Source organism: Thermobia domestica, chromosome 13 (assembly GCF_964235325.1).
Source record: "Thermobia domestica chromosome 13, izTheDome1.hap1.1, whole genome shotgun sequence".
NCBI classification, from domain to species: Eukaryota; Metazoa; Arthropoda; class Insecta; order Zygentoma; family Lepismatidae; genus Thermobia; species Thermobia domestica.
This window is the reverse complement of record NC_137466.1, coordinates 165,943,271-166,231,628: the sequence shown is the minus strand read 5'-3', so window position 1 is coordinate 166,231,628 and position 288,358 is coordinate 165,943,271. Positions and strand designations below refer to the sequence as shown.

Sequence of the window (288,358 nt, the reverse complement as noted above, 5' to 3'; positions counted from 1 at the left end):
ACGTGTCCGTCTTTTTGGCGATGCATTATCATTTCTTTTATTCTCTAATTTCGAACGTTTAATTTTGCGTTGGCTAGATCGTAGTAACGGAAAACCATCATTACTATCGATGTCAGCGTCCTTGAGAAGGTCAGAGTTATTATCGTTTGTATCAGTTTGAAGCACACAAGAAGCCTCTGTTTGCTTTCTATCGACACTCCCCGTTGTTGTTGTTGTTGAAGTGAATTGACCTTCAGTTACCTCGGTCTGAGCGAGTTCCACGGGAGAAACACCAGCTACTTCCTCTGGTGTTACGTCAGCTGTTTCTGCCTGTGTTTGGTTCTCAACACCTTCGCTTGGAGCTACAGGTCGAACATCATTAGAACTGAATTGAATGTCTTCCTTCGTTACATGTAATTCACTGTCCGTAGTACTAGATTGGATGGCAGAGGGGGGAGGTACAAGCACTTGACGGGGAAAAGTAGGGGGTATGGGCAACACAGTAGGGCGAGAATTTAAAGGACAATTAGAGCGTTCATGTAATTCTGAATGACACCGTTGGCAAGTTTTAGGCTGTCCTTCATAAATAATATGACCTTGATATTTTGAAAACATCACAAAGGATGGAATGTTTCGCTTAAGCTGGACACGAGCAAGATAAATGCCATTATTTACAGTATATCGATATTGTCTAGACCAAGCATCAGGTGTAACACTTAACACATTACCATAGGCACTTAAAGTCGTCTGAATACAAGGAATCGAAGTCTCCGGGGGCAAATTAAATATGCGTAACACTTTCACTTCTAAAGTAGCATCATTTACCAATACTTTAGCAACGGCTCCATTATTATATTTGAAAGTGAGTTCTCCATTAGCGTCGCGAAGAATCTGCTCCATTCGAGTTTTACGCACTAATTTTAAATAAACACAACGTTGGGTTGTCGGAATTTGAATAGCAGCGATTTCGTCTTCTTGCAAATGAAAAGTTTCAAAAATCCAATCATGCAACTCAAAAGCATTGGGTTTCTGTGCGCCATTTTCAAATAGAAATTGAATCGTATTTACACGATTCATTTTACTTCACTTTTACAGGCCAAAAGAATAAACCACGTACCTGCAATACACAGGAGCAATAAGCTCAGAAAATTATTAATAACAGTGCGTCTCACTAACTTTCCTATGCAACACAGTAAGAACAGTCTTCCGAGAACTCTTCCCCACGTCCGCTCTCGTCGACGTTTCGCACTCGTATGACTGAGCCACCGCGCCCCGCCAATTTCTACTATAGTTTACTTTCAATTTTAGTAGAGAGGTTCGATACAAACTGAATCCATTCTTAGGACACTGAATCAATTGCAGAAAACCGCTTTCCTCTATCCATTACGTTTCCTGCTCTACGGTCATCAGTATTAAAATAGAAAATGGTTTATTTCAACTCCTTCAGCGGATTAAGCGAAAAAGTGAAACACATTCTTGTGACGTTGTATCGATTGCAGAAAACCGCTTTTAGCTATCTATTACGCTTTTATTTTATGACAATCAACGGCAAAAAAAATCGTCTTACTTCCAATATAAATAGAGAGATAAGGGAAGAGGGTGCCAGGCACGTTAGCAGAAATTTATTTTTGGGAGGAGTCCAAAGTTTTTGTGGGGTCAAATTCAATATGAGGATAAATTGTTTCTAAAATTTGTAAAATTACTACTAAAATTATACTAAATTTACAGAAACTCCTGGATTTGTTAAGGTGGTCCGTACTACAAGGACCTATCGCTGCATATGTCCCTCAATGGGAACTTACTCCTGGTACACTGAATCGATTACAAAAAAAAAAAAAAAAAAAAAAGACTTTTTCGTATGTCTCATCGTTTATGCTGTGATACTTATTGTCACATGGATGGACATATCCTTTCTATAAGATTTCCTAGAATGCATAGCGTAGTTTGGAACTATAAAATAGTGTGATCATCGTGATACTTAATCAGAACTAAACAATATCAGATTGATCTTACAAAGAAAACTTATAACAGTATATCTCTCTCTCTATATATATATATAAACGTGGTAGTCTTGACTGATTGATTAATCAATGTCTAGGCGAAACCACTTAATTAGAAGCTTGAAATTTGGACAGAGCATAAGATTTATGACGTAAGACAGGTACATACCTAGACATTTTTATTGGAAGGAGTCCAAGTTTTGGGGGAGTCAAGTACTACAAGCCATTACATCTATGTAGTATTGAACGAGTATTAGTTTTGGGTTAAGTTTAGAGTTGCCCCTTTGTTTTTTTTATAAAAAATTAGGAAATTTCACGGAAGAAATGAAGTAAGAAATGATGATCTAGAATTCTTATGTGACATTTATGTTTGTAATCTTGCAGTAAAGCTATGTTTAATACGAGAAAAGAAATGTAAAAGTGGGTACTAGTTGCAAAATGCGGAAGGTTTTGATGATTTAGCAGCATGGTAGTCGTATAGGATAGCGAATTGACACGTTCAATGTGATATTTCCTCATTGAGTTTTTACAGAATTATATTAAAATAATGAAGAGAATCTATTATATTTTTATGAGAACCAGGATTACTGAATTTAAGTGATAATTGAAACTTTTGTGAGAATCGGTTACAGTCACTGTTCTAGTCTAACTAAAGTCTTACCGGGTATCCTAACCTAATCTAACCTAACAATTCGTAGTGTTTTAACTGATTTTTTGTAGGTTTGAAACTGGAGGGGCGCCTTTAAACTTAAATCTTAGTTTGCTTCCGAAAAGACGATAAGTAATTGTAAAATACTTCCACCTATATTTTCAGAAAAATGCTAGAAGTAGATTGGTTTTATAAGAAAACGAGTACAGATAAAGCGTAAGATCAAATGTTCATGCTACATAAATCATTTACCTGTTAGACAAGTATAATTTTATTGTAAAGTGTACAAATGTATGTTAAGTTACTAATTTTTGGGGTGGGTTCGGACCCGATGGACACCACCATGGGTGTGCCTCTGACGTAAGGTCCCACTAAAGAAGGATTTTTAGAAAATGGTGTGGCAATTATTATCTTAAAATGTTCATATCTTGGAATCTGTGATTGTTAGAGACATGAAATTTTGTATATGGACTTCTCATTTAAAATAATTAGACACATCCGTTCATAATTAGACAAGGCAATTAGTCGTTTTTTAAAAAAAATATTTGACCTAGAAGGAAAGTGTTGTAATATTTCTCTTTATCTTTGAAATTCATGATCCTTCTAATCACAATTACCGATTTTGTGTTTAAAATATATTGTTAAGTTCATCAAATTTAAGTATTATGAACTTTATCACCACTCCTAAATTCTGTTTTTTTTTTTTTTTAAACTCCAAATGCTTAAGCAACCGCCCGCGAGATATATACGTACCTCTCCTTTCCAGATCTCAAAACAGTTTATTCATTATATGAACAACTGCACCAAATTCCACATTTTCCTATACTATTATTACTTTGTGATATTTAATATTTGGATTTGAATGAGATAATATTTTCCTACCCTTCAGTACCGTTATTATTGTTAATAATCTTTGTTAATGCAGGTTCAAATAAAATACGTATCCGGTTACAGTTCGTTTTAATTCCGCTTAATGTTGACTAGTGAAACGTGAAGAAAATCTCTCGACCTTTTGAAAATAAAACAAATTAAAAGTTGACTCTAAATCTGGTTGTTTTCTTTTGCACGCTATATGTGTAATAGTGATCTCTCTCTCTCTTTCTTTCCTGCTTCAAAATGAATTAAACACACGCGCAAACATTTACGCACAAGTGAACAGAGAGGAAGTGAGTGACAGAGAGAGAAGTAAAAGTTCAAAGAGAGAGAGAACGAAAGAAATGGAAAATAATACAGAGCTGCATTATTACAATATAAAGCTTCCATTTAAACAAGTAATATTAATTTACATATCGTCCACATATAGCTTTACATAATTACTATATTTAAACAATGAAATGAAATGAAATTTCTCATCCCATTGTTACACCCTTTAGGCTAAAGGAAACGTGTAATTAATGAAAGTGTAATATTATGAAAGAATTTATGGAATGATAATGTGGAAGGTAACAGAAGAACTCCAACAAAATCCAATGGACACGATATAGTCCACCACAAACTCACTTGGCCTATAATCAAACCAGAGACCTCTAGCACGAGATGCAAGAGCTCCACCACTGACCCACTGGACTCCATTATGATTTTTATAATATGACTATACTAGTATTGTGATATATGATTAAAACGATAAAAGATTATAAATTTGCTTCCTAAAGACTCAATGTTAGGATGCATCTGGAGCTATTGACTAATAAAAATTGTATTAATTTTAAGAGAAAAGTTTAAGAAACTCTGATCTATAGCGTACACTTTAAAATTCGAAATTTTATATTAGATAAAATTTATTAGAGAATTGAGTGCAAGCACAGACATCTCAGATGAACAACAGCAATTTGGCTACTAGACAATATCAGAAGTTTAAAATATTTCATGGAATTGTCCAACAGATAGCATTTGTGTAAATGTAAAGTAAAAGACATTCTGACTCAGTTTCTCAGTCTTTTTATATTTCTTATTTTTCTTAAATAGCAAACAAAAATAACAATATTATTACCATTTTTATGGGGGTTATGCAAAATATTATATATTACAGCTTCAAGGGCAAATTTACATGAATCTAGAATTAAAATATTAGACGAGTGAATTTCGTTTCACATCGAGAAACCATGGCAGACTTTAAATCTACGATATTTAATATTAAAATTGTTCATAGTAGATCCAGGGACGCACACACGGGAAGGGGGGCTACCGGATCCGGTTCCCCCCAAAAGTCTTCGTAATTTGACTAACATTTGTGTTTTCTTAACATTACTGTACTTGTTTGATTACAGTACTGTACTGTACTTACAACGATTGATGTGGCCTAAAGATGTAATTTTACACCTCATCTGTATTCTTCCTTTAATTATAAAAGATATCTAGTTCTATCAGATTTTCTGAGAATATAGGTGACAGTAATGAACAAATACTTACCGTCTTTTCGGCTAAGAAATGACATGGGTTCAATACTTCATAGACGTATTGAACCTCCCCAGGAAAAACTTTTGACCCTTACCAACAACAATCTGGATGCTTGCCTGAGTAGATCTATAAATTATAGTTTCAATACATCGATAAAGTGAGAGATGGAACTGATTGTTGGGGTCCTGAAACCATATTAAAAAGCCATTTTTTGTTACCATTTCTGCTATATCAAGATCAATATACAAACCGAAAGTAATATTATATTTCTACTACTTAGCGTTATACAATAGGAATAACATCGGAGCTGGATCATTTTTTGGTACTGAATTAATACCAAGAAATGAATTCTAGTTTTCTATTACCATTTTTTTCTCTATGTCAATCAACATTAAACCGGAAGTTGTTGATTTCTACCTCTTTCGGTTTGAATAGAGGATTAAAGTTAGTGACAGCATCTATTCTTCGGACGATGAATCGATAAAAGAAACAGCTTCAGGGTATCTCTTACCATTTTTGTAAAATAAATATTAATGTTGAAACCAAAATCGATAGTGGAGAGATTAGATTTGAGATGGAATATATTCTTTGATAACGGCAGAAGAAAATCGCTTCTCGTTATCTATGACCGTTTTTTTTTAATGATGATAAACGTTGAAACCGAAAGTGATTATAGAATTGATTAGTTTTTAAACATTTCCGGCTAGAAGTGATGGTTAACTTATCAGATAGAACCGATTCTTGGAACGATGATTCGATTCCCAAAAACCGCTCCTCAATATCTGCTACAGTTTTTGCTATATCTCCCGACAGAAGGACGGATAGAGACATATGAACTTAGCCGTTCTATAAAGCTTGCGATACTTATGTATATGTTCATATAACGTAATGTAACAGCTCGCAAGAGTGACACTGGATACTTGCACACTGTTAAGTGTAATAGCCTAGAATACATCTAATTCATTTTCTAATATTGATGTATTATTTGTATGATGGGGGTCAAGGGAACAGCCTGCTGCAATGACAGCGTTGGTTTTGATTTGACATAGAGTACCTTTTCAGTGTGGTGCCCAAATGGCTAGTGTGATTGAAAAAATTCCACCATTTTTCATTGAAAACCAGGTACTGGTATTTCCAACAATTTCCCTTTTCTCCATTTCTTCATATCCATCATTGAATTCACCTATGTCTTTTCATACACTCGTATACTTGAAACATTATATGCAATCCATGAAATATGTTCCATTATGGAGTTGCATCACATACATTAATACAGAACTTAAGGATAGAAATATTTACATGAACCATAAATCCAACCACTTTAACATGTTTCTGTGTAGGTTGTGTAACTTGCAGAAGAGGAACCTTAGAGAGCGTATATAACCTGAAGCATATGCAACCCATTTAACACATTGATTTGTGGGTTGCATATCTAATGAAAAGATAGGTTTGAAGGAAGAAATGTATGCTTAAAATTATCATTCAACATCTTAGTGACTTCATTACTTTCAAACTAGTAAGCTTGATTAGAGAAATGTAATCCATTCAGCATATTTGTGTGATATAAAATCCCTTCTTTTTCTTGATATTTATCTGCAAGAAAACTAGAATGAGAAACTTACAGGGAACCAAAACATTTCCTTTTCTGTTTTCTTCGGGAAAAATGAAGACTTATGTCATTATGGGAACTAACCATTATACAGTGCTACAGTTATGAACTAGACTAACTAAGAAGTTAGTTTTGGTACAAAATGTTTTTCCACAATTTTTAAATCATGTATGTAATCTTCGGAGCACGCGCAGAATTTTCCAAATCGTCCAGTTGCCAATATTGGCGTCTGAAGCAGCTACTAAATGAGACTATTGTTTTGATCCCACGTCACCGTTTCAACAACAAAGTAAGGAATGAATATCAAATTCTGCGCACACTTATGAAAAAATTCAATCACTTTTTGACATGTTGAAAAGGGCTTATGAGAACAATTATGGACCTGGGTGGTATAGTGGTCTAACAAACAATGAAATTAGAAATGAGAAGCACACAATTAAAGTTTTCCATCCTCTTTTGAAAATTATTACACAGAGTTTATGCTTGACAGAGTGCAACGAAACTCTGAACTTGGTGCTATAGATTTGTATGAAAAGTTGAGCTTTATTTTGCATTTTTTAAAAAAATTATGCTGTATACCTAGAGACGTGGCTGTTGGTTAAGCTACTATTGCATCCAGATCCATAAATTATTTTCCCGTTCCCCTGGTTTTGAAGATATAAAAGGTTCAGCCCTATCACGGAGTCTTCGAATATGAAGAGTGCCCAAATACAAACTACTCTGTCAGAACAAATGTTCCGGATATAGTTTTGAATGACTGAAATGCAAGTGTCTGGGTATATCAGATCTAGTTGGAGGGAATAAAGAAACTGTTTACAAAATAACGGTGGAGTTAAAGAAGTGAAAACTTTATGAAAGTTTCACGTCCCACTTCTTGAGGAAGGAGAATCAACACAGTGATTGATAGTGAATTCTTGGTCCAAAAAAGCGTTTGTGTGTTATCACATCCTTATATCGTCCAGTCCTCTTTCCTTGTGATTACTTCTTTCTCCAAACTTAAGAAAAAAATGAAGGGTTGCGTTTTAGAAAATCTTTTCAACAAAGATCTTGAAAAACATTGTAGTCCATCACTGTCAGGAGTCATTCCGAAATTCACTGAATCATGGGCAAAAGAGATGCTACTTTGAATAAACCGGGAAAAGTTTATTCTAATTGTTATTCATTAATTTTTACAGACCCAATCTCGTTTCCTAATTCCTGCACGATGTATATTATCTCAAGCAAACGAAAAAAGAATCATGCATTTATTCAAATATTGTCATTCATTGAAAAAAAAGTTGACAAAACTTGTTTCAAATGAAAATACTGATTTAGTTGCTAATTCATTATTAAACGCTTTATTATCATGATATAATAACGGTATTCTTCTTCATTACAATGGGTGGTAATTTGACAACGTGATGATGACAAAATATTTGTCAACAAGCCGTTAAAAGTATTCGTATTACGAAAAGTTTTATATTAAAGTGTAATATTTCAATTTAAAAAAAGAAGTTTGCTTTCAGTATAGTGTATTTTCTCAGCACTCAGGTTAAGTGATACATACTTTATGTTATAACGTGAAATCCTTATTACATACCGTCTCACTTGGATCAAACTTAGGACGATGTTAACCTTCAATAAACTGTTCAAGCTGTAGCGTCATATCTGAGGCCTTGCCTCAGTCAACACGCTTCCATGCTAAAGTGAAAAGCTTTTGTAAGCAGCAAAAGTACGTGCAGTTACTAAATATTTTTGATGAAGAATTTAAATTGGTTGTAAAAAAAAGAATAACGTGTCTGGTTGAAAATATCATTGTAGATCCCGAGTTTATATAATAGCTTAGATTCCATGCAGTGAATTAGAACTTCTTACACGATGAAATTAATTGTAATACAACCTTTCAATTAGATTGAAAATATTGAACTAAATATATGCACTCAGTTCTTGCTTTGCATATCAAATATATGAAACTTGAAATTCGATATGTATTATTATTATTATTATTATTATTATTATTATTATTATTATTATTATTATTATTATTATTAACTGCTTAAGAATGTACATTTTGGGAATATGTGCTTTACATTAAAGCACTCTAAACTTATTGTTCCCAGTCACGCTTCGTTTTGCTAAGGAACAAAAATCATAAAATAAAAAAAAAGAAGTTATAGAAAATAGATTTTGAAACATACTTTACTAAAATTTAAAATAAAAAAGTAACATTTAAACAGCGATACTTTTGGTCAAGAGTTAACTCTCGAATTGACCATTTTTTTTTCAATTTTTATATAGATAATTTATTAGGTGGTTAGCTTAGACTTCAGCGTTCCTTTTAGCACTGAGGTTAGATAAGACGTGTATACACAGCTTAACGTGGGATCCAGATCCAAACCACATGAGCTTCTACCAGGAATTTAATTTATATCTCCCATGCCAAAGGCTAATCATAGTGGTCATGAGAGAGCTCAGTGAGGTGACTGTGAAAAACACTGACACATAAATGCTGATGAAGAGAGAAATATGTGAAGAAGAAAAAAAAAACGGACTGAAGAATGAAGCTTCTGGGCCTTGCATCAAGTTGATCTAAACGTAGTGATCGATGTTAGTAGGGGACCCAACTGTCTGATATTTTACCGGGCAGTTCAATTTTTGACTTCCTTGTCCAGTGTCAGGCACGACCTCAAAACCGGATAATACATATCCGGTAAATTTGCTAGTCCTATTCTCTGTTTTATTCAGATTATTTTAAAGTGACGGAAAGAATCGTTTGTCGATGAACATAGTTAAAGCAGAACTTACATTTTGCTTTGATATGGACCTGTCGTGCATGGAATTTATTGAAGATAAATGAAGGCAAGAAAATTTACTGAAATTATCAAAACTGTTAAAGGTCAACAAAAGTACATTTTCAAAAAGAGCGCAGCTACCTCTGCTTCGTCCTCAGTTACATGTTCCAATTAAATAATGCATCCAGATTCAGTAAAAGAATGTAGACATTATAAGACATTACCAGCCTCTGCGAAGCTGGTAAGACTTATTTTTCCAAATATAATTTGTGTATTCCATAATTATATTTGCTTTTCTGTTTCAAATATGATGTATTATTGATAGTAGACTACAAAAATTACATGTGCTGACTCAACCAAAATCGGAGTAAGTTGAATAAATGCTTCAAAAATAACCTAAGTTATTAAATTCGAACTCCGAATCGCTCAATTTTGTTTTAAATAACCACTTTTAGGTTGTTTATATTTTCGACGAGCGATCATATCACAATCTTAAGAGTAGACGTACTCCAGGAGGATGCCGATATTTCTATGTTCAAAAGTTGTCACTCCTTGATGTTAGTTATCGCTTATTCGATATTTGACTTTCTTCACACTGAATCCGAATTACTCAATTTCCACTATATTCCATTGATAGTACTGCTTCAAGTTTAGCCATTAACAATTTGGTCACTCCATCAACCTTCCTCTGCGCTTAGTTTAACTCAATGCCATGACGTGAACTTAGTTGCTACTTATACCTGCTACAGCGATCACATAGGGACCGCGGTGGCTCAGTGGCAGAGCGTTCACCTCTGGTGCTAGGGGTCTCGGGTTTAAACCCTGCTCCCACCAAGTGAACTTTGTGGTGGACAAACACCGTGTGCGTGGGATTTCTAGGGGTTCTCCCGTTTCCTCCCACTTTCTTCATTCCACCATTTCATTCATTACTCATTATCACCGTCTCCTTTAGCCTAACCGGCATAACCGTGGGACGTGAAACTCAAATTTCTTGCTATAGCGATCACCGAACTCATAGATGGATAAAGAATGGTCTTTTATCTTAATATTACGCCAAAAATCTATCTACCTGTAGAATTTGCTAAAGGAATATCATCTTTGAATTCGTTGAATTATGTATACTATCACGATATTCATAAGATAAGAACAATATTATTTAAAGTATAAGCATAGATAGTGATATTCAAGTTCATTAAAACATACTTGAAAAGAAAGATGGAACAAACTTTTGCAGTTATTTGCCATGCATAAAATGAGTTCCTGGCGAATATGTTCTGCATATAGAAGAACAATATAACCTAGCTCATCATAGGCAATATTTGCTGTTATTCATTCCCTGATTTACAAAAATGTAATATTATTCCAACTACGTGAAGAAGATTGAAATAATTATTTCATTCTTGTCATTTACGCTTCAAGAAATAAGAAGGTTATGAGACATTCAAAAAGATGCTACATTTAAAAAAAGAAAAGCAGAAAAGCTAATTAATAATGCAAAAGACTTGTATAATTAGGAAGATCAACATACAGCTTGTGTTCACTTTGGAGAGTCTGTTAGCTATTTTACGAAAGACAAGAAGAAGAAAACAAATTCAAAGAAAGAGAGAAGCATTCATATTCTCATTATTTTTTCGCATAATTCTTCAAGTGCGAACTAAAAAATAAATCTGAATTATAAAACATTTCACTTTTTCCTTTACTTCAAAATCTTCTTAGTTTGAGCTTCAAGAAATCCTTATGCTTGAATGAAATTTTATTTATTTATTTATTTATTGAGCACGTAGTACTCTACTCTGTGTATTGCTAACACGCTTACTCATTCATGTGAAGATTGTTTCATGAGTGTAAAGGAATTTATTTTAAAAAAATGACTTTCACTTTTTCCTACATATAACTCCGATTCATGTTTCATATTCTATGTAATTTCTCTCTTTGGCTACGTTATCAATGCTTAGCAGAAGAAGTCATTGGCTTTATTAGTTTCTGAATATAAATGTTCAAGGATTCTTAAGAGAGTAATTTAATAATAATATGGAGTTCTGGAAAGTGGTTATTAAATATACTTTTAGATATACAAATTAGAAGTGATGCTTTATTTAAGAAGTGATGTTTTGTTGCTGATTATACAACACCCCGTGTAACTAAATTAGGCTTTGTAAACCGGAAGTAGTTAAATGGGTATCGATTTAATTTGTTTTGACAAGCTGTATCGATTGATGTACTCTAGGGTATTACAAACATTTGTCAAAATATTTCGAAAATAAATTCCTTACATCAAAATGAGAAACAAATTTCGTAGGAACCTGTGGTCGGAAGTGCATAGTTTACTAGTTATAGGGTGCCAAAAACATGAAAAAGTGAACTTTATAAAGGTCAATAGTTCTACTACTTTAGGACCAATCGTAGTCGGATCAAGATATCACTGAGGAATTAGTATGCGAACTATCCAAATATTCATCTTTCAGAACCTCCGGTACTTGTACAATCATTTTTAGAGAGACTGTTTGGGAGTATTTGATCCCTCTCCACCTATCTCTCTAAAAATTGATGTGCAAGTACTGAAGCGTTCTTAAACATGGACATTTGGATAGTTCACATACCAGTTTCTCAGTGATGTCTTGATCCTGAAATGCCCTTTGTCACACACACAGGTACATGTTCCATTATATAAAATTTGAGGTTCGGTGCGCAAATGAAGGAACTCCCACAATGAAGAACGTAGGATCTCTCTCCCCATCAGCCATGCATAAACTGACCATTAATAATCAAGCTGTGCATTAAAGTCTATGAGATGTCATCTAGGTTAAGCAGTATTTAAGAACAAAGTATGAATATCTATATAATGTTTTTAATTGAAATCAACTCTAAAACTGTTAACAGCCTTTTTCAAATTACATCTTACAATTGGAACGTATTTATTAGTATTATCTCCTTCTTTATATTTGTATACAATTCTCATACTTCATCATATTATTTAAATCATACTTCATCATACTTCATCATTTATTTCACATATCATCGTATTTCTTTGAGGGCTGTTTCATGAAGCTAGAATTAAATTCTCAATAATATATGAGAATTATATACAAATACTAGGCCCTAATAGATAAACAAAATACTAACCTAGTTGCTCCAGCTCGAACTGATTTTACTTATTTAGTTTTCAGCTGATTATTAAATTTTAAATAGAGGCCTAAACATAAATACAATCATAGTTCGTTTTAGCTTTCGACATTGGATTCGAGGCTTTACTCGTTTACAGATACATATTTCTAGTATATCTATTGTCAATCAAGATCACAAATGTCTTCTTCATCATATTTGATAATATCAATTTTCTTTTAACTTCGATTCGAAAAATGTTTTAATATTCTTTTAGATTTTAATTTAATTATCATCTGATGCAGACCGGTATGCCTCTCACCATCTTCCAAGAATCATGTAATGCGACTGTTCAGCTATAAAATAGCGGCGCATTACAATCCGACTACGATATGTCCCATAGTAGTGGAGCTATGAACTTTGAAAGTTCACTTGTTTCACGTTTTCGATACCCTATAACTTAAAAACTATCCACTTTTGAGCACAGGTCCATATGAACTTTTTTTCTTATTTTGATGTGGGGAATCTGTTCCCAAAATATTATGAAACATTTTTGTAACACCCTGTATATATTGTCTATTTTTGTTGCTGATTATACCCCACCCCTGGAAACTAAATTATTCCCCCAGATTTTGTGGTCTCGAGTTAAAAAAAAACTTCCTCGTATTTCTGTTCAGACATAATTCACTCAATGTCTTTGAAACAATGGATTCTACGAAGAAAAAAAGACTAAGGTCTTTTTTGTGTAGAATTTTAGAAACTTCAATTTTGCTCATAATTAGCTTCTTCGAAAATTGGATAAGTTTCGAGATAACTGCAAGTAAAACTAGAATTTCCTCTTTGCCGCTAATAATATAAAAAAAACGTATTACTCATATCAAAGCTACTTTTCAGGATATACTGAAGACATCAAATTAAAAGTCTCCATAAAAGTTCTGTTTGTAAGGATTTTCTCAAGTTTTGCCCTTCTTTTGTTTAATTTTTTTGGGTTATTCATAGAGCAACCCACATTATGCTTTATTTTTTGTTTAATTGTGCTTTATTGTTTCCAAATTATGCTTTATTGTTAATTTCAATCATTGTTTTACATTAATCTCGATTTAAAAACTTCGTCGTATTCCTTGTATAACGTATAATATTTACTATACATTAAATATTCTAAATATCTTGATCTATTTATTAATATTTATGCAACCAGTTTCTTTCATATTTAATCAACTTTCTACTTAATGCACTGTAAAGAGATATGCTTTACTCGAGTCAGTTTTTTTTATCACTTGTGTGCGCCTTAGAGGTGCATATACACAGAAAGGGAAAGTAAAATATGTCACCAAAAAGTACAGAAAATGCTCAAGTTCAAGAGGTACACATAACAATATAGTATGGAGTTTGTAATGTATCATACACGCCCCACCGGAAGTCATGTACCACTAGTTAGATAATTTAATAATAAACAATACTTCCCCGCATCATAGCAGCAGCATATGCAACACATACATAAAGGCACGTTATTAGATTGGATACCCCCCTTAGGCAGATATAATTGACACCAGAGGCTTTTCAAAGTTAAAACATTACCCTCAATTAAAAGGTATACCAATGAACAAGTAAACAACAACATATATATATATATATATATATATATATATATATATATATATATATATATATATATATATATAGGAGTGAAGCTCATATAGAACAAATGTATCCTCAAATGTCAATTTCAATAAATCTATATCTATATATATAACACGGTAGTAACAGTAGGTTAATATCAAATTAACAAAAATAATTGCATTTAATTATACATTATTAAATTAACATTTCTTTTACCTGTAGATGAAAAGGGCAACTTCCAATGGTCAACTCGGGGGCGAACGCTGGCAGGAAGTTTACACAAGCACAAAATAGCATACAGTATATTGAAAAAAAAAGAACATTGGAGAAAAAAAATATAAAAAACAAAATTACTTTACAGAACTAAATAACTGAACACTTCCGTCTTTGATTCATTCCCTCGTTGTCCATTGAATGTCGAGGTGCAATATTACAGTTAAAAAAAAAACTCCAACCAATACGCACCCGATTTGAAGTCAATAAGACTAGACTAGAGGCAGGAGGACTTCAAATCACGTTGTCACCGTTGTCAGATATGACGTCATATCGTATACAATAGTACTAAAACAATAAACCAATAGAACACCAAAATGAGAAAACATATAGAATACACTACAAGTTCTTGTGTACTATTCATTGTTGGCGGAAATTTTTCTTCTTCTTTTCCCTTTTTCTTTTCTGCACATCAAAGGTTTACACCGAAAAGTTTACAGAAATAAAAATAAGCTTTTCATTGTTGTGTTCTCAATGATTTTGCAATGTAAATATTGTTTTTAAAAATATTAATACAGTATGTTAAACTTGCAGTTAAACAGAATTTTCCAAGAATTGTGCTATATATTTTAAAATATGCTTTATGCTTTATCTTCTAAAATTATGCTTTTAAAATTAATTTCTTCTGGACCCTTAGACAACAACAACCATGTTTAAGGTAGCAACCATATGTGTAAATTGCTGTTATGCTTTTTATGCTTTTGGGTTGCTCTAGTTATTAACATCAAAAGTAAAATGTTGAATGCATAGAACAACACATTCCTTTGGATTGATATAAGAGGTTTCAAGCTATGTAAATTAAAAAATTAATTTCATGTATAGAACAGCATAATTGTTTTGTATTGAAATGTTCATGATATTTAATTTTTAACATAGTACAGTTCTTCATATTTGTTCTTCCACAATTTTGTTCATATTTCGTGTATATGTACATCTCATTAGTTTGCTTGTTGAGATAAGTTTTCTTGAGTGGAGTATCCCTTGTCAACACCGGGGTTACATCAACCGGCACCTACTATTTAAAGTCTGTTCGAGAGACATATTCAAGTTGGTATTCAACTCAAGTACCACAAATTTGAATCAAATCTGGACACAATGCACACTGAAAAGAGCGTGTCATCCACTAGGTTTAAGTGCGCAAGGTGGTAAGTTTTGTTCGGACAGTGTTTGTAACGATTGGCTCTAACAAGTTTGTTCATAACTCATAAATGTTTAATACTGTCACATAAGATAGTATAATTCTCTTGTCTTTAGAATGAGAAAATAACAAAAGGTATTAATTTTATGAAGTCAATTTTACAATAGGAACAATTATAATAAAACACAAGAAGGAATTTTGGAAGAAGATAAGAAACATACAAAATTTAGAAGTGCTACCCCTGCATTCGTCTGTTGTGACCCAGGAAATAACTGAAACAAATACTTCGGACAATCTAGTCATTTGCTGAATGGACACTTCCACTGCTTTTTTTTTATTGCGCTTTAAAATACTTTAAGGCTAGCTGATTACCGGAAGCACTTTCTTTCACTCATGTGTTGATTCTAACTGGTGGAAATTTGCGATTGAACTTAGGTTTGTTTCTCGAGCGCTTAAAACAATGACCGCCATGTTTGTACTTCATCTGTCGATTCAGGGAAAATTCTCTGCCCCGCTCAGTAGGGAAACGACTTAAGAAAAGATACGATGCATGTTTTTCAAGTGTGTAGTATTTTTCTAATAAAACCAAGGATAAGAAAGCAACAAAACATAAGGTTTCTTTGAAAAGTAAACTATTTTTCTATTTTTTGTAATTAATTATTTGAATATAGTCGAATAGCTAAAGACAATGTCACAGTGTACTAATTCACAAGGCTATGCAACAAAATTGCAACTTAAACATTATACATTGGCCATTCAATTTTTCATATATTGAGTTCAGTCTACTCTCTTGAATACGATTATGTTATACAAAAAAAGTAATGGCGAAGTAGCACCCTACGGAGATTCAGCCTGCGAGTATGTTTGGTTATCTCATAACTAAAAATTAGAAATATCTTTCAAATCTTGTAAAAAAAATGACTTAAATTGACAAAAAATGACAAACCTAATTGTTTCTATTAAAAGCAATGCTAGTTCCTCCATATGCATTACAGATTTTGGTTTAATATTTGAATAATAATAATAATGCTCTTAAATTTCCATCACTGTATATTTATCTTTATTTATCAGTTTAATTTTAATTCTTCTGGTCCCGAAATATAGTTCTTATTTTTTCATTACGTTCATTGGCCTTCATTTCATTTTACACTGGCCATCACTGATATGGATTACCCATCGTCAAAATCAAATTTATGATGAGATGTGGATGAGAATTTGGAAAGAAATCAGAACTAAGGGAATATTTTGGACAAACACGATCAGGAAAAACAGTTGAACCATTCCAAAGTTAGATTAGTCAATGTTTTCCGGCACCTGAGGCCTTAACTTTACGCGTATTTACCTGACTATCGATCTGATATATTGGTATATTCTTATAGACCCTATACCAGTTGTAAAATATCAGTTTACATTGAAAGTAAAAGTTTCCTTTATGCTTACATTTCCAAAACTTTTTAGTCGAATAATTCCGCTGTTTGAGATGTTACATACACCCAACTGCGATGAAACAAGATTATGGTTTATTTCCGAAGGCTATGTGGCATTTGTAATTAAATAGAGAGCAAACAGTTATCTCTTCATATATATATATTCCACTTTCCAATCGGTGTTTACTAGGCTTTAGTGTTCTGTGTGAGTAAAATGCGTTATAATTGAATTGTTATCAAAAGATACAAATGCTCTATTGACAAGGAGTAAAATAAGATGTAATTGATTGATGATTTTGTTAATTAAGTTAGATAAAAATAAAATCGATAGTAATTTCTTACAAATAGCATATATGTAAGGCATATATAAAAACCGTTTTTATAAAAACTCTTTAAAATACAAAGAAGAGTTATATACAAATAGAATATTTTATATACAAACAGCTATTTTTGTGTACAAGTAGAATATAAAATATAAATTATTATTAATTCAGACTAATACACAGCAGAAATAGTTGTCTTTTTTTTCAATGTAAAACGTCTCATTTCGGATGCACTGACACGATCTTACTGGCGGCTTTCATATAATATGAAGAAAATCTTTTGTGTCTATAGATACTCATTCTCCGTGGTTTCTTAATTGCGAAGTAACTCTTCAAACTTTAACCTAGTATGAGTTTTTTAAGGGTACTAAAAACCGTGACAATTAGCGAAGGCAAGGTGTGCATCAAAGGGCAAACGAAGAAAGAGACTTGCTTTAGTTTTGCAACTGTAAACATCGTAAGAGAGGAGATGAGCATTATTCCGTAAGAAGTTCTTTATAATTTTTCTGCAATGGCTTCTTTTACTATCGGAGTAATACTCTGGTGAATACCCCTATGTTCTATGAGGAATCAATATGTAAAATAACTCTATCTAAAAAAAAAAGAGAGATAGTTTTGTGTTGAAATGACTCTATAAAAAGATCAAGGATATTGCCAGTGCATCAATACTTCTTTGCTTTATGGGATAAAATATTTCCCAAGTTTTATTAGTAGTGCCAATAGAATGCAAAGTAGAACTAATACATTCTTCTAAATCATACTAATGCAAAAGGGTAATCAATAAACGCCTCTCTTGGAATTCAATGCTATAGTTTTCGATACTAAAAGTGATTGCTAATATTTCTATCTCACTACAAATACGTATACTTAATGTAAAAGCAACATACCGTACCATACTTTGACGACCACTTTCAATAATGTGTTAATCCCATTAGTCATTCCTACAGTTAGCGATATTCTCAAGAAAAGACAAGTGACTTATTTTCTATACGTTATTGATCACCTTCACAAACACTTATATCAAATATTTTTATTTTCTTTTATTTACTTCAACTTGTTTTACATGTCGAGGTTAAGGCTTAAGAAGTCTTATCTACCACCTAAACATGATACAAAATTCTATGACAATATTTTACAATTAGAAAAATTAGAAAGTAAAAAAATACGAAATTATTATATATGATTTAAAGATACAGAAACTCTCTCTCTTTCTCCCCTGTTTCTCCTCCCTCTCTCTCTCACACACACACAACACTTAAATATTATAGTGCCACTCTATGATCTATATGATACAATACATACATACGTATTACAATACATAATCTTAGTGTTATATCCTTACACACGTACAACTAATTGACGAGCTGCTGTATTGGTTTTCTCCCTTTGTGTACATTCAATCCTGCTCTTTCGAAAGATGCTACAGAGCTTGAATCACGTATCGAGGTTGGCAAAGCATTCCGATCACGACAGATTGAAATTATGCATGATTTCGAGGAACAAGTAGATCTATGGAGAGAAATTACAAGCTGGCCGTTAAAATCTGATCGTGTGTCCTTGTCATAGAAATCGCTTAAAAATTTAATATGTTATATAGAAGGAACAAGGTTCTGTCAAAGTTAGTATTTAATAGAACAGTAACAACGAGTGCAATTTACGCCGTTGTTGCATTTTCAACCATTGTAGCGTTTCAAAGAGTGCCTTTACATGGTCACAGAATTTTAGAACATATGCAAGGATTTTCTATCCGTTGCAAACGGTTTTGTGAATGCATATCACAGTCAGTTAAAGTTGTGTCACAGTACTCCAGATGTGGTACCACTAGAGTTTGAACAAGAGTTATTTTAACCGTATTGGTAAAAAGTTTTTTTTTTAACTTGCTGAGGGAATGAAGAATTCCAAAATCCTTTTTGCACGATGTGCTACTTTGATCGGACCAAGTTAAATATTTGTTAAATGTGACGCAAAAATTTCTCACAGAGAAAGAGAAGGGAATATCTACGCCATCTGCATTTACGTTGGGAACATGTGAAGCCTCTAATAACGTATAAGTATGTTTGGAAACAATTAAAATTGACTTTGATTTGATTGGATTTAGATGTAAACAATTATCTGCTGACCATTTAGCAAAATTACTCAAATCTTCCTTATACGTGTATCTATTTGCGTTGTTGGAAAAGGTAGATACAATTGAACATCATCCACGTACATGTGATACAGAGTTTTAGAGATAGTAATAAGTCATTTGAGGACCTAAAACAGTACGTCCTCGCCAGATTATCTTTTAGGTCTTTCACAAATTGTTGAGTTTCACGTTATATTTCGTAAGAAGCTTAGTAATACTGTGTTGTTCTACACTTGAATGAACTAGTAGTACTTTCAGATTTTGCCAAGGGGTAGAGATCGTCCATCGACATAAGAGTTTTACGTTTTCATTAATATATTAGTGTACAATTTATCAAAAGTCATGTTTTCCTTAAACTCAGGGCGAATAATTACTCTTCCCAAATGACGCCCTTGAAATGAACTTTATTTACGTGTTATTGTCAAATAAACCAGATTGCATGATCCACATGATCGTAGTTGGCTCAACGTATCAAATAGTGAATGAAAAATTCGGAATTTATTTATTTTTTATTTAAGCTAAAATCAAGTCAAACTTCATATCTGAACGCTATTTGCAACTAACGTCGGTGTAAATAACAAGCGTTCCTAGGGAGGGCGAGTCCATGATTTTCTAAGTGAATTGGCTTTTACATACTAAAAGCAAACAAAGTCTCGTTTTGAGTATGAAAGCTTTAACAACTTATTCTTAATACACACACACACACATACATACATACATACATATATACATACATACATACATACATACATACATACATACATACATACATACATACATACATACCTATGTTATTATTTGCAGTATACTATCTTATTGAAACATGGTTTTTCACAGTGTGTGAAATTAGTCACAGCCTGTATGTAGTGTACCAATAAACTATTAGTCAGTGTAACATTTGTATTAATACGTATTTCGTATTCTATTGTTCACAATCATCATTTATGTACTACAACACATAAAAGACGAGCTCCATTTGAAGGGGAAGAAATCGTTTACGCACAGTGACGTAACCAGGGGAGACAAACGGGCCTTGTGGCTCGGGTGCCGGATTGGGAGAGCGCAAATTTGGGCAATCAATTCGGGGGGCGTTTTGGTTTGGTTTGTCAGGGGGCGCTAAAGTGAGGGCGACAACTAGCGTGTTTACGTAGCTGTTTATGGGGAAAGCTTTCATTCCCCCTTCGTGATTATATCCCAGGTTAGCTAATAAAAATGCAGCGCATTCATTCTCAGTAAACGGTTGTTAAGCATGCAATTTATAGACAAATGTTATATACATTAGATAATAAAAAACAATTAGCTAAGGTGATTTAATATTTCAAAATAGCAACTTCATACACACTTTATGACCAGTTATTTCACTACACAGATAGAAAACCGATAACGGCAATATTAAATATGTACACGTGTGTGCATTTTAATTTAATATCTCTGTATTCTCCTGCATTTTGTCTTCTAACTGGAATTCAGTTACTCATGACTGTTACTTTCCTTTTTCTTTTGCTTAAGTTTTTATAATGGTTCCTGAAGAAAATATTCCAGACCGTGCTTTTCTTTTTTTTTTTTAATTTTGTATATATTTTAAAATCTCTGTATTTATTTGGTTTTCATTTGTTACAAGCACATATATTCCACTTTTCACATATTAACAGTTGTTTTTCTCTATTAATAACTTTTATTTTGATGGATATTCCTTGATGGTTACATATTTCATGAAGTATCGGTTTATATGTTCATTTCTAACTTCTCAGTTATTTTCATATAGAGTGGGTTTGTTATGCACTTTTCCTTAATACAATATTTACTATTACATGTTATTACTTTATATATATTTTTATACTTTCATCTTCAAGTTTCATTTCCGGACTTCCTGGAATTTTACGATCACCTTTCTCCTCCAGGATTCTGGGAATAAGAATGCTGTTTTTTTCTCTTGCTGACTTTTAAAGCACTTTGTTATTCTTTAGAGAGAGAATTCAATATATCTACTTTACAACAGATTTCGAGTGTTTTACAAAAGCGTATAAAAGCAGTGTAAACAATCTGGGCTCTCATTCGGTACATGTTTGCGTCACCGCAACGTAAAATATGCGTTTTAAGTCGTAATAGTCGCTATAGCATTTATACTTGCTAGCTTGCTCGAGCTTTTGCATTGCGTAGCAGTCCGCAGATAATTTAGCGAAGACTAGTACGCAATGAGGGGACTGGCGTTGAAATGACTAGTTTTCACAGAGAATACACATTAATGCATTTGCAGATACGAAGAATAGGTGAGTGTAGTTGAAATATATACATTAGGTAAGTCTTGACTTATTTGAAATTGTATATTGTTCCTGGGACATTTGGTTCACTATCTTAAAAAAAAGAAAAAAATAATGATTCTCAAGCACAATAAAGGAGGCACATTGGCTCAGTGATAGAGCGCTTACCTCTGGTGCGCGGGGTCCCCTATTCGATCCCTGGTGAATTAAACGTGTTAGTAGGTTTTCTTTGGATACTCCCATTCCCTCCACATTTTCATTCCACAATTCTTCCATCATCATTCACTTGCTTTCATCTCCACCTCCCTTAGCCTAAAGGGCATAATCGTTACGTATTTATTGGTTCATGCCTTCATCATCCGACTCTCTTAGCCTAAAGGACATAAGCATTATACGTGTTGGTTCATATATAAGTTTCTTATGAGTCTTCAATCCTTCCATTCCAACCCAACCTTCTTTGGAACTCCCCAAAACAATTCCCAATTCACGCAGTCAAAAGCCTTTTCTAGATCAATAAATACAACATATAGTTCTTTCCCTTTTCCTATAAACCTTTTACCTATCACCCTTAATAATCCAATTGCATCCCTTGTGTCCTTACCTCCCCTGAATACGAACTATTCCTCCTCAACCTTTCCATTTGTTCTTCCACACGTCCGTCTGTTCAGTATTCGAAGCAATATTTCCAGAATGCGATATGAAACTGATAGTTTTATAATCCTTACCTCTCTCTCGGTTTGACTTTTTTTTAGCCATCGGTATCATTACTGTCTTTAGGAAGTCTTTCTTCCACTCTTCCGTGTAATATATTCCGTTGCAGAGTCGAAACAATAATTCTTTCTTGCCCTTGTCTCCATATTCTTAATGAATTCTAGACCCAATTGGTATATTTTCTATACCAATTGCCTTTCCATTCCTAATCGCGCTTACAGCTTTTTGAAACTCGTCCCAAAGAATATTAAACCCTTTATCATCGTCGTATACTTCATTTAATACTTCAACACCTAGACTAAACGGTATATCCCTAATCTCACATAGGCCTTAAACACATTCTTTCTATCTTCCTAGAAGTTCACTTCTCTCGCTGATTACCTTTCCATTCTTATTTTTTACTGCAATCATTATACCTTCTTGTTTCCTCCGAAGTTCATTAGATTTCACGTCCTTGTGTACATTTCCTCATATTTCCTAACTCATTCTAATTCTTCTATATCCTCGCATTTTCTTTGGTGTAACTCTTCCCTTTCTTAGTTTTATCTGAAATATTAAATAATCAAAACCATGTTCAGGATACCAGCCACATATTATAAATGTCGTTAAGCTTTGTATACTTTTGGCACCCTACTTAGAGTACGTTTGTTTATCTTGGCACGCTTCCCGCCTAAAGGGTGGATCTGTCGGTGTTCTTGCCACGCCGCAGTTAAGTTGCGAGTTAATATGCTAAGAAACACAGCAAAACGACACGTCACTGTAATACACTCGTTCGCATGTGGCAACTAAGCACTTCAAATACCCGCCAAATAGCAATGACCTCATTTGATGGGCTGGCTGACAACTAACGTCACCTTCACGGCAAAGCAAATAAGGCGTCTATTGGATTAAAACGTTCACGTGAGTGATAGCAGAAAATACCGTAAAAGCCAACAAAGTGCACTGGCGGTAATTGTACTAATATAAAACAAACGTACTCTAACACTAAACTATGATATACATGTTGTATACTACAAATGTTGTTATTTATTTGCAATTAAATAAATAACGTTTAGTTTGTAACATTGCTTCTTTTCCCTTTCGTATAACACTTAGAAGCAGGTGGCAGTTCTTTCCCATTCAGTGAGTACAAATCCCCCACCATTTTGTCTGCTTCACCAACATTTAGCTCCAAACTTGATATTTATTACGTGCATTTTCTTCCTTCTTTCATCTGAATATCTCCTGCAATATTTGTTAGCATTATAACCTAATCTAATTTGTATATCAAATCATATAACATGATGACAATGGGAAAACAGAAATGTTTTTTTTTTTCGTTCAAGTAGTTCTTTCGAAAAACTAAAAATAAGAATGTCGTTTCCTGGTTGCATGTAACGCTTTATAGAATCCATTCACTCGATAGGAAGGAACAAGGTTCTGTCTGTTTCACCTGTTTTTGACATTGATTTAAATTATTCCGACAAATATGTATTGACTCCTTCAAAGGAATAAAAATATTATATCGACACAAGAAACAAGACACATAGATGCAGCCAAAGAAGGACTATTTATTTTATAAGAGTATCTATAAAATAGAAAACTCTCCCTCGTCTGCATGATTTTTTTCTTCCTAAATGTCAGTAATATTACAAAACTAAAATAATCGTTTTTCACTTTAATCGTATATTTTCCTTCTCATTTCCCAATTGGAAATCGATTCACCAATATTTGCTTAAATTCTTTCAAATATAATTTAATTCCATATAAAAAAATAGTGTTTACTTGTTAATGGGCCATTGTTTATCTGGTTGAAAATGTTGACCATTATTCGCTTTGTACTAGCACTTACTGATTACAGTTATTTAAAAAATGATTTGCCCACAGTTAAATTTCAGGTTTCTGCTTTTTAAAATGTTTGTTATAAATTCAATCCAGACACCAGAGCGAAACGTGAATCTCATATATATATACCTGCTGTGGATTGACTCTGGAGATAGGGGTTATAAATAACTATATATAATACTCATGTAACAGAAGTGTTAATATACGCACATAGGCAAACACAACTAATAAAACTTTTTGGTTTTGATAAATATTGCACTATTGAGAATAATAGTGTCGTATTTACAGTCAATGTTACGGAAGAGAAAAAGAACTGTAATGAAAATATATTGATTTTTCTTTCGTACGTTGTAGCTTTACATGTGTGACACTGTTAGGGAAGACAAATGATATGATATATGTACAAGAAATGAAATTTGTAAAGCTAAAGGAGACGGTGATTATGAGAAATAAATGAAATGGTGGAATGAAGGAAGTGAGAGGAAACGGGAGAACCCCGAGAAAACCCACGTACACGGCGATTGTCCACCACAAAACTCACTTGGCGCGAGCTGAGATCGAACCAAGGACCCCATGCACCAGAGGTGAACGCTCTACCACTGAGCCACCGCTGCCCCTAGAGATGTACAAAATGCAATTTGCTTGAGAAGAATAAAAACTCTCAATAATTATTATTGGCATTGAACGTCATACATTTTTACTCATTTCAAGTTTGTGGTAACAAATTTGGCCAGCTTAAGAAATATCGCGATGTTATCAGCAGTTGTGCTCGATATGCAAGCTCTGTCTATTATATCGCCTGGCATCTCACTTTCCACTGAAGGGTACTGTGTGGAAGCACGTTCATTTAAGTCTTTTCAGTGAACTGTTCAATGACCGTCAAGTATACGAGGTCGCCGACAATCCAACGCTCGTTTGAACAACGTAAATCCATAGAACTCCATGGGAAATGCATTAGTAATTTCACAGGAATGCCTGTAAACGAAATCTATGAATTTTCTTTTACGTACCATCTGCTCCATACGTCACGGTTGACCTCGCGATATAATTGGACGCCTTGTCGTGGTAACGGTATCATGCCGGTATAGTGTCCCCAAAATTTTTTGACTAGTATTGAGTTACATTAAATTTGTCTCTTTTTTCTTTGTCTACTTTGAGAGCGTAAGCCGTTGCAGTAATCAGCATGAACCATAAAGATATGTGGAAAACTTTCGTACATACCGTTATTCAGAGTGACTTGTGGAATCACGGGGACGATAGATGACCTTCTTTTCTCATAACGTTGAGACAGATACACTCACTCATGGATTATTCAAATTTCCATGCCGCCTGCAAGTCGGTTTTCGTTGATCTTTCGACTGTTTATCTTCCTTCCCATGATGTGTAAGCACGAAAGTATGATCTCAAGCCTTCTGCTTCTTTATCAGAAATAAATTGTGCGAAATTATGTGATTTATAGCCACGGAGGAACGTTGTACTGTCTTGCTGTTGTTTTTTGAGACGGTACCTTCTCACTTTGTACTAAGGAACAATCTTCTTCACCATATGGAGTCTGTTTTTGTTTTGAGGCTTTGGTAGATGACGACGTATGGCAATGTTTGGATGTTATTATACTAATGCTCAGTGTTCGAAGTGAAAAAAATACAAACAGAAATCGTATGGTATGTTACGATTTTGACTGAACACGCCGGCTGTCTAAATGTTGAAAAACAGTTAGGGTGTGTTGTCTACAAGATTGCATTTTTATTTACATAATGACTGAAAATCATTGAAGAAATTCTCTGCAGTTACAGCGGGGGAAACCGGAGAAAATTTGATATCCAGCCAACAACTTTCTGAAACAATCCCCTTATGTTGTATGAGAGAATTATGCAAAAAAATGCGTAAAAACCTAGTTTTATCTTAACAACTTCCTGCGGGAAAACTCCCGGATCCCCAACTCGGCTCAGGAATATTTCAAGCCCCCGGAAGATCATCCGCAATATAAGACAACCCCTGAATCCGTCCATGCTCAAAACACGTCATTCATATGCATAAAGACAAGAAGACACACACATACATAAGAAGGAAACAATTCAATATGGCACATCGAAATATAAAATACATGAATTACTTTGAAGACACCTCATTTTAAAAACAAAAGGTAGGGGAAAGATAACAAAAATGTCGGTGTTGTCAACTTACAAATTATTTCTACATAAGAAATTAAATTTTTTTACGTGCAAAGATATTCGTCAATTACTGTGTATAAAATGGATTTGTTAAAGGTATTTAGCATCTACTCTTCAGTGACGGTATGCCTTGATCACTAAAAACCAGAGGCGGTATGCCTTCATCACTGAAAAGCCAGAGGCGGTATGGCATACCACCGCATACCGTCTCACTTCGACCACTACTAATGCTTCCAACATTTTGATATTGTTGCCTACGAAAATTGCCTGATTGTCGTTCTGCCACTTCAATGTTAATCGCCTCTTGAAAGCTTAATTTACTTAAAATCAGAAGTTTCGTCTAGTCGTTGCATTTCTGATATCAACTACCAACTGGCCCCGTACAACCTTATCCAGGAACTGTCGAAAATCGCATATTGATGCTTGTCCCCTCAAGGCCACAATGAATTCTGACACAGTCTGAGATTCAAATGTTTGTCTTAATGCCATATTGATTTAATATTAACTTCTCCAAACTTTTAATTTCTTTCTGGTATCAGGAAGCTCTGGCTAAGACAAAATTTGCAATGACAGTGGGAAACGTAAGTAATTAGTATTCACCTTCAATCTTCACAGTCTTAAAAATATGTCCGACCCTTTCTAAGTAAAGTTCTATTTGCCCAGATTCTACATTGAATGTTCCGAAAGAAGAAGCGTAAGCCATTCTATTAGAGATTGCTGAAAATGCTGTTCAAAATCAATCAGCGCTAAATTTTTATAGTTATCTTTGACCCAACTTGCTATAAGGTATTGACAAAGAGATCTTGTCCCCTTGAAGGCTTCTATACAGGTAACCAAGAAAGTTCTGTCGATTTTTCAGCCACCACCTTCGAAAATCGATATGTCACCTAAGAGGTATCTGGAAGATCAAAAATAGATCGCGTCCTCTAAGGAGATTGTCCAAGGAATGGAACAGGTGATAATCGATGGCGCAATTTCCGGGGAGTATAGGGATGTAATAGTGTTTCCCATCCAAGACGTAGAATGGTGTCCCGGGTCATCCTAGCTACAAGAGGTTTAGCGTTGTCCTATAACAGGAGGACCCCTTTGAGATTCAGAAGTGCTGGCTCCAGAGGTTTGAGTTTTTCTCGAATACGGATGAAGAGCTAAAGTGCATAGACGTATTGAAACTCTGACCATGTGGTACCAGTTCCAGATTCACGATGCTGCGACCAGTCCACCAAACACACAGAAGGGCCTTCTTCTGGTGTAGTGCTGGTTTCTGCTGTTTTGAAATCGGTTCATGGGATGTTGACCAAAGATGACGGCGCTGTGGAGCTTCGTAGAGGACCGACTTCTCGTCACATGTCAACACCCTGTTCAGATATAGCTCCTTCCTCAGATGAGACAGCAAAGAAACACAGGTGTCTGCTCGTGTTCCTTCTGCCCGGAGTCAAATAATGTGGGACCCATCGACCCAACTTATAGTGTTTCCCAAGTTGATGCAAGTGCTGCAGAATGGTGTCTGCACTCACACTGATTTGTAATCCCAGTTCTTTATATATGCAGCACTCAATTGCTGCCTGAAGATGTTCATTTTCTAAATGTGTTGTTCATGCGGCACGGTGGTGCGACTTCATCACCGCCTTTAAACTTGTTAAACAACCGCTACAATGTCCGAGTATTTACTACACCCCAACCAAAAGCCTGACATGTCTTCCGTCCGCTGCAGCGGCGTTTGACTCCACTTTGAACTCGTACAGCATACACGCCCTTATGACGCTCTGTGGAAGTCCAATGTTCACTCTGTCCTTATGCAAGTTTACGGTGTAACTGTACTTCCACAACCTGGTAGTATGTTGGATATACCCACACCAACAACAGACCTTCGCCTTATCTCCATATTCGCATTCAACTCACGGTGTGAAGGGGCCGCGGTGGCTCAGTTTTAGAGCGTTCACCTCTGGTGCTTGGGGTTCCGGGTTCGATTCCAGCCCCCGCCAAGTTAACTTTGTGCTGGACAAACATCGTGTGCGTTGGTTTCCTCGGGGTTCTCCCCTTTCCTCCCACTTTCTTCATTCCACCATTTCAGTCATTACTCATCGTCACCGTCTCCTTTAGCCTAACCGGCATAATCGTGGGACGTAAAACTCAAAGATTTCATTTCATTTCATTTCTCACGGTGAGGGCCAATTGAACAAAGACCTCCACAGAAAGCTACAGAACTTTCTTTGTTACCTTTATAATATCAGCTATATCATATCAGTCAGCATAGAAACAGCATTCGATTAGGCCTATGATAGCATTTCTTTCTATTGAAAGATTAAGTTTTAAAACCTTAGCAATTGTACTCATGAACAATACACTCGCTCCATGAACTGGCTACCAACACAATACTAAATGTTCGGATATATCCAGTTATTCAGAACAATAACAGTTAATCTACAAATCATATATTGACAAGAAACCAGTATATCACATAAACAATATATCAGAGAATACATAATCAACATTTTTAAAGAACACTTTGTTCAAATATTCGCTCGCAACAGGATCTCACACGAAACCACATTAATCTACATGCACACGAAAAAACATTTCAAATGTTTTAACATCTGTTGAATAAAATTAATAAAGCCAAGATTGCAAATTCCATGGATGATCAATTGATTTGTGTTTAGATCCTTTTTCAACAGCGAGACAATATAAGGCAATAGTTAGAATTTAAAGTTAAACTGGAATTACTGGATAGCATTTGATGCTCTCCCACCGGGAATCGAACCCAGAAACTTCTATACCAAAGGTGGCTATGTGGTAGTTCCTATACTAACGACAAGAAAAAAGTGCTGGTATTAAATTGTATTGTTTCACTTTGCAAGTGTGCTAGAAATAAGCAACTATGTTGGTTGGTTTAATTAAAGAATTTTGGCGTCCATCCCAGCTCAGAGCCTATATAAAACTTGGATCTATAATGTGGAATCCGAACCATCCTAATACACTCTAACTTCAAGGACTTTCCACTGGGAATCCTAAGTCCTGTGCAGTAAAGGCTCATGCCTTAGTTACTAGGCTAGCAGGAAGGGCTCGCGATAGATAAATATTATGTATTTTATGTATAAACTCTATAGATAATCCGAAACCATAAATAGTTTTTGGAAGTTGTTTTAGTTTAAATTTGAACTTTGGCTCAATTACGTATGTATAATTTCTATTTAATGGTCAAAATGCTTTTTAAAGAATGTATTGGTCCCTATCAAGATTTATACATTAGTTTGTCTTTGTCTTTTAATAAATTATTTATAAATTATTTCGCTTTAGTTCGTACTTTATTACAAAGTCCATATCTTTTTTGTCTTCCCCGATCTTCTTAATTAGCACAATCTTGTCAGCTATTTTACATTTCTCGCTTCGCTAAGAGCTTTCTCTTTATTTGTAGAACCATTATCGGTTTAAGTGAAATGCTGTGTAAAATTAACTATTCGCTCTATCTGTAATGGAAGTAATTATAAAATTAACTAAAGTTAGCTTTCAACAAAAGAAACTTTAAAAACCTCTTTGATCATAGGTTAGTAATACATATAATAAAGATTGTTAGTCTAATGGATCTTACTAAAATTATTTATTTCTCTTTTTCTTATTTTTAGAGATAGAGGCATTATTCGTACAATGGATTCAAGAATAAACAGTTTGGAAGATTGTTTAGAATTATATCAGAATACAACCGTCCTGGAAGGTGAGTTTAAATGTTATGTTCATAATTATATTATTAACTATATGAGTGGTCAAATCAATTTATCGTTATTATTCTTAATTACGGATGTCCACTCGTGTGTTATGTATAGGAAGATAAGTGGGAAACCAGTGGCTATGGAGAAGTGAGTTTGTGCAAAACAAATAACATATTGCAAAAATAAAGGACAAGCCGTACTTTATATTCTCATATAAGAACTAAGAATGTTGATACATCAGTATTAAAGCTCTACAAGGTTTTGAAAGCCCTGTTGGAAAAAATGCTTATCCTGCATACGGAAAAAATTCCTTTATGGCTCTCTTCACTTCATCATTGGTAATAAAGTGTCTTCCAGTGAGAACCTTCTTCATTGCTGGAAAGAAATGGAAGTAACTGTGCACGAGGTCGGGATTGTAAAGCACTTGATCAAGGCACTCTCAACTAAGGTCGGCAAAAGAGTTTTGCGCTGCCACTGCTGAGTAGTCTAGCATTGTCGTTCAAAAAGAAAAGTACGAGAAATCTGAAAACTAGACCCACGGGCCATTTATGATGCACAACCGTTCACTCTACCTCATTCAGTCACGAGTTCAAAACACCTCCTCTTGGAGGTTGAATGGGCTCTTATCCAAACCTTGTGCTAGCACTGAGATTCTTGATCACATGTTACCAAATGATGTCAGAATAGCTCTCGCATTAAAGTGGTATTTTGTTTATCCAATTGTTTCACGGTTTCTTGGTAAAAAGAGAGGAAACTTATATTCTGACTTTCCCTCATATATTATATATATATATATATATATATATATATATATATATATATATATATATATATATATATATATATATATATATATATATATATATATATATATAATACCTACTTGCTATGGATTTTCACTAACATCAGTATATACAGAGTGGATCTGAAGGTAGCATAGAATGCCTAGGAGGAGCAAATAAGAAAAGGATCCAGTAAACATTTCATTGGAACTGTTTTGTTTCAAAGTTACAGACTGCTGAAAGCGTGGGAAAATGAACTTTTGAGGTAAATGTCTGCAAAACTATTCAGCCACTCAGCTGAGACGTCACGTTATCGTTTCAGACTCATAATTTGCTCTTTCCAGAAATTATAATTAAGTAGTATTTAGTAGCGGGCCAATAAATCCCCCACAGGAAGTGAGGGATTCCAAGATATTCCATTGAAAAAAAAAATCTGTTCGATTCATGATGTATGGAATGACATCCAAGCAAGTAACAAAACGTTGTTCACAGAACATCAATATGTTGAACAGAATCAATATGGCGAAGGAAGGATTTTTAGTGTGTTGTGCATGGTTGCATAATTGCAGCAAGGAATGATTGCAGCTGAAAACATGAAATGACATATTTCAGTTTAACGTCCCACGATTATGCTCTTTAAGGCTAAGGGAGACAAATTATTAAGGCAAGTGAATGATGATGGAAGAATTAGTGGAAGGGGAATGTGAGAGGAAACTTTGGTACCCGAGAAAACCCACGACCACGACGTTGTCCACCAGAATCTTACTTGACCATGGATCGATACTAAGGACCTCACGAGCTAGAGGTGAACGCTCTACCACTGAGCTACTATACTCCCTTCGGATAACATGAAATTAAATAAAATCATTAGTTTAATGTCTCATAATCCTGCACTGTGGGCTAAAGCAGACATATTATTAATGAAAGTTATTGATTACAGAATGGTAAACGAAAAGAAAACCAGAACACGGACATGATGCTCCATTAGGAGGTCACTTATTGTGGGAACGAAATTGGGTTCCCTTGCAATAGAGATGAACGCCCTACTACTGAGAAACCATACTTCCTCATTCCTTCTTACATGTGCTAACAAAAGATTGTCAACAACGGATGGCAGGCAATGACATGCTAACTAAAACCCGACTATCCCACAAAATGTCGAAAACAGCTGTGTTACGAAGGTTGAAATCTATGAAAGCATGGTTACATGAACATTCAAGGCAGATAAAATCTCAAAGACGACAAAACTGCAGAAGTGCGGTGAGAGGCATCCATCAAAGGACCACTATATGGACTGTTCAAATATGGAATGATCAACGCGAAAATGAGTCCTACCAAACCACAAAAAATTAATGGTTGGGCTCGCTAGGTTTCCTTCTGTATATTCCCTAAATTCTATTGTAAAATCGCGTATGTGTATAAGATAGGGGAAACGACCGCCTCAGAAACTTTCCCTCATTTGTCTCACCTCAAGGTGGCATTGTCGAATTTGGTTTTGACCAGTGTACCAACAGGAAGAAATTCAACAGAGGTAAGTCGAATTTTTAGGGTAGCCAGGGCACCTCCCCCCGGCAATCTAATACTTCACAAATATTTGATGCCGAAAGTATCTTACGTTCATCTCAAAATGTGCAGTTGCGTCGTCGTTTCGGAGTCACAATCACTGCCTAACTGATAATGGTACATTCTTTAAATGTTCCGCCAAGATGACATGTAGAAATGTAGGATGCCACAGAGATGTGGAGGGAACAAATCAGATGGTTCTGTACTTTACCACAGTATACACATAGTGAGCAGTTGTGCTGATGGTGTTACAAAAGAGTAGTTTGCAGATCTTCAAGATCTCACACATAACTGCTGGGGTTGTTGACCATGTCTGTCCTAGCAAATATTGCCTACTTTTTTCACAAAGCCAGTTATAGAAAACCTAATATAACACATTTGCTGGAGAACTATAGGAAAAATGTCTAACGCCGGAGGAACACTTCGTACGATAAATTTTGACCCGTAGATAATTTTAATGGGTGTATCTCTTCCACATTCATGACGTGTCACATATTGACATAGCGAAAGTTTAGCGTTTGGCCTATGGGGCCTTTTGGTCAAGACGTGACCTTACCGAAGCAAGTACGTTCTCTTCAAGTTAATTTGTACGTGCAGTACGAGGTTGTATGTTCTCATCTTGATAGTAAAACAGATCCTATCTCTCGAAATTGAACATCAAATAACTGAAAAAGACGTCGCTTTGCTTCCTGGAACAAGCTGGTGCCTCTAGGTAAATGAGGTACATATCTGCCAGCCTATTTGAGACAATATATCAGCGGGCCACTCAAACTGGTGTAAGTATTAGATTTTACTACAAGAGTTCCAGAGATGTGCTATACCACCACCGTTAACAGGGGTCACTAACCAAAAGGTTTGCCTTTCTGATAAACTGGATGAAAAGATGCGTACTGTAACACTTTAACGTTCTTCGATGCTGTTGAACCACACCACTGCAAGAAACATTTCCTGAGAAATCAATATCTTCAAACGCAAAGCTCCAGAGGTATCTACTCCCATTATGTTCTTACTAGCAACCTATATTGTAAGTAACCCTAGCGTTTGTGTTGGGAGAGGGGTTGTTACTACATGTCCGATTTTTTCGTATTTTAACAGTCCATGGCGCTTTTCTTTATAGCCGCCAGCTGCTGTATTTCAGTAGTATTATCCTCTTATACCAGTATTCGTCTCGAATGTTCATATTCCAAGCTCTCCGAGGTGTCGGGCTCCGTAACTCTGACTCTTTGTTGCACAATCCTTTTCGTTTGAAACCGTATGTCATCGTCTATCATGCAATGTCAACACTCATTTTTCTGGTAGGGGAAGAAGTTGGTTGATCTGGGAGCGGGACGGTGACTATGTGGCAGAATGTTCACCTTTACCGCAAGGAGACAACAGACTAAGTTAGCTTGTGGTGGATAGCGTCATGTACGTAAATTTTTGAGGGGGAGGGAACTCACATTTAATTTCCTTTTCTTCATTCCAATTCTTCCATTATCAATAACTTCCATTAACAAATTGTCTCCTTTAGCCCACAGGATAGGACGTTTGAAATAAAGACTTTATTTGATTTCACGTTATCTTTTACGGTCATTAGTCATTACTCACTGTAGTTATGAAAATACAGGACAGCAAGTCTGAGTCATCAAAGCCCGGGTGAACCCAGACAGCAAAGTTGTATTTCTCCGCTCTGCACTAGACCAGTACGTAATTATACATTATCTTGCCATAAATTAATATAATAACGAGAGCTATTGAATTTCAAACACCGTGTCTCGAAATATAATTCATACCGAAATACGAATATTTTTTTAAAAAAGATTAGTATTTGTATATTACTTTTAAAACGGTAATAATAACTGTTCTTTAATAGCCAAGCAGTTGCAATTCCGTATGTAAATGTTTCTTTATTAACAAAAGTGCAAAGTAACTGTTCATTAGCTACGGGGAAAAGGTTAATTTTTCAGGTGTTGCAGTAAAATTTTTAATTACACAGCATGCCAGGAACTAAAAGAAATAAATATATTGAAAATCGGTTGCCTAAGCATTCCCTGTCAGTAACATATGAAAAAGTACAAATAGAAAGTAAATTGGAAAAGATTACCTGACATTTTGTTCACCTGACATTTATCAAAGAGCACCATTATATACTTGGATAAACTTTCCTATTTCAGAGGTTCGTCATTCATTAGACAGACTGTCATTAATTTTTGTTAGAGTTTGCAATCACCTTGTTCATGGAAGAGAGTTTTTCTTTCTTTTTTTTGGCTGATGAACTAAATACTTATATTAATGACAACACAAATAAAAAACGAATCATCTATATGGAATACTGATGCTTTCACCGAATTGAGAGTCTAGTAATGGTAACGATGCTTTTTTCTGTGTCAGGTTTCAACAAGATTTGTAGTTTAATTTTTTTATAAGAAAGGTGGAAAGTAAAGGATTTTTTTTGATTGACAAATCACAAATATTGGAAAAAAAGTGTAATAATTTCACTTTGTATGACAAAAATTGTAAATAACTTGGATGCCTTGATATATGAGTATCTGTGTTCATCTGAATAGGCAGGTATTTTTAAATATATTTTACGTAAATAAAATAATTTTCTTTGAAACGTACTAAAAGGCACTTAATGTGCGTTTAGCCGTAGAAACTTTATAGCAGGAGATATATTTATATCTATTACACTGCAAATATAAAATAAGAATGCGTCTCTGTTTGGGAAAAAGAAATTTTTACCTACAGGGTGTGTGAAGATGAGGCTCACACTTCCTTGACTTTGGCAGATAGAGGGAGTAGCGTGGCGTGTGATCAGCATTGCGTTGAAGTTGTGTTTATCGCCAGATTTACGCTAGTAACAAATATTAGGTGGTATTTTAGTTTACGAGATACACACAAGATGTTTCTCCATCGCAAAAGCTCACTTGGTGGAAGCTAGGACTGAACCAAGGCCTCCACGCGCTAACGGTAAGCGCTCTAGCACTGTTTTTGGAGAAATCCTATGCCACATTGGAAGAATAAGTTCCATACTAACCGTGGATCGAGTCTGGGTCAACCAGTTAGAAAGCATACTGACTAACAAGGGTAGTAGGTGAAATGGTATGCAGGAATCTGTATGTTATATATTTTGTCCGCTATTTTCAATTTTACACTTTTGGTATCCAATTTATACATACCGACGTCGAATAACTCCATATACCCAATTTCAGATCCATAGCTTGCTTTTTGTAATTTGTGGCCGTCATGTTGAATCCGCCATTTTGATTTGCAAACATTTGATGTCAGATTCGTATTCTCAGCTACCTTTTAAATCTATGTATACTACGTCTTAAAACAATTAAATCATAATTTCCTATTTTGTCCATGCTTTCTGATGTTTCGGAGCGTGCCTTGTTCAGATCTTCAAATGGTCATCACGCCCTCTACAGACCCCATTCAAGCGAGATATTTCACATGTGAAGTATATTCAGTATGACATTTCCAATGATATATAACAAATGCAGATCGCCGAGTACCACTTCACCTACTTCCCTTGTAAGCCATAGTACGAGACACAGGTCACTTTACTCATGTCCATTTCGTAAGTTATATTATGTCATAGTGTTGTTTTTAATGAGATATTTATTTATGAAACATGAACAATATCGCTTGAATCATTCATGAGAATATTGTTCGAAAAGGACTTATCTTCAAGTGTAAACTATGCCTTCTGGACTTATGGAAAATTTACTTATACCATACAATAAGTGTTATATGAATTATTGATGTAAGAAGTATAAACAAAAGAATTGGAGCATTTTTTTCAGAAATTCAAAATCTGCGATTTTCACTTTAAATGAAATTACCCTTATTTTGGTGAATACAAAGATTTTTTTTTTATCTTGGAAAATCTTATAAAAGCCCTTCAGTTTGAAGTTTGTTCCTTGTATGAAAGTACATTCAAGTATGGAGCCTCCGAGGTAGTGTACATACGTCATAATAAACGAACGGAGCAACAGATATCCAAAACTCACTTTTCACCATGTAGGAGCTGTGAAATATGCAAATGTACTCGTAGGTAACAAGTATATCTTCAGAAATTCTGTGCTGATAAACATCTTATATTTTAATATTAGTGCAGCCTAAGGAGCTCTCTTTTATGTACAGTACATTTTCCTAGAGTACAGTTTAGCTATTAAATAACATTCTGAAATTTGAATATATCTGGGAATGTGAGGAGGGATCAGAGGTTACAAGGCCGATTTTTTTTTTTTTTTTTTTTGAGTTTCGTCTGTTATAGAGGAATGAGGAGTTTGTTGTAATTTTAACATATGGAGTTGGCAACTGTGCAAAGTTTCAGGTCCCGCCACCTACGATGTTAGTTGTATGTAAACATAAATGGCGACTCGTTTGGAAAACTGGTCTCGCGAAGAAGTCCGTTCAGTTATTCATGTTCTGTGAGCGAAACATGTAACAGCGGCTGAAATTCACCGGCAGTTGGTAGAGGTATACGAAGAGACTGTAAAGTCTGGTCAGTATTACGGAGGAAACCGCCATAACTTATCACCGAGGGCGTCATCTTTCTTCAGGACAACGCGCGCCTGCATACAGCCCAGAAGACCACCACGCTAATGAAACAGTTTCGCTGGGACATCATCGACTACCTTCCTTACAGCCCGGACTTCGCTTCAAATGTCTTTCATTTGTTTCTGCACTTGAAGGAGCATCTAGGAGGCCGTCGCTTCCCTTCAGACGAGGATGTGAAACGCTTCGTGACACCGTATCTGAACACGCAAGAGTAAGATTTTTACCAAGAGGGAATCTTCAAACTCATCCCACGATGCAACAATTGTCTCAACTGATATGGGAAATATATCGACAAATAACCTAATATGTGTATTATATGTTGGCTGTATTGGTTATATGAAATAACATATACACGTTTCACTACAGGCTTTGTTAGCCTACTTTCAGATCACTCATCATGTCTTAATATCCTTAAATCTACTGAACTTTCAACAGATAAAGCTGCAAGTGAATATGATGAAATTCTTTTACAAAAAAGTATGTGGGTACTATTCTATTAAAATTACATACTGTGCATAACATCTATTTTAGATTAGATAAAGCTACAGATGATCTATCAGGTTTTTTTGCCGGATAATTTTACAACTATTTATATGTTATGGATGCCTTGCTTCGAACTCAAGCACAAAATGTCATCCGAGCAGGCGAAACGTCCCTTCCTTCTTCAAAGCAAGCATAGATGATGCTGTCTATTTTATTCGATAATTTTCTGCGTGTTTTTTATAAAACTTCTTTTCAAAAGTAAATAATAAAAATAATGTTTACTATCTTCAAAAACTCATAGGTATAATGAAAAACTAAAGGGATATGCTAACTATGGAACTGTTATTTCTAAGGTTTTCTACGAGAAAAGATTTGAAATTGTCTCGTCTCAGAGAACTGTCGTGAAAGAGATGTTTCGTCTCTAAAAGTCTGTATTTGTATTGGAAGAGCCAATCTCGTATCTCGTTTTGCCTAGAGCACAATTCCAGTTCGTTTAGTCTGATTGCGTTCTGTGAACGTTAGTGGTTATCATGGCCAAGCTGTAAGAGTATGACTTCAAACCTTTCCTCACATCCTTCGTATACACCTAATCTGGCACCCAGAAGTTGTTATCTGTTTTCAGTACTGAGTAAGTATGTTGCTGGAGAACGCTTCAACATGAATGGCGATATCATACGGGATGGAAATATTTCGACATATAAGAAGAAATCTTTCTCACCCTCTTTCTTCAGGAAAAGATCAGAAATTTCTATATAACTGGTCCAAACAGGTCTACATAACACTCAAGTTTGCCTATTTAGAAAACTAAACATGATCATGTACTGTCAGCTGCCACACTAGCCAAATCTCATAGTATAAATAAAGCTGAAAATTAAATCCTTTGATCTAATCTATGCAACTTATTAAGTACATGGGTTAATAAACACTACTGCATGTATGTGGTATTTCCTTAGTACTGGTACATAATCCAATACATGAGTATGTGTTTTGTTGCTACTTCATTTAAATTAGTTCAATATTTTCTTTCATGTTCACAGCTGCGTAACACAATTAATCCCAGTTTTTCTGTATCATATAAAAACAAATTAACTCTTAGGAATTCCGTTAAAATCCATACGATGGCACTTAGTATGTTGGAAAATGTTGGCAATTTTTAATCACAGAAGTAATAACTATACGTACGTTTCCTACTACTACAAAGATATGTATGTATCGAACCAATTTGCAAGAGAAAGATAATAAGACCTTTGGCAATAACTCTAATTACAAATGGGGGCCACGGTGGCTCAGTGGTAGAGCGTCCACCTCTGGTGCTTCGATCCCAGCCCCCACCAAGCGAACTTTGTGGTGGACAAACACTGTGTGCGTGGGTTTTCTCGGGGTTCTCCCGTTTCCTCCTACTTTCTACGTTCCACCATTTCATTCATTACTCATCATTACCGTCTCCTTTAGCCTAACCGGCATAACAGCGGAACGTAAAACTCAAAGATTTCATTTAATTTCTAATTACAAATGTATTTCTGAGGAAATTCTAATCAATCTAGGTCTTAGCATCAATGAGAACAAAATAGACAAAAGTATGAGAGAGTTGTCTATACACATTAACAGGATCATGTAGGGAGATTATAGGCTTGTGTTATTAGTATGTCCGTCCGTCCGTTACTCCGCACGATAATACTTGATGGATTTTAGTTCTGTTTTCTTGCAATACAGAGCTAGAGCGATTACCTCAATCAAATATGTTGGTGAGTTCAACCATTAACATGTTATCTGGGGTAACGACAATTTCAACGGTGGCTACCTATAGTCCATATCTCATGCAAGTAAGCGAATTTTTGAATTCTGCTTTTGCAGTAGATAGAGTAATTGCCTTGGTCGGGTTCCTTAATGAAGCCAATCCGTTAGCGTCTTAACAGGTAACGGTGACTTTAACAGTGTTTAACTATACCCCATGCATATATTTCGCTTAATTCTTTCTAGTGTCTTTATCAAAATTTACATTAAAGTTTCGTTTCTCTATGAATAAACTATGGTAGACTTTCAAACTCTATAGATTCAAAATTTACACCGGAAGTAATAAAAGTACCTGTTCCGGTTTTAATAGAGAAATAAAACAGAGATGAAACTTATTCTTCATGGGCTGAACTCACTAAAAAAAAAGGAAGAAAAGGAAGAAAAATCAATACTTTTTTTTTTACCATGCTACTATAGCAATTTTAACATTGAAACCGAAAAAAAAGTGAAGTTTCGGTTTAAGAACTTTTGGTTTCACTTTAAGAACAAAGGTACGGAAATAAGATACATTATTAAGACATCGAATTTATATGTAAAATAAAAAAAGATCTTGTTATTTTTTTTACCGTGCTTCATTTAATGAAATCCAACATTGAAGCCAGAGGACGTATTATCGTTTCAATAATAGGATAAAGATTGAATATTCTATAAACGTTTAGGGAAAACTGTGACGGTAATGCTTAAGATGTTGAAAACTGTTTATGGGAACAATTGTCTTTCTGATTGCTGTGCTTTTGAATTTGTAGAAGATGATGAGCGCCCAAATTCCAGCAGATCTCTTAGAATAACTGAAATGGTTCATAAAGTATGGCATATTATTTTGAATGACTGAAACGTAAGTCTTAGGGCCGTATCTGACCTTGTAAGATGGGTAAGGACATTGTTTGCCAAATAATATTGGAGGATTTAATTGAACATTAGTTGTATGCACGTTTCATGCCCCATTTCTTAACGGAAGACAGAAACTAGAAAGATTTTATCATCGCCCTAGTACACAACGCAGTGATTGTTCTAGAGATTTTTCCCAAAAAAAAAAGGCATGCGTCACCACTCCATACTATTGCCAGACTTATTCACTTGTGATTACTTTGCTTGTCCAACATTTAAAATCTCCAGCGAAGGGTTGCTTCGTTCATTATGTTTCCATCATACAGAAAGCAGGATCGAGGATCTTGAGCACAATTACAATCCAAGACTTCCAGAAGTCATTCCATGACTTACTGATTTGTGTAAGGTTGTGTGTGGAGAAAGAAGATTCCTAGTTTAAATAAGCAGAGATATGTTAATTCCCACTCGTAATTTAATTACTTTTACAAATCCAATCTTGTTTCTAATTACTGCATTATGTATATTATCTAAAATACATAATGCGCTGCATTAAATTATACAAAGTCTCTTTAAGAAGAAAATTAAAATTTATAAAATTACAGAATAAAACTATTTAACTATGGAAAAATACGCCTTGTTAGAATGTTTCACGGGGCCGAAGTGGCTCAGTGGTAGAGCGTTCACTTCTGGTGCATGAGGTGCTTCGTTCGATCCTAACTCACGCAAAGTGAGTTTTGTGGTGGATAAACACCATGTGCGTGGGTTTTCTCGGGGTTCTCTCGTTTCCGTTCACTTTCTTCATCCCACCATTTCATTCATTTCACCGTAGCCGTTATAACCGTGGAACTTAAAAATTTCAGTTCATTTCATGTTTGACATGTGCAAAATACTTACCTACGTCATTATGATACTTTATTCCGCATGTAGGAGTATACTTGCTAGCTAAAAATACAAATATGAACACGTGTAAGTTTAATTACTACCGTATGCACACTAATATTTAGCCGAGATAACCATTCCAACAGTTATGTAGTTATTCTAGATGTGTGACGTTAAGAAGAGCGTCTACTAATTTTTCATGGAGGGAACGGGCGGATCTTTGTCGGGATTTTGTAAATCTTCCTTGAATAAAAGAATAATAATATGATAGACTAAAATTTGCAAAGACCGCTATTTGAAAAAAAATAATAAAGAAGGAACGACACAAAATGCTCCAAATTACAGAAAATTACACAGGCAGAGTGGTGTTATTTTTCGCTATTGCTTTGAAGTATGGCTTTTTTTTTTTTTTTTTGTAGCAATGACATTTTTCCTTCCTTTCTTTTACTACATGAATTTTGTTTGAAGTCTGTTACTAATTGTGATAACCCAAGCGACATCATGTGGAGACAAAGAGCTTAGAAATAGTATATGAACATAGACTAAAGCAGATAAACTCCTAGCTTTGTCGTTTGCTATATTGATACATAGAACACAAAGGGACAAGGCAAATTACACTATCAAAAGCACTAGACAGAGAGTTTGTTCTTAATTAGTTTTAAAGAATATATTTTTTTCTATAAGAAGGTAAAGCTTAAGGACAAAATGATAAAATGAATGGTACACTTATTTTTTTATATCTTTTATATTCAAGGAGATCTTTATTATCCATTAACAATCTCTCTTCTTGAATTACACTATTATCCAGGAAAATTAAGCGATGTATTGGAGATCTGTGCTAGGAAACCTTTCTAGCATGAATATAGGCCTATCAATAAAAACTATTATATCCCTTTCAATACTCGTACTAAAAAGACATTCACAACGACAAACCGTTCACGTTTCATAATGGTGGAAATCGCTTTACTGTTAGAAAGGGAAGTCATTCTGGTGTCTCGTTACATGTTATTCATACATAGTATATAGTTAATACTGAAAGCTATTCATTGCTTAGAGAGAAACAAAAATATTTCAGTCAATAATATAGATCAAAACATCTGCTTTATGGAATATATATGTGACATTTTTATACAAAAAAAATTGAATATACCAAGGACATTGAAAACGGCATTAGGGTACATTGTTGGCACCATCATATAGATAATATTAGATATAGAAGTTTACCTGGTGACAGTTACTTTAAAGTTACTAATAGAGTAAGAGCTTTGAAAGTATTAGGAAGCGATGTTTCATCTAAAATAAATTTAGTACATTACAGTTAGTATAAGTTAGTCACAAGATTCTTAATATTCATGCAAATACAAATGATAATTGTATACTTATAAAATTGTTACTAAAATACATAATGACGCGATATTTAGCTATATGTTTATTTAATACAATGTCATTGAAAAAGACTGCCGAGATTTTGTTTAGTTACTATGAAAAAAACGTTAAAGGTACTGCAATGGTTCTTGCCTTAAAATGTATAGAAAATATCGAAGCTTTTGTACGTACGTAAATTTCAATGTGTGCTCCGTTTGTTGCTCTGCGTACGTATAATTTGTAGTCAATTTCGGTACACGTGTGTTGAAGCATATTAGGAGTAACAGTCAAGAGACGGCAGAAATGTGCTGCTGAAGATGTACCAAGTCGTGAATTTTTTTTTTTTTTTTTGTGCATACAAAATGCTTTTAATATACCCCTAGAAGAAGAAATCCAAAAGAGTAAGGTCTGAACTTCTGGGCGCCCATGCAATGGGGGGGGGGGGGGCGTCTCTGCCAATTTAACCGTTTGGAAAGCGGTCTTATCTGAATTTTATAGCCATAAAGGCGTGATCGTTTGTGCAGTACATTTTGAATTATCGTTTTTGGAATCTGTAACTCAAGACTTCTTCGAGCAATTGATTTCTTTAGGTTCCTAACACAAGACAGGCGCATACGTTCCACATTTTCTTCTGATGTTCTTGGTCGGCCTGCCGAATGTTGTTTCTCACGCTCCCTGTGTCTCTGAACTGATTAAACCAGGGGATTTCAAACTTTTTGCAGTTGAGGCTCCCCTCAACCAGCAAAATCTGAACGCGCCTCCCCTGTCAAAAATTAAATGTGTCACAACATAAATACATGTATCCCTAAAAGAAAGACTATCACTATGATAAATTATGTTTCATTTATTAATCACTAATGGAAATATTTCATTAACACAGGTGATCTACATTGTACACACTGACTACAACCTTTAATGTTATTAGCCGGTGTTAATAATTATTAATTGTGGTAAGTCAGATATTATAGTGACAATTGAAAAATTGTCAGAGAGGGAATTTAAATAATAAAAACTGGCACATTTAAATATTCAACAAAATCAGTGGGATAGTCCATTATGTACTATTAAAGAAGAAGGGTGCAGACTTTAGTATTATCAATATGTTCTTTTGTAGGATCATTTTTTAAAAGTCCTTGCACCTCCCCTGGTAACCTTCGGGGCCTCCACAGGCAGGTGCGCCGCACAGTTGGTAAAATTGGTAAAAACCCCTGGTAAAAACCACAGTTGGTAAAAACCCCTGGATTAAACCATCGTCGATCATGAGGTACGGTTTGACGTGGATAAGTTCTCCGAAAGAGCTGCTGTACACTGACAGTCGACTTTGACTCCGCGAACCAAATAACGCATTGTGCTCAAGGGTGGATAACTTAACGAAATGTGCAATATTTACATTTTGTTATCTGTTACGGTTACTATTTTGTAACCCATTTCTGCACCTAGTTAATAACGTTATTAGTCAGTGTAACTTTTAAAATGGTACGCTCTGAATTATGTTACGCTGAGTAACGTTACTCAATGGAACATTCTGCATTTTGGTATTGTAGTTACGGTCACCAAGGGATTAGCGTTACTCGAAATACCCACGTAGGTCGTACCTGCTTGAGATTGTTAAGATAAAACTGGTTCCACTGAATACCAGTTCTCTCTCGAACCCAATGGGTTTTGTTCCTTGATTTTAGCGATATGAAACGTATTGAAATTCTGCAGAACATTTTTGTGTAAGTAGACATATTTTTGTTATGATGAGTACCATTTCTATGTTTCTCTTTTCTTTATCGGTTACCTTTTGTACCTGTATTTCATCTTCTTCAATTCTGATGGTCTTGGAGTTACGCTTGAGTAACGTTTAAACATCCTTGGCGACAGGGAGTCTAAGGTTGGCTTTAAAAGAATCTCCATTATACTAGTAAATAAATTCCACGTTTTTCAGTCTGATTTCTTTTTCCTCATACTTAAGATTCAGTAAACACCTTAGGCCCTCAGGCACATGTCCTTTGAGAATAGCATTACTTTGATTGCTCTGTATTTAAAGAGGAAAAAGAGAAATGATCAAAGAGTGAAGTTTTTAATGTAAGCTTATTGATAAGATTTTTACTTCTTGTGATGACACTGCCGATAGTTGAGTTGATTTGGAGTTTAACGTCCTTTTCGGCAGCGAGGCTTTATGAGACGGGACCTACTGATTAACATGGAATCGAAACCACATGTGCTCACGCCGGGAATCGAACCCGTTTCTTCCAGGCGAAAGGCGCGTAAGCTAAGCGCTTAGGCATGAAGGAGCTCACTGCCGGTAGTCACCATATATGTTTATTTTGCAACAGTCTTGCACTGATCAATGTGGTTGAAGCTCGAGCTCACTTCCCAACAAGGATCGAACCCGGAGCTACATACACCAAAGTTACACATATACTGGCCCCCAGGGAAGGAGGAAGGACATTTCATTTGCCTGCAAGCAATTTAGTTTATAAATCAAATACATATCAGACATCAGTGGCGTAGCGAGAAACTCATCAAGGGGGACCAACACACAAGATTTGGTAGAAAGGATCTTCTGAGGGGGTGCACCAATAACTACCAGTAGGCCTACATTTGGGGTCTAGGAAAATTCGGTGTAGGAAAATTCGGTGTGTAGAAAATTCGGTGTACGGAAAACTCGGTGTGGGGAAATTTTGGTGTACGGTAGATTCGGTGTAATACATATTGAATATTACCACTTACGATAATTTACGACATTTCATACTGTGAAAACGAAAACCATATAATGTAACGAATAAAATGTTATTACCTATTTCAAGAAAAACAAATTTATTTTTCTGCCTTGAGTCCAATACCTCTTTCATGTCTTTTGCTGGATATTACTATAAACTACTTTTCATCACACAATGAAGCTGACATTTTTGTCAGAAATAAAACAATTACAAGTTCAGAGAATAGTTATAGGAACAACTAAAAACACCTTTCCTATATAGTACATCCTAGAATATATACAAGGTGATTCTTTTAAAACTCATGGATTTCATTTGGGTCTAGAATTTCTAACTGAAGTCCGATTTTCATGCGGTTTATGGCAAATGATCAAGGAACGTTGGAAGATTTATGGAACTATGCTTACTGGTTTAAATTCATTTGGGGTAATATCGGCCACGCCTCTAGAAAAGCAGCAAATATTCGCCACTGTACCGAATTGGAATTAGATGAGGTGCGGTGTGGAGATTTGAGTTTCTTCGTTAAATGGCAACCTCGCGACGGTCAATAAGAAACAAGAAACTGGGCCGTTGTATTGAGAATTATGCTGTGCTACTGTACCAATATGATCAGGACACAGTTACAATAATGTACTCTTTTGAACAACGTGATTTTATCTTTAAAAATATTTTGGAGACCGGGATCTGTTGTTGCTACGCAAAGGGCAGTTACACGCAACTTTGCCTCACGCTCTGCCCCAAACAGGAATATAATATGGTCGCTAGTGAATAAATTGCAGGAAACAGGATCGCTTCTGAGTAAGGCAGGGAAGCATCGGACCCCGCTGGCGGATGTTGTGGAAGATGTCAGTTACCGACCCTTTAAGTCGCCCAAGAAATCTCTCTGTCGTTTGTAGCGAGAAACCGGCTATTCAACATGTGATTTATATGTGTTACCACTAACACTTAATTTTGGGAGGCGTGGTGGCTCAATGGTAGAGCGTTCACCTCCGATGCTTGGGGTCCCTGGTTCGATCCCAGTTCTCGCCTTGTGGACTTTGTGGTGGACACACACCATGCTCTTGGGTTTTCTCGGGGTTCTCCCGTTTCCTCCCACTTTCTTCATTCCATCATTTCACTCAATTCTCATAATCACCGTCTCCTTTAGCCTAACCGGCATATCCGTGGGACGTAAAACTTAAAGATTTCATTTCATTTAACTAACACTTAATTTGTATTCTTCAATTTCGCTTCAAATATCCAATATCTCATTCGAACTGTAACGTACAATGGCGAATATTTGCTGTTTTTCTTACGGCCTGCTCGATATTACCCCAGATGAATTTAAACCAGTAAACATAGTCCCATAAATATCCCATCCTTCCTTGATGATTTGCAACAAACCGCATGAAAACCGGACTTCAGTTAGAAATTCTAGAGCCAAATGAATTCGTGAGTTTTGAACATCTGCATATACATATGTAAGATGCAAAAAATATATTGATCAAAAAAGTCTCAGTGGAAAGGACAATATAAAGCAGGATGGTTTTATCAGATAATAGTTGTACAGATAGTTGAATTCTCCTCCAATCAGACACTTTAGTTTGTTTGCCTTAAGTTAAGGTAAACAAGTACTGCAACCCTATTGACTCCTTATTGACTTCTCCTTCAATCAGGCATAGATACTTTAGTTGAGGCATTTATTTTTACACCTTTGAGTAATATAAATAAACTATGAAGAATTTAGATTTAAATATTTATTTATAAAATAGACATAAAATCATCAGAATATTTTTGAAAAATCTACAATTTTCAACTTTACCCGTTTAGTAACCTACATTTTTTTTTTTTTTGGAAGTAGAAAATTCTAGGAGACATCTTCCAAAACAGCATAAAAACTTAAGTTTTAAATAAAATGTCAATTGGTATCGAAGGTCGTTTCGCTAAGTCACAAGAACGGACATAAAAAAATATCTCGTCATGTAAGGGCCATGAAATGTTAAAATCCGTCGAAATCTAGAATTCAAATTATTTCACGATCACAATTTTTCAAAATTTGTTATAGTAGACAGTAAAAGTACGTTCTACACAAAGTTTGAACTTAAAACTAATACGCTCATTTATCCTCAAGTTGAGTTTTTAATAAATCCTACGGCCTACTACAACGAATCTTTCTTTACACCGAACATTCCCCACACCGAGTTTTCCGTACACCGAATTTTCTGTACACCGAATTTTCCTACACCGAGTTTTCTTACACCGAATTTTAGTACACCGAAATTTCCTACACCGAATTTTCCTGCTCCCCTACATTTGAATTGAATTGAATTTTTTTAAATGCCTTTAGCACCTGTGGTGTGAATGAGGAAATGCCCTGGAAATCCTAAGTTTCTGTTCTCGGTGAATCCTTTTGTTGAACGTTTAGAAAATTGACTTAAACTATCGATTTTGCAAAACTTCCCTTTGATTTAAGCCCAAATCGAAACATGACAGAGGAAAATTTCGGAAAGTGTTGCTATTTTCACTTCTAACTTCTCACTTTAGGTAGTGTATATTTACAGGGGAGGGGGTGCACGTGCACCTTTGCACCTTTAAACATATTTCTACTTTATCTTATTTTTGTAAAAAAAAAAAAAAAAAAAATCTGCCAGAGAAAGAAAATTGTCAAAAAGTGCTACCCATTCAGAAGACTATTTTCTTCTCATGTGAATGTTTTGACTTCTCGTGGCAATGTGGTAATCTACAGTTTATTTTGTCTCATTTTCTCCCTTTGATTTTTAATGTTCAATTTATTGTTTAAATGCTTATAAGTTAACTTGCAAGAAAGTGTCATAGTCGAAGGTTGTACTACTTGTAGAACTGATATTAAAAAGTAAATAAAAGAATTATCATGGAAACAAATTTTCCATGTTGTATTCAGAAAACAAACATAGGGTTCTTGCGGTTCTGAAATTAATATATCGCAGGCATTTGTTGATATAGTAGCCAACATGTTGGTTCTCACCAGGTACATTCGTGAAGTGTCCCCTCGAGTCGAGATTCGTGTAAAATTGATTTAAATACAAAGTTCTCTGCTGTCTAATGTGTATTGTACTAAATTTAGCTGCCCATGCCGGTAATTGGCATATTTATGGGCCTTCATATATCCGGAATTCTATCATACACTACCATAACGCTCGGACACAAAATTTATTTTAGTTTCTTTAGATGTTACTCACTGGACATGAATATGGGCATATGAAAAACAAATTGGATCAAGTACTGCTTCTGACACATGTTACCCATCCCGGCCGCCATCTTAGATCCGCCATATTAGATTTTACTTTTGGTTTTTCAAATGGAAATAGGTGCAAGTGTTACATCGGACATTTACGTTTACATTCACTGGTGTAATATATTTTACCGTAGCTTGTACCATTTGGAAGGTATTACATGTTCATTCCCTCCAGCCACTTTGCGAATAGACATTGCAGGTTAATATTAGTTACGCTTACGTTTTTGATGTTGACAAATCAAAACAATTTCTAACTGGTAAACTCCTTAAAACAATCTTATTACATTTCCATGAGTGATTGTTATTACTTCCATGTTATACTATAATAAGGAAGTATTGTATTACTGTCAGAATGCCTAATGTAGATCCAGATACGGCCAAATTTGGGTGAAGACCTACCATTTCCGTATTGACATCTGTGTGTCTGCATGTATATAAGTTCAGAGAATATTTCATCAACGATAACACATAAAAGATTGCATATACACACGGGGCCCTGCACAACTTTCTATTTGGTTCAATATGAAGTGCTTGACATTTACAAGCTACGATAAAACTCAGTACACCAATGAAATTCCGAGAAAAGTTTACATTAATTTGCTGTATCATTTGAACCTATTGCCATTTGAAAAACCGAAAGTTAAATCCAAGATGGCGGCCAAGGTGGGTAACATATGTCAGAGAAGGAGTACTTGATTCAATTTGTTCTGCATATGCCCATATTCATGTCCAGTGAAATCTAAAGAAACTAAAATCAACTTTGTGTCCGAGTGTTATAGTAGTGTATGATTGAATTCTGGATATATGAAGGCCCATAAATATGGAAATTACCGGTATGGGCCGCTTAAATTAGTACAATACACATTGGGCCACGGAGAACTTTGCATTTGAATCAATGTTACACGAATCCCGAGGGGACACTTCGCGAATGTACCTTGTCAGTCTCCGTACAACTTGGAATCGCTTAACATTAGTTTTACGGGAAGAAAAAACGACATCATTTGGAACAACTTTCCAGTTTCGATCATCTGTATTTCCTCCTTATTTATTCGGTGTAAGGACCTCAAACTTATTTTGTTGGATCTTGCTTATCGAAAGGTTTTTAAAACTGCCTTACTGCCCCCAAAGTCTGAAATTCAGGGTGGGGTGGGGGCGGATGCCCTCCTGCCCCATTGACGCCCCTATCTGGCGGCTGTCATATGAAACTATCCCACGGCCTTTAACGTGGTTTCAGTTATACTTATTGCGGACTCTTGACTGCGAAAATATTACGTTTGGAAATAAAATTCATTTGCTGAGCAAACCTGAACCTTATTGAAAATGGACTTGGATCCATAGTGCTCTGAACGCCTCAAATATTACTTTTCTTCAATGAATTATTGACTTAAAAAACAACCAATTACATAGGCTTGCAGAAAATATTCTAAAGTTAGCACAACATGAAGTGTGCTTCAAACTATCATTACTTTTCGAAAATTTATTATTTTAAGATAATTTTTTTAGCATGAGTGTTCTGAAATAGTAATCAAATTTTTGCAATTAAAATTCACACCCGTCTCCATGAAACGCGATCTTAGCCCCGAAGAGCATAATTAGGAAATTTTCAGAAGCAGTAACTCCGAAAGACTTGTTTTAAGCCTAAAGTAACCGCACAAGCGTATTTCTGGTAAAGTTCTAGCCTTAAAACACGTAACATGACTCCATTTGTATTTGAAATTTTGAATTCCCATCAAAGATGGCAGCCATGATGCTTGATAGCACTATCTGATGTGTCAGACCACTTAAAAGTTTCACCTTTCTCCCTCAATCCGTTCTCAACGCACAAAGGTGGTGAGGACTTTTGTTTCACCATGCATATTGATAGATTGTGTGAAATCTCCACAGTAGGTAGATTTTAAAATCTACCTAAAAAGCTAATTACAACCAAGAAAGTACTTATGAGAATCACTGGCAAGAGGGTGTAATAAAAAGGGGTTGGAATATGAAATAAGTTGAGAATTACTAATCTATACTGAAATATTCTGTACCCAGCACAGTGTTATAAATCAGGATAAAATAAATGAAAAGGTCGGTTGCTAGTAAAGAGCAAAAAGTCCTAAGAAATAAGTTATTACATGATTTTGAAACATGTTAAAAATCGTGTTTTAAACTTTTAAAAATGTTTAAAACATGTTTTTTTTTTGTCTGTGTTTTAAATCATGTTTAAAACGTTTTGAACATCTTTTTTTATGTTTAAACACATGTTTTGTTCTTTTTTTTAAAAAAGAAAACTATTTTTCCAACTCTCGTCTGGTGCTTAAGTAATATAAAACAAAACCATGTACCAAATTGGTCGCCAGGTTAGAATTTTCGATCGCCAGATCGCCAATGATGACTGAATATTTCAGTTTGGCGATAGACATTTTGCATAAATTATATCTTGCAAAAAAAAAAAAAAAAAAAAAACTATATGATCTTGTTGTTGGATTCAGACTTGAGGTTTCGTGGCGTGCCTGTAATATATAGCAAATCAATATATAGAAGTCATTACATATGCCGGCATGAAAAGGTAAGAAATATGACGTTTGAAGCGAATAACTGACAATGTACAGGGCCAAATGAACACATTCTCACACCCAAAATTATATTTCAGCCCCTTCACCTTCCGTCAAACAAAATATATTCGTAGTTCTTTTGTTGTTGTAAAGGCGAACCCGTCCTTTGCCCTGTCGCTTTGTAAAATATAGCGATCTTTATTCTTTGGACAATGGGCTATCTGCGCACTATATTTCGATTATATTCAGCCAGTAGTTACGGAGAAATAAAATAGAACATATAAGGCAAGCCGAGCCGAGCCTATCGCCGGCCGACCTCGGCCATCACATGTAGTGATCTTTATTTCTTAGATGATTGGGTATTTTCGCATCAAGTTTGGTTTAAATTTAGCTGATAGTTACCGAGGAATAAAGTAGTACATACACACACACATAATTACAGTACATCTGGAGTAAAAGTACAACATCCGGTCAGCTTACGCCGGGAACTAAAAAGAAAAGTTCTAACACCAGGATCACAATTAGAACATACTATATGTAAGCGGAATCCACTTTCAACATCGCAATACTAATGGGGGGGGGGGGGGCTTGAGCCGGGTGATCCTCCCTGACTACGCCACTGTCAGACATGACCTACAGCTTAAGGGGATGTCTTCCCATCATCAGAGGCTTGAGAATCTTCATAAGATAACATGTAAAATTTAATTCATAAATATCTTAGAAAATACTGCATTTAGGAACTGGTAATTTTGTTGCCAAAGAGTAATACAATTCAGATGACTGTCACAATTTTGCACCTAATTACTTAGATTAATTGTAATGCATTCTTCCGTATTGAGTTACTGCAGGTAAAGAGTCAAAAGACCACTTGCAAACCTCATGAATTACTATGGATGACATTCTTTGAAGAACAAATGCTGAGGAGGGATGTACTATGATAATTTGAAAAGTGAAACCCGTGTCTACCCCTCCAGTTTCATAATCATTTATGCCTTGAGCAGTCTCCCTTCCCACTCCCACTTCCTACTGATTTCCCACAACTTTACGACGCAACTATCTGAATGTGCTTCTTCGGCGTAAGTTGGTATTGTTCACGTGTCAACAAAATACTTCGTAGAACAAAGATAATGATCTTTGAAACCTCAGTATGGAATGTCTTTCCAATTGCTTTTCTACATCTTTTGTTGGTTGAAACGGATGGATTCTCCTTCGAAGCAGTAGCTTTAATCTCTTCCACTCACAAATGTACAACCAAAAAAAGTCTAAATGTTTCTTATATATTTGCCTATTTCTTTTGTTTTCTGGAAGGATAGATTTCTTTTCATTTTATAATATTTATCACAAAAACGCACACAGTACTATGTTTCTGTGGTTAGAACGGATTAATTGTGTGCAGGGATGGCAAAAATCAAGTTTTCGTTTTTTTTTTTTTTTTTTTTTTTGAATAACTAGAGTTTGGTTTATCAAAACTCCATTATATATTTACCACATTCGCGTGTGTGACAAAAAGTAAATAAATAAATAAATAAAGTATTTCATGGATCATCACCAAATTTGGTAGAAATACAAAGAGTCAAGAATTAGGAAGTGAGTTTGTTATTAAAATAGTCTTCTCAAACCGAAAATGGTTTAAATAAACCATTTCCGGTTTGATCATTGATCATCATAGATCGAAAAACGTAATACGTATTAAGATTCGGGTTTCTGTTTCGTAAGAACATATTTAATCTCTATTATTAACTCTCTACTAAAACCGGAAGTGGTTCATTCAACTATAATTTCTCGTTTCAATAAATATTGGTCTACATAGAGCAAGAGCGGTAAAAGATAGATGAAAGCAGTATTCTCCAATCGAATAGCTCCCAAGTGTCTCAAAAGTGCAGTGGCGTAGTCAGGGGGGCTCACCCGCCTCAAGCTCTCCCCATTAGTGTTGTAATGTTGAAAGTGGATTCTGCTTACATGAAGTATGTTCCATTTGTAATGTTAGAACTTTTCTTTTTAGTTTCCTTAGTAAGCATAAGGGGGCTTGTAGTTTTACTCCAGATGTAATTAAGTATGTGTGTATGTAGTACTTTGTTCCTCGGTAACTACCAGCTAAATTTAAACCAAATTAGATGCACAAGTACCCAATCATCTAAGGAATAAAGATCACTACATGTGATGACCGAGCTTGGTCGGCGATAGGCTCGGCTCGGCTTGCCTTGTATGTTCTATTTTATTTCTCCTTAACTACTGGCCAAATATAATCGAAATTTGGTGTGCAGATAGCCCATTATCCAAAGAATAAACATCTCTATACTTGGTGGCCGACTCGGCAAAGGACAGGCTCGGTTCGGCTCTGTTTGTATGTGGTACTTTATTTCTCGGTAACTATTGGTCAGATTTAAATCAAATTTGGTTTCCAAGTATCGCTTAAAGAATAAAGATCATTATATATTATGTCTGGGCTCGGTCGCCGACAGTCTCGACTCTACTTGTCTTGTACGTTGTATCTTCTTTTTCAGTAACTACTGGCCGAAATATTTTAAACAGGGACGCAAGTGGAATGCAGGACAAAAATATCCTTCTCTCCTCTTGCCTTATGTCTTCTTACTTACTTGACAAAAGTTATATTATTTTGCTTGGTGAATTCTTTTCATTCAACCTTCAGAAAATCATGCTTTTGCAAAGCTCTGCTTTCTTTTAAGCCCCAAACAGAAACATGATGGCAAAAAGTTTCGGAATATGTTGCTATTTTCACTGCTCGCTTCTCATTTTAGATAGTGTATATTTACAACAAACGGGGGAAGTGCACCTTTGCAGTCCCTAAATCCGGCGGGGGACTAGCTCCTATAGCCTTCCCTCGGATCCGCGCCTGTATACAAGGGCGCCGATTTCTCTGTAAAATGAGGGGGAGGGGCCTCATATAGATGCAGAAGGCATATATGAGGATTTTAAAACAAATTGCATTCAAATTATTCCAAATATTATATCTTCTTAATTACAATAAGGGGGCCCAGTGCTTTGGGGGGTCCCCCAGGATCGGCGCCCATGCCTGTATATATATATATATATATATATATATATATATATATATATATATATATGAAATGCTTGTGTGTGAACGCCCCCTTGATGAGTTTCTCGCTACGCAACTGCAAGAATACCTTTCATGTCCTCTATTGATCTTCAATTGAAACGGGAAGTCGTAGGAATGAACCACTTCCGGTTTCAATAGTCATATCCATAGAACAGGAATTGTAACAGTAAGAAGCGGTTTTCTGCATTCTATTCAGCGTTCTAAAAATAGCTGCCATCTTCTGTCTTGGGCCTCTATTCAAACCGGAAGTGGTCGAAATTCAGAAACTTCTTGTTTTAACGTTGAGAGTTATAGAATAAATCTATAATAGATAACAAGAAGCTGTTTTTTGCAATCAGTTAAGCGTCCAAAAAATATACATTTCGTCTGTATTCTAATCTCTCTACTAAAATCGGAAGTGGTAGAAATCTACTACCTTTTGGGGTTTCAATATTAATTGTGAAAATAAAAATATTGCACTACAGAAACCTACTGTGTTTTATGAACTTTTTTTTTACTTTGTTGAGTAGCCCTAACATGTATTTTCTTTTAAAAAATGAAATAAGTCAAACTCGAGGTCATACGTAAACTAGTTTTACAAATGATTTACCAGTAGAGCACAAATTATTTACCACTCTGCTCATTCAGTACTGTCTAAGCTTGACTAAGTCAAACGGAGTAGCGCGTCTGAACAAAGGATTATGAATTAGGGAAACTAATATATAACAGTGCCGTATACTGGTTTCATGGCTTGGGCTACCACTAACCTTTATGACACCTGTACATTATTATTATTATTATTATTATTATTATTATTATTATTATTATTATTATTATTATTATTATTAATGGTGATAATAATAATAATAATAATAATAATAATAATAATAATAATAATAATAATAATAATAATAATAATAATAATAATAATAATAATAATAATAATAGCTTTTCTTCTTTGGAGTAATGAGCAGTTGCTAGTCGGGAGTAGTTTCTCTTTAGTAACGCCTATGCTCTTCCTGCTGGTCTAAAAACCTAGAGCCCGCTCCTTTGATGGACGTGGTCTCGGGACGATTTTTGGTGGAAAAGGTTGAAGGCATTATGATGGTTTAGATCCTACGTTAGACTGTTGGTCTGTATCTCCTGTAGCCTCGGTGCTACACCGGAAGGATGTCAGTGTAGCTCTGGGAACACTGCTTTCGAACAAACAAGCAAATAATAATAATAATAATAATAATAATAATAATAATAATAATAATAATAATAATAATATTAATAATAATAATAATAATAATAATAATAATAATAATAATAATAAAGAGGAAGAAGAAAAAGAAATGAAATGAAATTTTTCAGTTTTACCTCACACGATTATACTGGTTAGGCTAAAGGAGACGATGATGATGGTGAGAAATGAATGAAATGGTGGAATGAAGAAGTGGGAGGAAACGGGAGAACCCCGAGAAGACCCACGTACACGGTGTTTCTCCACCACAAAGTTCACTTGGCGTGAGCGAAAATCGAACCACAGACCCCATGCACTAGAAGTGAACGCTCTGCAACTGAACCACCGCGGCCTCTTATAAGAGAAAGAGTACAGATGAAGTGTAAAATCAAATTTTTGTGCTATATCAATCATTTCCATGTCGAACAAATACAGTTTTATTGAGAAAGTGTACAAATATATATAGAGTTACGATGTTTTGAGGGGGCCAGACCTGTTGGAAACCGTTAGTGTGTCACTGTGTGCCAGTTATAAAAAACGCTGAAATAGGCGATTAGCAACAAAGGAGCCCAGTCTACAAGAGCTAAGATGTCCGACACAGTTCCCAAATACTCCCAAAATGCGTTGTCATTCTTGTATAACTTCATGTTACCTTCGCCCACGCCCAAAAGTGAATGCTGTATCACTTAGCCACGCGGTCCTTTGTCGTTGAACAGGATCCTGTGAAAATACATAATGGAGAACGCATAAATGCGATTGGTATTTTGTTCAAGAGTTCAAGTTAAAATATTCTTCACATCTAGCCGCGAAATACAAAGTGCATTTGCTCCAGAAGTGGTGAATGAACACACTATATGGTATTGGTTTCTAAACTTTCGTGCAAGTGAAAACATTGAAAACTAAACCCCGCGTCCACCGACTAACAACATGTACTGATGAGCTCCTTAGGATGACTGTGAAAGCAGATCTTCGGAAAAGTATTCCTAAAATTGTAAACGAATTTGATACAGATCATGACACTATTGTTTGAGGTTCCACACAATCAGCAAGTAGAAAAAGTTGGATTAATTGCTACATAAGTTACATCGGCTAATATCGCCGTTAAAACGTATGCCATTCTTTGAGTGTATGGAATAACCAAGAAGTTTTCCTGCATTAGATTGTGAAAAATAGATCTGCAATTGTAAACAATCAGGACTTTAGACAACAATCGAAAACGGTCAGGACAGTAGTTGGATCGTGATCACTTCAGGAACATATTTTCCAATACCACCACCCACCTATAGAAGGTGCTGATATGATAATGTTTTATGGTGGAGGTGATAGATCATGTCTTTCTGTGTCGATGAGAAATTATCACTGCGGATCGTTCAACGGCAAGAAAGTGGAAAGAAACAGGACAATTCACGCACGCAAGGTTTGTTCATCACAAAAGCCCACTTGGAGCGAGCTTGGATTGAACTGAAGATCACACGAACCAGGGGCAAATGCTCCATCACTGAGCCACCGCAACCCCCTGTCATTGAACAAAATCGTGAAAGTGCATCACGGAAGGCGCTTCGGCTAATAAATATTGAGGATCTTATACCTTTTACCATTGGTTTCTCAGTCCTCCTAAGATAACGTAAATTTTACTTCATGAATATCTAATGAAATATGGTACTCAACAACTAAAAATGCTCCAAATGTACACAGAAAAGCAATAGAAGTTGGATGATTGTTTCAATTTTACACTTAATTTTAGATCAAGAGTAACGAACATTTTTTGGTAACATTGAAGGTTGTCGGCTCCAATTTGATCTTTGCGAACAGATGTGCTGCTCACAGGCAGGGATTTCCCTCCCACCTCTCAAGACCTTTTCCAATTCATTCTCGTTCTGCCTCCAGCCCTTTGTAGAGAATATTTTCAATGATCTTATCTGGAACCACTATGCCATTTCTAAAAGAACTGAAAATAATTTAAAATACTGCTGCTAGACCAACATTATCTTTTAAAAAAAATGAAGTATAAAATAAATGTAATTCGTGCTCTACTTTCACTAAACACCAACTGGCGCTTCTAGAAGTAATACAAATCTTTATTGAGATTTTAATTCTACGGACCCAAATATTAGTTCTTGCCCTTCCAGGGAAACTTCCTAGTTACGGCGCTGTCATCTTCATAGCTATGCATGCTTCAATAAGTTCTTCCTTTCAGAGCTGCAAACATATTCAAAATTTTTAAAAGTCATAGTTTGATTTTGAAGATACCTTAGCTGTATCATGAGAACTCCATTAGTAGGTTGACTGTCAAGGTGATTTGAGGGTACTGTTCCCAGGAGGCCATAAATTTCTTCTTACTTTTGTCTCAATTATGGATAGTCATGTCACATTTTTGTCGCGATATTTTGCTTCTCCCGAACATGTACCAATGGGAGGCGAGCACCATATGTCATGCTCATGGTCTCACAGTAATTTGTGACAATGAGCATCATATATGATGCTCAAGAACCTGAATACGTTAGTAATTTGTGATATCGAGCTTGAGCATCATATATGGTGCACATGGCTCCGCAGAAAAATAAGCTGAGCACCACATATGATGCTCATGGCAATCAACCTGTTAGATATCGATTGCTTGCTTATCATTCGGCTGAATTCAAAATACATTAAAAAAATAACAAAATGAGGTGAAACAAGAAAAATGTAGATAGAAGTTAAAGGAAACAAACTTAGACTCCAAATTAGATACAAAAAAATAATAACTTTACATGAGTTATACCACCCCTCGCTCATAACTCATAACTGATAAATTTTATCCTCAAAAGACCTCTCAAAATATAGGTCAGGAATCTATTTGAAAAGCAACTTTTGCCTTGTATGTCTTCCGTCTCTCAGAATAATTTGTTTTGTAGTCAAAATAGAGTAGAGTTATCAAAAGTTTGACAAGAATTATCTTTTGCCATGGCCATACTTATGGACGGCAGGAGGGACAATTCCTCCTCCTATTTAAGCTTTCCGCTAATCAAGAAGGGCCCACTTTAAGATAAAACTTTTCTAATCCATATGATACAATACTAACATGAATGTATAAATGTTGCATGGAATAGGTTCACCACATCCCATAAACATAGGCACATAAATCCTGCTGAAATGTGATCTGGGCCCATTTCAGTAAAATTATTAGTGTCCCCAGTAATAATACATCTTTAAGTTGAATTAAATTTTATCCTCTCAATTTAACTCCTAAAGAATGGAACGGCCTCACGATGCCATTTCCAAAAGAACTCAAAATAATTTAATGCTGCTGATGCCCCATCATCATCTAAAAAAAAAAAAATACATAAGATGAAGTATTAAATAGATTTATAATTCGAGACGAGACCAAGACCCAACTCAGTCTGTGTGTCGTTTCGAATCGAATGTTGGACCAAGTGTCCCAAATCTTTCTTACCACACATTTAACTTTGTCACTAGTCCAGGCCAGGAATACTATCGCGAGGAGTAAATGTTCTGCAAAAATCGATGGGTTTAGCAACCTTAGAAAATAATATAAATAGTATTTCATTTTTCTAAAAACAATGGACAAAGTAAAATCTCGGAGATACGCTAGTATAATAATAATAGCTACAAATCGTTTCCTATCTGTTAAGATTCTACTATACTGTAAATAGAGTAACTTTTTATATTTTTACTACATTTGGTGTAAATACATAAAACTAAAACCTACATAATATAAAACTGTTGCATGATTTTCCCGGGGAAATTCTGAATTTCTGGGGCATTTTTCACCAGGCTAACCTCTGGATTCATTCCTTTTCAGCTGTTGTACGCAGTTATAAGTTAATAGTACATATTGATATGACATATTCGACAATCTCTGCTAAATAATTCGAAGGGGATTTTGCCATTTTAATTTTCTTGCTGACTTAAAAGAAAACTATTATTTTATTGTTAGGTATTATGTATGCACGTAGTTTTAAATGAACTAGACATATCTTGCCATTTTCGGAGTCAGCCGCAAAATGTTTAGACATGTGTTGTCCCTTCCGTGGGTTTCCGCAGAAAAGAAAAAAGTGCTCATATTTTATCGTTAGTATGTACATATATACAAATTCAAGGTAACTGGACGTGTTCTAGCGTTTCTCTCACTGGCATTAAAATATTTCCGAAGGGTCGAAAATATTTCCCTTGAACGGGCTTTTCATGTAAAAGATAAAGTTCATAATATATTATTTTACTATTGTAATGTATGTATGAACGGAGCTATAACTGAATTAGTCATATTCTTCTACTACTTTCAGATTTAGCTGCAAAATATTTCGAGAGGGGCCATTAACTCTTTATACTAGTTTTCACAGAACAGGAAAATAAACATTATCCCTTATTTATTGTTGCTATGTTTGCACTAAGTTTCAAGTAAATTGGATATGGTTTTCTATATTATTTATTATTTAAAAAATAAGTTCACTACCTAGTTTAAATCGAAGTAGTGGAAATGAATTTAAAGCTTCCAAAAGTATATTCCATGAAAATCTAATATTTTTACGAAAGATATCTTGGACATATTTCTTAATATAAAGAAAGGGACGAGGGAGTGATTCATCACTCATTTATGACCGATTTTAATTACAAGAACAGCAGATTACGGAAAAAGTGAAAGAAAATATATATAATACTGCATCAAACCGAATGAGATTTATATAAGTTATTGTGAAAGTATAAATAATCGGGGAGAGGGTAAAACCACTAAGCTATTTTTTTACTGATTTTGGCTCCATGTAGAGTGAATGATTAGGAAGCCTTAAGGAAAATATACGGCATATTACACTAAAATCGAACAGTTATAACCGGGGAAGGCGACTAAACGCCTTACCCCACACACAAAAAAATATTTATGGCATTTCCCACTTCCTAAAAAAAATAAAATGGGCAAAGATAGGCTCGGGGGACGCCATGACGTCATGCAACCCCCTTTCCTTTTCAGAAAAAAAATGAAATGAAATCTTTGAGTTTTACGTCCCACGGTTATGCCGGTTAGGCTAAAGGAGACGGTGATGATGAGTAATGAATGAAATGGTGGAATGAAGAAAGTGGGAGGAAACGAGAGCATCCCGAGAAACCACCCACTCGCGGTGTTTGTGCACTACAAGGTTCACTTGGCGGGGGCTGGGATCGAACCCGGGACCCCAAGCACCAGGGGTGAACGCTCTACCACTGAGCCACCGCGGCCCCCCTTCCTTTTCAGATCCACTAAACATACACTGAGAAAAATTCGTTCTCCGGACAGCGGTATATTGTACAAATATACGGAATCCACTTGCTTACTACAGAAATCAGTAGGGAACAAACGTTATCCGTATGCTACATAGGCCCTGCCCTTAGATGTTACATCATGTCGTTGCACGATGTGGGATATCTAATAGTCTTCCTTATAATATACATATATGTATGTTACCTTCGTCAACTATATGTTATATACGTCCATTTGCATGTGAGATCCTGATAGCCTATATTGTTTCATACGGAAAGTACGTACAGATGGAATTGGAATACTTATGCAGAAAGTATTATAAAACATGCGTTTTCAGTTATACGTTTGCTGTACGTTAAGTCCAAAAACTACAGGATAATACAAATGTAACATACAATTTTACGTATCACTCATTTTTTCTCGCTGTAGTTGTAACGGAAATTATCGAGAAAAATGTTTTTTAAGTTCAGGGGGAAGAGGGTTGAATTCACCGCTCATTCTTGAGTGATTTTAATTCCAAGCACTGGGGATTATGGAAAGAGTAAAAAAAAAAAAAAAATTGTATCAAAACCGAATGAATAATAGAAAATTTACCATTGAACTCTAAAAGAAATGCACGGGGGCTAGGAGCGTAAACCCACTAATTTATTTCTTATTGCTTTTAACTCAGAGCAGAGGGAATAAAAATCGGGAAGCCTCAAATAAAAGTACGCCAAATTACCCCAAAATCGAATACTTTCTAACGAAAATTATCGTTGACCATACATACATTTTTTAAAAAAATTATGGAAAAAGGTGAACTTAAACTTTTATTCTTGGCAGATTTTAACCTAAAATTGAGGGATATACAAGATATAAAGAAAATATAGTATATACCAACTTTTGTCATAAAAATATTTTACATAGTTTAAATCGAAATATTGTTTACCATGTACATGTGTAAACTTGCAACATGGGATTGAATTTACTCGCCCTTCCCCGCGCAGTATACTTTATGAATTTTAACCCTAAACAATAGCATTATTGCTGCAAGTGAAAGGAAGACACATAGCACGTAACCAGATTCTATGTCTACCGTAGTCTTAACTTAGGAAGTTTCCCCATTGTCTCAAGATGCTGGGTAACACTTTAGCTCCTACTGAGAATTGAAACCAGGAGCTACGTGGGGTCTACTGAATTCATATTTCCCGCCCTCACTAAACTTCGTAGGTTGACGAATGTTTGTGAACTTTCTTAACACAAGTATATTTGTTTCATATCGAAATGAATGATATGGCCTAAAAATTGTATTTTATATCTCTAGCACTATCATTTTTTCTGAGAAATAGGAGGCACTAATTGACAATTACTTAGTCTTTTCAGATGTTGAATAACACAGGTTAAATACTACAATATACGTATAAGACCCCCCAAAAATCTTTGGATCCATATAATAATAATAATAATAATAATAATAATAATAATAATAATAATAATAATAATAATAATAATAATAATAATAATAATAATAATAATAATAATTGGACGCGTGCCTGGTGTGCTCTAAACATTCATTTAATTATGTAACAATATTTCAAATACAGCCTCTAAGGCCAACTTACAACAGAATATTTTAACATCAATAGTGGAAAAAGGAAAGAAGAAAATCAGGCAGGATTTATGCTTAAAGATAACATCCCGACATTCACCTTGTGGAACCGCGAAAAAACTGGTGTAACTAGTCAGGGTAGCAAGCCACAAGCTTTGCACCTAGGATCTCCCTTTTGCGAAGGAAGAACGCTAACCAGTAGCCTACGCTCGTTAGAAATAATAATAATAATAATAATAATAATAATAATAATAATAATAATAATAATAATAATAATATAGTGAACCAATTGGGGATCTGCCGGGATTAAGAATCAGCAAACTCCGCTGAAATACCCGTGGCCATGCATCACACAATTTTCTAGCTATTTTGTGGGTTGTATAGAACTGTAAAGTTTTGTTTTAGTAATAATAATAATAATATGATTTTCACAGGCTTGCGCCCCCATTCATGGAGCAGGTTTCACATCAAATAATCCTACTCTTGTGGACAGCGAAGAGCGCTATGAAAACAAAGCAAGATGAAGAATGAAAGACATTGTCGATTTTTCCCTCCCCTTTGCCACTTTTGGCTCACTCTATGCTTCCCCCTGACCCTGCTACCCCTTCCACGGTTCCACCTGCCTTGTGACTGACTTTCCCCTGTGATATTCACAGAAATCGATCAAGTTCCTTTTTCTCCTTACTGCTTTAGATTTGCAATAACAACATATGAATGTGAAATTTCTTTCTGCTTCACCACCTGAAGAACGAAGTTCAATGTGACCCTCTGAAGAACAATACAATTGAAACCATGGCCAAGGAACTCTCCAAAGATCTGATAAGATCTGTAACTGATGAACACAATACCTTTACCAAACCTATCTGATCAACTGTGTTACTCATGTGGCAAATAGTCTTTGTAACGAAATAGCTTCTGTTCCGCACATTTTCGTTCCATTAGATACCCGCATAGGAAAGAATCTCATTCTGGTGGTACGAAAGCTGGATTTTTTGCCCAGAGGAGTTATAAAGCATACCAGAAACAGATTTGTTCCTTCAATTAGTTACGGTACAAAAACGTTACATGCTTGAATAACGTTACTGCCTCATAACGAAAATGTGTGTTATGTCTTGTACCCACCGAAATTAAATAACCAATAATTTTGTTACAGAGAGCTATTTTCGTTACGTTACAGTTACTGCAAAGTCAACATCGTACTGGACGGTGGGACATGGTTGGCGCACCGCTTGGCCTTGACGACAGCGCAGTTAGTCTGCGCATACACAGGTCATACTTAAGTATTCTGGCAGGTATCAAACGAAATTTACGCTATTTTTTGTTGTTCTTAACAGAATGTATAAAAATAAAAATATGTTTTTCAAAATAAAACTCAAAATAATATTTAAAATTTTCTGGTATTAGATTCTAATTGCATTTACCTCTTCCGATTAACTTCGCGACCCCAGGTTGAGAAACCCTACTATAGAGTAAATATCCAAAATTATTTTTTCTGCAATCAATTAAGCGTCCCAAAAATATTCCATTTCCATTCTAATCTTTATTAAAACCTGAAATGGCAAAAAAGACTACTTTTAGTTTCAATATTAAGGGAGATTATATCACTCCGTGCAAACCAAACTCATTCACGTGGTGTACACGTGACACTGTTACTTGTTCTTTGAAATGGTTACGTAAAATATAGGGGGCATAGTATCGAATTTCCTTGCTATTTTCTTTTAATTGTGTAAATCTACGTTGGAAACCAACCTCAGCAAGTATTCTATGCATAATGTTCTTTTCTTTTCTTTATGTACATTGTTTCAAATGTCTCTGGAAAAAACAAATCTAGAAAGAAAACCGGGATTCGTGTGTTTTTTCTTTTAAAAAACGAGTTCTTTTAAAAGAAAATACAATTTTTTCTATTTAAAACTCTAGTCAGTGAGTTGGAAGGCCGTTGGCAGAAGTGTATTAATCTTCGAGGAGATTTTGTTTAAAAAAAATGAAACCTCAATCTCTCCGATATTGTGTTTATTACTATCTGATCCTCAGGGCTTTCCGAACAACCTACGTAAACGTATGTAACCATGAATAATTAAAGAAAGAACTATATACAGTACAGTGGCACGAATATATAATTTGTATGTTTTGTTTAATCTTTCTTCCTTTTTCATACGATTCACGTCGGATGTCTGTTGCACTGGAGGCAACACAGAAATGTTACCAGTAATGAATCAAGACAATGGTGTGTGTTTTTTTTTCTTTTAAATATTATCCATTAATTTCTAAGTCCTCATTGATGTTTACTTTCAAAATACTTATTCATATGCGATTCTATATTTAGCGTATCAGAAGTATAAGCATCCTGTGCGTATGAAATTAACCATTGTGTTATTTTAAGATAATCGTTATTGTGATTATAAGGAACTATAGTTTTGCACTGGAATTACGTACTTCACTTGTTTCTATAATTGATTTGTTGGATGTCTTTTACAGTGTAATTATAAGAATATACCAGGTTGGAGCACTAACACTGTTATTATTGGACCTCCAAACATTACTGTGTATACACGACAGAAGTCTTTAGAACGAATGTGTTCGTTCGTCTTCCCTTATATCCCTTTATTCAAACCGAAAAGGGTAGAAATCGACCATATTCGGATTCAACGTTTGTAGCCTGTTAGAAATTATTATTTACTTAATAAGATCTTTAATAAATCTTTCGTGTTCCACAAAGTGTGTGACTTTTAAGGCCACGTCCCGAATACTCCTATGCACTAAAACTCACAATCTTATTTAACCTTTTTATTCTCAATTCTTTCCGTATATCACTTATACTTTTCTTATATCAATAATCTATGAGCTCACATTCTAACTTAAGTCATGTCTCTACTATCTTCACAATATATCCGTTCATCTTAAATCATAATCGTCTATAAACAAAGGATGCTGCCTCTCGCCAACAATATTTAATGTCTATCTAGAAGAGATAGTGAAAAAGAGTTTACATTATGATGATGGCATTTCGGTAGGAGGTAGAATGATTAGATGCATAAGATTTGCAGACAACATGGCGCTTATTGTTGCAGAATCTGAAAAGAAAATCAATAAAATGTTAGAAAAAATGAGAAAGGGCTTTGAAGAATATGGGATGAAAATAAATATTAGAAAGACAAAAGCCGTGGTGTTTGGAACGAAGGGGTCTGTGTCAAATATAAAAGTAGGAGGGGAGAAAATAGAACAAGTGAATAGTTTTCGATATCTGGGTAGTATTCTTAGTAATGATATGAAGTGCGAACGTGAATAAAAGCAAGGATAGGAATGGCGAAAGAAGCCTTTATGATTAAGAAAAGTCTGGTTTGTGGGACCTTGAATAAGGAGTTGAGAAAAAGACTCATAAAATGCTTCGTGTGGAGTGTTGTACTGTATGGGGCGAAAACGTGGACATTACGTAAAGGTGATGAAAAGCGGAGGACCGTGGAGCATGGAAGCTTCTCAGCTGCGGTAAGTGACCTGCTAATAAAGGCAGAATACCTAATGATGATGACAAACAAACTATCTCATCTCTGTGTCTTATTTTTCACATGCTACTACTTATTTTACTTCGTAACAATGGATGTCACATTTACAAGCACTTTGTGCCCATCTCACATTCCAACATAGCCATAGAAGCAAAACCTGACAGATAGCTATCAGCTGATTTTTACAATCCATTCAGCGTCTGTCAAGAAAACATAATCATCATCACCTACAAAATCTACCGAAACCTAAAGTGATTGAAATTTACTAGCTGGTTTTGATAGTGTTAATTTCATTTAAAAAAGGTGGTAAAAATATCGTCGGAGCATTTTCTTTTTGTAATCGATTGAGCGTCTCAAAAATAGGTTCCATCTCCTCCGTTAGCCATATGTTCAAACTAGAAGTGGCGGAAATCAACGTTTATTGCTGCAAAACAAAAACAGCCGCAGATAGTGGCAAGTAGTTATTATCACTTGATTCAGCATCTTATTTTATCACAATCTGTAACACTTTACCCCAAAAGGATGTAATTAAAATTTACTGGTACTTCCGGTTTTAAAATTGATTTTCTTGCAGTGGATTAGCGTCCCAATAATAACTACCATCTCATCCGTTAACTCTCTGTTCAGTCCGGAAGTGGTAGGAATCAAACATTTTCGGCTTAAACTTTGACAGAAATGATAGCAGATAACAATAAGCAGTTTTATGTAATAGATTCTGCGAAGTAAAAGAACATACTATTACCAACCAGCAACACTCTACCAAAACTGGAAGTGTTGAAATTTACTAGTACTTTTGGTTTCAATTCTTATTTCTATGGAGCGAAAACGCTAACAGGTAATGAAAAACTGTTTGTGACAACAGATTCAGCGTCCGAAGGATGAATTATTCTAGATTTTTATTTATTTGTTCTAAGCACAAGAAGTGAAAAATTGCAATTTCGTGTTACAGCACCGATCATGTAATGGAAGAAGTGGAAATAGATGGCGACAGACAGGTTTTTTTATATGGACTTCTTACCCTTAAAAAAAATCAAAATTCTATATCCTATCCTAATATCCAAAAATATTTCACTTCTGATTTTGTTTCTCTATTGAGACGGGAAGTGATATAGTGTTTCCGCTTTCAATATTAAACTCCGTATAGCAGGGGTGAACGCGGGGGAACGCGGGGGATGCCGTCTCCCTACCATATGTACGGCGTCTCCCCACATCCTAAAAATTACGATGTCCAAAGATAGGCAGTGGAAACGGCGTGGCATCATGCTGCTACCTACCGTCCCCCTACCTTTCCAGATCCACTTTCACCCCTGCCGTATAGTAAAAAACAATAAGAGGTAACGGGTAATGGTTTTCTAATATGAATTCAGCTTCCGAGGTACATGTTCAATTTATGACCCGATTTCTCTATTACAGCCAGAAGATATAGATTTACACTGGGAGAAATTATAAAAGTATCTAGGTTTTAAATACATCTACTGAGAAACTTAAAATCATCTGGGAAACGCTGATCAAAAAGTTCCCTTATGTCTATCAAGTAGTACCCATCTTGTTTCCACCATAAGCAGCCATCGTGCTGTTCATCTTGATCTAACTGTGGAACAAGGAAGTTCTGAAGCATATGAAGATGGGGATACGATGGGGATGGCGATAACACGAAAAGGGATACATCCTCGATCGCAACCGTTGCGGAGATATAAGCGTGAAAAGTTAGAAATTGAGCTCCATACTACACATTACAAAGTCAGATTCCGGGTCAGATTTTTCGGAAACGGTCGGGTAAGGAAACAGCGAATACATATGAAATTAGTGTGGGGAGTCCAGCACGTTTTGAATGAAAAATTTGTGTCCCCGGGGCACACGCAGGATCCCAGGCGGGACCTTCTAACCCTCCACGACGGTTGCGATTAACAATGTATCCTTTCTCTTCTGGGACACAAAATCCAATGGTCATGGTAATTTTATGGTCCATTGGTCATTCGAAGTCTTATACTTGGATTGGTCATTCACTTATACTTGCATAAGGTCCGTTGTGCAACTCTGTGAGAGACTCTGCAGCAATTTGCTTTACTTCAATACCTTGCACTTTTAAATGTGTTTTTCTGTTTTGTTATTGTCGCAACTTAACGGGTTTAGAAGCGTGGCCATAGATTTTCTGATGTAGGTTGTATTGACATTTTGACTAGTTGCCCGTTTGCACAGGGTTATCGTAGAGAATTGAGATTTGTTGTATCTTCTTTTATTTAACAATAGCTTTCATACAATATGGCACTTGACCCCTGGTTCAATTTGCAAATTTTGAGTTGGACCCCGCCTGTTACTCTGCGAGTGCCCCGGGGACACACATTTTTCATTTAAAAGGTGCTGGGCTCCCCACACTAATTTGATATGTATTCACTGAGTTTCCTTATCCGACCGTTTCCGAAAAATCTGACTTTGTAATGTATAGTATGGAGCTCAATTTCTAAATTTTCACGCGTATATCTTCGCAACGGTTGCAATCGAGGATGTATCCCTTTTTGTCTTATGTTCCTTTGGGATAAGGTATCCAATGGCCATAGTCTCGACTCGAAGTCAGAGTTACACTTGGATAGGTTCCCTCGTTAGATACTTTGATATAGGAAACTCCTAATTAGTGTGGAAACCATATGAACGTGTGAATGTATTACATTAATTTCTTCACAAAGATATTGAGTAAAACGAATGTTCTTAACTATATCTTAACTTTCCTAACTATATCAGATCTTCCTCTAGTATGTGTTACTCCAAATATGTATGTTTCTTAAATATTAAAGTTGAAACGCAAAACTTTCTCTTAATTGAAAATACTGAAATGTGAGACACGCCGTTTTCACACTAAGCCCTTCATATATAAGCTCCATTTTGTAATAAATGATCGACCGTATAATTAATTAGGAGTAGGTATTCGTACTAAATATATTGGCCGAGTGTATGTATTGTACTTTGTTGTAGTTAAGTGTTCTTTTTAAGCACCGAGCAGGGTGCACCAACGCGGGGGTCTATCGGGTCCGGACCCCTCAACAATTTCTAACTCAACATACATTTGTGCACTTTCTTAATTAAACTAAACTTTTTTAGTATCAAAATGATTGATGTATTATGAAGATTTGATCTTAGAATTCATCTGTGCTATTTCTATTCTTATGGAAAGATAGTTCTATCATTTTCTTCTGAAAATATCGGTAGAAGTACTTTTCAATTACTTAACATCTCTTCAGGTGCGTAATAATAACTCTTTCAATACTAAATAGACGTAGTGACTTCTAGTATTAGACCCCTCCCAACAAAATGGTCTGGGTCTACACCTTGCACCGAGGTTATATGAAACAGGAACCTACAATTTAAAGTTAAATCAGCGCAATGTGTTCAAGTTTCAAGACTTTCCACTGGGCAATCGAACCCGTTTCTCAATGCACAAAAGGCTTGTGTATTTATTAAGCAACAATATAGGTCTTCTAATATATTCTGATCGTTATTTCCTGGGCCTCTACATTTCCTTCAACAGACAACAGTGGCACTTTACGTGATGGAGATGGTTGTAACCACGTAATGTTAATTTTGGGATCAAAGATTTCATAGCTATCTTTTATTGCATATTCGTCTGTGCAATTAAGGATTTTTGAAATTTAAAGATGCCAGTATTGCATGTGAATTTGATTTCGACAACTTCAGCACAGGATAGATGCAAACGACGTTCAAAGTTTCAATAATAACAGATAAGTATAATATTGTAATTACTAGTAATATGATGATGAAATTTTAGGTGAACATATTTGGATCTTTTGACTACAAGACCACGTCATTCAATATAGCCTCCATCTGCTGTGACGCATATCGTTCAACGTCCTTTCCATGCCTTGAATGGACTTCGTTAAAATTCAGGTGGCTGATTTCTACACCATTCTTTCACACAAGAAATGAGGGCCTTGTCACTGTTGAATGTTTTTCCTCGCAGGTGAGGCTTTAGACACCCAAACGGGAAGAAATCCGAAAGTCCGTACTATAAGGAGGCTGAGGAATGACTTCCCATCCTATTTTTATGATTTGCTGACACCGCACTGATACCACGAAAAGGAGGGCATATGGGATTTTCTGGCCTGATATAGAAAGTTAGATTTTTAAAACCGCTGCAAGTAACATTGGATACTGGAATGGTGCAATGTGTGATCCCAATAAACCGGAAGCAACTTCCTACGAATTGATGTATCTGATTCATCACGGGTTTCGAACAGGAATTCCATTACCGATCATTCTTGAGTTCTGATGTTTACTTCAGTGTCCATTGTGGTTTACCTGTGAACAGTAGGAAACAGCAATTATTACCATTTTGAAGCCAAAGGATCGAAGCATATTCATATAATATTTCATAAGCATAGCCTATTACAAGTAATAAAATATTATACATATCTGTGCAAAACTTATTGATCGCTTGGGACCGCGGTGGCTCAGTGGTAGAGCGTTCATTTCCGGCGCTTGGGGTCCCGGGTTCGATTCCAGCTTCTGCCAAGTGAACTTTGTGGTGGACAAACACCGTGTGCGTGGGTTTCCTCGGGGTTCTCCCGTTTCATCCCACTTCCTTCATTCCACCATTTCATTCATTACTCATCATCACCGTCTCCTTTAGCAAAACCGTGGGACGTAAAACTCAAAGATTTCATTTTCCTTTTATTGAACGCCTTTCATAATTAAAATAAATTGAATCATAATTAGTTTGCTTTTACAATTTATAGTATCGTACTCGGTAAGTAGACAGATGTAGAGCGATAACAGTCATTCTGTTCATATAACAGAGGTCCTTGATTGGCCTGAATTTGTCGAAATTAGAAATTGTGCATTTGAATTGAAATACTCTGGTGATTCACGTTAGTAACTTCACGACATTGGAAATTTTTGAATGTTTTATTTAAAATACTTTCTACATTATGATTGGATCCCATGCAAACTGCGACCAACTGAAGAATTATTTGTTATAATTTATTGTAATAAAGACTTTTCCTGGAAAGTATCTGTGTTGTCATTTTTAAAATTGATATTATATTGTGTGATTGATATTACCCTCTGAATTTCCGATTAATAATTATTGACCGCATCTTCCATTAGCTCTTCCTCGAGTAAGCTCCTTCTGTGGCCGATTTGAACTGATGTATTCCCCACCTTGTCTCATAGGCTACTAACAGGGGCGTTACAACTTGCGGTTCAAGGACTTCCGATGGTGAAAATACCAATGAAAATTCTGTAAGGTTTAATCGATGGCATTACGAATCACTGAAGAGAAAAATACATACAAAATATATCTCGTTCAACACAATACATAGCATGTTTGGCGAACTCCTCTCTTCTGATGATATTCATGTGAAGTGAATTTACATTCTATTTCATTACTACAGTATGGCTTTCGTATTTCTCTAAATATATAATATTTTGGATGTATGCAGGAGTTTCTTTTTTATTTGACTGATGTATAGTTATTTATTTGAGTTGGTGGTCATTCTGTTTTTCAACTGAAGTGGTAATCAATAAATGTTATTTCGTTTTGTTATATAAACAAAATCATTTATACAGGTTGTTTCTAAGTACCGGAATATGCTTTATATGCTTTCGGATTGTTATCTCTATGTTCCACTAAATGTATTGACAAATAATTGATGATTTATTCAAAACATGTTGATTTGCGTTTCACGAAATTTATTATCTTATTGCCAGCTGTTTAAACTAATTGGCTTTGCTCTCTTTTCTTTATCAGACGAATACTTAAATATACAAATACTATCAAATGTCAACATCTGTCACTATGGAATATATTCCCTTATGCTTTCATGTTTTCTAACCTATGGATATTCGAATGTCAGTGTATTTTGTCAACTTGTAGTATTTTATTTCAATTAACCTATGATTAACATGCAAAGCCTAGCCGAATGAGCATATTTGTTCATAACATTAGGAACTCAATTGCCGACGTACATAGTGGGTTTATTAATCCAATAGGTTGGTGAAACTTAAGGATGATTCATTCCACGTTAAATTATTGTGCTCTACAATACATGCCCGAAACAACACCACCATCGAAATGTGTATGGAATAATAGAAATTCAAACTAGATATTTTCGAAACTTTTATCAACATTACTTTTTTCAATACTGTCTTTAGAAGACAAACCCCTTTCTTCTTAGGAACAGTAAAAGAAAACTGTTCCAAAATTACTATGTACTAGATTTACTGTACGTTTCTTTTATGGCAGTAGTTTCCAACCTGAAGAACATCAAGACCAATCAAGGGAGCACATGCTACTGACAGGAAGATACCACTTTACATTCGTAATTACAAATATTAGGAATTTTGTAACAAGGAGATATTAAATTAAGAACCGTAAAACACAAAATCACTATTCAGTAAGAACTATGGTTCCATTAACAACAAAGCCATTTACTAAAAAAATACTGCACACATTTTTTGGAATATAAATTAGTGAGAATTATTATTATTATTATTATTATTATTATTATTATTATTATTATTATTATTATTATTATTATTATTATTATTATTATTATTATTATTAAAGGTTTGATATTCCAATGCTTCATCTGAACTCTCAAAAATGAAGAAATTAACGAGCGACAAGGAAGAGCCGGCGAATTAAGGATGCAGGGGTCATGAATAGGGAGGCAGATAAACAAGATGAGGAGCCACTGTCAAGTTATCGGATTAGCAGTTTTCATCAAGCACCATCTGGTTTTGAGATTCGTTTCATTATGGCTAAAATATTTAAAATATCGCCAGTCTTTCTGACTACAGGAAGAAGTTTTGTATTCGTTCAAGAAAAAGAAAATAGGCTTGTTCTACAATATTTGCTAGTGTACAGTTAATATTTGAACCGTTTTCGTTTCCATTTATTCTCTTTCTGACTTTGTCAGTACATTTTTGAACATGCAAATTAATTTCTAATTTTCTGGCAGCTACTGTACATATGCTGCATTGGCAAACAGTTATTTCAAGTGAAATGATTCTTCTTGTATTCCTCAGGAAACTGGTTATGCACATCATAAAAGCCTTTCAAGTTTTTCACGCGATTTATGTGATACAAAATTTGATTTGAACATTTTGTCCCCAATTGACCCAAGGTATGCCTCAGAAGTACAAAGAATGATTCTGCTATTTTGTTATTTCGTTCCTTTATTGGATACATTAGTGCATTTGATTAGTTATGCGATAAATATTAATTACGTGTTGGGATAGTGCTCCATACAATAATTTACATTATTGCAAAGAGATGTATTTGTCTAGTGTGTGAGAAGTATAATTATACAAGCTTTATTTCACACTTTAATTACTGTCGAATTTCTTAACTTGTACACTGAATCTAGTTTACCATTCATATCTAGCTATTGTTTACTGTACATAAATTTGTGTATTATCTTTCTATTAGTGATATATTCCTGCAAATGATAATGATTTATGTAAGTTTATTTATATACTGAGATGGAGAATTATGGCAAGTTAACAGAAATGTTCTATGCATAAATCTCTCTTATGTACTGGAGTGGCGAAGTATTGTGTAAGAAAGCTCGACCGAAACTGATGAAAGTATATGTACTGCGTTCTTGGAAAAAGATACTGAATACGTGAATTGTGATGGTGATAGTGACTATGACGAAACGAATAGTGAAGCAGATCACATTAGTGTAGAAAGCGATGATCCCGATGAAATATGCCTGGACAGTCGAAAATATAATAATGATGACGAGAGTTTTCAACATCAAAGGCAAGTAATGTTTTCGATGAAAAAGACCGTATTATACGGAATAAAGAACCTTCACTCCAAAAAAACAATCCCATTTTGATATGCAATATCATAAAATCACAAAATGAGTAAAGTAAACTTTCCTCCTCTCAGAGCTTTTAAAACTCATGGTGATACTTTTGAATTGTATATTTTGGACGGTGTTATAAATATAATACTGAAATACACAAGTACTATAGCTGAGAGAGTCTGTGCTTCGGAAAGTCCCCCAGTTCATTGGAAGTCGTGTGACTGTTTTGAAAAGAAGAAAAATAAATACTCTCATTGGTCTGCTTATCGCGGTAGGACGTTAAAAAATATAATAATTTGAGTACAAGGGAATTATGGAGTCACTTATAAGGATAACGCATGTTTCGAGCAACAATGGGCCTGAAAAGATTCCCTGATCTTATCTTTAATGATGCAACCATCAAAAGAATAAGAAGGAAACAGATAAATTTGCAGTCTTCAGAGCTTTTTCGGAGATAGTAACTATTAACTTAGGAAGTTTTACCTACCTGGAGAGAGTGCCACAATTGACGAGAAGCTAGTGTCATTCAGAGAAAGGTGTGGGTTTGGTCAGTGTATATGTTCGAAGCCGGACAAATATGGAATTAAGATATTGTGCGTTTGTTATTCTAAGACAGCATGTATACTACAAGGTATCAAATTTCATAACTCATTAATTCTGAGGAAACGAAAACGAATAGAGAAAGGTAGGAGTGCAAATGTAGCAAATAACAATAACAAAATAATAATAATAATAATAATAATAATAATAATAATAATAATACGAACTATTATGAGGGAACAAGAAAGGAAATTAAAGGGCTTAGAAGAGGAAACGATCCAAGAAGCACCATTTGTTTGCTAGGATAATTTGGTGAGAGGTTTGCCAGAAAGAGGAAGAAAATGTATGTTGTAGTTGTTGATTTAGTACAGTCATCTCACCAAGTGACCTAGAATGTATTGACGAAAGTGTTAAAGAAACTAGGACTTGAATGAAATGATCATAGTTTAATGGGAAACAACAAAAATTAACCATGAATGAAAATTGGGTTTATAGAAATAATAGTATAGAAATGTAGTTCGAGTCCTGTTACCTTTTCCACCAACGTTGTTGAATGTCTGTTGAGATCAAGTGTGTTAAACTCTCACACCCTTGACTAATTTGTAGGTCTCGAGACAAAAGGGCGTATCTCGTTTCCTTAACTTTTCCAGGACACAACTTTAAACCGTTTGTCATCATTTATTTTATCGTCTTGGTTTAAAATTAAGTTTGATTTCCTTCATTTCGAGTATATAACTTACGAGATTAAATCAAATTTTAATAGGAACACGATAAAATAAATGATGACAAACGGTTTAAAGTTGTCTCCTGGAAAAGTTGAAAAAATGAGATACGCACCTTTGTCTCGAGACGAACATTTTTTTTCTGCAGCCTTGGGTTTACTTCGAGAGAATAGCAACAACAACAACAAAATATTTACTTCATATTTCCATGTTGTCCATGCGTTCAAGGCCACGTGGGACATTTTAGTTGTGAAGTCATTCCTAATATGAATTTTTCCTGAGTCAAGGAGCAGGAGTTAGAGGGACTAATACATCTGTGTGTACAGCAAAATGAAGCACATACAGATCCACTAGATATGTATACTCGTAGTTCGTATATGAAACTATTCAACAATAGTATATACTACAAAACAAACTAAAATTACACTAATGATACCTGTGATATCATAGTGATACCTGTGATATACCTTATAGCTCTGTGGTACTCAAACTTAGGGGTACGGATGTTTCCCGGACACACTATGTAAAGTACACGGAAATGTAAATGCTAAATTATAAAGGCTATAGTAAAAGAAATTATAGGGCTAAAAATTGGCAAAGTAAACAACTTTGAAAGATCCTAAATACTTATTCGCCATTACAATTAATTTATCGAGAAATACCCTTTTAGTTTTGCATGTTCTATATACATATTTCCTAGAAAGAAATTACGGTAACACGTAACTTGTAACGTAACTTTTTGAATAAAAGGTAGGCCACCGCGCTACAATTTCTTAAAACTAAATCATATTTTGCTGCAGTTAGTACTGCAATATTTAGTTGCAAAATACATACATAATTATAAAGCGTTTCGGAAAATTTTCATCAGGAGAAAACTAGCCCACAATAGTAAACTAAACTACCCTTTGTAGATTTTTTCATGAGAAATCAGTTGCAATATATATTAGGATTAGTAAAGAAATATTTGTTTATGAAATGCCAACAAAATCTTATAAGTCGTATTTGAGGATGTTGTAACAAAAACAACTAACTTCCTAGAATGAACCAATACTTGTGGATATTTTCATAAGGAGTGATTTACTCAATATTGAATTGTAATTAATTAAACATTTATGTATGGAATATGAACAAAATCGCCTGAGTCGTTCTTCACAAAATCATACGATTAAACCACTCCTTTATGGATCATTCAGGATAATTGATTTATGCCATGTTGACAGGTTATTAATAAAGCATTTACTTAGAAGTATGAATTAAATCTACTGAGTCATGTTTGAGAAAATACTCCATAAAGGAACTCAACTCCAAGAGCAAACGCTCTCCTCGCTTGAAAGTAAAAATATATATCATTATTACACATAATAAAAAAAATGGAAATATAAGTTCAAACTAACTTTAGTATAATGTCGCTAGTGGTTACCAGCTTTGTTTTAATAATGTAAGTTTCTTTGTAAACATCAAATAAATATTTCCATCTTTTGTGTGTGTTTTGAATATTTACGAGTCGCACACGATATTAATTGGTTGATTGCAATTGATGTATTGATTTTTAACTTTTTGCGGTATACTCTCCGGTACATCACAAAACAACATCCTATGAACGGTAGCGATGGAGAATTTTTAATGGCAAGTGAAAATATCATGGAAACTTTATACTTTCAATTAGCCCACTTCTGGGAACTACATCAAAAGTCACATTAATGACTTCTTTGTCATTATTAATCGCCTCCTTTACAAATTGTATACGAACGAAATATACAGGGTGTTAATGAACTAGACTGATAAACTGAAACAGATGATTTGTGATATAAAAATAAGGAAAAAAAGTTCATATGGACCCGTGATCAAAGGTTTCAGAGCTAGGACTGTCCAAATCCGTGGGAAAATGAACTTTGGGGGTGAATATCTCCAAAACTATTGGTTATTGAGCTATTAGTTATTAACTATTAGTTATTGAGCTATTAGTTATTAACTATTAGTTATTGAGCTGAGGCGGCATGTTATTAACTTTGACTTGTAATCTGCTCTATCCAAAAATGCATGATTCTGAATCGTTCAGAAAGGGAGTCCCCCACAGGAAGTGGGGTGTACCGCGTATTCCGTTAGGATAGATGGGTCCGATTCATGACAGAACAATGTGCAACCAAGTAACAAAAAGTCATTGAAAGACCATCAACATTTTAAACAAAATGAAGATGGCGACGAATTTTGGTGTGTTGTGCGTGGTTGCATAACTACAATTGGGACTAAATTTAATGGATAAAAGGAAATGAAGTGATAATTACATCTGCAGTTTCATGACCCACAATCATGATCTGTGTGTGTAAGGAAACATACATTAATAATACGAAATGATCTAGGAAGAAATAATCCAATGAGGATTTGCGAGAAAATGGGAGAATCCCCTACAAAAAGAAAAAATCGAAAATAAGAACAATAGATACAATGTTCTTCACCACAAACTCATTTGGTCGTAGATTTAAAGAGGAACCCCTTGCTACGTAGGTACACAGTAACACTTAGTTACCATGTACCATCATTTTTGATCATTTTTAAATTTCTCTCCCCCTTCCCCTCCCGTACGTTGCATCGTCAAAGTGAATAGCCTAAAGTAATCGCTGCCCCTAAACTCATGTATGTTGAAAATTTGATTGAGATCGGTTGGGTGATTCAAAAGTGATGAAGTCACAAAGATAGTCATTTTAATTTTATTTTTTTACATATATCTCACCTCCCGCTCTTCTAGGTTGGCTCATTTAAGTGAAACGACAAAAAAACACCCAAGGACCAACCCTCATATATGTAAAAATTTGAACGAGAGTGGTTTGGTGGTTCAAAAGTTATTAGGTTTTATTAGTTTTCATTTATACGCCCCCCTTCCCTAGGATCTACCGTTAAAGTGAAATTACAGAAATGTTCCAGATCCTAAGCTCATGTATCTTGAAAATTAAATTGAGATCGGTCAGATAGTTCAAGAGTTACTAACTTATGAAAATAGTCTTTTTCAGTCTTATATAAATTGATTTTTATATATTTCTCCCTCCTTCTCCTCCCCTACGTTGTTCAATCAAATTTAAATCATAAAAACGATTCCAGGCCTGAACCTTATCTATGTTGAAAATTTTATAAAGATCGGTCAAGTGGTTCAGGAGTTATTAAGTTTTATTTATTTTTATACCCCCTTCCCCACTCCTCAGTTCAACCATCAAAGTGAATAACCTAAAACCAGCTCAATCTCAAGCCTCATCCATGTTACAAATTTGATCGAGATCGGTCGGGTGGTTCAGAAGATTTAGAGTCACAAACATAGTGATTTTCAATTTTATATACGCATATAGATAACAATATCATACATATCAACTTGGGTCAAGTGGTTCGTAAATTTGCTTCTGATTGACACCTTTAACTTTATACTTGATTAATTTATGTTTAAGCCTTCTGTCAGCATCAACTCTATACTGCTTCTAATGGGATTTGAATCACTATAATGAGTTCAATGCTCTTCCACGGGAATCGAACCAGGACTTCATGTACCAAAAGTACTTACGCTTACCACTAGACAAGAAATGAGGACTACTTTAAATTTGGAATGTAGAAAGTGTTCAATAACACCTTTCAATACAGTACGGAATTTAAATCCAAGAAAAGATACTTATTCACTCCAACTACAAATGCATGTTAGCACAAGTTGTCATTACCTCATCCTACACAATTAACCATAGAGACTCAAAATTTATTTCACAGAATAAAGACCATTTAACGATAATTTTGAATATTTCATTTAACACAATGAATCCGTGGTAAAGGTTTGTATCTATAATCATAATAGTATGGTAAATTGCTGTTTGGAAAGTAGAACTACCTGGAAACAAAAGCTTTGATTTCTTAATTTTCTACTGAATTCCTCCGTTCTATCACCGGGGTTTTAACAGTAATATAAAACAATTCAACTGCAATTAAGTTTTTCAACTTGTTTTGATTTACTATATGAGATTTTACATCAAAAGAAGGAAGATGGTTTCTATTTCTAAAAACTCCTTACAGACAAATCATTATGCCACAATTTACATGAACCTTATTTTTTGAAAACAATTTATTTGAATTTTGAACAAAAGTAAATGCTCATTTTACTTCGTTACAACAGTACAACTATTTTACATTTTCTGGAATTAAATGGATATGTTTTAAGATATCCCTATTTTTCCCATAACAATAGAACTATGAAAGGGTTACAGAGTATTTTATAATATTATACACGCTTAATTTAAACATTTTAACGTGTAAGATACATACTCATATTGAACGTTATAGAAAAGAGATATGCATGATTCTTAGTGTTGAGAATAATTCGGTATCCATGTCTTTATGTTACCAAACATGGATTTTAAAGAGTCTCTATTGATGCGCAGAAAGGCAAGGTTTAGAAATCAATAATTTTATCATTCTCTTGATTCACAGATGTGTACGAAAATGGGGAAAAATGAAAAACGAAAATTAACGATGTGCTCGTTTATGAATAATATACATAAAAATTATGAAAACTATGTACAGGAAAGAGGGAAATTTTTGTTTATGGAGAAGTGCAGGGTAAGACGAGAAACCATTACTACTTCCTAAAAGTAAAGCATCACGCCACCAACAATGTATGTAGAACAAGCGACGTTCCCTTCCCCTCTCAGTCATATGGGTTCATGTGAGCGGGCGGTCACATTGCTGTGTGAGAACGATATTACTTACTAATTCGCTGACATCAATCTCGCGTCCCTTTGTTTAACTAATAAAAACATTTAGGGGGACATGGTAGCTCATGGTAGTGTGACCGAGTGGCTAACGCATGAACTTTGTTTTGTGTTATCAAGGGCTCGATTTCTGCTCAGATCTTTTTTTCTGATAAACCAAACGATGACTCGGATATTTTAACACGTTGATCGTCATGTGTACCACAAGTGATGCACACGGCGTGTTCCGCCTACGCTTCGTGTATCATTTCTAATACACAAGGAACGTTAATTTTCTCGCCACGTGTATATGATCTGATACATGGACTGTTATATTTAACACATACTATTACCTGCAGTCAGAGAGCTGGAAAATTATGTTGCAGTAGTAATTCTGGCGTCATTTGAATAGTTTCCTTTTAGTAGGTATTCCTCCTATGCTTTGTGTGTCATTTCTGATACACAATAACTGTGGCGCTGACAGTAAAATTTAAAAAAAATACTTCGGCAATCAATGCGTTCAGCAGTTCAATATAACCTTCGAGCTGATAGCTTACTCACTTGTTACTTGAAGGGTCTAAGATTCGTTCCTAGAGAATACGAATTATTTGGAGAATAATATTGTAAGAACACTTACAAGAAATTGCTGTTCTCTTTTCAAGGACAATTGTTACAACGTCGGGAACAAAATTGTCAATAACAGCAAAGCTTTCATCGATGTAAATTCCTGCCTCTTCAAAGTCAAAGAAGATCTTATTTCCTGCTGAAATATTGTTCTGTAATATCGCCTTGCGTAAGGGACAAAGCTTTTCGTAGAGAGTAAACATACGTATATTCCTTTCGTATGTGAGTAAGAAGCTTTACAGATATGTGCATGCATCAAAAGACAATATAGAGAATAATAGAAGGGAAAGTGAGAAATAAGATTGTGCAACGAAGCCGTAGAAAACAGATCACACAAAGTCACAAACAAACCAAAAGTAATATAAAACATTTATGAAATTTACTGAGTATGTCAGTGTTTAGAGAATAAATCGCAGAAGAATCAATTACATGCGGCATCACGAAAAGTATAATGTAATTTAAATCGAATTTTTGTTTTTGTGTTTGGGTTTCTATCCAACAACAAGGTTATGAAGAACTAAATGGTTTCCGAACCGTGGCCAGGGTGTGACTCCGCTGTTGTTGGCATGTGCACATACTATCATACGACAATATCGCTCACAGTATATGACGTTCCTTAAAACATTATTACGCCTTCAAGAAGCTGGATCTGGTTACCGCGACACCACACCTGACTTTAAAAAATATAAATTCCTGATATAAATAGTATAATTTGTTCAATTGAACACTACGAAATATTGTATTCAATTGAATCACTTAAATATTTAATGCCACGTATTCCGATTCGAGTCAGTTCCATAATATTTTTCTTCATTGTTAAGATTAATAGTGTAAGGTCATCTTAATCTGAATCTTTCTAATTATTATAGAACAAGTAATTTATTAGCTTTTTAAATATAATTTGTAGTTTACCCGTTTGACTGGATTTAATAATTTTGTTATATTCGGAATCAATTTACCTTAATTAATTTGAATGTTCAATGTCCTGTACAATTAAATATTCGTGCTGTTGATTTTTTTAAAAAACATAAATACCATATTTAGGCTCAGTTTATTAATTAGTGTTGCTTTTAATGTAATTTTATCTATAGTTATCCATGCAATGTAATATTTAATCAACATTTATCGTTTTTCAAGTTTTGTCATTCAACGATATAAGTTAGTCTCTTGAGTTTATTCCCGTAAACAATCAAACGTTCCAATTGGCTGAGATTCTTTGGAGGTATCTATAATCTTCGTGTCATCACTTTAATGACAGGTTTTCCCTTGTAGTGTTATTGTTAAGTCTCAGATTTTCTCTTCACTCCGTTTTCTTGTTCAGTCTGGGTTATCTGTTTGTTTGTTGATCACTTCTGAGATATCTCTGATTTATATCAGGAGTGCGTCCAATTTCATCCACAGCCTTTGATTTAAAGTGCAAAGAACGTGTTTGGATTTTAATTTCTACTGCTATGTAATATTAATCTGCATAGTCAATGAAAGACAGTGTGATTTGAGTCGGATAATATATTGATAAAAACGGGGCTCGGAGAAGGTCAGCTGAGAAAGCATTTGCGTTGATTCAGTGAGTGCTAAACTTTTACCTTGAAACGAAAGGTACTGCTGAACCCAAGTTCTTTTTAAAAGAACAGAACCGCTTTACAGCCAACCCCAAGAAGCTTTACCAATATTTCAGTAATCTAACAGACGTGCAAAAATGCAGGATGCCTTACAAAGATTCCATACCAATCATGCAAGTACGTATCCGTTCAATACCAACTACCTGCTAATATCACTGGTTGTGTGACAGGCCGCCGTTATCCTTGACAATCTTACGAAGTTCGTCTGAAGTTCAGGTGATATTAACAACAGTGCGATGCTCAGAAGTTCCTTAGTAAAAAGATGAGGTAGACGAGCATCCTAACCTTTCGTTCGAATCAGGCTGGGTAGAACCAGTGAAAAATCTAGTGTAGGATACGTTCAGCTACCTAGGATAACATCGAAGTAGTGATAAGATGTTTTCGATTGTAGAGGAGAAATGTGCAGGTGATCTGAACGCTGTGCGAAGGAAAAACAATGGGTTCGAGTCCAATGTGATCTGCTCAAGTATACGTACCTACTATATACTCATTGAGAAAACCAATGTTTTCCTTGTTCAAACTAGCAAATTAGCATATTAAGCCACCAAATACGTTTCCAAGTGAAGTATTTTAAAGTCTTCTTTTCGCCTTTCTTTTAATCCTTAATATATTTGTGATATCATGAAATATTTGATGTATAATTAAGTCGGTTCATTCCTCGCCGTTTCCATCTTTGCCAAAATTGCTTGCTTAATTGACTAGGGGGAGATAAGTGAATCACATCTTTTAAAAAAATCAGTAACGTTAGTAGCAGTAGCACCGAGAGGCAAGCATTTTTTTCTATCATTTGGTCATGCTATCCATTCCTATTTCGCCACCATGAAATTCAGAATTTTAATTTATAGACAGCCTCTATGCACGTAATCTAAACAATGTTTTTTCCCCCTTAATTTTGAATGGACTTCGAGGTTCTTGCGAGAGCTTCAACTCTAGCAAATAGTAATAAATACTCAATCTTTGACAATAGATAGTATTCTCTCTGATTCCTATTTCCTCTCTTTAAGAGGAGACTAAGCAGACAGAAGAGATGCGATGATAAAAGTCAACGTAATTGATAGTTATTCTAAATAAATCAAAGGGAAACTTAAGGAAATGAATATATGAGAAATACAATGATACATAAAAGAAGCACGTAAAGCACTTCTCGAGAAAGTCTTGGCTTGAAGCACTATACGTGATTGTGTGGTAAACAACACATTATCTGTGCATTTTCTAGAGATTTCAGTGTTTCGTCATAATTTTCATTCCATAAATTATTTCATACCTATTGACTTACATTTATCACTCGTTTCATTTAGCTGAAAGAATACAATCATTGAAAGTACAACTATTTTTTTTAATATTTCATTTCGTTTTGCAATATCAAGGCTAACAAGATGTCCCGGTTTTCTGATAACTATTCTGGTATCCCGATAATCTTTTTCGGGATATCTGAATGTTCCAGTTTTTAGTTGTCACTTCTTTCGGAAAGAGTTGAATATTTCAATAGTGTTAGGACCTATACAGTATACGTTATTGGTGACAACATCTACAAAATGATGGAGTTTGTTTCGTATGTTTCAAGAATAAATGCTTGTGTTAAACGCATCTTTATTATAATGAACACACACTGAACTGAAAAGACTCCTTAATGTGGAAACCAGTGCTGATAGTGAAAATACACATTCATAACTCTTGGTTAGAATTTTATGATACTTCAAGTAAAACATGGACTTATGCAGGACATTTACTCTTCTGAGAACCGTGTTTCTTTCAGATATGTTTTTTGGAGGACACTGCCCTCCGGAACTCTGAGACTTCCTCCCGGAGGAGATCAAAATAATACGTCTATAATATAATAATAAATAGAATAGTACGGTGTGAAATAATATGTACCCCTCCGAATATTAAATGTGCCCCCCGGAATATTTTTTGTGAAAGAAACACTGCTGTAAAATATATGGAAAATGTAAGATGAATTAAAAACCCTTCATTTGTCATTGATTGTATTAAATTGTCAATACAGAAAGTACTACATGCTGCTACATCCCCAATACACTTAATTCATTTGCATGGCAATTAAGAGTAATTAAGTTCCTCTATTGCTAGTTGTTATGTTTTAAATCAGGGATGCAAAAAAAATATTACTCATCCAAGGAAAAAGCTACTAGCTCACATTCCACAATAGAAATAATTTACTTACCTTCGGTATGATATTAAATACTCGCCCACACAGATGAACCACTCGCCCGGCATCCCTGTTTTAAATACTCATTTTCTAACATATACGTTCAATTACTGTTATAACAATATATAGAGGACGTAACAAATGACACACTAAAATTGAAACCTGACCACAGGATGTAGTGGCCCGGCTTTTCAGTGTAAGAATCTAGTCAAGTTGGTAATGTTACATTTTTTGAATTCTGCAAGCTGCATTTATTAAATGTTCTCAAACGGAAGTCTCATCAAATTAAGATTGGCACTACTATAGGTTTTCAATTATGGATAGTATTATGTATTTAATATTAATTGTCTGTTATTGAAGAAAGAGAGAAATAAAGGTAAAAGAAAATACACCGAAAAGAGTACATGCTTCAGCATATTTTGTTTCGTTTCCCTTCTTTTAGAAATTCTTTTTCAATTTATACTACCATTTTACAAACTCTTCTATAGTATATATGTATGCTCAGAGCTAAATTTATCAAACACTAGCTTCGTTCATCTTGCTTTGTTTGGAGCAGCTAATGGAAATAGAACTCTTCCTGGTAATAAATTTCTCTTTTGTATTTTGTATATATAAAGATGAAAGATAAATAGAAAGAGAAAAGTAGGCTTTGATGAAAAGAATACAGTGTTAAAAATACTTTCTTAAATTTGAGAAACATTTTCTTATCTATACACAGAGAACACCCTTTCTTAGAAACGAGAATTTGAAGTTTTCGTCCATCAGAAATTAAGGGGAAGTGGAGGAGGCTATATAATGCGAGCGGAGACTGATACGGTTTTTTTTTTTTTTTTTTTTTTTTATCAATGGGAAGTATTAATTCTGGTATCTAAGAAAATAGCTTCCCGGTGCACAGATACGGAAACGGTTTCTCAGCATTTTTTTAGCGTGTATTGCAGTGTAGTCTGCAACTATTTATTACAACTATGTCGTCTTGGTTATCTAACAATTCAGGGGATTATACATGTCATGATCCTATTCAATGGACACTTTGATGATCAATTACTTCAATTCATAGGCAACTGACTTTCAAAGTGAGATAACACAAAATCTAGCTCGAATCAAGTGATAACTGTGATTTCAAACGATTTTATCGTTTTGTCGTGCAAAGATGTCATACAAGATAAATTTCTATTTTAAATTTAAAGACAAAGCATATATATTGATTCGCTTGTTTGCCGTTCTATTTACTCAGAGATTTGCACGTATTTTTCTCTTCGAGAATGTTATTTATTTTATATCCGTCACCAGGTTATAGAAGTATTTTTGTGGACGCTCTGTATATTTCGTAAAGACAGTAATTATATTTCGACTTATACTCTATTCTGCGACGCAAATAAGTTCTTTCTTTGATAGGAACTGTTTTTCTTTCCACGCAACAGGACAAAGAAGTCTTTATAATTTATTCATATATATTCATTTATCATTTATTCATTTATTATTTTGTGGTGAGAACATTTTAGTTAGCGACAAAGCTTCTCAGTGTTTCTTCCTGACTTATTAATATGTGAAGAGTATGATCTGTGGTTATTTGGAACTGAATTAAGTTTATTTTCCAATCATTTATGGAAATACTGCGATCTAAAGTAAACCAGATGTTCGAACACCAGAGCGACGCCAGCCACATCGCTTTACTAGTTTCGTCATCTAAACGTTCTTAGGCCCAAGTTACCGCAATGTCTCGTGTGTCGTGACCAGTGGACTCAAATTAATGTCAATTCTTTTTTATATTCTATTTACATGTACATACAGGTGATTTAACCTGAGTGCTTTTGAGAATGAACTGGCAACATTGATCAGGCGATCAGTGCAGTTCGTATCTTGAACCTCCCATTTCGAAGAGTGTTTCGAGGTAGCAACCACGCACGTTGCATTGGGCATCAAGTATAATGTTGTGCTAAGGGGTATACGTTAGTAGCCAGTGAAGGACTTAGTCATGGCTAGCCTCAATCAATGAAGTCCCAGGTTCACACACCTTGTGCGTACTAGTTATAAACGCACCCTCCAACATCATCATTCCACTTTGGAAACTACCTATTTTTACTGAGGATTAACGTCGACATTTGAGGATTGTTTGGAGCAGCAACTATATTACTTTGTGGGATTATCCCGACGACATTTCCCCAGTGCTAATCCCCCAAGTGTATTAATGGTGTGAGAAAAGTATATCTAGTGGAATCATTATCATAATCTTTTCTATCGATATATAAAAATGATAAAGGGCTATAGGGTATTGGATAAGCAAAGTGATTTAATTAATGAAAATAATTGTATCTATTCAGTGTTGAGTGTTGTGATTGTTTCTCTCCGTTATTTTTCTAATTTTTTATTTATAGTATTTTAATAAATAAGCATAATGTCATTTAATGCAGTATGTTTTTAGTGTGTGTATGAGTAATGTTTGTGTGCGTTGTGGTCTGAATGACCGTCTGATCGTCCGTGAGGTTTCCGAGACGCAACATCCGAACCTCTCGGCGCCTAATGCTCATCTTATTATTGAGACCGGCGGGCAATTCGGAAACAATTTAGTAATCCTTATTGGAGATGTCCTTCAACGTCTTACCCAGGTAAGTCCAGGTCTCCGGAAAATACTCATTGGCAGGACAACGGAGGACAGACTACGGAAAGCGGTTACAATTTATTACATGAAACTTTTCGATATAGTTATCTAGTTACTTTCGTATAATTTGCATGATAAGATATTAAAATTAAACGTAAAATAAGTTTAAGCTGAGAGCTCCCTAGTTTCTGCTCATAGAATGTTGGTGTTGTTGCCTTTGGTGCAGAAAAATCGAATTTGTTTCCCGGTAGAAACAAATGTCAGTTGAATTCTAAGGTAAATGCAGGTTACATAAACCTCGGTGCTTAAATGGGACGTTATACTGCAAAAATACTTAATTAAAATATATTTTAATTACATATGAATCTGATGGTTCATTTGGGAATATTGCATAATTAACACCAAAACTTAATGAGGTCCTACTTACTAAATGTAAAATAATTCGAAGTTTTGTCTTTCCAACGACAGAACCGGGTTTCCTTTACTGTGGAAGCTCATATGTTTAAACTGCATGCTCATACAGCTCTCATGCTCAAAGGTGTCATTACTCCTTGGTATATGATGAATTTTCTCAAATTCATGTGGTATGTATAATTAATTCTTCCTGGGATCTGAATCCATCTGAGTTCTGAACCTATGTTCACCAAACTAGAATAAACGTGCTATTACACATTGTCTATAAAACATAGTTGTTTCTCAATAATTTCGACTTATAATCTCTGGAACATCTTACAATTTCAATGACGTACTACGACCAGGGCCGGATTAAGGGAGGGGCTTAGGGGGGCTTAGCCCCGGGTCTCTAGGTGGGCTCTGATTACTCTGATCAGGTGGGCTCTGATCACTCCACTCTGATCAAAATCTCATCTGGCTGTCTAAAAAGAATCATAGATGATAAATCATCATCTTAAGATAAAATATACCAAAAATTTGAAACATAGCCCCATAACATTCCTACTGTACTTTCAAAGAAATGTGTTAGATAAAGTCAACAGGGGTCACATATTTTTTCTAGTCCCGGGCCTCCAGATAGGATAATCCGGTCCTGACTCCCCACTCTGCTTTTGGACAGCCCTGGTTGCAATGTTAATAACATTACACTCCAAATAAGCAAACCAAAATTTTACACTACTTCTTATATTTCAAGTTTAATTCTTATAGTATACATAGTCAGGGTACCACTTCATTATGCCGTACAAGAAGATAACTATACATAACCACACTATTTAATGTTGATTTTAGAGATTCCAATAAGCGTTGCTCAAGTTTAGCAGGAAACGTGTTATCCAAAGTAGGGAAAGGAATTAAGCTAGCGAAAAGCCTAAACTAACTCAATTATATAATATGCAAAGAGAAACTGAATGAAAATTAATTGATGTATGGAATTTATTGAGACCTAGAAGTGTCGTCGCCGTTTCCGTATGAAATCACGTAGTTTTCACCTTGCCGCGACAGTTAAGTAACACAACAGATTGAACGTTCCTGTCGTTCATATATATATATCTTACTAACCACTTGCAAAATAACAAGAAGATCATTAAGAGCCCCACATTTTATCGGTAGTGTGGATTGACAGGAAGCGAAAGATTATTTATCATATTTTGTAATTGTTATCATTGTTGTACTTTAACATCAGTGAGTTGAAAGAAAAAGGGTTAACAACGCTAAATTAGGTTTAAACAAATTTTATCCAAAGAATTTTTGCTTTAATTAAGTTAAAATTAAATGAATGTTTAGATTGCTGGATTAGTGCCCTCACGTTTGTTGTAGTTTTTGACAGTTTAGAGCAATGATATGCAAAGTTTTTAGGAGGAGCTAAAGGTAAAGGAAAAATCTTTAAGCAGATTAATGTGATTTATTAAAAAAAGAAAAAAAACAATGGTACATCTTGCAAACTTGTCGCAATACTATTTTGATAGCTGAAAGATTATGAAGGTGAATATGATAAATTAAATTGTGAATACATTTGTAAAAGACTCTAATAATGTAGTTCGGATTGGGATGCACTGATTATCAGAAGTGAAGTTAAATTTATCAGATAAGGAATCATATCGCGGGTCAGAGAGAACCTTTCAGAGGACCGCGTCTGCCCCGCGAGGTGCAGTTTACTCATAACTGTTTTGGAGAAAGATTAATTATATTGATGTGAGTCACTAATAACGGCGACAATTCGGCGTTAGGGCGCCGTAAGACACCAGAAGCTATCCCCTGGTTTAATAAGAAAGTGGAGGACAATAAAAAGTAGAAAAAAAAATAGATATGTATATAGTCCGACAAGAATGACTTGATCGTTGATCCAATTAGAATTGTAGCTAAAAAATACCATAATAAAGCATCACATAGAGAAACGATGAAAGCAATAGCTAGAAAAATTAATCATTTTAGAATAAGTGTTGTTAATAGTGTTGCGTTAGTTTATACCTTCCTCCAATTTGAAAGTCTCAGACATCAAGTCATTACTGTCGAGCTATACTTATACAACTTCTATTCGAAGTTTCCTCTTACTGATTGGAAAATATGCTCAATATGTAACACCAGGTTGGCAGTTTATTAGAACAGAAACAGCTGGAATTGAACCGAGGATTTCCATATACTATTCTTGGACTAGCTTGTTTTATACAATCTTCTTATGAATAGTTTAATTACTTACGTAGATCTTGCTTCAAACCAGTGATTTCTTAGGTGTTATTAGTAACGTAAAATGAATCATCAAAACAATGCAATAAACAAGTAATTCATTTACCCGGAAGAATGGCTGGTCGAATTAATTATCTCTGAAGCTTGCTCTTGGCTATATGGTTAGTGTAAGCACTTTCGACGTTGGAGATCCCGGGTTGGATTCCGGATGGGAGTTTACGTGGATCGGCTTCCTGAGCTATATACATATATAACTAAGATGCCATGTACACTCATGTCCAAAACTATTGTCGCATGTCTATAAATATGTTGTTGTAGGAATATAACTTGCTAACGAATTCGCCCTGTATTTATTATGATGTTACTATATGTATAATCGGCAAAGACATGTATGTGGCAAATTTCATGTCAAAAGAGCAGTAAATAAGAACAATAAAACGAAAATAAAACTTTCTTGTCCAACAATTAGGGCAACATATTGTTTTACTCACTCTAATTTTCGTATTTATAATTCTTTTCCTATGAAATTTACCACAAATTTAATATACATTTCCCGATTACACACATAGTATCAGTATTAAAAGTACCCTGCAAAATCATTATCGAATTATATTCTTACAGGAAGACAGTTATAGATATGCGACCATCATTTTGCACATGAGTGTACATATAATAATATCATTAATCTAAAATCTCATAACTTCTATGAAATAAGTAATCACAGCTCAATATTCATACAATTTGATTTATTTAAGTCGTTACTTAAACATCACATCACATCAAATCATCCATTGATGATCCATATCTACATCTACAACATCAAGACTGTCAAGAGCTTCATTGGGGCTATGCAGTTAGCGTACTCGCGTTTGGTGTGGGAGATCCGGGTTCGATTCCCGGTGGAAGCTTATGTGGTTCGGATTCCATGTTAATCAGTGGGTCTCGTCTCATATAGCCTCGCTGCTGAAAGGGACTTTAAACTCAAAATGACCCCAACTCAATATTCTCAACGTGGGTGTTGACATCTATCCAAGGTCCGTTCTCGTTCCCAAAGAGGGCGCTGGAACGAAAAGGGACGATTGAGGGGGAGATAGGCTATTTAGAAGGCGTTTGGGAGACAATAAAACAAAATTTTATCTCTTCGATAAAATATTTTACGTGGAAAAATTGTGAATGGTAGTTTGTTTTTCTCCAGTGTTTCTTTCGATTAGCCACTTAATAAAACAGAAGCCTTTGCTGTATTTGTATCCTGAGTTTTACTTCAATTTTATTTTGTTATGATAGCTTTAAAAAAAAAGTCGGTGAAAGAAATGCTCGTTGGTCCCTTTCTTTTGGAGTCAAGATTTTTCATATCTAAAATATTAGTATATTTGCATTTTCAACATATCCTAGATGAACGGATAGAAAAGAACTAAATATATGTGTAGTTACCATTAACACGAAAACCTTGGTATTCTTTAATTGGTGTATAAAATTTTCTTTATATAAAATAACAAGTCCTATATAAGTAGAACCGAGGCAAAAGTAAATACAATGTCACTCATACATGAAGGAATTTCACAGAAAACGCGACACAAATATTTACACATGTCAAGGATAGCAAACACATTTTCTTCAATGGAACCGGAAGTAGAAAGCGAGACAGAATAACTTCGATATTGCATCCAAGGAAAACTTGTCGGAAACAAGGTTGAGAGAAACGAAAATCGATTTCAAGGTGTTTACAACTACGTTATATCGTATCTCTGCCCGTGTATATACGTTAAGAAAGTGTCTGTGAAGTTGAAGCAAGATTGCCAATGTATTTAGAAAAAGTCAACAATTTCTGAAGTTCAAACATGGAAAAGTACTTTATTCAAACAAGTTCGTCGACAGTTGTATTCAAATAGGGCTGATGTAACACTGCCTTACTAACTGTGAGAATAGTATATGTTCTTGTGTTTTTAGTATTAAAGATTCTGAAGTTGTTTTCAATAAAATACTAAAAAAAAAGAAGCTATCTTCAATACCGGACTACAAAGTTGAGACTGGTTGAAATATTTGTTTATTTAACTTTCGTTTTTCTACTGGTTAGTGAGTGACTTAATACATTTCGTAAATGTCAGTACAATTAAATAAATATTATAATACATAGTGACATTACTTTAGTTTCTGAAGCTACGTCAATCTTTCATTACACAGCGACCTTTGAAAGAGCGCTCGGCTTAGGTGTGAGCAGTATCTGAATCGATCTCTGACCAGGGCCGGATCCAGAATTGTCTCAGGGGGATGCACCAATAATTACCAAAATAGCCAATCACATTGAAACTCTTCAAAGTGACATGTGACAACATTCTTTACCCCTGACAACGCTGATGCATAGAATGGAGGGGAGTATTTTACAGAGGGTCGCAAGTGTTATGCAGGAAAAAATGTTTTCTCTTCCTGGCTTCTATTTCCTTTCATACTTGACAAATGTTATATTGTTTTGCTTGGTGAATCCTTTTTTTTCTATCTTTAGAAAATATACTCAAACTGTTGTTTTTGGAAAGCTCTGCTTTGTTTTAAGCTCCAAATGGAAACATGATGGCAGAAAGTTTTGGAAAGTGTTGCTATTTTCCTTGCTAGCTTCTCATTTTAGATAGTGGGGGGTGCATATGCACCGGTGCACTCCCCCCCAAAAAAAACCTGCCCTGTCTCTGACTATGTGAGTTTGTGATGAAGAATATCGCGTTCGTGAGTTTTTGAAGAGGCCCTTCCATTTCTTTTTATATTCTTATTCCATTAACCTTTTTTTTTTTTTTTTTTTTTTTTTGACAATCGTTCATTTTCATTAATGATAGCTCTTCTTTAGCCTAAAGGACATAACCGTGGAAGGTGAAATTAAATATTTCTTTTCGCTTTCACTTTCAATCTTTCATTATGACCAACAGATTATGCCAGTACAAAATAATCTCTTTAAATTATTCGATAATGCATATTCTGATATGGATGATTTCAAACTGAATATCGGAGTTTTAAGGCTTCGTAGTATTTATAACAATTAACTTATAATTATAGATAATGCATCAAATGAAAGAGCAACTCAAACAGTTTTGTGCATGCACTGTTTCCTCTGTTTGCCACTAGTAAGCGATAGTAGCAAAGATGGCGACTAGTGAGCAGAAAGTTTTTTGTGTTTTACATTTTGCAAAGACTGAATCTCTATTTACAGTGCAACGTGCTTTCCGTTGTCAAGTTCAATTGCAACCCACCAAGTGATAATAACATCCGTAGATGCTATAATCAGTTTTGAAAACATCGGCTGTCTGCGCAAAGGGAAGAATACGGGACGACCAAGAGTGACTGAAGAACGTGTTGTGACCTTCTCTCATCACATCGATGCAATCTCTAACCCTGCATTCAGAAACCTCGGCTTTATCTATAGAATGGGTAAAGAGTTTAGAAAAGAGTCAACATTCATTAAACTTTATAATTTGTACGTAAGGTCCCGATTAGAATATGCGTGCGTTATTTGGACACCGAAATGCTTACGTACAAGAAAACAGCTTTCTATCCCAAACAGATTCCCTACATAGACTTAGTAAGGAGTTTGAATTTCCTAATGTTGGCTAATCGACGAAAGATGTTTGATTTACTATTTTTATATAAAGTATGAAATAATAAAATTGACTGTCCAGAGCTACTCACGAAAGTATATCTGAGCGTTCCAACAGGCAGAACAAGACCAGGGAATACTGGTATATTTTTCTGTGAAAGGGCACGAACAAATATTCTCAGTAAATCTCCGCTGTGGAGAATGTGTGACTCCTACAATGAATTAAGTCATAAAACTAATGTTTTAGATATATTCAGTATGCCAGAATATGTATTTAGAAACAGGATTATTACCGAGTACCTGATACTTGAAGTGAATTGATTAGTTGTATGGATAAATGTATATATGTCTATGTATGTATTATACGACACCATAACTAGGCATTAAGCCTGTTATGTTGTTTTTCTAAATAAATAAATAAATACATAAATAAATAAGAATCTTTCCGCGTAGCCCCAAGAAATCAATTTGAAAAGCTAGTCGTGAATTAGCAATTCCAGTGACGTCTGTGTGAAGAATTTTAAGGAGATTGAGGAATATAAGAAAGATAATTGTAGCAGTTGTTGCAACAATTACTCCAAACACATTGATCAAGATTTGGAAAGAACTCGCCTATCGACTCGATGTGTGCTGTACCATGAATTGTGCCCACATCGAACATTTGGAGCAGAAACTGTTTGAGTTGCTCTTTCATTTGCAGTATTATTAATAATTATACGTTAAATATAATAAATGCTACAAAGCCTTTAAAAAATCCCGATATGCAGTTTGAAACACCTTGTATTTTGTAAGCCTCACTATTAATTTATGGTGCTAGGTTCGATTATCAGAGAAAAGAAGTCTTCACCAGCCTAAAATTAGAATTAAAGAATGCTAAACGAAACGACAAAGCGTTTGTGATCGTGAAAAAAATTTCAATACGTTCAATGGATTTATTTGTAGTCCCTGAATGCCGAAAAAGTTACTTTTAGATGTCTCTTCGTCTATTCGTTCATTTGTACTCGATGTATGTACGTTTACATGTACACACACACACACACACACCAACATGGTGTACGTGAGTTTTCCCGAGATTTTCTCGTTCTCTCTCATTCTCATTCCACCAATTATTTCATAACCGTTCACTTTTAGTAATCGGCTGTATCTTTCAGGTCTAATCACGGGTCTGAAAACTAAAAATTTCATTTCGTGTATCCACAATGGCGCCAATTTTTGTATAACTTTGGGAGTCATTCGAGTAAATGTGTTTCGTTGTCAGACATTCAAATAAAAGTATCCATATCCTGGGGCCAGGTAAATTTTGAAGTTTCGGGCCCCCTCGGTCCCCACGATCATCGCTCATGTGGTCGCATTTATAAAGGTCACACCATTCATCGTATCTGAACTGGATTTTAGACTTAAGAGTTTTCGTCCGATTCTCTAGGGGAGAGTTTTCCGAATACCATCAAAATAAACACAATTTACTGAAGAGGAACAATAAACATGTGCAATATTTACAAATAAACCTCACAAACAATTTCGTATGTATTTTACAAATAACTGGTTAATTAATAACTATAATTTGATATGAGTAATATCTCTGAGAAAAATTAGGAAGAGATAATATGCTCTTTGCTTAATGCGGTTGTTTTATAGACACACTTTTCTCGAAAATGACTCAAATGCTCTTGCTCATATTTTATATACACGAAACTTCACCAGAAACGATTTACTTCTGAGAGTGTTTCTTTTTTTTTTTTTTTTTTTTACTTTAAACAACTTTCTCAAAAACGGATTCGATAAATTTGTTAGCTCTTTCGTACTGACTCATGCATCACTAGATCTTCAAAACTGTTAGACAAAGACTTTTAAAATACTTTAGCTTATATATGTTTCCCCATAGTCTCCAAGTAAGCCATTTTCAACTTTGTAATGTGTTCCATCCCTGCAACAGCTTACTTCCAACGCAAATTTAATGACTAACAAGGTGTTTAAAGTGGTATAATAATTTCATTGAGAAAAATGCTATATGTGATCTGAGAAAGGGAGATGTCTTGGTAAAAGTTGTAATTCCATCAGAAAAGCCTCTTTGCGTAGAAGTCAGCGTGTAGGCTACCCTAGAGTTACAACTCCAGCAACACATCGTAAGAAAGATATCACGCAAACCAGGCACGTAGTCAAGGGGGAGGTCCGGGGGTCCGGACCCCCCCCCTTCGAGACCAGAAATGAAAAAATATAAGGAAGGATAAAACAAAATGGAATGACGAAAAGAAGGATCAGCGTTAAAAATTAAAAAAGAAAACTATAGGAAGCTTTTGCTTACTCTTTCTTATGAGGAGATTTGTATTACTTGCAATATGGTGGCGAGGTAAGCGAGGTATTCTGGAAGAGTCAGGGAATTTGAAATTTCAAGAAAAATTATGGAATTCTCAGAATTCCTGCTACTAGTCAAGGAGATTTCAAGCTTTCGAAAGCATAAGTGCCGTTGTGTAACAGCGTGGACATTTTTAATCATAACTTTTTGTCATCGCATCCTTGCAGTATCAAACATGTTATTTCAAGGACAATTTTCTGTTGCTCCTTTAACCTGTCATTTGGAACCGACAGTAGTTGACGGAATAATAAAAACAAAAATTATGGTGAAAGAAAGTTCTGTTAACATTTGATTCAACAGAGAAAGGAATGCATATATTGTAAAACTAGTTGAATATACACATACTTCGCACAGGGGTTGTATTTGGAAGTCAACGCCAGTGGGAGTATCACCATTGATCTCGGCGACAGCTAAAACTATGGATTTGATACTAATATCGGTCATTTTGGGCTATTTTTTACATGTCTCGGTATCCACCCCCCGCTGACTCCCGGCCCGCATACTTGCAAGTCATCGCTAATGGAAGCGTCACCATTGATTTCAGCGATTGCGAAAACTATGGATTTGACACTAATATCTGTCATTTTGGATTACTTTTATATGTCTTGGTATCTCCCCCCCCCTCCATTGACCCCCGGCCAGGAGCCGAATAGCGTGAATTTGGAAGTTAATGCGACTGGAGTTTCACCATTGATTTCAGCGACCCGGAAAATATGAATTCGACACTAATAGCTCAAGTGGTAGAGCGTTGGCTTCGAATCCCGCTGCTTACCATCCTGACTGAGGTTTTCCAGGGTTTCCATCAGTCCTACCAGGCAAATGTTGGAATGGCATCTACTAAACAGGCCCTGGCCGATACCTTCCCAAATCCTTTCCATTGTTAATATTGTTGGATATCCAATGTAAAATGGCCTGTGAGCTGTATCTGGTGATTGCTAAATAAATAAATAAATATCGGTCATTTTCTACTACTTTTACATGTCCCATTAAACGCCCCTCTGAGACCTCCCCCTGGTTCGAATTTCGACAAAAACGTTTAACTTTGGTCTGAGCCTGGACAAAGGTATTCGTGACTAAAATTTGGTAACTCTCGGTCAATTTGTCTAGTTCCCAAGCCAGTTCCGGTAAACGCCCCCCTGAGACCCCACTGTTTCGAAATTTGAAAAAAGACTGCGTCTTGATCTGGGGCCTGGGCCAAAGTACCCCCGACCAAAATTTGGTAACTCTCGACCCACACGTCTGGTCCCCAGGCCGCACATAGACAGACAGACAGACAAACACAGAAAGAAGCTCTTTATTTTATTTATATTAGAAGATAGTTTACAAGACAGAATTCAGTATGTACTTTTTATAATAATTGAGGTCATAATGAAAAGAAAATTGTTGTATTTGAATAAACAGGAGAAGGACATAAATATTGCAAAATCTTTTTCAATAATTATTTTTTTTATTATTTTGCTCGAAATTTCTTCATAGTTTGTTATTAAAATCATTGCCAACATATCCTCATTTTATTGTCCTAAGAAACCAATATATGTTGATAGTAAAGTAGTTTAGATTGATCGAGCCCCTGGGCCTTCAGAATTTCATGTCACTTCACCCCCCCCCCCCCGGTACGAAATCCTGGCTAAAAGAACCAATATATGTTCCTGTAAAATTGTTTATAGTGATCGAGCCCCTTTTGTGATGACCACAGTATTTCATGTCACTGACCCCCCCCTTCACGAAATCCTGGCTACGTACCTGCGCAAACGCTTGTGATTTCACTCTTACAGGATATTCACTTGCAAGTATTAAATTAATAATTCTCTAATATATTGGGTCTGTCCGACAATTAAGCAGAGATGTGTGTCTACGCGTAAAAAACGATAGTTTACGTTTACGTGTCAACTATGGGTAGACAATGTAAACAACGTAGACTATGTAGAATATGTCAACAACAAGTAAGTTAATATGGCATCGTGGACAATAAAGGAGCTTTATTTTATCGTTACTTTGCGAAATTGCGTACAAAATAAAATGTCTAGACGAGCGAATAGTAACTTTCGAATACTTAGTTTCGTCTTGATGAAGGAAAATGAAAAATATTATGCATTTTGTAAAATATGCAAGAAAAAATTGGCAAATACAGCATATTTAAGACTGAAAGCTCACAGGTGAGAATTAGTTTTGTAAATTTCATTATAAAAGCAGTGCTTAAAGTGGAAAATCTAAGGAAGTAGTATGTGCAGAGCAGAGTAAGCATACAGATTAGATAATTCCCTCTACTTTTTATATGTTACTCGTTTCCCTAATCTTTCGTTGCACGCATATTTGCGGATCCCAAACGTTTCAGATATCCTCTGATCTGATTGGTCGATACAGATACGATATCACAAGACATGATCTATATATAGCACAAAGTAAACAGCAAATTTTGTCGGCTCTGGTAGCCGAGTGGGCATACGAGTGCGAAACGTCGACGAGAGCGGACGTGGGGAAGAGTTCTCGGAAGACTGTTCTTACTGTGTTGCATAGGAAAGTTAGTGAGACGTACTGTTATTAATAATTTTCTGAGCTTATTGCTCCTGTGTATTGCAGGTACGTGGTTTATTCTTTTGGCCTGTAAAAGTGAAGTAAAATGAATCGTGTAAATACGATTCAATTTCTATTTGAAAATGGCGCACAGAAACCCAGTGCTTTTGAGTTGCATGATTGGATTTTTGAAACTTTTCATTTGCAAGAAGACGAAATCGCTGCTATTCAAATTCCGACAACCCAACGTTGTGTTTATTTAAAATTAGAGCGGAAAACTCGAATGGAACAGATTCTTCGCGACGCTAATGGTGAACTCACTTTCAAATATAATAATGGAGCCGTTGCTAAAGTATTGGTAAATGATGCTACTTTAGAAGTGAAAGTGTTACACATATTTAATATGCCCCCGGAGACTTCGATTCCTTGTATTCAGACGACTTTAAGTGCCTATGGTAATGTGTTAAGTGTTACACCTGATGCATGGTCTAGACAATATCGATATACTGTAAATAATGGCATTTATCTTGCCCGTGTCCAGCTTAAGCGAAACATTCCATCCTTTGTGATGTTTTCAAAATATCAAGGTCATATTATTTATGAAGGACAGCCTAAAACTTGCCAACGGTGTCATTCAGAATTACATGAACGCTCTAATTGTCCTTTAAATTCTCGCCCTACTGTGTTGCCCATACCCCCTACTTTTCCCCGTCAAGTGCCTGTACCTCCCCCCTCTGCCATCCAATCTAGTACTACGGACAGTGAATTACATGTAACGAAGGAAGAAATTCAATTCAGTTCTAATGATGTTCGACCTGTAGCTCCAAGCGAAGGTGTTGAGAACCAAACACAGGCAGAAACAGCTGACGTAACACCAGAGGAAGTAGCTAGTGTTTCTCCCGTGGAACTCGCTCAGACCGAGGTAACTGAAGGTCAATTCATTTCAACAACAACAACAACGGGGAGTGTCGATAGAAAGCAACCAGAGGCTTCTTGTGTGCTTCAAACGGATACAAACGATAATAACTCTGACCTTCTCAAGGACGCTGACATCGATAGTAATGATGATTTTCCGTTACTACGATCTAGCCAACGCAAAATTAAACGTTCGAAATTAGAGAATAAAAGAAATGATAATGCACCGCCAAAAAGACGGACACGTCAACAAAGTGCGCTTCATCTGCAAAATAATAGTACTGCCTCACAAAAGAAATTAAATATGGGTGTTAATCAGGCAAGCAATATGGACTGTTCTGAAACGGCGTCTGTAAATACCTGAATACTTCGTTTTCCTTTAGTTGTTTACATTTAACAGGAAATGAGTGTTAAGGTTGCCTTGTGTTTACTGTGTTTACTTGGTTTACTAAGTTTACTGTGTTTATTTATGTCTTTATTAAGTTGTGTTACTGTTAATGTTAATGGCATGAGTTCGGAAACGAAACGTCAACTGTTTAAACAGTTTATATTTGACCACGATCCCGGAATTATTTTTTGCAAGAGGTAGTTGAAGATAATTTTGCTTATCTCACTGGTTATAAATCTTATGTAAATTTGGGAGTGAACCGGAGAGGTACTGCAATTTTGATCAAGCACGAATTTGAGATTTCTCAGTTGCGTATGACACCAGATGGCCGTGCTATTGGTTTTCTTTGGAACAAAATATTATTTCTTAATATATATTCTCCTAGTGGGCATAATAAAATAAATGAACGTAAGATATTTTTTAATGAAACGTTAGTGTATATGTTTAATCTGACATATGATCATGTAATTTTTGGGGGAGACTATAATTGTATTATTCGACCTGGAAAAGATGCCACAGGAGACACTAGTTATAGTCCTGAATTACGATATTTAGTCGATGGACTTAGGTTACAGGATGTTGCTATTTTTAAAAAGAAAGACCATTTGTACACGTATGTCCGTAGTAATAGTACTAAGAGTAGAATAGACAGATTTTATTTTAGTGATAGGTTGTGTACACCACAAGTGATGTATGATGTGCGTGGTAATTCTTTTTCCGATCATTTTGCAGTACAAATATGGATCCCTTATGATGTACCACGAAAGTTAATAGGTAAATCTTATTGGAAATTAAACTCTTCTTTGTTAGATTTACCTGAAGTTAAAGAAAACTTCCGAAACTGTTGGATTAAATGGTGTGAACGTAAGCCCCACTTCAACTCTATTCTTAATTGGTGGGAGAAAATGGTTAAACCCAATATCAAAACCTTCTTTATGCGCATCGCACAAGATCAGGCTATACAGACTACACATACTTTGCAATTTTATCACAAATGTCTCCAAGAATTGAGTCACAGGAATGATCTTCCAGATCAATATCAAAGATTGCAATTTTTTAAAGCAAAAGTTTTAAATTTGCAACGAAAAAACTTAGAAGGTTTTACGGCAAGAAGACGTGATCCTCTGACGATTCCACACGAAAGGTTATCCATGTACCAACATATAAAAGAAACTCGCCGACGAGAACGTCTCAGTATTCCTTCTCTTCATACAGGGGATGCGAATGTCCTTCAGAAGCAACCTGATATAGCGGCTTATATACTCTCCGAATACCAAAATAAATTTAATGACATACCTGATCCTACTCAGTCTGATTCGCCATTTCCTCTACCGCAAGTGAATTTTCCTACCTCTGAAACACACCTCTTGACCCAACCATATACAATGAACGAAATCCACCAAGTAGTTAAATCTTGTAGTACATTGAGTAGTCCAGGAGTTGACGGAATTCCGTATACTTTGTATCAATGTTATTGGGATATTATTGCCTCGGACTTTCTTGAAGTCGCTCATTATATCCTAGAGACGGGTCAGGTGTCTACCACATTTGCTACGGGGGTCATTGTTTTAATACCGAAGAAAGATAAACCCCAGGTCTTGAGTGATTACCGCCCTATTACATTACTCAACTGTGATTACAAAATTATTGCGAAATGTCTTGCTCGTAGATTGCACCCTTTCATGCCTGATCTACTGCATGACGCCCAAGTGGCTTTAGTATTGGTAACAAAATGTTAGATGTTCTAATGGACTTCCGCGACACAGTTGCTTGGTTTGATACCACTGGTACTAAGGGTGGTTTACTGAGTTTAGACCTCTGTCAAGCTTTTGATAATGTGCGACATTCCTATTTATTTCATGTTATGCAACATATAGGGTTACCTCAGAAATTCATTCAACAAGTCCAAACCCTGTTTTTACATGCAGCTTCTAGACTTCAAGTCAATGGTTTCTTGACACCAGCATTCCCAATTCGTAAGTCCATACGCCAAGGAGACCCCTTGTCGTCGGTTTTGTTTAGTATATATCTCCTGCCTCTTATTACGGAACTCGATCGCCAGCTTACTGGAATTCCAATGAACGGCACTAAACTTGCATTGCGATCTTATGCAGATGACATTAGTGTCATTATCCGTTCAAAAGAGGATTATCAACAAGTTATGCAGGTTATGGCTCATTTTAGAACATCTGCTGGAGCTAGTCTAAATATGCATAAATGTAAATTTTTACAGTTTGGTGTTACAACTCCGACTTATCTGCCGACTACTATATCTGTTGTGTCGCAAGTCTCTATATTAGGTATAGTCTACCAGCCAAATGTTTCCTCAATGATTATTTCTAATTGGAAGAGAGTGGTCACTAATATAAAGTTACTTTGTCAGGATATTCGTTTTCGACCATTTAATTTGGAACAACGAATCTGGATTTGTCATAGCTATATTTATGCAAAATTATGGCATGTTGCCCAAATTTTGCCTGCTCCGAAGGATAGTCTCCGTCAAATTCAATCTTTGAGTCTTTGGTATATTTGGCAAGGGCAAATCTTTCGTGTGCCTTATTCAATATTATGTAAAAGGAAGGAGAGTGGAGGTCTTAATTTGATCAATATCCATTTAAAGTGTTATGTTCTGTATTTCACAAAATGGTATTGTAAACTGTATCAGGAATCTCCTTCCTTCACTAAAGAGTGGGCCTTATTCTGGTATGAAAGAGTCGGTATACTTGCACCGTTAAATATAGGTAACTTACTCCCATCGGTCTATTATTTGAAAGAACTCTTATTGGAGGGCAGTTATTTACAACGAGATCCGGCTCTTTCTTCTCGAGAGCTTGCAAAAAATTTGTACAATACAAGGTTACTTTCTGACCATACCACAGTCTCTCGTGTCGAAAGAATAAGTCCCACCTCTTGCTGGACGCAAATTTGGAAAAATATAAATAGTCCTGTCATACCACAATATATACGCATTGAGTGGTATAAAGTCGTACATGATCTTCTTGTTACACCTACTCGGTTAGTACGCATTAACTTACTTGCAAACAACGTATGTCACTCTTGTGGACAGGAAGATGATTCTCAACATCGTCTCACGACGTGTTCTAAGGTTTTACCAATATGGCATTTATTACGGGCCATGTTAGGATATATATGCCACTGTGGAATTCAAGCATTCCCAGATACTTTATTACGCCTTCCTGATTTTTGCTATATGCCGCAGCCTAAACAAAATTCGATGCTCTGGTTGTGTGCTTATACGGTGTACTATCTGGTTACTCATGTAGATTATTCAGAATACCAATACAAATTGTTTATGTACGGTGCGCATGTCAAATGTCAAAATGTTCCTTCTTATTATGGATTTTTTGCTAATTATTTGAAGTTTTTGTTTCCCCCTCATAACTTGGGGCGGTTTTTTGATCAGTAGTTCTGTTGTATAATATGTAGTTTTTGTTAAATTGCACAAATGTATTGTTAAGCTGTCAATAAATCAGAAAAAAAAGTGGGCTAGCGCAACATGCTAGTAAAGAATATGTTTTTGGCGTGGGTTCAAATCCTGCCTACGGAGTTTTTTTTACTACTTTTAAAAATTTTTATAACACTTCTTTCGTTAAAATAAGATTAAAAATAATATTCAAAAAGTGATTTAACGATTTTTTTAAAAAAAAATTCATTAAACTTCTTTCATTAAAATAAGTTTGCCCTTGTATTATATAGATCCACAGCAAATGTAGTAGTAGTACGTTGCCCTTGTACTATATAGATCCACAGCTAATGTAGTAGTAGTTGTAGTAGTGGTAGGAACGGGTTAGAAGCCCCGCAGGGGTTGTTTGGGTTCTGTTCTCGACATCAAATTGGCAAGAATGCTGAAACGTTTGGAATCGGCAAAAATGCTCGCTGCACCGAAGCGAAACAACTGAATGAGAAAATATGAACAAACGAGCAACGAAATTGTTCCTTACATTTGATAGTGGTTGTCTACATAGTCTACACGGGAAAAGGTGTAATGTAGATTACGTATAGATTACAGTAGACAATCGCATAGACGTAAAATTATAGTTTACGGCACATCACTGCAATTAAGTTGAATAAACCTGAGAAAACAATTTATTTCAGATCAAAGTACAAATTACTAAAGTTTTACAAAATAATTTCTTCGACGGTGGCGTTTTGGGACGGCGTCGACAGGAGTCTCGGGCAGGCATCTTGTCACGGTCACTTTGACGTAATCCAGAGCTTCAAAATAGTTACCTTCCAAGATCATTTTCATTCTTGGAAACATAACTAAATACTGCAGTGCCAAATTGGGGCTTGTAGGACAGCGTTGCCACCTTGTACTTGCCCACATTAAGAGGAAGAATGTATGGGACGGTACGTTATCATGGTGTACCCTCCAATTTGCAAAGATCTCCCTCCTGACGCGTTGCCCTTTTTTCTGCAGCCTTTAGCGAACTTCCATGTAAAAGTTACTGTTCACTGTCTATGGTATAAACTCTTCTGTCGTATATGGTATAAACCGATAGTCTGACACTCAGGCGTCGATCGGAATTGATCTCGTCTCTCACTTATTGCACATTTTCGTCACACTGTGTCGTTGATGGACGTCCAGGGCGTTCCGTGTTGTCAATCTTCTCTCTTCCATTCCGGAACATTTTGTACAAGCAGAAAATCATTCCTTGGGATATTGCTTCATTCCTGTAAGCATCTCTAATTATGGCCATGGGCCCCGAACCTGATTTTCCAAACCCAACACAAAATGTGATCGCATATTGTTGCTCTATTGAACATGGGATTGTGAAGCCGTGACGTGAAGTCGAACAGAGGTTCAGTCTATAGGCATCCGCACACTGTAACAGTACGCATACAACTAACGTAGCTCGTGTTTCTTTCCCAAAACCCTCACTATCTTACCCGAGACAGATTGCCTCAGTACAACTGTTCATATCAGTGGGAGTACATTATTCTGCTTATTTTTGGAACAGAGCCTGTAAAGCAGTTTGACTTCCTGAAATGTCGAAACCGCTAACATTTTAACACGAGAACATATATGTAGGGTCTATAATTTGTTACTACATTGACGAGTCAAAACATTATGACCACCCACTACTGTTTGAACGAAGTCGATGGTTGACGTAAGAGTCACGAACCACAGCAGAACCGTTCCCCAGAAGATGGCAGGTATCAATTTAGATCAGTCAACGTGATGCTTGTACGTAGGATGGGGAAGACTGGCGATATATCATAGCTTGATAGGGACCAGATTGTGATGGCCAGATGGTGGAAACGCACATTTCTGAAACAGTGCAACTTATCGAGTGAGAAAATTATATCTTTTAAACGTGGAAAAATTGTATAAAACTAGCACCAAATCACGAGACAATGAGTAGCCATATCTCATTAAAAATGGTAGATGTCATAGGCTGTAGAGGTTGCTACATCAGAATAGGATGTAAGCTGTGGCATAATTAACAGCAGAATTTAACACACTTTAATCTCGGACAAAGCAAGAGTGTGTCTGAGCATACAGTTCACTACACGCTGTTAGAAATGGACATCTACAGCCGACATCTCACAGATGTACCAATTTTTGCTACCCGAAGTCATCGATAACCACTAGAATGAGTACCGGTACTTTCCCATCGTAATTGGAGCACCGAGCAGTGAAACGTTGCATGGACCGATAAATCTTAATATTATCTTCACCACATCGATGGCGGGGTCAGAATTTGTTGTATACCAAGGGGACAGCAGTTTGAGACGTGCAGAGTAGGAGGACTATAGACAGGTGGTGGTTGCACTATAATTTGGAGACTCTTCATATGGTCATTTAAGAAGCCAGTAGACGTATGAAGGTCAAAATGACGCCTCCTAGCTATTGGCAGGTCATTGCTGATCACGTACCCTTAATCCTGTCTGATATATTTCCGACTGGAGATGACATCTTTTAGCAGGGCAACGCTCATTGTTACAAGACCAACGTTATGCAGCAGTAGTTCGAGGAGTAGAGCGATCAATTTTAATTACTGCAATAGACTCTAAACTCATCTAACATCTTAATCTTAGAACGTACAACGGCAGGACCGCAGGGCGTAACGTCCTAAAAGTCCTTCCATGTTTATCTATAACTTAGAGTATCTTATGTACGTCCAGCAGGACAAAAAGTTCTCCTGGTGGAAAGAGCATGGACTCTAGTTTTAGCGCAAAAAGTAATCATGTTAGTACGACTGTTAGTTCAAAAACGGCGGGATGTTTTCTAAAGGTGATCGTGTGTACGTTTACGCTCCTTATTTTGATCCACCAAATACCAATGTGTGGAGTAGAGCGAATTTCGGCACGAAACTGGGAAACACGAAACCTACTCTTATATTGTTTATTGTATATTTTAAAATGCGTACTGCTGGAACGCTTCCATTCTTCCGGAAGGACAAACTCACACTCTTTCCATCGCGGAGGTGCGTCCTGCCGGCAGAACAGCAGTTCGTGTACAGAAGTCCTTCCGCAAGAGCCTTCCGGCAGGACAGAGACTTGCGCGTTCTATCATTAATCCGCGGAATTTACAAGAATTAAGTGACGTGTGTACAAGCGTGGTGTGCCGGGCTTCTAGTCATTTATCAAGTCCTCATTGCTCTGCTACCAAGCCGCATTGCTGTTGTCCCAGGAGCCAAAGATGGACGTGCCATCTATTAGATAGGTGGTTGTAATATTATGCAGTGTACATTACAGATTACTTTATGAGTTGGCAACAGTCATGAATATGTGCAGCACTGACTAGAAATGTAGTTTTGTGTTCTTACAAATTCCAAGAAAGGAAAACGCTAAAGCATTCTTTCACCACAATTAACTTTTTTTTAAAAAAAAAAAAAAGGAAAATATAGAACACGTGGAGTCAGAGATCTGAGCACAACACAAAATCGTTTAGCGAGAACTTTTGATCAAACAATAGCTTTAATTTCAGTTCTCATGAGTTGATGGAAAACTTGTTCCATCTATAACACAAACCAACCTTCTTATACTTAAAAGAAAAAAGAAATTCCATTGTTATTTTCCTAACTTTAACACGCTTACTCAATTAATAAAAGACGAGGATATTTAGTTTCTAACAACTCGTCCAATGAGAAGCCTAATCCTGGAAAGGAGTTTCCTTAATGAAAAGGTCGTTAAAAAATAATTCCATTTTAACAGCCAAGCATTTTATAGCAGTTTTCTTGACGCGAAGTGTTTGAAAACTGAGAGAACTTTCTAATTAAATAAAGGTAACCTTTAACATCTAGTATATGTATTTATATAGGCTTCGCAACAACCAGATATACCTTGGAAAGTTCTTATCAAGTAATTTGTTTTAAAATATGAAACTTTAATTCAATTTTAAGTTTCTTCACATGCAAATAAAATAAAGAAAAAGCATTTTGTTCGTTAAATTGTTATGTTCCTATTTCTTGAATAAAAGTTGTGAATTTTCAAGGATACTTTACGAGATACACACGTAAGTATATCTGAACTAGATCCGTCGTAACAATTCAAAGCAATTTGCTATTTGAGGAAAACATACTGAATTTCACTGTCTTCCTCACCCGTACTATTATTTATCTATTTATTGTAAACAATTGAAAAATAACAAGCAACATAACTGTTTAAAAAAAACTAAGGCATTTACATGAAAAACATAAGAAAAGTTATGGTTTAACGCAGTGAATTTGAAATGCTCCGTTTCACGTTGCATTTCAGTTGTCCTTATTATTTCGCTTACTAGTATTTGTGTATTGAATTTCTCTCATGCAGACAATTCGGTCAACCTGTCATCACCCAGTGAACACCGACTCAGCTCTGCCCACCCTTTTGGACCTTAACGATTAGCCTTGTACTAATTGTTAGGTGGCCAGGAGATGTCAATCGGATCACGCCGGCGCTCAATGTGTGATTTGGTCTCTGGGAGCCAATCCAACACGCTAATGCCAAGATTCGGGGGATTATAACCGCTAGACGGTTCCGTAATTAACTAGATTATAGTAAGCACAGTGGATGCTTATCTCAATATACTGACACTGTTCTCATAATTTCCATGCAACTTATAAGGAAAACAACTGTTATTAATATGTTGAATATAATAACGCTGCTTCCTTCAGTTAGTTTTATTTAAGTAATGAAGTAGCATACTTGGAATTGCTTACTTTTACATTTACATTTTCGTAACACCTTTTCAGTAAATTATTACATTACTTGCCTTAAAACCTGCCCTACCGGAGAAGTGCGAACGAATGTTTCGAGAGCGGTGTTCTTACGGTTATCTTCACTTCCATCTCCCCACAAGCGAATACCCAGCTACCAGCAAACGTTTTGTCCTTCACATGACAGAGTTCTATATTTGTAATCTTATAATCATTCTTGGAGTTGTTTTACGTACTTAGATTAGTAAATTCGTTTCCACTGAACTGTTATACAATACTTTTTAGGAAATTGATTTGCAGCGGACTTCTGCAAAGTCACCACTCTCATACAACAACTCCATATTTAAGAGGCAAATAGAAGGGACTCGAGCCTAAAAATTTGGAACCTCAACTCTGAGGCCTCGGGGCCAGGGCTCGATTTCTGACATCACTGCCGAGTTCAGAAGACCCGGTCCTTTCCAACGCTATCCTCTGCATCCTACAACTCCATACTTAAAACAGAAATAGAATGGATCCGAGTCCAAAGTTTGGGGAGCCATTTCTGGGGCTTCAAGGCAGTGACCCGATTTCTGACCGAAAAGTCCATGTTTAATAGATAAATAGAACGGACTTAAGCCCAAAGCTTGGAGATCTCATTTTTCGGGCCTCAGGTCTCAGGTCCCACTTCTGACCACCGATATGCTAGGAGAAACGGGACATTTCCAACACCACCATCCGAGTCCAAGAACTATATATTTAATAAGTGAATAGAGAGAAACTGAACCCTAAACTTCAGTACCCCATTTCTGGGTCCTCGGGGCCAGGACTCGACTTCTGACATTATCGTTGTGTTTAGGAGGGAAGGACCTTACCAACGCCACCACCTATGTCTACCCACTCCATGTCTAACAAGGTTTACCTACTGTAGGATGATTGGCTTCATGCTCTTTCGTGTTTCACGAGCCCATGAAGTACTCTGGCCGACTATATAGCCCACATTTTGACCTGCTGATATCACATGATGCTTGGTGCATGTGTATATATATGTGTGTGCAAGCACACTTCCTCGTTATGACAATTTTTAGTATCCTCCATGGTATGCCACTGACCAGTATTGCACCAATTATTGCATTTTGAAAGTTTGTAATCTTTATAATTGGCATGATTTAGAACTATTTTACTTTCATGTCTAGACTATTATTTTGGAAGGTTCCGTACACCCACACATGCTATGAACACGTGTTTTCACCATTTGTAAATAAATAGTGGTAGACGACAGAAGAAAAAAACACGTTATGGAGGAGAGGAAGAGGATACTAAGAACCACGAAGACTGCGACAATCCCCTCACAGAATGGCTATAAAAGAGCATGTCGAGAGAAAGAAATCATTAGTGGGATTAGTACTGATCATAACCATAATGCCTGCTCCCGAAGTTGTTTTGGGCTAAGGAGTCTTAACCTACAATCAGGGCAGTCGCATGGGTTCTAAGCGCCCGGGGCTAGAATTCTCAGGCGCCCCGCCCCCCAGTGTGCTATGGAAAACAACCAGAGTTTCTTCTGTGTCTCCTAGATTTTAATATGGAATGTAAGATCATAATGTAAGATACAAAAAGTTGGTATTATGCCAATTTTTCAAATTGAATGAATTTTGTGTTAAAACATAAAAGTTAATGAAAACATGGTTTTGAATTATTGAAATTGAGTGCTATTGTTGTTTATTTTGAACTTGATATACATCAACGTAGTAAAGCATAGAATATACAAATAACAATACATATATTAAAGCTCAATATGTAATTGATAACAAAAAGTTTGTAATTTTCTGACTTTCGGTTAAAACAAACAAAATAAACTTCTCTTTCCTTGCAATTAACATATCATTTTTTAAAGTAAATTTATCATTGGGGACACCGGAAAAGGGGGGTCTTGGAAGCCCCCTCCTTCCGAAAACACGAGGTCCGGCAATATCCCTCGAAACGTTTTGTAAAAATCAAGCCTTAAAATTGCATTGTAATTCCTTTTAAAAAACTGTTTTCAGTTTAAATCAATACAGGATAGCCTAAATTTTAATTTTATTAAGATTTCTTTTTTTTTTTTTCATTTAAGTGGGGATGGTTACGTCCCTGATAGTTATGATAATAAATACAGTAGTTGTATGAGGTCCGTACAGAATTTAAGGATTAACAAGATATTTATTCTGTTATTGATTGGAAAGTAAGTGCTAAGTTGTATTTGTACTGCTAACCGGTTATTATCAAGTGGTGTCAAAATAAACAGATAATTGTAGTATTGCAGTTATTGTGGCATTACTTGAACATTTCTTGGACGGAATAGGAATAAGGAAATGTTATTGAATTCTACTGGAGTTTTTCAGTTTATACCAAACTGTCATACGGATAAGTAAGTAGTAGCAGATCTCGGTGTTTTCCAAAATAACTCTGGAAAACTGGAACTCTTCTCACAGAGTGCTGGAGAGAGTACCAGTTGAATGATCCTAGACAATGTTTTACATTAGCGGTAATTTTACTTAGGCGTGGGCTGATCATTCTTAAAATATCTTATTTAACATTAATTTTAAAAAATCATTTACCACCATAATCTGAATTCCTTGAATTTTGTTGATTTGTCCTGACAGCGTACTTGGTCGAAATGGCGAGAAAAGTTTGACGAATGCTCAAAAATGAACTCCACTGGAACGAACGTCTATAGTGTTTAGTAGGGGAATATCCACTCTATATGGAACAGATCTTGTATCACTCGTTAATGAGAAAATACCTGTCGAAAGTGGATAATTGTCCGTCCTTGTAAAAATGCTTTTCATGTGTGGTAGTATGACGAAACTGTTACTCTTAAGTATATTGATAGTGATGAAATTCTGAATACTGGTATTGTTGATCAGAACAGTAGCAATTCTTTTAAGGCCAATAGCAGGCCTCTGAGCCACTTCGTATGTGCATTGGAGCAGGGGTGCCCATCCCCCCCAAAGCTGATGGCGCACTTCCCCCCAAAACTAATAATCTCTTCCCTCCTCAAAACTCAAGTCCTCTAAAAACAATTGCCCAGTGCAGCAGTAGTTTTTATAGTACTAGTAATTGTTATTTTTGTTGTTTTTTTTTATTTCCTGTAGTAGTATTATAGAATGCTTGTAGTAGTAGTAGTAGTAGTAGTAGTAGTAGGGGCAGTAGTAATTATAAAAATGACATTACTTTTATTAGTAGCCTTGGTAGTGTACAATACTAAATATGTTGTATAAGGATATTGAAGGGTATAAAAACTTCTACACACTGTGTATGGCACAGGTATTCTTTTTTTTACAATTGTAGTATTATTTTTTTCTTTACAAAATATTGATATAATTCCCTTGTACATGAAAAGTAAGACGCAAGTTACAAGTTATTGAGTTTGATACCAAAAGAAAATGTTATCCTCGAAATTAGCCTACAAAAAGAAGTGATATCCAACAAAAAACATTCCTGTAAAAGAGCCAAGTACAAGTGGCCTTAAAAAGAATTGAAATCACAAAAATAGGCGCCAAATTCTAGTGGACAACAGTTACAAACACTCACTGGCTCACTTCAAATTTAGATTTGAAACTTGGCTGTTGTCTGTATGGTCACCACTAGCTCACAATTATGTCAAACTACTTTATAATTTTCAACAGACAACATAGGCAAGTTTCAAATCTAAATTTGAAAGTGATTCCTTGAGTGTTTGTAACTGCTCATCAGAACTTGGCGCCATCCTTTCATATAGCAACTTGCGTGGTACTTCATTCATAGAGTTTCTAAGCAGGGGGTAGGGGGACTCATTCTCGAGATTAAAAAAAAAAAAAAAACGCATCGTGTTCCAATGTTATTCTGACGACAGCAAAATTACTTATTCGACATTAGAGTAAAATTCTTCCCCAATTTTTTTATTCCCCCCAATTTTTTTCTCGATGGCACAACTTGCGCCATTCATCCCTCCTGTGGGCGGCCCTTCTCTCTTAAAACGAACCAACCTTTCCTTTCATACGGCTACTTGCGCGGTACTTCATTTTTCGAGTATCGAAGCAGGGGGTACGGGGGTTCACCCCGGAAAATTTTTGAAAATTAGCTTCTCAAAATCGTGTTTTAATGCTATTCCGACAGTAAAATTGCTAGTTCGAAAGTAGAGTAAAATCCCCCCCAAAATTTTTCTCAATGGCGCAGCTTGCGCCATACATCCCCCCTGTGGGCGGCCCTGCATTGGAGGCACTTTTACAACATTATATTCAAAATCAATGCTTTGAAATATATTTGTAGACTTTTAAACTTTTCCTAGCCAGTCAAAGGTTTTATTTTCATTTTAATATTTTCTGTGGTCTCTCAATTAATAATTTTTATTAGAATTAGTTGCTCCTACCTGCTCCCTGGCAAATGAAGCGAGCTTCAATGAGTCTGGGTGAGCGCTCAATGCTCACAGAGAATTTGTTCCGTTGTGTCGTGTCGTCTTGACACCTAGACAAATCTTTGCGCACATGGTTAAATCGGTGGAGGAGTTACTATATCCGTAGCTCCTCTTCCAATAGAGATGCTAAGTGAGGAAGCTCAGAAGTCTCGAAAGAGACTTCCGTAGGTATCGCTAGAAATGTTGCCGGAAAACTATAGGGAAGATATAAACTTATACTTGCTACACATTTTTTCTCATTGTTTGACCTGATAATTTCATCGCTCAGACCCAGTATGCTCCAATTCATAACAATGTACCGGACGAAATGTTTCAACTTTTAAATAGCCATCGCCAATCTTATGTTTGGGCACGAGAGAGTTTTGAAAGTGATTAATTTCACAATCGAATTTTGTTTTTGTGACTTTTATTGTGCTTGATTGGACAACTCCCTATTTTTTTGTTTTCAAATATGCATGTGGAGAGATAGTTTCGTTTCTGTAAACTTTCTTACACGGACTGACTTTCGGTTGACTTCATCGTTCATGTTTATATGTATTTTTTTGTTGCTGTCCAAAAACATGTTTACTTTGTTTATAATGACATTTTTACTCCGCAAATTTAATAAGAATAACATTGTCACAGTTTCTATTTATTTATTTTTTTTTGTAACAACCCAACATGATGTAAACCTGATTTTGAAAATGTCGCCTTTTTTCGTCACCTACATAGGCAACCCGCATCACTGACCATAAACGGTAAATTATTGCTCACATTACAGGAGAACAACCGAAAGTAACCTAATGTGCCTTCAAAAAAAATACCATGTCGACAGAAGCATGCTTTCAATACGCCCGCAAATAGTTTCACCGCGTTTTCTCGTCATTCCGGCTACTGTGCGGCGCCCCCTTGGTCACGGCACCCGAGGCGATAGCCCCGGTTGCCCAGTCTACGCGACGGCCTTGCCGGCAATACCTACTCCCTATGCCGGTTTGGGCTAAGGAGACACCGATCCCGTCTCAGGTTGCTTTGGGCTGGGACACTATCCTATCAACCCAAGGCAACCTAGTATGACGTGGGGGTCCTCTTTATTCATACTGAAAACACCTATTTTAAAATAATTACAGACTTAGAGAAGATGTGTAGACTATATATGGAGACGTTTTTTTATATATATATAAAAAGTATGTACGACATTTTGTAATAAAAGACGAAGAGCTAAATCCTATGTACTTTATTGACTCTATCTCCAGAATATTATAATATAAAAGAGTAAAAGTGGCTTATTCACCAACATAAAGAAACATAAGATTTGATCAGGAAATTCATTTGCTAGAAACCAATGGACAAGAAAAGGTTTTTTGAAATATCTAGACTGCAAAAAAATACAGAAACTACTTTTAGACACAGTAGGACACTGTACACAACACCTACACTCTTTGAACACCTCCAGATGGCACATATTCACCCCTTATAGATACTGTGTTGTACTGTTTACCGAGAATATGTGTTTTCAATATGTCACAATAGATACTCTTTTTGAAGAATGAACGCTTTCGGACACGCGACGCACGTTTTATAAACACACACTTGATATATTCCCTCCCTTCAACATCTGTACTAAAAGTGTTTAAATGCTGTTTTATTATTTTACAGTGGTTTTCTACGTGAGGTTAAATGGGAATTCAATTTTTGTTTGCATGAATAACATATCTCGCGTTAGGAGATGAAATTTGTCATATAAGCTTCCCACTGAAAGTAACATAACATGTGTTTATGCATTTTTCGAAAATTTCGCTCTTAAATTGGGAAAAGTGGGCACTTTCTACGTTTCAAAGAGATTCAATATTTAAAATCTCAATTACAAGTAAGTGAATATATCTTTCGATGTTTTCGACAATCCCGCTTCTAATAGAGAAAAGGAATTATGTTTAATGTTCATAATTTCCGATTGTTTATACAAAAAAAAAAAAGAATATATTGCAGGTATTCGTTTAACCCGCGTCAGGTACCATGGGGTCAAAATTGACCCCAGTGTTCTTCACGTTCGTCACAGTGCTGTAACTTTTAATACATTCGAAATTGCTTCTAGCCTTTTTTTTTTTTTTTATTTTCCCTTTGGTTTCAGACAGGAATTATGCTTACTACAGACTTGTGCTCGGGTTTACCTAATGAAGGATATTTGTTAGTATAAGTGTTTGGGGTCAAAATTGACCCCATGGTACCTGACGCGGGTTAACTTGGAGGTATGAAGCCAAGTCTATATAAACTTTTAATTGAAAATAACTGAAAATGTGTTTAAGCTTTTTCAAATATTTGGGTCCTACATGGGTAACTTCTAAAATTAAAATTTTAGAATATTCTGTGAATGCCTAATATGAGGATTGTTTAAATTAAGGGTAGGAAATTTGATTTATAAACTCTTAATCAAAAATCAGTGAACATGTGATGCAGCGTTTTTAGAAATTCTGCTGCTAAAGGAGAAAAGAGAAGCCATTTTTATAATATTCGAGTTTTCGAAAAAAAATGAAATCTTGGTTTTACGTCCCACGATTATGCCGATTAGGCTAAAGGAGCGGTGATGATGAGTAGGATGAATGAAATGGTGGAATGAAGAAAGTGGGAGAAAACGGAAGAACCCCGAGGAAACCCACGCACACGGTGTTTGTCCACCACAAAGTTCACTTGGCGGAGGCTGGGATCGAACCCGGGACCCCAAGTATCAGAAGTGAACGCACTACCACTGAGCCACCGCGGCCCCTAATCGAGTTTTCGAATTTGTGTTCATTAAACCAGTGATTCTCTATAGATGTGTCGCGACACACTGGTGTATCACCCGGTCCTCTAAGGTGTGTCGCAAAATTTTAGAATTTAAAATTATGAAGCATTTAGTTAAAATCGAGCTAGACTGTATCAGGCATCTCCAGTGGAAGCAATAATACTCAGTGCTATATAAAGTCATTATTAAAACTAATAGGTTTCAGTATTATAATTGATCTTATTATTATTATTATTATTATTATTTATAATAAAAATCAAACAAATGTGTGCCGATGTCCTCGTCAGTCAAGAAAGATTAAGAACCACAGCTTTAAACTATTAAGTTACTTTTCCCATGCGAAGAACGGCCACTTCAACCGCTGTATTATAAACATTCTTAACTTTTGGAGGGGGATCAGGAAGTCGTTTGGGGTCGCTTGATCCCTCTTCCCCATGGTTACACCCTGCACTTATGTGTAGTAGTTTCGACAAACTATCTTTTTCCTTTATTGCTAGCATTTCTATAATCGTAAACTTTCTGTAAAGTTCTGAGTTACTTTATATGTGATTTGCTAGGAAAGGAGAGCTGCAATTAGCAGAAGCTGGAGACTCAGTTAATGGTTTCTGGCAGTTGCTGTTCGAGTGGTTTCGTCCACGCTTAAAACATTTTGGGTACAAGTTACGTTTTCTCACAGAGTGAAGAAAGCCATGGCTATGATCACAGTAAAGCACAACTTGTATGTTCTTTGATTTTAGTAGTCATGAATAAAATATAACGTAACTTTGCGAGCTTCTTCTTAACTAGATAGTCTAACAGTTTTGCTAGAAGCAGAAGCATTAAAACATTGGTCTCCCCTTGTGATTTGTCATTTGTGTTTGTGTAATGTTTTGTGCATAACGTCTGAAGTGTTTGGTGATCTTGGATCTCGTCTATTGAGATGTAAATAAAAAGAAGTTACGTAATTACATTTGTAGCGGCATGTATATATTGAATCTTGCTTTTATGTACTAAACCTAAGATTTCTCTCTCTCTCTTTATATAGGCCTATATGTATGTGTGTGTGTGTGTGTGTGTGTGTGAGTTTGTGTATGTGTGTGTTTGAGTTTGGTCCTGAAATGTTGTTCAGTAATTTATCGTATACTACGCTGCCAATTATGAAAATAGTGCTTTTGCCAGTTTGAATTTTCTTTCGCTACCTCTGAATTATTGCATCCGGAAAGTCAAATCAAAGAAGAGTCCTTGTCCATATGATTAGAACAGTATTGCCAGAGTTAGTAACTATGACAGTGATGAAGACGGCTATGTCTCATATTATGACAAAGAAATTAAGCAAAAATCAGCTACCACCATCAGAAATGACATCGTCTGCAACTGTTGAAAATTAAGTCACCGAAAAAAGAATCAATTTGCCGACAAGCTCGCGGGAGTCAGTACATTCTAGATATTGTGTTTCCTGACATTGTAACTTACGCTGGAAATTACCGATTTCTGATGCATTTCGCTAATTAATGGTTGAGCTCGATTGCTGAGAAACGTAGAATAAAGACAATAATTTTCCAAAAGATAAATGACGATGTCCCTTTTGAAAGACTGGTTTGAAAGAAAAGAACTGGATAGAAGATTTCCGGAACTTGATTATGCTATTAGCCTATTCCCCACAGAAGCAAGCATTATTATGTTTCTGTTGCATCTTATTCCATGATGAGAGAATGAAAATTGGCAGTTTTTGTATGTGGATTGTTTCTCAAGTTGGAAAAACTTAAACTTGACAGTTCAGGACTAAGAAAGTAGCTTTAGTCATCGACCAGTTTTTTTAGACATAGAAAATCCTACAAAATCACACAAACAAATGCGAACTTATGCGAAGACTTTACCTAGACCAAAAGATGGTTTTGTATCATATCATCACATTGATTCTATTACTTACACAACAAAATCTTCCCTTCCGCGAGCATCGAGAGTCTGTAATTGAAAACTCGAACCCAAGAAACCTTTTACCTCTAAAGAAGTTTATGTCCATGACTATTCTTAAATGTTTACCATCCTTTTTCGGTACTACATGTAAAGGATTTAAGTGAATACTCTGCGAAGGTCTTACTATACCATTCGCCAACATATCGGATATTTTTTTACGTACATTTTCTCTGAAGCGATATGGTATAATGTAGGGTTTCGTTACTATAGGGTCCTTGGTATCAACGTCAATATTGTACACAAAATATTTACATCATCCCAGTCTAATCAAAAAGGCCTTTTTATATTTATAAAGTATGTCTTTAAATTGGGACACTAAGTCATTATAAGTTAAATTTAAAGAATTTATAATATTATCTACACCTTTATAAAAGGTATAATCCTCGATTCCATTCATAAACGATTCCCTTTCAATTTTATTAACATCATTTTTCTTCAAATTATCCACTTTAGTACCAAAACAGTATTTAGAAAGGGCTGGCATTGACAGGCAATGTTATCACTAGCAGGAATTAACTTTTGAATTATTGTATCATCTAGCGTACGGATAGCAAAAGTCTTGTTCTCAAAATCTAGGACAGCGCGTAATTACGTTAGGAAATCCAATTCGATTAGCACCTTTTCATTTAATTCATGAATAACTAAAATAGCGTGATTTCATAATCCTGAATAGTAACTATAATCTGTGTTTTACCCATCACTCTTTTACTGTGTTTTCCGGTATAATCAACTAATATCAAATTATCCACTTTTTGCAATCGAGGGTTCGAATAATCTTTCGTAAGCTCACGCCAAAATGAATAAGATAGGAGGGACACTGTAGCACCTGTATCAATTATAGCTTGAAGAGGAACTCCATTAATTTTAATAAGTATTCGCGCAGTACTAAATGTTTTCAGAAAAACAAAATTCTTTAGAAATATCATTGTCAAACATCCAAAAACAGTTAGCAATAGGAATATATTGATAAATAACATTCGTATCTATAGTTTTAAGATTAGTTTCATAATAAAAAGAAGATTCTAGTACATCCAGCGCTGACGTGGTTTTGACCCCCTCCACGTCAGCCGGATCTAGTTTAAATTACGATGGTCCACGCATTCTATTAGGCCTATATCATACTGTATTCCGCAATCTTGTGTTCTTTCTTGTCTACCGTATGATGTTACCATATTTTGATTTCTGTTTAGGAAATTCCTACCATCTGTGAATCGATTTCTTGCAAAAGTCACACGATTATTATTTCTATTATAATTTATGTTGTTATTTCTGAAGCTCCTGTAATTATTTCTGCCATTAGATTCGGTTCGGTTACCGGTATCATTTTGCCCATTCATTCTACTATTAAAGCAATGGTTAAGATTTCCTCGTGGATTTGAAATATCTTCATGTTGGATATTTAAGTTACGAATAGAAGCATAATTGACATGATTACGAGAACAATTACTCTGCCCTCTGTTATTGTTTTGCATTAAGGACTGACTTTCAAAGTTCTGAATTAACATTACACGATAATTGAAATTAATACACTGAGCTGACATTAACATTTGCTGTAACTTGAAAGGCAAGAGTATACGAATTGAAGCTATTATTCGAGCCTCAGGATGAAACGGATTAATAGCTTTTAGTTCATTGTAGGTAGATACTACAAAATCAGTGATACTTTTATGCAAGGGTGCCCATTTTGTGGTTTCCAAGGGGGGGGGCAAGTATAAGCGATATTTCAAATATAGTTTCAAATTTTGCTATAACTATTCTTAAAGTTCTCTTGGGTTATCATATTCCGAAGTACAATTTCCTCTAGGGGGTGCCATCGCCCCACCTTGCCCCCCCTCATGGGCGCCCTTGCTTTTATGAACTTTATGAACTTTAGGATTATAATTAAAGCGTCCCTATTAGCAAACATGAAATCAATCTCATAATTAGATAACAGTGCATTCTTAAAATCAAAATATTTACATAAATTACCTCGAATGGCTTTGAACCAGGTTATACAAGGAGGCAGTAATACATGTGGCAGGATTTTTAAAAACTGTGATTCAATCGCCATTAACTCACACTCGTCTTCGATTTTTTCTAAAAATGTACTTGCAGGTATATCCTCAGATATCTTACTAAATTTCGTAAGGGATCTGATTTCACTAAACCGTAGAGCTTTACCTGTGCTAGAAGATGTCAAATTCCGGGATCCCATACGTACACCTTTTCGATGACGAGACGTACGGTTAGCTCGTCCTTCCTTATCGAAGCTGGCTTTGCTGTATCCTGAGGACTCGGTGTCTTCCTCTACCGTTCTTGCCGTAAACTGCAACTGTTCCGCACTATTAGATGGAAGACAATTCCTGTGATCGGTGTTACGTTCTGCATTAATTGGGAAATACTTTTCCTTAAGGGTGTTAACTTCCTCCTGTAACTCCCTAATTTGGTTTTAATGTTCATTAACAACAGTTTTCATGACTTCCACTGAATCCTGTACTTCTGTAAATCTATGCAATATCTGTTTTACTTTCCGATCACTCAGTTCAAATTTCGCGCTAATTTGCTGGTTCATTAATTCCAACTTACTGTCAATTTGCTGAGAGAACTGTTGTTTCATTAGCTCCTATTTATTGTCAATTTGTCGCGATAATTGTTCCAACTTGTTGTCATTTCGCTGGTTCATTTGTTCCAATTTGCTGTCGATTCGCTGTGACATTTCCTGGTAACTCTGGTTCATTAGCTCCAATTGCTGTTGAAATTGATTGAATTTTTGCTGGTTACTCTGGTTCATTAGCTCCATTTGCTGTTGAAAGTGGTTGAATTTTTGCTGGTTATTCTCAATCCGTTGGTTACTCTGGGTCATTAGCTCCATTTGCTGTTGCACTTGCTTTAAAACATCAGCTACATTCTCAGGAGTATTCGTCACAGTTTCCCTATCTTCGTTCGCAATGGCTTCATTAATTGGAGCACTCATTTTAATGTTCCTATATATTTTAGTTCCACTTGGTAATAAAGTATAATTTACGTCGGGCTCAATTGTGAAATTGATTTGCTATACTTCTAATCAAGATCACACTTCCTGACGTTTCGGCGCCATTTATAATATAACAACAAAGACACGTTTACGCAAAGTTCCCGATGTTTCAGTTACCATTTACGTTGTGTACTAAGTCACTGGTTCTTATAACTATAATTGAACCACATAAGATTACACAAATATCATTTTATTCCACTATTTGAATCTTTAAAGGTAAGACACTTCGAACATTCAAACTTACATCATTATTAGATGGCTTCCAGTACCCATAGTTTGTTTATTTTTGTTGCTATGACGACGATCAACCCGTCGTCCTTGGTTACACAAAAACATTCAATTATATACATTAAAGATATATAATATTATTTTAAAGATGATTATATTATTTGCGTCTTCTTCTTCTTCTACTAAAATTGTCTGGCTTGTGCATATTTAGAAATCTAATATTGCCCAAAATTACAATAGAAAAGAAAATTACAAGAAAAGAGAATTATCGTTGTAGGGCCGACCGATTTTCCTACTAGAGCAACTTCGAGGAGCTTTCCTCGTGACTCTCTGGATGGATATGTTTCCAAATTGTTGCATTGGATTCATCATTCTCAAATTAGTATAAAAATCACAATTGGAAATTTGTCCAATTCTCAGCACGTTTTACTTGTGGTATTATAGTTAATTAATAGAATTGGAAAAGAGTAATTTAACAGGCAACGATAATAGTACATAAGAACAGAGATAACCATAATTCTATGATTATACATATTTCAGGAGGCTTAAACCTTGCTTCTTACACAAACCATACGTACACTCGGAGTTAATTGTTGAAGGTAACAAGGAAATTGGAAGAGAAAATTCACATATGTCGTTGTTTTGTTTTTATATCTTAGTTTCTGCTTGCTTTATTTTTTCCACGTAAAGATTGCTGAAGGCAAAATTATGTTATTTGTTTACGATTTTTTCCCTGTAGATCTTATAACTACAGTAAACATATACATAAGTTAACGTGCATGACAGAACTTTAAATCTCAATATAACATAAAGAATGAAACTGTGTTTGTAACATTATTACCGTTTTGACCTAAAGGGACAGGATATGTATATTCATCGTATTTGTTTTAGGTGTTTGTAGTTTACTCTTGGTATACGGATGGAGAATTTAACTACGCCAGGTTCTGTTCCGTGTGTATGCATTCTTCATTTACGAACCACAAATATTATACCAGGCAGCTGATAAATACCTGTTCTGTTGTAAGATAAACAATTCTTCATTTCAATTGAAACAAACATATTCAAGATTGTTTTAATAAAAACCTCGAGTTGTTGTGATGTATACACCATGTATAGAAGTACTCATATACAGTGTGTTTCAAAACAAAACCGACAATGTTTGGGAGGTGATTCCTGACACCAAGTTAAGACAAAAAGTATATACCAAACTAGGTGCACAAGTCTTTCCTTTCGGAGTTATAGGTTGCCGAAAACATGAAAAAAACTTTAAAGGTCTATAGCTCCAAAACTATGGGATTTACCATAGTCGGATCAAGACTCCACTTAGGAACTAAAATGTGCCCTGTCCAAAAATACATTTTTCAGAATCCTGTGGTACTTCCGCAACAATGTTTATAAAGGCGAGTACTTCAAATTATGTGCCGGTAGCCAAACTCCTATAAAAATTGTTGCGTGTGTTATTATTCTGAAACATGTATATTTGGATAGCACATATTTAATTCCTAAATGGTGTCTTGACACCACTATGGTTGGAGTTTTGGAGCTATGAACCTTCAAAGTTCATTTTTGCATGTTTCGGACAGCCTATAACTCCGAAAGGAAGCATTTGTGCACCTAGGTTGGTCTATACTTTTTGTCTTATCTTGGTGTCAGGAATCACATCCCAAACGTCGGTGTTGTTTTGAAACACCCTGTATAATGAGTTGAGTTGGTTTTGATTTCAGCGTCCCTTTCAGCAGCGAAGCTATATGAGACGTGAACCTACTGATTAACATGGGATCCAAACCACATGGGCTCCCACTGGGAATCGAACCTGGCTCTCTCACAGTCACATTAAATGTCTGCACGGGTTCGGACCTACAAAGAATATATAACTTCGAGCACAGGCTGGGCTTGGGCAGTAATTTTTTAAATTTACAGCCATATTTGTCGGGCGTTTTCTTGACTAATTTTGTTAATATACTGTACATCGGTATTTATCGAACCGTTCTTTCTGGAGAATTTTTAAAGCACAACTGGAAAATTAAACCTCTAATTGCTGTAAAGAATAATATAATTTTGCGTTAATTATTAAGTTTCTGTAATTCGGGTCTATTTCGAGCTCATTTGAATATCACACCGGCTCGGGTCGGGCTCCGGCTTAAAGTCGAAAACATATTTCTTACTCGGGTCTAGCCTCACATTATAAATTCACGGGCCGCTCCGGGCCGGGCCCGTGCAGACCTCAAAATCATGTATATAAAATGAAATGTCGGCTTATTTCTTTTTAAAGATCATATTCTTTAAACCGTGCTACTAAATTTTCAGTATTTTGGCTTAAAAATTTTTAAAAGTAGTTTGATGTCCATTTGTGAATAAGAAGCAGAGTACATGAAAGAGAAAAGACTGGTTAGTTGTTTCTTCTTTAATATATAAGTGCTTTACATACTTTCATTTCTCATTTCATTTTTCTTTGGAAACAAGTGAGTTTCATTTCATATTATGAAACTACAGTAGACTTTCAAATCATGTAAATTAAATATCGAAACCGGAAGTGGTACATCTATAACTTCCGGTAGAAATAGAAAAGTAGATAGTGTTATTGCGGTCCTTTCCTGCAATCCCTACTCTACTTTAGAGCAATTTCACGTACACCTCAACAAATTCCGAATAAACGAAAGAACATGTGTAGAGATAATTATACTGCTTAAAATACGTAGTTGCAGCATACTATTTTTAAAATATTGCTTTGACCTCCTTCTATAATATTTCAGTTATATTTTTTGGTGGTTATAATTACAAGCTTTAACTTTACCGATGTTCTAAGTGTGTTGCTAACTTTATCGATGTTCATTATTTCTCCAGAACGGGTTTAGATGTTGAATTTCGGTAAACGGCGTTGTGATTTTGATCTCTATTGAAAACTACTGATTTGATAAAATATGATATTTATCTATGTACCTTTTGGAAATAAAACGTTCTGAAGAAAATGTAGTTTTCAATTCATTGTTGCTTTGTTACTTCTTATTAGAAATACGCCATATGGCAATAGTATTCGACAATAAGATACTTCCGATGTGTATTAACATGTCGATCTCACTGCCATTATTTTTGTTGTATATACCTCCAAGATTTGGATGATTACAGAAGTTTGTGGTAACATATCGCCCTTAGATTGTAAAACTGAATCAAAAAATGAGGTATAGTGAGTTTTTGTTTAATATGTCGATGTGAAATATGTAATATCCTGACGTAGTACCAGATTTGTTTTAAATATAAAACTTTATGTTTGACTGGTAACACTGTTAGTCGAATGGTATTGAAGAGTATTCCAAATAATGTTCCCTTTGCATAGTTTCAGGTTACAAACTTTCATCGAACTAGTATGAAAGTTACAACAGCGTATCGAGATTAATGATCTACCCTGTATATGTATTCTAAATTATATATATATATATATATATATATATATATATATATATATATATATATATATATATATATATATGTGTGTGTGTGTGTGTGTGTGTGTGTGTGTGTGTAATTGTGACTTCTCTTAAAGAAATTATTCTAAAATAGAGAACTCTTGACTCCAAAATGAGACCCGCACTTTACCTTACTGAATGTGCCTTTTGAAGTGATTGTTAAAAGAAGAAAATGCCACTTGACACTGATACCCTCAGCAACTTTTGTTCGATTACAAAATGCTTTCATCAGCCTCTTAGAGTCTTTGAGTGCTTCTACTGCATCCTGTCTCCTGCATCATTTCTCATTCCTTCCTGACTTCAGAACGACATTGAAGATCTTCTTCAGACAGAAAGACATATTTCCTTTTTTTTGCAACCTTTGCAATAATTTTCTTCATCCTCTTCTTTAATGATTAGTTAGTTTGAAACTTTTGAATCTTGATATTTTATTCCTTTTTTCTTTCGTTTCAACTATACTTCTGCTTTCTTTCCTATTTATTAAACTTTTTTTTTCAAAATCATTTAAAGTTTTCTGTTTTCATGTCTTATCGTTATTTTAAAACGAATTGAATCTTTTGGACTTTACGGAAATTATTATTATTATTATTGTTATTATTATTATTATTATTATTATTATTATTATTATTATTAGTAGTAGTAGTAGTAGTAGTAGTAGTAGTAGTAGTAGTAGTAGTAGTAGTAGTAGTAGTATTTGCAAAATTAGCTTCTACATAGTTTACAGAAGTAATTAACTGAACATTCCTTTAACACTTTCTAAATAAGTACAAGCAAGGCCGGACTTCCCTTTAGAAGAAGGCGCAGATTGTAAGGTTTTTGATAGCGCAACCCTAAAATGGAGTTTATCGTAATCCTGACCTGGAAACTCGCCAGACAACAGAGAATATATCATTTTGATAATTTTGTATTATTCACAATTGTTTTTGAGTAATGATCTATTATTGATAATAAGTGTTACTATCTATAGTAATAAATTGAATTTAGTTGATTTGATGTCCCTTTCAGTAGCGAGGCTAAACGAAACGGGACCTACTGATTAACGTGGAATCCGAACCACATGAGCTCCCGCCGAGAATCGAACCCGGGTCTCCTAAGCCAAAGGCGCGTACGCTAACCTCTTAGTCACGAAGGAGCTCTCTATAACAATAAATGTCAGCTCGTATAAAGCTGAGAGCGAAATAATAAACATAGGACACACAGAAGTTGCATATCTTCAAAACGTGAAAAGAATTAGCGCACAATATTCGAGATAATTTACAATTTGAATTAAAACCTTTTTAAATATTACAAATGTTATTTTTTTTAAGATTAAATTCCTAAAAACGCTGAGACACGTAATTAATTAGTTTAAATGAAAGGTGTAAATACCAAATGTCTCGAACGAAAGCGAAGAAACTCCGAGATATGGACATTTTAGTGAACTTTCTCACCACTATTTCAACCCCTTTCAAGTGAAATTTCGCAAAATCCTTTCCTATTGAGCACTACTACACAGGAAGCAATTACCTGCTAATGCAAACCTGGATCACATTATTTGGGAACTGTTGTGATGAGTGAGTGGATGAGCTAGCCAATGCTATCTCCCTCTATAAATATTTAAATAATAGATGGAACACTATAAACATTTTGAAAGTTGCACCATACAGTACAGTGGGATTTTAATCAAATAGTACATACCCCAGTAGCCCTGTTCACTCCTTAAGTAGCAAGGGCGCCGATCCTGGTTGGCCGAGGGGGCCTGGCCCCCCCAAAACTCATGTGGGTCCCTATTATATTTATGAATATACAATATTTGGCATAATTTGAGTGCAATTTGTCTTAAAATCTTCATATATATACCCTTTGCATCTGGATGCCTCCCAAATTTACAGAGAAATCGGCGCTCTTGCTAAGTAGCCCCATAAAAGTTTGCTTTTCTAGACGGTAAATTAAGTAACGTAATAAAATAGTTTTCAATCATTTACAACCACATTATACTCGTAAAGAGATTAAGGATACATCCATAGCTTTGATACTGCATATTTCAATGGATAATACTGTCCATATCTTTCGGAAAATGTTTCGTTTATTTTAAACTATTCATTTATAGTGCTGCCCAAATGTCTTGATCCGTGGAAAAAGTGCGAACTGAAGCTCATACTTACGTGTTGAGTCAATAAGGGTTCAGCTATTGCTAAACGAGAAAAACGGAGTATAATTCCTTCAGCCGATAGCAGTGCTTGGAACGAAAGACTAGGTGTTAAGTCAATATGGTATATCTATAGCTCTATTCCACTCTCATTGTTGTAACACTTTAATTCATGATCTTACAATTGGATTGGTAATTTTATGTTTGCACTATTTTTCTTTCAAGTTCGTTTTGTAAACTAGATTTAAGCCGAACTTTCACTGTTCTCCCCGCAAAACAACAGTAGATTTCATCTACAAACTGTTCGGTCCATTACTGCTCGAAAGTCATATAATTTATATATTTTACTAGCAGCGTTCACCCCGCTTCGCTGCGGTCACCCCGGAACGCAATAAACTTTGTTACTTAGATAATTTTTACTTTTTCGCTTTCAAGTGATATGATAAAAACCATAGAAGATTGCAGTAAATGTTAACATTATATCGCCTGTCATTTATGTTAACCCGCCCCGCTTCGCTGCGGTCACCCCGGAACGCAATAAACTTTGTTACTTAGATAATTTTTACTTTTTCGCTTTCAAGTGATATGATAAAAACCATAGTAGATTGCAGTAAATGTTAACATTATATCGCCTGTCATTTATGTTAACCCGCCGAGTGACACGGTCATGCGGGTTGCATATAAATACGTTTATTTTTACCTATGATGAACTAACAAAGGATTTGTACGTTATGGACACTTGAATGGTCAATTATCTCAAGACACTGGTAATTGAAAATTAAAGTGATATGATAAAAACCATCTAGGGTCCAAATCCTAATAACCCCCCAAAAATGAAAGAAATTGGTTCAGCCGTATTAGCGTGATGAGGGAACAAAGGATTTGTACGTTCTCTTTTATATATAAGATTATTATTATTATTATTTACTTCAACGTGTGTTTCACTGTAGAATACAAAGTAATTACAAAGTAGTAAAAATTTAAATGCTAATTCGTTATTGAAGTTGTCCAAATACATCACTGAGAATGTCATTCCAGACATATGATGGACATTCGGTGATGTAATTTGATATATTGTAACGTGTCACATCTTTTAAATTCATTAAGATGACTCAACGGTGTGTTGTGGTGTAGTTTAACGGTCTGAGGCGTTATGCTGAATACTGCTAGGCAAAACATATATTGGCTCTAAATTTTGTGAAAAATATGGGCGATTTTACCTCGATGTTTCTGTGTTAGTATCCAAGTAGAAATGAAATGAAACGAAATATTTTAGTTTTACGTCTCACACATATGACGTGTATACTAAAGGGGACGGTGATGATGAGAATGAATGAAATTATAAAATGAACAAATTGGGAGAAACGGGAGAACTCACATACACGACGTTTGTCCATCACAAAGAGCTGGGTACGAACCAGGGACCCCATGCACAAGAAGTGAACGCTCAACCGCTGATTCACTACGGCCCTGTATCCTAGTCGAGTGTAGTTGTGAGTCAGAAAGAATTTTTAAAAAGGTGGTAGACCATTTACTTCTGCGACAGATCACTGGTTTGATCCCAGATCATGTAAATTTGTAGTGAACAATATCTATTGCATGAGTTTTCTCGAGAATCCATCTTTTCCTACCACATTCTTACTCCTCCCACATTATTTAATTGTCGTTCACTTTAATTAATTATCTGTCTATATTCACCTGAGGAACATAACCATGGTGCGATTCATTAACACGTTCACTGCGGTAGTGTAAAACTCGGTTTGGATCTCAGTGCTATGCGAGTCACCGTGTGTCTCATTGAAAATTTGTCCGTCGGAGAGTTATGAGTCAGCAGTGACTCGTGAACAAATCTTACTTTGAGCTCCTCTCCACAGATGACGACACGATATTTCAAATTCAGACTTCAGCCCTCTGTTGGCAGAATCTGAAGCTACATGGCGCTAAAGCAGGACGCGTCACCGGTGACTCGTGTAGCACGTGGTTCCTAGTAATATTAAAACCTGTGAAAGCGAAAATACACAAACACACAGATGTAATTCAATGCATAAAATGGCACCGCATAGAAACGAAGTATCGCACGAGCCCCCATGACTCGTAATACAACGAACGTAAAAGAATGTATAAAATTTATCAGGTATAGATATCCTGACGCATGAATATAATCCTTGGCATACCATTTGCAAGCCTGACTTGAAGTACATTTGTCCACATGTCCACAAGGTATCATGATATCATGTCCTGAAGGTCAATATATACATATATAGAGAGAGAGAAAGGGAGAGAGAGAGAGGGGGGGGGAGAGAGGGGGGAGAGAGAGGGAGAGAGAGAGAGATTGATATTCTAAATGTAATTAGTATGCTGAAATGAGAGTGCTTAGTACAATTGAAAAAGTAACGAGAAAATATGGTAAGAAAAACTAAGGAAACACTATTTACTTTTAATACTTTCTTACAGTTGCAAAAAAAACTTTATGGCTTTTCTTTAGTTTCTACATTTATTTCTTAAATTGAATTATAAATATATGCAGCATTACATTAAAGTGTTAAAAACTGTTATGTATCACTCCATTTCTCTTTCTCTTTTATAGGCCAGCACTGCAACGCCACGTGGGATCAAATACTTTGTTGGCCACCGACACTTGCCGGTACAGAAGTAAAGCTACCTTGTCCACCTCTCAAAGGCGTGGATAGAACAAGTAAGTTAGAATATAGCTTGCTCACGAAAACGCTTTTTGATTTCACGTGACTTTTATTACAATATTCTTTTGCTTTTATTGATACAGTTTAATTAATTAATCAAGTTTCATGTGGTATCAGTTTAGCACATCTGTAGCACCACAATATAACACACCTAGCATAAGCTCTATATGTTTTGTTTTGTAGACTGAAACGTGCTGGGTTTGTACTAAGAACGATTTTCAACTATCTCATACCGTGCAGCCCATTTTACCAAGGGTTCAGGGTAACCTTTAAAGCTCTTAATTTCCCTTATTTTAAACCACTTCCTTCTCTGAAGTACTGTTTCTACTTTAACCACATATGAAACAATTTTAGTATATCTGATACTCCAGTGTTCTTTTACAATAAAATCAACAGAGATAACATTTAAAAGTGGATGTTACTTCTAAGAAATCATGTGAAGAGTTTAAGCCGATCAAGATATGTAAAGAGTCCTTTGAACTACCTGGTCTGGATTTATCTCAAGATTGTTATTTCCACTTTATAACATAGTTTTTTAATCTATCTGTAGAACAAAATCATGAAATAATAAAAAGATTTAAAGATGCTATAGATACAAGATGTGCATTCTTCGTTTACCCGGCAAACAACGATCTGATCATCGAGCTCGTGTCACACTCTCCGAAGCATATTTAGCATAATTACCGAGCGAAGTAGCTCAAGTGGTAGAGCGTTGGCTTCGCATTCGGAGGTCGAATTCCGCTGCCGACCATCTTGAGGGATTTTCCAGAGTTTTCCTCAGTTCTACCAGGCAAATGCTGGAATGGTACCTACTAAACAGGCCCTGGCCGACATCTTCCCAAATCCTTTCCATTGTTGTTGTTGTTGTTGTTAAATATCCAGTATAAAATGGCCTCTGAGCTGTATCTGGTGGTTGTTAAATAAATAAATAAATAAATAAATAAATAAATTGAGAGCTTAAGTGATGCGTTTCTGCAGATTAGTCATAGTTTGTTTTAGTAGAGGCACGCGCACTCCTTTGGCATACCCTAAAGGTAAAAGTCAGAAATGGTAATGTCATGTGTGTCCACTTGAAGAACACCTTGTCATTTGGTCCACCGCGACCAATCTATCTGTACGAAAGACAGCAATTCAGTCGTCCATTTCCTAAATGTCTTTTGTCCATTTACAGAAAACCCCAGAAAACCCAGGATACGCTCTGCAGACCTGGAAATATTTGAAGATTTTCAGGTTTTTCACATGAACACACTCTAGTATTCCCAGTTCTACAAACATGTAGATCGTACATTTTTTAAAGTTTTTTGGGATTTTCTGTAAATGGACAGGAGCCCTTTTGGAAATAGAATACTCATTTGAGAAATTTGCTCACACCACAATGCCAGAGCAGTGATGCCCCATCTTGGTGACGAAAGTACTCATCTATCACTTGTGGCATCAACCTCGTATGTAACATATCAATGTAACTTGTCAGTCACTGTCATCTTTAAAACTGAAAAGAGCCATATAGTTTACGTTCTGATATAGCAAAAAAACACATTACATTTCTGATAGTCATATTCAACTTCAATGGCATGCGGAATCTCACTGCTCGATACTCGTACATTATGCCTGTTCACTTTCCCATTTACGTGGAAGTTCGAAACATTACTAAAAGTCATGTTTCACAACAAATTGTCCCAATTGCCCATTAACTTGAGATCAGTGGAGAATTGAAGTCCCTTTGCATTGTCGTCAGGTTGTAATTTCAGCATTAATATCAGTTTATAAGGATGGAAGTGCAAGCTATTAAGTAATGTTGCTCAACCGTGATTTCTAGAGTTTGTGACTCTTGGAACTCGGTATGTTGACTTATTCGGGCTCCGCAAAAGATTTGTTTTACGTTATTGACAGCTTGATTTGAAACTGGTAGTTGGCCTGGCGATCTATTTGTTTGATCGATGATGCATCAATCCTCAAGCTCCTATTAAAAATGTCTTCCTCAAGAGCACAGATTACGGTTACGCGCCATTTAATCATGTACTGTGTGTGCTGGATAGGTCTTAGGGCAAGATAAAAGGAGTAAAGCATGTTCGGTTTCCTTGGCTGCATGGGCACACGTGATCTTGCTGAAAATTTGGGTTCTCTAAAATGTCATATAAAATTGGAGAATAGAATCGCGAACAGCACAAATATACGGCGCACTAGCCACACTTCTCCACTGAGAAAAATCCGTTCTCCGGGCAGCGGTATATTGTACAAATATACGGTATCCTCTTGCTCACTATAGAAATCAGTACGGAGCATACGTTTTCGGTATGCAACATAGGCACTGCCGTTAGATGTTACATCATGCCGTTGCAGGATGTCTGACATGTAACAGTTTTCCGTATATAACGTGCATATACTTATTTTACATTCCTCAGCTATATGTTATATACGTCCATTTGTATGTGAAATCCTGAACGCCTCTATTGTTTCATACGAAAAGTACATATAGATGGAACACTTATACGGAAAGTATTATAAAATATGCGTTTTCAGTTTTACGTCTGCTGTACGTTAAGTCCAAAAACTACAGGAATTACGCATGTAACCTAGCTTTTTAAGTACGCCATCTACAATTTTTTCTCAGTGTCTGACTGAAGACCAGAGGCGAATTGGACGTATACATATATTATTGTCTTGCATAGCAGAATGCCAGTTGTGAGTTATTTACGGAGTGCTGGGTTTTCCACCTTACTTACACGTTTACAGAAACTCATAAGACCGTTCTGTGACTTAAGCAGTAAAGAATCTCATCACTTTAGTCCACTACTCTCTACCCTCCTCTTGTGCGGACCATTTATTACAGCACGAATTGATCCTGTAAAATCATGCTGAGCGAAGATGAATGCTTTGGGCATTAGGTTGAGATATGAGTGAAAATAGTTTTTTTATTAATGCCCTTTGTGAAGGTTCACTGTCAATGGGCTAACAAAAAGACCAAACAAGGGGAAAGCCCACAGGGAATCAGTAAAATCCACGAGCACGAATGCAACGCAAGTTACAAAGGACAAGAGCGTCAGCGCATCGAGCGAAAATAAAACGAAGCTACTGAAATAATAATTTATAAATGAATCGAATGGACGCCAGCTAAGTGCACTTTCTGTGTGATCACTACAGCCGAGAATTTTATGTATATCAATCCCTAAATTATGCACATAATCAAAATGTCTGAAACATATAAAAATTGTCAATTCTTAATGAAATATGTACTATAAACATTCATTTTTAACATTAATTCTTATTTTATTTTAAATTTCTTTCCTTACAAGGGGATTATGTTTATCTTGAAAGTTCTTACAAAAATTCGAGTAATATTAGAATGGTTACATTAAGTGTTCTTGATATTATGCAATATACATTCAGATATTAATCAGAGATTGAATATAATTAATTATTTAGTTTACAATATGTTACCACCAGGTACATTTCAAAATGTTGAGAAGTAAATGTTCATTGCCTACATTTTTTCACTCAAAAAGCACTTACAAAGCTCAAGTTATCTTTAATATTGGGACAGGCTCCGTTTGAATATGTTCAATTATTTAACTTACAATATGTCACTATGTACATTTCCAAATCTTCAGAACTAAATGTTTGTCGCCGATAAGAAAATATGTTCTTGTATCAGAGAAACTTCTCTCTACGTCGCAAGAAGTAACCGGAGCACACTTCAGGATGTGAATGTAAATGAAAAAAAAAAAAAATAAATTTTAAGTTTTAAGTCTCACGCGAAGCACCACCATGTTTGGCGCGATGTAAGAAAATTTTCAAAAATAAATTCTGCTTTTCCCTGATTTTGAGTACTTTTTATTACCTTTTCCCCTTTCATTTTTGTATATGCGCGCATACATTTTCCTTACATTGTAGGGCCACTTTCTAAAGCATCAGATGTGCCTGGCGCAAGCGATCATTGTGTTTACAGCATTTCTTCCACGACTACTATTTCTGTGATAACTATATTGACCGACATAAAACAAAATAGAAGAACGACATTATGAATAAATTGTATACGTGAGAGTTATGGCATAAAAAGTACTATATATATCTGATGCAATGCATGAACTGCTATCTTCTGAATTGACCGCCCACCCCAATACATCCCAAGACTTGGCCACATTCGTGAATGGCGATTCAGCATGTACTACCCCATCCTTGTGTTTCTTACTTAATTCATGGCAGGTAAACTTTCTGCAGTCCAGAAAACAAAGTATATACATTTGACTCATATATTCTCTCACAGGTTGTCATGGTAATGGTTAGCAGACTGTAATTATTAGTATATTTACAGAAGCAGAATAGGATAGCACCTACTGTTCGAAATATTGGTACCGTTTTCCAACATTAGCCAATGTTTATCTGTAATGACGTAACTAGTTATGGCTTTACTAAAAGGTGCCGTATTGCTTTATGTTCGCAGTTTTAGTGGGCGTTTATCCCCTTCATTCACCACGTTGGTTGATATACAAAAACATTTACATCCTACTTTTGAGTCCTTTATTCACCACAGGAGTTTTAAGCAAATCCGCATTATGTGTTGTTAGTTATGGCCTTAATAAAATGTGTAGTATTGTCCTACGTTCACAGTTTAAAGGGGTATTTACTCCATTCATCCCGCAGGTTGGCCAATATACGCATGTCCTACTTTAGGGTCCTTTGTTCACTGCAAGAGTTCCAAGCAAATCAGAGTGTGACACTTGGAAAATCTTGCTTGTCAGTTTCCAATCAATTTGACTGAGTGGCTAGAATATATAGATATCCGGAAGAAAGTTCTGACCACACTTTATGCAGATTCTTTCTGTGTGGTTTGACGAAAGAAGAGGACAAGCGCATCAACCCACACGTGTTCGAATGAACTAGATAATTGCATTTAGAATGTTCTGATCAATAAACCACCAAACTTTCTGAAGTTCAGCCGCAGCTGTTCCCAGAGATTGATAGAACTAGTATACAACACTAAAGCCAAGATAGAAGTTTTACATCCCATTCTATCATTATCATTACTAAAATTGACCCGTAAGCTTGTCACCGATTATTGGGATTCTTTTGTTTATAAATGAGGAAGTAATTATTTTGTTAATATAAAATACGTATTTTCTCCCTCTCTCGTTACTGATGATGTTTTGCTTAATTATTCCAGTGTTTCCAATAGTAGCAACTTCTAATCGTAAATACTCCTTTTCCTGTTGGTCACTGGGAAAGTCAACAGGAAGCTGAAAGTTTACCGTAAATTTAAAACAAAAAATGAACACAATACAATGGAAATAATTATGAGCTTTGAGACACGCAAAATAGTTTTTAACATTACGTTATGGGCAAAATTGTTTGTTGAAATTAGCACTTTGAGTGCTAATTCCGTATTTTTACGGAGTAGCAGATCTTTTGTAGACTATGGATTCCGTATTTATACTGATATGATTCAAAATGTATTTCAATGGTTTTGCTCCTTTATTATACGGATTCAGCAGTTTTAAAATATCCCTTGGACTTCCTAGTTCGGAATTACGTCAATAGATAGCGTGTAGATCCTAATTAATGACTTATTACCGACAGGGTTTAAAAACCGTGTGCTTATTGTTTGACCGTCGAAAGGGCGATAAAGTGTTTGTCGGACGATTCAATATGCTTCAGTTTTAAAGCGGAATTGAACGACAGTTTCTTTGAAGGAGAGTTATTAGACATTTGTGAGAATGATCCAGACTGTGTAGCAATAGAAATATAAGATATGTTAGGTAAGTGATCTTGAGATAATAATTCTTATATTCGCATTCATTTTCCTTACACTACACGTAAATTTTATTTGTGATTTGTAATATTTTGTGGTTGGAATACAGAATATTATATATACGAATAAAGAGCAAGCTCTAAACTTTCAAACGGTGTGTATTGTACTATTTTAGCTTTTCTAGATTTTGAGATATAATTTTTTAACAGGTAGCGAACAACCCCAGTATTCTTTGGAAAGCCTGCACTTCAGAGCAAAGCACTCAAAATGCTAAATATAAAAGATTCCTTGTGAGACTAATTATATTGTGACCTTATGTTAATAAAATCAGAATCAAGTGAAGAACAGTAAGAGTTACTCAGGAGCAGACGTTGACTCAGACCATAATTTAGTTTTGATGAAGAGCGAACTCCGACTAAAGACGAAACAAGTGGTATCACCAAATAAAAGATGGAACACAATCAAGCTAAGAAGAGATGAAAGAAAACATGAAAAGGTAATTTGCAAAGGAAACAGGCAAAGTGACGTCTACGGTAGCTTTAACATGTAATGACATAGACTCGAAATGGGAAGCCATGAAAGCAGGGACCACAAAAGCTGCCGACGAGCACATAGGAAGAGAAACGAGAACCCAATATAAACCCTGGATAACAGCGGAAATATTGGAAATGGAGCAGAGAAGACAGTTCAAGATAACAAACAAAGAAGGGGAATACAGAAGGTGCAGAAATCATATCAACAGAGAAGTAAAGAAGGGCAGAGAAAACTGGATAAACAATTTATACAAAGAAATTGGGGAAAATGTAGTCAAAGTCACTACAGAAACGGCATATAAAAAGGTTAGAAAACAGTTCAGTGAGAAATAGAAACGCACAGACATTATCATAGGCAAGGAACGAACAACGCTAATAGAAGAGGAGCACATAACAAGAAGATGGAAGGAATACATTGAAGAACTCTACAAAGGAGACAGAGTGAACGAAGAGATAGAGAAGGAAGAAGACGTTGATGAAAATGAATTAGGACCATCAATTTTACAGTGCGAATTTTGCAATGCCATTTGGAGAAAATGCAACATGGTAAATCCCCAGAAATAGATCAAATACCAACGGAAGTGATTAAGAATCTCGGAATAGCAACAAAGAAGAAACTATTTAATCTTATTAATGGAATGTATATCTCGGGAAAAATACCAAGAGACTTCGAGAAAAGCATAGTGGTACCTACCCCGAAGAGGAAAGACGCATGGAAATGCGAAGAACACAGAACGTTAAGTTTCTTTCCCATGCATTAAAAATACTGTGCAAAATTATCGCACAACGAATAGAGGGAAAGATCGAAGAACGGTTATCGGAGGACCAGTTTGGATTTAGGAGGAAAAGGGAGACAAGAGAAGCAATACTGAGTCTACGGTAGATCATAGAACACTACATCAGAATAAACAAACCAATTGTGATTACATTTGTAGATATAGAAAAAGCTTTTGATAACGTAGATTGAAATATCATGTTTAGAGCGTTGAAGAAGCTGAGAGTAGATTACAGAGACAGAAGAATAATATACCAACTTTATAGAATCAGACAGATGTTATAGGAAGAGATCAGAAGGGAGCAAGAATAAGTAAAGGAGTGAGGCAAGGATGTGGATTTTCACTTCTCCTGTTCAACGTCTATATAGAAGAGGCTATGAAAGAATTCTTGGATAAAAACGAGAAAGGGCTAAAAGTAAATGGTCAGGTTTTCAGCACAATAAGGTTTGCTGATGACATAGAATTGATAGCGGGAAAAGATGAGAACTTGCAGGAAGCACTTTCAAACTTGAACGACCAACTGGAAAAACATACAAAATGAAGATAAATAAGAAGAAAACGAAAGTGGTAAAGTGCACAAGAACAGAATAGGAAGGGCAAACGTACGACTAGATGGAGAGAAAATCGAAAACGTTAAGACGTTTCCCTGTTTAGGAAGTCCAATATCTTCGGATGGAAGAAGTGAAAAAGACGTAAGTTCCAGAATAGCAAAGGTTAAACAAGCATTCAGCAGTAAAAGAGGACTACTAATATCGAGAAATGTGTCGCTGGACGTTCGTAAACGATTTATTAAGACACTGGTATGGAGCGTGGCGCTTCACGGATCAGAGACTTGGATATTGAGAAAAGCTGAAATATCCAAGCTGGAAGCATTTGAAATGTGGTGTTGGCGCAGAATGCTGCGCATATCATGGACCGAAAGGAAAAGGAAAGAAGACGTACTAAAAGAAGCTAATGAGGACGACAGATCATGAAGATAATAGGAGAAAGAAGAAACAGCATACTTGGCTATCTTATTCGACAGTCCGATTGGATCACTGTGCTGATAGAGTGAAAGGCAGAAGGAAAACAAGAAAGAAGAAGACCAAGGATAGATGAGTTACGAAGAAGAGGCGTTATCAAAGTATAAAACAGCTCTCTCAAGCGAGAGAAAAGTTTTAAAATTTGCATGTTGCCCACCAACCTATGGTTGAGGTGAAAAAGAAGAAAAAGTTAGTAAGATAAAGAAAACAAGAAAATTATATGAACATTTTACATTATATTATACAACAATATAACTTTAACATAAGTAAGTTGCACGCTTTATTTTGACTTTTACTTTTGGAAAATGTACGTAAATTATGGCTTTGATTTTAATTATTTACATGTTCAGGTTGCGTAGAGTAGAATAAATAAATTGGTTTAATTACACTGAAGTACCAGTAGCGCATTTCACTACTGTACTTAAATTATCAACTAGGGGACAAGGGAGGAAATGTGTTTTTTCCTTCCCATTGGTCTGCCTCAGATGAAACCTTTGAAATCCTCTAGGATATGTAAATCCTTTCATCTATGTCTCAGGCACTAACATCCCTCCTGCTCCTGCTACTGTTCTTTATTGAATAGTTCATCACGTGAATTAGCAGCCACTGCTGCGGTAAAACTGACAACCTAAGAAAAATTAGCAGTAATTGTTGCGGTAAAACTGAGAACTTATGAAACAAACTAGCGCTTTTAGGCCCAAACTAGTAGTTACGATCTATTTTTCCTTTTTTCAATATTTGTCGACTATTATAGCAAAACAACTGCTTTGTTAAATAATGACTGACATGGATACTTGCCTAACATTGAAAAGCCACCGTGCCAAACTGAGATTGCAAAAATTAAACTATTGCAAACTAATATCGCTACTACGTACTTGCCTCACCACAGAGGCCATTGTACGATGCTTAAGCAATCAAAACTGTATAACCACAGATTGCCTTGGGGACAAAAGCCCTCCTACAACATTTGGACGAATCGGTGCAAGGACTTTACGATATTAACGTTATTTTAGTGGAAGATCGGTAGGCGGGTTTACACTTGAGCACTAAATCATGATGGAGCGTGGTCTGCTACAAGACTGAATCATCCACGTGAATTAATATTTTTTCTGCTATTATAAAATTTGACTAATGATTGAAGTTGGTTTTCTGGATTTTACAAGTCGAAAGCTAAAAATACATAAGAACATGAATTTTGGCTGAAACACCGAATAAAGTATCCTTTGCTTTAAGGACACTCGCACTGGGTTTTATGACATCTATTTTCACCGGCGCCAGAAATACTGCTCTGCAGATGTTAATTGCTCACATGTGAAAACTAAACCTAAGTGTTCTGTCTATGAAGAAAATATAACTTTGAGTTAATTTTGAATACATTGTTTTTTGTTAAAAACGTTGACCTTCGGAGCTGTATTAAGCTAATAGCATGTTTTAAATAGAGATATCGTAACTGTGATTTTAATACAGAGTTAATTAGTCACTTTTTAAACACCAAATCGTGTATGATTATAGAAATAACTGTGAATGAAATCCTATTTCACCTTTAGGTTACAAACTCTAGCATGTCAGATTTGGAATTAACTGGAAATCTTATATATTGAGTGGCCGAATCAGTGAGCTTTAATGATCGCGCCTATTTTATCTGCTTTTAACTCTCGCCGTCCGCTCATTTTGACTGCAGGCGCTTGTATGACCTTCTCCTAAGCCCTCACTTTACAATCACCGTACGTGAAGTATTTGTTCCGCCTGAATGAGTCTAGTTGTGGTTCGGGAATATCCAGTCGTGTATTCGTAAAGAGGATGCTATTTTTAAAAAGTCACGTATCAAGAGTTTCTAGACAAAATGAAGTAAATAAACATGGCATGTGTCGAGAGTGCTCTGTGCGGAAGAATGTCAAACATGTGAAAATGGAGTGTTTGAGAGATGACTGTTACCCCCTAAAAAAAACTTATGTTAAGAAACGCTTAATCAACAGACAAATATGATATATGTTTACCGATGATCTAACTTAAACTAATCTTTTTGGCAGAAAGTTTGAAAGAGATAAGGTCGATAAACCTAAACTTAAAAAAGTGTTAGGTAGTTATTAAAAAAATCTCATTATGTAAATATTTAATTTATTTTTCTTTGAATTTCTCTTAAAGCAGCATAGAAATTGTATTTTAAATTAGAATTTAAGCACCAAGTATCTCACCAAAAATCCACCCGGATTTTCTAGAACAAAGGCATAAGATCTAATAATTTTGCATTGAGGCAAACATGATCAATTAATTCCAAAATCAAATCTTTAGCAATATTTACTTTTACGATCCAGTATTTCTATGACTTTTATAGCTTATTACTGAGTATTGAAAGCAGGACAAATGTATGAAATAAAATTGAAGCCGCGCGTTCCATAACAGCACAAGTCCACTTTCATTGACACTATGAGTTATATAACGGGTGGCCCAAAAGTAGGTATACAGTACCGTACTGCATTTTATATTATTTTTCATTGTTGTCAATCAATTAGACTTAATTTCTATTAGTATTTCTTCTTAATGTGTTTTTACTTACATCTTAAGCTCGGAAGAGCCGAAGCAAATAAACCCATAAACTAGAATGTTATACTTGATCAATGCAGGGGTGTATACCTACTTTTCGGCTACCCTGTATATCGTTGTAATCGTCTAACTGACAATGAACGGACATGAACGTGTCATCCGCACATCCGAATCAAACTTGTTGATGCAATAGCTATTTTACTGCGGGTCCACGATTGTCTTTATACTAACAGGGTTAATGAGCCCCAGGGACTCACTCCGTTGTCCATGGCACCTAATTTTTTGTGCATGAACATATCTTTGTTATGTTTATTTAATGGACTAGATTTGATTCGGATGTCCGGATGACAGGTTCACGTCCGTTCCTTGTGAGCTCTATCGTTTAACATTCAAAACAACATAGGTTCCCGTATCTTCCGCGTTACCGACGTGTTGAGTTTCATTAGCACACAAGTCCATGGACCTGTGTTTTTCTGGAAAGCAAACATCCGACTCGAGTTTAGCGTGGCTGTGAACCATAACATTACAATGTTCCACTGTCGCCCCATGGAGGCGCTCGCAAGAAATATTAATGTGGTTGAAGTGGAACAAAGTATGATTAAAATTTTTACGGCTTGTTTTCCAAAATTAAAGAATCATCTCTACTTACTAAACAACAAGAAAAGTGGAAAGTGACATTTTATAAAATAATTGAATACAGATCTAAAACCGTAACTGCAAACAAGACATCAAGCGGCTTACTTACAGAAACATTCATTACAGGAACAGCAAAGGTTGAGAAAAACTTGGAGAGAGCATATAGAGCTGAAATTCACCTGAAAGCTGCTAAAGCCAGGAATATTCAAAAATACATGTCCTCAGTCTCACCTACAGAGTAATCTTACTTTCAGAAACTTCTGGACCAGTATAGTAAATATCAGACTGCCAGTGCTGATGAATCAGTAAGTGAAATGTGAGATTCTAATTAAGTGAAGGAAATGAAATATTTTGAATTTTTCAAATTTTAATATCATCAATACTTCTTTACCACTATTATTTAAAATTTATTTTATTTTATTGCTCATATTGTTACACAAATATACACTATGTGATCAAAAGTAACCGGACACCCCCAAACATACGTTTTTATATTAGGTGCAGTGTGCTACCACCTACTGCCAGGTACTCATTATCAGAGACCTCAATAGTCAGTAGACATCGTGAGAAATGAAAGCAGAATGGGGCGCTCCGCGGAACTCACGGACTTCGAATGTGGTCAGGTGATTGGGTGTCACTTGTGTCAGAAGTCTGTACACGAGTTTTCCACACTCATAAACATCCCTAGGTCCACTGTGTCTGATGTGATAGTGAAGTGGAAACGTGAAGGGACACGTACAGCACAAAAACGTACAGGTCGACCTCGTATGTTGACTGACACAGACTGCCGATAATTGAAGAGGGCCGTAAAGTGTAATAGGCAGACATCTATCCAGACCATCACACATGAATTCCAAACTGCATCAGGACCCACTCCAGGTACTATGACAGTTAGGTGTGAGGTGAAAAAACTTAGATTTCATGTTCGAGCTTCTGCTCATAAGCCACACATCACGCAGGTAAATGCCAAACGACGCCTCGCTTGGTGTAAGGAGCGTAAACATTGGAGGATTGAACAGTGGAAAAGCGTTGTGTGGAGTGACGAATCACGGTACACAATGTGGCGATCCGATGGCAGGGTGTGGATATCGCGAATGCCCGGTGAACGTCATCTGTCAGCTTTGTAGTGCCAACAGTAAAATTCGGAGGTGGTGGTGTTATGGTGTGGTCCTGTTTTTTCTTGCACCCCTTGTTGTTTTGCGTTTCACTCTCACGGCGCAGGCCTATATTGATGTTTTAAGCACCTTCTTTATTCCCAGTGTTGGAGAGCAATTCAGGGATGGCGATTGCATCTTTCAACACGATCGAGCACCTGTTCATACTGCACGGCTTGTGGCGCAGTGGTTACACGACCATAATATCCCTGTAATGGACTGGCCTGAACAGAGTCCTGACTTGAATCCTATAGAACACCTTTGGGATATTTTGGAACGCCGAATTCGTGCCAGGCCTCACCGACCTACATCGATACCTCTCCTCAGTTCATCACTCCGTGAAGAATGGGCTGCAATTCCCCAACACCTTCCAACACCTGATTGAAAGTATGCCTGAAAGAGTGGAAGCTATCATCAAGGCTAAGGGTGGGTCAACACCATATTGAAGTCCAGCAGTGCTGACGGAGGGGGCCACGAACTTCTAAGTCATTTTCAGGCAGATGTCCGGATACTTTTGATCACATAGTGTATATAATATGAACTAACGGAATCTTCAAATAGCATTCCCAATGTTCAATCTCCATCAGTTGACTCAGCGGAATCAGACGAAACCGATAACCCCGGAAATAACTTGGACGCCAGCACTGACAGGCCTGCAGGGGCTACTTTTCAGCCACTCCTAGATCTGCGAAGGTGTTACCTTATCCTCACTGTGGAAAATTTTATGTGAATTCAAGAGGATTAGCCATTCATAGAGTTAAAAATCATGCGATTATAAATGCAGAGGAGGATTGTCTTCATTTCAATAATAATAGCTTTCCTCATTGTAGAGCCACGAATGTTAGCATTACTAACTGAAATAATAGTACACATGATTTAACGTTATCTAACTTGGGTAAACTGTTGACGTCATTAAGATCCTCTACACATATTCTAAGACGTGTCCCTCGTGGTGCTCGAACTGAGGTTGCCGATGCATTTTCCAAGTTGTTACAGCAAGTAGTTGTTTCAAATGGAGAAAAAGAATGGACCAACCTGTTTATATTTACGAGTGTGAACTTAGCAGGACCACTTTTGAAAATTATAAATATTTGCATACCATACGTTTGTACCGGTTTGTACTGTAAAAAGTTTCGTTTGTACTGGTTTGTATTGTAAAAAGTTTCGTTTGTACCGGTCTCAAATTCGAAAAAATCAAAAAATAAAGTGGTCTTGCTAAGTTCACGTGAACTTAGCAGAACGAGAATACAAATTTCTGCAAATATGAAGATTTTTCTGTACGAATTGTTTCTCTACGTTTGTACCGGATTGTACCGTAAAATGTTTCGTTTGTACCGGTCTCAAATTCGAAAGAAATCGAAGAATAAAGTAGTCCTGCTGTGTTAGAGATAAGAGAGATTAGAGATAAGTTAGAGATTATAGATAAGATATATCTTAAAATGTCGATAACCATGCTTACCTGTATAATTGTTGCAATTCTCAACAATTATTGGCATTAAAACGTGCGATCTAAAAATTATCGGTGCCGTACAAATGAGAGAACTGCAAGTTACTGTTTCTATCCAGGATGAAAAGTAATAAAAAAATCGTTTTAATATATTCAAAACAGTACTTTCACAATTTGATAAGGCAAATGCCGCCTTGTAAAATTTCCACATTACTTTTATAATAAAAACCGAATTTGTATCTGGAGTTACACTGTCAGCTTGTTCCCTGAACTTCTCACTGTCACAATAGAGAGCACTAAATGCATGCAATAGAGAATCAGTAGCACATATATTTTTGGTGCATATAGGACGACATTCCATACAGTTCCCTAAAGGACCTAGCTAAGTGTTTATTATCTTGCTACTTATATCGAGTGTTAGATGTGAATTTATTTGTTTTATTTATTATGTATAAATCCTTCAGTTTAGTTTATGGATATTGTTTGCACTTTAAGTAAAACACTCTATTAAGCATATTCGATGTAAAAACAGATCTTACTTTTACAGTATAAATAAGGTTTGTTTTGTGTTCTGTATCCATTGACTTTTTGCTTAATAATTATTGGAATATTTATATTTTTAAAATTTCAGGAAATTAGTCAATAGTCCTGCTATCTTCAAGTGAACTTAGCAGGACCACATTATTTTCCGATTTTCTCCAATTTGAAACCGGTACAAACGAAAATTTCTACGGTACAATCAGGTACGAACGCAGAACAAACGATTCGTACAGAAAAATCTTCAGATTTTAGAAATTTATCAGTGATCCGTGATCAGATTTTTAAATTTGAGACCGGTACAAGCTATTAAAACCATTTTGCGATCTGTTCAATCTATTTCGGGAAAAGTATCCTTGTAATTTCGGAGCCAAACTTGTAGCTCTTAAAAAGAAATGTGGAGGAATCAGACCTATCACCATAGGGAATATTTGGCGCAGAATATCAGAAGACGAGAGCCTATTAAGAACTTTTTGTCTCACCATCAACTTGGTGTTTGTATTTCCAATGGAGTCGAAGCAGCTATCCATGCAACCAGAGTATATTTTTCCTCCACATACAACGCTCCAAAGACTATCGTAAAGCTGTATTTTTGCAACGCTTTTAATGAACTTCGCCGGGTCTCCATGCTCACTGCAGTGCTGAACAATTTTCCCGGAATATACCCAGATGTTCACCAGTGTTTCGCTCAACCCGGTAATGTATTCTTAGGCCAAGACACTATTTCGCCCCAGAAAGGAGTACAAGAAGGTGATCCCTTGGGCCTAGAACTTTTTGCCATAACTATACATTCATTCAATTAATACTGAACTAAACATCTGGTATTTGGATGATAGGATTATTACTGACAAACTTGAGGCTGTCCATTAAACGTTAACACATTTAAATGAGAAAGCATCTGCTCTTGGCTTACAGTTGGATTTCTCAAAATGCGAAGTTTGTTTTCTTGGATCAGGTGAAGCCACATCCGACCAATTATTCAGAAGATTTGAAGAAGTTGCCCCAGGAATACGTCTCCTAACTAAACAGGATGCTTGTCTTCTAGATGCTGATCTCACAAAGGGATCATTTACAAGTGCTATTATACCAAATATTTAAATTAGAATATTTTCTCTCTCGCCTTGACTCGATTTCAGCACATGCAGCTTTTTTTCCTTCTACGTGCTTCATTGCAATCCCTCGCCTAAACCACTTTCTACGGTGCTTTCCATCTTGGAATGATACTCCACTGCTGAAGAAATATGATCATATCCTCAAAATGGGTTTGGAATCAATTTGAACTGCTTTTTGAGTGACGACTCATAGATGCAAGCATCCTTACCTGTTTGATTAGGAGGTTTTAGTATTCGAAGAACCGTTGTAATGGCGATTCCTACCTTTTCAGCGTCCTTCCAGGGATCTCTTCGTTTAATCGAGACTTTCCTTCTACAAGGTTGCCACCTAGACCCAGATGCGATAGTTCAAGAAGGCAAGTAGGTAAATTTGTCAGATATGGACCTTCCAGAAATCTACAAAAGAGGTTCTTAGGCATCTTGGTACACACTAATAACAGTATATTTTCATAAACTTCTTTTACATTCAGTTGCTGTTCTAGAGGATAAAGCCAGAAATCTTGACTCATGCTGGGACATGGTTAAATGCGTTACCTTCCCCTAGTAGGTCGTCACATGTCTAATGAAACCTTTCGAATCGCAGTAGCCTTTAGACTAGGTTCAGCTGTTTGTGAGCCACATCGCTGTCCAGCTTGCGAGGATCAAGTAACCGAACGTAGCCTGCATATCCTCTTATGCATGAAGAGCATTGGAAGAAACACCAGATATTCATCTGTTAATGATATTTTGCGAGCCCTCACAACGGCAGGAATTCCTTCCATTCATGAACTGTCAGACTGTTGTCATTCCGATGGTAAACGACCTGACGGCATGACATTAGTACCTTGGATGAGAGGCAAATCACTAGTATGAGACTTTATACGTTCGGTCACATTTGCCCATTCAAGCCTACCATTGACTCTTATGAATGCTGGAGAAGTTGCTAGACGTAGAGAGGCAGAAAAGGAAAGGAAATACAACCTCTAAGATAAATTTATTTTTGCCATCGAGACTAGTGGGGAATGAGAAGCTTTGAATTTTATCAGAGAGGTAGGCAGACGCATACCTATCGTTTCTGGAGATATTCGTTCAGCATCTTTCTTAATCCAACGTATATCCATTGCAGTACAATTTGGCAACGTTTCGTCAGTTCTTGGTACGTTGCCGCCTGGAAGGGAACTGAAGGAAGTATTTCTTCTCTACTACAATAGAAACAACCGTACAATATCATAACTACAAGTATTAAGTACACTTTTAATGTAAAAGTGATGTCAGAAAAATTTTGTATCATATTCGAAAACAAATATCTATACTCAATTTTATTTATATCTCTAGATATTTCATTATGTTATTTCTATAGTCTATTTATTATGCCATTAATATTGTGCATCTATTACTAGAAAGAAGAAATAGAATGTTATTGTATGTTTCTGTTAAATTAATATGACTAAATCTATTTGTCAAAATTATAATTTAATGAATGTAAAATAAAATAGTTCTTTATTATTGGAATACGGACATTATGTTTTCCTTATAAGCACATCTAAGAATACATAGATTCTGTAACCATCATATTTGTTCCAAAATAAACATCGGACAGCTTGACAACAATATCTTTCGGATCTTTAACAATTTTTAGCAACAAAGTAAAATCTGTAGATAATGTTGCTACCACTCCCAAAGTTAACAGTATTATCCATGACTTCCAAGAATTTATAATTATCCAAACTGGATTCAAAACATTCTTTATGAACATTGTCAAAGTGGTTGTCAGTCTCCTAGGATGTCTGTACTTCAGTCTTATTGTAGGTTATAGAAGAAAAATCTCGTCCAGTTCTTTACCAGGAGGTAATGTGCCTAAGATCGATGACACATTCCCGCGCTGGATGGCGATGCTGATACGTTAAAAAATGAATGCAGTAGCAAAATGAATGAATTTTGATTGCTATTCGATGACCAACTTCGTTAATGAAATTAGATCATAAAATAAAATGTAATGATAATAATTATATTAATAACAATATCATAATATATATATATATATATATATATATATATATATATATATATATATATATATATATATATATATATATATATATAAATAAACTCAACGTAAATAAAATTTATTGGAAATTCTAGTGAAAGAAAGATATGAGTAAACTAAATATGTTATTTGTTGTATTACATTGTTGTGAAAATAGAGACTGGGTTTTTGCACAGTGACTGTTCTTTCATTTCCAGACATTATTGCTTAAACATCAGTATATTCCTTTTCCCACTCAGAGTTATAGAATCTAAAACGAATGTAACAGACTAATGAGTTACTATAATAATACAAGTCCAGTATTTTCATTATTTTATTATAGACAAATTACTTGTAATACTCGTTATTTTAATACTCAGTGACATTTGTTATGCAGCAAAGTGTAAGTATGAAAAACATTTAATTTTCAAGTTCATATTTCTAAGAAATATCCAGTTTTGATTGATTTTCTCAATATCTCTCTTCAGTTGAACCTGTGTGGTTGAGGAAGTTACGGCTTCAATTGTACTTATCCAGTTACAAAATAAACTGAATCCATATTTACAGCAAGAAGCCTAGTAGTTCTCCGTGCAACCTAAGAAAAATATTAGTTTCTACAATTTTATTCTTTAAAGATTTTTCACTCATTTTACTTTTTCATTACTTAATGCAAATCCAGGATGGAATAGAAAATCACAATCTTCACATCTAAGACTATTTTTTTCTTTTCTTTTCAAATAAAATTTCTTTTCAATTTGAACCGAATTCTTACTTGGCTTGATTCGTAGTTTTCTGTCAAAGTTATTGAATGAAAAAAAAACAGAGAGAGAGAGAGAGAGAGAGAGAGAGAGAGAGAATTGAGACCTTGAGCAGAATAATGAATCAGAAACGCCAACAACGGTCGATATCTCATCTATCCACTTACTCGACTCGACTTCCTTTCAGAAACGTAGAGGTATTCAAAGAACACATTCTATTTCGAATGAGTGTCCTTATACACGTGGATCTTTTAAACATCTCTATCGTAGCAGAATACACTTTATTCTGTGGGAAATAAGCTATATTGTGCTTCTATCTAGAGGATTGCTTACGTTGAAATACGCGTAAAAACTTTAATACAAGAACGCACATTATAAATGTTTTATACAAAGAATGTAATTTTAAGTTTATAAACTAGAATTTACAAAATAGTTGAACACGCTTAAATAGTTACATTTTTTGTGAGATTGGAGTAATTATACAGGGACTGATTAAAACATTTCCATGAAATAACTATAACAATGTTGTTACATTTTATAAACGAGCATTTTATTAATAATCGCACAACGTAGTGCAGCGTGATTTTCTAAATTAACTGATTTAGTATCTTTATAGAATTTCTGATTGAAGTACAATTTTTGTGCGGTTTCTGGCAATGTTAATCTAGAAGAGATTGGATACATATTGTACGGTGTGTACTGATTCAAATTTTTTTCCGGGTACTATAGGCAACGCCTCAAGAAAAACAGCAAATAGGCTACCATATTCGTCCGTGTACCTTACGCGTTCACCTGGCGTGGATATTTGTTATCTTCTGTAAATGGCAACCTCGCCAAGGTTAAGAAGAAACAGAAAATAGAATGAAGCAACGTGATACGTCACGTGACACTGTAGCTCTAATTGAAAGTTATTTTCTTTTTTTAACAATAGAGTTATTTTAAAAGGGTTGTGACCTCCGAGGTTTCTGGACTTGATTACACCAAACTTCTTGCTATGGGTCTACCCGAAGGAAAATTTGTACAAAAAAACAACTCAACAAAACTGGAAATGTTGAAGCATATCATTACGACTGAATGGTGGTATGGTGGTGCAATGGTAGAACATTTACTTCTGGTGCACTGAATCCCTGGCCAAGCAAATTTGTGGTGACAACATCGTGTCAGTGGGTTTTCTTGGGGTACTCCCGTTACTTACCACATTCTTATTGCTCTGATTCTTCCATCATAATTCGCTTGCCTTAATTATCCGTCTGCCATAGCCAAAAGATAATTGTGAGACGTTAAACTGAAAGATTTCATTTCATTTCATTATGAATTAAACTGAGAATATTAGTCAGGATACATTACGTTTGACTGCAGTCAGCATGGAACGGTGTGTTCGGCTTCACCTACAGGAAGGAGTTGGACATTTCCAATATCTCTAAATATATGTTGTTACTATCTTCTAATTTTTCATTAATAGTAATGGAATTTTTATGTTTATGAGTGTTACCACTAAGTTATTTTTCTTTTTTAATTTTTATTTTACTGTTCCATCCCATTTCAAAAATACAGTAGGTTCCAATTGAAATGGATGGTGATGGGTATCTGTCGACATGAATTTTAATTACTAAACATAGTTTCGTAAATTTCTAATCCTTCCTTGATCATTTGATCATTTGCCACGAATCACATTAAATAGGACTTCATTTAGAAATTATATAAACAAACAATTGTATAATCTGTTAGTTTAAAAAATATCCCTTATTATTATTATTATTATTATTATTATTATTATTATTATTATTATTATTATTATTATTATTATTATTATTATTATTATTATTATTATTATTATTATGTCAAAGTTTCGGATATGCGAGTTTAATGTTTTAGTACTTTTTGTGTTGAAGAGTTTAATTCAGATAACTTCCATGAGAATTATTCTAACACTTTTCTTGGTAGTTTATAAATATTTAGCCTTCTCCTCAGATGCATTTAGTCTTGGGTTCGATTCCCTCTAGGGGAGGTTCGATTTCGGTGCAAAAAAGTAGTCAATTCCATCCATTTCGAAAGAAAAAATGGAGATTACCTTTTGCATCTAACAAACAAACAGATAAACAGAAAGCATATATTTCTGAACAAGATAAGATTATAACTTGAAAAAGGCAGAAAATGCAACTTTCTTCTTTTGATCTCAAGTTCTTCAATCCTTGAGAATTAAAGTTTACCTGTCGGAAATCCTTATATTTTTCCTAAAACTAAATTAAACAACACATGTCCAATATTTCTAGTATGCGGAAGTAATAGTAATTTTATAAAATACGTTATACAGTAATAATTTAAAATATTTTCTTGTTTTTAATATGTAACTTCAATCAAGTCTGACATTTTGTAAGTTAGAAGATCATGATAAACAGTACTACCTACTACTACTGTATGTGCTTATAATTGCAAATATCCTGCGGAGGTATGTGACCCAACCAACTTTCCATTTGTGCGTGTTGCCTACATTCCAGTTTGAAATTGACATATGAGGCGTATAGTTTCTAAATCCGCCATCTCCAATTTTCCAAAAAAAAAAAAAAAAAAAAAAAAAAAAAAAAAAAAAATGAGGTAAGTAGATTTACTGGTATTCCTTTCCATGCCCTACATGATGATGAACAGAGTTGTTTGAAATGTCGCCACCTCCACCTTCAATTACTGCTTTAAAGTTCAGGGTATTTTTCAAAAGCCGCCATCTCCACTCAGCAGTGTGTTTGTAAACCCGCCATCTCGATTCTATTCTATGCTATGCTATGAATTGAAGACCGACGTTAATGAAAAAAAGTGGCAAGATGTTGTTCAACTCCTAATGAAACACTTCGGGGAGAATTGGCGTGCTAATTCAAACTTAGCCATTTATGTTGATGCTGAAAAGAGGCTGACTGCGTCAACAGAAGGAAGTGTAGATGAGGATTAGGCTGAATGCCAGTGTTCCGAACATGATTCTGATGAGAACTATATCTGAAAACAGGGTAAAGATCACTTGCAATCCTTTTCTTGTTGGTAAAGGTGACATTTATTCCGAAGTTCCCATCCTGTTATGTCAGGCTATGTTAGGTTAGGTTAGGTCAGGTTAGGTTAGGTTCCAATAGGTTAGAATAGGCTAGTGAGGTGAGGTTAAGTTAGCTTATGTTATGCTAGGAGACGATATTTCTAAACGAGCTGGGAACTTCGGAACTTGACCCGTAAATGTAGCTAACGTACTATGATTAGAGCTTCATTTTTTTCCTTGTTTGTGCACATTATATATTCCTTGTGTGTGTCACCCAACAAGTTAATATCGTTGTTTAGATTAAGTTTATCTCCATCTACTGTTCTGTTCTGAAATAGTTATCCGAAAGTATAATAGTAATGATTTGGAAGCAAATACCCCCCCCCCCCAAAAAAAAACTTAGGTACGTTTGTTTCAAAGTCCTCCATCTCCAAAAGTTGTTTACAAAATCCACCATCTCCAAACTGCTTTCTGCAATAACCGAGAAATGGAATGAGAGAGATTTTTGTCATTTGGTAGTTATAATGAATGTCCAGAAAGCAGTAGAGTATTTCTAGAAAGAAAATTTTATCTCACATAATCTCTGAGTTATCAGTTTTTTCTGTTTTTCTCGAAACCGTTTATGAAGGAGATGGCGGATTTAGAAACTATACGCCTCATATAACACCAGGCCCGCAACCAGAGGGACGCTAGGGGGCCTGACCCCCCTATACTTTCCGTGGCCCCTCCAGACCTTAACACAAAATGCTATTATTAATACAAAAACGCAATTTAGCTATTTGTAAGAGAATTTTTAATGACTTGCCCCCCCCCCTAACATATTCATGGTCCTCCCAAACCTCTGTGGCTGGTTGATGGCCTGTATATCACTACAAGGGTATTTATGCGAAGACAAGATACTAAAACCAGCGGTACCCATCCCCACATAGTCAATAAAGCGCTCGCCGTTTTTTTGTTTATTTTTGAAATGTTTCGCTTAAATCAAGTAGTAGCTATCATAAGTTTAATCAATGCTTTTCTTTTCTTTAGTGTTAATACAGTGAAACATGTCTATGTTGGCCACCATCGGTTCCATCGAAAAGTGGCCAACTTAGACAGGTGGCCAACTTACAGAAAATAAGTGTGATTTGTGTATTTTTAGAATAGGATTTCTAGTATTACTTGATTGTAAAGTTTTAATAAGCAGTGGCACGACAGCTACTTATAAATAATGTATATAGAGTAATCATAAAAATATACAATACTAGAACATATTACTATAGTATGTTTAATATATGTGCATACCTTTCTCTTCCTGAAAACTAGTCTGGTACATTGGATTATTTGGATTGAAAACACAATAACATAAACAACCATGAAATAGAAGCGTATGTACGCAGTTTGTTGAAATTGATATTATAGCACACTGACTTATTCAGATTGAAAACAAGAAAAGCTAAGTTATAAATTGAGAAATTCATATGCAATTTATATGACTTCTTTTCAGTTGTTACTGGATGGTGGTTCATTCTAGACGTATTTGTTTTATTCTTTTTGGCAGATATGCATATTCTAATATTGTAGTTAACTATCTTTGTTAATGAGCTAGAAGTGTTTCCCTCGGAGCAAACAATGTTTTGAGAAAATCTTGAGAAAATTCATATCTCAAAAACTCCACTATCTTTTGACAAGCCGACAGGTGCCAATAGTTGACAATTGAGATGGTTAGTTTTAACCTTGAGAATTTTCCGGAATTACTAAAGCTCCCCACTGATGAGAGGAGTTGAAATAGCTAAACAGACAGGGTAAACAAATACGTACAACCATTTCCTGAATTCCTGTACGTGCTTTTTCTTATTCACACCTTCCTTCACCACCCCTTTATGAGGGTAGCGTTCTGGCCATTGACATCCAAGAACAAATCGTGCGAATCTATGCTTCTTTGTGTCCAGTCACAAATACAGAACATCTGCCTCTCATATGGGATAAGTAACGAATGTCTTATGGGAAAATGCAGGTTCAAGACGAACTAGGCCAAGATAAGCAGGTGGCCAAGTTGACAGGTTTCACTGTATCTCTTTTTTGTTGCAAATTTTAGTGAACAAAAGTCATACTTAGATAATTATCCAATAAATATTTCTGTCCTCGCCCTTCCCCAGAATGAAATAAGGAAGAATGCTTTCAACTTTTTGCAGAATTTGCCTAATCTTTGTAGTACTTCGGAAAGAAAATTTAGAAAAAAGTAAAGATTGAAAATTGCCAACCATACACCCAATAAATCAATCGGTACCTCTCTCGGAATACTTGCATCGTTTTCGGGAGAACAGAGAGTACAAACTAATTCCGTAGAATTATTCTTAGCATTAAATGAAAAAAATATACGTTTTAGATGAAAAAGTAAGATAGGCAAAATATTCTCCTCTCAAATTGTAAATGACGCTGAGCATGAAAAATGAAAATCTTATGGGTTCATCCAGTACCACAGGGCTTCCCCTTACTAATCATTAATGGCCATACTGTGAATATTTATATACCTGTGGATATTTTCTACCATTCACAGAAAGGGATATAAAATATTTTACTAGGATACCTCCTCGAATAATCATATTACTTTTATTTAATATTCAGTGAATATTTCAGTCCTCCTAGGTACATTGCTCCCCTCTTCTGGTTTACAAAAGTCCAGAGAAAATAGTTCATAGTAGACTCTTTACAATTATTAACGAAATTTCCCAGGACTTGACAAAGCTTTGGGACTCTAGGGAAAATGTTCCAAGTTATGAATTTACAGCTCCCATCACCAAAATAAACACCATCTCCAGTGAATAGTTTCACTCCCTTACGCCATAGCTCCCTTACGACATAGAGAAGATACGACATAGCTTCAATGCACTATTCTAAGTTTTAGAAAAAATTGTAAAATAATTTTGAACAGAAAATCAAATTAGTTGAAATATTCGTCTCACTCCAAAATTATTCTGGACGCTCTGCGCGTCACGGTGCCCTCTTGTGAGTACACCTGACTAAAAGCATCGAGTATTTATTGTGGCTTTGCAGAAAATTGGGTAATATTTATGCATTTGTGTATTTCGTATTATTTTCATTTGCATATCTAGAAGAAGAAAGTTTTAAGAACGGAGTTTATTCCAGCTAAATAATCACGACAACTCTTTATTCTCCATACTCTGCATATTCAAATCACGATGAAGTGAAGTAAGAAGTAACTTGTTTCTTACGTTTATTGCTTTGCTCAGTCTCGATATGACCACAATTTTGTCTTTCATGTGAGGATTTGCTACGAAAATGAATAATAGCTCTAACTTTCGTGGTTGATGTGTTCTTAAATCTTTGATCATTTCAAAAATAAAGAATTCATATATATATATACAGGCAGTGAAATAACAGGCAGTGAAAATGTATTACATTTCGTACACATTAAAGTGCAGAAAAAGACGTACGCGCATATAAACACAAGGGAACTTTAAGTGCATTTAAAATAATAGAAAGGTGGTAAGGATATATATATATATATATATATATATTTCCTCACCACCTTTTTATTACTTTAAATACACTTAAAGTTCCCTTGTGTTTATATGCGCGTACATCTTTTTCTGCACTTTAATGTGTACGAAATGTAATACATTTTCACTGCCTGTTAGTACACTCACTTCCTTTTTTTTGCAGTATTTGAATATTTTTCTTTGAAGTTTTGTACGAATTGATTAATTTAATCTTCATTTTCACCTTTTCAGTATCTAACGTCTTGTTTTCTTCGGTTTTCATGGTAATTTTTTCAATTGGATATCCCATTCTGCTCGGAGAATGTAAAAAACAACCACGGAAAGATTCTCGACATTGTGAAAATACACAGATATCTTTCCCAAGTCACAACATATAGTAATTTAAGCAAGTAATTTAATATAGACAACTGAAAGAAACATTAAAACCTCAATTATGCAAAACCATATAATTTGTTACCACTATGATCCCTTCCATTAGACTATGAACATAAATGAAGAACCTATAGTTAACTTCGTTATACGAGTATATGATATTCTATAACCGCCATTCATTTAAAATTCTAATTTTGTTTCTAGTGAGAATGAAAGCGTTAAGCGTGGCGTATGCTCTGATGGACATAGTTAGGCGTGACTGTGGTGCATTTCTGTACATAGTATATGGCATATAACAAGGATTTCAAAGTGTTTAACGGACTGGACCAACACAACTTGAATCATGTTTCAAACGACATGAACAAATATATGAAACATGCAAAAGGACACTTCATCCTTTTTTTATGTATATGCTTTCCCCTACACTCATGCTATTCATGAGAAAATTAGATTTGAAGAAGGAAATTGAAAGACGAGAAAGACATACGAGTTCGAGGTACCCATTTAAGTGTCAAAAGCTTGTGATGCATACGTTATACGGCGTGTGGTTTGTGCTTCGACAAAGTAGGCATATATATATATATATACGTAGTACAGAAATTGGCTTCATTTAATTACGTGTCGCCAAAACAGGATGTTTAAAGGAGATGTCTACTGTTAGTGTCAAGAAGATAAACTAACAGGAAACAGCCAATTGAACAAACATCAAAGATCATATTCTCATTAGAGATGTTTAATACTTAAACAACGTCATTAGTAATTCTTTTATCAAATCTACGTAAGTACTTTGGTTTGATCCTTTCAACACACACACACACACACGATATTCTAAATTAGGAATCTATAATCATTTTGACTGATGGCACACTTTCTATAACATCGCAACACATGTGTGTGAATTTTAATTAATAATATTATAAAGTACAGTACTGTATACTCATAAGTTTCTATAAAGTGGTAACGTTTGGTAGTATTAAACATTCTTGCTGTCTCTGGAGGCATTGACTGGTACAGTCTGTGTTTCAAAATTGAATTTAAATAATTATTAAAAGTTACTCTGATTTTTAAATTCGAATATTTCGCGAGTAGCCTTTTTGGAACCACTATCTTAAGGTATCACTGAATAATTCAACTTCAATACTTCCAAATTATTCTAAGTTATCCCATCCACAGCTATTAAAATGGAAATCTTAAAAGATGAGGAATTTGTTTTTAATATGCTATGATTCATTTCTGTAGAAGTATTTTTAAATGGGTGGTATGACAGATAACTTTTATAACAAGATGTAATGGTGCAGTAAGCGATTTGTCAGTGATAGTAGAATACTTAAATCTTTCTAACTATGATGGGACCATTTTTTAATTGTGCAATATATTCTTATATTAACACAATTTGAACAAACACACTTTGTGGATATATATGGTTAACATATTTTTTAAAAAATAAAAAAATTATAATGCGTATGAAGCTGCTTCGTCCTCATATGGTTAGCACACACGCCTCAGCGACCCGAATTCGATTACTGGTGAGAACTCACATGATTTACATTACACATTAATATGTAGATCCACGTTCCATATAACTGTTTCAAGAAACTCTAAACTTAAAATCAAATAACCAACAAATATCGGTGATTTAGTAGTAATCATTTACGTCAATTACGTTTTCTTTGAGGAAGGGGACAGATGAATAAGAGGTGTATTAATGGATCCATTAGAATGTTTCAAATTTGAAAAATACACTGCATACAAAAAGATAATAAAAATAGTAAGTGTTTACTAGATCTTTTCCCTAATAATATGGGACGCGCAAATTATAAGTACATAACAAATAGGAACATGTTTAATTAGCTAAAGAAATTCAGAAATGTAATTAGTAAAACATTATATGACTTAGGATTGCCTGCAAGACAAAAGTTGGGGATCCTTCGTCTCAAAAATGTGATCTCGTCTTGAAAGTGTATTTTCTTTTATTGAAAGAGCTCTGTGTTGCCTCGTATTTCGTCAACAAAAGTCTGTTTAGTCTGGGTAACCCTAAAGTGAAACACCTAATTAGTAAATTAGTTTGCGCAACACTCATGTGTCTAAAGAAACTGAAGTCTTATTTATTTAAGCGTCTTGTAAAACGTATATTTAGCAAAATATTTTGCGAAACTCATAAATTGCGAAACGTCTAATAAGCTAAATACATTTTAGATAAGTGTAATTATAAGATCATAGTACACAAGCTATGAAAGTTCTCCATTGTAAAAATAGTTTTTTTAACCATTTATAAGTCTATTTTAAAAGAAATGTTTCGTTACTCAAAATTGTTTGTATTTCATACTCCTTCCTTTATTTTAACTATTAGAATAAAAAGAGGAAGAATCTTATACAAAAATCTTAATTCCATACACCTAAGCCATCTGTACAATTATTACTTGTGCAATTATCACAATTCCTAGATTATGAAGCATGACATATAATATTCTGAGTCTAAATATGCAGAATATATTTTTAAAAACAATAAAACACTATATTTATTTAATATTTTTATTTATTTTCTAGAATGGACTACGAGACAATGTTCTGAGTCTGGTCGGTGGGAAAGTAGATCTCCAGGCAATTTGACTCTGGGCGATTATGTGGATTGTTTTCCACCAGGAATGCAACAACTCATCAAGGATCTCCTTAGTGGATCATTGGAAGAAGCTAAGGTATGTTTTTTTTTTTTTTTTTTTTTTTTACTTTACTTTACTAGCAACTCCACTCAGGTGTTTCTGCGTACAATACTCTGTACTCCTCTTTCTGTGTCTTTCATATAGAATTTGTCTGCAATTAAAGTCTTGCACTAAATTTGAACATTATGTGTGAGTATCTTAATGATTCTCACTTATCGCATTTCCTCTCCATCTAGGTCAAATGCAAGGAAAAAGAACGCTGTAGAACATGTTTAACTATTTTAACTGAAGAAGCGAAATGCCAAATTTTTTTATGGCTCTAATCTTAAGAGATCCCAAGGTACGAACATCTCATTCAGTGGCATCATTTTAGATTTTGTCAGTGGGAGCAAGATACTCCAGCGACATAAGAATTTCACGTTACTAGTACTCTATCGGTTAGAAAATAAGGATCTTTCAACCTCCTTTCCATGTCGAACTTCCAAAACGTCTTACACGACAAATCCTATCTACTGACCAAATTCCATGCTTTTACCTTAATAGTTTGGCCTGGAAGAGCCTGAAACTCAGTACTTTTTGATATATAGAGATTCGCTTTTATGTCCTTATTACGTTTTAAGAGTAACATGACAAAATAAAAACTTAGTTATCTTCAAATCAATTGTAATGAAACAAGACAGTAGAACTCCAATTTTATATTTTTCCAGAGCACAGAAGGAAATCAAGAAAAAGGAAATAATAAGCTAGAAAATATTGTACTCTTATATTTTACGTGTGTTCCGCACAAAATTTGAGCTGGATGATATACATTGTTGGATAAATGATGTAATATATATTTTCCACTGTTGTAAACTTATCTGTTTTCCTTCAAGCTGTTGTTCAGTATGAACTATTGCCATTATTGACATCATTTCTAAATATATTAGGTCCTTGTCATAGGGTAGATCAACATAGATCAAAAGCACTGGAAAGCGAGCAAATTTTAGCTCTCCAAATGTAATGGAAACCGTTAGGAAGTGCACAGATCGTCACAATGTGTCACATTAGAGAGAAGCTTGGAGCCTCGGTTGCTCTTGTTATCATGACAGGTTCTAATATGTATCTCTGTGTTGTCATCTTGTTTTAGCGCTATATATTGTCATAATGACATGGTGTAAACGGTGGAAAATTAAAATTTCATAAATGTAAAAATGAGAATTTTAATACATTGGGAAAATAGGAAAAATAAAGGAACATCAACAAATGTAAGAGACCGGAAAATGTTAAAACCCGGGAGCGTAAGAGCGAAGTCACACTGTGAATGAATTTAAAATGCAAGTGTTCTAAATTACAGTACTAAATATAATACTGAAAATATATTGATTCATTGATGGAGTGCTTATTATGCAAGCAAGTCTTCCTAGTTTGATTCCGGGCCATGCACGTTTGCAGTGGACAACATCGTGTTCGTAGAGTTTTCCCTAGATTTTCCAGTTTTCTCCTAAATTTCACTCTACTGATTATTCCACAATTATTCACTGTCTCCTTTACCCTACAAAGCACATTCGTAAAACTTAAAATTAAAATATAATTTCAAACAACATACAGGAATTACATACAAGTTAGGTATAATTTGAACAGGAAGATTAAAAAAAGATTTTCTTGCTAGTATTTTTAAAAATTGTCCAGCTGAAACTCAAATTTTTAATCCATGTAACTGACGGTTATCGCGCAAACTTTTGATGCACATGATCTCAACTTCAATTTTCAGCGATGCAAAATTGATAATCTTCAGTGTTCATCAGATAACTGAAAAAAAAAAACTTGAACTAATTGGTAGAGGATGGTACTGCTCACCAATACCGTTTACAATGTATCTAGAAAGTGAAGACGGGCTTAACAGAAGATGAAAATTTGCCGTTTTGTTGAGAAATGTAATAAGAAAGGTTAACATAATACTGAGAAAATTCTTAAGATTAATGATGATGATGATGATGATGATGAATCTTACAATATTTTATACGCTATGAGCCATCTGGTTGATCGTAAACTTATGTAGGTCTTCGAAAACTATCATCGTTGCTAGTTTAACTGTTTAACATTTTTTTAAATTTAACTTCTGAATAATAGGGGTTGCAGAGATGGAAAAGTTATCCCGAACTTGAACTGAAGCTCACTTGTTGCCTGTGTAGCAAAGTTAGTTTATTACCATTTCATTTAAGTTATAATAAAGTTGAATCTTTTAACGAAATGTAAAGTCACTGAACGTATCTCCCACACATTTTCTTCAATTCTGTTTCTTACATGTTCTTAAGCTTAGTATTCCTCAGTTATATCTCGTAGAAGAAGGAAACTGATTTTATTAAAAGTGAATGATCATTGATATAGAGTATGTGTATCTATGACTGTTTTGCCCGAGGACAGGTTCAATCCCATTTACCCTAACATAGTTAGGCGAGGCCACTAAGTCAGTAGAACAGGGAGAGAATGGCCAATTGCTTTTCCTTTGTGGGCGAAAAAGAATTAGGCAAACTGAGAATTTAAAATTTAGAATCAGGATTAGGGATGCCATACAGGAGGAACCTGAAAGATGTGCCTAAACTCCGTGAGGTGATTCGGAACATCAAGAAAAGACAAAAGTCCTGTCGCATGTTGTCAAATTCCGCGTCGTGTACGAGTAACAGGGGTGCCAAGTTGGACTCGACAACGGAATCCTGACAATTGGAACGGAACAGGAAGTTATGCACATTGTACAAATTATCTGTGTGTGCACAATTTCCAAATGTACCATTTTGCTTATGTCCGTAGCCCATTTAACTAGTTTTGATGCCACGAATCATCTCCCGCAGTCTGTACACACTGTTCAGGTTCACACTGTATATAATAAAAATTTGATAATTACGGCTTCTTTACACAAATGGTCAGTCAGTCACTTTCGTATCAGTTAATATTTCTCCGATATCAAAACACTCTGAATATTTGTAGTATCAAGATGCAACGACTACAGAGTTGAAGATTGTGGATTAAGAATCTGAGTGTAAATGGGAGAACCCCGAAACAATCCTACGAAAACGACATTACTTACAACAATCTCGTACGTTTGTGGGCTTGAATCGTGGATGCTTTGTACAGTACCATAAGTTAGCGCTCAGCTTTTGTGTCTCCTTGGTAAATTTAAATTAGATTCTGCATTGTTAGATGGAGTTAGAATACTACTAATTACTACTAACTATGTTACGGTTATTTAACGTATTCGCATCCATATTTGTTCTTTCAATACAATCGTTCTGTAGTTTGATATAGAATTTCACTTATGAGGGCTGTGTGAATAGGTGGAATTTAACTCGCCAAGTCAACTTAAAATACTTAATTCATCAACTGATGAGATAAAATAAACAGATAAACTTCCGTATTCTAATTACTTGTTGGTCCATATATAAGTTTCTTTTATGAGTGATACACACAATCGACTATCGTTGTTTGATCGCTATAATAAGTTTAGACAGCTAAATATTCGTTCTATTAATACTCACACCGTATAAGCTCGTACAAACGAAATGCTTGTACAGTACAAGCGCACGCTTGAAGAAAAATGGAAAAACTCTTGTATTACCACCGAATTACTTTACATGACATGGCCATATTGTAGACAACATGAAGTTTATTGTTTGCCCTTAAGTGTTCACTAAATTTTAATTAATACGTGTGGTTGCTTAAGGACTAAATGCCTAATTGCTTTCAAATAAAATAAAGTAAAAGTGTATACATAAATTTTCAATGAAATTTCATTTTTCACTTTACCAACCGAATAACTGAGCTAAAATCGTTAGTAACATGACTTGTATAATACAGTTGAATTTTATCTCATAGGGTATTTATCTTTCGACCATAAATAACAACACACGATATAAGTTGATCAAACATGCAAAGAGTGATCATTTGATTTTTTAAAAATAAAAAACAACTGATTTGTTTGAAATTATTAAACAATAACAGAATGCCCCGTTCTTCTATCTGTCATTTTCGACCATTTTTATGTCTTACCTTTCTCCTCTTCCTAGTTTCGGGGCTGAATTTGGATTTAAACGTCATCGGAAGTGTCACTGTTCATCTCAGAGACCCCGAAAACTATGGTTTAGACACTAATATCGGTCATTTCCGTTCATTATATATATGAAAAAGTGAAATTACAAAAACTATCCTAAGTTTGCAGGTGGTTTAAGAGCTTTTAAGTTACAAGATAGTCACTTTCATTTTCATATAGATATTTAAAAAAAATTATGATAAAATATCTTAACCATGTATATAGAACAATTCTGAAGAAAGTATGTGCAAGTCTTTTAATCAGTATATCCGTGTTTACCCTCGTATAAGTACCGGGGCAATGTAAGACGCAAATTTACAGCTTAAGGTAAAATCGGATCCATATTAGCTCACATTGGAAATCGAATCTGAGTCTCCAGCTGCAAAGGCTTCTATACTAACCATATACCTACGAGGAAACTCATCGTTTTTTAAGCTTCTTGGACTGGCATGAAATGAAATTTTAATTTAACACAATTTGTCTCGCAAATCTAGAAATCAGTATTTCATGCTTCGTGAGTGTAGTGATAAGTATTTTAGTGTTTTTCCCACAAAAAATACCCGTTGTATGTATGTGTTATTGCCCTTACAAGGGTATTTACTTAGACAATATTTTAAAGTTAAATTTCTAGTATGGTCATGGTGAAAAACTGACTTTGTTTTCTAGAACATCCGAATAAATGATAATGTATGTAAACCAATAAATTTAAGAAAAAATGATTTAACTACGTAAAAGATGAAGAAATATACCCTTAATTCACAAGTTATTGATTATAGGCGTAAAGTAGAATGCACTTTTCAACACGATTGCACACGAAATTAACTTCTTTAATCATAATCTTTCGGTTTCCGTCTTTCTGATAACACCAAGATCTTATTCATGAATTTAATATACAGTAGTCTTAATTCAAAGGGGTGACTGAAAATGTTATTCAGAGTGAGGGAATATTTCATTTAATTGACGCCCGAACGTGAAAACATTTCGTAGGAGATTATACCTTCTTTTTTTACAGGAGAGAAAACTGTTTTAACTATCTCAACTATCAATGTTCCAAGAAATACTAACGATAGTAATTAATATCTTTGTTTCATAAAAAAACATATCTCATTGTAGAGATCTGCACGAGCTCGGGCCGAACCAGCGAGCTTAAGCCCAACCCGTCCCGCGGGCCGGACTCTGGCCTACAAAGCATATATCACTTCGGTCCCGGGCCGAGCTTCGGCCGTAAATTTTTAAATATACAACCATATTTGTCGGGCCTAACTTTTAAAATATACTGTAAAACGATATTTGTTGAACTATTCTTTCTAGAGAACTTTTAAATCACAACTGCAAAATTAAACCTCTAATTGCTGTAAATTAAAATACAATTTTGCGTTAATTATTCAGTTTTTGTAATCCGGGCTTATTTTGGGCCTATTTGATTATCACACGAGTTCGGCACGGGCTCGGGCCTAAATCCTAAAACATATTCCGGACTCGGTTCGAGCCTCATATTATAAATTCATGGGCCGGGTCTAAAAATTCCGGTCCGTGCACACTTCTACCTCGTTGACAGGTAGAATGGGAACTATATGTAAAGTAAATATAAAGTTAACGCCATTTTGGGACAGGCCTAGAACTCACAAGGGTAAGGGAATTAAGGCTCCACGCTTCCGCAAGTGCGGCAAATATTAGATCTTCACTGGAAAACGAAACTGGACCGCCCAGTTAGTTGGTAAATGACTTATAGAATACTTCACCGTGGCTCTGAATGAAAAAAAAAATATATACTGGAAGGAATTTTGAGAAAATGAGCACCAACAAATATGTTAAGTAGAAGCACCGTGTACGTGTGGATGGAATATTAGAATAGGATCGTACATGCGATTATCAACAGCGTGACGTTGTGGAAAGTCAGAAGTCAGTGCAGGAGGTTATGGCATGCTCAATGGGTAGTCGAGTATTTTGCGTGAACTTAGTTATGAACATATTTGGAGGTTTGCAAGGTATTTGGAGGTCGAAAAGTTTGCAAGGTATGTACTTGTATATCAATCACAATACATTTCTTCTCATCATTTTCTTGTTTTTGAAAAGATATCGGCAGCTTTTGTTTTACATGACCTCGTACACATATCCAATGCTAGGGAAAATGATGTGGTGAAACATTCCAAAAATGACCTGCAGAAACGAAAGGGGCACTATGGGAGGGGGTGCTTTTACTACATGATATACATGATATAACACACGACCACTTTCAGTCCAACGAACCGGACACATCATGAGTTTCAACTGGGAAATTCTTGACTACCTTCCACATAGTCTTAATTTGGCTCCTTCCGCCTACAATTTCTTTAGACTTCTAAAGAACCAACTCCGCGGGCTCCGTTGCGATACACTGGATGAGGCACAACAGGGTACGATTACCTGGTCAAAGAACCTGGAGCAATATTTCGTTGCAAAGGACATGGACAGCATATTTGGACCGCAATAGTTCATATGTCAAATGTTAGTGTGATACCATGTATCAAACATGACACAGTTTCAAATATTTATCTCTGTACGTTATTCAGGAAATCGAAAATTACTCTTACTTTTTGATAACCTTTGCATTTAATAGCTTTCTAAATTAATATAATATTAGGCTGATTGATTAATTAATTTAAACCATTAAATAACTCAAACTACGTCCTAAATTGCAACACGATCAAACAGCCAATAATGTTTTCAGTGGTGTCCCGAACATGGTTTATTCTATAAATACATACAGCATATCCCGGTGCAATGGGAAATTAATACCCTCAGGAATCCTGTTTGAAATCTTTAGTATTTGAAATATTTCAAGCTGTTCGTAATCACGGAAATAAACATATACATCAAAGAACGTACCGCTAAGGGAGTAACAATTCCATAGGGAAATTTTGAAACACATCGATGGCTGATTTCATTTATGTATCTGTAATTAGTTATATTTTGTACTTTTTTAAAAATAATCACTATCCCTATTGATCTTTTACTGGATTAATAATTCCCTACAACATCGACATTTAGCATCTTATTAAGATGATACTTACCATTTTATGTTGGTACCACTATCTGGAAATGCGCCGCAGGTTCATGGCCAACCGTGACTTTGTTCTTCGCACCCTCCACTACTTCCCCAACATCAAGTAAGCATTGTTCACTGCCTCTACGACAATTACAGAGCTGTATTGTTTGTTTTTCGGTCGTCTCGATCCTGTGCGAGTTCTCGCATCACGACATTGTATAATCTTTTCCTGCTTGTCTGTCTGTCAGTCAATAAGCTCTTGTCCACTGTAATTACTTGTAAATTTGCAAATTATGGAAGAGCAAGAGAAGGAAAGGATTGTAAGTTTATTAGATGGTGGTGAAAAAGAAGATATGAATGAAGAGCTTCGTAGAGAGAGAGAGAGAGAGAGAGACTTCTCGAGAAAGAGATTGTTTCATGAAGATTTGACATCTATTGATTTGTATAAAGAACATGACGATGAAGAAGATAGATAATTTGGAACAAAGTGATCATAATACTCACAATGAACAGTCTCATGAATCTGAAGAAGATTATTTCGATGCAAACACCACCACTTCAATATACAAGGAAAGACGGCAAAACTAAATGGAACTACTTTCCCAAAAAGAACGCTGGTAGAGAAAAGCGGGGTATGAGAAACATTGTAACAAATTTACCGGGACCCATTCATCAAACTTGAAATGTTGACTTCATTGGAATCCTGGAAATTATTTTTCCAAATAATGTTCTTGCGAAGATAGTACACTATACTAGTATTTGGATTAATGGGCATAGAGAAGTATTTTCTAGAGAACTAAATGCTAAAAAACTAAAAGTTCTCATTGGCTGGTCATTTGAAATGTAACCACATCAATCTGAGAGACCTGTGGGCTAGTGACATCACAAGAGTAGAAAGGTTCAGACTGACCGTGTCCCTGAGTAGGTTTCAATTTCTGTTGCGAGCATTACTGTTTGGCGATGTCACAAACCCGTTAAGAAAGGAAAAGTTCGGATAACATACAAGCCATCAGAGAGTTATTTGACGGATTTGTAGAGAGGTGCAAGGCAAACTACTCACCCAGTGAATATCTAACTATAGACGCTTTTCGTGGGAAATACAAGTCTAGGAAATATATTCCAAATAAGCCGACCAAATATGGCTTGATATTATACATGCTAGAAAACTCAACTACGTTTTACTCATACAACATGGAATTTTACAGTGGTAAACAGCCAAATGACCCATTTCAAGTTAATAACAGCGCGAAGAGTATAGTTGAAAGTCTGATCCAGCCCATTGCTAATAGTGGACGTAATATAACAACCGACAACTGGTACACGTCCATACCTCTCGCAGAAGCGCTTCCTAATAAATCACAATTTAACTCTTGTGGATACTCTCCGCAAGAATAAAAAAGAAATACCACCTTTGTTTTTGGATGCTAAAGTGAGGCCTCCTACCAGTAGTATGTTAGCATATCGTGATGAAGTTACAATGATTGTTTCCTACTTACCCAGAAAGAAAAAAAATGTACTGTTGTTTTCCACTACGCATGAAACAAACAATCGACGCCAGCTCTGGTGAGGCCTGCAAACCCGATATTTTGACATGTTATAACTTGACTAAAGGAGGGGTGGATGTACTTGATGAATTGAAAGGAAACTACTCAGTTTACAGAGTAAGCAACCGCTGGAGCATGGACATTTCCTACTCCTTACTGAATACTGCAGGTATAAATGGGTTCAGTATTTTGGCAACAAAAGATAGCAACCTTCACCGAAGAGAATTTCGGATAAACCTCTCCTTTGAGCTGTGAAGAAGTACCTAGAGTGACTGTATGAAGCCTCCGAAGGAATGTGCGATACCGATGAAAGAACTTCTGGGAAAAACGGATGAGGAAAACGAATGAAAATGAATCCACAGTTTCCAGGAAGATGTGCTTTCTGTGACAAAGAAAAATCGAAAAAGTAAAACATATTGTGTGTAGTGTATGGAATTCATTTGTCGACAACACATAATCTTCATATGTGCAATGTGTGGCGGCATGAAAGAGGATTCGAGTGACAAAAAGAATGAGCAAGACTTGAAGGTGAGAGAGATTCATAAGACAATCAGAAGGGACAGCTAATGCTATTTTACTTTATTTTTTTCTTTTAAAATAATTTCCAGATAGTTTCGAGTTTTTGAGTCTAGGAAACGCTTTTTTTAAGATTTGCGAATTCAAACTTTATTAATCTTCACATATGTTTATAATGTTATATGTAATTATGTTAAATAGCCTATAAAAGTTTGTAATAGTTTAAAATGTTAACATTCTGATAAAGGTATTAAATACTTCCATACAAATACCTTATGTAAATAAAGTCTATGTGTACTCTTTTATCAAACAAGAAGCATTTTCTGTGTTACAATATATTTTTTTCTTTTATTAGAATCGGTCAAAAAGGACGGTGAGAGTTTTGGCTTTATAAAAATAGTGCGAGTTCTCCCGGGTTGATTCTCTATGTGCTCACAAAGACGCAAAAGTTAAACCGACATGTGCTACATAAACACAGAAAATAGTCATATAATATCGTTGAAGCAAGCTACAACAATGTCCAGTGCATAATATACGCAGAACCAATTTTGTTATATTTTTCAACTGTTTCCGTGTATATTTAGCAAACATTTAAGAGTTTGAAATGTTTCTTGATTCTCCTGAAAAGTTGTGGTTTTAACACATCGCGGTTCTTCGAGGCGCAGCGACGTAATGCTTATTTTACTACCAGATGTTGGTGTGTGTGTAAAGGAGCATGTGTGTGTTGTCGTTAGGAAAAGACAAAAACAATAGATACAATCTGTTAATTAATAATTTAATTTTCTTAATATATTTTACATAAATAATAATCCTATCCGGTAAAATAAAAACTGACAGTTATTGTCGGTAAGAAATGACATACTTTCTTGTGACACAAAAAGTTCGTTTTTTTTTTTTTTTTTCAATTTTCTCGAGAACTACGTCTGTCAGTTTACCCTAAGCATGTCAATTTGTTCAGCTGGATTTGCTCTATTGATTAATACACTCGTATGTATTGTCTTTGCACAATATTTCAGTTAAATAGAAATTAAAATTTAAGATTTAATGATCTTTTAAGTCATATCTCATTAACTAGTATTCTATACTATCATAATGAAGAGCTGGTATAATAATGAAGAGCTTAACATGAGAGTGTATTTTAGAGTCAGTAATACCCCAATAAGACGCATGGTTCTCGTATTGTAATCTTTTTATATTACAAGGATATTAGTTTTCTTTAATTATCTCGAAAAACTACCCAAAAGCTTTTACGCTCACGAATATAACTTTGTTTTGTTTAATAAGTTCTTTTTTGGTTTAACTTTCCACGATTATGCTGCAAAGCTAAGAAACTCGGTGATGATGACATTGAACAAACTGGTGGAATGAAGAAAGCGGGAGAACACCTCCAAGAAAACACATTCCGCTGTTTGCCTAACACAAAACTCACTAGGCAATAGACTCATCTGTCCTCGTAAAATTACTATTCAGACAAGTTTAATGTTTATTAGACATTAATTTCTTTGATTTATCACATACTTAAAGAATTATTTCCAGCTTAAGGGCGCTTATTATCATTACTATATTTTACTGTATTTATTATGTTCTACATTTTAGCGTTTTTCCGGAAGTCAACAGGGTGTAACAAGTGCTGAAGATTCGTCTCGCCGAGGACGCTCTGTCTCCCATATCAACTCATCAATTTTCGCAGTGTTGTCCTTCATGACTGCACAGACAGAGCCCGTTTGAACTTATCTGCCCACTCGTATATATGCAGTGTTCGTAGGTTTCTTGAAGAAAATTTCCCTGAACTAACACAAAATTTTCCCTTTTCTTATAAAATTTTCCTTAGTTTGTTCAGTGTCCAATACCTATGGCAAAAGTCATGTGATAAGATTAACAATATTAAAGGAAGTGCCGATTTCTTTCTGCTTCTATTTTTTCGTTTACTTTTCATTTCTTCTTCTTCTTCTTCTTTTTACAAAAGTATACACACAAATACACTGCCAAAAGATGAAATGAAATGAAATCTTTCAGTGTAACGTTCAACGAATATACCTTTAGGCTAAGGGAGACGGTGATTAAAGCAAGTGAATGACGATGAAATGATGAGAAACTGGGAGGAAACGGAAGTATTTCGAGACGATCCACGGCCACAATGTTGTTTACCACAAGCTTGCTTCTCTGTGATCGAACTAGAGACCCCACGCACCAGAGGTAAGCGCTCTACCACTGAGTCAACGCGCCCCCATCTAGACAACAATGGGTGCAAAATTATGCTACTTTTAGTATACACAAACTATTGCTATTGTATTGATTTATTTCTGAAGAATAAAGAAAAATTTAACCATTGTTATTGCTCAATCAGTGAGCTTGAGAATTTCCCTGGATTTTCCTCGTTTTATCGAAAAATTCAATTTTTCCTTTTTTTTTTTTTTTTACTAAATTTACCTATGAAATTTCCCTAGGTTAGGGAAATTTCCCTCAAATTACGAACACTTTATATATGTGTTAGACTCAAACAACTTTCACCATATTGCAGTGCCATATGACAGTGAATTTCGATTAGTTTCAACAATTTAGGTAACAGAAATCTAATGACACTCTGCTGCTCCACGTTGGTGTGAACCTGCAAGGGTGCCGCCATCTTGTTTGACATTTTCAGCATTCCATTCGAGAGGCAGGCGTGCTAGGCTCATCTGATAATAGTTCTAATACACCACCAATAAATAACAAAGAACCAGAGGTATCTATGCCGGTGTACGTTTCACGCTACGTGAACATACACATAGTATTAACACTATCATCTGCTGAGAAACTTCATAGTACATCTCCAAAGACGTTAATTAGTTCATTACAAAACGTATATAAAACTTATGAGAATATATACTCTTTGAAACTAAAACAGAATAATCAAAATCGGTATATCAATACTAAAGTTATATGTGAACACGCACACAGTGAATCCAGTTAATTACGATATTAACACTGTCAATCGTTAAAGAATTTCATGGTCTTGTTCCAAAGACTATCATAAGATTCTTTCAAACAAAAGTAATGAAAATCAGTGCACTTATGTTGAGTTATGCGTGATCATACATGTACTCGTCGGCTGCTTTTGTAATTCCTGCTTTCATGGCTTCCCATTTTGAGTTGATGTCATCATCCGCTAAAGCTACCTTAGATGTCTCTTTGTCTGTCACCGTTGCAAATTCCCTTTTCATGTTTTCATCTCTTCTTAGCTTGATTGTGTTCCATCCTTTGTTTGGTGCTACCACTCTTTTCTTCTTTAGTCGAAGTTCGCTCTTCATCAAAACACTATATATAACAGGTCCCACCATTCGGGATCAAATTTGTCTTGATGTTAGACTTCGGCTTGCTATATAAAGTCAGACACAAAACTTTTAAATCATCTCATTTGACATAATAAGATGTGTTTAAACAGTGATTGAGGTATGTTTTGGACTTTAAAAAAGTATAATAAACAGGGGTAAAAGTGGATCTGAAAAGATAAGGGAAGCATGATGTAACGCAGTCCTTCATGCCTATCTTTGTCCATTGTAACTTTCTTTCGAAGTGAGGGATGACATAGATACTTTTTGCAAGAGATAGAGAATTACAGTATGTAAGTAACGGTCGCCAGTACACCGGGCAGTATGATTGTATCACGGCATGTCAGACACTTGCTTCCTTATGCAGAGTCTTTTGATGTAATATTAGCGTCATACTAAACGCCTGACTACTGCAGGAAACATATATTAGTCGAACTCTTTAGTATGACACTAATCACGCGTCAGAACGACTCTGAATAAAGTCCTTGGTTTTCATACTTCTGACGGTTCATACAACATCTTTGAATGTTTGTTTGGCGCTAAGGCTCGAAAATAGATATAGAGTTACGTTCGGTCGGTATAGGTATAGAGTATGTGTCGGCGGTTCGACTGCGTCTACTTAGCGATGGAACTATGAAATTCGCGGTTTTGCTTCGAGTTTCATTGACCCAGACACATTAAAGTCTCTGGTTACAATGGGCTGAGTGAATGTCCGGTTTCAACTTGTTGTAGAATGATGGTACCCAGCGGCACAAATCTGTCTTCAACATTGGGGGAGGGCGAGTAAGCCTTTTTTTGTTAAGCGATGTTCAAAACCATTGTGAAGTTGGAAAACAATCCTGTGGAGGAACAGGGAGCAGACTTGTCTTCAACATTGGGAGGCGGACAGATTTGAGGCTCATTCTGGGGGGACATCAATTTCATTTCACTTTCCTGTGAGGCAATCGGGCACAAATCATCACATTTTCCCCCCAAAAAAACATACTTCAAATCGGATTATTGTGGGGACAGTCCCCTCAGTTGCAAGATTGGAGGGGACATGTCCCCCATCCCCTCGGGATTTGCGCCAGTGATGGCAGCTCTGGCTTCATTTTTAGTGATGGGTAACTCTGGAACGACTCCAAAAGAACGACTTCTTCGATGAAAGGATTAAATCTCTGAAATGAATCGGATTAACTTTGGCGGAACCAAAAGATGGATTCACCCATTGCAATAAACAGATTAAGAAAGTGAATTCGGTTGATAGAATGAGATGACGAAACCAAATTACAGACGAGTGGACCTAGTTGACGATGGATAGAAGTAGACAGAGTAATACTTCAGATCAGGAAGACATGAGAAGACATGAGAGTTTGGCATGAGAAGAAGCATATAATAAACTTACTGTGCATATCTAGAAACAATCGAACTTCCATTCTTCGTTTTTATATCCTTTGTCTTCATACATTTAACAAGAGCAAGACATAAGAAAGAAATGAAACTTCCTGCGCATGTATCGAGACATGGTAATTCCTATATATACACTTCTATATATACTTATGTTCTCAGTCCTACCAATATCAACTTTGCAACAGCTTATAAATAATTAAATTTGTTTGACTAATATTCCTGAAAGGAGGAATCAAATTGGTGAGACTATGAAAACTAAGGATTATTAAATTTATCAGAAGAGAAAGAATACAATCCCTCATTGGAGGAATTAAATTAGAAAACTAAGGAAATCGGAATCATGCAACTTATCGGAACTAAAGGGTTTGATCCAGAGAAATGAATCCTTGTCTGAAGTGGATTGAAAGGAATTGGTTTCGAAAAAGTGAACATATTGCCTATGACTAGTCGTGGTAATCGCAGTTTGCCAACGTACATTATGATCAGTTGTAGATTATTGGAGCGCAATTAAGAATAACTCACGATCTCAGTGATACATATTGAAGGCAACTGTACTATACTGACGACTACATGAGAAAGTTTTACAAGCAGAAGTCATGCTCTTCCTTCAGATAACTTCGAACGGCATATTTCAGCAAGATAATGAGTAGTCACATCTTTTCCGAGCAACGACGGATATCACTGCTTACCTGGCTGGTAAGATCACCTGATATGTGTCACTCATCGAACTTGAATGGATATCGTTTGTCGACACATTAGTCGTTACAGTTCTACATGACAGAGTACAGTACCTATGTCCTCGTGGTTACGAGCAACGTGGGAAATGATTCCTCAGGAACACATCCAACGCCTCTTTGATTAGATTTCACGCCATAATAAATCATGTACCACAAACGCTGCGATTGCAGCACCTACAAGCTTCATAGCATACTGATTCATCAGCATTAGAGGCCTTGTGCAGTCCTAATATTTTGCTAATTTTTGTATAATAGTGAAACAAATTTATGGTATAAATTTCATTGCATTCAATCTGTCTTTCTTGCTGTTACAATTTTCATAAACAGCAGTGTATAATCACTGAGCAATAACGGCGTAAGTCCGAATTATTGTTGAAACTTCTCCCTCTATTTTTCCTCTTGTTTGTCTTTCGAGATATCTGCTTGCTAGTTAAATACATATTATTTAAAATAATCTTTTCGAGCTAATTTCCAAATGAATACAAAATACATCAAACAGAGGTTGAAGCTTGAAAATCCAACTCATCCTTGCACAAAGCAGGGATATATGTATATATGCATTTTATTCTGCTTGATATCCACGCTCTTCACTAACACATTAATTTGTTTAGTTTTTATGATCCATTATTCTACGATGACGATGAAGTTATTCACTTTGATGATAATTTAATCAGTGATGGACCAAAGGATTGCCTGCAAGAGGAAAAAAATCTTTGCTAGGGAATTCACAATCTTTTGCAAATGTGTATGTTATGTTTTATTCTTATAATCTTTATGTCTAACTTTTTTATATTCTTCATTTTAAATGTGGTTATTGTTACGAAAGTCTATTACAAGAAAATAAGCTTCAATTCCGCGACTTCTCTCTCTAATTGACAACACTACTCCGAATAGAACTTTAAGCGTCTCAATTATTTTTCGTCCTTCGTTTGATCTTCCAAAAAGACAAAGTCAATGGTAAAAGAGAGCATAGGGGCCTATGCCTACATATCGTACGCAATCTGTGGAGTTCATCTGGTCTTGACCAAATTTGGCATTGCGATAGACCTTGATAAACTTAGTATGTATTGTTACGCTGTCCTCATGGAACCTTACCAAAGTAAGCATGGACAGTCGCATAGGGTAAGGTGATCCCTGTCGAGAAATCATCCTACGTTCTAGAGAGAAACAGAGATAAACGTTCATTAAGTCAAATACCTGTAGAATGCCTCAGAATTCATATAACGGAAAAAATTCTTCTACAAAATACAATTAATTGCCACAGAATATCAAACCATAACAAATCGACGATCTCACTAAGTTCTCCTTCCAGCTTAAATCAGAAAGTTTTTCGAATAAATATATCTTTATATGAACAATTTAAATGAACAAATATACAATTTCTTGACAAAAGCTGATAGTTGTTATAGACCAAAAATATAATGCAATGTGGATTTACCAACTTCCATTTAACTTCAATCATAATCTCAGAAAAAACTTCATTATACACCAAAATAGTCTTCTTATTACCAGTTATATAGCTCGTAGCACAAATATATATATATATATATATATATATATATATATATACGAGGGTGGTTCAATAATGATTGTCCCCGGCATATTTAAAATACTTGAGCTGGGATGGATGATGGAGGATATTGTAGCCTAATCTCTTAAATGCCTATATACTAAATTTCAGAACCATAGCTGCTATATTAATTTTCTTTTTTGACGTTTCAAGTGTGAGAGGTGGCACCTAGCTTGAAAAATGGAGAAAACCGAACAACGAGCTGTCATCAAGTACCTCCAGAAAAAGGGGTTAAGCCCAAAGAAGATTCATGAGGACATGATCAGTGTGTTGGGTGATGGGGCTCCTTCCTACCAGTTGGTAAAGAACTAGTGCCGCGACTTCCGTTGCGGCAGGAAAAGCTGTCAACAGGCACCTGGTGCTGGTCCTCCAACAACAGCATGCACCCCAGAAAACATTGATGCTGTGCATGATACGATTATAGCAGACAGACGAATCACGATGCAACAGTTGGCAGACATCATGCACATCTCTGTAGGCTCAGTAGAAACCATTGTGCGTGAACACTTGGGATTCAGAAAGGTGTCAGCGCGATGAGAACATCGGAATTTCGTAGTTTTCAATATATGGACCGATGAAGTACACTCTACAGAGACGTCAACGTGAATCTCTACAATGCACATTACTGGTCAGCTTAGAGTCCGCTCGAGATATGAGAAATGAATCAGCAACAACCATGGAGCATTAATGTATTGGAAGGATTTATAGGGACTCAGATCATTGTGTTATTGGCTTTTGAGGGTCATTTAAGAGGTGCAATGTTTCTTGATTTCTTGTGGGGCCATCTGCAGCTGCTATTGGAAAATGTACCTCTCCATACATGACAGACGATGTGGTTTCAATTAGACTACTGTCCAGGATATAATACTGGCATCTATAGGGAAGAGTTAAATCTTCTATTTCCACAACGCTGGATTGGGACACAGTTTTCTCTGAGGTCTCCCAATCTGCTTGTATGGACTGTGTCTTCTGGGGTCGAATTTAAGACCTTGTTTATGTCAATAAACAAACTACAATGTGCAACATGAAGCAACGCATTACTAACCCACTTCGGGGGAAAATAATGATATTCCAAGCTGACATGATTTTGAGATACAAGGCTTTGAATGTTTGGATACGATGGTGACACTACTGAGAAACATGTAAGGAAATGACAATATCTCTGTCTTCTGTTGACCAAACTCGGTAATTCTCCAAGAGATAACATATCCACCGGCGTCAACTATCATAGGATGTTTCACTTATTTTTCATGATTTTGAGGGTTTTTATTATTTTCTTCCGAGGTCTTCAATTATGTGAAGTAAATAAATCGCTGTATTACTGCTTGTGAGCATCACTTTCATCATTTGTGAAGCAAAGGGTTCATCTACTACACGCTGCAGAAGGTAAGACGACGATTTTTTTAGGTACGCACTTTTCTGAAATTGCTCTATTGCAAATAACCAGATTCATGCTCTCACATTTTGCTCTACCCTTTGGTAACAGCAGATACGTTACTTTTTCTCCTTCGTTTCGACCAATTGTTTTCTATTTCGTTTTGTTCTAGTATCGTAAATCGTGTTTCATCATCTTTCTTCCCCGACACTTCAGCTTCTGTGGTAGCCATACGGTACCAACTGTCATGAATTATTGCCTATGAAAGTGGTACAACATTTAGAGCTTCTTTCAACGCAAACAAAATACACCCCTGTTTCTCTTTGACATTTTGAAGTTGACCGTCCCCTAGGGGTACTCCGAGACGCCACTGTTTTCGATAATTGCACTGTTTATTTCCTCATGTGCACTTTCGTACTTTGGTTTAATTTCAAACAATTATTTGTTATTCCTTTCGAGTTGCTGCATGCGGAAATCCTAGCATTGATGTACTAATGACCACGTATAACTCCCAAACGGTAAGAGATATGGCAAAGTGTTTCCTCTGAAAGTTGTTCAAAATTTAGCAATTGTTTGGCTAGGGACAAATTAAACTCCTGTTTCCATTCCTGAGATGTCCCTGATTTCAGAAACATCACCACGTGATTCGGCACGTGCACTTTGGCAACTTTTTTTTTTTTTTTTGTTTGTTTCAAAGATTTTCTGTGTACTACTAACTGAGTTAAGGCCCTGTTACGGATTTTGTGAACCACCCTGTGATATTTTTTTATCTATCTACACACATACATATAAAAGACGTACGTACATTATATATATATGTATATATATATATATATATATATATATATATATATATATATATATATATATATATATATATATATATATAAAATCTGTGTATATCTTTTGTACTGGTATATATGTAGATAGATAAAAAAATATCACAACTAGATACGTATACATAAAAGAAATCCTTGTGATACGTTAGATGCTGGCGAAATTACCCTTATAAATGTCTTCAGATTGGAAGCATTTAATATGTCAATGCAATAAAAAAATCACTTGCAGTGATCAGTCTTTAAAAAGGACAAAATTGGTTGGGTTACGTTTTGACTCGTTAAGCCCCTATTCTACAACAGCTTCAAGTTATTATTCCCCTTGTTTACCTTCGTTTTTAATATTCCCGCTCAAAGAGCATCTTGTGTGCGTCTTTCCACTCCTCTTATTTTCATACCTTCATTCTCACCGTCGTGATCAATCCGATTGAGTAGAAAAGCGTAATTAACTAAGCAAGATTATTATCATCAAAACGCCAAACACATATTTCAGATTAACTGCTTCTGATTTTGAAAACGATCCTACGTGCATTATCTGTCATTACTTGGCGGCATGTATTTCACATCGACATTAAGAAATCATATATAATAACTTCCTTTAAGTAAGAAGTTAAAACCTGTTCTGACTTTTATTAATTTGGATTGCGAGCGCAGCGAGCAAGGAGCATTTTAACAAATCTATTTCTTTTTTAACTGAGAATATTCATTTGAGAGGGCACCAATACTTTTTTCGGGGCGACGCGTCTTTTACTCATTTGCTCATTTGCAAGACATTGGGTGATATCAATAAAACGGAGAAGTTACTCATTACTCCCAATTTTGAAGTAGTTACTCGCATTGGTATTAATAAAAATCTCGGAGAAGCCCCGCCCTTTTGAAGTAACCACACCTCTATTCTCGAGCCGAGTAACTACTCCGCGTTTGATATCAATAAAAATCAAAGACTCCTCTATGATGCTAGTAACTTCTCCAAATTTGTGGAGCAAGCTAAATAGGTGACTTCGTGCGAAATATGCCCGAGTATATGATTGTTTTGTTATGTAGCAAAACTTATAAATTGCATAGAAATGTTGCAAATGGAGAACAAAAAACATAGGTTCATGAAAGAAAATGTAGAGTAGTTAGCACATTTTTTTAGGAGAATCAACGGAAATTTGGGGTGGTGCACTACGTAATGACGAAAAGATGCGGGTTTTCTTGCTTTACGCGAGTGACCCGGGATTCGAGGTCTGAATGTCAGGGGATTCTGCTGTGGCTCAAAGTACTGTGTCTTTGACTACTACAAGTGTAATGGATGCGATTATTGCGAAATCTGAAAATTGATTGTTTCCGGAGGTGTGTGTAATATTCAAACAGCAAAGGCAGAGTGGCAAGAACAATATACATTTCCGCGTGCTATCGGAGTACTTGACTTTACACACGTGGCAATAAAGAAACCTAGTATTTTGGAGACGAATACGCTAATAGGAAGAGCTCCTTCGTGGCTGAGAGATAGCGTACATGCCTTTGGCATGAGAGACCCGCGTTCGATTCCCAGCGGGAGCTCATATGGTTCGGATTCCAAGTTAATCAGTGGGTTACGTCTCATATAGCCTCGCTACTGAAAAAGACATTAAACTCAAAATCAACTCAACTCAACGCTGATAGGAAGGGTGTATACATGAAAATGTATATTTTTTATGCCAAGGTGAAAGGGGACACGTATGGTGTGGAAAACGCAATCAGATGGACGTGCTTTATGACGTGACTGGCTGGACTATTTAAAAAAGGAAACAAAGGAACCAAGTGTCTGATTTCGTTCTTAAAGCCAAACAATCTTGGACAAGACCTTGGACAACACATGATATGCACTTGTCGTGTTAATCTTGATATTGCTGGATTCCAATCAACATCCATCAGTTCCAAGAGGTTCGTTCCCGTGGTTTCAGTATTACTTTCTTGTTTCCCGTTTTCTTTTTCTAATTAGTTTTTTTTAAATGCTCGCTCGGATATTAAAGATTCTCTTTTGGATTTGTGTCTCAGTCGTAGATGTACTTGATATTTCGTTGCATTTCACTGTAATTGCCTTCAAAGCTTCGGCTTTCCTTCGTTTACTTTCTGGTAACTGTGACTTTGAAAGTACCACTGGAAACTCTTTTATAATATCCACAAATGCACTTTAATTGAAACTGTCGTTGCTACTTGTCCCTTCCATGGCGTTTAGGATACTGCGCCAGAAGTTGCCCACAACGAAATGACCACCCAACAGATCGGAGAAATGAGTAACCACTTCTTTTATTGATACGACTCAGTGCTACGTGCAGAGGAAGCGCGAGTAAACGTTCATAAATCTGGAGCAGACTAGACCTGAGTAGTGGCTTGTTTTATTGATACGCAATTGAGGGAGGAGATTACTCCAGCTGTAGTTACTCTGATTCTCGAGCAGGACTTCTCAGGAGTAGTTACTTATTTTTATTGATATCACCCATTTTCTTTCCTCCTGCTCGTTCGCGCCGCCTTGCTATCAGCGCCCTGGGCAGGCGCCCCGCTCGCCGCTCCCTAGCTACGGCTCTGGATATGACAAACTTATACAACTCGTCGTAATATTTTTTAGGTTCTACCTTTTGTATTACTAGCTTCAGTATGAAGCGGTGGCCTTCGTATAACACACTGCTATTCGTTTAGTTCGTCAACATAACCCTTGATGGTGCTGCTAACCAATTTAAAAAATGATGAGCTCAAAAGAGCAGCATTGACACAATTTCTATTACTTTTTTTAAAATAAGCACTGGCACAAATCCCTGGGGGATGAGGGAGACCTGTACCCTCCAATCATAGCACTGGGGGGACTGTCCCCCCCAATAATCCGATTTGAAATGTGTTGTTTGGGAAAAAATGTGATGATTTGTGTCCGATTGCCACAAAGGAAAGTGAGAAAAAAAAGATAAAAGCAAACGGTCTTACTTGTCCTCGCCAATGTTGAAGATAGATTTGCGCCGCTGAAAATAGGTTACGACATTAACAGTAAGTGAAATATTATGGTCTGCAGGTCTTCGGTTTGCGGATTACGGACTATCAAATTTGAAGTTTGGGTTTAGTCAGGGCCCTCTCCACTTAGAAAAAGATAAATCTAGTCGCTATTTAGAACAATAAACATCAAACAAGTCTATTAAAATGTTGAGTCATGCGGAAGTAACTAATGAAACGGTTATTTACTTCTGTTTTAAATAGAGTGAGCCATATGCATAGTCATTTCTGGCCTTGTATTAAAAGCTTGACTAACCTATGATGCAAACTTCTATATTTAGAAACATGTTCATGAAGTTAACAACGATTTATATATATATATATAAAAAAGGCCACCCAAGACTATTCCACAGGATTTTCAGACATATTGGGAGAAATCTAGGCGAAATACACGTATGCTCTCTAATGACGATTTCTCCAATGAGTGTACCAAGATGCGAGAATTGTTTTCTGTCAAGGGATCGCTACGTGAACGTGATTTTGATACAATAATTTTCTTATTTTAGTAGTAACTAAGATGACCCATGGCTCTCAAATCATCGATCATTAACTAAAGGAAACGTTCCAATTTTATTGAACATTTTGATAAAGAATACTCACTGAAATTGAAGTATAATATTTTTTTTCGGCATTTCCAACACATTGCTTCTTCAATCAAAGGAAAAGCTTTCACTCTTCTTTTTCTATAAGGCTGCAGTCAGCACAGGTAATAATTCTTAATGGCTATAACAATGAGAGCTTTTCCACGTTAAAAATAAGATAGGTAAGGAAATATAAAAACTTCACGTAATGCATGAGGAATTGTTCTAAAGTTGAAAAAGAAAACATTTTTGGCCATTTATGACATTAATTTTGGCCCTTATTACTTATATGTTTTCAATATAACTTATGTCTAATTACATGTGTTTACTTTAGCGAGAAACTTTTATTTATTTTTTTTTTTGGGGGGGGGTCATCTTAAAAGAAGGAAAAGCCCTTTTGAGAGACTCTTTTATTGACATTTCCTCTTCCTCTGAAGGAAATGTCAAGGATATTATATGTCGTACAAAATGAACCGAATTTATCCAATCTGTATCGAACTTCGCATTACGTAGACTTTGACAACTTGAGTGTGCATTTGAAAATATTACTGTTTAGGCTTTTGGTTCTGTGGTTATGGGTAAAAATATAAACTGAACTCATCTGATCTGGCTCAAACTTGGCATTGTGGTGGATCCTGGCTTCTTATACAGGGTGTCCCACATAAAACCGATACGCCTCATGTAGCGGTTAATCATCTCAAATTAAATTGCTTGTGGGGTGACAACACTGTCTTGAAAGTTGGCTACACTGCATTTTTATCGGAAAGTTGAGTGCAATAGTACGTTTTTGTATCAGTTGTTGTGAGAAACTCGTATTATTGAGTTGTTGCAACGGGTTGCCTGTTAGTAGAGACCTTTGGCCTTCAAGGTCGCTGGTCTTAACATCGTGTGATTTTTACTTATGGAGCACACTGAAAAGCAAAGTATATGCTGGTAATCCTCTCACAATAGACGATCTTAAACGGAAGATTACTAGAGAAATTAACAACATTGCGCCTCCAGAATTACAGCGTGTTGCTGGAAATGTCATCAAAGGATTCCCTTGACCACCACTTCCAGCATCTTTTATAAACAGGTTAACTGTTTGACGTTACTATTATCTATTCATTCTAGGTTAGTTCATTGTTGCTGTTAAAAGTGTTACTTGAATTCTGTGTGTGAGGCGCACCGGTTTTATATGGGACACTCTATATAAACTTGTAAAATATTAAGGTCTTTAGACTTTTGGTTCCCGAGTTGCCGGCCATCAAATGTTGTAGCCCTTATACTGTAGTTCGGAAATATACTAATTCTCTTGCCTACAGCATCTTATTTTAACTTCTGAAGTTTTACACTCTGGAAATATTGCTTCAGCTCTGAGAAGAAATTAGTCACTATGAGCTGTACCAACCGGTGCAGGACTTCAAACATCTTTCCTTCGTTCAGTGACCTGTATGTAATATTGTATTATAATGTTGCACCATGTTTGTTACATAGTTCCCAGCTTGATATTTGATAAGGCTTTATGACAAGATACAGAGGAAACGCTCTAATAGTATTCTGCACTATTTGTGATTCAATTCGGTACGTAATTCTCCAAAGTTACCCTATCATATACGGTAACGAAATATTATCATCATCGATCATTACCTTATGAACGGAAAGAATAAATGAGCTTAATAGTTACGTTTTTAATCTTTTTATATAATTTTTTAGAGTGGGTTTTGTAAGTGTAAACCAACATAACAAATGATCAGCTCAAAAGAGCAGCATTGACACAATTTCTATCTCTTGACAAAAAAAAAAGCACTGGCGGAAATCCCGGGGGATGAGGGGGACCTGTACCTTCCAATCTTAGAACTGGGGGGACTGCCCCCAATAATCCGATTTGAAATGTGTTGTTTGGGAAAAAATGTGATGATTTGTGTTCGATTGCTACAAAGAAAAGTGAGATGAAATTGAGGTCTCCCCGGAATAAACCTCAAAGTCTGTCCGCGTCCCAATGTTGAAGACAAGTCTGCTCCCTGATGCTCCAGAGGATTGTTTTCCAACTTCACAATTATTTTGAGCATTGTTTAAAAAAAAGAAAAAGAAAAAAGAAAACAGTCTTACTCGTCCCCCCTCCCAATGTTGAAAACAGATTTGAAAATAAGTTACGACATGTAATAGTATGTGAAATATTATGGTCTGCAGCCTTTCGGTTTGCGGGTTACGGACTATCAAAGTTGAAGTTTGGGTTTAGTCAGGGCCCTCTTCCCTTAGAAAAAGATAAATCTAGTCGCTATTTAGAACAAGAAATATCAAACAAGCCTTTAAAATGTTGAGTCATGCGGAAGTAACTAATGAGACGGTTATTTACTTCTGTTTTAAATAGAGTGAGCCATATGCATAGTCATTTCTGCTATATGGCATTTATTCAAATCGTTACTGTTATTAGCAGCAAAAATAAGTGGCTGTAATGAGCTAGCAGCTATTCAAGATCATACCAAAACACGTATCCATAGAGTTTTTATTTCGATCCCAACAACCGGAATATCCAAAGAGACTGCTGACAGCTAAATTATTATGCATAATATTCACATGCCACACATCAATACCTATACTCGCTGTAACTCAATGAGTAGTTATTCGTCTGGCTTTCTACTAAGTGTTCACCATGTAATAATTTTAACACCATTTACAACGTGTATGGGGGAATTGAAATCTGTAAATATCATATTATAGTACAAAGCGGCCGAATCAACGTTTGCGGTAACAGCATAACACGCTATTGCCAAAACATCTTGCTTGAAATTAGCTTTCAGTGAGTGAATATTGAGACATTAAGATTCTCGTCTCACAAAGAGCACACAACATGCCGGGTAAAGCTGACTTTTACGTCAAAGTGCTGGCATCAAAGCTATAAGCGGATTTGTTGGCGTGAAATCAGTTCTTAAGGACAAACGTCAATTCAGCTGCCGCACACTATAATTCCAATCAATCCAACAACAAACCATACTTTCGAAGATTAGTAGTAGTTATTGTTGAAGGACCTCAGGTGTTTTAAGTTTTAACACCATCTTTCAACAGAATGAAAATAATGCTTTGAATGTATATTTTAAAATTTAATACAAAAAAAAAGTCTATATTGGCGAAGTGACCAAATCGTACTGTTCAGAGAAGTGTTTTCATTAATATCATTGGAAAAACACGTCGCGACTTATTCATACGTGGCAATATTCTTATCACCCCTGCATTAAATTCGTATGGTTAGTTTTCAATTCTATAGTTGGTTGCCTTTACTTTATCAGACGCTCTCATACTGTGTTTCCTCCAGATTTAGAAGAGGGATAGAATTTTTCCTTTCAGAGTTCTTCCTCCTAAAAATTTTGAATATGTAAGATTTAGTATGTAGATGATGAATACGATCTTCCATCTTAGCGCTTTGTAATAACCATAACCCTCACAATGGTAACTGTACGAAACACAAAGTATAAGTTACGATTCAATTTATTCTACATGTGGTCTACACCGCAAAACAACTATTGTTTCATTGTTTCCTTTTGTGATATCGTTTATATATATATACGGCACACAAGAGAGATATCATTGTGTTTAGTTAAATTTAAGAAAACAAAGAAGGAGAACAAGCCAACTGGAAATACGATAACAAAACAGAAAAGACATTCCCAACAAACAAACAAAGAAATAAATAAACATGCTGCTCATAACGATTTGTATTGTTATCACACAGCTCGTACTATCAATGTTCACGTTTGTTTTGAATATAACGTAACTGAATTTCCATCAGAGTTCTTCGTCTTTGTTTCTTTGGGTCAAAAGCCAAGAACTGAAGACTACTCGTCGCTCGTATCCGATAGCGAAAGCTTTGTCAACAAAGGCAAAGAACTGTCTTAGCAAAGGATATTTTTTTTTTTTTTTTTTTTTTTTTTTTTTTTTTTTTTTTTTAGAAAACACTTTAAAGTTACGTAACTGCTGCTTCAAAGTTAGATTGCTCTCGAAATGAAAACCACTTTTGACAATGGAGAAAAATTTTGATTTCTGTTTTGTCATGACTGGACAGACGGGCTGCAAAACTATTTCAATTTCGTCAGTTCTTCTAACCTCCTTATTATAGACCAATTCTTGCAACCCAGCTGCTGTTGATCTTCTATCAAAGAATTACACTCCGTAAGGATAGTTCAACAAGGCAATCTACAAACTACGACTCGCGCAACAGATTTGAACTTTAGACACTTCGGTAAGCTCACCCCTACTTTTTTTTTAAAAAAAAAGTTTTAATGAATAATTGAAATATAATAAAATATATCAAAAATTTTAAAACAAAGCCAGGTAATGAAGAAAGAATTGAATTTTTCCTGGCGACCGTAATTTTAGTAAATCTTCTCGGGCTATCAGCAAGGTGAAGGTATTGATATCCTACTTTCGACAATAGACATCACATTCATCTTCGGGGATTGTAATGACGAAACCGGATATGTGAGCATGTATGCAGGGTGTTTCAAAACAACACCGACAACATTTGGGAGGTGATTCCTGTCACTAAGGTAAGGCAAAAAGTATAGACCAATCTGGGTGCACAAATGCTTCTTTTCGGAGTTATATGCTGCCAAAAACATTAAAAAAATAACTTTAAAGGTCCGTAGATCCAAAACTATGGGACATACCGTAGTCAGATCAAGACTTCAATTGGGAACTATTATGTGCTCTATCCAAATATCCAAGTTTCACAATCCTACGGTACTTCCGCAACAATTTTTATACAGGTAATTGGTGAATACTTCAAATTACATGCCCGTAGCCAAAATGCCTTTATAAAAATTGTTGTGGAGTACCGCAGCAGGATTCTGAAACATGTACGTATTTTTAGATAGCGCACGTATTAGTTCCTAAGAGAAGTCTTGACTTGACTAAGGTGGGTCCCATAGTTTTGGACCTATGGACCTTTAAATTTGATTTTTTTTTTCATGTTTTCGTCAGTCTATAACTCCGAAAGGAAGCATTTGTTCAGCCAGGTTGGTTTACATTTTTTTGTTTTATCTTCGTGTCACCAATCATCTCCAAACGTTTCGGTATTCTTTTGAAACATCCATGATATGGTGACTACTTAGGGCCTTTCAGGAACAAAAACAGGTTCAACAATCATTTCTCGTAGTCACAACAGCCAATCAGGAGCCAGCATCTCCCAGCCAATCAGAAGTCAGTATTTCCCTCAGCCAATCACAAACTCCCATTCATAGCTCTGCCCCTAAGTAGTCACCATATATACATACTCACATCTCCGGTGGGGGGCGCGGTGGCTCAGTGGTAGAGCGTTCACCTCCGGTGCTTGGGGTCCCTGATTCGATCCCATCTCGCACCGTGTGGACTTTGTGATGGACAAACACCGTGCTCGTGGGTTTTCTCGGGGTTCCCCGTTTCCTCCCACTTTCTTCATTCCACCATTTCACTCATCTCTCATCATTACCGTCTTCTTTAGCCTAAAACGGCATAACGTGGGACGTAAACCCAAAGATTTCATTTCAGTTTTTCACTTCTCCGGGCTGTTCAGTAATCAAATCCCAACACAGCCAGAAGACGGCTTTTACCGAGGTAAAGTCATACAATCCCTGAATGCATCTATAGTCATAACTTATTAAAGAGGTGAGGTACTTTCATGACAAAATAGTATACCATAGTTTTTCGCTTTCCTCCATGAGAAAATGTTTCTTGTGGCGATTTTCCTCTCGAAAATACAACGTTTTCCTCTTTGCTTTCACTAACACAAATCAATGCTCTGTGGATTAAGGATTAGGCTATATTACTTGACAGTGGCTGAGAGTTAAAACGACAAAGAAACAATGTGTGTTATGTGTTATAATGTAACGAAAATAAAGTTCTTTAACGGTTTTTTTGAAATGCAAGACCTCAGTTTACTTTTCTTTTTTAATGAGATATCTAGCAAAACCGGTGAGTTTAGGAGTGTTCTTCCTTTCCGTCCTCTGTTCTTTGAAGCTCTCGTAAATAATACTTTAATGACACACTTACATAATTATTTCATAGTGTTGACCCAGAAATATTCTTTTGTTTCTTCGCCTTGTTTTTCATTAAAATGGTAAAAGAAAAGTACTATTCAGTTTACAATTTATAAAGTGGAAGAATGTACTTGATCCTGTAGCAATTAGCTACATCTTTTAAGAACTTTCAGTTTAACGTCCCAGGATTACCATTTAGCTACAATATAAGTGACACGTGTGCAAATTACGTTATTGAGTTGTTACCACAAAAATTAAGGATCACATCGTGGGCTATGTAGTGCCAACTCTCTCATCAACTGGGAAGTCTATTGTTAACAAATTCAACCCATTTAATTACTGATGTTATTAGTTTGTGAACGAAAAAGCCTATTACCAATTGTTGATTTTTTATTTCCTTCCCCACAGAACAACGTCAAGTTTCCGGACTTCATTGTTTCCTCTCTTTCCCATCTAACTTCCTGAACTTCTATTATGTCCGTCCTATATTTCTTTAACTCACTCCCTACGGATTTTGACGCGCGAGTCCTATAGAGTTCTTCTGTATACGAGAATCCATTTTACTTTGCTATGTTCCAATCGTATGTTCCAAATCCATTTTACTTTGCTATGTTCCAATCGTATGTTCCAAATCCATTTTACTTTGCTAAGATCGTGCCGTGTTATCAGCCCAGGTCCGAGCCTTGTGTGAATGTTTCTGAGCAATTTTTTTTTTTTTGTGTGTGTGTGTGTGTGTGTGTGTGTGTGTGTGAACAGGATGAGGTTCTTAGCGTCATATCATGTCCGCAACTACTTATTCAATATATTCGCAGCTTCAATAGAACCACTATATTTAGAATCCTTCTTCTCGATTGGCAACCTAAGGACGCACCATTCCGTGGTGACAGGAAATTAAACCATAGACGTAAATTTAGAAGAGCTGAGTGATCGCTTGATATTCATAAATCTGTCAGACTAGCAAAACTATGTTCATAGGTTTTAATATTGTATGTTGAAACTAAATATTCATATAACTGCATCCTCAGAAGATAATTTTAAACTAATACAGAAAGGATTATTTATTCCCATAGAAAATAGTGTGTCTATACATCTTTGTATTAATAGACAGGAAAGTTTATTTGAAAGTATAAATTCAAAAATAGTCATTATGGTATTTTAGTAACGTAAAATAAAATGTTACTGCATATAGGTGGTAATCGCCTTATCCCTTCCCCCCGTGCGAATCCTAATGTAAGTGAAGTAGGCAGGAGTTCTTACATGCTAATCTAGACCATTTTCACAGGTCCAGTTCTTGACCAATATCCTTTCTCTTTACTCCGTCTAAAGCAACTGTATTGTAATAATAATAATAATAATAATAATAATAATAATAATAATAATAATAATAATAATAATGCTGTGTCATGGCTGTGAGAGTCTAAAAGATCTCAACACTACTTAGAAATGACAGGTAGGTACCTACCACATTCATATGGTAATCTATCATTTCCTGAAACTCTGGAAATTATTATTGGAAATAGCATTGACAGAGAACACTACAAGAAACTGCTACCTGAAAGTTGCCAGAAGGTCATAGATAGTGGAGGTGAATGCATCACTGAGTGATTGTGAGTTAATGAGAGTGACAGTAAAATGTATGCAATGTATTGTTACACTCGTAGAATATGTTAATTTAAGTCTATGTTGTATTTGGATTTGAATTAACAAAACAGCAGAATAAAAATAAAATATAAAATGTTAGAACCGCACGAACTTATGCATCGACCCATAGTTACTAATAATTCCCAATATCATATGTTATACGATCTTAATTCTTACACATGAAAATAATATTTATACAGAGCCATTTCCATAAACATTTTATGATTAAATCAAGACCTAAGTTTAAAGTTATCACATGTGAACACCAACTAATTGTATCTGAATTTCAGAAAAAGTAAAAAAAAAAAAAAAAAAAAAGAAAGAAAGAAAGAAAGAAAAAATCATAGTTACTGAAATATGTTTGATATTTTAAAGGATTATAGCAAAGAAATTTGATTTATCTAACTTCATCCGGTGAACCTGTTTTTCCAAGTAAACGTGAAAGTTATAATTTGAAAGATAATTAGAACATTCAGGTGTATAAAGCAGGATAAATAGTACCTTTAAACTATAAAAATTGATAATTATACTACGTTCTTTACATTCTAACTATACTATGGTGATAATTATACTACGTTCTTGTGAGCTCAAGGTGACTCCATGTCATCTGCCATTAGCAACAAAATTAAATAAAATAAAACACCCGTCAATTGAACTTTGTCATCCATTCTGTAATTAACAGAGCATTCGGAAACCAAATATCCTGTCATTTTGAGATCTTATTCAGTCAGATCTATTGTTTGCCTAAATTTAATTCTGTAGTCTGCAGTTTTACCAATAACTAGATTTAGACGTGAGATACTCTTTCGTGCTCCCATTGTTTCATTCTATCCCTTCTCTCTTTTTTTGTTAACTATTAGTCAGTGCTTTGTTAGACTTCAACTTCCACCTCTGTTAACCAGCCATTCGTGAGTGCTAGAAGCCGGAACTAACAAAATTAACGTTGCGTGGTCTTGGTACTTCCACGAGGTAGAAGGCTGGAAAAGAGAAGGTAGGTGTTCAGGATCGACTACAGTGAATTCTTTGCTGGTCAGAGTTTCACTTTCTTTCTTTAATACAGTTTATCTCAAAACAAGGTAAAGTTTTTTTTTTTTTTTTTTTTTTTTAACTTGGCTTAGTAGTGTTACAAGAAATGCTTGACATGATTTCGGTATGGGGGAAGTGTTCACAAGGGCGAAAGGTCGTGATAAAAGTTTCACGGAATCATTCAAGAATTACTTATTTTACAAGGGCGAAAGGTCGTGATAAAAGTTTCACGGGATCATTCAAGAATAACTTATTTTTTAAAAATAGTTACCAAACTTGTATAGTGGAGACATATTAACCAAGCACAGAGGGGTTGTTGAATGTTGAACATTAACTAACAAACTAACTAACTCTACGGCCTATAAAACCTGGAGGCTCTATGCTGCGTTCACAAAAGTTCTCCATTGACTTCTGTCCTTAGCCAACTGAATTCAATTTCTACTTTGTATTCCTATTTCTACGGGATCTATCTTATTGTCCTCCCCTCTGGGCCTAGGTCTTCCTAGTGGACGTTTTCCTATTGGATTTCCAGTTAAAACTTTGAAAGGGTTCCTACTTTTTTCTATTCTTGCTACATGACTTGCCTACCCAATCGTCCTAGACTTGATGATCCTAACAATGGTTGTTAAAACGTATAAATTATGTAGTTCCTCGTTATGAAGTTTCCGACATTATCCATTTCCCCTCGTCTTGAGTTCGAATATTTGTCTCAGGATTTTGTCAAATATTTTCTGTCTGTCTTATTCCCTCAGAGTAAGCGACCATGTTTAGCAACCATAGAGCACAATAGGCACGATTATCGTTTTACAAATTTTAAGCGTCAAATTCTTCGACAGCATTCAGGACAATAAAAGCTTTTGAACTGAATAATAACACGAATTTCCCGCTTCCAGTCGATATTTAATTTCTTCATGGACATGGCTTTGGTTTATTAACACTGATCCTAGATATCTGAAAATATTCACTTCGTCGAAAGTATTGTGTATATTATATTTTGACGCATAGAAGGAAATTATATCATTGACTGTAGAGTTTATGGACTTCCTAAGATGTGGAAACATAATTCAACAAGGACGAGAAATTTATTAAAAAATCCTTTTTCTTATTTTCGCTTTTAAGCGGTCGTAAGCAGTCATGTGTCCATGAAAAATATCCGAAATGAAGAAAATGAAATGAAAGCTGTATGTCCCATGGATATGCCTGGTAGGCTAAAGGAGACGGTGATGGTGAGAAATTAATGAAAGGCGGAATGAAGAAAGTGGGATTAAATGGAAGAACCCTGAGAAAACTCACGCACATGGTGTTTGTCCACCATTAGGTCCACTTGGTGCGAGCTAGGATCGAACCAGGGACCCCATGCACCAGAAGTGAATGCTCTATGACTGAGCTACCGCCGCCCGAAAATTATTCGAGTTCGATATTTTAACGTTCCATGACACTTACATGCTGAAAAATATTCAGATGACAAATTTTAAAGTCGTCTTTATAAGATCTTCAAATTTTGAATTTACCTCTTACATCCGCAAATAGGAGTAGCGTACTGGGTGTTTGAAGTTAAAAATCATATTTTTCTCTCGAAGGTTTCAGGCGATTTTATTTATATTTCATAAATGATTATATTTTCTTTCAACAATGCTATAATATTGGTACAATACGTTATTTCTTTTGTAAAAGTACAGAAGTTGTAGTTATCAGTGAGAATGAGTTTCTGTTTGCATGATTTTCTTTTACGAAATACTTTAAATTTATGGTCCATATTTAACCCATAAATACATCATTAGCAACCCCACAATGTCGCAATAATTCTTCTTTCTTTTTTTCATCTTTTTAGAACAAAATATCCAATATATTACATTGAAGCAAAACATTTTTCGTAGGCCTTATATCTGAAGAATTACATACAATGTAACCACACCCATACTATCAATTAATTCAGTATAATGTGCTTACTCCGTAGAAAAGACGAAAACTCGATGTAGGGCCGTTCAAAAATTTTGTGGCCCCTGATCCAAAAAACAAATTTTTGGCCAAGATATCAATCTTTTGATCCACTTTTAGGTTTCCTAAAATTCTTGTTTAATTAGAGGCGTAGTTTACAAATAGAGGTGCGTAATAGCGAGGATCTGTTTCTTAAAATATTATCATTATTGATCATGGCGGAAAACGTGCCGTAGGTGACAGTAAAGTCATGCATAAATTTAAGAATTTTAGGTCAAGTCCTTGATTTGTTGGAAATGACTTCTAATTCGCTAAAACGCTAGTTCTTTTTAATTCGAAGTATTAAATAGATTCCATAAAGCTCCTTTCGCTATCTGCTATTGCTTTTGCTATATATAAATCAATATTAAAACTGGAAGTTGTAGTGGATTTCTACCATTTCCGATTTTAGTGGAGACATAAGGATGGAAATGAAATGTACTGTTAAGACAACCATTTCCAATTTTAGTGGAGACATAAGGATGGAAATGAAATGTACTGTTAAGACAACCATTTCCGATTTTAGTGGAGACATAAGGATGGAAATGAAATGTACTGTTAAGACAACCATTTCCAATTTTAGTGGAGACATAAGGATGGAAATGAAATGTACTGTTAAGACAACCATTTCCGATTTTAGTGGAGACATAAGGATGGAAATGAAATGTACTGTTGAGATAACCATTTCCGATTTTAGTGGAGACATAAGGATGGAAATGAAATGTACTGTTAAGACAACCATTTCCAATTTTAGTGGAGACATAAGGATGGAAATGAAATGTACTGTTAAGACAACCATTTCCGATTTTAGTGGAGACATAAGGATGGAAATGAAATGTACTGTTGAGATAACCATTTCCGATTTTAGTGGAGACATAAGGATGGAAATGAAATGTAATGTTGAGACAATCATTTCCGATTTTAGTGGAGACACAAGGATGGAAATGAAATGTACTGTTGAGACAACCATTTCCGATTTTAGTGGAGACATAAGGATGGAAATGAAATGTACTGTTAAGACACTTGATCGATTCTAGAAAACCGCATTTCTGTCTATTTATTACTGTTTCTACTTCATAGCGCTCGAGTTTTAATAGAGACTAAAGTGAAGATGTAATGTGTTCTTGTGACGCTTAATTGATTGATTGACCCTCTCCAGTTTGAATAGAGGGTTTAAGAAAGATGACACCCATACTTAGAATGTTAAATCGGTTTCAAGAAACCACTTCTCGCTATCTGCTATCAATTTTGCTCTATGTAAATCAATATTGAAACTCGAATTTGTATTGGATTTCTACTACTTCGTATTTTAGTAGAGAGTTAGAAATGAAGGTGTAATGTTTTCTGAGGACACTTTACTGATTGGGGAAAATTCCATCTCCATATCTATTACCGTTTTTGCTCTATAGTGATCAATGCTAAAACAGGAAATGGATAACTTCTACCACTTCCGTTTTGAGCATCGTTCCAAAAAAAAAAATAATAAAAAAATTATAAAAAAAATAAAGAACTCGGCTCCTAAGTTTCGACCTGCTATATTTTCACAAATATGGTGATCGTTGGTCCAATAGTTATTGAGAGTTTTTGTCTCCCGGGTGGACGAACGGAGAGGGTAAATATACATAAACCAAACTCCTTAGAAATTAGTATAATTTACTTGTATTTAAAAACCGCAGAAAGGATAGTTGGTGAAATATAAGATATACAGAAGTGAAGTACATGAAAAGACTACACTCAGGATAGGAAAGAGTGGAAAACTGCGTCAAGGCAGTAGAACGATTCCTAACCTGAGGAGAGAAGAGTGTTTGAAGACCGGTGACAACTACGTTCTTGATGTTCTACAAATAGTTATATATTGTAAATAAAATGTAGGTCTATACTTTATTTCATTAAGGAAACTTCAGAAAGGTTCTTCCGCTTACTGATAGGCTGGATTTTGTTGATTTTTGAAAAAGCTAATAACTTTTTTTATTGCCGTATCTTCAACGAAAACAAACAGAATTGAGTAATAATGATAAATACATACATTTCCGCATGAAGATTTTCAAACACTTCTGTGAGAATTTTGTTCATACATATTTATGAATGAAACTTTACAGCTTGACATAATTCATGAGTATTGCTTAAGAAATGGAAAAGATACTACTTTTTTCATACTTTGTATATACATGTTGTATTGAGAACCGTTTTATAGGCTGATTTGAAAGTTAAAAGACGCCAATGTGATCTAAAATATACGAGATTACAGCCAATCAATCTTCATCTATGTACGTCAGTTTTAGGATACTTTCTCCGACGCTATCCTGAAATCCAATGTATTACACAAGCAAAGAATAATACATATTTTACATTCGTAAGATATCATTCTTTTTTCCCTAAGATGTTAATAATAAATCAGTTCCAAACATGAGAAATAATCTTTGTAATCTAAGAATATGCAATTACTTTATGAGCTTCACAATATTTTCGTTTCTTTGCAGATGAAAATGAAAGTGGCCGCGGGCACCAGGATATTGGAAATGATTGGTTTGAACGTTTCTCTGGCATCCCTAATTATTTCTCTTCTCATTTTCTACTATTTCAGGTGAGGTTCTTTTTTATTTCTTTTAATAGTAATTCTTTTAAAGTATTTTAATTATGATAAAACTTTCCATGTGGTTTCAATATCCACATATGAAATTATCGAATTCTGCTTGATGGAACTGCTACAAATATAAACTATTAGAATTTTATTGCCTTGTGTTGGGATGTTTTCGGTGTGAAACCAGAAGTGAACTAGTCCGTCTGATAACCGGGCAAGTTCCTCTTATAGTGCTTCTCGCCCCAAAAATCTATTTAACAATGGAATTAAAATAAATAAATTTTCCTGAAAATTTACATTATTTCTATAAAATAATAGATTAAATAATTTGCGTAATTTGTACAGTTTTTCAGGTAATAACTTTTAAGGGCGTGTGTAATGTTGGCTAATCTAAAGGTACAGTTATATAGCCAAATCTCTGCGGCTGTCTTTAAAAATTGCCTTATTTTATAGTTAAAATTATACGTGACTACAGACATAATACGAGGTTATTTATAGTACAGACACCGTCTCCTTATCCAACCAATAATGGATTATAACCTCTCACTATGTAGCACTGTCTTTTCATGAGCGGGTCCACGCGTATGATAATCCCGAAGTAAGTCATTCTAAATGTTGATTGGAATTTTTGGACAATTCAGTCTTTGCTTAACATTTCGAGTTATTATCTTCGTAACGAAAATCCAGCTTTGATAAGTTTCAGATCTCATATAGGAAATTAATTGTAAGTTCAAAGTTGGATACTGGAAGGGAACGTTGAACTTCAAAGGAAAGAAACAGTTTTTCTCAGTACCACTTTGAAAATAATAGCACTAAATATAGGCGTAGTATTAACTAGAAACTTACTTCATTTGCTACTAGAAACTTACTAGAAACTTACTTCATACTTCATTCGCAGAACACCTTCTGGTTTTCTTACTTCTTACGCTGTAAAAGGCTTTAGAATTTCTAACTGGAACTTTCTGATGAATAAATAAACAAAATTTATTATCATTTTAGAGAAAGAAAAAAAAGCGAAGGTATAGTTTTAGCAGATATGAAATAATTTGACTTTAAATACATCGACAATGACAGACAGTTAAGAATATTCCAAATATCTTTGCCCAGATTCAAGATTATTTTAGGTAGCATCTCCAGATTTACCAATTAGTGCTGAAGAGAAAAATCTGCTTACTTTCACAATCATTGTGACAAGCAGTCGAACTACTGTACATCAAGATCTTCTATAGCTTTCTTTGTATGTTGTATTAATAATTAAAGAAATAGTTGAACTTAGGGCTACAGATGAAAACGAAACAATGGCCTTTGTAGTCTGCAAGACCAGAACCACGTTATCAACACTGTTTTCAACATTTTGAGGAATCTGAAGTGATACTTTAGCTTAATATGACTCAATCTGTCCCGCGAAGATAACCAAATTTTTAGTCACGACAATGCACCCATTCATAGTAGGTTTGAAACATACCAGTTTCTCGCCACATCGCCATTGAAACACATCCTCGTCCATCTTACTGACCAGAGTTCACTCCCCCCACCCCCGGAAACTTCTCTCTCTTTCTAAAAATAGAGCTGAATCACTTTCAAAAGGTGAGACTGATTTACAAACAGTGTCTACTAAAATTTCAAAATGAAATTTCGTGACTTTTTCATGACCTTTTCTTTACCCAACCATAAAATTTTGCAACATTCTCAAGAGCGAATATGGGTGTGAATTAGGCCGATTTTTCATGCAGGCGATAGAAACGTGCCTTGCTTGTGATCTGGTAGCGTCTAAAACCGACCATATATATTTTGATGGTGAATGTTGACGTTTTATAGAACAAAATTTTCCAGTCTGTACTTATATTTGTACAGATAAAAAAAATCGTGAGCCAAAAACTAAATTTCGTGACTTTTTCTTTACTTTCATGACTATTTTTTGATTTCGTGACTTTCGTGACCGATAGACACCCTTATAAAGAAACGAAATCTTATAACGAAGACTTATAAACGAAACGAAGACTTATAAAGAAAGGTCACGAAAAATCAAGAACAGAACTTTTACGCTGCTTTCGAAAGTGCTGGAAGTTGTGCAGCGTAGCTCTGTACAAGACGATTACGTTGAGGAATATTGTATCCAGCTGGAAGACAACTGAATATTTTGTTGTTTACAGATTGTATTCCAACTGTTGACACCGCCAACTAAATCAGCAATTTGGGAAAGTAAAACAACTCTATTGATTTTGCATGTATCATGTTAGGGGATGTCCATTAATGTTTTACTCTGGTTTATAATGGTCTATGGTTTATAATGTTGCAGTGCGTATAATTGTAGTTAAATTTCAAAATTTGTCATACTGAATAACTATTATTCATATTTTTTCTAACCTATAGCAGTGCAGTGTTACACATTTTACTGAACGCGTACGACATCGCGATGCGCTTATATTATGTTAGGTTGTGATTTTGTATTGTCACTGTCATTGCAATCGTTGATTGGTTTATCCTATCTTAAAACTAATTTGAATTTATTATAAATTTAAAATCTCATAGTAAAACTAAAGTGTGTCAGATAAACTCTAGATTTATTGGCCTTCTGGATGACAAAATTATTTTGAAATTTTTAAATTTCGCGACTTGTTGATTGAGAAACATCGACTGGGACTACTGAACCATTGCACTGCGCCTGTGCAATACAATTGTTTGGTAGTACTGTAGGTCTTTCCCATACCTTAAGAGGCAATCTCAGTAGCTTTTGGAACTATTTCTTTAAAGTAATGGAAAAGCAGTGTGTTTGTCGCCTGGAAGTAGGAAAATATTGGATTCGTATAACCATGCTTTTCCATACAAGAGGCGAATTGTCAGTACTTGTAATATCTCTTGCAATATAACTAAGATGACTCTTCATCCAATGTGGCTTTCTTATTTATACGATCACGCTTCTTTTTATCGGTAAGGTGCTCATCATTCTGTTCCTTGTAAATAATAAACAAGATAAACTATATAGTTTGTTTCTTCAACTGAAATGCAATTCATATATAAAGAATACCGTCTTCTACTATGGTGGCTCGTGCCATAAAAAAGTCATCATCCGTAAGAACTTGTGGAAAACACCCCCGATGACTAAAATGGCCAATCAGAACGCTCATTTCAAACAATTCTACATGGTTTCTTAGTTGCCACAGTTCCAAACCCTGTTGTTTCAGTTAGTGATTAGAAGATTGCTGTTTAACGTAGTGGGTGTTAAGACATTGCAACCCTGCAAATGCGGTCAAAAGAGGAATGGAGGGAGGAAATAACACTTGTAAAATTTAGCATGGGAACCTCAAAGACATTTGCCGAACTGCACTCCTATTGAGTGAACACACTATACATGATTACAAAAGTAATGTCTTTATAAGTAAGAAGAGTACGCTAATTCAATTCTAACTAAAAAGTGACAGCCAGGTTTGAATATGAGTCGATCTATACTAACTTCATTACCTGTTGTGCATAAACTTAATATCAAACTATCAAATAAGTACTTATCATTTTATATGTACTTTCAGAGGTTTACGAAATCACCGAACGCGAATCCACTGGAACTTGTTTGTCGCAATGGTGATTCAAGTCCTGGTGAGGCTAATACTTTATGTTGATCAATATATCACACGGAGACAAACAGATCTTGGAGTCGCTGCCACTGGAATTGACAATACAGTAAGTTCTATTCGTCACTTTTTCTTTTATAGTGTTTTTTAAGCTTATGTGTATTCTCAGCACAAGGTTATGATCAGGGTATGGAGTATTGTACTGTATGGGGCAGAAACATGGACTTCCGCAAAAATGATAAAAAAAAGTCGACTAGAGCTTTTCGAAATGTGGGAGAAAATTAGTTAGGTCGAGCGGAAAACGATTGAGAGAGTGTTAGCAATGGTGAGGGAGAAAAGAACAATTTTATATATTATTAAAAGGAGGAGGAGAAACAGGCTGGGACATTGGCTAGAAAGGAACTGTATCATGAAGGATATGATGGCACGAAAAAGGGTGAGGAACGAAGAAGACTACAATTGATGGACGGTATAAAAACAGAAAATCGTACGTAAAGACGAAGAGGTTAACGAAAGATAGTGCAGCATGGAAGTTTCTCAGCTGCGGCAAGTGACTTGTCAATAATGGTAGAATACTTATGATGATGATGATGATGTATATTCTAGTTTTGCTTTCCAGCTTGTAAGTGTAATAATCCTCTAACTTCGCTCTGAGCTGGAGCTATGACTGACTGTAGAATGATTCAAGGGAGGGCAATTGTTTCCTTCTCTGGATTTTTCAAGGATGATGAATTCTTCGAAATTCATGGGATAATAAGATGCTAATTTGATTACTCACACAATATACTCGTAGTATCGAATTTATTTATATCTGATATTATAATATATTTACTATAGTTAATAAGGCAGGGCGCAAAATTTCCAAGTCAAACGCACTCGCTAATCCAGAAACGAGGGTCGCCAGTATCTCTCACGTACAAATTATAAGAGGTCCCCCCCTCACCCACAGCCTTTGGTTTGGCAAAGAAAGAGGTTACATCAGGGAGTACAATTTCAAAAAATAAAGACAATTAGATTCAGGATAATCAACTTTGAATTGGACAATTCATATACATGTTTAAATATATGTTGAGACTTCACGTTTGTGTAACGCTCTCTTTTTGTATCAGCTGTCGATAGCAATTTTCGGACCATAGTTCTTAAAGACCCATTTATGGAAATTTTAATGGAAATCTATTCTAGGCACTGGCTGCCCCCCCCCCCCAGCTGTTCAAGATTCAAACAGTGGAGGAAACGATCTCTCACGTTGAGACGTCAGGAGGTAAACCATTCCGATTGAGGTGCGAAAGGAGGGTGGAATTACAACGGTGTGAAGACTTCATTTTCCATGTCTGTTGTGAAGACTTACCATTCAGTTTTTTCTTCCACTCAGTGCAATTATTTCCGTGCAGCTGCGGAGCCCTGTGAGTACCCTTGTGAACCTGCCCCCCCCCACCTCTCGGTACAAACGATTTCCGCATATCAATAAAAAGTACTTCGTTTGTACCGGTTTGTACCGCAAATATTTTTGTTTGTACTGTACTGCAGTATGAGAAATTAAGAAAACAAAGTGGGGGGGCCAAGTTCACGCAGCCCCCCCACATTGTCCTAGGATCGATTTATTTGTCTCATTTGAAAGATTTTCGTTTGTACCGGATTGTACCGTAGTTTGTTTCGTTTGTACCGTTCTGGATTATGAAAAATTAACGAAACAAAATGGGGGCCCAGATCAAACAGGCCCCCAAATCACGACTTAATACACCGGGTACCCATGATTTTTGTATGTCATACGAAAGTACTTGGTTAGTACAGGATTGTACCACAAAGAGTTTTATTTTAGCCGTAATAGATTATGAAAAATTAAGAAAACAAAATTGGGGGGGCTGTGTGAACCTGGCCCCCCCACCACGTAGTACAAACGATTTAGTTGGCTCATTTGAAAGATTTTCGTTTGTACCGGATTGTACCGTAGTTTGTTTCGTTTGTACCGTTCTGGATTATGAAAAATTAACGAAACAAAATGGGGGCCCAGATCAAACAGGCCCCCAAATCACGACTTAATACACCGGGTACCCATGATTTTTGTATGTCATATGAAAGTACATGGTTAGTACAGGATTGTACCACAAAGAGTTTTATTTTAGCCGTAATAGATTATGAAAAATTAAGAAAACAAAATTGGGGGGCTGTGTGAACCTGGCCCCCCCACCACGTAGTACAAACGATTTAGTTGAATCATTTGAAAGATTTTCGTTTGTACCGGATTGTACCGTAGTTTGTTTCGTTTGTACCGTTCTGGATTATGAAAAATTAACGAAACAAAATGGGGGCCCAGATCAAACAGGCCCCCAAATCACGACTTAATACACCGGGTACCCATGATTTTTGTATGTCATATGAAAGTACATGGTTAGTACAGGATTGTATTACAAAGAGTTTTATTTTAGCCGTAATAGATTATGATAAATTAAGGAAACAAAATTGGGGGGCCGTGTGAACCTGGCCCCCCCACCACGTAGTACAAACGATTTAGTTGGCTCATTTGAAAGATTTTCGTTTGTACCGGATTGTACCGTAGTTTGTTTCGTTTGTACCGTTCTGGATTATGAAAAATTAACGAAACAAAATGGGGGCCCAGATCAAACAGGCCCCCAAATCACGACTTAATACACCGGGTACCCATGATTTTTGTATGTCATATGAAAGTACATGGTTAGTACAGGATTGTACCACAAAGAGTTTTATTTTAGCCGTAATAGATTATGAAAAATTAAGAAAACAAAATTGGGGGGCTGTGTGAACCTGGCCCCCCCACCACGTAGTACAAACGATTTAGTTGGCTCATTTGAAAGATTTTCGTTTGTACCGGATTGTACCGTAGTTTGTTTCGTTTGTACCGTTCTGGATTATGAAAAATTAACGAAACAAAATGGGGGCCCAGATCAAACAGGCCCCCAAATCACGACTTAATACACCGGGTACCCATGATTTTTGTATGTCATATGAAAGTACATGGTTAGTACAGGATTGTACCACAAAGAGTTTTATTTTAGCCGTAATAGATTATGAAAAATTAAGAAAACAAAATTGGGGGGCTGTGTGAACCTGGCCCCCCCACCACGTAGTACAAACGATTTAGTTGGCTCATTTGAAAGATTTTCGTTTGTACCGGATTGTACCGTAGTTTGTTTCGTTTGTACCGTTCTGGATTATGAAAAATTAACGAAACAAAATGGGGGCCCAGATCAAACAGGCCCCCAAATCACGACTTAATACACCGGGTACCCATGATTTTTGTATGTCATATGAAAGTACATGGTTAGTACAGGATTGTACCACAAAGAGTTTTATTTTAGCCGTAATAGATTATGAAAAATTAAGAAAACAAAATTGGGGGGCTGTGTGAACCTGGCCCCCCCACCACGTAGTACAAACGATTTAGTTGGCTCATTTGAAAGATTTTCGTTTGTACCGGATTGTACCGTAGTTTGTTTCGTTTGTACCGTTCTGGATTATGAAAAATTAACGAAACAAAATGGGGGCCCAGATCAAACAGGCCCCCAAATCACGACTTAATACACCGGGTACCCATGATTTTTGTATGTCATATGAAAGTACATGGTTAGTACAGGATTGTACCACAAAGAGTTTTATTTTAGCCGTAATAGATTATGAAAAATTAAGAAAACAAAATTGGGGGGCTGTGTGAACCTGGCCCCCCCACCACGTAGTACAAACGATTTAGTTGGCTCATTTGAAAGATTTTCGTTTGTACCGGATTGTACCGTAGTTTGTTTCGTTTGTACCGTTCTGGATTATGAAAAATTAACGAAACAAAATGAGGGCCCAGCTCAAGCAGGCTCTCAAATCACGACTTAATACACCAGATACACATGACCTCTGTATGTCATATTAAAGCCCTTGGATAGTACCGGATTCTACGGCAAAGAGTTTTATTTTAGCCGTAACAGGTTATGATAAATTAAGGAAACAAAATTGGGGGGCCGTGTGAACCTGGCCCCCCCACCACGTAGTACAAACGATTTAGTTGAATCATTTGAAAGATTTTCGTTTGTACCGGATTGTACCGTAGTTTGTTTCGTTTGTACCGTTCTGGATTATGAAAAATTAACGAAACAAAATGGGGGCCCAGATCAAACAGGCCCCCAAATCACGACTTAATACACCGGGTACCCATGATTTTTGTATGTCATATGAAAATACATGGTTAGTACAGGATTGTACCACAAAGAGTTTTATTTTAGCCGTAATAGATTATGATAAATTAAGGAAACAAAATTGGGGGGCCGTGTGAACCTGGCCCCCCCACCACGTAGTACAAACGATTTAGTTGGCTCATTTGAAAGATTTTCGTTTGTACCGGATTGTACCGTAGTTTGTTTCGTTTGTACCGTTCTGGATTATGAAAAATTAACGAAACAAAATGGGGGCCCAGATCAAACAGGCCCCCAAATCACGACTTAATACACCGGGTACCCATGATTTTTGTATGTCATATGAAAGTACATGGTTAGTACAGGATTGTACCACAAAGAGTTTTATTTTAGCCGTAATAGATTATGAAAAATTAAGAAAACAAAATTGGGGGGCTGTGTGAACCTGGCCCCCCCACCACGTAGTACAAACGATTTAGTTGGCTCATTTGAAAGATTTTCGTTTGTACCGGATTGTACCGTAGTTTGTTTCGTTTGTACCGTTCTGGATTATGAAAAATTAACGAAACAAAATGAGGGCCCAGCTCAAGCAGGCTCTCAAATCACGACTTAATACACCAGATACACATGACCTCTGTATGTCATATTAAAGCCCTTGGATAGTACCGGATTCTACGGCAAAGAGTTTTATTTTAGCCGTAACAGGTTATGATAAATTAAGGAAACAAAATTGGGGGGCCGTGTGAACCTGGCCCCCCCACCACGTAGTACAAACGATTTAGTTGAATCATTTGAAAGATTTTCGTTTGTACCGGATTGTACCGTAGTTTGTTTCGTTTTTCCCGCCGTAGATTATGTTAAATTAACGAAACAAACTGGGATCCCAATTCAAGCAAACATTCTAATAAGTTTTAAAACACAGGATACATATGACTTTCGAGAAATTTGAATTTGTCATGGCAGGTCAACCTGGCCCGCACACGTTTGTTTTCTTTCCAATTCGAATCAAAACGTCACCAAAAATTTGTACCCAATATGTATCAATTTATTGCATCAAAGTTAGAATTTGTACCGCCATCAATTTCGAGGAATTTGAATTTTTAATGGCGCGTCAGGCTGGGCTGGAGAACTTATTTTCCTTTTCAATTCGAAGCAAAAAACTACCAAAACTTGTACCCAATATGCACCAATCTGTACCACAAAAATTGAAAATTGTACCCCGAATATTTTTTGAGAAAATTGAACTTTTGTTGGGAAGTCAATCTGGACAGCACAAGTCATTTTTCTTCTCAATTCCAACTAAACCGTTACCAAAATTTGTACCCAATATATACCAATTTGTAGCACCAAAATTATAATCTGTACTACCACCAATTTCGACAAACATGAATTTTTATTGGCGGATCAAACTGGCCCGCACAACTCTTTTTCCTTCGAATTTGAATCGAAACGGCACCAAAAATTTGTAACCAATATGTACTATTTTTTTATTACGAAAATTACAATTTGATCCCCCATGAGTTTCGAGAAATATTAATTTTTGATGGTGAGTCAAACAGGCCCACTCAACAAATTTTTCTGTTCAATTCGAATGAAAATATCAAAAAAATTGTAAGAATTTTTACTCCCACCAATTTCTACAAATTTAAATTTTTGATGTGTCACGCTGGCCTGCACAACTTGTTTTTCTTTTCGATTCCAAGCAAGGCGTTACCAAAAATTTGTACGCAATTTGTACCACAAAATTTAGATTTGTACTCCCACCAATTTCGAGAATTCTGAATTTTAGACGGCGGATCGAAGTTATCCTCATAACTTATTTTTCTTTACAATTCGAATCAAAACGGGACCAAAAATTTGTACCAGATCTGTACCAATTCATACCACTAAAATTGGAATTAGCACCCGCATCAATATCTAGAAGTTTGAATTTTTGATGGAGGATCATGCTGGCTTGGGCAACTTATTTTTCTTTCAAATTCGAATCAACACGGTATCAAAAAATTGTAGCCGATATTTACGAATTTGCAGTATCGAAATTAGAATTTATATCCCCACCAATTTCGAGAAATACGAATTTAGATATGCGGGTTAGACTGATCCGCACAACTTATTTTTCTTTAAAATTTGAATCAAAACTGTACCAAACACCTGTACCCTATATGTAACGATTTGTACCGTCAAAATTATAATCTGTACCCTCACTAATTTCGACAAAAATGAAATTTTCATATATAACGGGTGAAGCAGAGCCGAACAACTCTTTTCCCTTCCAATTCGAATCAAAATGGCACTAAATGTTGGTACCTAATATGTACCAACTTGTACGACGACAATTAGAGCTATACTCCAACTAATTTCGAGAAATTTGAAATTTTGTGGAGGAAAATTTTCTCCTCCACTGCTTTTTTTCATTCTAGTTCGAATCGAAACGGTACCAAAAATTTGTACCCTATATGTAGAAATTTGTATCAACAAAATTAGAATTTCTACCCCCACTAATTTCGAGAAATTAGAATTCTTGATGGTGGACCAAATATTTGTACCCAATATGTACCAATTTATACCACCAAAATTAGAATTTGTACCTCCACTAATATAGAGAAATTTGAATTTATGTTGGCGGTTCAAGCTGCCTGCATAACTTGCTTATCTTTCCAATTCGAATCAGTACAGTATCAAAAATTTGTACTCAATATGTACCAATTTGTACCACCAAAATTAAATTTGTATCCCCAGTTATTTCGAGAAATTTGAATTTTTGGTGGCAACGTCAAGCTGGTCCCCACAACTTATTTTCTTTTCAATTCGGATCGAAATGGTATCGAAAATATGTACCTAATATGTACCAATTTGTACCACAAAAATTAGAATTTGTGCAACTACCAATTTTGAGAAATTTGAATTCTCAATGCTCGATCCAACTTGACGTCGAAACCTGGCTCGGCCAACACATTTCTTTTATTAATTCGAATCAAAATGTTACCAAAAATTTGTGCCAAATAGATATTAGTTTGCGCCATTTATAAACACCGAAGACAAAATTATTTTAATATTTTTCTACGGTGTACCAAATGTTAGAAAGAATAAAGGAAAGCATTATCACAAAACAACTTGGTTGGGGGAGAGAGAGTCAAACATCTACATATGTTGGGGACTCCAAAATATTTATGAGTGGGTGATTTTTTTCTCCAACCATTTGTGATCATGGATAATATTAATTTTTATTACAGAACTCATTCAGTGGATCAGTTCAGTGGATCAGTTCAGTGGATCAGATCAGATCGTCTCTATCCACTCATATCTCCGTTTCGAAAACAGAGTCTAAGTTCTAATTTTGCTTATACAAATTTTTACAAATTCAGTTACCATCAATAATACACTCCAGAGTTAAAATGTTTAATGGAAATAGTAACAAATTCATTTGCGAAGTAGTGATGTCGAATTTTAAAAAATTCGTTTCTCTGGTTTACCTTGAGATCAAATAGATACACACATTTGAGTAAGCATTTCAGATTTATTGAATTGGTGCAGGTACAATGTAATATTTTTTTGTTACAAATTGTCTAAAAAATTTGGACAAATTCATATGAATTCTGAATAAGCCTTTGGCCTGGAAGAGTTGACTTGGTGATAAATTGGCCCTTCGTTGAATAACAATTTCTAATCTTTATTCGTACATGATTTTGCTCATGCAAATCATAAGCAAATTTCCGTTCCGTTTTTATGAATTGCGGGGAAATTTGTTTGCACGTTCTCGTTCGAATCGAATACTATTTTGATTGAATACAAAAAAAAAAAAAAAAAAAAGGATTGCCATGCCCAGGAAGATTGCAATGAAAATTTAAATTTCTAGAAATTGGTAAGGTTGGAAATTCTAAATTTGAGAGTACAAACTGGTACATACTTGCCACAAACTTTTGGTAACATTTTAATCCGAATTCATAAACCAAATGTGTTGCGCGAGCCAAGTTTCGACGTTAAGTTGGCTCCAGCATTGAAAATTCAAATTTCTCCAAATCGGTGAGGGTACAAATTCTAATTTTATACGTAGAAATTGATACATATCGAGTACACATTATTGGTACCGTTTTCATTCGAATTGCAAAGAAAAATAAGTTATACGGGCCAGTTTCACCCGCCACCAGAAATTATAATTTCTCGAAATTAGTAGGGGTACAAATTCTAATTGCGGCGGTACAAATTGGTACATATTTTGTTCAAATTTTTGGTGAGGTTTTGATTCGAATTTGAAACAAAAATAAGTTGGCCGGCCAGTTTGACCTGCAATTTAATTCATATTTCTTGAAATTGGTTGCTGTACAAATTCTAGTTTTGGTGATACAAGTTGTTACATATTGGCTACAAGTTTTTGGTACAGTTTTGATTCGAATTAGGAAGCAAAAAGTTTTGTGCTCGCCAGTTCAAGTCCCTCGAAAGTTCCTCAAGTTCCTCGAAATTGATGGGGCTAGAAATTCTAAGTTTTGTTGAAAAAGTTGAACATATAGGGTACAAATTTTTGAAAAATTTTGATTAAAATTGGAAAGAAAAATAAGTTGTGTGAGCAAGTTTGACCTGCCAACAAAATTCTGTCTGACGTGACTTGCCACGCTCCACGAAATTTCTTGGGATATAAATTCTAATTTTGGTGTTACAAATTGGTACACATTGGGTACAGAATTCTGGTACCGTTTTGATTTGAATTGGGAAGAAAAAGTGTGCAAGCCTACTTGACTCGCCATTAAAAATTCAATTCTCGCGAAATTGGTGAGGGTGCAAATCATAGTTTTGGAGGTACAAATTGGTATATATTGTTTACAAAGTTTTAATACAGTTTTCATTCAAATTAAAAAAAAATGTGTTGTGTAGGCCAGTTGTGGTCATGCTGATCCACTGATCCTCCATTACATCCCAATTTTGTCGAAATAAGTAGTGTGTACAAATTCTAATTTTCATGGTACAAGTGGGCGCATAATGGGTACCGTTATGATTCAAATTTTTCGATACCGTTATGATTCGAATTTGAAAAAAAAATAAGTTGTGCAATCCAGTTTGACCCGCCATCAAAACTAAAATTTCTCGAAATTGGTGGAAGTACAAGTTCTAATTTGGTGGTACAAATTGGTAAGTATGGGGTACCAATTTATGGTGTCATTTTGATTCGAATTGGAAAGAAAAATAGTTGTGAGGCTCTGCTCCACCCGTTATCAAAAATCCAACCTTTTTCGAAATTGATGAGGGTACAAACTTTAATTTTGGCGTTACAAATTTGAACATATCAGGTAAAAATATTTGATACCGTTTTGATTTGAATTTTAATGAAAAATAAGTTGTGCGGGCCAGTTTAACCCACAAACCTAAATCTAAATCAAACTAAAACTCATTGTGTTACAATCCGCTACTAAAAAAGTACCTTCATATGACATACAAAACTCATGTGTACCCGGTGTATTAAGTCGTGATTTGAGGGCCTGTTTCATCTGAGCCTCCATTTTGTATCGTTAATTTTTCATAATCCAGGACGGTACAAACGAAACAAACTACGGTACAAACGAAAATCTTTCAAATGAGCCAACTAAATCGTTTATACTACGTGGTGGGGGGGCCAGGTCCATACAGCCCCCCCAATATTGTTTTCTTAATTTTTCATAATCTATTATGGCTAAAATAAAACTCTTTGTGGTACAATCCTGTACTAACCAAGTACTTTCGTATGACATACAAAAATCATGGGTACCCGGTCTATTAAGTCGTGATTTGGGGGCCTGTTTGATCTGGGCCCCCATTTTGTTTCGTTAATTTTTCATAATCCAGAACGGTACAAACGAAACAAACTACGGTACAATCCGGTACAAACGAAAATCTTTCAAATGAGCCAACTAAATCGTTTGTACTACGTGGTGGGGGGGCCAGGTTCACACAGCCCCCCCAATTTTGTTTTCTTAATTTTTCATAATCTATTACGGCTAAAATAAAACTCATTGTGGTACAATCCTGTACTAACCAAGTACTTTCATATGACATACAAAAATCATGGATACCTGGTATATTAAGTCGTGATTTGGGGGCCTGTTTGATCTGGGCCCCCATTTTGTTTCGTTAATTTTTCATAATCCAGAACGGTACAAACGAAACAAACTACGGTACAATCCGGTACAAACGAAAATCTTTCAAATGAGCCAACTAAATCGTTTGTACTACGTGGTGGGGGGGCCAGGTTCACACAGCCCCCCCAATTTTGTTTTCTTAATTTTTCATAATCTATTACGGCTAAAATAAAACTCTTTGTGGTACAATTCGGTACTAACCAAGTACTTTCATATGACATACAAAAATCATGTGTACCGGGTGTATTAAGTCGTGATTTGGGGCCTTTTTGTTCTGGGCCCCCATTTTGTTTCTTTAATTTTTCATAATTCAGAACGGTACAAACGAAACAAACTACGGTACAATCCGGTACAAACGAAAATCTTTCAAATGAGCCAATTAAATCGATCCTAGGACAATGTGGGGGGGCTGCGTGAACTTGGCCCCCCCCACTTTGTTTTCTTAATTTCTCATACTGCAGTACAGTACAAACAAAAATATTTGCGGTACAAACCGGTACAAACGAAGTACTTTTTATTGATATGCGGAAATCGTTTGTACCGAGAGGTGGGGGGGCCAGGTTCACAAGGGTCCTGTGAGTTTAGCCAGAAATCATTCCTTCTGAACACTGGTCGCCAGCTCCAAGTTTCTAGCGACCGGAAACTTTGCGTCCTGTAATAAGGTGTACATAAATAATTGTTGTTTTACACTGAACTCTTAGTGAATACGGACATCTAGGTGTGTGTATTTGTGATTGCTCTTTATCGTCGCATCGTGTCAGTTTGCTCCTTCCCTTTAACCTCCTTGGAAAATATTCTAATAGTTTACATGTAATTTATATTTACATATTAAACTAATACATGCTTTTTATTTGTAAGTAAAATCATTATTACTATAAGCAAGTAAACTACAAGCATCTTCGTCATCGTTAATCATGTAACAAAAAAGCATGTATTATTGCTAGTGCTGTTTAAAAGGAGTAAAAAGTGTAATGTAAAATTTACATTAACGTTAGTTTCGCTGTGGTTATTTTCGCTTTTTTTTTAGCTTGCCTAGAGTTTTGAAGGTTTTAATTTAACCTAAGTTTTACGTAACTTGGATAGAACTTTGAAATTTCTTGTTTACTTAGCTTGCTTAAATTTTGTAAAAACTTAATTCATGTTTTTAAGCTTCTTTCAGGTTCTTAGGAAAATCTTAACTGTAACCACCTAGCTTCCCTAAAGTTCTATAGTTCTTATTCCTTGCTTAGCTTGCCTGAAATTCTGCGAAATAACAAGTTTTTTTTTTTTTTTTTTTTTGCTTGCCTAAAGCATTATTTTTTTAAAAAACCTTTTATACTTAGCTTGCCTGGAGCTCTTTTCTTGGCTGCTTGAGATTTACTAGTGAATAATACTGAGACTGAATACTTACTTTTATTCAAACTGCTTACAAAACTTTGTACTAATTTTCATACTTCACTTATAGTTATTTTATGTTGCATTATATATAACAAAAATTCTATAATGAAAAGATGTTAAAGAAATTTAATACCATATGTTAAATAATGCTACCTACTCGAATATCAAGGTAATTTTACAATATTGTGGGCGTTCATGTTCAAGTCATTCAGAAGCAACATTTTCCCCCAATAATCTCTGGTGGATAGTGAAGAAACATACATGCTAGTGTTTTGCACTCTTTGAAATGACATAAAATCTTTTGCTTAAGTTCCGCACTTATGTCTTATGTGTGAAAGAAGACAAGTGATAAATCCAAGAGAATGATTGTCCAGTATTGTAGAACCTTTTGCAGAATAAAGAAATATTAAAAATGGGAGAATAGCAGGACTACGTCACAGAATAATACGACGTATGAATTAATATGGCCTGGGATGAAATTAGGAGTTTTTTTTTTTACGCAAAGAATAGAGCGGAATGTAGCCTAATTATTCTTTCTGAAGTTGATTCATTGTATTTGAAGCAAAGCGTAAGATCGTGAGTGGGAAAGGGGAGTCGCTATATGTTAATCTTCATTTATAATTTAGTAAATATGATATAAAAATGAATGAATTTTGGGATTTTTAGGTTGGTTATATGTATATTCCGTTATTGGTTAGTCATTTTGCGGACTTCCGAAGAGAAACATCAAAGAAATTTAATGACCGTGTCTATAACGACAACTCCCAGTCACGACCCCTTTTCAGTTTTATTAGAAAGAGGAAAAGAAGGAGTGAGGAAGAGAAGAAGGTAGACGAAAGGAGGAAAAGTGAAAAAGGAAAAGGAGAAAGGAAGAAGGAACTAGAGATAAAGAATTACTGGGTAATGATGGGGATATGGTAAAGAACCTTGAATAGTTATAGAAAAGGGGATTCATACCTGACTTTTGTTATTTTGTTATTTGAGAATATATACAATCAATACCTTCTGGCAAAATTACAACTGGGCACATATATGCCCTTGCGTCCTATTATTTACTCACACTCACTACAATATATATATTATCACTATCTTTACTCATTTATATTTTTTTCTCATTAATAACATAAACTTCTTTATAGACACCCTATTCCATCTTTCCGCCGTAGACTGTTCAAAGCAGTCTCATTATATATATTAAAATCAACAAGTCACTACAGTACAGTGATCAATACGTGTGAATTTGTATGAACTGATACTAAATTATTTTAGTGCAAACTACAGTATATATTCACTTCACGTCTTCATATTATTTGTTCATATGCAATGAGAATTGAATATCATTAGTTATTCTCTTAACGAGATGCCATTATATTTTTTTTAAACGACAACAATGCAATCGTTCACAGAAAGCAACGGAGAGAGTGAGAATTTGAAATTGTAGCTTGACAGCAGAATAATGCCGTATGTACAAACTTCAGTTTAAGGAAAAACGCAGTTTGATTTTGTAAATAATTCGATTACCAGACTATATAAAGTATTGTGCTTTTCCGAGATATCGAATTATAATGTAAATTGTCTACATATTTATTCATATGGACCAGAATTAATATTTATTAATCAATAATTACAAAAGAAGGGTAATTTTCGGGTGGACGAGATCCTTAAGCTACAGAGGAACGGAGCAGCGAATAGTTCTAACCCGAGCAAGAGATGGCGTTGGTTGTATTAAAATAAACTTTGCACAACTAAACATGCTTTGTACTCTGTTATCGTTTAGCTATAATAGTATACTATGGAATAACGGTACGAAATTACTATAAATTTTCATTATGAACCAATGTACTTATTACGACGGACAAAAGAGATGAATAATCAAATAACAATACTGTCCGTAAATAAATCAATCATACTTTCACTCATATATACATTACTCTTACTATCTACGTACTAAATTACACTCATACATGCTACACTCCACCTAAACTAAGAAAACAAATACTAATACATATCCCTACACATGCTAATTAATATTATCACACAACTCAAATACAGAGGTTGTTCAGTCCACATTTGGTCAATTTCGACTTACCTAAAGATTTAGAAGAATCCATGGCGCCGGGTCCGTAAATGCTCGATGTGTTTCCCTTGGTTCCTAACAATAGCCCCACAGCGTAATTTCCACTGTAATAGGCTTCTCTGAAGAACTGGGAGGGGAATCTTGTCCAATTCTCTTTGCACAGCTTTCCAAAGTCCTTCCACAGTTGCCACATGCCGTTTTCCCAAAGCCCGCTTCAGCAATCCAAATCCACAATAGTCCATAGGACTTGCATCTGGAGATTTAACAGATACCTCATTGAAAGGTGTCACCTGTATACCACTTGCCTCCTCCATCTCCCTGCAGAATGCGAGGGAAGATCGTGAGGCATGTGATGGGGCCTTGTCCATGTGAATGCGCACCAAATTGACGTCATTTCTGTACATTGTTGGAATCTCATGCTCGTAGATCGGCCACATGATCTGCTCCTGAAAATACTGCGAATTTATTTTGTAGTTCTTCGCCACCCTACAAATCTTCAGTTTACCTCGGTAACAGTAGCCAGTAACTACCATGAACACTTTTGGGAAGGATTCTTTACAGACACGGACTTACCATCTGAAGTTCTTGGCGCCTCTCTCTCGGTACATGATGACTCTCGGTTTGCCGCAGTCGGAAAGGTAAATCCATGCTTCATCGAGCGTTACGACGTACATCCACCTTTGTTTTGCCAGATGCCGTTCGTACAGCTTCCGGGCGTTACACTTTCGGTCCTTTTGGTGGGTATCCCTGAGAAGATTTCCGTGAGCTTTCATGACTTTTTCCAGCTTGAGTTGATGGTGTAACGTCTGGCTCACAGTCCCCAAAGACACGTCAAGACGATCAGCCATACACCTCTGTGTTGGCAGATTTTCTTGCATTGCCATTTTGCGAAGTTTCCTCTGCATGGTGGAGGTGGCCTTGGTGCTTTCCCGCTTCCTAGCAACTTCGTTGGTGATCCAAATGATGAAGCTTCGTTGCCCTTATACTTTTTAATAACATTTTTTATTCCACTTAAACTGATGTTACAACTATTCTTCTTGCATTGTTTTGTAATGACAGAAACACTAAAGTGGGCGTCATTAAGAGCCGTAACATAGTCTTCCCAAAATCGGCTTAATTTGGGCGGCATTTTGGTCACAGAGCGGAAACTCACACACTTGGAAACAAATTTAACACAACACTCACAACAATGGTCCTGTTTTGTGCGTTATTGTCGTCCGCGCCGAAAAACAACTCAGTTCCCAGGAGTCAATGCCACGTACCAGGTCGGGTGAGTCCTTTCTTCCCGGGAAGGGGAAGGAACGAAATCGGCCAAAAGTAGGCTGGACAACCTCTGTATACGTAAATCGAACAAATCACTAAATTTCACTATTCTAAACCGGCTCTATGAGCTGGGAAAAAGAACAGAGTAATCAGTGCCCAACGGCCCTTCTATTAACTAAATCATGTTTTCCAATTACAGAATTAATGCCCCGAGAGGGACATATTGAAACTATTAATGAAAAAGAAAGATAGGTCCCTCTCCTGATGGGAAAAGAACTCTCACCAATAATCATTGAACCCATTTTCGTTGGAAGCTTTTGTCAATTCAAGAATAAATGAGAGACCCAGTTAACGTTTACACTGACATAATGCTAATTAATTCTACTATCAAGAAACCTACACCTACTGCCATGTTAATAAAAAAAAATCACATATACTACGTACAAACAAAAAGCTATATAAGGGCAGGCCTATAGAACCCTAACGGAAAATTTAGAAGGTGGCGAAATTTAGCCTAACCGTCATAACCGTGGGACGTAAAACTTAAAGATTTCATTTCATTTCATTTCAAGAGGTATCACTACTCTATGGACGACCCATATCGCCTTAAAGTTAAAAGATCTCATGTCAATAATGCCTTATACTCCTCAAGTTTTTCAAAGTGCTTACCAAAAACTAACTTCCACAGATTCTCTGGACAGTGAAAGTACTCCACAAGACACAGGCCTATGCAGTCGCCATTGTAGTTCATTAGTAGCCCTGTAAACAAGATTTACAACCTGCCAAAGTATTTAAGCCGTGTTAAAACTCTTTGGTGTACTATATCGATTTTTCAGCATGGATATATTACATATATTATACCATACATATTTTTCCTTCTCATGATTTACCTAACAATAAGTTAAGAAGTAAAAAGTTTACCTTTTATAATACAAAATATGACGCAACACAATATTTTTAGAAAACTCAATTTATTTCGATTTCTTGGCGAAGTGGCATAGATCCCTTTCTCACTAGACCCCTCGATTTTAGGATACTATACTCAAATCCTATCTGTCTATTTCATCAGATAATTGCACCTTAGAAGTCGCGTCAGCTCAGTGGTAGAACACACATCTCTGGATTATAAGGTTCCTGGTTTGAATTCAGTTCGCGCCGAGTGAGCTTTCTGGTGGGCAAACACTGTGTGCTTGGATTTTCTCCGCTTTCTCTATTTCCACCCACTTTCATTATTCTAACATTATGATCCATCTAATTAGCACCGTCTGCCTTAGCTATAGCATAACCATGGTACGTTAAACATTGTCTTTTGGGCAGCGGTGGCGCAGTGATTGAGTGCTCAGCTCTGGTATTTGAAGTCCTTGGTTAGATCCCAGCTCCAGTCAATTAAGCTTTGTGGTTGAGAAATACCCTGTGATAAGGTTTCCTCAGGCTTTTCCCGTTTTCTATCACTTTCGTCATTCCACCATTATAATTCATCTCATTTTCAGCCCTATCGATACTGAATAATAGTGGAACGTTAAACCCAGCTATCCTGTATATTACCTGTAAGGTCAAGCAGGTAATTACTACCTCAATTTAAATGATTGATTTCATTGGTTTTAGTTTAGCGTCTCTTTTGAGCACAGGCTACATAAGACATGGACCAAGAGTTTAAAATTAAATCAAAACTATCATAATATGATTAATGCTGTCCCGTCGGGATTCAATTTAACATACACCAAAGAGCACGCATTAACCACGAGTACTAGAGCAGCGGGGAGAGTACCTTAATCCCTAGGAACACCAAGGTATTTTTGGGTTACACCAACGGGGGTGGGGGGTGGCTCTGAGGCCCACATCTTAAAGATCATTATTTCTCACTGAAAATAATTTATCTTGTCTGATATGAGCTTGGAATGACCTATTTATTTTATTTGTTTGTGTAGAAAAACTATCAAACAGATCAATAGCAACTTAGTACAGTATAGTATGTGTACAAAGATGGCTTCTAAAAGCATTTTGGTGGTGGTACAGTAAACTGGGGTAGAATGGGGACGAGTAAGGTATACTTCAGTTTTCCAATGAATTTAGGATTAATTTTGTGTAATTCCATCCTGGTTAACCTTGGAATGGCGAAATTCTTTCAAATTTTGTTTCCACGGAAAGATAAGCAGTGTGAGAGACGTTCATTAGACACTATAGGGGATGTCACCAGAGAAGCAGTGTTGCCAACCCAACAAAGGTTACAATTTTTCTAGCAGCACAACGTCAGGTTTTTGCACCTATGGAATGAACATGTAAATCGTAAGCAAATAAGCTACGACTTGTCTGCCAGTTTTGTAAACTAACACCACTACAGCATCATGAATATTACAAGAGAATCACTGCAAGGCATAGTTCCTCTCCATCACTATTCAAACTTGATTATCTCTCTTTCTTATATATATATATATATATATATATATATATATATATATATATATATATATATATATATATATATATATATATATATATATATATATATATATATATATATATGTGTGTGTGTGTGTGTGTGGGTGTGTGGGTGGGTGTGTGGGTGTGTGTAGCAGGCTTGAAGGAATAAACTAATAGAAAATAAAAATTTAGGTGCCAAAAAATAATGAGAAAAATATATATCCTATTTTTTATACCATGGAGTTGGCAACACTGCATCAGAATAATAGCTCAGAGTAACCCTGCATGTTGTAATACCAAAATTGTTTCGAAGGAAAGTAAAATATGTAGTGAAGACACTGGAATATAAGAGTTAGTGTATGCGGTGAATAGCCCCTTAGTACTATCAAGGGAGGGAAGTTTGAGGCCCATAACACTTTCTTTATTTATAAATAGAAAAAACAAAACACTAAAAACTAAGCAAGTACGTTTTTTGATTAATGAGGTGAAGTTTGACAATATCGTTTTTTTTTCAGATTTTTTATGCAATTAGAAATGTTAAAAATATAACAAAAATAATTTGTGGACCTCCTAGCTTCCCCCCTTCTCCTTGGTGTTCCTAGGGTTAATAACTAAATATATTTCTTAAAAGAATGCTTTACTTTTTTTAAAAGAATCGATTTTCATTACTTTTTTTTAAAAAAAATCGGTTTTCAAAGTTGTCATTTTAAACTGATAAGTTCCCCATACATATGTTGTCGCATAGGATAGACAACCCTTCATTATGTAGTTTCTGGTTTTACTGTTTGCGCCAGAGTATATTGTGTTTCTATTTTCCTTTCAATTTCGTGGCTTAATAAGAAAAATAAAGCAATTTAATGTAAAATGAAATTCCCTCCAGAGCGATCTGCTTAGATTTATATAACACGAAACAGCTTGCTGTGACAGAAAGGTGTCAATTTTATTTATTTTTTTTCGTTAAAGAAATTAAAAGAAAAACAAACAACTACCTAATTCAGACAAACTTTTGTAAACAACAAAGTTTGAGCTTCAAAAACAAGCTTCAGCTGGAAACTAGTCTTATACAGATGTTATTCCTCCCTTTTCTTTGTCTTTTGTAAACATTATGCTACAGTGAGTTCCAAAAAAAAAAAAAAAAAAAAAAAAGGAATAACATGCTAATTACGTTGATGTTGGCTGACATTTCTCACTTGTTGTAGCACTAACTTACAAAAACAATCTATTTACCTTCTTTTGTTCCTTTTTTTATATACTTAATGAAATCTGAAATAATTGTAAAGATGTTGCAAACACATGTAACATTCCTTATCTCTCTTTATCAGTTTGTTTCATTATTCTAACAATTTCACATTTTTTTAAAAAATATAAGTTTTAACAGAAAAACACATATTTAATTTTAAAAATACACATTTAAATTCATAAAGAAAACTTAATTTAACTTGCTATTCATTTCTTTTCTCTATGAGTTTACATGTATTTTCTTTTTCGATTAATTTTGTTGCAACTATCTCTAGACTTTCAAGTATGCTATGAATTAATGGATGCTTTTGAGGGAAGTCACGTTTATAAGACTTTAAAATTTATGTCTACGAGCTAAATGAAGAATGATTACCTTATGTGCTAATTTTGTTGCACCGTGCATGAAATCTAATCCACACAAAACAAGTGCAGAGAAAATCAAGTCTAAATAAACTAGTGAATATATCTTGTGTATATATTGTACAACTTTCTTTATTAATCCCATACAATGTCAATATCAACGTGTGTATATACTGTATTAAAGGTTAAACTATTACCGAAATAGTATTATATAGGAAGCCACAATAACAATGACAAAAGAATCAATAATGTTCACATGTTGAAATGAAAGTGTTCTGTGCATGAAGCCCATAACCGCAAATTAGTGCTTACATCTCATACAACTTTGATTGTTGATATCATATAGTGAGATATTAATGTGATAATAATCTGCAGAAAATGAAAACTAAAATGATCAATATATACAGAGTGGCCCCAAAGTAGGTATACAGTCCTGCATTGATCAACTTCGACATTTTAGTTTATTAAGATAATTAGTTCAGTTCCAAGCTTGAAGGATGAGTGAAAATAGAATAAGAACAAATAATAAAGAAAATATGTCACTACCTGTATGGATAATACTAAGTAAATTATGTAAAATGCCATAATCTGGTCAGTACGGGACTGTATACCTACTTTTGGTCCACCCTGTATCATTCAGAAATAGCTAACTAACTCTATATCTCACTCTTTCGACCTCAAAAAATATTCTTACTCCCGCTTTCATCCTCATTGCTAAAATGGAGGAGAGAGAGAGACTGATGGTGGTCCAAATAAGGGTCAATATAACTGAGAGTGCCAATCTGTGGTCAATACACGTTACTCGTATGATAAACTTGCGATCGATTTACAGAGTTAGTTTTAAAGTCTTTCGACAAGAGACTACTGAGTGGACTCAGATGAAGATGGATATATCATATACAACAATTCCTTCGGAAAGTAGAGTAGACCTATATTAATTCGACTAGCACTAGATAGAATCCAGAGCACTAGATAGAACTATTTTGTTTCTGTAGTTCCTTCTGGTTTCCTTCTGACTTTTCAATCCTTCTAGTTTCTTAAAAGAAAGTCAGTGAGTAAAGCCGACATATTTATTCAAATTGGATTGTAATTTTCTGAATACCTTTACAGTGTGCATTGGCGAATGAGTCAAATTAACGTTGAATCCTACGCATAAGATTTTTTTTTTATTAGAATTCATAGCTGAAATGGGAAGAACATGAAAGAAAGAGTTAAATAATATATGAAATAGTTACCCTTTCATACGTGCTGAAAACGAAAACAAAATCCGCAATATGCTCATACAATATTTGATACATACTTCAGGTAGTTTGTGTAATACAGAATATTTATATTAACTTTCTTATAAAGAAAATTTGTTGCAAGTTACAAGCGCTCTTGCCGATATATATGTAGACACATATTTAAATTGTATAACATGCTACAACAGAAAGCACTAAAAATAGAACTAAAAATGAATAAAATTTAGAGCAATATTATAAAATTCCTGTCCTTGAATTTACAAACTAGAAAGGAAATCTCAGATGCTTATTTGTGTACACTATGACCCTATTTTTGCTATTACTTGTTACTTTTACTAGTACTGAAAGTAATATAGAAATTCTTCCGTTAAGGATATTAAAGAGGCTAAAAACTGTCCCTACTGTTGAAATTAATTTATTTGTTCATTGTTTTTCAACAAATCTAGTTTCTTTAAAGTACATATTGCATTCATAACTAATCAACCCTGTCAAAATTTACTTTTTCACGATTCAAATAAACAATTAATTACATGTTTGTTCTAAGTCATCATTATAACTGTCAGCCACCTCCGGATCCTTAACGACATTATCTTATCGTTATTTGAGCCACACAATGAGTACACACTAAATTGAGATAATTGAAAATGTCGTTTATTGTTCACATTCCCTTTTTTTATAAACTTGTGATTCTTACAAGGTAATTTTACATTATATCCTTACTTCTGTCACCATAGCAATATCCAAATATGTCGTCTTGGTGATGATGACAACAACACATTCATTTACTTGATACATTCATTTTATAATATATATTTTCTTTTCTTCTTCTTCTTAATCCAGCTGGCTAGTGCATATTTTATATGCAAGATCAGACATTTTGTCCAAAATATATAATTAAAGATACAACATATCGTTGTATCATCATAGGTATTTTGCCATTATTGGCGGGTCACTTTGCCGCAACTGAGGTTCTTCCATGCTCCGCGATCTTCCGCTAGCCTCTTCGTCTTCACGTACGATTTTTGTGTTTTGATATCGTACATTAATTGTAGTTTTCTTCGCTCCCTCTCTTTCCTGCCACCATACCCTCTAACACATCCCCCTACGATATACTTTCTTCTTAGCCAATGTCCCAACCATTTCCTCTTCCATTTCTTAATAATATCTATTTGTTCTTTCTTCTCCCACCATTTCTAAGACCCTTTCATTAGTTTTACGCTGATTAAAAACTACTGGAAGCTTTCGAAATGTGGGGGTGGAGAAGAATGGAGACAATCATTTTCGCGTAATGTTCATGTTTCTGACTCATACAGTACAATACTCCACGTGAACCATTTTATAAATCTTTTTTAAACTCTTTACTCAAAATCCCACACAATAGTATTTTCTTCCTCCTAAAGGCTTCAGTCGCCATTTCTATTCTTGCTTTTATTTCCCGTTCACACCTTATATCATTACTAATAATACTTCCTAGGTATATAAACCTAATCACGTGTTACATTTTCTCCCTTCCCACTATTATATTTGACATCGAACCCTTTGTTCCAAATGCCATGGATTGTGTCTCTCTAACATTTATTTTCATCCTATATTCTTCAAAGCCCTTCCTAAGTTTTCTAACATCTTATTGATTTTCTATTCAGAATCTGGAAACAAGCGTCGGTAAACCGTATACATCTAATCATTTTGCCTCCTACTGAAATGACGTCTTCATTCTGTACACTCCTTTCCCTATCTCTTCAAGATAGATATTAAATAATGTAGGCGAGAGACAGCATTCCTATCAAATTCCCCTTCCAATTGCACTCTCATTTCCTCTCCTATTCTTACTTATTGGTTCATATATGTTTCTTCTAAGTAGTAATTTAAAAGAAAAAAGTTATTATTAAAAGAACATTTAATCAAGTACAAATGGTTGCGTTCAGAGCACAAGGAAATCATATCCAATTAGCAAAGTTGTAAGAGAAACAGAGATAAAGATACGCTTAAATATTTGAAATTGAACCCTTTAAGCTTTGAAAGGAACTTCAAATAAAGATATTAAAGATGACAAAATCTGTCCAATATGACCAAAAACGATCCTGATCACTGAACGCTCAAAGTCTCAAATTTGATCGTTCATAAGTCGGGAACCAAAGACATGCACCCTGTAATATGTAATATGAATACCAAGCTCAGCAAGGCTCATCATCATACCAAGTTTGATAAATGTCGAATGAATTTAGTCGTTCACACAATCTAGGGACGCACCCACGGAAGGGGTCTTCCGGGTCTGGACCCCCCCCCAAAACTTCCTTATTCAACATACATTCCTACACTTTCTTAATAAAACTATAGACCCCCCTACTTGTAATTATTGCTGTACCATGAAAATGTGATGTTACATTTCATCTGTACTCTTTCTCTTATAAAAACAATTTAGTTCTATTTTTTAATATATATATATATATATATATATATATATATATATATATATATATATATAGATAGATAGATAGATAGATAGATAGATAGATAGATAGATAGATATGTGTGTGTGTGTGTGTGTGTGTGTGTAGAGGTATTTTACAATTACTTATCAGATGTAGAATAATACCCGTTGAATACTACATAGATATAGTGGCTAGTAGTATTGGACATTCTCCCTAAGCTTGGACCCCTCAACAACATTTTTTTTAGGTACGTATGTGCTACAATCCTATGTGATTGAGATTCTCTCTCTCTCTCTCTCTCTTTTTTTTTAGAAAAAATAAAATGAACTTTAAAATAATGTACCAGTAACTCTTTGCACACTAAAAACAAATTTATTAATTTAAAAAAAACAAACGCTGACCAAAGCTTAGAACCCACTGTATTTTAAATTATAATAGGTAACGGTTTCGGGTATCTAATACACCCTTCTTCAGACACTATCAAACATCAATGAAATTACAGACATATATGTAGTGTTGTTATGACAAATTTTAAATTCTTTTAACAGATATATATATATATATATATATATATATATATATATATATATATATATATATATATATATATATATATATATATATACTTATTGTTATAAAAAAGTTTGAATTCTTTTAACAGAAATATATATATAGTCATTGTTATAAATTTTTGTTCTATTTGCTGAGGCCTTCAGCCAATCCCGTAAGTCTCCTTGTTCACTTTCCAAATAATCACGGTCCGCCATTTTTGGTTGTTATAAGGGCCTTTTTTATTTTCTTTTTGTCTACGCTATCCAAAATTTCTTGCCATAATTCATTAATAGGTAAGCCCCCTGTCCAGTTCATCAGTTTATCTCTTCCTACCTTCTTTATCCAATCTACTTCTTTCCACTTCCTTATTATCATTCTTTTCTCCATCTCCAATACTTCCGTCTTATGCCAATTAATTCCGTGATTAGTCTTCTTAACATGTTTGTATATGGCATTGATATCTTTCTTCTTCCTTACTTCATCTTTATGTTGTTTTATCCTTTCTTTCATTCTCTTTCCTGTCTCTCCTATATATGGCATATCGCAGTCCTCACACCATACCCTGTAGATGACTCCTTCTTCCTCTTCATTAATCTTTTTGGTGCCTTTTCTATTCTTCTTCTTTATTGATCTTTTAACAAACTTTCTCCACTCTTTCTATAAGTTCTGACTGACCCCTCCTTTCTTCAGTTTCCCCATTTCTTTTCCCATATATCTTCTCCCAGTTTATGAATGTTTTTAAATTGTTAGGTTTTGTACAAAGACAAACTATATGTTGTAAAATGGGTAAAGAACTCACTTCTGGTGCTAGTTGTCCCTGGTTTGATCCTAGGACAAGTCAGTTTGTGGTGGGGAATATCGTGTGTGTGGGTTTTCTCAATTGATTTTCAACTCCTTCCACATTCTTATACCACCAATTTTTCACAATCATTCGCCTTCATTAATCTACATCGAAGCCATGTTTCTAGCTATCTCTTACCTTTTTTGTTCTGTTGGAATCAATACAGCTACTTCAAATATAATATTTCTAGCACTTCAGATTGTAAAAAGAGGATATCTCGGCTGCAACTCATGCGGTTCGGATCTCACGTTAAGTTGTAGGTCCATGAGGATCATATATAGACTCGCTTGGTGAACAGAATGCTAAAGTCAAAGTAAAAAAGAGTAAATGCTAGTGGTGACCACGAGATGAGACGAGAAGAGACATAAAGTTCCATAGTTTCGTCTCTGAGATTTTGTAAATATTCTCGTCTTGTTTCTGATTTTCGAAACGCTTTTTTTGTCTCGTTTTTTTTAAACTTAAGTAAAAAATTTTGTGTCTGATTTTTCTCTTAATTTCATCTTGAAATTATCAGAACTCTTAGCGTTACAGAGGATTACCGAAGGCCGGAATATAACAACGTTTAAACTACATTTGCTATTGGAGTACATTGTGTTATGACTTTCGTACCTCTAAACGTTGATGAATGCTTTTCATTTTGTTCGTCGAATCACTTTATCAATTTATAGGTTTATACCATTCATCATGTAACACCAGAATAGTGTTTTGTATCTCTAAGACTTTGGAGAATTAGTGTTGGCAAAGAGGTTCTTAAAATACCTCGACTAGACGAAAATGTGTTCTTTCTCGTCTGATCTCAAATTTTAAAAAAGGCACTTCTCTTCTGGTTTCTCAGACAAGCATTGAGACAAGGATAGAAATTTCCAGTCTGATAAGCAACACTAATCCAATTTATTGAAGGACTAAATCAATATGAAAAATGTTTTTCATTATCTGTAGGATTACTAGTCTAGTTTGTAGTGATCAATATTGAATTTTTACCAGTTTCGCTTTCAATAGGGAAATTGGAGCGGAGATTAAACCTATTCTTGGGACACAGAGTACATAGCTAACGTATGAGGTAACAATTCCTTGCTGTCTGTTACCGTTTTTGCTCTGTACATGTCGACAGACAAAGCGACGGAACAAGTCGACGTGTAAGACAGTTGTGGATTTAGCCTGGGGCCGGGGAAGATAGCCCCCTAGTTCTTTTTTAAATGAGAAAAATAACATTGGTCTGCAAAAATAAAACAATGCTAAGCTGTTTCGGTTTAGTTTTACTGATTCGTGTGTGTTGGGATGCGCTGAATCCAGAAATGGCAACCGTTTTGCCTGGGACGTCTGAGTTTCGAACAAAAGGGTGGTCATTGTTGAACAAAAATATGAACACAAATATGCGATTTATAGAAACACCATTAACAACGTAACACAAATTAATGTACACAAACACGCATATACATAAAGACAAAAAAGTAATACCACCCTCAATCAGATTGCTTGTGAAATCGTCTTTTCTTAAAGGTCAAACATCGTTTGGAGCTTGTCGTTTTATAGGTGGCTGCCGGAAGATCACTAAACAACATCCAACATTTGTCTGCCATCATCGTAACTCTCCAGTTCCCCTGATGCTGTCATTCCATTTCTTTGAGATCTTAATGAAAATGCTTCCTTTGCTCTTCACTCACTGCTCTCACATTGTCAGGAGAGTAGTCAAGGTGGGAGTTGAGAAAATGGATTTTTAAGCTCACGGAGCAACCAAGCTTTCGGAACGCGTACATTTTTTCCACCATTTGCTTGTAGTTTGGGTCCATTTGGTTTCCCAAAACGTTTTTAATGACCACAGTAAAGGCAACCCAAGCCTCTTTTCGAGTTGGAGTCATTGAACTGATGAAGTCTTTGTCGGATATGAGTTTTCTAATATCAGGAACAACAAAACCCCGCGTACTCGCGTACTCGTAGTATTTGAGCAACAAACAGGTAGCCAGAACTACTTACCAACGTTTTACAAATCTAAGATGTAATCTTGCTAAATTCGTTTTATGAACATTTTTTTTTGGGGGGGGTGTTCTTTGTAATCTCGTAATTTCGTACTCGTGCTCTGTCAGTGATCCCTATCCGGACCAATATACATGTATTTTCATGTTTCAGGGAGCACAAATACATTTAATCTTCCATGTTAATTTTTATTTCCGTGTGATGCATTTGCAATTTAGCGATTTGCAGCTACCGGTTTGAGCACGTTACATTTCAATTGTGCAAAAACTTGACTTCCCACGAAGAAACGGGGATCATTTTCGACTTCGGGGCACCCAGAAGCGTAAAAATCAGCTAAACTTATGCAAACAGATTTTTTTGTTGCAGACCTGTGTAATTTAAGCTATTACTTACATATTTTCGAAAGTTTAAAGCAAATGTATGATATACCTATAGTCAGTGATGAAAATTTTCCGGAAAATTTTCCGATTCATAAAAGCATACTCCACTTATTCCTACATCGTTGTTCAGTCGTGATGTGAGGTGGAAAATTTTCTTTTATATTTTTTCCAGAAAATTTTCTGTTCTTAACACATCAGTGATCAAGTAACAATTCCTCAGTATTCATGAAAATGATTGAAATAATGTATAGAAATGTTGAAAAGTAAAAGATAGTTTAAAGAGTCTGAAAATTTTCATGGCATACACAATTTTCAGTACTATGTAGGAACAAGTGAAACAATTTTTCATGTATCGAAAAATTGTCTGTCCTGTACAGACAAAAAATTTGCGGAAAATTTTGAAACATAAAACTTTCCGATTCATAAAATCATACTCCACTTATTCTTACATCGTTGTTTAGTGGTGGTGTGAGGTGGAAAATTTTCTTTTATTTTTCCGGAAAATTTTCCGTTCTTAACAAACATCAGTGATCAAGTAACAATTCCTCAGTATTCATAAAATTGATTGAATTCATGTATAGAAATGTTAAAAAGTGAAAGATCATTTAAAGAATCAGAAAATTTTCATGGCTCACACAATTTTCACTACTATGTAGGAACAAGTGAAACAATTTTTCATGAATCGAAATTTGTCTGTCCTGTACATTGATGAAAATTTTCCGATTCATAAAGACATACTCCACTTATTCCTACATCGTTGTTCAGTCGTGATGTGAGGTGGAAAATTTTCTTTTATATTTTTTCCAGAAAATTTTCCGTTCTTAACAAACATCAGTGATCAAGTAACAATTCCTCTGTATTCATGAAAATGATTGAAATAATGTATAGAAATGTTAAAAAGTAAAAGATCTTTTAAAGAGTCTGAAAATTTTCATGGGATACACAATTTTCAGTACTATGTAGGAACAAGTGAAACAATTTTTCATGAATTGAAAAATTGTCTGTCCTGTACAGTGATGAAAATTTTCCGGAAAATGTTCCGATTCATAAAACCATACTTCACTTATTCCTACATCGTTGTTTAGCAATGATGTGAGGTGGAAAATTTTCTTCTATATTTTTCCTGAAAATTTTCCGTTCTTAACAAATATCAGTGATCAAGTAAAAATTCCTCAGTATTCATAAAATTGATTGAAATAATGTATAGAAATGTTAAAAAGTGAAAGATCGTTTAAAGAATCTGAAAATTTTCATGGTTCACACAATTTTCGGTACTATGTAGGAAAATGAAATATTTTTTCATGAATAGAAATATTTTCTGTCTTGTATGGAAAAATTGAAGAACTTTTTATGTCGGAAAATTTTCATCATTTTGAAGCAAACAGTAAAACAACTTTTTGTGAATCGGAAAATTGTATTTGCTCTGTAGAAAGAAGCGAAAGGAATTTTCATGAATCGGAAAATTTTCATCACGATGTAGAAAAAAATAACTTTTCATAATCCGGACAATTTTGGATATTATGTATAGTGATGTTTGGTGGAAAATTTTCCACTATATTTAACTTCACATTCAGCTATAAAATTAAATTCGTGTAGAGGAAGGTTAGACAGCAAAAAAATATCATTTTCCAATTAGCTTTCGGAAACCAGAAAATTTTCTAATATTTCAAGTTGGGAAGTAAAAATATACAGTGTTTCTCTCTCTCTCTCTCTCTCTCTCTCTCTCTCTCTCTCTCTCTCTGTGTGTGTGTGTGTGTGTGTGTGTGTGTGTAAGTTGCAGGGAACATACATGGAGTTCGTAAAGAAATATGTTTTTTATTTTGTAAATTAAAATGAAATTATTTGTTGATTTTAGAACGCAGCGCTAATAGTGCAGCTTTTTATGTTTCTTTTATTATTTTATTGGAAGAACAACTACACAAATCAGCTTCCTTATTAGTTATACTTCACTCTCTTCTGAATGAATATATGAATAAATAAATTTTTATTTCCAGAAAATGATCAGTATTTTCTTTCATGAGTTACTTAAACTCGAATTTTGGGTAGTCAAAATTTACAGTAGGCACTTTATATTATATCTACTGATTATAAATGTTGCAGTATGTAAATCTAGAAGAGTAGTAAAGCTATGAGAAAACTTCATCTTACGCGTATTAAACTGACGAAATATAATTTTGTGATATCAAACGTGGATTCTGAGGAAAGAACGCATTGAAGTTTTTGAAACATTCTTGAAATGAAGAATCGTTAGATTTTCACTTCATGAAACTTTTAAGACAATATTTATTACCAATAAATTTTACTGTTAAACAACGATGTAGGAATAAGTAGAGTGTGTTTTTATAAATCGAAAAATATTCATGACTTAATAAATTGAAATTTTAAATAATAGAATCCGGTTCCCGAAACTAATTGGAAAATTATAATTTGTTGTTGACTAACTTTCCTCTACAGAAATTCAATTTTGTTGCTCTATGTGCAGTTAAATATAGTGGAAAATTTTCCACCAAACATCACTATAGATAATATCCAAAATTGTCCGTATTATGAAAAGTTTTTCCACTTGTTTCTACATCGTGATGAAAATTTTCCGATCTATGAAAATTCCTTTTACTTGTTTCTACAGAGCAATAAAACTTTCCGATTGACAAAAGGTTGTTTTACTGTTTGCTTCAAAATGATGAAAATTTTCCGACTCATAAAAAGTTCTTCAATTTTTCCATATAAGGCAGAAATATTTCGATTCATGAAAAATTGTTTAACTTGTTCCTACACAGTACTGAAAATTGTGTGAACGATCTTTCACTTTTTAACATTTCTATACATGAATTTAACCAATTTTATGATTGCTGAGGAATTGTTACTTCATTACTGATATTCTTTTAGAACGGAAAATTTTCCGGAAAAATATAGCGGAAAATTTTCCACTTCACATTCACTACCTATAGTAGTGTGCGTTCTGGCTTCCCCCAGTTTTTACTTTCTAGATCTGCCAGTGCCGTAACACTTTTTATATATATAGAATAGTTTGAACGTCTAAAAGTAGAAGTTCTGTAGTTCGATGTATAAACTAGTTTATATAATATTTATATAATATTAAGTGTTGTTTTTTCGTTTTTGAAAATTTATTTTGTTTTATGTTTTTACTCTATGGTAACCAGACGTACAAGTTTTGCAAAAAACAATTCCCGCAATTTTGGTTTAGGTTTTCATTATGTCCCTAAATTTTCTCATATCTCCCAGCAATTTCTCGGTTGTCCTCACGTAAAGTTTGTACTTATTTATTTTATATACCTTATTTATTTTGTTTCCCTACAGAGTTCTTACATTATTACGATATTGCTTTTTTCGTTTGCAAGTATGTTTGATTCTTACATTTTTATTGGTATTTCATGCGATTAATAGCAATACAAATACTGAAAACTTTCTTAACCCCTTGCACTGATGAAATGAAATACTGAAATGACGAGTCTAGCTCGTCATGGCCTTCCGATGCCTAATCGCACAATGACGAACTACACTCGTCATAAAATTTAAAATATTGTAGCATCACCCATCTATACTACACTTTTATAACTTATACTTCAAGAAATTTGATGTAACGGAAGGAATTAAATGATTTAATATTAGAGGTAGTCGCTCTGTTTATCATAAAATTCAGATAATAAATCGTAGTGGAAGGGGTTAAGGAAACTATATTTATTTGCAAGAGATTGGTAAAACTGATGTGGTAACCTTTGAATTTTGTTCAACTGATTGATATATTTCAACTAATATTACTCAGACATTACATTAATCTTTCAATTCGTGTTACGGAGACATTACATAATTAACAAAAAGTAATATTTAAGAGTAGGAACAATAACAATAATAATTAATTAGCAATAGTACTTCCTATTATCTTGCTAATACCATAGTTAGAGGCATTTATATTTTACATTTTATTATCAGTTTCACCTAAACAAGGGCGTGGTTATCTTAGTTTACGTTTGCATGCCAACAAGAAAAAGCACTTCGAGTTGGCCTAGTGGCTAGCGCGTGCACCTTTGATGCACATGCTTCCGACTTTGATTCCCAGTCGGAGATCATACAATAATTAACTTAACCATTCACTTTTATTCATTATTAGTCTTTTTGAGGATAAATGGCATAATCGTTGGACGTTACACTAAAATGTTTTATTTCATCTTCGTTAAAAAAAAATAAATTCAATTTGTCGATTTTCTTGAAAGCTATGCACGAGAATTGATAATCAGGGTTGTTATTGTGTTAAAAACGATCGAATCTGTAACTTTATATTTATCTCATTTCTGAATATTTTTTATTATATGCTAGTAATAATACAGAATCTTAAAATATTATTTTAGACGAATTAAGGTAAGTTTGAAGAAGCAATAATACTCAACAGATGGCAGCACGTACCTCTTCCCAATGTATTTTACAGAGAAGAACAATATTTAGAATAATTCAATCAAATTCGAGAGTCAGTTATCCAAACTTTCTCCAAAGATAGTTGAAAGAATAATCCTTGTATATTTTTATATACTTTTACTTAATTCATTGGTGTTTGTGAATAGCAAAATTAAATTTTTTGAACAACGACAAAAAACATTTCTTAAAAAAATGGATGGATTATTCCTCGATTATTTAATCAAGGCAAACTGTGAATATTCAACGCTTCCTACAAAATACCTTGGAAAGGTAAAAGAGTACGTGGTGTCATTTGTTGGTGGTAGTCGTATTTTTACAATTACCTTAAGACAGATATCATTTCAAAACTTTTATTATTATTATTATTATTATTATTATTATTATTATTATTATTATTATTATTATTATTATTATTTATTATCATTATTATTATTATTCCGAAACAGAGAAATTGGCGTAGACTTAATGTTTAGACAAGACTGTACTGTATTTCCACCTGGAACATGTCCCCGTATTGGAATTTAGAAACTGTAGGAAGGAGTTGTTTCTTTTTTTAAATATAATTTATTTTTATAAACAATTTATTTTTATTTCTATTTATCCATCTAGCCATACTTATGCGAAAGCTTCTACATTCTTCTGGAGTACGCTAGGACAGCTATGTTTATGTGGATGTTCATCGAAGGGCTCTACCTCCATAATCTCATCACTGTCCTCGTCTTTCATGACAGTCCTAACTACAGGTAATACTCGAGCTGCAAATGCAGTTAAAACCATATTTTTGTTACATTATGAGACAAGAATATTGACAGGTATCTAGTACATGTAAGCAGGTATCTCCTCTATATATTGTACTGATAATGGTATATTTCAACAAAAGGTATAGTTTACTAATTTCACACATTCTTATAAGGAATTGTACAAATAGTAGAGCCCAAATTACTTCGGATTCATCTCAACTTTGCTCATATTGAAAGGGTATTTTAAAATGCATTAGTGATGGGAAGTTTAATCTTTTTTCCGGAAATCAATTCCTTTCAATCCACTAGAATCAATGATTCGTTTCTTTGGATCGAATCATGTTGTTCCGGTAAATTATATGATTCCGACTTTCTCTGGTTTTCCATTTTGAGCACCGGGATTCGATCTCTCCTCTCGATCGAATTTCTTGATTCCCGATGAGTTGAATAATTCGTAGTGCCTACATGATTCGTCCTTTCAGTCAAATTAGTCAAACCATTTTTATCATCTTTGAAGGTATTGTAAACTAATTTTGGGCGGTGAGAGGAGAAGAAATAAGTAGAAGCGTAGATACGTGCATAAAGTTTAATTTCTTCGTGTTTCTAGCTCTTGCTTGTTATATGCAAAGAAGGGACACAAATACGAAGAAGGAAGATTTGCTTGTTTCTACAGATCTGCAGTAGACCCTACATTCATTATTTTCTTTGCCTGCAATGTCTTTCATTTCTGAAGTATTGCTTTTTGTCCGATTCCACCTATCAACAGGGTCCACTAGTCTATTGTTTGGTGTCGAAACCACTGACTCAATCCATCAATTCCAGTGAGTCAATACGTCTTTTTATTCACTTGAGTGAATGCATCTGTTGATTCCAGCAAAGTTAATCTGGATTATTTAAGAGATTCGATTCTCTAAATTTTCTGAAGGATTCGTTATTTTGGAAAGAATAGAGCTACCCATCACTACAATTCACGGTTATATTTCAAGGCAGCTGAATTGATGCATGGTGTAAGCCAATGAGCTCGCGACACACTATTGTCGAACACCAATAAGAAGTTTGCTTTATGTGGGCGAATATTGTGACATGTGACCTTATTAAGAATATACAGCATGTGAGTTGAATCATATTTCCACGTTGTTTCATTGGAAAAGTCGCTATAAGCACATTGATGAACATGGAAGCATCATTTGAGGACAAATGTTAACTCGAATACAATGCAGAAAAGTACTAAAATAGATGCATTGATATCGCAAATTTTTGAATAAAAATTCATTTTATCAATTATGTGCAAATTGTCATTGCTTATCATTAGTTAACCTAAAACACATCTGTTGCAGTAATTTTACGACAATAGTATTGCCAGGAGTCGCGTTTCAGTTGAAAAGCACCCATTTTACGAACTTGCATTAAATAGCCTTTTATATGGCAACACTGCATCAACCTAGTCACACTTTCACACCAGGGGATAAATGTTGATGCATACTGTACACATACACAGGAATTCACCCGCAGGAAATCAGTTTTCTGCAACTGAATATTGATTGTCTTCATTTTGCATATTTTTTTTTTATTTTACACTTACGGTAATTTCTTTCGTTACTACACAAAAACGTTACAAGTTCCAGCATTGATCATGATCTCGAAAATATCTACATAGAACATGCTTACATTTGTTTCAAGTCTCAGGTCTTTATCATTCTTAGATCAAAAGATATACGCAATCAAACTTTGGGTTGCGCGACTTTACAGACACACTGTAGTATGTAATTACGAAAAATTGAAATCAGGATGTTGAGCTTACTAATAATATTTTCTTCTTAAAATCTCAATATTTTCATCTTCAGATGTTAAAGTCTTTCCAGCCTTAGAACAAAGTAGACGTAAACAAAGCGAAATGTATTACTCCGCGGCTCACACGTGCTTCGGCAGCGAGGGACGTGAACAGCAAGATCGTCTGCTTACTGTAGTCGCATGATTTCCAAAGTGTAAGTCTACAGTTGGTTGGTGAATAACTCACTAACACTGTCTACTGCTATGTTGGAAATATGTATTTTCTTAAATCCTTATATAAACGAGATTGCCTCTGTTCCTGTTGTCCTCTTTTGTGTTTTATAACGAGACGAAAATTGATTATTGTCACATATCGTCGCCATGATACTCTGCACTTTACAATAATTTTAAATGAGTGAGGTAGGCGCGCGAACGCATACTCATGCGCAGTAAATACTATATGTCCAAATACAGGTGAGGTTGAAATACAGCTACATCTGTTAAAATATATTGCGTTTATAAGATCACAAAATGCAGGATAAATTCAGATATCCTTATTTGAAATTATTATTTTAGTAGGGATTATATTGCGGTAGGATTCTAGTGCAGTGAGACCAACAACCAATCACTGGTCATCGACCCACTGGTAGTCAGGTGGGTTTGTTTACATCTGCTTTTTTTCTAAGGCTGGAAAGAGAATACAAATTGTCATCTTAAGCTAAGTTTATACCGTTCTATGTTAATGTATTATTGTTCAGTTTATTTATTTTTTGCAGGGCATATTTCTTCTTAGGTTGGGGAGTTCCTGTAATAATGACTGCCACCTGGGCCATTATAACAGGATTAAACTATACAGGAACTGAGTAAGTAATTATATTTTGGAGTAAGAGTGTATTACGTTTCTTTAGAATAGATCTTAAGTGCGATAAAAAAAATGAAAATGAAGAATAATATATCAGGTGTATATTTTAATTTATTTACTGAATCATAATATTTCCAATATTCTTTCAAGTGTAAATGTCTCAACTGAAAAAAAATAAAGTCGTTCTTAATTAGGGTTGCCATAATTTTTTGATTCAAAATACGGACAAGCCTTAAAATGGTGACCCATTAAAGATATGGTTCCCAAACTGAGAACAAATATTTTGAAATTTTTTACCGAAAAATCACCTTTTTAGGTTATCACACAATTGTTTACTGTAATACTTAAAACACTATTGGAAACAAACATGTTTTATACTTTTTTCATTAACAAAAATCTAATAAATCATTCCATTAAATTACGTATATTAAATTTAACCAGAAGAACCCTGGAATGGAAAAATGAGACACTTTTTTAAAAACATAACCTATTTTATTAATGATAACTAAAATATAGGTTATATGATGAAAACACAATTCTTTCCACCCGAGATTTCAGTGATTCCCATCCCAACTCGGAAAATTTCGGGCAGCTTCAAAAACTGTCAAATACAGACATTTTCCTATTTCATGCTTTGTACGATACGGACACGGACACGGACCCAAAAACACAAAAAGTCCGTACAAAATATGGACATATGGAAACCCTATTCTTAATTGATTTTTAAAGTTAATCGATACTAGTAGTATGTGTATCACTGTTAACGGTATTATGCCATTGTTGAGATCGTGTGTATCATTGTTAGGAGACGACAAACAACAATATCATCAACAACAGATAGAATTCGTTAGGTAACAGCCTGTTTCAATAGAATAAAAACTTTAAGTTATGAGCAACGAATGACATATTTTTATAGTCCTGTTCACTCATTTTTGTGAACTTTCTCGAAATCTTTGTTATTAAAGTCTTGGTGTAATATCTGATAGTAAATTAACATTTAGTAATCATATTGTTACTGGTATTAATTAGAGCAATGATAGCCTTACGTTTTGCTGTAAGAAGCACGAAACTGTTTTCACAACCGTTTGTAATCATTAAATTGCATTTACTGTAACTCGCATACGTACATAAAGTAAGTTTGTTTTATCCTGGCACGCTTCCCACCTAAAGGATGGATCTCTCTGCAACGCATTGTTGCCATGCTACGGTTAAGTCGACAGTTTTGACAGTTACAATATGCTAGGAAACACAATAAAACGCCACACCACTCACAAGTCCCTGTAACACATTTGTTGACGTGTGGCAACTAAGCACTTCAAATACCCGCCAAACAGAAATGACCTCATTTTTTGGGCTGCCTGACAACTAACGTCACCTACACGACAAAGCCAATAAGACGGCTATTGGATTAAAACGTTCACGTGAGTGCTAGCAGAAAGTACTTTAAAAGCCAACAAAGTGCACTGGCGGAAAGCGTGCGAAGATAAAAGAAACGTACTCTAGAAGCAAGCTTGAGTATACTTCAGTAATATGGAATCTCCATTCTAAGAAACATACAATCAGAATAATAAAGTGAAATTTTTGATATTGAAGACTAATAAAATTTATAGTTCAACGTTGTTACAATATATGCGTTTATATAGAGTGTTTCAAAACAACACCTACAACATTTGGGAGGTGATTCCTGACACCAAGATAAGACAAAAAGTATAGACCAAACTGGGTGCACAAATGTTTCCTATCGGAGTTATAGGCTGCCGAAAACATGAAAAAGTAAACTTTAAAGGTTCAAAGCTCCAAAACTATGGAATCTACCGTAGTCGGGTCAAGACTTCACTTAGAAACTAACATGTGCCCTATTCAAATATCTATGTTTTATAATCCTAAGGTACTCATGCAACAATCTTTATAGAAGAGGGTTTGGCTACAGGCATATAAGTTGAAGTACTCGCGAACTACCTCTATAAAAATTGTTGAGGAAGTACCGCAGGACTCTGAAATATGGATATTTGAATAGGGGACATACTAGTTTCTAAGTGAACTCTTGGCCCGACCACGGCATGTCCCTTAGTTTTAGAGCTATGAACCTTTAAAGTTAATTTTTTCATGTTTTCGGCAGCCTATAACTCCGAAAAGAAACATTTGTGCACCCAGGTTGGTCTATACTTTTTATCTTATCTTGGTGTCAGGAATCGTCTCCAAAACGTTGTCGGTGTTGTTTTGTAACACCCTGTATATATATACCAAGATATCAATCTAGAAACCGAAATTTATTTTTCATACCTAGGTCGAGAAACATAACTCATGTAAATTTACCCATCATATAAAAAAAAACTATATAACTATATAACTAACTTAATTATAGGACTGACGTTTTCTCACATGGAACAGTTAAATTTTCTAAATGTCTATAGAAAATAATTCATAATAATTACGCATGACTATTTTTGTTTGATAATTAAATTATGAGTATCCTTTACTTTGCATGGCTATATTGTAATTTCTTTTTCATTATTTTTATGTTTCATTTTTTATTACTTATTTCTATTATTATTGTACTTTTCTTGTATTTTCTTATTGTACTTGTACTTTCTTATTGTATTTTCTTTCTATTTTCTTTATATTGTGATGTTTGTGTTGCTATATTCTATGTAAGTTAAAATTTTTCTCGGCCTATAGATACATACTTTGAAGTAAATAAATAAATACATAAATAAACGTTCCATGGAAATCATCCACTAACTGTTCGTTGGAACATTAGTTTTGCATTAAAAACAATTTTAATGACTATTACACTATGGTGCAGTGCCTATTATTTAGAAAACCAAGCATTTATAGTCTTTTCCTTTGAAATACAAGTTTATGTATTATACGTCAACTCATTTTCAGTAAGATTTTGTGTGTGGTATATTGTATCTCTGTCATTTTATTCGTTTCGTGAAATCAATTAGAAAAATATAATCACAATTTTTCTTTTATATATATATATATATATATATATATATATATATATATATATATATATATATATATATATATATATATATATATATATATATATATATATATATATATATATATATATATATTACTACGAATAGATAAAGTAGATTTTATTTTAATTTCAAAATAAATGACAATATAATGTATTAGTGCAAACACATCCAAGACATTATACTTAACTAATAGAATAGTTCCAAATATATATTATAGATAAATATTTGGCCAGTTACAAGCAAAAATTCGTTGACATTTTACAGTTTTGATTGATCAGAAGCAAGTATTTCTTGAAGTTTAGAACTCTATTAAATATAAAACTCTATAGTTGAAGATGTACTATATTCCCCGAGGGGAAAATTTTCGGAGTTTGTATGAATATTAGTATTCCAAAAACTAAGGGGGCGCCGTGGCTCAGTGGTTGAGCGTTCGTCTCCGGTGCTTGGGGTCCCTGGTTCGATCCCAGCTCGCGCCGTGTGGACTTTGTGGTGGGCAAACACCGTGCTCGTGGGTTTTCTCGGGGTTCTCCCGTTTCCTCCCATTTTCTTCATTCCACCATTTCATTCATTTCTCATCTTCAACGTCTCCTTTAGCCTAATCGGCATAATCGTGGGACGCAAAACTTAAAGCTTTCGTTTCATTTTTTTCCAAAAACTAAATCAACTAGAATTATTTATGTTAGATCTGTTAAATTTGAAAGAATTTTTCCCCAAATTTATTGAGCTTGCAAAACTTCAAATCTGGACACATGAATAAACATTTTCAAGCTTTAATTTTTCTTTCTTCTCTTTGCTTTTATAAAAAGGGTTAATAGATCAACCCTTCACGGATTTGGTCTATGGGGAGCTACATGCATGTCTAGCTGTTCAGTGTCTTTTTCAGGTATACTTTTGGGGTGACATATCTCTCTCTCCACGGAGTTGGCCAATGCCTTCTACATGGAGCTGTTACAAATTAAACATCTATTGTATGTCACTCTTGTGCAGTGAGCGTTCTTTGGCAAATAGTTCTTCAGTGCAACCCCTTTGCTGTATCATTTTTCCCTCTTGGTCAACATTTTCTGGAAGAGATCCTGCATGTATTACTCTGCACATTTAAAGTGCAAATCAAGTGTCGCAAGTAACAATTTATCCAGTATAAATTTGAAATTTAAGAGAACTATAGCCATTTTGTGTATATTGAAATCTTATGTCAGAATTGATAAAAGCATTCAGTTTTCTCACAAGTGTTATCATGGGTATAAAATGCTTCAAAATTACAGCTCTATAAACTGCAACAAATACTTGCTGCTGATTGGACAGAACTAGATAATAGATTACCGACAAGTTATTGTTTGTAATTGGCCATTAATAAATGACATGTACATTTTTAACATTTCAAATAAACAAATAGACACTTCAAATAAACACTTTATATATATATCCTAAGAAAGATCACTACACTAACGTGCAAAGTTGCATGCATAGATGTTTGTACGTCCAAAAAAGTTCCGTTTTAAACATCTTTTATACGAAGCGTTTCAAAATTGTGTAACTTTGAATGAACTGAAACTTTACGGACACCGTACTTCATAATTCAAGTAAATAACGAACTGTCTCATTATGTTCACCTAATGTCCCAAATTTAGGTCTCCACTCATAATTGAACTCGGAACCATATGCGTGTTACTTGTACAGTAATACAATCACTACTATGTATGTAGTGAAAAGTACCAGTACCACGTATTTTCGCTTTTTGTATTGTTTGCTTCACTTTGGTTTCTATCAAGATTTTCCAGGTAACAGTGAATCAACTAATAACGAATTCCTTGCGTTATGATACAATAGTTTATGGAAAAGCTTCCAACGTTAACGGGCTCGTTTGGAATTGTTAAAGGTATTTATTCATCATATTCATGAAGTGAACGAATGCAGCGTTATTTTATTTCTTCTTTTTACTCTAAAGGCATTGGTTTGATTTTTATTATTTCCGAACGCAAGAGACTGGTATTCATGATATGCTAAAAAAGCGCTTACAATTTTCCATTTTAAATATGATTATTCAAATACAACGAACAATACGTATTCAGAACGCAGCGGTAGAGATAGTTACATCATATTCAATTTTTTTAAAAAAGAAATAATAGTATTATAGGGAGCTAGCTTGTTTACCAGCGGGGGCTGAGGTAGAGGGGGAAATATTTCAACATCTTTTCTGCCTGACTCTTGCGATACTTTCTTACCCTCCTTCTATATGTCAGTGTTGCCAGAGTTAGAAAATTGTCACATGAATGTCATTCTGAAGAGTTAGTGTAAGTTGGTTATTTGTTGAGTACTGTTGTGGTTGCGGTTTTGTTGCTTATTGTCAAGGCCCGGATTTTGTTGACCTAAAATTGTCTAAAAAGTGACCTATAAAATGACACTAAAATTCCTGTAAAATGACCCTAAAAATCATAAAAATTGACCTTAAAACTTGCGTTTTCTTAAATGTTTATTTCGTTAAACATTGACATTCTTTAATATCCATTGGATTTTAATTAACATTTCTCACTCATATTCAAAAAGTTTTGTTTCAGTTAGTTGCAGTCCATTGATCATTTATTTCTATTGATCAGTCTATTGAACGGTATTGTAAGTATTGAAAGCGTCAATTCACTCCCGAATTGAAACTACGAAGCACTCTTAAACAATAAAAGTTCGCAAGTGTAGACTACATGAAAATAATGGATAAAAACCTGTTTAAAATCTTTGTACGCCTTCTAATCTATTTTCAGTTATTCACGTGATCACATCCTTTGTGGTCAACAACCCAAAACTATCTGTTTGGCCACCTACCAACTCCCATCTTCCGTTAACCAGCTACAGCTTAGTTTTCATTAGCTTGTTAAGAATGCATTTTTCCACTCCAATAGTCAGGAAGCAAGAAAAGAAATTATTCAACTTCGTCTTTTCCACATCCGTAAACCGTGTTCATTTAGAGATTTTCTTATGTGGAAGAAAAAGAATAGAAAGACCATAAGCAACCTAAAAGTTACCTTAAAATATTAAATATTGACCTGAAATTTCAAAACGACAAAAAGTGACCAAAAGTTGACCCAAAAAAGTGACTTGTCAACAAAATCCAGGCCCTGCTTATTATTCATTTGACAATAGCTTTACAGCGTAAGAGAGGGCAAACTATACACAGCAAAGCTAGAGAAGTAATAAAGAAAGTCATAGTGCAGTTCGACGAAGAAGCGAGGGAGAAAAAACTGAACTATTTGTTATCACAGCCTAATTTGTGTATCTCCACGTATACAGGCTCAGGCACGTAGCCAGGATTTCGTGAAGTGGGTGTCCGTGACATGAAATACTGTGGTCATCACACCAGGGGCTCGATCATTCTAAACAATTTTACTGGAACATATATTGGTTCGTTTAGCCAGGATTTCGTAACGAGGGGAGGGGGGCGTAACATGAAATTCTGAAGGCCCAGGAGGTCGATCAAGCTAAATTACTTTACTATCAACATATATTGGTTTGTGAGGATATGTTGGTAAATATTTTAATAAACTATGAAGAAATCTCGAGTAAAATAATAATGATTAAAAAAAGTATTGAAAAAGATTATACAATATTTACATCCTTCCTCTGTTTATTCAAATATAACAATTTTCCTTTCATTATGACCTCAACTATTATAAAAATTACATATTTACTATTATAGAAAGTACATACTCAATAATGTCTTGTAAAATATTTTGCAATATCTGCGTTCCTTTTTCTGTTGAATCAAATGTTAACAGAACTTTCTTTCCACATATATTTTTGTTTTTATTATTCCGTCAACTATTGTCTGTTTCAAATGGCAGATTAAAGGAGTAGTAGAAAATTGTTTTTGAAAAAATCATGTTTGATATTGCAAGGATGCGATGACGAAAAATTATGATAAAAAATGTCCACGCTGTTACACAACGGCACTATGCTTTTGGAAGCTTAAAATCACCCTGACTAGTAGCAGAAATTCTGAGAATTCCGCAACTTTTCTAGAAATTTCAAATTCCCTGACTCTTCCAGAATATATCGCTCACCTCGCAACCATGTATTTCAAGTAATACAAATTTCCTCATAAGAAAGAGTAACCAAAAGCTTCATGTAGTTTATTTTTAAGGCTGATCCTTCTTTTTCTCATTTCATTTTGTTTCATCCTTCCCTATTTTTTTCATTTCTGGTCTCGCAGGGGGATCCGGACCCCCCCTTGGCTACGTGCCTGATACAGGGATCTTCGATAGGGACTGCATAATTTGCATAAACTCTTTGAATTAAGTGAGTATTAGGTTAATTTTTTTGACAAAGCACTGGCAACCCTGCCCAGAACCGTCGAGTGACCGTTTCTTGGTGACGGGGTGGGGCACCTGTCAATCAACTCTGAATTCCTCAGCCTCCCATTAAAGCCAGCTCCCTATAATACCTGTAACTAATGGGTGTATAAATATGAGTAGCGTTTTATACAAGGAAAATAGAAACGTAATAAGAGAGCAATGCTAAAGAAACAGATACGTTTTACAAGATAGAATTCAAGTTTACATTTATTGATAACGAAATATTACTGTACTATATATAGGAGCCATGGCAAAATCGCACATACGTGACGTGAGTAAAATCCACAAACTAAAAGTTCAAAACCATTTTTTTCCCCTCAACGAAATTCAAATGAGAAGAAAATTAATTTGGATAAAAAAAATTGTCTTTGTTTTTATTGAAAGTTCTTCGATGAGTACCTTCAAATTTCATTTTAAGTGTTTTGGATACCAGCGTCATCTTTTTTTCCTTCATTAAGCTGATTCATATGAAGAATTAATTATATTTCCATTTTCTTTGAAACGAAATGCGATGTTAATAGTTAAGTTTTGCTGATTATCCTTCACTTTTTAAAAAATTTAGACACACATAAATTTTATATTTAAAAATTAAATTGAATTTTATGTAATATTAAATGTTTATACAGGGAGTATAAAAATCGGGTCCATGTACCAGTGAATAATGATTCAAAAAAGAAACGAGAACGAAGTTGATGGAAATATGTTATTTTCAGTCTAAAATGTTTTATGTTTTTAATAATTACACTAGCCGTTTCGGTTCCACACTGGTGGCATACCTTATTTTGAATGAGCCGCTCAGTGTACAAAGAATTCCAGTTCAATTTTAATCATTTTGAACATACTTCATACAATATTTAAGATTTGTACCTAATGCTCCATTCAGTGCTCAAAACACTGTTAAAAATACTTACTTAAAAATGAGTCAAATTGACTCAACTTTGAGAACATTGTGTTCTCAGAATAGCTCCGAATACATTGTTCTCAAAAGTGAGAATGTGTGGGTGTTCAAAATATAAGAACAATATGTACTCAAATTTGAGTAAATTTTACTCACTTTTGAGTAAAAATTCTCCTAAAAGCGAGATAAAATATTCTTAAATAAAATGAGAAACTGCTATTTCTCAAAAATAACGAGAACATATTTTCTCAAAAATGAGAAAGTTAACCGTAAAATGAGATGAATGTAATCAACATTGAGAAACTCTTTGTTCAAAAACTAGTAATGCTGTCCTCACAATTGAGAACATGTATACTCAAAAGTGAGTAAAAAAGTATTCGAAATGCTCAGATAGCCGCAAAATTGAGAAACACACGTTCTCAAAAATTGAGAATATTTCCTCTCAAATTTAAGAAAAACTCTTCTCAAAAATGACAAGGTTTTTTTTTAAAAAAAAATGAGTAAAAAAGTACTCAAAAATGAGATTTTATTAGTATTCAAAAATGAGAAAGAGGTACTTATTCTGCTGCCTTGCTGGCACAGGGAAAGTTTCCTGGAACTAGAAAGGTAGATTACTCTCACACTGCACTGGACAATTTATAGTAAGTACGCCTTCTACATATTAATATTGAAGTTAAAACATTTTCCTCTTAAAAGTTGGAAAATAGAAATCAGTTTTTGAAAAAAAATACGAGTACTTCAAAAATTACTTCTATTTCCCAGCTTTGAAGATGAAAATGTCTAACATCAATATTAATGTGTAGAAGGCGTACTTACTATAAATTTTTAGTGAAGTGTGAAATTCATCTACCTTTGTAATTTTGGGGAAGTTTCCCTGTGCCAGCAAGGCAGCAGAATAAATACTCCCTTTCCTATTTTTTTTGAATACTAATATAATCTAATTGTTAAAGTATTTTTTTACTCAATTTTGAATCTACAAGGTTACATTTTTATGCTGAGACCTGTTGTTTCCATAAATAGCATAGATGAGAATTTTAATTTAATCAACACACAAGCTCCTTGTAACTTAGAGTTTTCATTATGTTGGTTTTCGTAGTTTTAAACAAGTAAGCCTGATATGGTGGACAAATTTTATGTGCACTGGTTTTCTCGATGTATTCTCGTTTCCTCCTACTTTCTTCATTGCATCACTTCATTATCATTGCCTTCTCCTTTAGCTTTGAAACATAATCATGCGACGTTACACACACACACACACAAAAAAAAAAAACTTAAATGTATATACATTTGTTTCATTTTGATTAAAGGAAAATATGTTTGTACATTGTATTTTTTATTTGTCAAATAATAAACTAAGTCTATACATGAGCACAATTTTTATAACAACTTACATAAGACAATGAGGATACATGAACCCTCTGAATATGCCTACAAAGTACTATGACAGATGTATGCATTCGTTGGAAAACAGTCTGTGTCGACTGCCAATGGACAATATAAACGGCTATGTTCGAGATCCTCCCAGAAGTTTTTCATTCGCTATAAATGTGTCTATGCCTTCATCTCCCTGGAAACAAAGAGATTGTGTAATTAGTGACAATAGAAATAAAAATAAAATGAAATACTTATAAATCTTATTCGTGTATGGCGATATCTCGAATAATATTAGTGTTGCTACGTTCTAATTTGAATTAGTATCAATTGAAATACGATAATATAGACTCTGGTAAAGACAGTAAAGAGAATTACGCAATATTTCTTCAATTAATATTGAAACCAGAAGTTGTAGTAGATCTACCATTTAGTTTTGAGCAGAGTGATTAGAGTGGAAATGGAATATATTCTATGGACGTTTAATCGATTAAAAATATACAATGTGAGATTACTGTCTATGCTCTATAGTGATCAACGGTAACCGGTTTATTTCTATCACTACAAGTAGGTGGATCACATCTACTAACGAACTCCTCCGAGATAATTATCTAGCTGTTGATTGCAGAAAACAATTTTAAAATTATCTTTTGTTGAAGAGTTATTGAGCGGTGTAACGGACGTACTAAGCCAGAGGTGTTTACCCTTGCGAGGATGGCCCTCTCGAGGGCATCCTCACCCTCAAATTCTCTCTCAATCATAATGACGCGAGGGCGATGACAAGCTTGGACAGCGAGGGCGAGGGCCAACTGCACTGTCAGGGCTAGAGCGAGAACAAATTCCCAACACGAAGGCGAGAGCGATGGTCAACTCTCTTCGAAGGTGAGGGCGAGGGCCAATTCACTGTGAGAATGAAGGTGAGTGAGGTCGGAGTAAAATGAACATCTATGGTACTAACATTACAATATTATATATATCCCACTTGCGTGATCCTAATAAACATCAAATGAAAGACTTAAGACCTGACTCGTCTATGGCGATCTTTATAATAATAGTAGGGTTGTCACGTTCTGGAAGGATTAATATCAATTGAAATAAGATTATAAAAATAAAGAAATTGAAAGGTAACCAAAAACATTTCGATCTGTTTCATCTATGCAAGACAAGGAAACAATAAACCTGAAAATTAGTCATTTCTGCTTATGTGTGACGGAAAAAGAAAACAACATAAGTGGCGTCTTTTAGCGGAGCTTCCTGAATCAATGCTTGTTCTGCCACACTTAATACATTTACTCAAAGTTGAACAGTTTTAGGAAAGGCTATGAGTCACCAATATAAGTAAAATTCTCTCTTCAGTTTCCTTCACTGTTTCCCTTCCAGGAAAAAAAAGAAAGAAAGAAACAATGAATCACACCACAAATTCTAATTTATATAAAATTTCACCGTTATTCGACTTCTACTTTTTTAGCAATTGTTAAACGAATTACTAAAATGCTTTGAGAACAGTAGCGTAACTAAGAATGCATGCCCCCTCCACCCGCGAAAGCAGTTTTTATTCCGCTTTAAGCTTATGTGACCCCTTCCAGCATAACCCGGCTGTTGCATAATAACATCAAGGCGAAACAAACTTATTTCTGTCCATATATGATATGAATATATAGAGCAAATTATTTAAACCAAATAAACCTGGTTTAAACCAAAAAAACCCGTTTTTTGTTTTTTTCAATAAAAAACCATGGTTTTTGCCAACCCTGCTACATATACAGATGACGTTAGAACCATCCATTAGTATGCAAATCAAATTATTTATAAAACCATCCTTCTATTAAGATATTTCCAAAACGTATAACCTGGAAACTAAATGTATTAACTCTGTAATTACGAAACTATGACTACAATTGAACGATAATGGACATATTCCTAATCAGGAAGATATACAACAATTATGTGTCCAATGAAACGCCTGACACGACTTACCTGTAGCTCTGCAATGACATATTCGTGGCTCCTGTAAGGTGCCGGCCTTCTCCTTACTATTTTAGCTCCTTTCTTACGTATGATTACACCTTGTGGTAGTAGAAATGGAAGCTAATGTAGTGCGCACTTGATTGCTATAGAGAGAAAATATGACTAAGTCAGTATATAATAATGTTTGGAATTAGTAGATATTGCTATTGTCTGCCAAAATATTTTTTGAAGTACAATGTAAATCACACTAAATTATTCAAAAGCTACTTCCATGTGTTGAAGTAGGGTTTTACTTAAAAAGTACTGCTTTCTAAAGCCCTAGACAATTGTATATTCCTTAGCACAATGATGGGGAAACATTTTGGGCCGCAGGCCAAATAAAAACGAAAAAATTTTTAAAAAAATAGGTGGGCCAATATAATTTTATAAAAGAACAACAGTGATTGTATCACTTGTAAAACCAAGCTCTATTAATACTCGAAAGATCATGAAGGGGAATGTGATAAATGGTATTGTGAATGCATTTTTAAACATTTCTCATAATTTGGCTGGAAGTATAATCCACTGATTTTCAGAAGTGAAGTTATATTCGTCAGGTAATGAATCATGTCGTAGGCTGGGTGGAAACGTTTAAGGAGCTACATCTAATCCGCGGGCCATGCTTTGCGCATCACTGTCTTAAGACGTGAAGATAATGAGCCAAAGATGTGCAATTTTGAGTTCATGTACGTTTATTTAAAAGGTATTACGTGTTTCAAAATACTGACTTTTTTTTACTTCTCAAAGTAAAGCATATAAAAGCTACTATTTGCTGCGATTGAATTATAACAATAAAACAATGTTTGTGAAAAGACACTATAAAAAGATAATGTAAAGAAAAAAATGGGTGCTTTGCCAGAAGTAGGGTTGTGTTGATGACAAATAGACTCTTGTGTACATATTTATACATACAACCTGAAATATGATAAATATACACGAAAATTTGATCTTACTCACCAAGTACTTTCTCTAGCGAAACCTTAAAGAAAATTATCACTGCCAAACAGATGACATTGAAAACAAACTCTGTCGCGCCGAAAAAAATTTTAAATTCAGCATCGATCTGAAATATAAAGATTTAATTGTCATACAAATATATTCTATTAAATAATATATTTTACCTTTTTCTAGTCATGAAGTTCCAAAGTAGTTCATTGTCATAATGTTTTACTGCAATGTTAGAAATGGGCATACATGAATAATGTGAAGTAGCAATTAGACTCTTGTTCAGGCAAAGTAAACTATGATAAAACCAGGCAGATCGTCCTGTTACTGGTTGTACGTACAGCTAATAAGTCAGATATTCCCGAAATTAGTATGATAAATTTTACCTAATAATATTTAGTTTTATATTAATTTGGTATCTGATAAAACACTGAAATAAGACTAAACTTTCGAGCTAAACGTGTAAACCTGTTCTTCAAAACCTCGAAATATTTTCAGTTTACTTCGTGTTCTTTAGTATTTAGTATTATATTCGTGACATTTCGGTAGCGCTTGCTAACTTCTCAGCTGCACGAATAACTCACACGGAAAATATTACACCTCTCACGATGTCATCGTAGAGTTTTACATGTATGCTTTGCTTGTAAAATTCCCAACTCTAATGAGGAAGGTAGTAGGGGCTACCGAAATTGTTTGAATTAGAATACTGACTACTATAAAAGACAGAATAAAAGATAAATGCCAGAAGCATTTCGTTACTATTAAAAACCCTTCCAAATCATATCGTTGCAAACATTCAAATGAAACAAATGAAATCAAAGTTTCAGTATAATGCCTTACATTTATACTCTGTATGCTACAGAGGTTGAAGTCTTGAAGGCCGAAGTCCCGAAACAATGAGGTCGTGTGTTTTGTAAAGCTGTATATGAGAATGGTTATTTCTTATTTTGAAGGGAAAGAAAATCAGAAGTTTATTGGTTTCTTCCGAAACCTACTTTTGTTTAATTGAAGTAATAACTAAATATGATACTGATTGATAGACTTGGATTTTGGGGACTAGTCCTTTTCCATCCAGGGGCGTGTACAAGGAAATTGCGGTGGGGAGGAGTAGAATAGTACATAGTAGTCATAAGTATTGAATCTTGTCAAGGCAGATTTCTTAATTGTAGATTCCATTACAGGGAAAACGAAGGTAGTAGTTGAATATAAAAAAAGCTTAAAAAAAGCTGTATCCCTTAAACAAGGTGCTTTTCTTTCATGTGTACGCAAGGGTAATAGCACATATTTTGAGAGATGAATTTGTCACTTGAGAAATAAAGAAAATGGGGGAATGAAGAAGTGGGAGGAAACGGGAGAACTCCGAGAAAACCCACGCACACGGTGTTTGTCTACTACAAAGTTCACTTGGCGGAAGTTGGGATCGAACGAAGGACACTATGCACCACCTCCGCCCTTGGTAAGACGGATTCAAAAGCACTTTACTGTCAGATTCATATCCTGACTGAAATGTACCAGTATAAAGTCCCAGCATTGTACGGAAAAAAGACATTAACCAGGTTGAACTGCACCAAGCCAAAGAATCTAACCAGACGGTAAAGGGAGACAGTGATGGATGAGACGCGTGACTAATAATACAAAAATAGGTACAATGAAGGAATTGACATGAAACTCGAAAAAACTAACCTTCTGTGCAACTCGCCTACCTTCACTTTTCAGGCTCCCACACTTCCCGATGAGTAACGAAACCAACACCCATGTTAAACAATAAGTAATTCAGCTGAAACATCCACCGTAGTGTTCGTAGTTTGAGGGAAAGTTCCCTAATCTAGGGAAATTTCGTAGGTAAATTTAGCAAAAAGGAAAAAAGGGAATTTTTCGATAAAACGTGAAAAATTCAGGGAAATTCTCTAGTTGACTGATTAAGGAATATCACTACTTAAATTGTTCTTTGTTATTCAGAAATAAACCAATACAATTGCAAAAGTTTTTGTGTGCTGCAAGTAGCATAATTTGCACCCATTGTTAGCTGGTGGGGTGCACGGTGGCTAAGTGGGGAGGGCTTACCTCACGTGCATGGTTTCCTTGGTACGATTTTCACCCAAGCAAGCTTGTGATAAACAACATTGTGTTCGTGGATTTTCTTGAGGTACTCCCGTTACCTCCCACTTTCTCATTCTTCCATCATCATTCACTTGCTTTAATCATCGTCTCCCTTAACCTAAAGGCATAATCATGGGATGTTAAACTGAAAGATTTCATTTTGTTGGTTGAGTGCATACTTTTGTAAAAAAAAACAAAAAAAAAAAAAGTAACTGTAAAAATAGAAGGAAAAAGCAAATGAATAAAACAAACGGGGTTGGTAGCAGAAGCGTCATTTTTGATTTTGCTTGTGGGAGGGCAAGACCCCTTGATATAAGTAAAATTTTGCGTTTTTCACTGACTACTATTCTATTCAAAAAATCTATATAAATATCAATCTCAGGGGGTGCAATTACCTCTCCCTGCTCCCTAAATGACGCCACTGGTAGTAGTTCCCTTAATATAGCTAAATTAAAATTATTACATAACTTCTGTCATAGGTATTGGACACTCAACAAACAACGGAAAATTTGATAAAGGGAAAAGTTTGTGTCAGTTAAGGGAAATTTTCTTAAAGGAACCTACGAACACTGCCCCCAGGTTCGTCCTGCACTGACTCGGTTAGATAGCATTCATGCTTTTATTGCCACCTAGCACAAGTTCGTTCATATTTATGCCATTTTTCACACTGTATTTACATTGAGCCCTTCTGAAGTTAATCTGTATGTAGTACTGGAGCTTCTTATTTAGTGCTGGTAAAAAAAAAAAAAAAAAGAAGAAAAAAAAGAACTTTAACCCAACCTGAGAATGTAAGGAAATGTGTCAAAACTTGATAGAACAGTCTGCTCGAGTAATGCCTGTGTTTTTTACATTGTAGCTTTTATGCAACATCAGTGGTAGAGCGTTCACCTCTGGTGCTTGGGGTCCCGGGTTCGATCCCAGCCCCCGCCAAGTGAACTTTGTGGTGGACAAACACCGTGTGCGTGGGTTTTCTCGGGGTTCTCCCGTTTCCTCCCACATTCTTCATTCCACCATTTCATTCATTACTCATCATCACCGTCTCCTTTAGCCTAACAGGCATAACCGTGGGACGTAAAACTCAAAGATTTCATTTTTATGCAACAGATACGGAATCCGTATTTATATGGCAATCGTAAAGGAATTGCAATTTTTCAACTAATACTTCTGGTGGTCCCTTGAAATTTTATCTGTGCAAGTGAGCAGGCCGGTAGCCAGCCCAAAAATGTAGGGGGAAGGAATCCAACCATATTATAGTTCATTCGCAAGCCTACCGTGAACATTTTAGGCAGGCAGTAAAAATTATGATCGCACACAAGCAATGTTGCATTCACACTTAAAACTAAATTAATGTTGCTAGCAGTACTTACCTGCGAAATCCTATATGATGTTAGTAAACAACACTTGTCGTCCATGTTTCCTTCTAACTTTCTCTTTATCCATCCGCTAAGTAGTTCCTCCATCAGCCAGAATGAGAACATATAGCTCAGGATTATAAAGGACTTTTGTGCTCTTATGTTAGCTTGTTCGTACTTGTTTTCCATAGTCTTGCATTTGCAAACTGTCTTTTATATCTCACGATATTCAATGATATATCTATGTCATAAAACAATATTTTTTAAGACTACATTATTACTCATTTTTGAGAACCAGTCTCTGACTCAAATATGCAACTAAATTTCCTCGTTCTCATTTTTGAGTTATTTTCTCCTCAAGATTGAGACAAATTTACTCAATTTTTTTTTGAGTAGTAAAATGTATTAATTTTTGAATAAATCATTTTTAACAGTGAAGATTTATCTCCAGTCATTGTAAATAACTGTTATAAGCAGGGGCTAAAAATGAGGAGGAACGCGGTGGAACGCCGTTACCTCAATTCCAGAAGATATCTATGGCATGCCCCACTTCTTAATAAAATTATAATGGGCAAAAATAGGCACAGGGGACTGCGTGACGTCATGCGTCCCCTACCTTTTCAGATCCACTTTTACACCAGGTTATAAGGTAAAACACCATGCTCACTCTATCATGTATAAACTTTCTCTCTATTTTACTCACAACTTTCATAATTGGATGTGAATCCCTTGTACTCTGGATGTCCCGCATTAAAAAAGAACGCTGTCGCTTCAGTATAGTGTTCCCTCGGGCCTTCACCACACCAAAAATACAGTTATTGGGTAATGGATTATGTTTCCTCACATAACGAAGTGCACGTTCCCTGTTGTCATTGTTCCATGTCTTTACAATTCGTTCGAGTAGCCTGCTGAATTGAAGATGTAGCTTCTTCATTAAATATAAGGCGTCTTATGAGTGTGGAACGAAAACGACTAGTGCGATTTAAAAAAAATTATTATTTTAGATTGTAAATCACTCATTTCCAACTACTTTCTTATCTTTCTATTTTTCATATTTTAACTCATAACGAAGTTGGCCTATGGTCCCTATTTTTCATACACACTGTATGTAACAAATTTTAACTTAACAATAAGTACATTTGAAGAAAAGAAATCATTAAAATAAAAACATTCAGCTGTCATAAAGGACTGTGCTGTGATAAAATAAACTGGTACTATTTTTTCTATAAGGATAAGTTGGGCTACCCTAGCTCAGTCGGTTACACGGATGACTTAAATGCAACAGAAACGGGTTCAAACCCGGGTCCAAATTAAAAATCTTGTTGGTGCGCCGCACCTAGAAGATTATTTGTGTGGGTGCCAGGGCCCCGGAGCACCCACGTAGTCGGCGCGCATGTACACTGTACGATATGATCATGCACAAACAGATAAAATCATAGAGTAATTTCAAACGTTTCATATAATTTCAAAAAGTATATATATACATATATAAAAGTGCTTGCATTGATCACAACTTAAAACAGATACAGTTTGCTCTCAATACATAAAGAAATAATTTAATTGCACAGTGTTTTGTGTGGTGACAGCTGATTTTTTTTAAAAAAATATATGAATTAAAAATTGAATAGTTAATTTAATTGTGAATTAAAATAATGAGGTCAAAGAAATTTCCAAATGGACAAAGAAGAATGTTTTGGACGAGCAGGAAATTACAACAGATACTTACATATACACATAAAAATATGTTTATAATGACATAATTAACGTTGTAGTCTTATTCAATCGTGAATCTAATATTTGTTCCCTAACATCCATATATGTCTTCCAGTTACCGAACTACAGGTGTAAGTATTACTTACTCAAGATAAAATGATTATTTCGTTCTTCTTGAATGATTTATATTTACAGGTGTTGGTGGGGCTACAATCTTTCACCGTTATTTTGGATTCTAGAAGGACCACGCTTAACCGTTATTGTGGTACGTGAGTTATAATTTTTGCCATTGTCTTAAGTGTTTAATCCAAATACATCTTTTAGCCCATTTGTCTAGAATAGATAAATGATGCTACTAATGTAAGTCATCTTGAACATGGATACGATAGACAGTTTCTTTTTCATATGGTTGAAGAGGAATATTACAGAAACAGAAAATTAAAGATTGCAGTGAAGAATTATTGAATAAAATAATTATGCAAATAATGAATTAGTAGTATATTACTTATATTAATTTATATATTTGCAGTATTCCTCATATATACAGGGTGTCTCAGGAGGAAGAGGCAATTCTTTGGGAAATTATAGTGTTTATGATTCTAAGAAAAAAGGTTCCTATGGGCATGGGTCCTAATCTCAACGGTTTGCGAGTTACAGGTTGTGAACCATTTTTTTACTTTATATTGCGTATTGCTTACCCCGTATTACTTTCTATAGAGGTAAGACATAGCGGATTTGGAAGGTGATAAAATGGCCTTTCCAAACGTATGCAACATGTGGCAGTGTTGTCTTTGGAAGGGAAGCTATTGAGGGAATTTTGGGAATGCTAAGGTTATTTAAAGAAATTGGATGGTGACACTGCTCTCAAATATCCCTCAATAACTTGTCGTCCAAAGACAACACTGCCTCATATTGCATACCTTTGGCAAGGCCATTTCATCACCTTTTAAATCCGCTGTGTCATAGCTCTATAGAATAAATACAAGGGGAGCAATAAGCAACTTGAAGCCAAAAATGTAGCTCTCAAATTAGGACCCATGTCATATGAACTTTTTTGCTTAGAATCATCCATACTACCATTTTGCGAACTTTTACCCCTTCCTCCTGGGAAACACATAAAGTCTCATATTGCACCTTGTGTGGTAAATTTAGCTACTTGTAAGTAGATGGGAGAAAGCAACCATTGGTTAACATTATTTCAACTGTTTCGCAACATATTTCTCTAAGTTTGTAGTTGCTTCAATGTCTTCTTTTATATTGTTTCTGATTTTTAAAAGATTAATTTCCTTAATCTCAACAAAATTGCAAACGATTTCAAATTCATATCTGCTAAACATTTGTATACTACTTTCTTGTTGTACATTTTTTTTAATCAGCAGATAATTGGATAATAGCCTTGTAATAAGAAGCTTTGCAGTCTAGCAGATAGATGCAATCCGACTCGGATTTGCAGTCTGGCACATTAATGTAAACGACTTATGTTTATACAAGATAAGTAAAATAATGTGAACACCTACTTAAAGATAGTCATATCACCTTTGGCATCCAAAACAGTTTAGATCCATCTACTAGTGATTAACACTTAACCCGTTTTAGTTCTTTGTAAAATGGTAGCGAGGGAAACAGATCTGTTTCTTTTATAACAGACCACAATGGCTCAATTATACATATGCTCAAATTTTGTGATTGAGGAAACTAGGGAAGGTGTGCATGTTCATCTTTAAACTCCTCAAAATACACTGAGACTCTCCAAGATGTGTGACTTGCAGCTACACTATTTTACTAGCCATCGTCATTCTGTGTCATTGGATGCACGTGGTCTTACAAAATAGACTCGCGATCTTCCCAAACATTGTTTCATGCACGGTAACAACAAGACCTGTACAGCACTAGGGCATAATCTCAGACACCACAGGAGAGGTATTCTCGATGCTTAGAATTTTCATACGTAGAGTAAAAATTATAGATGTTCGCCAAACATATACTCATTCTGCGGTGAGGAATAAAGTAACAAGAATTTTAGGAATGATCCAAAAAAATTGCGTCAAAAGATTGCTATCTGGACCAATAATTAGTTTTTGGATTAGGGACATATATATGTATGTATGTTTACGGAATAACCACATCATACCATAATAGTTTGGGTTTGGCTACAATATATGTAGTTTTCCAGATATAAGGCGTACAGGAGACTTTTTATTGAAATATATTGGATCTTTTGATGCTCTTTTGGATCAGGGCTTACAAAAATTTGAACGGTCTCTAAATCGAATTTCCTTTATTTACGGAATAAGCACATCATATCGAGTTAAGTGGTAGTTTGGGTTTGGCTACACCGTATGTAGCTCTCTAGATATAAGGCGTACAAGAAATTTTTGATTGAAATATATTGGATTTTTTAATGCAATTTTTGAAACAGGTTGCACAAAATTTTTGAACGAGCCCTAGATGGAATTTTCGTATTTTTACGGAATAACCACATCATGTTGAGTTAAGTGATAGTTTAGGTTTGGTTACAATTTATGTAGTTCTCCAGATATAAGGAGTACAAGAAAATTTTTGATTGAAATATATTGGATCTTTTGATCCAAAAGTCAATTCAATTGACTATTCGACATGTTTTCAGTGCTTGACTGTTTTCTGCGGTATTTGCAGCACTGTAATCTTGGCAAGAGAAACTGCTAATAGCAGCTGTGCAATGATTATTCATTTTATGTCCTGGGTGCGTTAATTTCGTGCAAACGGGACTCTCTAATTGGCATCTAAGCCTTGTGATCAAGTCTGTGACGATTTTACTACTTCTTTTATAACAATCTTCTTATAGTATCTTCTGAATCTATGAGTATCGTTTCTTCCCAGTTTTTGTTCGCAGAAGAGGTTTCCTCACTCATAACGTACTTTCAAATGGCATTTAATATAGGAGTTCTCAATATATCTAGCACATGTGCTACTATTGCCCCGGATACGCCACTCAGATGGATACTAACAACATACCCTCTTTGTAAATCTGTAAGATCAGACATTGTGATGTATCAACTCAATACAACGACACTTGCGAATAAGCTGTTAACAGTAATAGTTGGAGCGATCTACCAGATCCTTTCAGAACTAAATCCAATTGCTGCCCCGGTCTCCACTATACTCTTTCTATAAATGTTAATAGAAATTATTTGAGTTTAGATAAAGGTCAATGTTTTATTTTACCATCATTCAGAACAATGTTTGCAATTTATTTACCATTACACACTGTAAGTTTCCAGCGAAGCTTGAAGATAATATTGCACATTTACCTTCATGATCGATGAGATCTTGTAGCCGCACAATGCAACTCATTACTATTCAGCGAGTTATTTATGGTGTCATTTCAACAGTAGTTTTGCGAATGGTATTCTTCAATTCTTTAACCACCATCTGCGGCCTGTGTTCAACATTCAGGCGTCTTCAAAGAAAGAAATCGCAAAGGTAAAAGTCTGGCAACCGCGCAGTTTTGCAACCATCACCATTTTTTAGAAATGCTCTCCAAGTACTAGGTGTTCACCATTCTTACTGCTCGTAGGTTGTTCTCAGGATTTCTTCCTGGTAATACTGCGAGTTGATTTTGTAGTTCTAAAATTCAGGTTGCTTGTGCAATTACGTCAGGTGGGTGACTGCAAATAGAGTGCGGAAGGTAGCTAATTTAAAAATGGGTATATAATTATGCCAGACCTTTCATTTACTACCTCTATAGTAACAATAGGCTTAATAATTGTCATAAACCGACAAAATAACTAATGCTATTATTTCTTATAGGCTAACCTGGTTTTTCTCTTGAACATCATTCGTGTACTTGTTACGAAGTTGAAAAGGACTAATTCAAGCGAAGCACAACAAGTTAGGTAAGCTATTTTGATTTTACTATGCTTCTTTCTCACTGCACTTCAATAATATCTAAGTATGATGTAGAGCTTCCTCTTAAGCTCTAATGAAGAAGTTTCTGTTTAAAAAAACAAAGAAACTATATTGCCTATATATATTTCTTTAAAGATACTTATAAGTAGGACTTGGATTTCATTGACTTCAAACTTAGAATATATGTGCATGTATTCATGCACTAAAAATGGCAAAATATGACTTAATATATAACCTAAAATATGACCCAATATACAGTATAACGCTACTTTGGACTGAAGGGCTGGGGGGAAATGCTCCCTGAGTTTGATTCGTATATATACTAATGATATTGATAAAACAAACTGACCAAATAACCAATTGTGTAACAGGTTCGATAATTTAACGAAACAAAAAAAAAATGTGAAACGAAACCTATAAAATATTAATTTGTTCAGAAAGGCTCATTATACTGTATATCACAGTCACATACTTTGTTTCGGATAAACTACGTTATTTTCTAATTGCTTATAATGTAAAAGTACGGCAAAGTGATTTCTTTGAGACTCTGGTTTTATAACCTGGGTTCAAACGTAATCAAATTTATAAATGTGAGCAGGAATACGAGGGCAATTCGAAAAAAAAAAAACGCAGTTTGATTGTCAATGACATACACTCGCATATACTGCACATTTATTATGCCGATTAGAGGTTAGGTGAGGTGATATTAGTTTAGCGTTCCCGGCAGCGAGGCTATATAAGGCGTGGACCTACTGATTAACGTGGAATCCGAACCACATGAGCTCCCGCCGGGAATCGAACCCGGGTATCCCACGTCAAAGGCGGGTACGCTAACCGCTTAGCCACGAGGGAGCTCTATGCTGATTAGAAAAGTAGAACATTACATTAATTTTCAGCATATTCACTATTCAAATTGAGGTATTTGTAATAACGTTTTACCAAGTTTGAAATTCTTTCTGAAAAAAAAAAAATAACTCACACTCGGTAATGAAGTCACCCGCTAACAGCATTGCGAAGCTGATTGTCAGTTCAAAACGGTGCGACACAAGTCATTGTTTCATGTGCCTGAAGAGGTGCAGCCGAGTACACGAGTTCGTTACTGACTACAAATGGGCACCCACTTCTTGCCACATCGTGCACGTCAGTTCATCCATCTTTAAACATGCGACACTATTCACGTACGACACCTTCATTCATCACGTTTGGTCCGTCAACACCACACAGTTCGCGACGAATCGCAGCTGCCGAAAGTTGGTTTTTCGCACTCAGAAATCGTACGTATTACCATACACACACACTTCACATTTGAGGGTTTTTCTATTGGAGCGTTCATTTTCAATTGTTAATAACAGACTAGTGAACTGCAATACAATCGTCTCCTTCCGCTGCTTACTGCCTACTGAACTACTACATACAGCGCTACATCGCTCTTCCGGCTATTCCTCGTATATGCGCAAACGGAGGCTTTATTTTGAATTGCCCTTGTGTTTAGAAATTATCCGTTTTCCAAAACGTGAAACTGTAATGCAAGTCACTTACACGAATCAACCAACAAATGTGGCTTTCCTCAATTCCTCATCATACTTTCGTATATGATCCTCGCTAGTGACCAGTCCCAGTTCTAGAAATTTTTCTGCCGTGAAATACCGTCAATTTGCCATTTCTGCTACTAAAAAAAATATCTGCTGGTTAGAGAGATTAAGTGAATGTGGGGCCAGAAGAAAGTTGACAAACAGCTAGGTGAAGTATTCGTTCCCAACATCGCCATTTTGTAGTTTCAGCTCCTAAATTTTTACAATATGTTTGCTGGTAAAAGAAAGTAAGTGAATATTGATGATCACCAAAGTTGGCAATGAGTCAGTGAAAATATTTGCTCTCAACAACACCTTTTTTGTTTTTTGCAGAGTGAAATTATTCGCTCTCAACAGCATCTTTCTGCAGTTCCTCTTACTAAATAACTGTTTCTGCTGGAACTCAGAACAAATATTCGCTTTCAACAGCGCCATTTGCAGTTATTCTTCCTAAATAACAGCGTGTCTGCTGTTCAAAGAAATTTAGTGAGTATGGTTAACCAAGAAAGTGCAAGACGAACAAGGGAAAATATTCGTTCTAAACAGTAGCTACGTAAAGTGAGAAGGGAAATTAAAACTGAATAATAATGCCCAAATATCCTGTCAACCTCCTAACGCTTTGTTATAAGGTTAAGACCATTATTTTTGTGGTCTCCTGATGATGGTAGGTAGATTTTCTTGCTTCCTTTGTGATATTCGAATATTAATGCGTTTTTAAGTATAGCTACCTCATTTGAATGAATCTAACGAAAAGTTCCAAAGTGGAAGAGATGGGTGAACGAAAAGGCCTTTCTCTTTAATCAAGCCACATCTACAAGCTATATTGTCCTATATTATTATTTTTACGGCATTTAATATAATGAAATGGCAAATATGTCTTTTTCCTAGTAATTTGCCAGAATACAGTAACCGTAAAATTTATCTACTGCCATTTGAACTGTTTAAGACAACAGTTAATAAAGTGTGATCCAACAGGAAAGGAAGAAATTGCTTTTCATGACATATTTTGGTATTCTACTTCTCATTTTTGTAGGGTACACCAATTTTGGAACTCTGTGCACTGTTGTCATAGCAAATTCTGATACCAACATTTAAATCCGAATGTATCTTGGAAAATGTGCTCACTTTGCACCTCTTGATATGCTCGTATGTTCTTGTATTTTACCACTAGAAATTGGCTCCAAGAATTTGGATTTCAGTAATACCTTGTAACCATTTTGACGAAGTTTCTGAGTTGAGTGTCAGCTCGTTACGTATCATTTTAAGCCTTGCGGTACCTCTAGATGCTCCAAACCACTGTGGCATAGCGGTGCTTCTTCTTCTTCTTGTTCACCACAGGTTGGTGGACAACATTGAAATTTTAAAACTTTACCCTTCCTTGAGAGAGCTGTTTTATACTTTGATAAGGTCTCTTCTTCGTAACTGCATCTAGATATTCTATCATCGGTCTCCTCGTCCTCCCTCTATCAGCACGGCGATCCAATTGGAGTGCCAAATAAGATGGCCAAGCATACTGTTTCATCGTTTTCTATTATCTTCATGAGCTGTCGTCCTTCATTAGCTTCCTTTAGTACGTCTTCATTCCTTTTTCTATTCGGTCCATGATATGCGCAGCATTCTGCGCCAACACTACATTTCAAATGCTTCCAGCTTGGATATTTCAGCTTTCCTCAATGTCCATGTCTCTGATCTCTAAAGCGCCACGCTCCATACCAGGGTCTTAATAAATGTTTACGAACGTCCAACGATACATTTCTTGATACTAGTAGTCCTTTTTTCCTATTGAATGCTTATTTAGCCTGAGCTATTCTGGAACTTATGTGTTTTTCACTTCTTACATCCAAGCATATTAGACTCCCTAAATAGAGGAACGTCTTAATCTAGCCATAAGTTTGCCCCTTCCTGTCCTGCTCTTGTTCACCTTATCACTTTGGTTTTGATTAATAACTCATCAGACAAAAGTCTGTATTTTCTCCTGTCAGATCTATGTGTTTTGCTAGTTACCTAGGACTATATTGAAATATTATTATTTTGAGTCTCTTTAAGGTATTCAGAAAATAAAATTAACTAACTAACAAACTCTATGGTCTATGGAACCCGAAGGTTCAATGCCGCGTTCACAAAAGCTCTCTACTGACTCCTATCCTTAGTCAACTGGATCCAGTCTCCACTTTGTACTTCTATTTCTGCGAGATCCACCTTAATATTCTCCTCTCATCTAAGCTTTGGTCTTCCCAATGGTCGTTTTCCGTTTGGACTTCCAGTTAAGACTTCGAAAGCGTTCCTACTTTCTTCCACCCTGGCTACATGACCTATCCACCTGAGCCTCCTAGACTTGATGATCCCAACAATGTTTGGTAAACCGTATACCTAGGTAAAATATGTAGTTCCTCGTTATGAAGTTTCCGCCATTCCCCATTGCCGTTTCTCTTGCGTCCGAATATTCGTCTCAGTATCTTGTTCCCAAATACTTTCAATCTATGTCCTTCTTTCCGAGTAAGCGACATGTTTCGCAACCATACAGAACAACAGGCATAATTATCGTTTTATATATTTTAAGTTTCAAATTCTTCGACAGAATTCACGACGACAAGAGATTTTGAACTGAATATTAGCACGAGTTCCCTGCTTTTAGTCGACATTTACTTTCTTCGTGAATATGATCTTCATCTTTAAATATTGATCCTAGATATTTGAAAGTATCCACTTATCAAAAGTATTATTCGATATTTTAACATCCATAATTTGCCGTAATATGATCCCGACGAACTTCCATGTATTTAGTTTTCTCTACATTTACTTCTAAACCCATGTCTCTGCAAGTGTTTAATAAGACCACTGCATTTCTTTCTATTGTTTTCCTATCATTCCCTATTAAATTTACATCATCAGCATATGTCTTAATCTGGTAAACCCAATTCAACTCTAGGCTCTGGTTGCTATCTTTGATTTTACTTATTGCGTATTCCAGGATAAAGTTGAATAATAATGGCGACAACGCATCTCTTTGTTTCAGGCCATTCTCGACGTGAAAGCTCGTGGACAAAAAATTTCCTTTGGGATTCACAACATGACATTATTAAATTAATATTGACATGAATATGTAGAAATTTTAAGCGATCAGATCCACCCTACAGTACTGTTATTGTATCCTAACAAGGACGCACTTTGCAAAGATGAAAATGCGCCAATACAAACAGTCATACTCTTTAACACGTAGTTTAAGAAACATCACGATAAGTTTAAACACCTCCCCTTAGACTGTTAAAACTACGACTTGAACAGATTAATTTTATTTATAGTTAGATTAAAAGTAGTGAGACGACCGCAAACTTCCTCCATCACCATCGTCGACATAACTGAGTGCAATTGTGCATGAAGAGCATTCCAGATATGATCTCTGGAAATGATCAATTCTCTGGAAATGATTGACGAGTTCCATCTCTCAGTTTCGTGATAAATACAAGGTGGTGCAACGTCATATTAATCAGCTAAGTTTTGTTTTAAGGAGCTCTCATGATTTTGATAACTATCTATGGAATGACTCGTTAATCTAAATGTTAAATTGCTAGAAAAGTTAATATGTTTGTTGTCAAGAAAAGTTTATACGTTTGTCTCCAAAGAAAAGTTTATATGTTAGTCTTCAATCCTTTCGACAATGAGGTCTCGAAAGCCACAAGCGCTAGAAACATCTTTTCGCTGATCGATTCTAAATTTTATGTAGATTGTCCAGTTCTAATTGAATATTTTTTAAAGAAACGTGGCCGTTATGTCTTTGATACAATTTTAGGGGTACACTGGAAGTGTTGAAAGTTTGAAAAGCATCATATCTTATGACTTACAAATTCTAACACAACATAGTTGTATACAGGGTTGTATATCTCTCAGACGTTTGTTACGTGGCCAAATGATAAAGAAAAATGAAGGATAACCATTTTTCCAGGCTAAGATCAATCTAAATTGTTTGAAGTGTTTTGCCCAATGAACATCATATATCACTGACATTATAATTAATTGTGTATGTAATGTATGTGCTCATTACATACTACATGCAAGAAGAAAGAAAACACTGATCATACATAAATTAGAAAATCTAACCGGAAGTAGACCCAATCTTGCAAACGGTGCGAGATATTGGAAAAATCTCTCCTTTATGGCACCTCTTACCGATTTTATTAAGACGTCCCGTGTCTCTAAAAGGTCATATATATATATATATGTTGTGAGTAATGACAAGAAAATTCATGCTCATATGTGAATGATGCACTGTGTGGAGACCGCAGGTTCAGCTAGTTTTTATTTTTCATAGAATAATATTGGCTCCAAAAATAAAGAAAATACACAGGATCAACAATAATGGAGAACGTTCAGTTCAAATCTGTCGTAAGAAAGTATTAGTAAGAAAACCATCGAACAACCATAGATTTTACTTACGAAATTTACATAACTATCTAATATTTAGTGATATTGCAATTATTTTGATATTTTAAAGCTCTTGAAACGACCTCCTAATCACAATGTCAAAATATAGTATAATACTTTATAATTACTATACTATATTTTGACTCAGAAATTGGTAGTAGACTGCCCAGAAATTGGTAGTAGACAAGAGCTCTTCGAGGACAATCGCTAAGCTAAAGATTTAGCACGTATAATAGCATTTCTGTTACGTGATCTAGTTCAGGAAGTAAAAGACAACCAATCTCTGTATACTGAAGTTTAGTTGTTGACTGTTAGGATTATTGTAATGTATTAATGAAAGACAAATTTTTAAACACAAATTCTTGAGAGAAAGAGAAAAAAGACTGATATTATTCTCTTTTTGTAACCTAATCAGCAATTTTTCTTTTCTTTTCTTTTTTCTTTTTCTTTTTTCTTTTTTTTTACGCTTTTAAAGCAAACTATTTAACCTAAAATATCACGGAATATAAATGTCAAGCTTTCTACTTTGAATTTCTTGAAAGGTATTTTGAGTTTCGTTTCACACTAATGCTATTGATCCAAAGGTACACTCATGTCCAAAATTATTGTCGCATGTCTATAAATATGTTGTTGTAGGAATATAATTTGATAACGAATTTGCCCGGTATTTCTTACAATGTTAGTATATGTATAATCGGCAAAGACATGTATGTGGAAAATTTCATATCAAAACAGCAGTAAATAAGAACAATAAAACGAAAATAAAACTTTTTTGTCCATTTAGCAACATCTTGTTTTACTCATTCTAATTTTCATATTTATTATTCTTTTTTTATGAAATTTACCACAAATATATACCTCCCGATTATACACGTAGCATCAGTATTAAAAGTACAATGCAAAATCATTATCAAATTATATTCCTTCAAAAAGACAGTTATAGATATGCGACAATCATTTCGGACTTGAGTGTACAACTACTATAAATCTGGTTTTAACAAGTCTAAATATGTGCAACATATGTTTGATTTAAATTGTTTTCAAATAAAATTCAATAAGTAATATTTGAACTTATTAACTGATTTATATACAATCTTAAGAAAGACACCGGTTCTATGTTCTTTAATTTGCCGTGGTTCACGGTTCTAGTTTAATATTATTTGTGAAATTTGCGACTGTCCATCATAAAACATTGCGATGCAACTTTTTTAAATGTTACAACAAAACGCCTGTTTTTATCTAATAGTATTCTTGAGAATATGACCCTTGGGTTCAACTCTCACTAGAACCAGCATTGGAAGAAAAGTTTAATTTAAAATATATATATATATATATATATATATATATATATATATATATATATATATATATATATATATATATATATATATATATATATATATTATGACCATGTAACATCAAGCCTCATAGAGCATTCTGTGGTATTCCTTTTCTTCTTTTTCTAATTCATTAAACTCGGCAATAAGACAAACATCCTTCAAGTTCTTCACCTTTTTCCTTTATTTCCGCTTATATTTTCAATATGCTATTTATTCACAAACTCATTAAGAAATGCTGAATGCTGTATTTTAGTGATTGCTTCCATGTTCAGCTACAAGGAAGATGAATATTTCTGAGGGTTGTATCTTCCGTGTTTTCCTTGAAGAGTCAGAGGTTTGTTTTCCGTTTTCGGCTGCAACATCAAGTTTTTTGCCAAGTTGAATTTTGACAAGTGAGTCTTATGAGGACATCGCCTCGGAGGTGGACAACCTACCTATTAGACGTCATTGTGACGCCAAGCAGCATGCTCAAATCTTGGGAGGTGTTTTGTTGGACGTCGATTGCCAAATTTGGAGCAATATGGTGATGAGAGGGTGGGACCCGGAAAAAAGTGCGAGAAACAAAACTGGACTGCAAGCTCTTCTTGGGATGGGAAGAACAGAATTACTTCGTGGCGGACAGAGCCACGGATGTCGATTGACAAACGTCATCGATCTGAACATGAAATTGAGTCATCATCTAAAGGTAATGTACCTTTCTGACAAGACAGAACTTTTACACCAAACAGCATAAGCTCTGCCCTTACAGTATTTTTAAGCTCTACTAACCTTTCCGTTTAAGTTTGCTGTGCCATTTAAAATGTAAATGTTTGAGTTTTAGTACTAATTGAAATTCTAATTATTGAAACTGGCAGATCTTTGGTTTACCTATATATTTATATAACTGCTTTAGTTAAGTCTATGAAGAGGAACTATCATGACATGTTGATACTTCAGACTCAGAATGCTCTCAATTGTATGGTGTACTGTCACGGCATTCATTCCATGAAACAACTTGTAGATCTGAAGTCACGAATCATAGCTGGAAAATCGTTTCAGTAGTTTCCACTTAAAATTAAATTCCTGTAGACAGTTATTGTGTTTTAGAAAAAAAACGTTATTACTTTACCTATGTTTGCTTTAATTAATTTCGTGTTGACTCTTTCTTATCCAAAGATTTCTTTTGCTTTGTTCTCTTTTCTTTTGCTCTTTTGTAAGATCTTATCCAACGAAATTCCAACTTCTACCTTTCTTAACTTTGTAAATGCTTGTGTAATGAAAACAAAATTAAAAATTGAAGGACAGAGCATCTTGCCGCTCCCGTAGGCTATATTACGACATAAAAGGAACATTTTTGTATTGAGGAATTGAAGATTGAGACTCTGACGTAATTAAACTTTATAAAATTATAAATACTCTTTTTCCTTTGCAAGCTTACAAATATTTAAAAAAAAATCTACGAAGAGCTGGAACGTATTTTCAACCAGTTTTCAAAGCACAGCACTAAAGTGATTAAGGCAATATCTAGAGAAAAAACAAGAATAGGGGACATGATTCGTACATCACGTGGTAGCTACAACGTGGTAGCTACGACTACTAGAGTATGACTGGTAAATTTTACGTTTTACGAGAAACTACAATGAGAATCTAATACAAAGACAGTGGCGTAGGGAAGGGGGGCCCAGAGGGGCCGCCCCCCTCCAAAGAGGTCCGACAATGTACTTTGGTACTTTGATGTTTGCAATGTTTTATATATTTTTATGTTTATATATTTTTTTGTTTGTAATTTTTCTATATGTACCTATAACAACAACTGCCCCCCCCAAACACACATCCAGGTAGAGATGGTACCGAGACCGAGACGGCCTTTTATATACCGAGACGAGACCGAGACCGAGACGGCCTTTTATCTACCGAGACGAGACCGAGACGGGCCTCTATAAATCGAGACGAGACCGAGACGAGACTTAGGTCAGTCTCGAAAGTCTCGGTCTCGTCTCGAATATTGATATAGACAACTAAGATTGACCTTTACTCAAAATTTCTTTCGTTGCTGTATTAGCCTAGGTAATATGGGAACGGTTGACTAATGTTCAGTGGCGTATTTAGGGGATGCTATTGGACTGAAGCCCCTCCCGAAATAGATTTGTAATCATTTTTTCGCATTGCACATACAACACAAATATTTCTTAATCGTTCTCAAGCCTCTCCCGAAACAAAATCCACTGCTGATGTGTATAGTCATCTCTCTCTCTCCCTCTCTCCCTCTCTTAACACACACACAAACACACTTTTATATATATATATATATATATATATATATATATATATATATATATATATATATACACTAGCGGATCAAGGATATGATCGAGGGAGGGGCTAAACCATAGTTTGACATTTTATCCAGTGTGTATAACTCCTTTAACACTCCTCTTGGATCCTCGCCTGTATAGATATCTAATATAAGTAAAAGGAAGAGTTTGTTTGTTTGTGTGTCTGCGTGCCTGTCTTTCTGATTGCCTGTGTGCGGCCTGGGGACCAGACGAGAGTCCAAGAGTTACGAAATTTGAGTGACAATTATCATGTCCCAGGCCTCAGACCAAGAAGAAGCTTTTTTTTATTTATTTTTTTTAATCGGGAGGGTAGAAAATGACCGATATTAATGTCGAATACATAGTTTTCGCAGTTGCTGAGATCAATGATGATACTTCCATTAGCGATGACTTTCAAATTCAGCTACCAGTGCATGCGAGCCGAAGTTCACTTGCGGGTAAGGGGAGTACCGAGACGTAAAAATAATACAAAATGACCGATATTAGTGTCAAATAGTTTACGCGTTTTCTGAGATCAATGGTGAAACTCCGATCGCATTAACCTCCAAATTCACTGCATTCAGCTGCGGGCCGGAGTTCACAGGAGGGATACCGAGACATGTAAAAGTAATCCAAAATGGCCGATATTAGTGTCAAATGTATAGTTTTTGCGGTCGCTGAAATCAATGGTGTCACTTCCATTAGTGATGACTTTCAAATTCAGCTACCAGTGCATGCGGGCAGGGGTTCACCTGCTGGGGAGGGGGTACCCAGACATGTAAAAATAATACAAAATGACCGATATTAGTGTCAAATACATACAGTAGTTTTCGCGGTTGCTGAGATAGTGATACTCCCACAGGCCTTGACTTCCAAATACTGGTCCCATGCGAAAAATGGGTATTTCATCTAGTAATAGTCATATATATTAAAAATGCTGATTTTTTTAACATGCTGTGTGAAATATGGAAGGGGAAATTCTTCCAGATACTCTGCAATACCACTAGATAAACAAGCAATGTTGCCAACGCAACATAAAGTTGTAATTTCTCAAATTGCACTACGTTTGATATTACATATTTCTGTTCAGTTAATTTAGTTTAGTGCGTGAGTTTTCTCGGGGTTCTCCCGTTACCTCCCACTTTCTTCATTCCACCATTTCATTCATCTCTCATCATCACAGTCTCCCTTAGCCTAAACGGAATAACCGTGGGACGTAAAACTCAAAAATTTCATTTCATTTTTAATTGAGTTTAACGCCTCTTTCAGCAGCGAGGTTATATGAGACTGAACCTACTGATTAACGTTGAATTTAAACCACATGAGCTCCCGCCGGGAATCTAACCCGGGTCTCTCACGCCATAGGCTAACTGCTTAGCCACGAAAGAGCTCTACATATTTCTAATTTAGATATTAAATTAAACCACAAAAGCACATATCTTATTCAGTGTAACAAAGAACAATACATATCACTAACATCAACATTTTGGAGATCTCTAATAACTCAAATGGCAGGAACATTATAACATTAGTGTTCAGTAGTTTTAATTACAACAAGTCGCAGTTACATCATTTTAAGCAGTGTTGCGAACTTTAAAAAATTGCTAAATATTATTATAATATAGTGCAAATAACGTAGCTAAAGTGCAAAATATTTTTAAATTACTCGTAATTTGTTTTATGATGCAAGAATGTTTTAAAAACACAACGTTTTTCATAGTCTTTGGGCTACTTATAATGTTAATGTCAAAGTTTTCGTTCCAGCAACACATGTAAAATCAAGTTGTAACTGAAATTAAACGTAACTGACAACTTTTCAGTAGCACTAGTTCTTCTCCCTAAGCCTTAGTCCTGGTGTATTTTTTTAGATTAAAAAACTGATTTATTAAAATTTTAATTATGCCCTAACTGCATTTCATTTGTTATAGTTTGACCACCAACCACCTCAAACTCGATCCATATCATATAGCTATATGCAATTATTCAAAGACTTACAGTTAGTAATACACATTGTGTTGATTTTTGGTTTGTTTTGTTTTAGTTTAACGTCTCACGATTATGCTAGGGCGGCTAAAGGAGACGTGGAGTTACTGATCATAGTGGAATCCGAAAAACTTCGGTCGTTGAACATTACCGCCACCGGGAATCGAACTCGAGACCATGCGAACCAAAATCAAGCGTACTAGCCATTACAGCAAATGGGGGTTCTTACATTGTGTTGATTTAAATAATTGAGCCCGTGTTGCCAGATCCGAAGATCAAAAAGTAGCGTGTCTGTGCTCCAAAAGTAGAGGATATGAACTATTTGTAGCCCAAATATATAGAAATGAATTATTTGGCAACTAATGACTGGTACTAAAGAAATAATGTTTAAAAAAGATCGGAAAATCTTATGGACATATTGCAAGACGAAATTATGATCGATAGACAAAAACTATTTTAGATTGTATACCACGTGACAAAAACAGCCTAGGAAATGTCCGCATACAAGAAATTGTGACAAAATCAGGAACCACTGGGGAGTAACCTGGAAAAGAATTACCCAAGTTAGATAGTTGTAGAGAAAACTTGGGAAGACTTCATCCAGCAGTGGATTGATAATGCTTGATTATGATGATGGTGATGATTTTATATCAAGACCTCAGAGGTAAACTAAACCAAGTCATAATTTCGTAATTTTACAGGAGAAGCGAAAAACCGGTTCCTTAACTAAGATCTATAATACTGTTTTTCAAACTATACTAAGTAGTTACAAAGTAGCAAGGTGGCTTTAGGCTTACATTATTACACCACTAGAAAGAACATAGTCTATTAAAAAAAATATTCTAACTCAATTTGACCAATAAGTGACTTAACATAGTCTACCATTAATGTTTATATATATATATATATACTGTATAAATTTACTAGGTAAGGTGGGATAAAATTGGATCCAAAATTTAACGAAAGTCATACAGCGAAAAAAAAAATATTTTGGACTATTTAATACTTCATGTTGCTGCAAAACTACGAAAATAATACAAAAGAAAACTAGAAAGTTAAGAATCACTTGTTTTGGCGAGAGAGAGAAAATAGATACAGCTAGATCGAATTACCTATATACTTATATAATATGTACGTTCAAGTTTCGGAAGTGATTTTCAATCAATATAAAATTTCAACGTAATGAACGCACGATTGGTTTTCTCGAATAAAGATCACATGCACCGCTAAGAGCTCAGGAATAAGCTTAATCTATGTTACGGCAGTGGATATACGTATGCGTATGTAATGCATTACAACTTTAGGAACTTGTATAAGAAACAGAATGTACTTAAATTTAGACGCGAACTATGCGAAACATCTGACTTTGAATCTAACTTGTTTCGTGATGCAACCTGAGGCCTCACATAGCAAAGATGAGTGCCGTAGCTCCCACCACAAAGTTCAGGAATTTCTTGTTATAAGGTGTCAATCAAACACGTAGATGTGAAACGGTAATAAAGCATTTGATCAATTTTAAATAAAATATATTGTAGTAATATTTTACCCTATTTGTTCAGATAATGAACGTTATATTATGCTTTTAAAATGACAGTCAAAACAAAATGTATTGGACAATAAATGAGAAATTGTAAAATTTCAATTTCGGTACGATTAAATACATTCATGCTGCTATGTGTTGCGTTATAAGTTAATGTATTGAACAATTCTTATTTTAAGGAAGGAAATAAACTACTGTATAGTACTGAAGTTAATTTAATAGAGTTTAATTGTATAGGCAGTACTGAGGACATATGAGAAAGTCTTTTGCTGAAAGTGAAATATGGGTTACTATTAGAATTTTATCTCAGATATGATATACCCACTGATGATTGAAACTGGAACACACGCATGGAAGGCATCAGCGCTAGCAAATTAGCTCTGAAGAAGTACACCATACTATAATTCTAAGTCAAGAATAAGGCCAAAAATAAGAAGCAGAAATGACAGACTTTACAATAATAATACCTTTACAATTTTAATTTTACCTATTTATTTCGAGACTTTCGAGACGAGACCGAGATTTGGTCCTCGAGACCGAGACCGAGATCGAGACAAGCATTTGTTGACCGAGACGGCGATTTTTGACTCGAGACGAGACCGAGACCGAGACAGCTATTTTTAAACCGAGACGAGACCGATACTGTACAAAGTCTCGTCTCGTCTCGTCTCGATACCATCCCTACATCCAGGCTATGCTACTGTACAAAGATACTCATTTTGTGACTTATTCTTGATTGTGCAAGAAATCTTATTGATCATGATTCAGCAGATCAATGTATCAATACCAACGGGCGTAAATGTTAGTTGTATAACAAGGATGTATTCATATTCACTAGGTTTACCAACTTGTGATCATAAAGAAATATCTTCGGGGAAAAAAAAACGTGAAGACCAAAAATGGAGTAAAATTTGGATGAAATACTAAAACTATCCAACAGTTTAGAAGAAAGATTAGTATTAGTAATAGATTTGAAGTATTGCAGACGAATTTCAGGTCAGAAAATAATGCAGAAATGATATGAACATCAATCTTAATGACTCATAGGAAATGTAACCGATATGTGGAAAGAGCAGAGGAAGAATTATGGTCATTGGAGAGACTGGCGTGAAATATAGTAAACTGCTTTCCGATGAAGAAACTAAAGATGATAATAAAGAAAACAAAGACACTAGATTAGAACGGCTTCAGAAATCACACTGTTTAGAAATCACGTGTAAGATGTAGACTCCAATGATCTAGTCTTGACGTATTTAATCATTTTACGTTTAGTTCTTGAACCATTTTTTTTATTCTCATCTTCGAAGACCGAAAATTATTTCATATTTTACATTTAATTTGTTTTAATTTCTACATTTTTTCACGCACTCTTGGCGAAATAGGATAAACAGAATTTCTAATGGAGCTCCTCCGTGGCTAAGCGGTTAGCGCACGCGCCTTTGGCGTGGGAGGCTCGGGTTCGATTCCTAGTGGGAGCTCATGTGGTTCGGATTCCACATTAATCACTAGGTCCCGTCTCATATATCCTCGCTGCTGAAAGGGACGCTAAACTCAAAATCAACCCAATCAACTCAAGAATTTCTACGGAGGGGAAAAATATTCTCCTAAATATAAAGCTTTAATATTAAATTAGAGCATTTGATTTTCGAGGCTTTCATATGGATTCTATGTACGAAAATAAATGCATATTATTAGCTATTACTTTATTAAATATGCTTTTCTTATAATCTGAATCTTAAGGTTCTGCGACTAAAGCTTTGAGTTTCGAGTGACCCTTCGAAGGTGATTTTAATAACAAAATAATATAACTGATATATTTCCTTCTATCAAGACGGTTGTACTGAAATTTTTGTATGCAAGTTTGCTGGATTTTTGCAGGAATAAATAAGAAATTTGAGAGAGAGAAAGTTTCCCGTGACAGGAATATCACACTTCAATACATTTAAGTAATCCGAGAGATCGATTGCAGACAAAGATATTTGTTTACTTACTTTCTCTCATACAAGCAAGTGATTTGACGCACTATCTCTACTCTCACTACCTGCCCTTTCTCCTTTGAAAGTAAATTCTGAAATATCAGCTGATATGTCTTTAACAATGAGTCTAGCGTCAGAGACTAACACAGAAGTTTCTTTAAGTAAGTTCATGATTTAAATTTACCTTAAATATCTATTATCAATTTATTATTCTCTACAAACAAACTTAGACACTAACGTTTAATAATGTACTTGCAACACTTGATTTAAGAAACGTCTATGTAAGTTGCAATTCAATTCTTACACAGTCTAGATAAATGGTTAATAAAAAGTTACTGCAAATATCCTTGTAGACAGAAAATATAAACATCGATAGAAAGAAAGAACAAGGAAACGTACACAGTTAAAAATTGTTGTGTTAATTCAACTCAATTTTAACACAGGGCAGTGGTTCCAGTGTGACTACCACTATGCGGTGTTAGTTCAACACAGACCCCACGGTATTGGCGTTTAACACGGGGGTGAGTTACATCTTTAACACACAACTGGTGTTGAGCGGTGTTAAATTCAGATCTGTGTTAGTATTTTCGGTGTTGATTCGACACCATGTCAGGGTCGGTAGTGTGTTGAGTGTTACATGTGGCGGTGTTGCATCAACACCAAGAAAGTAACACAGTGTGTAGTGTGTTAATTATTTTGTATTAATATTACACCATGTCAAATATCAATATAACACAGTCCCTGTGTTACTTCAACATCATTTTCTTATTATTTCAACACACAATCTGTATCATAATTCAAGGTCAAAGCCGTAGAAGTAATACCGTTTTGGTTTTAATTCAACACTTCCTGTGTTAAAATTCAAGGTCAGACCACTAGATTAACACCGGTTTTGGTGTTAGTTTACCTCCACTTCTTTGTTATTACGACATCCATTTCGGTGTTGAAATAACTCCGTGTGTGGTGTTGATGTAACCATTTTTCTTTGTTGGAAAATCATGTGGTTTGCATGCTTACGCTTACCGAAGATTCTAATTTTAAAATAAGAATAATAAACTACAGAACACTTCATATAAAAAATCTTCATAAAATTTTTGCCGTCCTCCCGAACATTCAACCTTCACCAACATCTTGTTCAAGAATGATAGGAAACTCTTACCTAAATCCTTATAATATGTTTGCCTCTTAATCGTGATTCTACCTGTTTTCCGCCAGTTTTGAAGCACAGTTTCCGGTGCTGACTGGTGAGCTCTAGTGCAGTGTAGATGTGACACAGTAGAACGATGTGTTTCTAGCTCTTGACATGTTTTTTCAGAAACATTATGTAAAACAATTGAAAACACATCGCGCGGTTTGCATGTTGAGATTTTGAGTATACCTGGATTTCTGGATTTATTTAAGTATTTCTGTCTACTGTGTTTGTCTGCAGCTTCAATTCATAAGCCTTTATGATTAGATGCCCAACATATTTGGCAATCACGCAGAAAACAACACCGAAGATTCTACGCTTGTGTTAATTTAACACACAGGCTATGTGTCATTTCAACTACCGGAATTTGACATACAACTCCAAATGGAGAGCGAGTTGTTCTAACCACATGTTTATGTTATATTTTAACACACTCGTTTTAGCACATAGGCATGTCGTTAAAATAACACAACGATTTTTTACAGTGTAATATCTATAAACACGTTGGCATTTACACTAATGATTCTCCCTTCAAGTAGCAGACCGTCATCGTCGGAGAGGGGGTGGAGCTGAGAGAGCGGCTTCATTTCTCAAGCTTGCATTACCCCTCATCAGCATGATCTCGCTTGCCCTCTCACCCGCGAATACCGTTACCGGAGTCGCGATTGGTTGGTGGGATTCATACGAAGTAGACGGTGTGTAGACTTCTAACTCCATCTGAAGTGGATGTGCACCCATCCCGCTCTGCCTTGTGTGTGTCCAATGTTTGTATTTTCCGGTATCCGAAATACTATATAAAAATATCAAAACGTGCAAAAGTAAAAAGAAGAGGTGCATTTAAAAAACACATCTTTTGGTCTCTTGTGAGCTGGAGGGGTTTATCCTTTTGGTTCGAAAGGTTTTTTTTTTTTAATTCTAATCCTGGACCACGCGTTTCTATCGATGGGATTTTTTTTGCACTCTCATTTCCCTTGACTGCGTCACCCCCACGCTGATCCTAGGTGAGGGCGTGCTTATGGGATAGCCAGGGGAGTAGCGTAAGCTCTGCTCGCAAGCACCCCAGTGTGAAGTTGTGGATCTTGTTCCTGACAATTGTCCACAAATTCAGATCCCAGTCGTATAGACAAGCGAACCCCATAAAACCCCACATCCTTATGTTTTTCGGTGAACTGCAGCTCATCACCGCTCACTTTATATTGCCAGTCTAAAACTTAGGCAGCATATAAGCCGGAGCAATGATATGGTTCGTTCTCTGAAAAAAACAAACTCTACACCTGTTCGTAATCCCTCTGCAATTTCTTTGAAAGCTGACAAAGTGGAAGACGACCTGATGGATACACTTCACCCACGCAGAAAAGTTCGTCTCAAACGTTGATCTCTCCATATTTCCTTTATTAACGTTGATCGCCAATCGCCAAACAGTAATAAAGGTAAGATATAGCGAAAACGGATCTTTCGGAATCGATTCAACATCCTAACAGTAATTTACAGTTACTCTATTAACCACCTGTTTACACCGAAAGTGTTAGCATGCAAACATTTCTTTTTTTTTTTTTTTTTTTTAATGTTGATCTTCAAAGAGCAAGAATGGTAATTATAGTCAAAACGGATCTTCTGGAATCGATTCAACATCCTAGCAATAGGTTCTAGTTACGCTATTAATTTATAGCTTCTTGATATAGATACAGCCTTCTAGAAACAGTAAAGCATAGTGAACAATGGCTTTTAGGTACGGAACCAGCATCCAAAGCTAGATTCTATCCTTGACCATATCTCTCTATTGCTACCAGAAATTATATAGTATGTATTCAGTATTGAGTTCGCATGGTGTGGAGGTTCCCCATAATTTCACAATGTAAAATCAAAACTCGCTTGTTCTAAACCTTTAACTTGCCAGTACTTGTTTTATCCAGTACGAGTAATTGAGCGGGAACTACCAATATTGGAAAAAGCAAATATAACTTATTTTATTTATTTAACAATCACCAGATACAGATCAGAAGCAATTTTATACTGGATATCTAACAACAACAACAACAATGGAAAAGAATTGGGAAGGTATCGGACAGGGCCTGTTTAGTAGGTACCATCCCGGCATTTGCCTGGTAGGACTGAGGGAAACCCTGGAAAACCTCAGTCAGGATGGTAGGCATCCTCTACCACTTGAGCTACTTCGCTCGGTGGAAACAGACATAAAAGCAATTACGCTTAAGAAGCAACTATCAATAATAATTTAAACTTGAAGTACCGATTTACAAGTAGTTCAGAACTAATATAAATAATATATATGAGAACAAGAAATGTTATGCTGTATAGGCTAAAGTAAATTGATAATTAATGAAAGTGAATGATTATGAAAGAATTTGGTGGAATGAGGATAGAGGAGAGAACGAGAGAAACCCATCAACACGATGTTGTCCACCGCAAGCTCACATGGCTTGGGATCGAATCAGGAATACTCTCATATGCCCTCACACCAGAGGAGAGGGATATACCACTGGGCCACAGTGTTCCTAATTCAAAATATAGGAATAGTTTTGTACATATAATCACAATAAGGACCAGTTTTAAGAAAAGAAATTATGCCTGAATATATTTTGAGATAACTTGTGAAATAGTAATCAAATTATTTTTACTGTATATTTATGTTGCTTAATAAGGATAAAACGTGATAAGATCGTGTATTATTTCTCAAACAAACTATGGTGTAATTTAGTTCTATTATGGTTTGAATGGTGAAAGAAAAATGTAGAATATATTATAATTCAATGTTATTCTTTACACAAAATATAATATAATAAAATGAAGCCCAAACCAGGGCTGTAACTTGTAGGAGGCAGGGGGTAACTGCCACCTAGAGAAGCTCCCCACCCTTCGAGGTAGGCCCATTTTAAGACAAAATTTTCTTACTCCATATACGATATAAACATAAATTTATAAATGAATCATCAAACAGGTTCAATACATTACATAAACAAAACAGCACACAAAAGGTAAATAAAAATGAGTCGTGGGCCCATTTCAGTAAAAAGGTCTACTATTTGGAGCAATAGAAATAATACTTATTCGTATGGCTTTGAGATTTGACAATGTTATCCTTTTAATTAATTTGTCATGTATGGAACGGGCAAAGGGGCGTAACTATCTGCCCCACAGCCTCCGGAGGCCCGTAAAGTGTAAGAGAAAGATGGAAAGGGGGCCCAAGAATTAGAAAATCAACTTTTTGTAGGGGACCCAAATACGCGTATTAATACTTGCCCAAACAGAAAAAAAAAAAAAAACTAAGTTACGACGCTGGCCAAAACCTTTAGTTCCTTACTAGCAGAAGTCCTCGTTCTTTTAACGTAGGGAATACTATCCAACCTGCAACACTACAGAGTAATGTAAGATGTCTAACTTCGACTACTTCTGATATATTCTAAACTTTTTGAACAAAAAGAACGCATAACTCCCCTCAATTCCCCTTCGACTTGCAAATCGAAAAAGTGACTTCGTGTTCGATTTAATCTGATCAAGATGTATAGAGTATACGTGTATCAATTGAAAAGTAATTTTTTTCCTCACAACTTTGTTCTCTACGATGTTAATAAGTACCGATATAAAACGAATTTCTATCTTATCTTAGCCATAAGGATATTTTTTCTTATCCTATTTCAAAAATAACATCAAATGTATTCAATCACTTTGAAATATTTTAATTTATATAATGTAAAACTTTCAAAATTGAATATTTCAAACCATTCAGAAGAAAATCCTCCTTTTGTGTCGAATTTTGAGTCGAAGAAAAAGCTACATTCCATCAAAATAATAGGTTATAATTTACTAAAGACTACTATTATTGAAATTTCCGGGTAGTTTATTATGTATACGCATAAATTCACAGCTTTTAGAAATGACTTGGTAAATCTGTGCTCAGATGACAAAGCAGTATCTAAGAAAACCCATAGTTGAGCATTCTTGTATCTTTATCTAAATCACTGAGTTTTGATTAAAAAGACGATTATAAATTTTGAGAAAAGTAACTTAAGCAAACTAAGCAGAATTTCTGAATAAAATAAAATAAAATAAATAAAAAAGTTACTTTATTAGACTGTAAGACAAGATCAATGTTACTTATTATCTAAAAGTAAAAAATAGTTATTGCGAAACACGAAGTTACAAGGTAGTATAATTTATTTTTGCAAGGATGGAGCTTCAGCTTTGTAGCTGTATTACAGTGGAGACCATAGGACAGCCTCAGAGAAAAAGGACCGTTCAATTTTCTAACAAAGGGTTTCTTGGAGATCTACGTATATCACAGGATCCTACGCCATTCAGGCAAGTACCTATATCAGTCTATCATCTGAGGACAGATAATTACCAATTATTTGATTGATAGTGGCTTTTGTTCCTAAAAGAATTTGAATTTGCATCTTGTTTACGTCATACAAGTAGGGTACATGAAGAATATTACGGTAGAATGTAACAGCTTAGCGATGAAGAAAATATAATTGATTTCGAGACAATTTTACAAACTTGGTAGTTGGATAACACCGTCAAATGGCATCAAAATAATTCTCGGAATATCTCTAATGGCATGAATAATTTAATTTAAAATAACACCACTAACATCTATATTTAAAATACCTATCATTCCCCATATACCTCAATTCTCCCGCCTCCCTAATATGACACCATATTTGTAAACAAATTTTGTCAATTTTCTGACATAACTTTTGACCTTGTGAAGGAAAGGTTTTTGTCATGTTACTTCTATAGTGTCATTACTATAAGAGAGAATGATTGAAAAGACAAGTTCGCATTAAATTTTATTATTGTGTGCGGCAGTCGAATTGACATTTGACCTTGAGTTTTGGTTCTCTCATATTAACGAATCAGCTTCCAGGGATATTGCCAATACTGTGACGTGTTAGTGCGATTTGGTTGTCATGCTGCTTGTTCTTAGTGAGATGTGAACCCTTGACAACATGTCGGAAAATTTTCACACTGATAACAAATTCCTCAGCAGAGATTTGGCAACAGCATGTCATGAAATCATTGTCTTGCCCCAAATGTCATTTTGGTTGCCATGTAGTATAACAATAAAGCCTTTAATAGTTGGCAGTATCAGAGGTCGGTAACAATGGGCACTTTTCTTATGGGGTCATACGTTCGTTTTGCGTCACTTGCATGGATTTTAAAAATCTTATTCCAGAGGACTGAAGAATGGAGGTACCGTATCTGACGATTATCACTTATATACTTTCCCTTCAAGCGTTAGACATAAATGTACGAAATTTGATATATGGAGATTTCTTCTTTCTTTATCGTCTCCTTCTTTTGTCTTCTCTCATTTCTTACTTCCTCCTTGAGTGAGGAAGAATGTATTGTTCAATTGCATGATGGTGCGCATATGGAGAATATAATTTTCTGAATAACAATTCCTAATTAAGTGAACAAATTATATCTTTAACATTGACCCATTATGGTAGTGCCAAGTAGTACAAGTACAACCAGCACAAGATACTTGCTTAGCGCATTGATTCCTACTGTTCTTGTTTGTGAACTTCTCTTTTAACAGATTCTATAGCCTCGTAAAGGAATTTCCATGTTATGTTAAATTAATATTGGAAAATCTATACTTGCGAAGGGAGTTAAATCAAAGACTACATAAGCAGAAGAGAAATATATTTACCATATGGCGGGAAGGAAGCAATTTTTCAATGACTTAAATGAACAAACCACACACACTTATGAAATGAAATTATTATTATTATTTTTTTTTATTTTAATTCTATCATTATGCCATATATTCTAAAGGAGACGATGAAGATAAGAATGGAGGAAAATATTGGAATGAAGGAAGAAAATAAAACGAAAGGACCTTGAGGAAACCCATACATCAGATGTCTGTACATAGCAAAGTCCACTTGGTGCGAACTGAGATTGAACCAGGGATCCCACGGTTCAGAGGTGAAAGCTTTGCCACTGAGCCACTGCGGCTCCTACACTGAATAAAATAGTTTTGTTTGATCAATCACTTAGAATGAAAATATAATATATCTATAACGTTGTGGTATATTTATTATTTTCATATGTACAGGGTCTGTCTAGAAAATAATAAGACTGACCGGGGTCTAAGCTAAGCAACGCACTGGACATCAGTCGCGTCCGAACTCTGACGCAGTAAGGATCATGTGTGGCGCAAAAGGTGCTTTGGGGTTTTGTCACAAAGAAAACATAATAAATGGAGCAGTTTGCTTTCAACTGGGCAAAAATGCTTCCAAGACGCTTGCCTTGGTCAAGAAGGCTTACAAAGAAACGCCCTGTCAAGGGCTCAGGTTTTCCGGTGCTGCAGTAAGTTCAAGAACGGACGGGAGATCATTGAAGACATGGAGCGATCTGGACGCCCTCCAACGAGTAGTTTGGATAAAAATGTGGCAAAGTGAAAAGTCTCCTGAACTCCGACCGTCGTTTAAGTGTAAGGTTAATCGCTGAAGACCTCAATATGTGCAAAACAACGGTACACAAAATTATTTCTGAAAATCTTCCATGACAAAAAGTCAAAAATAGCTTTTGCGCCACACGTGATATTTACTGCATCAGAGGTTGGACGCGAATGATGGCCAGTGTATTGCTTATCTTAGACCCCGCACTACAAATTTCATTGACGGGGAACGCGCTGCTGGCTACTGGAGCGCCGCACGACGGCCAGTCTCATTATTTTCTGAACAGACCCTGTATAACAAGTGCACTTTTTGTAATCAAATGTTAACTAAAGTGGCCTTTGTATCACAGTTTCTTCTTCAATTTCTAATAACTATATTATATTGTAATGTGTTATACCTTAGTTGAAAGCTAAAAATTAAATGCTGTTCAAATACGGTTACCTCATTTTTATATTTGACTTGTGTAGAAGATAACAGTATGTGAATAAATGATTGCGTTTAGTGTGGATTAAGCTTCACATCTATTTCAGAAATCCAAAAATACACGAGAAGGTGCTGAAAATTTTTTAGCATTTCTAAGAAAAACAAGTCAAGGTCAAAATTTTGTGATGGATCTATTAACACATTTCACATAGAATTTGATGCATTTTCTGATTCAGTCTTACAGTTTGTTTAATTCATCCAAAAAAAAAAAACTGTTGTGTCAAACCTTGCGTTTGCAGCTGCAATCGCTTAAGAAATGTTTCTGAATTTTTGTTCTTTCAGGTGTATTTTTTTTTTAATTTGGAAATAGATAGTAGTTAGATGAGGATAGATCTGGTGAATAGGCGGAGAGAAGGATTCAATATTTCAAACTCCAATGTAGCCAATTAGCCAGTTTATCCATTGCAACATTACTCTTGTCAGGGAATGCATTGCCATAAAGGTAGACAACGTTTCGAGACAACTTTCCATGGCATTATTCCTTCAGTTCTGAATGTAGCCTATTTAGTAATTATGCACAGTAAGGAACGGTTATGATGTTACCTTGTTTTGGATAATCAAGAAATATAACTTATTTTAATGCCAGAAAACACTAGCAAGTTTCTTTGAACTGGACTTTTGTACCTCAAACTTCTTTGGGCTTGGTCAACGACTGTGTCACCATTCTTTGGATAGTGTTATTGTCTGTGGATCATACAAATAGATCCTAGTTTCATCCTCAGTGACCAACCACGCAAGAAAATTAATGACGTCCGGTTCAAAACCGCTCAAAACGGCTATGGAAGCAAGTAGCTTTGTTGCTTTTGGTCTGTATGCAAACATTTGGGCACCTACTTGGAGGAAAGTTTTCTCATGTCCAGACGATCACGAAGAATGACACTACACGTTCACAAGACATACCTAGAACCTGTGCTATCATTTTAGTAGAAATATGTCGGCCTAAGAAAATCATTGATTTAGTGTCTTTAGTGGCGGGGTTACTCTTTAGTGTCAAAACAACCTATCCTAAATTTGACAAGCCAGTTCTTAACAATGACATAGTACGGGGCATAGATTGCCATTATTTGTAGCACTTTATAATGGATAGTCTTTGCTAACTTCCCCTGGAGGAAGATGAACTCCACTTGCTGACTTCCATCTTCACTATTCACTTGCAACAAAAATAGGTCCCAGTATCTTGATTTTGAGTCACAAATACAATAGAAATACCTGCAACAATTTATAATTGACAAATTGTCCCGCTAAGGAAAACAATGAAAGAATTATTTTGTGGTAGAAAGAAGTGGTGAATTTTGAAATCCGAGTTCTATCTGAGCTGTTTGTAGATACCTTCTGCCAAAAGACACCACTGAAATGGCTTAAGTAGATCCTCACAGTTGAAAGATAACAAATCAAATATTGTGCAAATGTTTTGAGAATACTGTAATCCATCACAAACTGACTGGAATTCTTACTATAACCTAGGATTGTTTAAAATGATTCTACAAAAAATATTTTTCACTATTTCCTTCAGCGATATTTACTTTGATATGAAAAAACTCTTCACCTGTTCTAATGAATGTTTTCTATATGTTTATTTAATTTCAGGAAAGCAGTTCGTGCAGCAATTGTGTTATTACCTCTCCTAGGAATCACAAATTTCATACAAATGGTTCACGCACCATTAGCAGGGAAGGCGATTGAATTTGCCGTCTGGTCATTCGCAACGAATTTCTTAACTTCTTTCCAAGGATTCTTCATTGCTCTTCTTTACTGTTTTTTCAACAAAGAGGTAGGATTATTATTTTTCAATATAATGGTAATTCATAAGCCTAAAATCACTTCGGTTTGTTTCTGATGATTCTAGGATGTCCAAAAATAATTGTGCCTTTTTGTAGAAAGTATTCTCTAGACCTCTGATGTGATATGAGGATCAGTTTTACATCTAAAGTAACGTAATATCTGAAAGTTTTTTTTTTTAATAAAGAAATCGGTATCCCTGATGTGCTATTAGTTTGCTGACCTTACAAAGATCCCAAGTAGCAAGAAAGTTTTCAGCCAGTTGCCGCGTGCTTGGCTTTTGGCTTTCTCTTTCAACGCGTGTTTTTATACAATTTACCTTTTGTTGTACTTGCAAATGATACTTTAGATCCTTCGCAAAGGTTATAGCATCACTGGCCGTTCATTGGCTTTTGGCTTGCCTCCAGCGTAAAACGCTTGTGTCAAGCTTGAATAGACACTGAATGCAAGGTTGGCCCCATGTAACTTCGTTACTGATATCCAGCTTGCGGCACGCTTTCCAATCAAGCCGGATGCAAACTTGTCGACTTTCAATGAAAGCTTACAGCAAACGGTTTGCATGTTGCCTCTGCTACTAGGGATCCAATATTGGCACTCTTCTTGACATGCAGAAGTCAATAAATAGACAATCTCCTCTATGACTCTTGTTACTGCAAAAAATCTTAAGTGATCGGCTCTTTCACCCCCATGAGATCTCTAGACAATAGTGAGACAATACTCTGCCTTTGGAAAAAAAATTGCATTACGCTATATCTTGGGATCTTGGAGACCACTTTATCAACGCGTTATCACTAGGACCACTACGACTTAACCAACTCTATGAGGGGATGATAATTATGATGCCATTCATGTCTTGTTCTAAATGCAGTAAAGCTCCATCATGTTGCGAAACGAAATCACGCACGTCCTCTTTAAATGATGGTTTTATCCAAATCCGGCGCTTGTCTTATAAATGAGCATCCAATGGCATTGTTCTCTGAAGTGCCGGATTTACGTATGAGCTAAACAAGCTATAGCTTAGGACCCCACTCTCTTGGGGACCCCAAAAATTAAAGAAAACCACTGGTTATACATTTCCAAAATATAAGAAAAATAATAAATAAAATAAAATTTACATATACCAACAGTGGTTCGTATTGTGTAGACTCATTTGATGTAAGTAATGGGGGCCCATTCTGCTAGCCTGCTTTCTAAAATATTATCTCATTTCTGTATATAGGGTGGCTACGTTCTCTTGATACTTAAAGAGCCCCATTACCTTCAATAGCTTAGGGCCAGACCAAACCTAAATCCGACTCTGGTTCTCTGCAAAGAGAGATGGCTTATAAGTTTTCCTTCAATATATGACAGCAAGGACGTTCATCTTTGAAGAATCTCTGACATACTTCCCTTCGAAGTTGGTCCTTTTTCGATATAAATCGTTGTTAGTTTCAGTTAGCATCACGCGTTAGTCAAGCTCTTAATACAGCACTAAAACAACTCTGCATAGGGCCCGACGAGTTTATTTATTTATTTTTGAAACATTAAAGTATAAATGAAGAACATTAAAATATGAGCAAAGATTTTATAGTCATTATACAGAAAATATTCTGAAGGGGAATTAGAAGTTTTTATTGAAGAAGTTCTCAAAATGTTACTGAAAACCGATATGGATTGTTTATTCAATTATAAAGGCAAACATATCATGAAAGTATTAAGAATAATAAAATTTAAACTTTTTAAAGTGTCCATTGTCTGGTAAAAGATATAACTTTATCAGAACAACTTAACCAAAATTATGATTTTGAACTTGTAATAATCTTTCTTTGTTACAAAATAATTTTACTAGTTCTGTAGTATGTGGGTTAGTGTTAGGAGTGTATGTGTGTTACTGTTAGAAGCTGTGGAAGAATCAAACTGTAAGAATTAGTCATATTTGTGGGCTATATCTCATTAGACTGTACAGGATGAGTCAAAAGTCCCTTACCCACCTTATAATATGAAGTGTAGATAGCAGGAATTGGAAATTAGAGAAACACGCTAGACCGAGGGAGATCCTTTATGGTGTGTGTGAGGTGGACGGCCGCCTTCTTGCTATCCGTCATTTTGAATCTCGCTCGAAAACTTTAAGTGGGGAAAGAGTCATGTGATATATAGAACAGGGCTAATATACTCAATGGTGTAATCAGATTTTAAATAACTGAAATAACTACGAAGTAGAAAGTTTCGGTCACACGAAACTCAGATTATCTCTTACAATGTGTGTTCAATATGTTGGCCGTGTTGCGCTATGCTGTTTGCAGACGTGTCTCCCAAGCTGTATGGATACGAAGCAATGTCTCAAGTGTGACTTGTGCATATGCATTCTGTATTCGTTGCTCCAAATGATTCAGATCCCTAATCGTTTCACCATATACCATTTCCTTTAGATGGGCTCAGAGGTAAAAGTTCGGATTGTGATAATTCAGGTGATCTGTCAGGCCATTCTAGTGGCTCACGTAGACCAATCCTTCAAGCAGGAAATTGTTCATCCAGATACTGACGAACCTCAATGCATAATGAGGAGGCGCCCCATCATGTTGTTAAAATAAGGGAAAGCTAACATCCGGGGCCGCCACTGAAGGAAGAATGAATTGTTCTGACATGTCCAAGTAAAGCTCTGCAATTAAGGCGGCATGGATAAAAAATTGGCCAATGATACGTGTCCCCCAGGATCCCTGCTCACACCATAATTTTCACTGCACCAACCATTTTGCACGGATCTGTTCACTTGGGATAATCTGGAGACCAGTAGTGTAGATTTTGTTTGTTTACCTCCGCTGTAACATAAAACTTTGCTTCATCGGTGTGTAAAATTTGCATTGCAAAGTTGAAGTCCTCTCGCAATCGTTCCTGTGCTCATTCACAAAGTTGCACTCTCCGATCTGGGTCATCCTCAGAAAGATGTCACTGCAGATGCAACTTGTCATGATGCAACTTCTGCATCTTTAACACTTGCAAATGAAGGTGCGGCCGACGTGGCATTGAAGTAATAATCTGCATGTGCTGCGCTGTGGAGATTTAACAAACAATGCGAGTATTGCCGTAATTGTGCCTTCCTCAGTATCAGTTCTGGGCCTACCTCATCGTGACCTGTCCTCAACTGTACCTGTTTCTTCGAACAAGGTCAGTAAATGTGTCACTGAAACGTGCGAAAGTGGAACATGTTGAGGATGCCTTTTATTGAAATCACGAGCTCCAGCACGGGCACTGCTATCACCACACATCTTGTAGATATCAATGTGGTCGGCTTTGGCTAATAGCATGGTTCAGCACCTGCAAATAAGAGATAAATTTGAAATTCATGTGCTTATAACTTCAAAGTTATTACAACACTAAGTTTCTCTTAAAATTCTAGCCCTGCCTCCCTTTCCATTTATTTTTTGGAACGGTATTCAAAATGACGCAAAACAAGATGGCGCCCGTTCCCTAAAACGCACCATAAAGATTTCCCCTTGACCTAACATGTCCCTGCAATTACCGATTTCGGCTATCTACTCTTGCTTTTATTTTATAAGGAGTGGAAAGAGACTTTTGACGTCCTACTAGTGTCATGTGCGAAGTGTGTCCTAAGGCACCACTAGTAATAGACCGATTCTGACCGTCGCCGCCTGACCGTTGCCAACGCATACATATTTCCAACTCCAGGTGTTCTCAATAGATTGATAAGTATCTGTAATATTTGTGTATCTTCCATTATTGATGTTGTTTCTCTATTGACACACATATTTATCATTTTTTTTTCAGGTACGCGCTGTTCTACGCAAAAGTTGGCAAACGCACTGGTCCCAAAGAAACCTCAACAGACACCCAAGAAATTTCTCCACTAGTTTGCAAGAGTACAACTCGTGTCTCCAGGAAATGCCCAGATGATATACAGCTGCTGAAGTGCTGGATCCTTTTAACTACAGCACGAGTTTTATTGGACGCAAAAATTCTCAAACTAATTAACCAAGAGCTGTGGTATTGAAAAGAAAATATATCTTGTCCATTATTAGGATTTGGGTCAAAACTAGGTTTAAAGTCCATCCATCCAAATAATTTTAATGTATGACAATGAAAGAAGGATTTTTAATTATGAATACTACGTCTATTTTGCGTGTCTCCAAATATAAGTTGCCATGTGTTTGTACTAAGAACGAGTAGAAGGGAAATTAGTTAAATGCCTACTACTTCAAATGTTATCGCAAAATAACACTATAGGGAACAGTCTAGAACCAATCGAAGAATACACTAACTGTAACGAAGTTGTAAGATTTGTATGAACCAGGCCCGCAACCAGAGGGGACTAGGAGGTTATGAACTTAGCAACCATTGCAGTTTTGATCGCTTTACTTATCAGAAGTCTTCCATAAGGATGATTATAGTGAACTGATTTTTTTCTCAACTTTTAAGCAATTCCCCTATTGACAGTACTTTATATATTTCCCAGGATGTCGTATTGAATCAGGTCTGTGGTTGTTTACCTCCATTTATATACAACACTCATATCTACAAAATTAGATTGAGCGGATTTTGATTTATGATCGTATTCGAGACTAGGGCTATGAGACACAGGATCCGCTATATGCTGGACTTCAGTTGGCGGACACACAACAATGTTTCCGTTTGAGGTGAAAATATACTCAATGCAATGGAAAACATGATTAAAAAAAGAAGAATCATGAAAGTGAAAATGGAATTTTCGCTGAATATTTAAGAATTGTATGGACATTTTAAGGCGGATCTTCTTGACCGTGTTGAATATTTGCACCAGAAATATTTTAAGGTAGGTCTTGAAAGTGTTAAAAACCTGCACCAGAAATATTTTAAGGCATACCTTCTTGACGGTGGTGAATACCTGCACCAAAAATATTTTAAGACAGATCTTCTTGACGCTGCTGGAAACCTGCACCAGAAATATTTTAAGAGAGATCTTTCTGACAGTTTTGAATACCTGCACTAGGAATATTTTAAGAGAGATCTTCTTGACGGTGTTGAAAAGCTGCACTAGAAATATGTTTAGCTGGTTGATAGGGATGGTATCGAGACGAGACGAGACGAGACTTTATACAGTCTCGGTCTCGTCTCGGTTGATAAGTAGCGGTCTCGGTCTCGATCTCGTCTCGAGTCAAAAATCGCTCTCTCGGTCTCGGTCTCGTCTTGGTCAACAGATGCCTGTCTCGATCTCGGTCTCGGTCTCGAAGGCCAAGTCTCGGTCTCGTCTCGGGTCTCGTCTCGAAAGTCTCGAAATATATAGTGTGAAATTAAAATTGTGAAAGTATTATTATCGTACAGTCTGTCGTTTCCACTTCTTATTGTTTGCCTTCATTTTTGACTTAGAATTATGGTATGATGTACCTCTTCGTAGCTAATTTGCTAGCGCTAATGCTTTTCATGTGTGTGTTCCAGGTTCAATCATCAGTGGGTATAACATACCTGGGATAAAACCCTAATAGTAACTCATATTTCACTTTCAGCAATAGACTTTGTCTCAAATAGCTTCAGTATTGCCTATACAATTAAACTCTATTCAATTAACCCCAGTACTATACAGTAGTTTATTTGCTTCCTTTGAATCAGAATTGTTCAATACTTCCTAACGGATAACGCAACACATAGCAGCACGAATGTATTTAATCGTACCGAAATTGAAATTTTACAATTTCTAAGTTATTATCCAATACATTGTGCTTTGACTGTCATTTTAAAAACAGAATATAATATTCATTATCTTAATAAATAGGGTAAACTATTATTACAATATATATTGTTTCAAATTGATCAAATGCTTTATTACCGTTTCACATATCAGTGTTTAATTGACACTAAAACAGGAACTTCCTTAACCTTATGGTGGAAGCTACGACACTCATCTTTGCTACCTGTGGTCTCGGGTTGGATCACCAAACAGTTACATTCAAAGTCCGGTGTTTCGTATAGTTCGCGTCTCACTTTAAGTACATTCTGTTTCTTATAAAAGTTCATAAGGTCGTAATGTATTACATAAGCATATATCCAGTGCCGTAACATAGATGAGCTCTCAGCGGCTTATTCCTGAGCTCTCAGCTGTGCATGTGATCTTTATTCGAGAAAACTAATCGTGCGTTCATTACGTTGAAATTTTATATTGATTGAAAATTACTTGCGAAACATGGACATAGATATTATGTAAGTATATAGGTAATTCGAGCTATATGTATCTATTTTCTTTGTCCCGGCAATACGAGTAATTCTTAACTTTCTAGTTTTCTTTTCTATTAATTTTCGTAGTTTTGCTGCAATATGAAGAGTCAAAAATATTTTTTTCGCTGTACGAATTTTGGATCCGTTTTTACCCTTCCTTACGCAGTATATATTGACTTTAGAGGTAGACTATGCTAAGTCACTTTTTGGTCGAAATTGATTTAACAATACTTTTTTCAATAGACTATGTTCTTTCTAGTGATGTAATAATATAAGTCTAAAAGCATTCTATTACTTTGTAACTACTTAGTATAGTTTGAAAAACAGTACTATAGATCTTACTTAAGGAACCAGTTTTTCGCTTCTGTGAAATTACGAAATTATAACTTGGTTTAGTTTATATCTGAGGTCCAGATATAATAAAATCATAACCATAATCATAATCACCCATTATCAACACACTGCTGGATGAAGGTCTTTCCAAGTCTTCTTTACAACTATTTATCTTGTGCAATTCTTTCTCAGGTTACTCCCCAGTTGTTCTTGATTTCGTCAAACCTTCTTGTACAAGAACGTTTTCTAGGCTGTTTTTATCATGTGGTATCCTGTCTAAAATTGTTTTTGTTCATCGATCATAATTTCTTGCAATATATCCAGCACATTTTCCAGTCCATATTAAAAATCATTTCATTAGTTGCCAAATAATTCATTTCTACTGTATATATTTGTCCTACAAATAGTTCAAATCCGCTACTTTTGGAGCACAGACACGCTAGTTTTTGATCTTCGAATCTGACAACACTGACTCAATGATTTAAATCAACACAATGTGAGGACTCCATTTGGTCTAGTGGCTAGCACGCTTGACTTCGGTTCGCGTGGTCCCGAATTCGATGTCCGGTGGGCGTATAGTTGAACGACCGAAGTGGTTCGGATTCCATTATAATCATTAGCTCCACGTCTCTTTTAGACGTCCTAGCATAATCGAGGGACATTAAAAGAAACCAAACCAAAAATCAGCACAATGTGTATTACTAACTGTAAGTCCTTGAATAACTGCATACAGTATGGTATGGATCGAGTTTGAGATTGTCGGTGGTCAAACTAAAACAAGTGAAATGTAACTAGGGTGTAATTAGAACTTTTAATTAACCATGGTTTTGTGCAAATCACGATTAAGGCTTACGGGAACAACTAGGGTTACTGAAAAGTTATCAGTTACATTCAATTTCAGTTACAATTTGCATTTACATGTATTGCTGGAACCAAAACTTTGATATTAACGTTAACATTATAAAGACTACGAGAAACATCGTCTTTTGAAAACATTCTTGCACCATAAGCAAGGTGACCAGAACTTTTACTTTCAAAAACGGGACGCATACGAATCGGAGACGGGGAAGAGGGGACTTCCACATTGCATTTTGGGACTCAGCAGTGTTTTTAATTTACAAAATACACAAGTAAGAATGATAACACAGCGTTTCTAACTTAAGTACTACCGAAAAATACTTTTAACTACTTCAACACTCAGAATTCCCCCTCAATTCCCATTTGAACCACAGAACACTCAATTCTCATTTGAATATTCAGAAGTTCTAGGCACGGCTGAACCTTCCCAATGAGTGTTAGTACGGAAGAGTGTAGAATTAGCATTGACCATTTATGAAATGAATGAAATGAAATTTTGAGTTTTACGTCCCACGGTTATGCCGGTTAGGCTAAAGGAGACGGTGATAATGAGTAATGAATGAAATGGTGGAATGAAGAAAGTGGGAGGAAACGGGAGAACCCCGAGAAAACCCACGCACACGGTGTTTGTCCACCACAAAGTTCACTTGGCGGGAGCAGGGTTTGAACCCGAGACCCCTAGTACCAGAGGTGAACGCTCTACCACTGAGCCACCGCGGCCCCTTGACCATTTATATTTTGAATAATAATTACGGGACACCTGGGTCATGTTTACTTAAAAACGGGACATTTAGGCGTCCCGTTTGAGAATCAGAAAAAACGGGACAACGGTTGAAAATAAGGGACTGTCCCGGTTAAAACGGGACGTCTGGTCACCTTGATCATAAGACAAATTACGAGTAATTTTAAAATATTTTGCAGTTTAGCTACGTTATTTGCACTATATTTAGAATAATATTTAGCAATTTATTTAAGTTGGCAGCACTACTTAAAATAATGGAACTGCGACTTGTAATTAAAACCTTTAAAAACTATTGTTGTAATGTTATAGAAGTAAACTAAAGCAACAATCATTATAAAAATTTAACACAATACGTTATTTTAAGCAGTACAACAATCACTATCCATGTGTTTGGTATCTCTGAAATGGTTTGAAATAACAATTGTTGTAAATGACATTATGATCACTTAAGTCTTTTGGAAGCATCTACATGATGAGACGTGATATGTCAGCACGTTTTCGAAGTGAAGTCTTTAGAAAAAAGTTAAATTTTTCATTTCTTGTAACTGTGATCCTTCATTCATTCGAAATATATTATACCATGATCATAGTATTTCACACTAAGATGATGCGCATTGCACCGTTTATGCCACATGAGTTACTAGAGATCTCCAAAATGTTGATGTTGGTGATACTGTATTGTCCTTTGTTAAACTGAATAATGTATGTGGTATCGTGGCTTTATTTAATATCTAAATTAGAAATAGGTAATACCTTACATAGTGCAATTTGAGAAAATACAACTTTATTTTGCGTTGGCAACACTGCTTGTTTATCTAGTGGTATTGCAGAGTACCCAGAAGAATTTTCCCATCAATATTTCACACAACATGGTACAAATTTTCAGCATATATATATATATATATATATATATATATATATATATATATATATATATATATATATATATATATATATATATAGGCGTGGGAAAGGCTATAGTGGCCATATCCCCCCTTAACGCTCAGGTATACACTGAATAAAGTGAACTTCAATCCTGCTTTACACTGGATAAAGAGGCAAAGAATGGTTTAGCCCCTCTCTTCATCATATCCTGGATCCGCGCCTATATATATATATAAAATGCTGAAAATTTGTACCATGTTGTGTGAAATATTGAAGGGAAAATTCTTCTAGATACTCTGCAATACAACTAGATAAACAAGCAGTGTTGCCAGTGCAAAATAAAGTTGTATTTTCTCAAATTGCACTATGTAAGGTATTACCTATTTCTAATTTAGATATTAAATAAAGACATGATACCACATACATTATTCAGTTTAACAAAGGACAATACAGTATCACCAACATCAACATTTTGGAGATCTCTAGTACCGTAACTCAAATGGCATAAACGGTGCAATGCGCTGAGAGAGAGTGAGAGAGAGAGAAGATTATATACAACAGCAGTGGATTTTGTTTCGGGGGAAGCTTGAGGAACGGGTAAGAAACATTTGTGTTATACGTGCAATCCGAAAAAAAAATATCACAAATTTATTTCGGGAGGGCCTTGAGCCCGACGCCTACCCCCTAAATACGCCACTGTACATCAGTCAACCGTTCCCATATTATCTCACACAACAGCGAACCAAATTTTGAGTAAAGGCAAAATAGCTGTCAATATTCGAGACGAGACCGAGACTTTCGAGACTGACCAAGGTCTCGTCTCGATTTATAGAGGTCTGTCTCGGGCTCGGGCTCGTCTCGGTATGTAAAAGTCCGTCTCGGGCTCGGTCTCGTCTCGGTATATAAAAGTCCGTCTCGGTCTCGGTACCATCCCTACTGGTTGATTTATACGAAAACTTTTTTTTTAGGTAAACTGAAATTTTAATGATTTGATTTCGCTGATTTTTCTCTTCAAATTTATTTAATTTTATCTCACTTCATAAAAATTAAATTATTGCTATATCTGATGTTAATACTTCATAATCAAATTTAATTCAAATGGCAATAAATTTATATACAATGTTAATTCATTTGAAAAAGAAAGAAACATTTAGGTAGACTTGGAGAAGAAATCAGTAAAATTATATAAATTAAATTATAATTCATTTCAAAGGAAACATGAAAGTAATACTTCTTTATAAATCACGTAAAAACAAAATTAATACTAAAAACCAAATTAGCGTAAATGCTAAACAATGTTAAAAGTCTACTTACCTGAACTTAAGAACAGCTAAATTCATTCCGCTTCGATCTTAGAAATAAATGCTTACTCATTCGAATTTTTAATATAATGTGCTTCGTTATTGAAGCTGGAAACAAAACGTGTTGAATAATGTTGGGCGTTTACTTTCACATTAAGGGTCTTGACTACTGTGAAATTAAACTACCGCTAATTTTAGAGATTTTCTGTAATAATTTCAAAACAAATAAAAACATTCGAAAAGCAGAAACGTAGTGAACTAGACAATATGATTTTGCATGTGATACTGTTATCACAAGTCATCTATCTACTTTCGGTTTGCAATAGTAGATAGATTTTAATATTTTTTGCGGATTCTGTAAATAGCGGCATACCAAAAACAGAGAAGTGAACTGTGGTAAAGGTATCACATGCAAAATCGTATTGTCTAGTTCACTACGTTTCTGCTTTTCGAATATTTTTATTTGTTCCGAAGATATTACAGAAAAACTCTAAAATTAGCGGTAGTTTAATTTCGCTGTATTGAAGACCCTTAAGGATTGACGAGTGTTGCAAAAACCTGGTCAATTACTTCTAATCTGAGTGCCGAATGTTCTGATACAAATTACTATTATTGCTGGTTATGTGATTCTTATATTTACTTACGCCGAAGACTGTTGCATCTTATATGAAATTGATTTTAATTGCATGGACTTTTGAAGTCAATCAAGTTTAAAATCGAATTCCAGGATAGAGGTAGTGCATATAGTAGGAACTGGCCATAGTCTTCTATTATTATTGGTAGGTGAATTCACTCGGCAATCTGAAGACCGTTATTGAAGATAGCAGACAGCAGAGTAAACGTGTGTACGAAACTTTGTGCAGCAATGAAGTTTATAGTGAAAGTGAGCTAGAAACCAACTGAAATTTATAGTGAGCTTTTAGTCACAATGCAGTGATGAGACACTTAGCTCAGGATGACACTTGAATGGTGCAAAAGCTTGAAAGATAGCCGTACGTTTGTCATTGACCTCGATCACGGTCGTGATGGATCCCAGCTCACAACAATCAGCAACCTCCTGACCGTTGAACACCTTAACATTGACAACCGTCGGATAACCTGTATTGAAATTGCAAAGCTAATTTCTGAGAGGCAGTAAGTGGAATATTTCGTGGCCATTTGCTGTTCTGAAAAGGGAGTAGACGCTTGGTTCTAAAACAGGTTTCTGTTTTTGACTGGAACAGAAGAATTGAAGTCTACACTGCATTGAAGCCTGCTATGATAAGGAAGAATAGTATTTCCTGGATTTCATCATCTCATGTGACGAAACATTTCCATAGTGATGGAATTTGTCCTAGAATTTTTCAGACATATTGAGAAACCTTTCTATGTCAACATCTTCCAGATATTAGTTAAATGCTGGGATAAATGTATAACTATAACAGGAGGGGCTATGTGGAAACGCAGTTTCCACTTCTTCTAATCTCTTCCATTTTTTAAAAGAAAAGTCCCGGATTGACTTGAACACGCATCATAGTTTCCAATTATATCACTCGGAGTCAAATGGGGAACCAGTTGCGCAAAGAACACACAATATATACAAGTTCCTGGCAAGTAGGTAATTAGAAGAAGAAGATAGGTGTTGCTTGTTCCGTGTTGATTACTTTTGTAGTTTAAGAAGAGTTAAACGCTATAGCTAGTAAGAAAAGTGACAGTAAGTATTTTCATGGCTCTTAAGCTGATTAACAATGAATAAAAACAAGTATTTCAGAAATGTGTTGCAGTTCCTATTAAGCCTAACGTGAACTATTATACATTACATATATTCTCCGTTAACATAATGTTTTCTTCGGATAGAGAAGATCTATCACTGAATTTCCAGATGATGTGAGTGAAAGTTTATACCTTAATAATGACCTCGCACATAAGAAGCCTCCTCACTCATTACACTATCTCCAAGAGACCTGGTTAACAGAACTACATCATAGATCCTGGTTTGTCCAAAAAAAGGAATGAGATATCTCCTGTTTTTAATAGTACAAACCTAACGTAACCTACGAACTATCCTGTAAGCAACATTAAGCTAGTTTCCCTGTTCAAAAGCATTTTAGACCAATTCGTAATGTTGGTTGTCTTTCGTCCACACTATAGTGTTTACCTTTAATCAGAGAAACAGTTCCTCAATTGGTTCTAGACTTATCCAGTGTTCAGATTTCCATATGAAGAATTCAAAAGCAATTGTCCATGTCGTACAGTAGTTCTTTATAAAAAAAACGTACAAATTTGTTTGTATAAAGTATCTATGTTCAACGTATCTCGTATAGATTGATTGTAGTTTTTCTGCAGATTTTATGATGTTCTTAGCGTTAATCAGTATAGAGTGTTTCAAATTGTTTTGAGATGGATACTTGCATTTTTGTCAGTGGTTAAATTTTATATGACACTTCGAAGAACAGTAAATATTACTAGTAATCATTCCTATATTTACTTTTAAAAGGACTAGTTTATAGAGCGAATTTTTAAAGATAAATTGAACCACTTGATAGAAATGTGAATGAAAGTGCCTCTAACATATACACAGCACATTATCTTCGACATAATTTGTAAATGCATACTCCAATCCGTAACATACTTTGTTATTTCGCTTCTCTGATTTTGCTGTCAAGTTCGGTTTGTTTGTGAAGAAACACGCGATTCAAATGAATTGTCATATTTGTTTTGATTTAAAAACTAGCATTTGTTTGAATTTTAATAATTTAAGAATCATACCCTCTGAAGAGTACATATTTTTTTTTAAAAAAAATCATATATACTACTTTATCAGTGAAATAATATTGAACTTCAGGACATTAGTACTTACGAAGGGTTCTTTGGAATCTGGGTGACACACCTTCAACTGAATGAAGTATTGTCAGCACATCAGTATTCCAACATGATTAGTTTTGGCTTTGGTGCAATCTTCTTCCTCTTAATTTAACCAGTCTTTTTTTACAAAATTACTTCAAGATGTTTCAATAACATCGAAACCTTCACCAAAAATCGAAGATTTAAATAAAAATGTCTGCACTGAAAATGAACTATGATAATTCACTAAAATGTACTTGTCGAATATTTAAAAAATTGTCCAAGTGGTAATTTTCTTGGCACAAACTTTATCATAATGCTATACGAAATAATTTATTTTATACCCAGATATGTTAGTGCACTTAAACACATTCTGATATAATCATA

The 288,358-nt window shown here is 35.3% G+C and overlaps 1 protein-coding gene across 1 annotated transcript; it reads left to right on the top strand.

Moving 5' to 3' along the window:
* Positions 1 to 81,561: 81,561 nt before the first annotated feature.
* LOC145667844 (PDF receptor-like) lies at positions 81,562 to 278,864 on the top strand. The gene is made up of 12 exons (XM_081735276.1): positions 81,562 to 81,594; positions 97,243 to 97,390; positions 127,335 to 127,442; positions 155,155 to 155,303; positions 190,341 to 190,444; positions 193,969 to 194,119; positions 225,469 to 225,602; positions 228,146 to 228,232; positions 246,149 to 246,218; positions 249,743 to 249,828; positions 274,655 to 274,838; positions 278,612 to 278,864. The coding sequence occupies exons 1-12, from the start codon at positions 81,562 to 81,564 to the stop codon at positions 278,735 to 278,737; spliced, it is 1,380 nt and encodes a 459-aa protein (XP_081591402.1). The 3' UTR covers positions 278,738 to 278,864.
* The last annotated feature ends 9,494 nt before the right edge of the window (positions 278,865 to 288,358 follow it).

Bases quoted from the DNA above. Each gene is read 5' to 3' on its own strand.
- LOC145667844 (XM_081735276.1), top strand. From the start codon at position 81,562: ATGCCTTACAAAGATTCCATACCAATCATGCAA. The intron at 228,233-246,148 runs GTAAGTAATTAT...TTATATTTACAG, and splicing joins TTAAACTATACAGGAACTGA to GTGTTGGTGGGGCTACAATC. The intron at 246,219-249,742 runs GTACGTGAGTTA...TATTTCTTATAG, and splicing joins CACGCTTAACCGTTATTGTG to GCTAACCTGGTTTTTCTCTT.